This window comes from Pristiophorus japonicus, chromosome 5, assembly GCF_044704955.1.
Source record: "Pristiophorus japonicus isolate sPriJap1 chromosome 5, sPriJap1.hap1, whole genome shotgun sequence".
NCBI classification, from domain to species: Eukaryota; Metazoa; Chordata; class Chondrichthyes; family Pristiophoridae; genus Pristiophorus; species Pristiophorus japonicus.
The window spans coordinates 267,129,134-267,372,926 of NC_091981.1; the positions used below are offsets into that span (position 1 = coordinate 267,129,134).

At 44.8% G+C, this 243,793-nt stretch overlaps 1 protein-coding gene across 6 annotated transcripts; it reads right to left on the reverse strand.

Annotated features, from left to right (window-relative positions):
• Window positions 1-96,259: 96,259 nt before the first annotated feature.
• dnajb6b (DnaJ heat shock protein family (Hsp40) member B6b) lies at window positions 96,260-243,279 on the reverse strand. Of its 6 annotated transcripts, none has more exons than XM_070881621.1 (12): window positions 243,177-243,279; window positions 233,683-233,784; window positions 229,301-229,432; window positions 228,971-229,068; window positions 221,881-221,990; window positions 213,834-213,893; window positions 210,183-210,290; window positions 204,144-204,263; window positions 199,681-199,822; window positions 199,226-199,296; window positions 112,284-112,496; window positions 96,260-106,100 (listed from the first exon to the last, which is right to left on the reverse strand). In XM_070881621.1, the coding sequence occupies exons 4-12, from the start codon at window positions 229,033-229,035 to the stop codon at window positions 106,018-106,020; spliced, it is 972 nt and encodes a 323-aa protein (XP_070737722.1). In that variant the 5' UTR covers window positions 229,036-229,068; window positions 229,301-229,432; window positions 233,683-233,784; window positions 243,177-243,279; the 3' UTR covers window positions 96,260-106,017. The 6 variants fall into 6 exon arrangements, with proteins under 6 accessions (XP_070737722.1, XP_070737721.1, XP_070737720.1 ...); XM_070881620.1 differs by lacking the exon at window positions 233,683-233,784 and adding an exon at window positions 237,593-237,636; XM_070881619.1 differs by lacking the exon at window positions 233,683-233,784.
• Window positions 243,280-243,793: the final 514 nt, after the last annotated feature.

The following is a 243,793-nucleotide window of genomic DNA, read 5'->3' on the forward strand; positions in this document are numbered from 1 at the left end:
TGCTCCCGCCTCTCGCCGACTGTCGCTGCCTGTGAAACACCCGCTGGGCCTTTTATAGGCCTCACCACGCTGCTCCCGCCTCTCGCCGACTGCCGCTGCCTGTGGAACACCCGCTGGGCCTTTTATAGGCCTCACCACGCTGCTCCCGCCTCTCGCCGACTGCCGCTGCCTGTGGACACCCGCTGGGCCTTTTATAGGCCTCACCACGCTGCTCCCACCTCTCGCCGACTGCCGCTGCCTGTGGAACACCCACTGGGCCTTTTATAGGCCTCACCACGCTGCTCCCGCCTCTCACCGACTGTCGCTGCCTGTGGAACACCCGCTGGGCCTTTTATAGGCCTCAGCACTCTGCTCCCGCCTCTCGCTGACTGCTGGTGAGTCAGGGTCGCTGAATGGAAATGTTAATGACTCATTTCATTTGCTGATGATTGGCAGAAGGCTGATCGGTAATTGGCTGGGTTAGATTTGTCCTGCATTTCGTGGAGCGCACATACCTGGACATTCTTCCACATGGTCAGGTAGATGCCAGTGTCATAGATACACTGAAATAGCATGGTCATGGATGCAGCGAGTTCTTCAACATTAAGGCCAGGATGTTGTCAGGGCTCATAGCTGTTGCCATGTTCAGTAAACTCAACCGCTTATTAAAGTCATGTGGAGTGAACTGAGTTGGCTGAAGAATTGCCTCTATGGGTTGTGGGGTTCTTTGTAATGTTCAATGAGCATAGAATTATAGAATCATGGAATCATAGAGGTTTACAGCACAGAAGGAGGCCATTTTGGCCCATCGTGTCTGTGTCAGCCAATAGCCTAATCCCACGATCCAGCTCTAGGTCCGTAAGCCTGCAGGTTACAGCACTTCAAGTGCACATCCAAGCACTTTTTAAATGTGGTGAGGGTTTCTGCCTTTACCATCCTTTCAGGCAGAGTTCCAGACCCCTACAACCCTCTGGGTGAAGAAATTTCCCCTCAAAACTTTCTATCAATTACTTTAAATTTATGCTCCCTGGTTGTTGACCCCTTTGCTAAGGGATAGAGGCCTTTTCTATCCACTATATCTTGGCCCCTCATAATTTTATACACCTCAATGAGGTCTCCACTCAGTCTCCTCTGTTCCAAGGAAAATAAACCCAGCCTATCCATAGCTAAGATTCTCCACTCTCGGCAACATCCTCCTAAATCTCCTCTGTACCCTCTCCAGTGCAATCACATCCTTCCTGTAAAGCGGTGACCAGAACTGCACTTAGTACTCTAGCTGTGTCCTAACTAGTGTTTTATACAGTTCAAGCATAACCTCCCTGCTCTTGTATTCTATGCCACAGCTAATAAAGGCAAGCATTCCGTATGCCTTCTTAACCACCATATCTACCTGGCCTGCTACCTTCAGGGATCTGTGGACATACAGTCCAAGTTCCCTTTGTTCCTCTACACTTCTTAGTGTCCTACCATTTAATGTGTATTCTCTTTCCTTGTTAGCCCTCCCCAAATGCATTGCCTCACACTTCTCCGGATTAAATTCCATTTGCCACTGTTCTGCCAACCTGACCAGTTGATTGATATCTTCCTGCAGTGTACAGCTTTTTTCTTCATTACCAACCACACAGCTGATTTTAATATCATCTGCAAACTTCTTAATCATACCCCCTATATTCAAGTCTAGATCATTGATGTATACCACAAAAAGCAATGGACCTAGTACTGAGCCTTGCAGAACCCCACTGGAAACAGCCTTCTAGTCACAAAAACGCCCATCAACCATTACCCTTTGCTTCCTGCCTTTGATCCAAATTTAGATCCAACTTGCCACTTTGCCCTGGATCCCATGGGCTTTTACTTTTGTGACCATGCTGCCATATGGGACCTTGTCAAAAGCCTTGCTGAAATCCATGTAAACTACATCATACGCACCACCCTCATCGACCCTCCTTGTTACCTCAAAAAATCCTATCAGATTAGTCAGACACGACCTTCCCTTAACAAATCCGTGCTGACTGTCCTTGATGAATCCGTGTCTTTCTAAATGAAGATTTATCCTGTCCTTCAGAATTTTTTCCAATAATTTTCCCAATAATTTCAGGTTAGGCTGACTGGCCTGTAATTACTTGGTCTATCCCTTTCTCCCTTCTTAAACAAAGATGCTACATTAGCAGTCCTCCAGTCCTCTGGCAGCACACCTGAAGCCAGAGAGGATTGGAAAATGATGGTCAAAACCTCTGCTATTTCCTCTTTTGCTTTACTTAACAGCCTGCGATACATTTCATCCGGGCTTGGGGACATCCACTTTCAAAGCTTTCAAACCTTAATACCTCCTCTCTCACTATGTTTATTTCATCTAATATTTCATACTCCTCCTCCCCGATATCAGTGTCTGCATCGCCCCTCTCCTTTGTGAAAACAGATGCAAAGTATTCATTAAGAACCATTCCCACATCTCCCATCTCCACACACAGATTACCCTCGTGGTCTCTAATAGGTCCTACCCTCTCTCTCTCCTGTGACAGTTGGAACTGGCGCTCTCCACTCTCCTGTCCTGCGACAGTTGGAACTGGTGCTCTCCACTCTCCCGTCCTGTGACAGTTGGAACTGGTGCTCTCCACTCTCCCGTCCTTACATATATCAGTAATTAATATTTAGCATTGTTGTTGCCAATTTAAGTGTATCTTAGGATTAAGTCATGGCAGGACAGCTCGGACACATGTTATGCTCCTCCTCTACTATGTGGGAAGTCAGGAACACTTCCAGTGTCCCTGACGACTACGTGTGCGGGAAGTGTGTCCGCCTCCAGCTCCTGACGGACCGCGTTGCGGAGCTGGAGCTGTGGGTGGATTCACTCTGGAGCATGCACAATGCTGAGAATGACATGAATAGCACATTTAGTATGTTGGTCTTAGCACAGGTAAAGGATCCACAGCCAGATAGGGAATGGAAGACCAACATGAAGAGCAGTGCAAAGAAGGTAGTGCAGGGGTCTGCTGCGGTCATCCCCCTACAAAACTGTTGAGGGGGATGACTCATCAGGGGAGAGCAGCAGCAGCCAAGTCATGGCACCGTGGCTGGCTCTGCTGCACAGGAGGGCAGGAGAAAGAGTGGGAGAATGATAGTGATAGGGGATTCGATTGTAAGGGGAATAGATAGGCGTTTCTGTGGCCGCAACCGAGACTCCAGGATGTTATGTTGCCTCCCTGGTGCAAGAGTCAAGGATGTCTCGGAGCTGGTGCAAGACATTCTGAAAAGGGAGGGTGAACAGCCAGTTGTCGTGATGCATATAGGTACCAACGATATAGGTAAAAAACGGGATGAGGTCTTACGAGACAAATTTAGGGAGCTAGGAGCTAAATTAAAAAGTAGGACCTCAAAAGTAGTAATCTCAGGATTGCTACCAGTCCCACGTGCTAGTCACAGTAGGAATCGAAGGATAGCTCAGATGAATACATAGCTTGAGAAATGGTGCAGAGGGGAGGGATTCAAATTCCTGGGACATTGGAATCGGTTCTGGGGGAGGTGGGACCAGTACAAACCGGACGGTCTGAACCTGGGCAGGCTCGGAACCAATGACCTAGGGGAAGTGTTTGCTAGTGCTGTTGGGGAGGAGTTAAACTAATATGGCAGGGGGATGGGAACCTATGCAGGGATATAGAGGGAAATAGAAGGGGGGTAGAAGCAAAAGATAGAAAGGAGAATAGTAAAAGTGGAGGGCAGAGAAACCCAAGGCAAAAAGCAAAAAGGGCCACATTACAGCAAGATTCAAAAGGAGCAAAGTATGTAAACAAGACAAGCCTGAAGGCTCTGTGCCTCAGTGCGAGGAGTATTCGGAATAAGGTGGATAAATTGACTGCGCAGATAGCAGTTAACGGATACGATGTGATTGGCATCACGGAGACACGGCTCCAGGGTGACCAAGGCTGGGAACTCAACATCCAAGGGTATTCAGCATTTAGGAAGGATAGACAGAAAGGAAAAGGAGGCGGGGTGGTGTTGCTGGTTAAAGAGGAAATCAATACAATTGTAAGGAAGGACATTAGCCTGGATGATCAGTACTGGGCCCACAACTGTTTACAATATACATAGATGACCTAGAAGAGGGGACAGAGTGTAGTGCAACAAAATTTGCAGATGACACTAAGATTAGTGGGAAAGCGGGTTGTGTAGAGGACACAGAGAGGCTGCAAGGAGATTTGGGTAGGTTAAGCGAATGGGCTAAGTTTGGCAGATGGAATACAATGTCGGAAAGTGTGAGGTCATCCACCTTGGGAAAAAAAACAGTAAAAGGGAATATTATTTGAATGGGGAGAAATTACAACATGCTGTGGTGCAGAGGGACCTGGGGGTCCTTGTGCATGAAACTCTTTTTGGAGTTTATCTGCAAAAACAAAAGACATTAAACCATGCCACCCTACCTGGGTGACACACCAGACATTTACAAGGCCCTTTTTTTCCTTTTTTTGTTTTTTTTTGTGTTTTTCTTTTTTCTTTTGGTTTTTTTTTGGGCACTAAAATCACAATTTTTCCTCTGTGCCCCCTATAAAAGGGAAGGGGGACACTAAAAGCACTGGCAATTAAAACAAATTAAACTTTAAAACGTAAAATCAAATAAAAATTTGGTTGCCGGGCGTGATGATGCACTCCAGTCCCTCCGGTGCCCACCTCTCGCGGAAGGCCGCGAGCGTACCGGTGGACACCGCGTGCTCCATCTCCAAGGACACCCTGGACCGGATGTAAGAGCGGAAGAGAGGCAGGCAGTCAGGTTGAACGACCCCCTCGACCGCCCGCTGCCTGGACCGGCTGATGGCACCCTTGGCCGTGCCCAGGAGCAGTCCTACGAGGAGGCCTTCGGACCTACCCGCTCCCCTCCGCACAGGGTGCCCAAAGATCAGGAGAGTGGGACTGAAGTGCAGCCAGAATTTCAGGAGCAGCCCCTTCAAATAATGGAACAGGGGCTGCAACCTCGTGCACTCAATAAAAACATGGAACACGGACTCCTCCAGACCGCAGAAATTGCAGGCGGCCTGGGAGTCCGTGAACCGGCTTAAAAATTTATTGCACGGCACTGCTCCGTGCACCACCCTCCAGGCCAAGTCCCCGATGAATAGTGGGAGGACCCCTGCGTAGAGTGCCCTCCATCGGGGACCCCCGCCTCCTCCGGACGGCAGGATGGTACGCCATGGCGTGTCCGGACGGCCGGCGAGGATGGCAAAGTTGAGAGTATGCAGGAGCAGCCCGTACAGGAAACCCCTCCACGCGGAACTGAAAGGCACGGAGGGGATTTCCCCGAGGCGGCTCAAGTTGTGAGGCGCCGGCCCCCGAGGGAGGTTCCGGGGTTTGGCGCCGATGAGGAATTCCGTCCGGACGGGGGTCAGTTCGGACGGGATCTCCCCACGTGCTTGAGCCTCCTCGATGCACCTAACAGAGTCAGGGCCCAGAGCTGTTTTTAGCGACTCGATGGCATCGGCCGCGTGGTGGACGTTGGCAGAATTTAGGCGCCGCGCCAGCGTGTCTGGCGCCATCCAGCCCGCTCCTCCGCCATCGAGCAGGTCCCTGACCCTGGTCACCTCACCAGCCACAGCCCTCTCTTCCGACCGCCACATGAAACCTCGGTCGTGGAGGTACGGATTCCCGAGCAGCGGCTCCTGCAGGACGGCCGCCACTCCAGCCGGCGGAGAGCTGCGCTTGGTGGAGACTTTGTTCCAGACCCTGATGAGTTCCCTGTAAAAGACAGGCAGCTCCCGGAGGGCGGTCCTGGCACCCCCCAAGTTCACAAACAGGAGCTGCGTGTCATAATTGAGGTCGCGCTGCTGGTGGAAGAAATACCTCGCCAGAGCACACCACCTAGGAGGGGGCTCGACGTAAAGGTATCTCTGCAGGGTCTGAAGACGGAAAGTCGCGAGCTGGGCGCTGACGCACACCAACGACTGACCGCCCTCCTCAAGCGGGAGACTCAAGACCGCAGCAGAGACCCAGTGCTTCCTGTTGTTCCAGAAGAAGTCCACCAGCTTCTTCTGTATCTTGGCGACAAACGCAGGGGGAGGGGTCAAAGTGACCAGCCGGTACCACAACATGGCGGCCACCAGCTGGTTTATGACGAGCGCTCGACCCCTGTAGGACAGCACTCGGAGCAGTCCTGTCCAGCGCCCTAGGCGAGCGGCGACCTTGGCCTCCAGCTCCTGCCAGTTCGCCGGCCAGGCTCCCTCGTCGGGGCTAAGGTAGACTCCCAGATAGAGGAGATGGGTCGTGCTCCAGGCAAAAGGCCTGAGCTCCTCCGGCAGGGGGTCCACCCGCCACTGACCCACCAGGAGTCCGGAACATTTCTCCCAGTTGATCCTGGCGGAGGACGCGGCCGAGTAAATCTCCTGGCACTCACGCATCCTCCGCAGGTCAGCGGGATCCTCTACCGCGAGGAGCACGTCATCGGCGTAAGCCGAGAGGACGACCTCCACGCCCGGCCCTTGCAGAGCCAGTCCCGTCAACCTCGTCCGCAAGAGGCGCAGGAAAGGCTCCACGCAAACGGCGTATAACTGGCCGGACATGGGGCATCCCTGGCGCACCCCTCTCCTAAAGCGAAGGGGCGCCGTCAAGGACCCGTTAACCTTAATCAGACACTCCGCGGCGGCGTACAAAAGTCGGATCCGGGCGACGAAATGCGTCCCGAACCCGAAAGCGCGCAGAGTTCCGAGCAGATAGTCATGATCCACCCTGTCGAACGCCTTCTCTTGGTCGAGGGATAGGAAGGCGACCGACAGACCAGCCTCCTGGGAACAATGGATGAGGTCCCGGACCAGATGGATGTTATCGTGGATTGTCCGGCCCGGGACCGTGTAGGACTGGTCGGGGTGGATCATGTGGTCCAGCACGGCACCAAGGCGAGCAGACATCGCCCTGGCGAAGATTTTGTAGTCCGTGCTGAGGAGGGAGACCGGGCGCCAGTTCTTAAGGAGGCGGAGATCGCCCTTCTTAGGCAGCAGGACGATGACTGCCCTGCGCCAAGAGAGGGGCATCTCCCCGGTCGCCAGACTTTCCCCCAGGACCCGCGCGTAGTCGCTCCCCAGGGCGTCCCAGAACGCCCTGTGGAACTCCACGGTCAGCCCGTCCAGCCCCGGGGATTTTCCCCTCGAGAGCCGGTCGAGGGCACCGGTCAGCTCCGCCAGGCTTAGCGGAGCTTCCAGATTTTCGGCGCCCTCCGGGCTGACCTTCGGCAGGTCCTCCCACAAAACTCTATGCGCTTCCTCGCTGGACGGATCCGGAGAGAACAGAGCCCCGTAATATTCACGGGCCCTGTTGTTGACGCCCTCCGGATCCGAGACGAGAGAGCCGTCGTCGGCCAGCAGCGTCAAGAGCTGCTTACGGACACTCTGCCTTTTTTCCAGCGAGTAGAAGAAGGGGGAGCCGCGGTCCAGATCCCGCAGGAACGGATCCGCGACCTCACGAACGCGCCTCGGGACCCGACGAGCTGCAGGTCCTTCAGCGCGGCCTTCTTCGCTTCGTACACCGTCCGCAGGGCCGGGTCTTGGACGACTTGACCGAGACGGGCTTCCAGGTCGAGCACCTCTTTTTCTAGGCGCCCGACTCTGGGCGCCCGCCTCTTGGTCGACCCCCTCGCGTACTCTTGACAGAAGACGTGGACGTGAGCCTTGCCCACGTCCCACCATAGCCTCAAGGAGGAGAAGCCCCCCTGCTTCCTTCTCCAGTCGGACCAGAATCGACGGAACGAGTCCTGGAACCGCACGTCCTCCAGCAGCCGGTTGTTAAAGTGCCAGTACGCGGACCCCGTCCTCGCGCGGAGCGAAGCGAGCTCCGCCCACACCAGGTGGTGGTCCGAACACGGCACCGGCCGCATGGAGGCCGCCGGGACGCAGGAAACGTACGCCCGAGACACGTAAAGGCGGTCGACTCTAGACCATCATACTCCAGGCCTCACCCAAGTAAAGGCGCTGGAGTCGGGGTGGAGATTTTGCCAGACGTCCACCAAGTCGAAGGACCCGACCAGGTCCCTCAACTTCTCCATCGCCGTCATGCACTGCGGGGCACTGGAGCGGTCCCTCGCCTCGAGGGTGCAGTTAAAATCCCCCCCGAGGACAATGCAGTCGCCGACGTCGACGGAGCCAAGAAGAGCGGACACCTCTTCAAAGAAGCACGTTTGCTGCGGGCCGGGCTGAGGGGCGTACAAGTTCACGAGATGGAGCGGCATGTCCCCCAGGCGAACCGTTACGTGCAGCAAGCGGCCTGGCACGGGCTCCTCGACCCCCAAGATCTCCGGCTGAAAATGCGGGCCCAGCAAGATGGCCACCCCACTAGAAATGGCGGTGAGGTGGCTCATGCGGACCTCTCCTTGCCATTCCAGGAGCCACGTGGCTTCGTCTCCCAGAACGGTGTGGGTTTCTTGCAGGAAGCACACCGCATATTTCCCCTCCCGCAGGAGTGAAAAATTGTCAAATCTACGGCGTGCCCCTCTGCCGCTGTTGATGTTGAGGCTGGCTATGGTTATCTTCATGGCAAAAGCATAGTGCAACCTCTACCTTAACCTATTGTGGGGGAGGGAGCGGAGTCTTTTGTTGAACTCCGCTCCCTCCGCAGCCCAGCGAGGAGTCCCTCGAGCTCGCGCAGCTCAAGTTGTTGCGCCTTTGTCAAGGGGTTTTAACGGCGGCGCGGACGGACCCCTTGATCAGCTCTGGCTCGGACCATTTTTCCAGGGCCAGTCGGGCTTGGTTGCAGCGACCCCGGCTCTGGGCCAAAAAGTCCCGGAGTTCCTTCGCAGGAATGAGGATGGTCTCGGCGGCGGCCGCGAGCAGATCCACCGCCTCGCTGGCGGTGGTCTCTAGATTTTCTCCCGCGTCCCCCACCGAGTCCCCGTCCTCCTCCGGGAGGTGGCCGCCAGCAGCCGGCCCATCGACCGCACAAGGTACGGCAAATGAACCGGCCGCTCCAACCGGCCCTGGCTCTGCCCCGATCCCACCCCCAGGATCGTCGGCAGAGGAGTCCCCACTGGGCTCTTTTAAAAATGGTGCTGGGTCGGGAAATGACAGCGGAAGGGGTTCCCCCTCCGCCCCAGGAACCGGGGAACAAGGAGAGACCCGGCCATAGGAAATCCCCAGGCTCCCCAAGTGCTCCAGCTCCAAAGTAAGGGGGCGAGGGTGGGTGTTCCTCCCCCTCCCCGCTGCCACTCCCCGGCCCAGCATTTACAGTTTCGTTAAAATTCTTGATAATTTCGGTTTCTGCCGGGTCGAGCAAATCCCGGGGGAAGTTGGGTATTGGCTGGGCGGGCTCAGGTTCGGCCTTTTCGGCCCCGCCCGCCTCAGTCCCCGGGACGCCCGGCCCGGCGGCAATGTATTCCTCCGCGGTCCCCACGCCCCCCACGACAGGCAGATCTTCCACGCCATCCCCGGGAGGCAGAGGCTGGGCAGCCTCGACTGTCTCACCCTCCCCGGGGACAGACTCCTCCCGCCTACGGCACTGCTTGGGGGCGCTGGTGGGGGACGCGGGACACGCGGCGGGCACCGACTCCTCCGCGGAGGGATGTTGCTCCCCCTCCGCCTCAACGGAGCGGCGCCTCCTTTTGTTGCTGGAGGTGCGCGGAGGCAGGGAGACCTCCATGTCTGCCGAGGCCTCCCGCTCCGCCCCCCCCTTTTCCTTTTCTTGCCCGCGCCCGGGCCCCTCTGCCGTGTTGTTCAAGGGCTCGGGCACGGGCTCAGGGCACCCCGCGCTCGCCGGTGACTGGGTTGGGCCGAGCGCGGTGGTCAAACTTTCCGGCGCACTGAGGGGACCCGCCTCTAGATGTCTCGTCTTCTTCCGCGCCTTCTTTTCGATCGGACGCTCTCCCTCCCCCCCGCCGGAGGCCGTGAAAACAAAGGCCCCCGACGATGCCCGCGCACCTACGGCTCCCGGCACGCGGACGCAACTAGGGGGAGGGGTGGCGGCGGCGCCAGCCTTGGCCGCCCTCGGTGGTTTGGCGGCCTTGGAGGCGGGGCAGTTCTTACAAACATGCCCCACCTCCCTACAGGCATGGCACCGCACGCCGTCCGACGTCCAGAAGACGCGGTAGGCAGTCCCCTCGTGCACCACATTGAAATTTCCCTCCGTCGTCTCCTCCCGCGCCAGCCGGACAAAGAACTGGCGGCGGAAGGAGAACACGTGGCGCAGGCTGTTCTCCCTGAGGCCGAGCGGTATGGGGTTGATCCCCAACCTTACCTCCCCCAGTTGTTGTAGGTGAGGGAGGAGGAGCTCAGCGGGAACAAAGGGCGGGACGTTTGAAACGATGACCCTCTGCGCGGTGACCTCGAGAGGGTCCACCGGCAGGAACGTCCCGCCCACCGTGAGCCCCTTTTCGAGGGCCAGGGACACCGCCCGCTCCGACCCCAGGAAGAACACGGCCTTTCCAGACATCTTGGAGGCTGCGACAATGGCCGAGGGGCCGACTACCCCAGCCATCGCCCGCACGCACTCCTCGATGCTCATTGTGGGGTGAGTGTAGCTCTTGACCCTGTGTTTTTTTGTAATAAGTCGAAAAGGTGGCAGGGCAGCGGGTGGCGCAGGAGGTGCCGTGGAAGCGGTTGCCACCTGCGCATATGTCCTTGCTGGCCCTGCCACCGGCGTGGATGGGGTCGCCATCACGGGGTCCCTTTAAGGGCTACACCCACCCCAAAGTCACAGGCCTTAATGGTCTTAATTGGCCTCTTGTCTAAAGACTGAGCAGAGGAGCCCTTAACGAGGCACACCTCTCCCCTAGTTGGCAATTGGGGAGGGGCCTTGCTCCCTCTGCTCAGTTGTCTCAATTGTTTTTTTTTAAATTAATTTGGGAGGAAAAGGGCTCTCAGAGAGAGAGGGGAGAAACAGAGAGGGGGGGGAACTGCGAGGGCAGGTCTCCCCTCGCAGCTGTGGGTGGGTGCACTCCCCAGATGGCAAAACACAAAAATAGTCTTTGGGGTGGTCTTCAGGTGAGGGGAGAAGATGTCTTCACCTGGGGCAGCTAGAGCCACCAGGCACACACTCCCATCGATGTTAAAAATGGGTATTTAAAGAAAAGAAATCTTCAGCCTGGTAGCTCCAGCTACCCCAGGCTAGGCAATTGGGGGGGGGGTTGTTCAGTTGTGTGTGGGGCCTAGTTGTAAGCAAGACCCCCACACACACTTCCACACACACACACCCCCCGCGATGTTCCGGCCCTCAGTGGTCTTCTTTCCTCCCCCCACCGATACAACAAAGTCTTTTTGGGACTGCACAAATACACCCACCTGTCGAAATGGTAGAGTCTCCCTCCTTCCACACTGGATGTTGTTTTGGTCTTTCCCCCTCTCTCCAACTCTTTGCAGAAATGATAAAAGTTGTTGAAAGTTTTCTGCTTTTTCCTCCTCTCCCTCTGGGTGAAAGTTGGTGGTGAAGCCCCTTCCTTCCTTCTCTTCCTGGGCTGGTTTCAGGGCTCACTCCAGGCCTTCCAAACAGGAGCTAAGGTTGATCGTTGCTCCTCTCTCAGCAGCAGGGCTCCAATTGAATAGGCCACGCCTCCACTGCTCCACGATTGGTTCCTTGTGCATGAAACTCTTTTTGCAAAAACAAAAGACATTAAACCGTGCCACCCTACCTGGGTGACACACCAGACATTTACAAGGCCCTTTTTTTTTCCTTTTTTTGTTTTTTTTTGTGTTTTTTTCCCTCCCCCCCCTCCCCAAAAGGTTAGTTTGCAGGTGCAGCAGGTAATCAGGAAGGCAAATGGAATGTTGGCCTTCATTGCGAGAGGGATGGAGCACAAAAGCAGGGAGGTGTTGCTGCAACTGTATAAGGTATTGGTAAGGCCGCACCTGGAGTACTGCGTTCAGTTTTGGTCACCTTACTTAAGGAAGGATATACTAGCTTTGGAAGGGGTACAGAGACGATTCACTAGGCTGATTCGAGAAATGAGGGGGTTACCTTATGATGATAGATTGAGTAGACTGGGTCTTTACTCCTTGGAGTTCAGAAGGATGAGGGGTGATCTTATAGAAACATTTAAAATCATGAAAGGGATAGACAAGATAGAGGCAGAGAGGTTGTTTCCACTGGTAGGGGAGACTAGAACTAGGGGGCACAGCCTCAAAATATGGAGGAGCCAATTTAAAACCGAGTTGAGAAAGAATTTCTTCTCCCAGAGGGTTGTGAATCTGTGGAATTCTCTGCCCAAGGAAGCAGTTGAGGCTGGCTCATTGAATGTTTTCAAGTCAAAGATAGATAGATTTTTAAGCAATAAGGGAATTAAGGGTGACGGGGAGAGGGCGGGTAAGTGGAGCTGAGTTCACGACCAGATCAGCCATGATCTTATTGAATGGCGGAGCAGGCTCGAGGGGCTAGATGGCCTACTCCTGTTCCTAATTCTTATGTTCTTATGTTCTTATGATGTGGAATCGGTATGGGTGGAGCTGCGGAATTCCAAAGGGCAGAAAATGCTGGTGGGAGTTGTGTACAGACCTCCAAATAGTAGTAGTGAGGTTGGGGACAGCATCAAACAAGAAATAAGGGATGTGTGCAATAAAGGTACAGCAGTAATCATGGGTGACTTTACTCTACATATAGATTGGGCTAACCTAACTGGTAGCAATGCGGTGGAGGAGGATTTCCTGGAGTGTATTAGGGATGCTTTCCTAGACCAATATGTCGAGGAACCAGCCAGGGAGCTGGCCATCCTAGACTGGGTGATGTGTAATGAGAAGGGACTAATTAGAATCTTGTTGTGCGAGGCCCTTTGGGGAAAAGTGACCATAATATGGTAGAATTCTTTATTAAGATGGAGAGTGACACAGTTAATTCGGAAATTAGGGTCCTGAACGTAAGGAAAGGTAACTTCGACGGTATGAGGCGTGAAGTGGCTAGAATAGACTGGCAGAGGATACTTAAAGGGTTGACGGTGGATAAGCAATGGCAAACATTTAAAGATCACGTGGATGAACTTCAGCAATTGTACATCCCTGTCTGGAGTAAAAATAAAACTGGGAAGGTGGCTCAACCATGGCTAACAAGGGAAATTAAGGATAGTGTTAAAACCAAGGAAGAGGCATATAAATTGGCTAGAAAAAGCAACAAACCTGAGGACTGGGAGAAATAAAGAATTCAGCAGAGGAGGGCTCAGGGTTTAATTAAGAAGGGGAAAATAGAGTACGAGAGGAAGCTTGCAGGGAACATAAAAACTGACTGCAAAAGCTTCTATAAATATGTGAAGAGAAAAAGATTAGTAAAGACAAACGTAGGTCCCTTGCAATCGGATTCAGGTGAATTTATAATGGGGAACAAAGAAATGGCAGACCAATTGAACAAATACTTTGGTTCTGTCTTCACAAAGGAAGACACAAATAACCTTCTGAATGTACTAGGGGACAGTGGGTCGAGTGAGAATGAGGAACTGAAAGATATCCTTATTAGGTGGGAAATTGTGTTAGGGAAATTGATGGGATTAAAGGCCGATAAATCCCTGGGTCCTGATAGTCTGCATCCCAGAGTACTTAAGGAAGTGGCCCTAGAAATAGTGGATGCATTGGTGATCATTTTCCAACAATCTATCGACTCTGGATCAGTTCTTATGGACTGGAGGGTAGCTAATGTAACACCACTTTTTAAAAAAGGAGGGAGAGAGAAAGCGGGTAATTATAGACCGGTTAGCCTGACATCAGTAGTGGGGTAAATGTTGGAATCAATCATTAAGGATGAAATAGCAGCCCATTTGGAAAGCAGTGACAGGATCGGACCGAGTCAGCATGGATTTATGAAAGGGAAATCATGCTTGACGAATCTTCTGGAATTTTTTGAGGATGTAACTAGTAGAGTGGACAAGGGAGAACCAGTGGATCTGGTGTATTTGGACTTTCAAAAGGCTTTTGACAAGGTCCCGCACAAGAGATTGGTGTACAAAATCAAAGCGCATGGTATTGGGGGTAATGTACTGACGTGGATAGAGAACTGGTTGGCAGACAGGAAGCAGAGAGTCAGGATAAAAGGGTCTTTTTTAGAATGGCAGGCAGTTACTAGTGGGGTGCTGTAGGGCTCAGTGCTGGGACCCCAGTTCTTTACAATATACATTAACGATTTGGATGAAGGAATAGAGTGTAATATCTCCAAGTTTGCAGATGACACTAAACTGGGTGGCGGTGTGAGCTGTGAGGAGGACTATAAGAGGCTGCAGGGTGACTTAGACAGATTAGGTGAGTGGGCAAATACATGGCAGATGCAGTATAATGTGGATAAATGTGAGGTGATCCATTTTGGGGGCAGAAACACGAAGGCAGAATATTATCTGAATGGCGGAAGACTAGAAAAAGGGGAGGTGCAACGAGACCTGGATGTCATGGTTCATCAGTCATTGAAAGTTGGCATACAGGTACAGCAGTCAGTAAAGAAGGCAAATGGTATGTTGGCCTTCATAGCTAGGGTATTGAATATAGGAGCAGGGAGGTCTTAATGCAGTTGTACAGGGCCTTAGTGAGGCCTCACCTGGAATATTGTGTTGAGTTTTGGTCTCCTACTCTGAGGAAGTACGTTCTTGCTATTGAGGGAGTGCAGCAAAGGTTCACCAGACTGATTCCAGGGATGGCTGGGCTGTCATATGAGGAGAGACTGGATCAACTGGGCCTTTATTCACTGGCGTTTAGAAGGATGAGAGGGGATCTCATAGAAACATATAAGATTCTGACGGGACTGGACAGGTTAGATGCGGGAAGAATGTTCTCGATGTTGGGAGAAGTTCAGAACCAGGGGACATAGTCTTAGGATAAGGGGTAGGCCATTTAGGACTGAGATGAGGAGACACTTCTTCACTCAGAGAGTTGTTGACCTGTGGAATTCCCTGCCACAGAGAGTTGTTGATGCCAGTTCATTGGATATATTCAAGAGGGAGTTAGATATGGCCTTTACGGCTAAAGGGATCAAGGTGTTTGGAGAGAAAGCAGGAAAGGGGTACTGAAGGAATGATCAGCCATGATCTTATTGAATGGTGGTGCAGGCTCGAAGGGCCGAATGGCCTACTCCTGCAACTATTTTCTATGTTTCTTTTGTTATCCTCTTGCTCTTAATATATTTATTAAATATCGTTGGGTTTTCCTTGATTTTACTTACTGAGAATTTTTCATGCTCTCTCTTTGCTTTCCTAATTTCCTTTTTAATTTCACCCCTGCACTTTCTATACACCTCTAGAGATTCTATAGTATTTAGCCCTCGGTATCTGTCATAAGCCTCCCTTTTTATCTTTATCCTACCCTGTCTGTCCTTCGACATCCAGGGGCCTCTAGATTTATTAGTCCCACCTTTTTTCTTTAAGGGCACATATTAGATCTGAACCCTCCGGATCTCCTCCTTGAATGCCTCCCACTGCTTGGACACTGATTTACCTTCAAGTAGCTGTTTCCAGTCCACTATGACCAAATCACCTTTCAGTTTAGCAAAGTTGGCTTTTCCCCAATTTAGAACTTTTATTCCTGGTCTATCCTTGTCCTTTTCCATAACTACCTTAAATTTAACTGAATTATGGTCACTAGCCCCTAAATACTCTCCTACTGATACCCCTTCCACCTGCCCAACTCCATTCCCTAAAACTAAATCCAGAACTGCCCTCTCCCGTGATGGGCTTGCTACATTCTGGCTAAAAAAGTTCTCCTGAAACAGGGGAAACCCAAGGTCCATCCTCGTGTCCTTCAATGACACCACCATCATCAAGTCCTCCAACATCAACATCTTGGGGGCCACCAAAGATCAGAAACTGAACTGGACCAGCCATATCAACAATGTGGCTCCAAAAGCACCCATCACCCCTGATCTTGCTCACTTACATTGGTTTCTGCACCCCCGCCCCCCCACCCTCCAACCCCCACCACCTCACTCACCCACACCTTAAATTCTTATCCTCATGTTTATGGCCTTGACCTCCTTTTCTCTGCAACCTCCTCCAGCCCTACTACTACCCCGAATTCTCCATTCTACTGGCACTGGCCCTTTTTTGCAACCTCCCCCCGTCCCCACTCCCTCCCCACCCCCACTTTGCCCTACCATTGGCAGCCGTGCATTCAGCCGTTAAGGCCCCACACTCTGGAATTCCCTCCCTAAATCCCTTTGCCTCTGCACTCCCCTCTCCTACTTTAAAACCCTCCTTAAAACCTACCTCTTTTACCAAGCTTTTTTGGTAGCCCCTCCGAATACCTCCTTCTTTGTCTCAGCAGCTATCTTCGCCTGATTACACCTCCATGAAGCGCCTGAGGGTTTTTTGTTAATGTTAAATGCGTTATATAAATACACATTGTTGTTGAAAGTTTCAGCTCCTGACTAATCAAAGCATATCTATTGGACAGGTTAGATGCAGGAAGAATGTTCCTGATGTTGGGGAAGTCCAGAACCAGGGGTCACAGTCTAAGGATAAGTGATAAGCAATTTAGGATTGAGATGAGGAGAAACTTCTTCACTCGGAGAGTGGTTAACCTGTGCAATTCTCTACCACAGAAAGTTGTTGAGGCCAGTTCGTTAGATATATTCAAAAGGGAGTTAGATATGGCCCTTACGGCTAAAGGGATCAAGGGGTATGGAGATAAAGCAGGAATAGGGTACTGAAGTTGCATGATCAGCCATGATCATATTGAATGGTGGTGCAGGCTCGAAGGGCCGAATGGCCTACTCCTGCATCTATTTTCTATGTCTATGTTTCTATATCCACCAAGGCATTTCAGCCCCTGTTACTCTGGTACCAGTTGGCCTTCTGAAGTTGGAATTAAAGCAACAGTTGAGGTCGAAGGAGCTTTACTCATTTAACCACACTACACCTGACATGGAAGTGGCTGATGCTGAAGCTTGATGACAAATGTATGTGCTCCTCACATTGTTCAATAATCACCAGAAACATAACTATACGGAGACAACTTAATGAATAAGGCATTTTTGAAAATTAATTGGAAATAACCTTTAACTTTGCATGCTAAATGAGGGAAATAATCCAAATCACTACACTTTTGTAGTAGTTTAGGAGCTTGTCGGTGAGCCAGTCAGGTAAAGGATGAAGGAGGCCACAAGAGAGGAGTGGAAGACTAGACATGAGGAGACAAATACACTGATCTTACTTGCAAGTCACTTCTTGTGGTCTGTAAGGGGTTCTCAGGGAGTGTTGTTGTGCCTTGGGTGTCTCTCGCTGGGCTTCTGCCCTCACAGCTTATGCCTGGCCTGCGAGGTACCCTGAGTGCTGCAAGAGCCCCCTGGAGAGACTGTGTCCACAGCTTATGAAGGGGGTTTTGAGACTCGTGAGTCCCCACAGCTTATGCCTAGCCTGTGAGGCACCTGTGAGTGTCAAACACTCCTAACTCCTTCTTCCCTAGCCTGTGACACACAGTTGAGTGTTTTCGAGGCGCTCCTAGCTTCCCTTACACTGTTCTGACATAAGACTCACGATCAGGAGATGTAATACAATAGAACTGAGACAAGGTGATTCCAAGAGGAACTTAGGCTTCCAATTTATTTGACAAGGTGTATCTCAACAAACAGTAATACAACAACAAAACAATCCCCCTAAATCCCACTAATCGGACACAATGAAAATCTTTACACAAGTTTAGCAGTACGATGCCCAACCTCCCACCTTTCCTGGCCTAACTGAGTTGGGAGTTTCGGGGACCAGAGGTTATACTCACTACTGTGCCTTCTGCAGTTTGGTGGTTTGTTTCTTCTATCTTCGGTGTCTTCGAACACTGGTTTTCCTTCAGTGTCGAGAGGCTTGCTGGTTGTTGGATCACGAGGGCAGGGAAGCACACACACTACGTCAGTAACCCCTTTTTATAGCCAGATTATCCAGTCCGCCTCTCGTGCTGAAATCGATCCTTCCCATTGGTGGGCTTTGTGATTTTGAAAAATGCAGCAGTTTTAGATTATTGCGGGTTTTTTCCACTGATGTTAACCTACTCAAGGTTTGAGTGGGTGTTGATTGCGTTGGCCTCCTGTAGCCATTGTGTAGGCCCTTGGGTTGTTTTGGGTTCCCTGGTTTCTGAAGGTCTGCATAATTTCCTTCCATAGTGTAAACATGGGGAAGACAATAGCCCGATAATGGCGATGAGTCAGTCCCACAGTTTTCGAGCAAGTGCTCTCCCATTGGCTTGAAAACCCCATGCTTCGGGCTGACTCTGTCCCACCATTGGCCCTCCGGTGTCCTCCCCCGTCCAATCACTGCTCTGCCAAGGTCAAACCGTCTCGGTTTCAATTCACAGCACAGACCGATCCCACAGCCCTTTTCCTTCTGGGTAAAATGAGGGGGTTTTCGTCCTCCCTTACATGTCTCAGTAAAGCTGGAAGGGAAATTACCTCAAGTTATCTGACAAGTGTAATATTTTCAGCTCTGTTTTGAGCTCCATAAAGAACTGAAGTGGGATTGGGTAATTAGTGCAGTCCAGTTCAATTTGTATTCCGAATACATCTGAAGGAAACTGTACTTGGCTGTGGAATAGGAATTGTCAGCAAAGCAGTTAGTGATCTGACGGATGCTGTTGAGAACACTGAGGTGTTTCATTTCCTTTGGTAACACAGTGCTAAATATCTTCACATAAAATGTCTTTGCTATCTTAACTCAATTGTTAACTCTTTACTGCAAACTGGTTAATAACTGCGTTAAAATAACTTGCAATAGAATTTTATATGAACGTGCAGTAGGAGAGCAATTAACTCATTAAGATGCATTCAGTAATCTTGATTTATCTGACTTGTCTCCTTGACAATGGGTAGTGACACAAGGGCTCATTCACAGCAATTGCCCTATTACTTTCCTTCTCTTTTTCACTCTTGTGTTTCTTCCATGATTAACTCTACGTTCCTGGCATCGCTCTTAGTTACCTGGTGCCATCTAGTTCATAGCTTTGTGACATCCTGTCACTTACGTTCCCATGCCAGCCATTTCATCATCCTCTCATGTTCCAACTTTTCTATAAGCCCATGCTATTCCATTTTGTTTCTCCTGATTTTCATCGGCAGCTGTTCAATATGTCTTCAGTCTTTTCACTCCTCAATCAATCAGGTCACACCGCACCATGTGCAAGACATTCAGTGAAAAGGCTTCAATGTTGATGAGGAATGTTAACAAAATGAAGAGAAAATGCAATTTGGACCAGAAACCAAATTCATTCTCTTGACTCTCTGGCTTTCAGTAGCTCAGAGTTGTAACATAAGAACATAAGAAATAGGAGCAGGAATAGGCCATTCGGCCCCTCGAGCCTGCTCCATCATTCAATAAGATCGTGGCTGATCTTCTACCTCAACTCCACCTTCCCGCACTATCCCTTAATTCCCTTTGTTCCCAAAAATTTATCGACCTCTGCCTTGAATATACTCAACAACTGAGCATCCACAGTCCTCTGGGGCAGAGAATTCCAAAGATACAACCCCTTGAGTGAAGAAATTTCTCCTCATCTCAGTCCTAAATAGCTGACCCTTTATTTTCAGACTGTGTCCCCGTGTTCTAGATTCCCCAGCCATGGGAAACATCTTCTCAGCATTAACCCTGTCAAGTCCCTTAAGAATTTTATGTTTCAATGAGATCACCTCTCATTCTTCTAAACTCTAGAGAATGTAGGCCTAGTCTCAATCTCTTCTCATAGGAAAATTCCCTCAACCCAGGAACATGTCTTACTATAGTAGGAATATTCCAATTTCTCATGTATTTTGCTCCATAATTTACATCCCAATATCCCATTTTTGCTGTTTCCTGACTCCACACTTTGCAAAAAAGGTTCCCACTGTATTGTTTATTATTCAACTTACTGAACTATGGAACGAGCCATTGGCTGGAAGTCTCCTTACAACTGTCCAAGTCTTTTTATTGCACAGTGCGTGCTGCATAGCCATAATAAGCGAACAGTGAGTATTGCCTTCAAGATTATTTATCACTAGCTGCTACTGCCATTTTCCTAATGGGAAAAGGCCTCACTTACTCAGGCTCCATGTCTGAAATGGTGTCAGCAGTGTTGTCAATCCTATCGCTTGTTTTATTATCTAAACGTTAACAACCATGTAGATACTTAGCTGGGCTAACTCTCCAGCTTTTCAATTATAATCATCATCATCATCATAGGCAGTCCCTCAGAAATGAGGAAGACTTGCTTCCACTCCTGAAGTGAGTTCTTGGGTGGCTGAACAGTCCAATACGAGAGCCACAGACCCTGTCACAAGTGGGACAGATATTCGCCGAGGGAAGGGGTGGGTGGGACTGGTTTGCCGCATGCTCCTTCCGCTGCCTGCGCTTGACCTCTTCATGCTCTCGCCGTTGAGATTCGAAGAGCTCAACACCCTCCCGGATGCACTTTCTCCACCTAGGGCAGTCTTCGGCCAGGGACTCCCAGGTGCCAGTGGTGATGTCGTACTTTATCAGAGAGGCTTTGAGGGTGTCCTTATAACGTTTCTGCCACCCACCTTTGGCTCGTTTGCCGTGAAAGAGCTCCGCATAGAGCATTTGCTTAGGGAGCCTCGTGTCTGGCATGCGAACTATGTGACCTGCCCAGTGGAGCTGATCGAGTGCGGTCAGTGCTTCAATGCTGGGGATGTTAGCCTGGATGAGGACACTGATGTTGGTGCACCTGTCCTTCCAGGGGATTTGCAGGATCTTGCGGAGACATCGTTGGTGATATATCTCCAGCGACTTGAGGTGTCTTCTGTGCATCGTCCATGCCTCTGATCCATACAGGAGGGTGGGTATTACTACAGCCATGCAGACCATGCACAACAACAGCAAACCCAACTATGCAATATCAATCACAACAACAAATTGCATTTATATAGTGCCTTTAATGTAGTATGTAATGTATTTGCTTCATGGGTTCTTTGCTCAAGAATTCATAGCAACACATTGTTATTAAGAACTAGTTGGTTTATTAACAAAGGTTTAACAATCACACTACACATTACCAGTTTATCCACTAGGCTCACAACTGCACACCTCATCATGGATAACCTGGACCCAACTGACTGGGGTTTTATTGCATCTTGTGAACATCACGTGACTAGGCTCACAATGCAACAGCTGTAAGAAACCTTTGCGCATACTCAGAAGTGCATATATTCCGTAGTAAAATGTCCCAGGGTGCTTCAGAGGAGTATTCTCAAACAAAATTTGACACAGAGCCACCTAACGAGATATTAGGACAGATGGTTGGTTTTAAGGAGCGTCTTAAAGAAAGATTTAGGGAAGGAATTCCAGAGCTTAGGGCCTAGGCAGCTGAAGGCACGGCCGCCAATGGTGGAGCAATGTAAAATTGGGGATGCGCAAGAGGCCAGAATTGGAGGAGCACAGACATCTCGAAGGGTTCTAGGGCTGGAGGAGGTTACAGAGATAGGGAGGGGCATGGCTATGGAGGGATTTGAAAACAAGGCTGAGAATTTTAAAATGGAGGCTTTGGTGGACCAGGTCAGCGAGCACAGGGGTGATGGGCGAATAGGACTTTATGCGAGTTAGGATACAGGCAGCAGAGATCCTGAATCTGTACTCTCTGAGGGATACCTACTGTGTGAAGTGTACCCTGGACTGGTCTCACTGAGGGGCAATCTACAAATGGGCTGTTTGAGGGGTATTCTGAAATTTGACTCTCTGAGGGGTACTGCATTTGTTGGGGGATTCCTAGAAGGGAACTGTTTAGACACAACCTAAAACAGGAGTGTCTGAGCGGTATCCTTCAATGGAACTGCCTAAGATACACCCAAGAGAGGATTGCCTTAATGGTTAGTGGATAGGGACTGTCTAAGTCTCTGGTGAAGATAGGGTTGCCTCAGTGGTGCCTTATAGTGGGGCTGTCATAGTCAGCTCTTGGACGGACTAGATGAGCATAATTATAAAATGGGATGTGAATGTGATGATTGGGAAGGAACATGATCCTCAGCTAAATGAATAATTGAGAGTGAAAGGCTGATTTTAACCCAGTCTGCCGGCAGGACCTGACTGGCCGGGGGGGGAGGGGGTTAAAATTGAGGTTTTTTATTCATTCACGGGAAATGGGCGTCGCTAAAGGCCAGCATTTATTGCCCATCCCTATTTGCCCTTCAGAAGATGGTGGTGAAGGTGCTCCCACAGTGCTGTCAGGGAGGGAATTCCAGGGGTTTGACTCAGCGACGATGAAGGAACGGTGATATATTTGATAACTTGGAAAGGAACTTGGAGGTGATGGTGTTCTCATGTGCCTGCTGCCCTTGTCCTTCTTGGTGGTAGAGGTCACGGGATTAGGAAGTGCTGTCGAAGAAGCCTTGGCGAGTTGCTGCAGTTCATTTTGTAAATCGTACGCACTGCAGCCGCGGTGCGCCGGTGGTGGAGGGAGTGAATGTTGAAGGAGGTGGATGAGGTGCCAATCAAGTGGGCTGCTTTGTCCTGGATGGTGTCGAGCTTCTTGAGTGTTGTTGGAGCTGCACTTATCCAGGCAAGTGGAGAGTATTCCATCACATTCCTGACTTGTGCCTTGTGGAAAGGCTTTGGGTAGTCAGGAGGTGAGACACTCACAGCAGAATACCCAGCCTCTGACCTGCCCTTGTAGACACAGTATTTATGTGGCTGGTCCAGTTAATTTTTTGGTCAATAGTAACACACAGGATGTTGATGGTGGGGTAATGTCGTTGAATGTCAAGGGGCAGTGGTTAGGCTCTTGCTTGTTGGAGATAATCATTGCCTGGCACTTGTGTGGCATGAATGTTACTTGGCATTTGTCAACCCAAGCCTGAATGTCGTCCAGGTCTTGCTGCATGTGGGCATGGACTGCTCCATTATTTGAGGAGTTGTGAATGGAACTGAACACTGTGCAATCATCAGTGATCCTCCCCACTTCTAACCCTATGATGGAGGGAAGACCTTTGATGAAGCAGCTGAAGATGGTTGGGCCGAGGACACTGCCCTGAGGATCTCCTGCAGCGATGCCCTGAGGCTGAGATGATTGACCTCCAATAACCACAACCATCTTCCTTTGTGCTCGGTATGTCACCAGCCAATGGAGAGTTTTTCCCCTGATTCCAATAGACTTCAGTTTTATAAGGGAAGTCACTCTCACCTCACTTCTGGAATTCAGTTCTTTTGTCCATGTTTGGACCAAGGCTGTAATGAGGTCTGGAACCAAGTGGTCCTGGCAGAACCCAAACTGAGCATGGGTGATTAAGTGTCGCTTGATAGCACTGCAGACGACACCTTGCATCATTTTGCTGATGGGGTGGTAATTGGCTGGATTAGATTTGTCCTGTTTTTTTGGACAGGACGTAACTGGGCAGTTTTCCACATTGTTGGGTAGATGCCAGTGTTGTAGCTGTACTGGAACAGCTTGGCTAGAGGCGCGGCTAGTTCTGGAACACAAGTCTTCAGCATGACAGCCGGGATTTATCAGGGCCCATAGCCTTTGCTGCATCCAGTGCACTCAGCCGTTTCTTGACATCACGTGGAATGAATCAAATTGGCTGAAGACTGGCTTCTGTGATGGTGGAGACCACAGGAGGAGGTTGATATGGATCATCCACTTGGCACTTTTGGCTGAAGATGGTTGCAAACACTTCAGCCTTGTCTTTGGGGATATTCATGGAGCCTCCACCACCCATTAGTTATATAATTGTCCATCAGCATTCAAGACTGGATGTGGCAGGACTACAGAGCTTTGATCTTGTCCATTGATTGTGGGATCACTTAGCCCTGTCTATAGCATGCTTCTTCCGCTGTTTAGCATGCATGTAGTCCTGTGCTGTAGCTTCCCCAGGTTGGCACCTCATTTTCAGATATGCCTGGTGCTGCTCCTGGCATGCTCTTCTACACTCTTCATGAACCAGAGTTGGTCTCCTGGTTTGAAGGTAATGGTAGAGTGAGGGATATGCCGGGCCATGAGGTTACAGATTGTGGTGGAATACAATTCTGCTGCTGCTGATGGCACACAGCACCTCATAGATGCCTGATTTTGAGCTGCTAGATCTGTTCTGGATCTATCCCATTTAGCACGGTGGTAATGCCATGCAACACGATGGTGTCCTCAGTGTAAAAACAGGACTACATCTCCACAAGGTTCATTTGGTGGTCACTGCTACCAATACCGTCATGGACAAATGCATCTGCAACAGGTAGATTGGTGATGACGAGGTCAAGAAGCTTTATCTCTCGTGTTGATTCTCTAATCACCTGCTACAGGCCCAGTCTAGCAGCTATGTCCTTCGGACTCGTCATCTCGGTCAGTAGTGGTGCTACCAAGCCACTCTTGGTGATGGACATTGAAGTTCCCCACCCAGAGCATATTTTTGCTACCCTCCATGCTTCTTTCATGTTCAATATAGAGGAGTATTGCTTCATCAGCTGAGAAACATAGAAACATAGAAAATAGGTGCAGGAGTAGGCCATTCGGCCCTTTGAGCCTGCACTACCATTCAATATGATCATGGCTGATCATGCAACTTCAGTATCCCATTCCTGCTTTCTCTCCATACCCCTTGATCCCTTTAGCCATAAGGGCCATATCTAACTCCCTCTTGAATATATCCAATGAACTGGCATCAACAACTCTCTGCCGTACGGAATTCCACAGGTTAACAACTCTCTGAGTGAACAAGTTTCTCCTCACCTCAGTCCTAAATGGCCTATCCCTTATCCTAAGACTGTGTCCCATGTTCTGGCCTTCCCCATCATCGGGAACATTCTTCCCGCATCTAACCTGTCCAGTCCCGTCAGCACAATATTCAAGGTGTGGCCTCACTAAAGCTCTGTACAACCTCCCTGCTCCTGTACTCAACTCCTCTCGCTATGAAGGCCAACATGCCATTTGCCTTCTTCACCGCCTGCTGTACCTGCATGCCAACTTTCAATGACTGATGTACCATGACACCCAGGTCTCATTGCACCTCCTCTTTTCCTAATCTATCACCATTCAGATAATATTCTGCCTTCCTGTTTTTGCCACCAAAGTGGATAACCTCACATTTATCTACATTATACTGCATCTGCCATGCATTTTCCCACTCACCTAACCTGTCCAAGTCACCCTGCAGCCTCTTAGTATCCTCCTCACAGCTCACACCGCCACCCAGCTTAATGTCATCTGCAAATTTGGAGATATTACATTCAATTCCTTTGTCTAAGTCATGAATGTATATTGTAAATAGCTGGGGTCCCAGCACTGAACCTTGCGGTACCCCACTAGTCACTGCCTGCCTGTCACTAAGGTGGTAATCAGCAGGGAGTTTCCTTGCTCATGTTTGGCCTGATTTTATAAGACTTCATGGGGTCTGGAGTTCATGTTGAGGACTCCCAGGCCTAGCCCGCCTGACTGTATGCCATTGAGCCACCACTTCAGGTGGCTCTGTGCTGCCGGTAGGACAGGTGGTGATGCAGGAGGCTGGGGCATTGGCTGAAAGGAATGATTCAGTGAGTATGACTATGTCAGGCTGTTGCTTGACTGGTCTGTGGGAGAGCTCTCTCAATTTTGGCAGAATTCCCCAGATGTTAGTGAGGAGGACTTTGCAGGGTCGACTGGGCCGTTGTCTTGTCCGAATCCGATGCCTAGGTTGATGTTGGGTGGTCTGTCTGGTTTTATTCTTATTATGCTTTTTCATAGCAGTTTGCTACAACTGAGTGGCCATTTCAGAGGGCAGTCACGAATGAACCACATTGCTGTGGATCTGGATTCACATATCGGCCAGACTGGGTAAGGCCGGCCAATTTCCTTCCCTAAAGGACATTAGTGAACCAGATGGGCTTTTATGGCAGTCTGGTAAGTTCATCATCACCAGTAATGATACTAGTTTGTTTGTTATTCCAGATGTATTTAATTCACTGAATTTAAATAGGATTTGAACTTACATCTCCAGATTATTAGTCCAGGCCTCTGGATTACAAGTCCAGTAATATCATCACTGTGCTACAGGAGGGCAGCCCATCCTGCAAATGTTAAGAAGGCCCGGGAGTTAAAATGTCCCATACCTCACATTTACAACTTCCTGGTGTGCTTGTCGCAGGATTCCCAACCCGAGATAAAATCGGGCCTTCAGCTGCATAACCGCATAAATCACAGCACAAGGCAATGTCGCTAATGAGCCTGTAAACAAGGAACAGGTTAACAGTGTGTGTGTGTGTGTGTTCAGTGAAATCTCTGGCAAGTCAATAAAGGGGGCCAAAGCAATCTAAGATTTTTGAAAAAGTTTTAATCTCATATCTATCAAAGTACTGTCGCTGTTTGATTACCCGCACTTTAATGAAGGCACACATTTCAGAAGTTTGATGGACATTTATACACAGACAATAGTTTGGGACGTTCTTGACTAATTTGCTCTGAATACCACATTGTCTTGTGCTGGGAATTAGGCTATTTATGGGTCTGACTTCAAATCACAAATTCAATGGAACTTTATATCCTTTTGTCAGACTTGATTGCTTTCACTCCTTAACTTCAAAATCTCTCAGATTGTTTACAAAGAACACTTTGAATCTGTGGATAGACGTACCTGTTTATGTATTCATAATATAGAACTAGCAGATCTCTCATGGCTTTACACGTGAGTTGGAGGTTGCGGAGTTTTATAATCGGGGTGTTACACAATATAATATACAATGGCACAGGCCTGATAGGCCAAATGGCCTCCTTCTGTGCTGCATCATTCTACATGCCAGGCATTCCCTTAAACCTACAATCTACATGCTTTTAAAAGCCAAACTTGATATCATCAAGCTATTATTTTTTGATTAAACTTGTTTTCTGTCCTATTCAACTCTGATGGTGTCCTGCACTATAGGCTTTGGTAAATTATATGGGTTTCTCAATGTAAAAAAACATGTTTTGAAGCTGTTGGTCCTTGGATTTATTGGATAGTTTCAAACCCAATTGTGGTTGGGAGGATTCAGGGTGGAGAACCATGGTTTACTTCAGGAGCCTCAATTACTGACCACTTATATAAGAACATAAGAACATTAGAAATAGGAGCAGGGGTAGGCCATTTGGCCCCTCGAGCCTGCTCCACCATTCAATAAGATCATGGCTGATCTGATCCTGGCCTCAACTCCACTTCCCCACCCACTCCCCACAAGCCTTGACTCCCTATCCTTCAAAAATCTGTCTATCTCCACCTTAAATGTATTCAATGACCCAGCCTCCACAGCTCTCTGGGGTAGAGAATTCCAAAGGTTCATGACCCTCTGAGAGAAGAAATTCCTCCTCATTTTTGTTTTAAATGGGAGACCCATTATTCTGAAACTATGCCCCCTAGTTCTATATTCCCCCACGAGGGGAAACATCCTCTCTGCATCTATCCTGTCAAGCTCCCTCAGAATCTTACACGTTTCAATAAGATCACCTCTCAGTCTTCTAAACTCAACTTATAGGCCCAACCTGCTTAACCTTTCTTCATATGACAACCCCTTCATCTCAGGAATCGACCTCGTGAACCTTTTCTGAACTGCCTCCAATTCAAGTATATCCTTAAATAAGGAGACCAAAACTGTACGCAGTACTCCAGGTGTGGTCTCACCAATACCCTGTACAGTTGTAGCGGGACTTTCCACTTGCAATAAAGGCCAACATTCCATTTGCCTTCCTAATTACTTGCTGTACCTGCATACTAACTTTTTGAGTTTCATGCACAAGGACCCCCTCTGTACCACTGCATTTTATAATGTTGCTTTTACCTGTCACTATTTTATCCTTTTGATCAAAGTCACCTCCGTTTTCGCTAACCTTCATTGGCTCCCTGCCACCCGAATGCCTCGTATTTAAAATTCTCATCCACCTGTTTAAATCCCTTCATAACCTATCCCACCCACCGCCCCCACAACACACCCCCCACCCCACCCCACCCCTCCATGTCCTCCATCCCTACAACCTTCTGAGAACTCTGCGTTTCTCTAACTCTGGCCTCTTGTACATCACCAACTCCCTTTGTCTCACCATTGATGGCCATTCCTTCAGGCAGTGTATTCCGGATCATAGCAGCTCACACCATAAGAAAAATTCTCCTCACCTCCTGGCCTTTTTTTCACGAAGGACGTCGAGTAGAGGATATCAAGAGCAGCGCAGCAGATGGAAGACAGTCACTTGTAACAAGTCTGGGAACGCTTACATACATCTTCAGGAGTATGTTGTTACAGCAGTTTCATACTGATTTTATATGAGGGCTGGATGGACAGGTATATTGAGAATTCGCACACACTCCATCTCCTCCAATCTGTATCCATTAGCTCTCCCCACCACCACCAGGAGCACCAATCCATCGAAATTAATTAATGAAAAGTTATAGGGGCAAGAAATTGGTGAAAACCGATGGTCCGCCCATTTCTCAGCAGTATGCCGGTGGTATGTCGTTTCATACCGCCGGGTACCGCTGGGGCGGAGTGTGTGTGATTTCCGTCACATTTTTCTCGGTGTTATGCCGAGCGGAGTGCAGCCGGTGGTGTGCGGGCGGTGAGTCTTTTCACCTGGAATCTTCGGGTTCCGAGTTGTGCGCACGCGCATGCTGCTGCAAAGCTCCGCCCCCCCCCCCCCCCCGAGAGACACAGACTGCCGACATGAGAGCGCTGAGCAGGTGTGGGGTGGGGGGGATCGCTGCTGTGGGGTGGGGGGGATTGCTGCTGTGGGGGGAGATGACTACTTGGACGGAGATGAATACTTGGGAGAAGATCGCTGTGGGGGGTGGGAGAGACTTTTTTTCCACAGGTAAAGATGCATACCGCTGACTGAAGATCGACTTAAAACCACCTTTTCCGGGGCGGTCTGCAGGGTCGGCAGTATGTCGGTGGTAATTGATCAATTTGGCAATTTTGGGCGGTATGTCGGCGGTGTGTATGGGCAGACAGTATGCACACCGCCCAGCAGTATGTCACTGATGAATTTCCCACCGGGTGGTATGTAGGTAGGTATTTTTTTAATCAATTTCGTGATTTTGGGTGGTATGACAGCAGTCTGCAGGCGGTATGTGACGGTATGTCCACCAACTTCGGCCCCATAGAATGATACAATATTTATCCCTCAACCAACATCGCTAAAAACAGATTATCCGGTCATTGTCACATTGCTGTTTGTGGGACGGGACATTGTTGTGTGGAAATTGGTTGCCTAGTTTCCTACATTACAACAGTGACTATACTTCAAGGGTACTTCATTGGCTGTGAAGCGCTTTGGGATGTCGTTGAGGTCAGGAAAGGTGCAAGTTCTTTCTTTATCTAGTAACTCCTGCTAAAAGATGCAAATGCACGGACAGGATCGGGCTCAGCTTCGATGCTCTTCCCCCAACCCTGTAAGGGGTGGGTGGGGTGTGGTCTCAATGAGGGGGTCAGGTTCCCTTCTGACCAACTTGAGCGGTTTCAAATCGCTCCCCCTCCCTTGGGTTCTGTACTCTGGATTTATTTGGGGGGGTGTGACAAAAGTGCAAAGGACACTGGTTTGATGCAAAGAACTTTGTTTTTATTACAGTCAAAGTAATACAGGCTTATTACTCTAGTAAGAAAATACACGGCCAAACTTAAAATCACTCTAATAAAGAACAATACAAGGAAAGGTACAAGGTCAAACTTATAATCACTCTAATAAAGTACCATACACTACACATTCAAAGGGGGTTGCAGTAAAATTATACCTCCCACCTCCCAATACCTAATTCTAGCTAGGTTAGACTCCAGGGCAGGCAGGGACTTATGCTTACCAATCCTTTTGATAGTTAATGGTAGATGGTGATGATCTTCCTTCCTTCAGGGCCTCAAGACTCCGAGGCTGGACAGTTTTACAACTGTCACGTTGGTTTCTCTCCTTATCCTGATGAGGTAGTAGCATCCTTGTCGCTGCCTAGCAACCACCTCTCTCTCCTCTCTCTCCTCTCTCCTCTCTCTCCTCTCTCTCTTCGTCTTGCTCTCTCCTCTCTCTCTGTTGAAAACAGTGTCCTGTTATACGATTTCAATGTTCTAATCTTGCCGCCCAATCTGTTCACAATCCTTTGTATAATTTTGGCGGGCTTGGTTCTTCTTTGTAATATTTTGTCGGGCTCGTTAAAGTTGATATATTTTGGGTGGATTGATGTTCGAAAACTGTTTCCTGATGGAAATATTAGTTTGGTAATTGCAATGTCCTTTTGTGCTTAGTCTTTCGCATACAGGCTGGATTGGGCCTCTTTGTGATGTATATGCTGAAATGGTTTGTCCAGACCCATGTTGATGGGGACCTATCTCTGGGTGATAATCTGATGGTAATGTCTCTTGTGGCGAAGGATTTTCAAGTCCTCATTCTTCCAGACAGGTTAACTCAGTCCTCACACCCAGACAGTTCCAATAATCAAGTGGGCTTCTTTTGTTCCCTCGGGCCGCCCACAGGCTTGAATTTGTCTTGTGAAAGTTCATAATTCTATTAAAGTTCGTAGTTTCTTCCATAAGCACTTTAGAGTTCCAAACTTTTCGGTAGATAGTCCCAAATTAAATTTCCTTTCGAATGAGCTCAAACACGGGGGGGTTCTGGGGAATTTTGCTCTCTGCAGTCCCCCCTGTTGACACTCTACACTCCTTGAGTGTCAATCAAGGTAAGCAAAATTCCTGCTCCCGAGAGTCAACCTTCCCTGCATTTATACTAGCTAAACAATACCCTGCATCCCCCGTTGAAATGCAATGCAATATACAGGCGAATACAGTCATTACAATTCGGTTATAGCATAAAGGGGTATGATGTCCCTCTTTTACTCGGTTTTCACAGTAAAATGACGATATACAATCATACAAAACTTTAAGTAAAGTAAAATAAAAACACATAGTAACACATTCTCAAATAGCAGAAAGGTCCATAGTCAAACATGCTTTAAGTTCAGTAAAATAAAGGTACATAGTCAAAACAGGCGTCGGCGGCAGTCGGGAGCAGCGTCGGGAGTTCGTTGGAGAGGCGGAGCTTGTGCAGCTACAGGGAGAAGACAAAAAAGAAGTAGAAAGAAATCGAAAGGTGACATCACAGCCAAAGGGGTAAGTGATTGGCTGGATTGGTGAGTAGTTTTTCTTTTTTCTGTTCTATAACAGTGAGTAAACTTTAGCATTATTGTTGCCAATTTAAGTGTATCTAATTAAGTCATGGCAGGAGAGCTCGGTCATGTGATATGCTCCTCCTGTACTATGTGGAAACTCAGGGACACTTCCGGTGTCCCTGACGACTACGTGTGCGGGAAGTGTATCCGCCTCCAGCTCCTGACTGTCTGCGTTGCGGAATTGGAGCTGAGGGTGGATTTACTCTGGAGCATCCACGATGCTGAGAATGACGTGAGTAGCACATGTAGCGAGCTGGTCTTACCACAGGTGAAGGGTCCACAGCCAGCTAGGGAATGGAAGACCAGCAGGAAGAGCAGTGCAAGGAAGGTAGTGCAGGGATCCCCTGCGGTCATTCCCCTGCAAAACAGATACACCGTTTTGAGTACTGTTGAGGGGGTGGACTCATCAGGGGAGGGCAGCAACAGCCAAGTTCATGGCACCATGGCTGGCTGTGCTGCACAGGAGGGCAGTAAAAAGAGTGGGAGAGTGATAGTGATAGGGGATTCAATTGTAAGGGGAACAGATAGGTGTTTCTGCGGCTGCAACCGAGACTCCAGGATGGTATGTTGCCTCCCTGGTGCAAGGGTCAAGGATGTCCCGGAGTGGGTGCAGGACATTCTGAAAAGGGAGGGTGAACAGCCAGTTGTCGTGGTGCACATTGGTACCAACGATATAGGTAAAAAAAGGGATGAGGTCCTACAAGATGAATTTAAGGAGCTTGGAGCTAAATTAAAACGTAGGACCTCAAAGTAGTAATCTCAGGATTGCTACCAGTGCCACGTGCTAGTCAGAGTAGGAATCGCAGGATAGCTCAGATGAATACGTGGCTTGAGCAGTGGTGCAGCAGGGAGGGATTCAAATTCCTGGGGCATTGGAACCGGTTCTGGGGGAGGTGGGACCAGTACAAACCGGACGGTCTGCACCTGGGCAGGACCGGAACCAATGTCCTAGATGGGAGTGTTTGCTAATGCCGTTGGGGAGGAGTTAAAATAATATGGCAGGGGGATGGGAACCAATGCAGGGAGACAGAGGGAAACAAAAAGGAGACAAAAACAAAAGACAGAAAGGAGATGAGTAAAAGTGGAGGGCAAAGAAACCCAAGGCAAAAAACAAAAAGGGCCACTGAATATAAAGGGGCTGCAGGAGGGGTCAAAACTAAAAATCATGGTTTAAAAACTAGTATTAAAACACTCTACCTAAACGCACGCAGCATTCAAAATAAAGTAAATGAGTTGACAGCACAAATCATTACAAATAGGTATGATTTGGTGGCCATTACAGAAACGTGGTTGCAGGGTGGCCAAGACTGGGAATTAAACATACAGGGGTATCTGACGATTCGGAAAGATAGACAAGAAGGGAAAGGAGGTGGGGTAGCTCTGTTAATAAAGGATGATATCAGGGCAGTTGTGAGAGACGATATTGGCTCTAATGAACAAAATGTTGAATCATTGTGGGTGGAGATTAGAGATAGTAAGGGGAAAAAGTCACTGGTGGGTGCAGTTTATAGGCCCCCAAATAATAAATTCACGATGGGGAGGGCAATAATCAAGGGAATAATGGAGGCATGTGAAAAAGGAATGGCAGTAATCATGGGGGATTTTAACCTACATATCGATTGGTCAAATCAAATCGCACGGGGTAGCCTTGAGGAGGAATTCATAGAATGCATACGGGATTGTTTCTTAGAACAGTATGTTACAGAACCTACAAAGGAGCAAGCTATCTTAGATCTGGTCCTGTGTAATGAGGCAGGAATAATAAACGATCTCTTAGTAAAAGATCCTCTCGGAATGAGTGATCACAGTATGGTTGAATTTGTAATACAGATTGAGTATGAGGAAGTAGCGTCTCAAACGAGCGTACTATGCTTAAACAAAGGGGACTACAGTGGGATGAGGGCAGAGTTGGCTAAAGTAGACTGGAAACACAGATTAAACGGTGGCACAATTGAGGAACAGTGGAGGGCTTTTAAGGAGCTCTTTCATAGTGCTCAACAAAAATATATTCCAGTGAAAAAGAAGGGCGGTAAGAGAAGGGATAACCAGCCATGGATAACCAAGGAAATAAAGGAGAGTATCAAATTAAAAACCAATGCGTATAAGGTGGTCAAGGTTAGTGGGAAAATAGAAGATTGGGAAAATTTTAAACGACAGCAAAGAATGACGAAGAAAGCAATAAAGAAAGGAAAGATAGATTACAAAGGTAAACTTGCGCACAACATAAAAACGGATAGTAAAAGCTTTTACAGATATATAAAACGGAAAAGAGTGACTAAAGTAAATGTTGGTCCCTTAGAAGATGAGAAGGGGGATTTAATAATGGGAAATGTGGAAATGGCTGAGACCTTAAACAATTATTTTGCTTCGGTCTTCACAGTGGAAGACACAAAAACCATGCCAAAAATTGCTGGTCACGGGAATGTGGGAAGGGAGGACCTTGAGACAATCACTATCACTAGGGGGGTAGTGCTGGACAGGCTAATGGGACTCAAGGTAGACAAGTCCCCTGGTCCTGATGAAATGCATCCCAGGGTATTAAAAGAGATGGCGGAAGTTATAGCAGATGCATTCGTTATAATCTACCAAAATTCTCTGGACTCTGGGGAGGTACCAGCGGATTGGAAAGCAGCTAACGTAACGCCTCTGTTTAAAAAAGGGGGCAGACAAAAGGCAGGTAACGATAGGCCGGTTAGTTTAACATCTGTAGTGGGGAAAATGCTTGAAACTATCATTAAAGAGGAAATCGCAGGACATCTCGATAGGAATAGTGCAATCAAGCAGATGCAGCATGGATTCATGAAGGGGAAATCATGTTTAACTAATTTACTGGAATTCTTTGAGGATATAACGAGCATGGTGGATAGAGGTGTACCGATGGATGTGGTGTATTTAGATTTTCAAAAGGCATTCGATAAGGTGCCACACAAAAGGTTACTGCAGAAGATAAAGGTACGCAGAGTCAGAGGAAATGTATTAGCATGGATCGAGAATTGGCTGGCGAACAGAAAGCAGAGAGTCGGGATAAATGGGTCCTTTTCGGGTTGGAAATCGGTGGTTAGTGGTGTGCCACAGGGATCGGTGCTGGGACCACAACTGTTTACAATATACATAGATGACCCGGAAGAGGGGACAGAGTGTAGTGTAACAAAATTTGCAGATGACACAAAGATTAGTGGGAAAGCGGGTTGTGTAGAGGACACAGAGAGGCTGCAAAGAGATTTGGATAGGTTAAGCGAATGGGCTAAGGTTTGGCAGATGGAATACAATGTCGGAAAGTGTGAGGTCATCCACCTTGGGGAAAAAAACAGTAAAAGGGAATATTATTTGAATGGGGAGAAATTACAACATGCTGCGGTGCAAAGGGACCTGGGGGTCCTTGTGCATGAATCCCAAAAAGTTAGTTTGCAGGTGCAGCAGATAATCAGGAAGGCGAATGGAATGTTGGCCTTCATTGCGAGAGGGATGGAGTACAAAAGCAGGGAGGTCCTTCTGCAACTGTATAGCGTATTGGTGAGGCTGCACCTGGAGTACTGCATGCAGTTTTGGTCACCTTACTTAAGGAAGGATATACTAGCTTTGGAGGGGGTGCAGAGATGATTCACAAGGCTGATTCCGGAGATGAGGGGGTTATCTTATGATGATAGATTGAGTAAACTGAGTCTTTACTCGTTGGAGTTCAGAAGGATGAGGGGGGATCTTATAGAAACATTTAAAATAATGAAAGGGATAGACAAGATAGAGGCAGAGAGGTTGTTTCCACTGGTCAGGGAGACTAGAACTAGGGGGCACAACCTCAAAATAAGGTGGAGCCAATTTCAAACCGAGTTGAGAGGGAATTTTTTCTCCCAGAGGGTTGTGAATCTGTGGAATTCTCTGCCCAAGGAAGCAGTTGAGGCTAGCTCATTGAATGTATTCAAGTCACAGATAGATAGATTTTTAACCAATAAGGGAATTAAGGGTTATGGGGAGCGGGCGGGTAAGTGGAGCTGGGTCCACGGCCAGATCAGCCATGATCTTGTTGAATGGCGGAGCAGGCTCGAGGGGCTAGATGGCCTACTCCTGTTCCTAATTCTTATGTTCTTATGTTCTAAAACATTTCAGTAACACTCTTACAACACTCGCGATGTTGCGGTTTACAGCAGGTAAAATCAAACACAAATTAAACATGGTAGTATGGTGTCACCCCTCCCTGCGCAATTCCCAAGTTCAGCCAAGGAGCGTATTGCACCCTTTGGTGCCTGACCTGACGGCCTCTGCGTTTCACTCAGCAAGTGAGACACCATAAGTAAAGTATAATCGCAAGTTGACAAATAACTAAAGTGTGGGAAGCGATTTTGATCCAGACTGGGACCTCTATATTTCTGAAAAGGTCCCACCAAGGCGGAATGGTGATCTTAAGAATCTTTTTCCCTATCTCAATGGTTTTCTGTTCGAGAGTATAGATGTGTTTTTGAGAGATAATTACAGCTTTTAGCAGAGCGGTAAGATGTTTGGGTAGAGTGGGAATTGCATAGCCAAAATGTACAATATAATCCTGCAGGTTTGTAATGTTTTCCTTCACAGTGAGGTGGACAGTGGAGGGTTCAGGAATGGGGACAATCCATTCCTGGGCCACTTGAACTGATGCCTCAGGTTTGAAGCAGAAACTGCTGTCACTTACCGGACACCAGAAGTGTCCATGTTGGTAGTGGGGTGCACTGGTGGTGACACAATATGTCCCACCCCCTATGTATGCTACCTGTGGAGGGACATGGTCTTGTGCCCTTACCTCCATGGTGCAGTTAATAGGCTGTGCGCCAGCAGCTTTAAACCCACACTGTGACTTTGAATGGGCACTTAAGTACTGGGGACACAATATTACGTGTGCACCCCGGCTCCGGTACCCGGAGAGGTCAGTTCCCATTACCGGGTGCTCCCACTTTATGACATAGGGTGGGACCGCTGCGAAACAAATGTGTGCACCTCCCTGAATAACTCCAATGTTCTCCCCCCAGTATACCAGTGCGGATCGGGCTGTCCCACCCATGACCGACATCCTTAATACTATCCCCATAATAGTGTGGTTCGATTCCCCACAGTCTACTGGGACAGGGTAGGCTTCAGAGGCTAGACGCAGCTGACACGGGCTAGGTGAATTGCTGTACGGGTAGAGGGCTGCGTTGCCTGATCCAAGAGGGGACTACACCTTATTTTAAATCCTCCAGGTTGTTGCGGCCCTCGCCCAACAACCATGCCCCATACAATACGCACATCTCGTTCTGTACATCCTGGTCAGAAGCGTTTCTATCCTCCCGTATAAGTGCATTCACTGTCTGTGCATGTTTTTCCAGCTCAGCCACTGTTTCTTTTAAATGGTCCTCGTGTAGTTCTGATCCTGCTACGGTATTCTCCTGTTTTAGGATTTTTCTCAATTGGGTCTTTAAACTGTTTATCTGTGTTTGCAGCTCTATGTCATCTAGGCTATTTATTACAGAGGATGCTGCATTGTAGGTAGTGAAAACGTCATCTATGATTCCCCTTCTAGGTCTCCCTGAGCCCATGGTGTCCCTAGCGTTTAGGGTCTATAGGTCTGCTTTGTCTACATTTCCAAAGTTTAACTCATAAAATTTCTTGATCATGTCTCTGAGTAGGGCCTGGTATAGCAGCTCTGTTTCCTTCGGACACCATGCAGGTAGGTGTACCTCAGTAAGGTTTAATATTACTGAAGCTATTGCATAATGTACCCCCTGGTATAACACCTTTTTGGTCGGTACCAATACTAATCCGTTCCCAGGTCCCTTGGTGGTGGTAGGACACCTTTCTATTACTGTGCGTATTAGTGGGGTTGTGGGCAGGGGTTTCTTAATGTGTGCTCTTAGTTCGGTGGCATTAATTGGGAGTGGGGAGTGTGGGACCGCGCACCCGTGTAGGCTAGAATCCCACCCCATCCCATCCCCTTCATCTTGCCATTGGCTGGCGAAGGTGATCGATATGCCTGCGGAAAATGGAGTACGAGAAGAAGCTTGCAGGGAACATTAAGGCGGATTGCAAAAGTTTCTATAGGTAAGTAAAGAGAAAAAGGTTGGTGAAGACAAACGTAGGTCCCCTGCAGTCAGAATCAGGGGAAGTCATAACGGGGAACAAAGAAATGGCGGATCAATTGAACAAGTACTTTGGTTCGGTATTCACTAAGGAGGATACAAACAACCTTCCGGATATAAAAGGGGTCAGAGGGTCTAGTAAGGAAGAGGAACTGAGGGAAATCTTTATTAGTCGGGAAATTGTGTTGGGGAAATTGATGGGATTGAAGGCAGATAAATCCCCAGGGCCTGATGGCCTGCATCCTAGAGTACTTAAGGAGGTGGCCTTGGAAATAGCGGATGCATTGACAGTCATTTTCCAACATTCCATTGACTCTGGATCAGTTCCTATGGAGTGGAGGGTAGCCAATGTAACCCCACTTTTTAAAAAAGGAGGGAGAGAGAAAACAGGGAATTATAGACCGGTCAGCCTGACCTCAGTAGTGGGTAAAATGATGGAATCAATTATTAAGGATGTCATAGCAGTGCATCTGGAAAATGGTGACATGATAGGTCCAAGTCAGCATGGATTTGTGAAAGGGAAATCATGCTTGACAAATCTTCTGGAATTTTTTGAGGATGTTTCCAGTAAAGTGGACAAAGGAGAACCAGTTGATGTGGTATATTTGGACTTTCAGAAGGCTTTCGACAAGGTCCCACACAAGAGATTAATGTGCAAAGTTAAAGCACATGGGATTGGGGGTAGTGTGCTGACGTGGATTGAGAACTGGTTGTCAGACAGGAAGCAAAGAGTAGGAGTAAACGGGTACTTTTCAGAATGGCAGGCAGTGACTAGTGGAGTGCCGCAAGGTTCTGTGCTGGGGCCCCAGCTGTTTACATTGTACATTAATGATTTAGACGAGGGGATTAAATGCAGTATCTCCAAATTTGCGGATGATACTAAGTTGGGTGGCAGTGTGAGCTGCGAGGAGGATGCTATTAGGCTGCAGAGTGACTTGGATAGGTTAGGTGAGTGGGCAAATGCATGGCAGATGAAGTATAATGTGGATAAATGTGAGGTTATCCACTTTGGTGGTAAAAACAGAGAGACAGACTATTATCTGAATGGTGACAGATTAGGAAAAGGGAAGGTGCAACGAGACCTGGGTGTCATGGTACATCAGTCATTGAAGGTTGGCATGCAGGTACAGCAGGCGGTTAAGAAAGCAAATGGCATGTTGGCCTTCATAGCGAGGGGATTTGAATACAGGGGCAGGGAGGTGTTGCTACAGTTGTACAGGGCCTTGGTGAGGCCACACCTGGAGTATTGTGTACAGTTTTGGTCTCCTAACTTGAGGAAGGACATTCTTGCTATTGAGGGAGTGCAGCGAAGGTTCACCAGACTGATTCCCGGGATGGCGGGACTGACATATCAAGAAAGACTGGATCAACTGGGCTTGTATTCACTGGAGTTCAGAAGAATGAGAGGGGACCTCATAGAAACGTTTAAAATTCTGACGGGTTTAGACAGGTTAGATGCAGAAAGAATGTTCCCAATGTTGGGGAAGTCCAGAACCAGGGGTCACAGTCTGAGGATAAGGGGTAAGCCATTTAGGACCGAGATGAGGAGAAACTTCTTCACCCAGAGAGTGGTGAACCTGTGGAATTCTCTACCACAGAAAGTAGTTGAGGCCAATTCACTAAATATATTCAAAAGGGAGTTAGATGAAGTCCTTACTACTCGGGGGATCAAGGGTTATGGCGAGAAAGCAGGAAGGGGGTACTGAAGTTTCATGTTCAGCCATGAACTCATTGAATGGCGGTGCAGGCTAGAAGGGCTGAATGGCCTGCTCCTGCACCTATTTTCTATGTTTCTATGTTTCTATGGGACAAATACTCTCTGATCCCCACATGCAAACATAAATTCTTTGTTCAGATTCCCACCATTTGTCCCAACACACTGTCACTCCTCCCTGTGTCCCCGTGATGGTGCGGTACGTATTATTACTGAGTCTTTCCCAGTCCGATTCCTGGTCCCATGTGTCCTTGCTGAGTTTTCTGAGCCACCACCATCTTCCCAGAGGAATGTCCCCTTTGCAAGTCAAACACACACGCTTTCCCTCTGTAACAGTGACTCGGGCAGCGATGATCCGCATCCGGGGGCACGGAAGTGAGGCCTCCCCGTAGGTAAAACCTTCCTGGCTGGAGTAGCGGGTAGAATTAGATCCCAGCCACCCTGGCCATCTTCCCTCGTGGGCGTAAACGGCGAGTTCTTTCATGTCTCGGGGGCCACCCCCGGCGGTTACGATCGGTGCTCTTCCTCCTGAACACCCGTAAATGAGGGATTCTTCCACGTCTCCTCGGTCACTGCTGCTCATTCCTATCGGGGCGAGCAGGAACAGGATCCTTCTCATGCTGTCCTCTTTCCTGTAGGGACACATAAAACAGACTGTCTAGCCCTGAGAAAGCTCTCTGGCTTGACAGAGGTGACTGAGTTCCAAGTTGGGCTCATAGTCTTTAATTGACTGGCTGTCTTATTCAGTTCCTTGTGGACTGATTGCTTTTAACTTTATCTCACAGTCGTTCTGCTTGTTATCTCACTGGTGCTTCCTTAATAGCCATTCCGGTAGATTCTTCTTACTCCCGGGTCTTTTAAGAGCTGCACAGGTAGATTATTTTCCTTACCCAGTTAACTAATACATATACACTTATCATTATATGGATAATCTTACACTACACTAAATTACTACTCAACATTCTTAAATCCATATTACTATATATGTACATCTGCCACCCGTCTCCGGGTGGCCAGGTTAATTCCTACCTTATCTCTTTCTTCTTCTCCCGCTGCGTGTCCAACGAGGTTGGTAATAGGTCGGTCTGCACTGCCTAACCCTAAGTATCCTGACCGGAGGTGGGTTCGAGTCCCACACTATTAGGGGAACGTCCCCTCCGGTGCTGCAGCGCACCGCTCCTTTGGGGGTGGCTGCTTGGTTCCTTTCTTCCCCTGGGGGTTCTGCCTGGTTGAGGGCTACGGGCTGGGGACTCCCACTTGGTGGCTGGTCCACCGCTATCTCATCTGAGGGTCCCTTGTTGCCCGAGGCTACCGGCTGGGTGACCCCGCTCGCGGGCTGGTCTCTGACCTTAGGTGCCCCTTTGCGGCTGGTCCCTCTCCCAGGGCTGAACCATTTAAATTGGAGCGCTGGTGACCACGGTGTCTTTGACCGTGGTGTTCGGGGAGTCCTTCTTAAAGCTCCGGCTGCTGGAGGTGCGTCCGAGTCCCAAATGATTGGGGGGACAGCTCCAGTAACACAGTCCATCGCCCCTCGAGGTGCAGTCTGTGGGTCTGCCACGTTCCCTGTGGGAATTCCACAGTCGGGGGCCATTGGCTGGGGGTCCCTGTCTTTTGTACAGTTTACAGGTTTTGGCTGTCCCTTCCGTTTAGCTGCTGGCCCTGGGTTGAAAGGTTTGCACTGATTTATGTGGAACCACTTTGTACGGCGGGGCAATTTTATGGCATAGACCATGGGGACTTGCCTTGTCGACAATGTGGTACAGTCCCATGTACAGTGCCTCAAAGACCCCTACTCTAGCATAGTTTCTCACCATAACCTGGTCCCCTAGCTCCCACTCATGGTGTTTGCAGTGATCTAGCAGCAGTCGGTTGCTCCGATACTGTTTTCCCATGTTGTTAGCAGCCTGCCAGTGAATCTGTTTAAGGTGTTCAGACAGATTACTGACAAAGCTGTCCCGGTTCACTTCCCTAAGCTGACCTTCCGTGAGTCCCGGGGCTGACACATGGGTGGGGGTTCGCATGGCTCTGCCGGTCATGAGCTCATACGGGGAGTACCCCGTGCTCTTTGACTGGCTGGCCCGGATCCCCATGAAGACCAGTGGTAGGACCTCCACGCACCCCTTGGGTGAGTCCCCTGTCTCTTTGCACAGCCTTTCCTTGATGGTACAATTTAAACGCTCCACAGGCCCGGATGACTGCGGGTTGTGGCCGACATGCCATTTTCCTTTGATGCCGAGTGACTTAAGGGTCTCCTGCTTCACCTGCCCAGTGAAGTGACTCCCTTGGTCGGACTCCACGTATTGTGATAGTCCCTATCGAGAGAACACTTCTCCGACCAGGATCCTAGCTGTTCCCAGGGCAGTGGCTGTTCGGCATGGGAAGGCTTCCACCCATTTGGTGAATACATCCACTAATACTAGGCAGTACTTGTAGCTTCCCTGGGCAGTGGGTAGGGGCCCAATGTCGTTGATTTGAATTGACTGCCAGGGTCCCTCTACCCTCCTAATATGTCCCACAGACACCTTTCTTTTCTGAGGGTCACAGTTGTTGTCCGCGCACACCAGACAGCTGGCACAGAACTCGCGGACATCTTCCCTGAGTCCTGGCCACCACCCTGCCTGTTCCACTCGTTGTCAAGTGGTCTCAGGTCCGGGGTGTCCTGTTCCTGGACCCTCGTGGGCCAGCTGGAGGAATTCTCTCCGGTGTTGTTGCGGTACTACCCATTGCTCCCCCCTGAACAGCATGCCTTCTTTAATGGCAATTGCTGCAGTACCGTACGGGCCGTCTACCCTTTCCACTTTAGCTAGCGTGTTCAGGACAGTTTTGAGGACGGGGTCTTGGGTCTGAACCACTTTCAGGTCCGGGGGCAAAGCTATCCCTGCCTTCCCTGCTGTCCCTATCCTACCCCTGACTGCTGCGATGGGTCCTGGGTTGTACGGATCCCAGAGCTTGCCCGTGCGGGCCCCATGCTTTGCTAACATGTCAGCCTGCTGGTTTCCCTCGCTACGGGGTTCTATGATGGAATGTGCCTTCACTTTATGTATGTAGATATTCCCTTCCTCCCCTACGGCTTTCATGATCTTTTCCAATAGGGGCTTAATTGCCAGGGGTCTCCCGTCTGCGGATATGTATTCACGGCGGGACCAAATAGCCAGGTACTCCATACACGAATTGCATGTGAACACACTGACCGAGCAAATCGTGTATGGGGTAGGGAATTCTCCGGGGTGTGTGACTACGTACACCACCGCAGACAGTTCAGCGTGCTGGGCGCTCATATTTCTGGGGAGTTTAATCGCCAGGGCAATACCTGCCTCGGGGTCATAAACTCCACAGCCTGTGAGTCGTTCACCCACAGATACTGTGCTTGAACCATCCACATAGATCTCTCGGCCTGTGGGGTGTAACCCAGCCCGAAAGCCTATGTTAATTTCCCATACCCCTTCTACGGAACACCGATGGGCTGTCCCTGAATAAATCATGTTGGCTGCAAGTCTCAGCTTGCAGAGACCCTTTACCCTTAGGTCCATTTGGGAGAGGAGCAGGATCCCGCGAGCAACGCGAGCACTGCTCACTGAACAGTCCTTAATTTTCGTGTCCAGTAGCATTTGGGTGGGCGTATGGTGGGTAAGGAGTGTGATAGGGGACCCCCCCTGTGAAGATCAGTGATCTTTTCACAGCCCAGTGAGTGGCTAGGAGGTGCGTCTCACAGTTGGAGTATCCCTTCTCCACGTCCGTGGGTATCCTGGAGGAGTAGACCACTGGTCTCAGCCAGCCGTGCCGCTCTTGGAGCAGTACTGCACTCAGGCTGTCCCCACTGGCTGCTACCTCCAGGAAAAACTCTTTACCTCCATCTATGCCCCTAGAGCTTTCTTGAGTTGGATAAATGCTGCCTCGCAACCTTTGTCCCATTCCCACTCCACTCCCTTGTGTAGGAGTCGGGGCAGAGGGGCTGCGGTGGTTGCATAATCCTCAATGAAATCTCTGCAGTACCTGGTTAGCCCTAGAAAAAAATCTTACTCCTGTCACTGTGTTGGGGCCGGATAACTTCTGCACTGCTTCCCTTCTAGCTTTGTCAATGGCTCTCAACCCTGCGCGCACAGCCAGTCCCAGGAATTTTACTTCCTTCAGGCCGATCGGTGCCTTTTTGGGGTTTACTTTAAATCCATCTTCTTTCAACAGCTCCAGTAGTTTAGCCAGCAGTGGGCCATGCTCCTCCCCCTTGTCGGTGAACAGGAGCAGGTCGTCCACATACTGTACTAATTGCTGGGGTCTGCTGAAACTCTTTAAACAGTTAGCCAGACACTGATGGAAAATACTGGGGCTGTTGTGGAAGCCCTGAGGGAGACAGTTCCAAGTGTATTGCTGTCCTTTAAAGGTAAAAGCAAATTATATTTGTAATGTCTGTAAGCTTGTAATGGTTGTAGATCCACACTGTGGATGTGGACGTATTGTGTACTGCAAGTGCATAGTTAATCATTAAACAAAACCAGGCAGTTTCCGGAGACTTCTGAGAGAGCCGCCTCCATGTTCGGAGCTGTGTGTGCTGTGCTCCGTGAATATATCACATTTGGAGACTGAGATGAGATTTTTCGGATGATTTAAAGCTTAAATTTTGTTGGGGAAGGATTCAGCCAGGCGACAGAGAGACTTTGGAAGTTTCTGTCTTTGGAAAAAAGCTACAAAATCCGAGGTAAAATACAGTACATGGTGTGAACAGCTAGAGATTAAAATGGCAGATTTATTGGGACATTTGGGTGAATATAGACACGACCGGGAACGTTTTAAAGCGCATGTGGATCGGCTAGAAATGTATTTCACTGCAAATAACATAATCGAAGTTCCAGACAATGCAGTCCAGTCGGAGGCAGGACCGGCATTATACGAAACCCTTGTAAATCTGCTTGTGCCTGACGAGCCAAAGGACACAACGCTTAAAGAGATTTTAACGAAGCTGGAGCAGCACTATAACCCCAAACCATTAGAAATTGCTGAAAGCTATCGTTTTGGGATTCGGAATCAAAAGGCTGATGAAAGTATCGGTGATTACATCATAGCATTAAAAAAGCTATCAATGCACTGTAATTTTGGAAACTTTCAAAACCAAGCATTACGGGATCGTTTTGTTTGTGGGGTGAAAAATGATGCGATCAGAAGGAAGTTATTGACGACGGAAGACTTGACTTTTGAGATTGCTTGTCAGACAGCGAGGTCGATGAGCATGGCCAAACAATATTCCCGAGAATTAAATAATGGTTACGGTTGTCAGTCAACCGAGGTAAATCACCTGCAGGTTCAAGGTAAAAGACGGGCATGGCCGGAAGTCTCAGAAACTGGAAATTCTACCAGAGCGTCGAAGTCATGCTATAGGTGCCTGGGACAACAAATTACTCAAAGTTGTCCATACGTGAAGGCAGCATGTTTCTTCTGCAGAAAGACTGGGCATCTGGCGAAGGCATGCCGACTGAAGGGTAAACCAACTTTTAAAGCTATGAGTCCAGTGTTCAAAGCTATGAGTAGAAATCCCAAGAGACTGCATAGCATGGAAGAACAACAACAGGACAAGGAGATGTTAGAGTTACACGTCATCAGGAGCACGAGATTAACGGACAGCGATTAGGAAAGCACCAAAATCCACATAGATGTTGTGGGATTCAAGATACCAATGGAAATCGACATGGGTGCATCTGTGAGTGTAGTACCGGAGTCACTGTACCGCGACAAATTGCGTGATTCCCAACTGGAGAAATCCAAGATAGAGCTGCGAGGCTACACGGGAGAGAAAATTCCTGTGGTAGGTCGTTTCACCGTACCGGTGAAATAAAAAGATACATTTCAGAACTTGCCTCTAATAGTAGTGAAAGGAGACAAGTCTGCCTTACTAGGAAGAAATTGGTTGAGCTCACTGAAGCTGTATTGGAGTAAGATTTTCTGTGAGGAAGTGAGATTTTCATCAACGGATGAGGTTATCAAGCAGTATCCAAAGGTGTTCTGCGAAACGGGCAGTCCGATCCAAGGCTTCAAGACGAGTGTCAGGGTACAGAAGGACACTAGATTTACTACAAGCCATGTTCCGTACCATATGCACTCAAGGAGAAAGTTGAGCAAGAACTCAAAAAACTAGAGATTGAGAACATTATTTGTAAGATAGATCGATGTAATTGGGATACACCCATTGTTGTTGTACCTAAGTCCGATGGTAAGATAAGATTGTGTGGTGATTATAAAGTAACCGCAAACCAGGTTCTAGAGGGTAATGTCCCCAAAACATTGCCGAATATAGAAGATTTGTTTACAACACTGACAGATGGTCAGATCTTCTCCAAACTGGATCTTACGAATGCCTACTTACAGCTTGAACTAGATGAGGAGTCCAAGTCATGTTTGACTATAAATACTCATCTAGGCCTATATCAATTTAATAGGCTACTGTTTGGAGTGTCTTCCGCCCCTGCCATATTCCAAGGGGTGATGAACCAGATTTTGCAAGGTAATGAAGGGGTAGTATGTTATTTGGATGACATACTAATTTCAGCACCAAATAGGCAAATTCATAACATTTTGAATGAAGTCCTCAAACGCCTAGAGAAGCACAGAGTATGAGTGTCTGCTCGTAAGTGTGAGTTATTTAAAAACTCAGTGGAGTACTTAGGGTACAGAGTAGATAAAGATGGTTTACATCCAACCATGGAAAAATTGGATGCAATTAGAAATGCACCCACTCCCAGGAATGTCACTGAACTTTGTTTATTCTTGGGTCTTTTGAACTATTATGGGAAGTTCCTACCAAATTTGGCGACAGTATTACATCCACTGAATGAACTTTTGAAAAAATAGGTCCATTGGAAGTGGTCAAAAGAATGCGATACAGCATTCAAGGAGTGTAAAAGCAAATTGGTAGAGAGCATCATGTTAGTTCACTATGACATATCTAAGGAGATTAAACTAGCATGTGATGCCTCTCCATATGGACTTGGGGCAGTAATCTCTCATGTATTAAGTAGTGGGGAGGAGAGACCAATTGCTTTTGCTTTACGCACTCTCAGTGCCAGTGAGAGTAATTATGCGCAAATTGAAAGGGAAGCTTTGGCATTAATTTTTGGAGTGAAGAAGTTTCACAAATACTTGTATAGTCGTAAGTTTACCATCGTTACGGACCATAAGCCCCTAACAGCAATCCTCCATCCAAAGTCCCCAGTTCCAACCTGAGCTGCAGCCCGAATGCAGAGATGGGCTTTGATTTTGTCAGCAAATGCATATGATATTGAATACAGACGATCAGCTGATCACAGTAATGCTGATGCAATGTCTAGATTGCCTTCCCCATCACAAGCTACACCCGATAGAGAAGAAGTGTTTTATTTTTCATACATTGATGAACTACCAGTCACAGCTGAAGAGATTGGTAGAGCAACCAAACGTGACCCAGTGATGTCAAAGGTGTATGATTATATTGCAAATGGATGGCCAAACCAGGTAACATACAAAGATACATATCCATTCTTCATTCCGAGTAGAGCGCTTGCTTTGGGAGTTTCGTGTCGGGCTTGCGGACGATGTGGCCCGCCCAACAGAGCTGGTCGAGTGTGGTTAGTGCTTCGATGCTGGGGATGTTGGCCTGAGCGAGAACACTGACGTTGGTGCGTCTATCTTCCCAGTGGATTTGCAGGATCTTGCGGAGCAGGGAAGTGCGGGTGACCCATGAGAAGTATGATAGTGAGAGGGGACGTGGAAGCGGGGGCTCCTCTCCCTGTTGCCCCCTTCAGTCAGAGCCCCAGATGCTTCTTTGGATCGCGATGGCCGAGACTGCCCCTGCACAGTCGCAGAAGTATCAGACTTTGGCAGGGCTCTCACATGCTCTAAAAGCCACAGGACGTCGCCAAAATGGAAGTGAGCAGGTTGTCTCTACCTCTGCTGAAGCCACAGGGGATGTACCTCGTAGAATCATGCGTAAAAGAAAAATGGCACAGCAGTAGATGCACATGGGTATATAAAGAAGTATTATTGTTAAGATTCCATTACTGTTATCACACTTATTTAGTTTCACCACTTTCCGGACATGCCCATTCTTGTCTTACTTTGGAAGTGGCTTTGTGAGTTGGAGTGACTGGTACGACATAACGTTGCCTCCAGCAATGAGGGTCAGTGTGAAAGGAATGTTGGAGTGGGAAAAATGTTGGAAACAATTATTAAGGATGAAATAACAGCGCATTTGGAAAGCAGTGATAGGATCAGTCCAAGTCAGCATGGATTTATGAAGGGGAAATTATGCTTGACAAATCTTCTGGAATTCTTTGAGGATGTAACTAGTAGAGTGGACAAGGGAGAACCAGTGGATGTGGTGTATTTTGACTTGCAAAAGGCTTTTGACAAGGTCCCACACAAGAGATTGGTGTGCAAAATCAAATCACATGGTATTGGGGGTAATATACTGACGTGGATAGAGAACTGGTTGGCAGACAGGAAGCAGAGAGTCGGGATAAATGGGTCCTTTTCAGAATGGCAGCCAGTGACTAGTGGAGTGCCGCAGGGCTCAATGCTGTGACCCCAGCTCTTTACAATATACATCAATGATTTGGATGAAGGAATTGAGTGTAATACCTCCAAGTTTGCAGATGACACTAAACTGGGTGGCGGTGTGAGCTGTGAGGGGGACGCTAGGAGGCTGCAGGGTGACTTGGACAGATTAGGTGAATGGGCAAATGCATGGCAGATGCAGTATAATGTGGATAAATGTGAGGTTATCCACTTTGGGGGCAAAAAACGCGAAGACAGAATATTATCTGAATTGCGGCAGATTAGGAAAAGGGGAGGTGCAACGAGACCTGGGTGTCATGGTTCATCAGTCATTGAAAGTTGGCATACACGTACAGCAGGCGGTGAAGAAGGCAAATGGTATGTTGGCCTTCATAGCTAGAGGATTTGAGTATAGGAGCAGGAAGGTCTTACTGCAGTTGTACAGGGCCTTGGTGAGGCCTCACCTGGAATATTGTGTGCAGTTTTGCTCTCCTAATCTGAGGAAGGACATTCTTGCTATTGAGGGAGTGCAGCGAAGGTTCACCAGACTGATTCCCGGGATGGCAGGACTGACATATGAGGAGAGACTGGATCAACTGGACCTTTATACATTGGAGTTTCGAAGGATGAGAGGGGATCTCATAGAAACATATAAGATTCTGACAGGACGGGACAGGTTAGATGCGGGTAGAATGTTTCCGATGTTGGGGAAGTCCAGAATCAGGGGACACAGTCTTAGGATAAGGGGCAGGCCATTTAGGACTGAGATGAGGAGAAACTTCTCCACTCAGTGAATTGCTAACCTGTGGAATTCTCTACTGCAGAGAGTTGTTGATGCCAGTTTATTGGATATATTCAAGAGGGAGTTAGATATGGCCCTTACGGCTAAGGGGATCAAGGGGTATGGAGAGAAAGCAGGAAAGGGGTACTGAGGGAATGATCAACCATGATCTTATTGAATGGTGGTGCAGGCTCGAAGGGCCGAATGGCCTGCTCCTGCACCTATTTTCTATGTTTCTATGTTTCTATTCGTAGCAATGAATTATCAGTCGATAAAGATTGTATCATGTGGGTTGCAAGAGTGATTATACCAAATAAACTCAGGTCCAAATTATTAGGAGACCTCCATGACCAGCACCTGGGAATGTGCTTGACCAAGAGTTTTGCACGCAGTTATTTATGGTGGCCAGGTCTTGATAAATATATAGAGTACATCGTGAGGCAGTGTACTACATGTCAATCGGTAAGCAAGCAACCACCACCAGTACCATTACAGCCATGGAAATGGCCTCCCAGGGTGTGGCAAAGGCTACATATTGATTTTGCTGAGTTAGAAGGACAACAATTGTTCATTGTGATTGATAGCCATTCGAAGTGGGTTGAGGTGTTTCCAATGTGGAAAATAACAACAAGTAAAACATTGGACGTTTTGCAAAAATTATTTTCTGCATTTGGCCTCCCTGAAGAAATTGTTTCGGACAATGGACCACAATTTCGTTCAGAAGAATTTGCACAATTCACAAGTAAAAATGGTGTGAAACATACCAAGGTTGCCATTGGATCACAAATTGGCTAATTTTTTGATTACATATCGAAATACTCCTCATACAACTAATGGAAGAACACCAGCAGAGTTGTTTCTCAAACGACAGCCACGAACCAGATTCTTGTTGTTAAAGCCAAATTTGGCACGGTTCGTAGAAGAGACACAATTAAGACAGAAAGAGAATCATGATAAAGGTAGAGTAAAAGAGAGAAGTGTGAAATTAAACCAGAAGGTGAGAGTGAAGAACCATCACCATAAATGGTTAAAGTGGTTACCAGGAAGAGTGGTGAAGATATGTGGTCCTTGCACATATTTGGTAAAGACGTTTGATAATGGACAGGTTAGGTTTGTTCATATTGATCATATTTTACCTACAGACATGGAAGGAGTTGAAGGTGAAAATGATTCAATTATTTCTGACTCATCAGATAGTTTTGATACACCAGTAGCAAATCCTAAATTCAATGTACTGGAAACATTAAGAAGGGAGAAGTGTAATGTCTGTAAGCTTGTAATGTTTGTAGCTCCACACTGTGGATGTGGACGTATTGTGTACTGCAAGTGCAGGGTTAATCATTAAACAGAACTAGGCAGTTTTCAGAGACTTCCGAGAGAGCTGCCTCCATGTTAGAAGCTGTGTGTGCTTGTGCTCTGTGAAAATATCACAGTACTAATCTTCCCTTCTTAAAGGTATGGACCAGAACTCATTGGAAATATCCAGCAGGTGGTCGCGGAGGCTGGGATACTTCCAATGAGGTCGGCGACAACAGCAATCGTGGGTGCACAGGCGGGGATGTTACGGTTGAGTACTCGATAGTCCACCGTGGCTCTCCAGGAGTTGTCCAGTTTCTTAACCGGCCACAATGGAGAGTTCACATGGGTAGCTATTGGTCTCAATCCCCCCTGTTTAACCAGCGAACCCAAGGCTGTTTCCATGTCTGCCTCCGCCTCCCTGGGGAGGTTGTACTGTTTCTGTAGTTGGGTCATGAGGTCCCCATCTATGCAAACCTCGACCCCATTTATTCTCCCGCAGTCGTGTTTGTGAGTGGCAAAAGCTGTAAGGTTTTTCCTCACATACTCTTGATATTCTACAGGGGTGATACTGACCAGTGATTCAAGGTCGTAACCCTCCTTTCGTTTCATGGTGCACACCGTTCCTTTTCCTTGTTTTCCCGGGATAACCATCACCTCACTCTCCTGCCCCATTCAGACTGACCCCCAAAGACAGTGGTTTCTTAAATCCACTAGGATCCCCTGGATGAAGTCGGCCCCCAGGATCCCTCTCCCTTCCTGCTCCCACTTCATCAGGACACAAGTCCACTTAGTGTGGAGTGTACCTAAATGAATAGAGAGCGGAACGGTGAATGAGCCAGCCTGTTCAGTGCCTGTGAAACCCACCAAGCTGTAGGGGACCCCGTTAGACAGAGGTGAGGCGGCGGGGTTAGCTGCATAGACAAGGGTGCTTGAGGCACCGGTGTCCAACAGGTAAGTCCCTTTCACCTTTTCCACTTCCATCTGTACGATCGGTCTCCCCCACGCATCATACTCGAGGACACACAGGTGGACAGGCTGTGCCTGTCCTAGTCACGGTTTTGGTTGGGAGGGGGCAGATGGGATTTCGGTACTGGTGGCGGTGGCTACCTTTCCAGGGCCATCTAACATGGCTGGGAGCGCAGTTAAAAAGGTATCAAACGAGTGGGGAGGGACTGGCTTATCTGTCTCGGTCTTTTGGGCAGGGGCTGGAGAATTCTTTCCTGCGCTATTCTTCCAAGGATTTTTACAATCCTTTCTCCAGCGCCCACTCTTTCCACACCTGAAGCAGGTACGTTTTGTATCGGAGGGGTTATCCCCCTCGTGGCGCCATTACCTCTTATCTTGGCTAGGTCGGATTTCGTGAACCCTTCCCTTTTGTGGCTGCTCTTCTGTCCCTCTGCCGTTTCTGTAAGCTAGGGTCAGCTGCCTAAGCACTCCCTGTTCTGTGGCTTGGGAATTTCTTGGGTCGAACCAGGCTTCAACCTTGGTTCTTATTCTGGGTAAACTGTTAGCTACTAGGCTTCGGAGCCAGTGTGCTAATTCATCCGGGTTTAAGTGATCCTTGTATATGTCCACACTACAGGCGCTTTTGGTCTGCGAAAGCCTGTGGGGTTTCTCCTGTGAGCTGCACCGTTTTCTCTACTCTAGAGAAGGGACTCCCGTCATTGCAGCCCATAGCTTCTAAAATGTCCTTTTGGACGGTAGCAAGTGTTTTCTGTCCTCTTTTGCTCTCAGTAGAGAGGGACTGGTACAGTTTGCTGTCTAGGGATAGGAGAAACATCTTTGCCATTTCTGCATCATCGCACCCATTAATATCCCCAGCCTGTTCCACTTCCACAAAGTGAACCGAGGGGTCTTCCTTTGGAGTTAGCTTTCCCAGGTGGCTTATCATAGCCCTAAGCTGGTGGGGATTGTGTGGGACCATAAACTGACTTTCCAGGGGCCCTGGACCCCCGTTAAGGATGGGCGGGGAAAACTTCTGTTGCCGGACCAGGCACATTGGCCCTGGTTCTGGCCCTCCCTGTTCTGGCTCACCTCCCTCTCCTCCCTGCGGCTAAGCCGAGCTGAAACTCGGTGCTACAGGTGGTGGTGGTTCACTATCCCTGTCTGTCCCGCAACTGACTTGCCCCTCCTGCTGCTGCATCGGTGTTGTCATCGGTGTCACAGGTAGTGGCCGGGTAGTTTCCTCCTTCTCTTCCAGGTTTACCTGGGGCGTACCCGGGCTTATTAGGCATACCAGCCTTTTGCCTTGGACAGAGCAAGGTTCAAACTTTAATTTGTTGCTGGCAGGGACCGTGGTTTCCCGATTCAAATCCATTAGTGCTAGCTACTTTATACGCTGTTTGCACATCTTTTAATCTTTCCTGGAGCTCTTTTACTTGTAGGGTGAGGCAAGTGCTTTCCTCCCTCAGTGACTTTTCATCACTTTTTGCCTCGGTGACCTGACATTGAAAATAGTCCTGACTGTTTTCAAACCTTTCCATTATTTGGGTCCTTTCCTGTTTTAGCTAATGGAGTTCTCCTGATAATCTTTCTTCTGACATAACCATTTCCTGATAGTTCTCTGCGCATTCGCATAACTCTGCCTGTAATGTTTCATTCATTCTGTCTAGCAGTTGGACCTGTTGCTGTAGACAGACCAACCAAATTGCTTTCTCTGCTGCTTCTCTGTAATCTTTACTTGCTGTCCACTGGGCTGCAGCGTCAGCCGGACGCTCAGCGCGTAATAGACTAAGCACCCGTTCTTTTGTGACATTCACTTTCTTGTACACATGGGAGGAAATCCTCTCTTCCATTTTGGTTCTTTGCCCCAAACCAGCACTCTCTACATCACACCCCATGTACCAGAGTCCTGCCGTGGTCGCCATATTGTAAGGGGGAATGTGTGGTCAGGTTGAGGGGGGTCAGGTTCCCTTTTGACCAACTTGAGCAGTTTCAAATCGCTCCCCCTCCCTTGAGTTCTGTACTCTGGATTTATTTGGGGGGTATGACAAAAGTGCAAAGGAAACTGGTTTGATGCAAAGAACTTTGTTTGTATTACAGTCACGGTAATACAGGCTTATTACTCTGGTAAGAAAATACACGGCAAACTTACAATCACTCTAATAAAGAACAATACAAGGAAAGGTACAAGGTCAAACTTATAATCACGCTAATAAAGTACCATACACTACACATTCATAGGGGGTTGCAGTAAAATTATACCTCCCACCTCCCAATCCCTAATTCCAGCTAGGTTAGATTCCAGGGCAGGCAGGGACTTCTGCTTACTATTGTGTTCCTAACACAGATGAGACTGCACACAGGGAGGTTAAAGTAACAGTGACCTCAGTCTTTATTAAGACACTCCAGAGTGAGGAACAGGCCTTAGGGGCCGGCTTATATACAGTGCTCCCAAGGGATGCTGGGATCCCTTGGGACTTCACGGGATGAGCTCCCTGGTGGCGGAACATGGGAGTGCATGCTTTACAGATACACAACGTCACTTCCCCCGGCCAAAGTCAAAGTGAAAACTATTTACAAGGTGAGGCGGTTGGGAGCCTTTCTTTCCCTGGTGGACCGCTTTGGTACAAATGTCTGTTCTGGTGTGTTGGCTGTGCCCTCGCTGGGCTGGCATGTTGTTGCCCTGCAGGGCTGCTAGGTGAGTCTGGCCTTGCTGGGCTGTTGGGCGTAATGGGTTCGATTTCCTGGTCCGGGGTGGTGTCGTTGATCCTTTGGGTGTGTGTTGTGGGCTCGAAAACATAGAAACATAGAAACATAGAAACATAGAAACATAGAAACATAGAAAATAGGTGCAGGAGCAGGCCATTCAGCCCTTCTAGCCTGCACCGCCATTCAATGAGTTCATGGCTGAACATGAAACTTCAGTACCCCCTTCCTGCTTTCTCGCCATAACCCTTGATCCCCCGAGTAGTAAGGACTTCATCTAACTCCCTTTTGAATATATTTAGTGAATTGGCCTCAACTACTTTCTGTGGTAGAGAATTCCACAGGTTCACCACTCTCTGGGTGAAGAAGTTTCTCCTCATCTCGGTCCTAAATGGCTTACCCCTTATCCTCAGACTGTGACCCCTGGTTCTGGACTTCCCCAACATTGGGAACATTCTTTCTGCATCTAACCTGTCTAAACCCGTCAGAATTTTAAACGTTTCTATGAGGTCCCCTCTCATTCTTCTGAACTCCAGTGAATACAAGCCCAATTGATCCAATCTTTCTTGATAGGTCAGTCCCGCCATCCCGGGAATCAGTCTGGTGAACCTTCGCTGCACTCCCTCAATAGCAAGAATGTCCTTCCTCAAGTTAGGAGACCAAAACTGTACACAATACTCCAGGTGTGGCCTCACCAAGGCCCTGTACAACTGTAGCAACACCTCCCTGCCCCTGTATTCAAATCCCCTCGCTATGAAGGCCAACATGCCATTTGCTTTCTTAACCGCCTGCTGTACCTGCATGCCAACCTTCAATGACTGATGTACCATGACACCCAGGTCTCGTTGCACCTTCCCTTTTCCTAATCTGTCACCATTCAGATAATAGTCTGTCTCTCTGTTTTTACCACCAAAGTGGATAACCTCACATTTATCCACATTATACTTCATCTGCCATGCATTTGCCCACTCACCTAACCTATCCAAGTCACTCTGCAGCCTAATAGCATCCTCCTCGCAGCTCACACTGCCACCCAACTTAGTATCATCCGCAAATTTGGAGATACTGCATTTAATCCCCTCGTCTAAATCATTAATGTACAATGTAAACAGCTGGGGCCCCAGCACAGAACCTTGCGGCACTCCACTAGTCACTGCCTGCCATTCTGAAAAGTACCCGTTTACTCCTACTCTTTGCTTCCTGTCTGACAACCAGTTCTCAATCCACGTCAGCACACTACCCCCAATCCCATGTGCTTTAACTTTGCACATTAATCTCTTGTGTGGGACCTTGTCGAAAGCCTTCTGAAAGTCCAAATATACCACATCAACTGGTTCTCCTTTGTCCACTTTACTGGAAACATCCTCAAAAAATTCCAGAAGATTTGTCAAGCATGATTTCCCTTTCACAAATCCATGCTGACTTGGACCTATCATGTCACCATTTTCCAGATGCACTGCTATGACATCCTTAATAATTGATTCCATCATTTTACCCACTACTGAGGTCAGGCTGACCGGTCTATAATTCCCTGTTTTCTCTCTCCCTCCTTTTTTAAAAAGTGGGGTTACATTGGCTACCCTCCACTCCATAGGAACTGATCCAGAGTCAATGGAATGTTGGAAAATGACTGTCAATGCATCCGCTATTTCCAAGGCCACCTCCTTAAGTACTCTAGGATGCAGGCCATCAGGCCCTGGGGATTTATCTGCCTTCAATCCCATCAATTTCCCCAACACAATTTCCCGACTAATAAAGATTTCCCTCAGTTCCTCTTCCTTACTAGACCCTCTGACCCCTTTTATATCCGGAAGGTTGTTTGTATCCTCCTTAGTGAATACCGAACCAAAGTACTTGTTCAATTGATCCGCCATTTCTTTGTTCCCCGTTATGACTTCCCCTGATTCTGACTGCAGGGGACCTACGTTTGTCTTCACCAACCTTTTTCTCTTTACATACCTATAGAAACTTTTGCAATCCGCCTTAATGTTCCCTGCAAGCTTCTTCTCGTACTCCATTTTCCCTGTCCTAATCAAACCCTTTGTCCTCCTCTGCTGAGTTCTAAATTTCTCCCAGTCCCCAGGTTCGCTGCTATTTCTGGCCAATTTGTATGCCACTTCCTTGGCTTTAATACTATCCCTGATTTCCCTAGATAGCCACGGTTGAGCCACCTTCCCCTTTTTATTTTTACGCCAGACAGGAATGTACAATTGTTGTACTTCATCCATGCGGTCTCTAAATGTCTGCCATTGCCCATCCACAGTCAACCCCCTAAGTATCATTCGCCAATCTATCCTAGCCAATTCTCGCCTCATACCTTCAAAGTTACCCTTCTTTAAGTTCTGGACCATGGTCTCTGAATTTACTGTTTCATTCTCCATCCTAATGCAGAATTCCACCATATTATGGTCACTCTTCCCCAAGGGGCCTCGCACAATGAGATTGCTAATTAATCCTCTCTCATTACACAACACCCAGTCTAAGATGGCCTCCCCCCTAGTTGGTTCCTCAACATATTGGTCTAGAAAACCATCCCTTATGCACTCCAGGAAATCCTCCTCCACCGTATTGCTTCCAGTTTGGCTAGCCCAATCTATGTGCATATTAAAGTCACCCATTATAACTGCTACACCTTTATTGCATGCACCCCTAATTTCCTGTTTGATGCCCTCCCCAACATCCCTATTACTGTTTGGAGGTCTGTACACAACTCCTACTAACGTTTTTTGCCCTTTGGTGTTCTGCAGCTCTACCCATATAGATTCCACATCATCCAAGCTAATGTCTTTCCTAACTATTGCATTAATCTCCTCTTTAACCAGCAATGCTACCCCACCTCCTTTTCCTTTTATTCTATCCTTCCTGAATGTTGAATACCCCTGAATGTTGAGTTCCCAGCCCTGATCATCCTGGAGCCACGTCTCCGTAATCCCAATCACATCATATTTGTTAACATCTATTTGCACAATTAATTCATCCACCTTATTGCGGATACTCCTTGCATTAAGACACAAAGCCTTCAGGCTTGTTTTATTAACACCCTTTGTCCTTTTAGAATTTTGCTGTACAGTGGCCCTTTTTGTTCTTTGCCTTGGGTTTCTCTGCCCTACACTTTTCCTCATCTCCTTTCTGTCTTTTGCTTTTGGCTCCTTTTTGTTTCCCTCTGTCTCCCTGCATTGGTTCCCATCCCCCTGCCATATTAGTTTAAATCCTCCCCAACAGCACTAGCAAACACTCCCCCGAGGACATTGGTTCCAGTCCTGCCCAGGTGCAGACCGTCCGGTTTGTACTGGTCCCACCTCCCCCAGAACCGGTCCCAATGCCCCAGGAATTTGAATCCCTCCCTGCTGCACCACTGCTCAAGCCACGTATTCATCTGCGCTATCCTGCGATTCCTACTCTGACTATCACGTGGCACTGGTAGCAATCCCGAGATTACTACTTTTGAGGTCCTACTTTTTAATTTAGCTCCTAGCTCCTTAAATTCGTTTCGTAGGACCTCATCCCTTTTTTTGCCTATGTCGTTGGTACCAATGTGCACCACGACAACTGGCTGTTCTCCCTCCCATTTCAGAATGTCCTGCACCCGCTCCGAGACATCCTTGACCCTTGCACCAGGGAGGCAACATACCATCCTGGAGTCTCGGTTGCGGCCGCAGAAACGCCTATCTATTCCCCTCACAATTGAATCCCCTATCACTATCGCTCTCCCACTCTTTTTCTTGCCCTCCTGTGCAGCAGAGCCAGCCACGGTGCCATGAACTTGGCTGCTGCTGCCCTCCCCTGATGAGTCATTCCCCTCAACAGTACCCAAAGCGGTGTATCTGTTTTGCAGGGGGATGACCGCAGGGGACCCCTGCACTACCTTCCTTGCTCTACTCTTCCTGCTGGTCTTCCATTCCCTATCTGGCTGTGGACCCTTTCCCTGCGGTAAGACCAACTCACTACACGTGATACTCACGTCATTCTCAGCATCGTGGATGCTCCAGAGTGAATCCACCTTCAGCTCCAATTCCGTAACGCGGACCGTCAGGAGCTGGAGGCGGATACACTTCCCGCACACATAGTCGTCAGGGACACCGGAAGCGTCCCTGAGTTCCCACATGGTACAGGAGGAGCATAACACCCGACCGAGCTCTCCTGCCATGTCTTAACCCTTAGATACACTTAAACTGGTAATAACAATGTTAAAAGTTACTGACCAATATAAGAAGAAAAAGAAAAACTACTCACCAATCACCAGCCAATCACTTACCCCCTAGGCTGTGACGTCACCTTTGTTTTTTTGCCTTCTCCCTGTAGCTGCACCGGTACGCCTCTCGCTGACCCCGGACTCGCGCTGCTCCGAGCTCCCGCCTCCTCGACTGACTGCTCGAACTGCCCGACTCCCGCTGGCCTTTATAGGCCTCTCGCCGACCCCGGACTCGCGCTGCTCCGAGCTCCCGCCTCCTCGACTGACTGCTCCGAGCTCCCGCTGGCCTTTATAGGCCTCTCGCCGACCCCGGACTCGCGCTGCTCCGAGCTCCCGCCTCCTCGACTGACTGCTCCGAGCTCCCGCTGGCCTTTATAGGCCTCTCGCCGACCCCGGACTCGCGCTGCTCCGAGCTCCCGCCTCCTCGACTGACTGCTCCGAGCTCCCGCTGGCCTTTATAGGCCTCTCGCCGACCCCGGACTCGCGCTGCTCCGAGCTCCCGCCTCCTCGACTGACTGCTCCGAGCTCCCGCTGGCCTTTATAGGCCTCTCGCCGACCCCGGACTCGCGCTGCTCCGAGCTCCCGCCTCCTCGACTGACTGCTCCGAGCTCCCGCTGGCCTTTATAGGCCTCTCGCCGACCCCGGACTCGCGCTGCTCCGAGCTCCCGCCTCCTCGACTGACTGCTCCGAGCTCCCGCTGGCCTTTATAGGCCTCTCGCCGACCCCGGACTCGCGCTGCTCCGAGCTCCCGCCTCCTCGACTGACTGCTCCGAGCTCCCGCTGGCCTTTATAGGCCTCTCGCCGACCCCGGACTCGCGCTGCTCCGAGCTCCCGTCTCCTCGAGGTGGTGCCTGCTGTGGGTTGTTCAAGGCAGTCTGTGAACCGCAGCCTTGTTTGATCCAGGTGCTTTCTGCAAATTTGTCCATTGTCTAGTGTGACTACAAACACCCTAGTCCCTTCTTTAGCTATGACTGTGCCCGCGATCCACTTGGGACCATGTCCATAGTTTAGCACATACACAGGGTCATTCAGAACAATTTCCTGTGACACAGTGGCGCGACCATCGTTTACATTTGTTGCTGCCGCCTGTTCTCTACCTGATCATGCAGGTTGGGGTGAACCAGCAAGAGTCTGGTTTTAAGTGTCCTTTTCATGAGTAGCTCAGCCGGGGGCATCTCTGTGAGCGAGTGGGGTCGCGTGCGGTAGCTGAGCAGTACTCGGGACAGGCGGGTTTGGAGTGAGTCTTCTGTGACTCATTTAAGGCTCTGTTTGATTGTTTGTACTGCCCGCTCTGCCTGCCCATTGGAGGCTGGTTTAAACAGGGCCGAGGTGACATGTTTGATCCCATTGCGGGTCATGAATTCTTTAAATTCGGCACGGGTGAAACATGGCCCGTTGTCACTGACCAGTATGTCAGGCAGGCCGTGAGTGGCAAACATGGCCCTCAGGCTTTCAATGGTGGCGGTGGCGGTGCCTCCCGACATTATTTCACATTCAATCCATTTTGAAAAAGCATCCACCACCATCAGGAACGTTTTACCGAGAAACGGGCCTGCATAGTCAACATGGATCCTTGACGATGGTCTGGAGAGCCAGGACCACAAACTTAGTGGTGCCTCTCTGGGCGCGTTGCTCAACTGAGCACATACGCTGCATTGCCGTACACAGGACTCCAAGTCAGAGTTGATACCAGGCCACCACACGTGGGATCTGGCTATCGCTTTCATCATTACTATACCCGGGTGTGTGCTGTGGCGATCCGAGATGAACGTCTCCCTGCCCTTTTTGGGTAGCACTACGCGGTTACCCCACAACAGACAGTTCGCTGCTGGAACGGCTTGATTAGCTCTTGCATTTCAACGGGGATGCTGGCCCAGCTCTCATGCAGTACACAGTTTTTTCTAGGGACAGCAGAGGATCTTGGCTGGTCCAAGTCCTAATCTGGCGGGCCGTGAAAGGTGATTTATCATTTTCAAATGCTTCCATGACCATCAACAAGTCTGTGGGCTGCGCCACCATCAACAAGTTTGCAGGCTGCGCCATTTCCACCCCTGTGGTGGGCAATAGTAGCCGACTGAGAGCATGTGCACAGTTCTCGGTGCCTGGCCTGTGGCAGATGGTATAGTTATACGCTGATAGCACGAGTGCCCACCTTTGTATGCGAGCTGAGGCATTAGTATTTATCCTCTTGTTTTCAGCGAACAGGCTTGTGATCGGTTGCCAGCTGAAATTTGAGGCCAAACCGGTACTGATGCATTTTCTTTACCCCGAACACACACGCTAATGCCTCTTTCTCAATCATGCTGTAGGCCCTCTCGGCCTTAGACAAGCTCCTAGAGGCATAGGTGACAGGTTGTAGCTTCCCCGCAACATTAGCTTGTTGTAGTACACACCCGACACCGTATGATGACTCATCACATGCTAGCACAAGTCTTTTACACGGGTTAAACAATACAAGCAGCTTGTTGGAGTATAAAATGTTTCTAGCTTTCTCAAAAGCAATTACTTGTTTTTTTCCCCATACCCAGTTCTCACGTTTACTCAATAACACATGTAGGGGCTCTAATTGGGTGCTTAACCCCGGTAGGAAGTTACCAAAACAGTTGGGAAGTCCCAGGAACGACCGCAGCTCCGTGACGTTCTGTGGCCTGGGCGCGTTCCTGATAGCCTCTGTCTTGGCATCTGTGGGCCGAATGCCGTCCTCCTCAATTTTTCTCCCCAAAAACTCCACTTCTGTTGCCATGAAAACGCATTTCGACCACTTCAGCCACAGCCCTACACGATCCAGTCGCTGGAGGACCTCCTCCTGGTTTTGTAGGTGCTCGACGGTGTCCCTACCCGTGCTGAAAAACCACCATGCATGGTACCGACTTGAGTAGGCTCTCCATGTTTCTCTGGAAGATCGCTGTAGCCGACCGAATTCCAAACGGACATCTGTTGTAGATGAACAGTCCCTTGTGCGTGTTGATGCAGGTGAGGCCCTTCGAAGACTCCTCCAGCTCCTGCGTCATGTAGGCCAAAGTCAGGTCGAGTTTGGTGAACGTCTTGCCTCCTGCCAGTGTTGCAAATAGGTTGTCTGCCTTAGGTAGCGGGTATTGGTCCTGTCGCGAGAAACGATTAATAGTTACTTTATAATCGCCGCAAATCCTGACCGTGCCATCACTTTTGAGCACTGGAACAATCGAGCTGGCTCACTCACTGAATTCCACTGGGGAGATGATGCCCTCGTGTTGCAGCCTGTCCAGCTCGATTTCCACTCTCTCCCTCATCATGTGAGGTACCGCTCACGCCTTGTGGTGAATGGGTCGCGCCTCTGGGACCAAATGCTTCCGCAACTTCACCCTGGAAAAGTTTCCAATGCCTGGCTCAAAAAGGGAAAGAAATTTGTTAAGAACCTGTGTACATGAGGCCTCATTGAAATGTGATAGCGCTCGGATGTCATCCCAGTTCCAGCAGATTTTGCCCAGCCAGCTCCTTCCAAGCAGTGTGGGGCGACATCCTGGGACAATCCAGAGTGGCAGTTCGTGCACCGTGCCCTTGTAGGTGACCTTGACCATGGCGCTGCCCAGGACAGTGATAAGCTCTTTGGTGTACGTTCTCAGTTTCGTGTGAATGGGGCTCAGGGCTGGTCTGAGTGCCTTGTTGCACCACAGTCTCTTAAACATCTTTTTACTCATGATGGATTGGCTAGCGCCAGTGTCCAGTTCCATGGCTATGGGTAAGCCATTCAATTTTACGTTTAGCATTATAGGTGGACATTTCATCAAAAATGTGTGCACCTCATGTACTTCAGCATCTGTCTCCTCTCTCTGAGGCTCGAAATTGCTTTGATCTACCATGGACCGATCTTCTTCTGCCACGTGGTGGTTAGCAGGTTTTGCAGAGCTTGCAGCTCGTCTGCAAGTTCGTTGGAGGTGCCCCTATGTTCCACAGCTCTTGCAAACATGCCCTTTGACGCAGCATGAATAGGCTGAATGGAAGCCTCCAAAACGCCAACAAGGTGTGAATTGCCTTGCATTCATCCTTTGTTATGGACTCTGAGTCATCTGGGTCACCTGAGGCCTGCTGGCAGTTGCAGACTCGTGGTTTCTGCCCTGTACATTTCTGTTCTCAAACACAGTTCCAGTTAATTTATGAACATTGCTAGCATTTGTGTGCTGAGAGATTTGTTTGGTGTTGTCACTGGTGGACATAAACGCCTGTACTATCACAATGGCCTTACTGAGGGTCGGTATCTCTACAGTCAAAAGTTTTCGTAGGATGGTCTCGTGGCCAATGCCCAGTACAAAAAAATTTCTGAGCATTTGCTCCAGGTAGCCATCAAACTCACATTGTCCTGCAAGTCGCCTTAGCTCGGCGATGTAGCTCGCCACTTCCTGACCAACAGATCGCTGGCACGTGTAGAACCGATACCTTGCCATCAGCACACTCTCCCTCGGGTTAAGATGCTCCTGAACCAGTTCCTCATACGACTTATCTGTGGGTTTCACCGGAGCCAGAAGATTCTTCATGAGGCTGTAGGCCGGTGCCCCGCAGACCGTGAGGAGGACCGCTCTCCTTTTTGCAGCGCTTCCTTCTCCATCCAGCTCATTGGCTACAAAGTACTGGTCTAGCTGTTCGACATAGGCTTCCCAGACCTCACCCTCCGAGAACTTCTCCAGGACGCCCACAGTTTGCTGCATCTTTGCGTTGGATTCATATATTCGTCACCAATTATTGTGTTCCTAACACAGATGAGACTGCACACAGGGAGGTTAAAGTAACAGTGACCTCAGTCTTTATTAAGACACTCCAGAGTGAGGAACAGGCCTTCGGGGCAGGCTTATTTACAGTGCTCCCAAGGGATGCTGGGATCCCTTGGGACTTCACGGGATGCGCTCCCTGGTGGCGGAACACGGGAGTGCATGCTTTACAGATCCACAACACTTACCAATCCTTTTGATAGTTAATGGTAGATGGTGATGTTCTTCCTTCCTTCAGGACCTCAAGACTCCGAGGCTGGAGAAGTTAGTTTTACAACTGTCACGTTGGTTTCTCTCCTTGTCTTGATGAGGTAGTAGCGACCTTGTCGCTATCTAGCAACCACCTCTCTCTCCTCTCTCTCCTCTCTTTGTCTCTCTCTCTCCTCTCTCTCTGTTGAAAACAGTGGCCAGTTATACGATTTCAGTGTTCTAATCTTGCCGCCCAATCCGTTCACAATCCTTTGTATAGTTTTGGCGGATTTGGTTCTTCTTTGTAATATTTTGTAGGGCTCGTTAAAGTTGATATGTCTTGGGTGGGTTGATGTTCAAAACAGTTTTCTGATGGAAATATTAGTTTGGTAATTGCAATGTCCTTCTGAGCTTAGTCTTTTGCACACAGGCTGGATTGGGCCTCTTTGTGATGTATATGCTGAAATGGTTTGTCCAGACCCATGTTGATGGGGAGCTATATCTGGGTGATAATCTGATGGTAATGTCTCTTGTGGCGAAGGATTTACAAATCCTCATTCTTCCAGACAGGTTAACTCAGTCCTCACACCCAGACAGTTCCAATAATCAAGTGGGCTTCTTTTGTTCCCTAGGTCCGCCTACAGGCTTGAATATGTCTTGTAAAAGTTCATAATTCTATTAAAGTTCGTAGTTTCTTCCATAAGCACTTTAGAGTTCCAAACCTTTTGGTAGATAGTCCCAAATTAAATTTCCTTTCGAATGAGCTCAAACACAGGGGGGTGGGGGGAGGTTCTGGTGAACTTTGCTCTCTGCAACCCCCCCATACAATCTTCCAAATGAAGATTGACGGAAGTGTTGAGGCGCATCCAGTGCCTGTGGAGCAGTATGCCAGGATAAGTCTGTGCCTTTGTAACAAGAGCTGACAAACACAGGGAAGGAAAAAAACACAGTGTACCGACAGGATCGTGTGTTGCAGATATTGAGTGAGCGCAAAGAAGAAAAAATATTGAATTCTCCAGCACGTAATCCCTTAGCATGAGCAGACACAAGAATCAGGAATATATCAATAGCAACTTGCAATTCTATAGTGCTCTTCACATGTAGGAAGACATTTCAATTCAAATCAATGATTTACCGGCATAATTTCACCGAGGTGATTTAAATAGTATTTACAGCACAGAAACAGACCATTCTGCCCTACTGGTCTGTGCTGGTGTTTATGTCCTCACGAGCCTCCTCCCACCCTTTTTCATCTCACTTTATCAGCATAACATAAGAACATAAGAAATAGGAACAGGAGTAGGCCATACGGCCCCTCAAGCCTGCTCCGCCATGCAATAAGATCATGGCTGATGTGATCATGGACTCAGCTCCAATTCCCCGCCTGTTCCCCATAACCCTTTATCCCCTTATTGTTTAAGTAATTGTCTTTCTGTCTTAAACTTATTCAATGTCCCAGCTTCCACAGCTCTCTGAGGCAGCGAATTCTACAGATTTACAACCCTCTGAGAGAAGAAATTTCTTCTCATCTCAGTTTTAAATGGGTGGCCCCTTATTCTAAGATCATGCCCAATAGTTCTAGTCTCCCCCATCAGTGGAAACATCCTCTCTGTATCCACCTTGTCAAGCCCCCTCATAATCTTATACATTTCGATAAGATCACCTCTCATTCTTCTGAAAGAGGATATAACGAGCATGGTGGATAGAGGTGTACCGATGGATGTGGTGTATTTAGATTTCCAAAAGGCATTCGATAAGGTGCCACACAAAAGGGATTGCGAAAGGGATGGAGTACAAAAGCAGGGAGGTCCTGCTGCAACTGTATAGGGTATTGGTGATGCCGCACCTGGAGTACTGCGTGCAGTTTTGGTCACTTTACTTAAGGAAGGATATACTAGCTTTGGAGGGGGTACAGAGACGATTCACTAGGCTGATTCCGGAGATGAGGGGGTTACCTTATGATGAGTAGACTGGGTCTTTACTCGTTGGAGTTCAGAAGGATGAGGGGGGATCTTATAGAAACATTTAAAATAATGAAAGAGATAGACAAGATAGAGGCAGAGAGGTTGTTTCCACTGGTCGGGGAGACTAGAACTAGGGGGCACAGCCTCAAAATACGGGGGAGCCAATTTAAAACCGAGTTGAGAAGGAATTTCTTCTCCCAGAGGGTTGTGAATCTGTGGAATTCTCTGCCCAAGGAAGCAGTAGAGGCTAGCTCATTGAATATATTCAAGTCACAGATAGATAGATTTTTAACCAATAAGGGAATTAAGGGTTATGGGGAGCGGGCGGGTAAGTGGAGCTGAGTCCACGGCCAGATCAGCCATGATCTTGTTGAATGGCGGAGCAGGCTCGAGGGGCTCGATGACCTATTCCTGTTCCTAATTCTTATGTTCTTATGTTCAACCTACTCAACCTTTCTTCATCAGTCAACCCCCTCAACCTCGGAATCAACTCAATGAACCTTCTCTGAACTGCCTCCAAAGCAAGTATATCCTTTTGTAAATATAGAAACCAAAACTGCACGCAGTATTCTAGGTGTGACCTCACCAATACCCTGTACAGCTGTAGCAAGACTTCACTGCTTTTATACTCCATCCCCTTTGCAATAACGGTCAAGATACCATTGGCCTTCCTGATCACTTGCTGTACCTGCAAACTATCCTTTTGTGTTTCATGCACAAGTATCCCCAGGTCCCACTGTTCCTTTCTATTCCTTTCTTCCTCATGTATTTATCTAGCTTGTGCTTAAAAATATCTGTGCTATTCGCCTTAATTATTCCATGTGGTTGCAAGTTCCACATTCTAACCATTCTATGTGTTTCTCCTGAAATCTTAATTGGATCTAGTCGCGACTATATTATACTTGTGGCCCTTAGTTTTTGACTCCCCTACAAGTGAAAAAATCTTCTCTATGTCTACCTTATCAAACCCCTTCATAATTTTATATCCCTCTATTAGGAATGTACAAGTGTATGCCACAGCTGTCGAGTGAGCAACCCTAAGATCTAGAAAGGGACAGCAGCCATTGGCTTTTAGCTTTGTGAATACCTAGATATTAACGTATTGAATATCAGCCTTAACTCCTGAGTGGCTCATTGCTACCAGATGGCTCATAACAGTCTACTGGATAATATTAGACTATGCTAGTGACTTGTCTTGTTCATCCACGGCTGTATTTCTGAATGCGATCACTGTCACATAATGTATACTGGAGACAGAATTCAGATTATTTCTTTATAAGCACAATTGTACTGACATCGTAACCATTAATCCGCTTGTGTAAATGTCATCACACATACAGAGTGCCAGCATTTGCACTGACAGCTGTCAACAGTATGAAACCCTGTTAAGTATGCAATAATGGTTCAAACTGAGTACTGTTTAACTAAGCATAGTACAACCTTGGCTCTGCTTTATTTAGGCCCAAAGTGCCTGACTCTCAAAATGGCTCCTTTTATACCAGAGCAGTACCATGTGCGTTCTGCTCAGTGGCCTCCAACAGTGACGCCATCTGGTGGCTACAAACAGAATGTACATACATGACAAACCCAACCTAAAATAATACACGGCCCCTGAAATCATGCCTGTGAGATGCCAACTCTCAGCACATTAGTCTGAGTGTATCTAAGGGTTAAGACATGGCAGGAGAGCTCGGTCGGGTGTTATGCTCCTCCTGTACCATGTGGGAACTCAGGGACACTTCCGGTGTCCCTGACGACTACGTGTGCGTGAAGTGTGTCCACCTCCAGCTCCTGACGGTCCGCGTTACGGAATTGGAGCTGAGGGTGGATTTACTCTGGAGCATCCACGATGCTGAGAATGACGTGAGTATCACGTGTAGTGAGTTGGTCTTACCGCAGGGAAAGGGTCCACAGCCAGATAGGGAATGGAAGACCAGCAGGAAGAGTAGTGCAAGGAAGGTAGTGCAGGGGTCCCCTGTGGTCATCCCCCTGCAAAACAGATACACTGCTTTGAGTACTGTTGAGGGGGATGACTCATCAGGGGAGGGCAGCAGCAGCCAAGTTCATGGCACCGTGGCTGGCTCTGTTGCACAGGAGGGCAGGAAAAAGAGTGGGAGAACGATAGTGATAGGGGATTCAATTGTGAGGGGAATAGATAGGCGTTTCTGCGGCCGCAACCGAGACTCCAGGATGGTATGTTGCCTCCCTGGTGCAAGGGTCAAGGATGTCTCGGAGCGGGTGCAGGACATTCTGAAATGGGAGGGAGAACAGCCAGTTGTCGTGGTGCACATTGGTACCAACGACATAGGTAAAAAAAGGGATGAGGTCCTACGAAACGAATTTAAGGAGCTAGGAGCTAAATTAAAAAGTAGGACCTCAAAAGTAGTAATCTCGGGATTGCTACCAGTGCCACGTGATAGTCAGAGTAGGAATCGCAGGATAGCGCAGATGAATACGTGGCTTGAGCAGTGGTGCAGCAGGGAGGGATTCAAATTCCTGGGGCATTGGGACCGGTTCTGGGGGAGGTGGGACCAGTACAAACCGGACGGTCTGCACCTGGGCAGGACCGGAACCAATGTCCTAGGGGGAGTGTTTGCTAGTGCTGTTGGGGAGGATTTAAACTAATATGGCAGGGGGATGGGAACCAATGCAGGGAGACAGAGGGAAACAAAAAGGAGACAAAAGCAAAAGACAGAAAGGAGATGAGGAAAAGTGGAGGGCAGAGAAACCCAAGGCAAAGAACAAAAAGGGCCACTATACAGCAAAATTCTAAAAGGACAAAGGGTGTTAATAAAACAAGCCTGAAGGCTTTGTGTCTTAATGCAAGGAGTATCCGCAATAAGGTGGATGAATTAATTGTGCAAATAGATGTTAACAAATATGATGTGATTGGGATTACGGAGACGTGGCTCCAGGATGATCAGGGCTGGGAACTCAATATTCAGGGGTATTCAACATTCAGGAAGGATAGAATAAAAGGAAAAGGAGGTGGGGTAGCATTGCTGGTTAAAGAGGAGATTAATGCAATAGTTAGGAAAGACATTAGCTTGGATGATGTGGAATCGATATGGGTAGAGCTGCAGAACACCAAAGGGCAAAAAACGTTAGTAGGAGTTGTGTACAGACCTCCAAACAGTAATAGGGATGTTGGGGAGGGCATCAAACAGGAAATTAGGGGTGCATGCAATAAAGGTGTAGCAGTTATAATGGGTGACTTTAATATGCACATAGATTGGGCTAGCCAAACTGGAAGCAATACGGTGGAGGAGGATTTCCTGGAGTGCATAAGGGATGGTTTTCTAGACCAATATGTTGAGGAACCAACTAGGGGGGAGGCCATCTTAGACTGGGTGTTGTGTAATGAGAGAGGATTAATTAGCAATCTCATTGTGCGAGGCCCCTTGGGGAAGAGTGACCATAATATGGTGGAATTCTGCATTAGGATGGAGAATGAAACAGTAATTTCAGAGACCATGGTCCAGAACTTAAAGAAGGGTAACTTTGAAGTTATGAGGCGTGAATTGGCTAGGATAGATTGGCGAATGATACTTAGGGGGTTGACTGTGGATGGGCAATGGCAGACATTTAGAGACCGCATGGATGAATTACAACAATTGTACATTCCTGTCTGGCGTAAAAATAAAAAAGGGAAGGTGGCTCAACCGTGGCTATCTAGGGAAATCAGGGATAGTATTAAAGCCAAGGAAGTGGCATACAAATTGGCTTGAAATAGCAGCGAACCTGGGGACTGGGAGAAATTTAGAACTCAGCAGAGGAGGACAAAGGGTTTGATTAGGGCAGGGAAAATGGAGTACGAGAAGAAGCTTGCAGGGAACATTAAGGCGGATTGCAAAAGTTTCTATAGGTATGTAAAGAGAAAAAGGTTGGTGAAGACAAACGTAGGTCCCCTGCAGTCAGAATCAGGGGAAGTCATAACGGGGAACAAAGAAATGGCAGACCAATTGAACAAGTACTTTGGTTCGGTATTCACTAAGGAGGATACAAACAACCTTCCGGATATAAAAGGGGTCAGAGGGTCTAGTAAGGAGGGGGAACTGAGGGAAATCTTTATTAGTCGGGAAATTGTGTTGGGGAAATTGATGGGATTGAAGGCCGATAAATCCCCAGGGCCTGATGGACTGCATCCTAGAGTACTTAAGGAGGTGGCCTTGGAAATAGCGGATGCATTGACAGTCATTTTCCAACATTCCATTGACTCTGGATCAGTTCCTATGGAGTGGAGGGTAGCCAATGTAACCCCACTTTTTAAAAAAGGAGGGAGAGAGAAAACAGGGAATTATAGACCGGTCAGCCTGACCTCAGTAGTGGGTAAAATGATGGAATCAATTATTAAGGATGTCATAGCAGTGCATCTGGAAAATGGTGACATGATAGGTCCAAGTCAGCATGGATTTGTGAAAGGGAAATCATGCTTGACAAATCTTCTGGAATTTTTTGAGGATGTTTCCAGTAAAGTGGACAAAGGAGAACCAGTTGATGTGGTATATTTGGACTTTCAGAAGGCTTTCGACAAGGTCCCACACAAGAGATTAATGTGCAAAGTTAAAGCACATGGGATTGGGGGTAGTGTGCTGACGTGGATTGAGAACTGGTTGTCAGACAGGAAGCAAGGAGTAGGAGTAAACGGGTACTTTTCAGAATGGCAGGCAGTGACTAGTGGAGTGCCGCAAGGTTCTGTGCTGGGGCCCCAGCTGTTTACATTGTACATTAATGATTTAGACGAGGGGATTAAATGCAGTATCTCCAAATTTGCGGATGATACTAAGTTGGGTGGCAGTGTGAACTGCGAGGAGGATGCTATTAGGCTGCAGAGTGACTTGGATAGGTTAGGTGAGTGGGCAAATGCATGGCAGATGAAGTATAATGTGGATAAATGTGAGGTTATCCACTTTGGTGGTAAAAACAGAGAGACAGACTATTATCTGAATGGTGACAGATTAGGAAAAGGGAAGGTGCAACGAGACCTGGGTGTCATGGTACATCAGTCATTGAAGGTTAGCATGCAGGTACAGCAGGCGGTTAAGAAAGCAAATGGCATGTTGGCCTTCATAGCGAGGGGATTTGAATACAGGGGCAGGGAGGTGTTGCTACAGTTGTACAGGGCCTTGGTGAGGCCACACCTGGAGTATTGTGTACAGTTTTGGTCTCCTAACTTGAGGAAGGACATTCTGCTATTGAGGGAGTGCAGCGAAGGTTCACCAGACTGATTCCCGGGATGGCGGGACTGACCTATCAAGAAAGATTGGATCAACTGGGCTTGTATTCACTGGAGTTCAGAAGAATGAGAGGGGACCTCATAGAAACGTTTAAAATTCTGACGGGTTTAGACAGGTTAGATGCAGAAAGAATGTTCCCAATGTTGGGGAAGTCCAGAACCAGGGGTCACAGTCTGAGGATAAGGGGTAAGCCATTTAGGACCGAGATGAGGAGAAACTTCTTCACCCAGAGAGTGGTGAACCTGTGGAATTCTCTACCACAGAAAGTAGTTGAGGCCAATTCACTAAATATATTCAAAAGGGAGTTAGATGAAGTCCTTACTACTCGGGGGATCAAGGGTTATGGCGAGAAAGCAGGAAGGGGGTACTGAAGTTTCATGTTCAGCCATGAACTCATTGAATGGCGGTGCAGGCTAGAAGGGCTGAATGGCCTGCTCCTGCACCTATTTTCTATGTTTCTATGTTTCTATGTTTCTCAACTCCTCCCAGCTGCTATTTTAGTGGAGGCATAGGCCCATTTATTTTAAATAGATTCACAGCTGCACTATAATAGCAGGGAGAGAAATTTCAGAGGAACGCTTGCTGTTATCACATATAGAAACATAGAAACATAGAAAATAGGTGCAGGAGTAGGCCATTCGGCCCTTCGAGCCTGCACCGCCATTCAATGAGTTCATGGCTGAACATTCAACTTCAGTACCCCATTCCTGATTTCTCGTCATACCCCTTGATCCCCCGAGTAGTAAGGACTACATCTAACTCCTTCTTGAATATATATATCAGCAGCGTTATATAACCTTTGACATCAAAGCTACTTTTAGAGCACATGCTGTTCAGACAGACAGAACTAAATTAGGCTGAGTGATACATAACTCCTCAATCCAGGAGTCTAGATTTACATGAACGGCTCAGATGTTATTATCAGCTATGGTGAAGAGCATGCCAATTTCTTGGGGAATGGTAGCATAGTGGTAATGTTATGGGACAAGTAATCCAGAAGTCTAGACTAACAACCCAGAGATATGAGTTCAAATGGCAGCTGGAGAATTTAAATTTAGTTAATTAAATAAATCTAGAATAAAAAGCTAGTGTCAGTAATGGTGACCATGAAACTACTGGATTGTTGTAAAACTCCATCTGGTTCACTAATGTCCTTCAGGGAAGGAAATCTGCTCTCCTTACCCCAGTCTGGCCTATATGTGACTCCAGACCCACAGCAATGTGGTTGACTCTTAACTTCCCTCTGAAATGGCCTAGCAAGCCACTCAAGGGTAATTAGAGATGGGCAATAAATGCTGGCCTTGCCAGTGACGCCCACGTCCCGTGAATGAATTTTTAAAAAACTGCTGAGTTTTGAGGAGAATGTTATTACATGCATGTGGACTATATAAGAAAGAAAAATTGCAAAATGTAAGGCTCTTATAGGAGTACTTCCTTCAGTACCAACATTTCAATTTATTTATTCTCACTAAACCTAACTAACGGAAGTTTTATACATGTAGTTGTGTACTGACAACTTGCAAACCAATTGGTTTAAATCTGAATCTTTATCCCGAGTGCGCGCTATGTTTTGGACAGTGCATGTAGCCCTCTGGTGGACTGGAGAAGGAAGTGCAGACAACATGTACAATGGCAGACACTGAAAGATCATAAGATACTTACAGGTGAAGAAGGCCATTTGTCTCATCTTAATACATCCACCCAGAACAACCTTATGCTATCCCTCAATACTGCATCTGATTGTTTCATACAGTATTCCAGGTTTTTTGCCTCCATCCAGAAGTCCATTTCAAGTGTTGGTTGATCTCTTCCTGAAGAACTTCCTGATATCAGGTAAACTGAACCTGCGTCCTCATGTTCTCCTTTCACTGTTTAGTTTAAAGTACTATTCTGGATTAACCCTTTCCATGCTATTTGCTGTCACATATCTCTACAAGATCACCTCTCACATGCCTCCTTCCTAGACTCAAAGGTCAAGACTCTCCAGTCTATCCTCAATTGTACATTCCTGTCTGGCGTAAAAATAAAAAAGGGAAGGTGGCTCAACCGTGGCTATCAAGGGAAATCAGGGATAGTATTAAAGCCAAGGAAGTGGCATACAAATTGGCTTGAAATAGCAGCGAACCCGGGGACTGGGAGAAATTTAGAACTCAGCAGAGGAGGACAAAGGGTTTGATTAGGGCAGGGAAAATGGAGTACGAGAAGAAGCTTGCAGGGAACATTAAGACGGATTGCAAAAGTTTCTATAGATATGTAAAGAGAAAAAGGTTAGTAAAGACAAACGTAGGTCCCCTGCAGTCAGAATCAGGGGACGTCATAACGGGGAACAAAGAAATGGCGGACTAATTGAACAAGTACTTTGGTTCGGTATTCACTGAGGAGGACACAAACAACCTTCTGGATATAAAAGGGGTCGGAGGGTCTAGTAAGGAGGAGGAACTGAGGGAAATCCTTATTAGTCGGGAAATTGTGTTGGGGAAACTGATGGGATTGAAGGCCGATAAATCCCCAGGGCCTGATGGACTGCATCCCAGAGTACTTAAGGAAGTGGCCTTGGAAATAGTGGATGCATTGACAGTCATTTTCCAACATTCCATTGACTCTGGATCAGTTCCTATGGAGTGGCGGGTAGCCAATGTAACCCCACTTTTTAAAAAAGGAGGGAGAGAGAAAACAGGGAATTATAGACCGGTCAGCCTGACATCGGTAGTGGGTAAAATGATGGAATCAATTATTAAGGATGTCATAGCAGTGCATTTGGAAAGAGGTGATATGATAGGTCCAAGTCAGCATGAATTTGTGAAAGGGAAATCATGCTTGACAAATCTTCTGGAATTTTTTGAGGATGTTTCCAGTAGAGTGGACAAGGGAGAACCAGTTGATGTGGTATATTTGGACTTTCAGAAGGCTTTCGACAAGGTCCCACACAAGAGATTAATGTGCAAAGTTAAAGCACATGGGATTGGGGGTAGTGTGCTGACATGGATTGAGAACTGGTTGTCAGACAGGAAGCAAAGAGTAGGAGTAAATGGGGACTTTTCAGAATGGCAGGCAGTGACTAGTGGGGCACCGCAAGGTTCTGTGCTGGGGCCCCAGCTGTTTACACTGTACGTTAATAATTTAGACGAGGGGATTAAATGTAGTATCTCCAAATTTGCGGATTACACTAAGTTGGGTGGCAGTGTGAGCTGCGAGGAGGATGCTATGAGGCTGCAGAGCGACTTGGATAGGTTAGGTGAGTGGGCAAATGCATGGCAGATGAAGTATAATGTGGATAAATGTGAGGTTATCCACTTTGGTGGTAAAAACAGAGAAACAGACTATTATCTGAATGGTGACAGATTAGGAAAAGGGGAGGTGCAAAGAGACCTGGGTGTCATGGTACATCAGTCATTGAAGGTTGGCATGCAGGTACAGCAGGCGGTTAAGAAAGCAAATGGCATGTTGGCCTTCATAGCGAGGGGATTTGAGTACAGGGGCAGGGAGGTGTTGCTACAGTTGTACAGGGCCTTGGTGAGGCCACACCTGGAGTATTGTGTACAGTTTTGGTCTCCTAACCTGAGGAAGGACATTCTTGCTATTGAGGGAGTGCAGCAAAGGTTCACCAGACTGATTCCCGGGATGGCGGGACTGACCTATCAAGAAAGACTGGATCAACTGGGCTTGTATTCACTGGAGTTCAGAAGAATGAGAGGGGACCTCATAGAAACGTTTAAATTTCTGATGGGGTTAGACAGTTAGATGCAGGAAGAATGTTCCCAATGTTGGGGAAGTCCAGAACCAGGGGACACAGTCTAAGGATAAGGGGTAAGTCATTTAGGACCAAGATGAAGAGGAATTTCTTCACCCAGAGAGTGGTGAACCTGTGGAATTCTCTACCACAGAAAGTTGTTGAGGCCAGTTCACTGAATATATTCAAAAAGGAGTTAGATGAAGTCCTTACTACTAGGGGAATCAAGGGGTATGGTGAGAAAGCAGGAATTGGGTACTGAAGTTGCATGTTCAGCCATGAACTCATTGAATGGCGGTGCAGGCTAGAAGGGCCGAATGGCCTACTCCTGCACCTATTTTCTATGTTTCTATGTCTATGTTTCTATAACTCAGACCTTGACACCAACAGCCTGGTGACTCTTTTCTGCACTGCCTCCAGTGATTGTTTCACTTGTTTCTCAGCGACTATAACAAGACATGGTACTCAAGGTGTGGTGTGATCTGAGCACTGTAGAGTTTGATCGCACCTTCCTCTGATTGTATTCTACTGTTTTGGCAATGTAGTTCACCAGTCCATTGGCTTTGTTGATTGTTTCTCTGCATTAGATGGATATGTGGAGTGTTATTTCTACACTTCTAGGTCTCTTTCAACTTCATCCTTGGGTATCTGAATAACATTCATTAGGTATGCATGTTACCCATTTTTCCTTCCTAAGTTAATACTTTCCACTTACCTGCATTAAACGTTATCTTTTTTTTATTCATTCATGGGATGTGGGACTCATTGGCAAGGCCAACATGTATTGCCCATTCCTAATAATCCCTAATCTGCCATTATTCTACCTGCTCACATTTTATTTTGCTTATTCTGTAGTTTCTGTTTCCTCAATTCCATTGCCCCTCCAAGTTTGGTATCATCTGCAAATCTAACCAATTTTCATTAAGTTTATGAATTTAAGTCATTGATGGTAACCAGAAAAAACAGTGGTCCCAACATATTCCATTCATTACCTCCCTTTCCTCTCCAAAGTCCCTGAACGTGCTGTCACCTCCCAGAACCATACCCATCTTTCTCCGAACTCTATGTTTGAATCCCTCCAATCAGGTTGCCACCTCTGCGGAACAGTACCGAAACGGCTCTTATCAAAGTCACATCCTACGTAACTGTGACAGCGGTAAACTATCCCTCCTCATCGTTCTCGACATGACTGCAGCCTTTGACACAGTTGACCACTCCATCCCTCTCCAAAGTCTCTCCACTGTCATCCAGCTGGGTGGGACTGCATTCGTCTGGTTCCATTCTTATCTAGCTAAACGTAGCCAGAAAATCTCCTTCAATGGCTTCTCTTCCCACTCCCACATCGTTACCTCTGGTGTCTCCCAAAGATCTATCCTTGGTCCCCCTCCTATTTCTCATCTACATTCTGCTCCTCAGTGACATCATCCGAAAACAGAGTGTCAGTTTCCACATGTACGCTGACAACGCCAAGCTCTACCTCACCACCACCTCTCTCAATCTGTCCACTGTCTCTAAACTGTCAGACTGCTTATCCAACATTCAGTACTGAATGAGCAGAAATTTCCTCCAACAAAATAATGGGAAGACTGAAGCCATTGTCTTCAGTCCCCACCGCAAACTCAGTTCCCTAGCCACCGACTGAGGCTGAAGCAGACTGTTCACAATCTTGGGGTATTTGACCCCGAGATGATCTTCTGACCACATATCCACACAGTAACGAGATAATGTTTAGCACCCTCTAGCTAGGAAGTATCAATATAATGTATAGCACCCTCTAGCTAGGAGGTATAGGGAGCTGTATTGAGAGAGAGGGTCTGTGAAGGAATGCCATCTTAAGCTCCACATGGCTGTCTGAGATCTCCCAAATAAATAGAGTTGAACTAAGAGTGTTCAAGAGTGTTCAAGAGACTATAAAATACATGGTGTCATAAGCAGAGACTTCCGACCTTTCGTCGAACGCATCTACGACCGAAATATTGGAAGTGTAAGACTTTTTCGAGCCGATCACAGTCGACGTTAAGCAGTGCAGTGCAGAGCATACTTCCTACACATCACGCGTGGATCCGTGAAGGGTGATAAATAGTCATAAGCTTGTAAAATAATCTAGAGGCATTAGTAAAGTAAATTTAAAGTGGCATAAATTATTGTAGAGCCTCGATTGAAAAAGTATTTCTGCAATTACATGGCCACGCTATTTTACTATTAGACTTGTTCTAGTCCTCTGGGTATTTGAATTGTATACATGTATGTGACAAACTCAAAGTCCTAAACTGTAGCGAGCTATCATGACCACCACGGTGCCAACTCCTGCACACATTCCTCTCCCACCTCCATTGCAGGTGACTGGCGACTGGAAAGCCAACTGGAAAAAAAATCAAACCGCTGTGATACAGCTAATAAATGATCATGAATATTGTGGAAAACCAGATAGAGTTCGGGTTGCAATGTTTTTCACTGCCATTGGCAGCGATGCCCTAAATATCCACAATAATCTTCCCTACAAATCAGAGGAATTCAAGCAGGAAATTGAGATTATTTTGAAGCTCTGGGAAGAGCCTTGTAAAGGTAAAACCAACATCATCTATGAACAGTTTAACAACTGTGCACAAGGGGACGAGCGGTTTGACAGATATCTCATGAAAGTGATTTTGGCAATTGAGGGATGATTTTATCGGAGATCGTATAGTCTGCGGAATATCTGATAACACTCTGCGTAAGAGGCTGTTGCAAGAATCAAGCCTAACACTTGACAAATGTGTGATGCTCTGTAAAGCTACAGAAGCCATAGTTGCGCAAATGAAATCCATGAAGCTCAGTAAAACAGACTCTGAAGATGTCAAAGCTGTCAGACAGAAACCCCGACCCACAAAGAAAGAATTCTCAGACAAAGAGTTCACGAACAATTGCAGATATTGTGGCAAAAGACCTGAGCTGTAAAAACTAAATGCCCAGCATATGAGAAGACCTGCACAAGTTGCGCCAAAGTAAATCACTTTTCTCAAAATTGCAGACAGAGTGGATCGAGGCAGAATCTACACATAACCCGAAATATAAGGGCAAGCCAAAAGTTCATGCACTATATGAAGAGAGTTATGATTCTGATTTTGAAGTCATGACTGTAAAGATGCTTGGTAAAGTTGATTGCACAATCGAGGACAAAGCTGACAGAAATTATCCTAACAAGATTATGGCTACCTTCTCCATTAAAGGTCAAATGGTAAAAATGCAAATAGATTGTGGGGCCACGTGCAATGTGCTACCTCTTAGATACTTACCTAAAGGTTTAAGATAAAAGAATCTAAGATAATACTGTCACTATATGACAACCATGCAACCATTCCAGTGGTAGGGACTTGTAATGTGCCACTGGAAAATGCAAAGAACAAGCAAAAGTACATTGTGCCCTTTCTGATCATTGAGGGCCAAAGTGCACCACTGATTGGCTCACGCACTGCTCAACAGCTACAACTGATAAAAGTGCAACATCAGAATATCGCGGTGGTAAATGAACCACGCGAATTGCAAACTACGAACAAGGCAAACATCTCGCTAGCTTCAAAAGCTGATGTCAACAATGCGTATCCGGATGTGTTTAAGGGACTTGGACACATGCCAGGGACAGTTCACCTTGAACTTAATGAATCAGCGACACCAGCTGTCATGCCACCCAGATGGGTGCCAATAGCGATCAAACAAACACTAAAAGAGGAATTCGATCGTTTGGAAAATCAACAAATCATCACGAAAGTGGTTGAACTAATGGACTGGGTATCCAGTCTAGTGACTGTACAAAAACCAAATGGAAAGATACAAGTATGTATCGACCCTCAACATCTGAACAATGCCCTGAAACATGGACACTATCCACTTTCTGTGATCGATGACATCTTGCCACAGATGTCAAATGTAAAGGTCTTCACTAAAGCAGACTGCAAGGAGGGTTTCTTGTAATGTGAACTAGACATAGAGTCTTCCTAACTCATGCCCCGGAAATCTTCCAGCAAGAAGCTAGACAGAACCTCGAAGGTCTAGATGGAGTCTACAAGATTGCAGATGATATCTTGAATACTGAACACGGTGAGACATTTAAAGAGGCCAATCACGATCATGACGCAAACTTACGCAAGAGATGCAAAGAGCGAAACATCAAACTAAACTTTGATAATTTCGAACACAAAGCTCTCAAATGAAATACATGGGACACATACTGTCTCGTGATGGACTCAAAGCCGACCCAAGCAAAGTGGTCGCAATCAACGAAATGCAGAAACCGCAGGATGTCGCAGGTGTACAACGATTTGTCGACATGACAAAGTACATTGCAAAATTCTTGCCAGATCGTTCAGACCTCAGTGAGCCTCTGCAACGGCTTACTCATAAAGACACAGTCTGGAAATGGACTGAAGAACAAGACAAAGCGTTTGAAGCTACCAAACAATGCATGACAGATTCTCTGGTGCTCAGGTACTTTGACCACAAACTTGCAAACGAAGGTCAAGGAGATGCCTCGAACAAGGGTCTTGGGTGCATCCTTCTGCAACAGGGACAACCAATTCCATACGCGAGCCGAGCGCTCACTCCAGCAGAAACACAATACCCTCAAATCGAAAAGGAGCTGCTTGCTCAATCTTCAGAATGGAATGAAACCATCAATATGTATACAGTCGAAAGATCACACTATGGACAGACCATAAGCCTTTGGTTGCTATACCATGCAAGCCGTTATCTGCAGCACCCAAGCGACTACAACGTCTGCTCATTCGGCTCAGCCAATATGACGTTGAACCAGGAAAATAAATATACCTAGCATACCGTGCATACCTCGAAAACGTGGAGAGATCACCGACAGAAATTGCAGTGGAATGCATTCACATGGTGGACTTTCTCCTACTCTCCAAACAAGGACTGACTACCATACAACTTGCAACTACAAGCGACTCCACACTACAACTGGTTATACAACAAATCACAACAGGATGGCCAGAAATGACACATGAATGCCCATCTGAAATGCATGCATACTTCAAAGTTCGTGACGAACTCACAACACAGGATGGCATAGTCTTCAAAGGCTATCGTTGTGTCATACCAAATTCCCTGAGATCCGACATTTGGCTAGAGCATTCTTTGACATGCCAGAGAATCCGTTTACTGGTCAGGACTGAATAGTGACATAAGAGACTATGTTTCAAAGTATGAAACATGTAACACCTATCAATCGAACCAACTAAAAGAACCATTGATAAGTCACAACCTCCCTCAGAGATAGTGGGAAAAGATTGGTTGTAACATATTCACACTTAATGGCAAAGATTACTTATGTACAGTGGACTACTACTCGGACTATTTCGAGATAGACAATCTTCATGGAAAGAAAGATGCGACTGTCACCATCAAACACCTCAAGAAATACTTCTCCAACCACGGTGTTCCAGACAAGGTTCAATCTGACAATGGACCTCCCTTCAACTCACAACAGTTCACAAACTTTGCCACAAAATATAGATTCAATCACACAATAAGCTCACCAGAATATCCACAAAGCAACTGAAAGGTTGAGAACGCGGTTAAGCTCGCAGAGCGGTTAATCAAGAAGACAAAGAAAGGCTGTGGTGACTTCTACATGAACCTCCTCATCTGGCGAAACACAAACTGAAGGCCTTGATAGTTCGCCAGCACAACGCTTACTTGGTCGCCGCACAAAGACAAACACCCCAATCGCAAATGAACTACTCAAACCAAGAATCATACACGACGTCATCATTAACAAAGAAAGGAACCATGCCAAACAAGCACACTACTACAACAGAAGTGCTACAGCACTTCCTACACTGCAGGAAGAAGAAACAATGAGACTCAAACAAGCACGAGAAAGCAAAGAATGGCAAAAAGCTCAGGTTCGGAAACAAATCGGCATTCGATCATATCAGGTCATTACAGAAGATAGTCGCATCGCAGAAATAGGAAACATCTGAGAAAGAGCGTTGAGACATTCATCGAAAGTCCAGAGATCTCAGTGACACCCTCATACGATCCGCTGACTACACAGCCAACTAACACGTGAAACAGCACTTCAACGATAACACGTGGAAACAGGGATATGTTGCCTGATATTTCCCCTCTGAGTACTGATAAAGAGACTAAAGCGATCAGTGCACAGAACACCACAGAAACAACCAGTTTGAAGTGAAGCAACAGAATCTGCACAACACCAAAATACCTGGAACACTATGTACAGAAATAAGAAATCATAAACACTGAACACTTGGACAAAGAATGAATAAGACAAGAGTTTTGTTGTTGTTTGTTAAAGTTGTAGTTGTTTAATACATGTATTCATAAGAAGTTAACTACCCATTTGCATTGAAGCTAACTTTAATTCATTTTTGTTTCTTATGAAAGGAAAGGTGTAACTAGATAATGTATAGCACCCTCTAGCTAGGAGCTATCGATATAATGTATAGTGCCCTCTAGCTAGGACGAATAAGGAGCTGTATTGAGAGAGAGGGTCTGTGCACGAATGTCACCATAAGCTCCACATGGTTGTCTGAGAGCTCCCAAATAAATAGAGTTAAGTTGAACAAAGAGTGTTCAAGAGATTATAAAATACACACACCATCACCAAGACCGCCTATTTCCGCCTCAAACATCGCCTAACTCCACCATTCCTCAATTAATTTGCTGCTGAAACCCTCATCCATGCCATGTTATTTCTACACTTGACTATTCCAATGCATTCCTGGCCGGCCTCCCATGTTCTACCTGCTGTAAACTTGAGGTCATCAAAAACTCTGCCGCCCGTGTCCCAACTCGCATCAAGTCCCGTTCACCCATCACCCCTGTGCTCATTAACCTACATTGGTGCCCAGTTAAGCAATGCCTCAATTTAAAAATTCTCATCCTTGTTTACAAATCCCTCCAAAGCGCGTAAACTCCCTGTATCTCCTCCAGCCCCAGACCTCCAAGATATCTACGCTCCTCCAATTCTGGCCTCTTGAGCATCCCCAATGTTAATTGCTCCACCAGTGGCATCCATGCCTTCGGCTGCCAAGTCCCTAAGCTCTGGCATTCCCTCTATAAACCTCTCCACCTCTCTACCTCTCTTTCCTCCTTTAAGTCCCTCCTTAAAACCAACCTCTTTGACCAAGCTTTTGATCACCTGCCCTAATATCGCCTTGTATGGCTCAGTGTCAAATTTTGGTTGATAACGCTCCTGTAGAGTGCCTTAGGATGTTTTACTACGTTAACGGCGCTATATAAATACAAGTTGTTGTTGTTATTACCCCTCTAACCAGCACCCATTGTTTTCTATCCATAATTATACCCACGTGCTACCCTGAATCTGCACAGCTTTGAGCTTTTTTGTGAGGAACTTTAGCACATGCCTTGTGGAAGTCGAAGTACATTTGGGCTGTCACTTCCACAAAGAATTGAAGGAGTTTAGTCAGGCTCCATGTAAAGCTGCGCTGACTGCTGTTGGCTAGGTTGTTGTTGTAACAGATAATCCTCGAGTTTACTCTTGATAATTGCTTTCAATTTTTTCATGGAACTGAAGGAATACTAATGCATCTATCATTGGCTGTGTCAGTATATCTCCTTCATGAACATAAACAACACGTTAATCGACTGGTCCCTCCCCACTGTCCAATGACTGCCCCATAATGATTATCAATGCCTCACAAATATCCACGCTCGTCGCTCTCAACAATCTGGGATAAATGCCATGTGAGTCTGGGAATTTATTTGTTTTCAAGCCCTTTCAGCTTGTCTAGGACTTCCATCTCATTTCTATCAAAGTCACGAGTGATGCCTTCGTACTCTTATTTTGGGAGAACATGTTGTTTACGTCTTCCCTTGTGAATATTTTCAGTAAGTAATCATTCAGAATATTTACTATCTTGTGTTTCAAGCAATTTGCATCTTTTAATAATCTCACCTCTTCTCTGTCACTCCAGCTGCTAATGTAGTGCTGTAAGAATTCATTCCGGTTATAGTATGCCTTTGTTAGGTCTCCCTTAGCCCCTCTGATCACCCTTTTAACTTGTTTCTGCATGATCCTGTATTTAGCCCCGTGAACCCTTTCTCCCTTTCAGATTTGCAGAGGTCTTTTTTTCTCTCTTTTTTTCACTTTTAAATTATTTATCCATTTTGGGTCACACTTGCTTAGTCTCAGCTTGCTGCATGCCCTGTGTGTTCAACATTACTTTTTAAGTATCAGCTGTGGCTCAGCGGGTAGCACTCGTGCCTCTGTGGAAGGTTGTGGGTTCAAGTCCCACTCCAGGGACTTGAGCACAAAATATCTAGGCTGACACTCCAGTGCAGTGCTGAGGGAGTGCTGCAATGTTGGAGGTGGGTGAGATGTTAAACTGACTGCTTTCTCAGGTGGATGCAGAAGATCCCATGGCACTATTTCGAAGAAGAGCAGGAGAGTTATCCCTGGTGCCCTGGTCAATAGTTGTCCCTCAATCAACATAACAAAAACAGATTATCTGGTCATTATCACATTGCTGTTTGTGGGAGCTTGCTGTGTGCAAATTGGCTGCTGTGTTTTCCACATTACAACAATGATTACACTCCAAAAGTACTTCATTGGCTATAAAGCACTTATGAGACTTACAGCCAATGAAGTACTTCTGGAGTTTTGTCACTGTTATAATGTGGGAAATGCGGCAGACAATTTATACACAAGCAAGCTCTCACAAACAGCAATGTGATAATGACCAGATAATCTGCTTTTGTTATGTTGATTGAGGGATAAATATTGGCCAGGACACCAGGGATAACGCTATATAAATCCAAGTCTTTAAAGGCAGTCCATTTGTCTTCAACTGAAATGTTGACTAACATTCTCCTGCAATTCATTTGTCTCCGCTCTTTTGATAATGCAGTTCTGACACTGTGTCCGTCTGCACTGCACTGAGCTGGCCTCGTGCCATAATGCGAGTTCAGCTCATTAATGTCTTATCAAACAGCTCGTGGCACACAGCACACCAGGGTCAGCTCATTAATGTATTATCACAGAGCTCGTGGCACACAGCACACCAGGGTCAGGACTGCTGATTGCCCTTAAAGCTGCCCTGCTGCAGAAGGTAGGGGAGAAACGGCTGGAGCGACTTTCTATCCTTTCCAAAGATGCACAGTTGTGACCACGTTTCACGAGCAACTCTTGCACTGCCGCCATTGCAATGCATGCAATGCGGCCCATTAAATGCGGCATTCAATAAACATTCTGCTAACACAAGGTCCTTGCACGCCGCATATGCCCAGGCTCTCATAAGGTGGCCGCTGGGCTGGGCACTTGGGTGGCACCCATCCTGAGCTAGGCGTTCTGATATTGGGGGGCATCTTTGGAGTGGTGGGACCTCCGCGTGTCACTAAGGTGGGCCACCGATTTTGACTGATATCTGGTCTCGGGGGGTGGCGTTCAAATCGTTTCATGGCCTCCACTGGGGGAGTCTCATATTAAAGGAATAGGTGGAAAGGTCCTGATCTCTTGGGCTTGATTTTAACTGCAAGTTGGGAACACAGCAATAAACGAGCAGTGCGCCATTCGGGAGCAACAGCGGGCAGGCTTGGCCGGTTTTAACAGTCAACAACAACAATCTGTATTTATATAGCGACTTTAACTTGGTGAAATGACCCAAGGCGCTTCACAGGTGAGACAATAAATTTGACACCGAGCCACATAAGGAGAAATTAGGGTAGGTGACCAAAAGATTGGTCAGAGAGGTAGGTAGGTTTTAAGGAGCGTCTTGAAGGATTGGGGGGAGGGGGTGATCCACAGCACAAGCTTAGTGCTCGGGGAGGGGAATTCCCGGTCAGAGAGAGGGCAGCTAAGCCCCAAGGTTTTCTTATAGGAGCCGGAGGACTTGCTCCTGCCTTTCGCGACCCACAAGGAAACTAACAGTAAAAGTTTTAATCTGTCAGCTGTGGCTTAGTGGGTAGCACTCTTGCCTCGGAGTCAGGAGGTTGTGGGTTCAAGTCCCACTTTAGGGACTTGAGCACATCAATCTAGGCTGACTCTCCAGTGGAGTGCTGCACTGTCAGAAGTGCTGTATTTCAGATGAGATGTTAAACTGAGACCCTGTCTGCCCTCTCAAGTGGAGATAAAAGGTCCCAGGGCACTGTTTCGTAGAAGAGCAAGGGAATTATCCCCAGTGTCCTGGCCAATATTTATCCCTCAATCAACATAACAAAAAAAAAGATTATACGGTCATGGTTTGTGGTCACACTGTCAACCGCGAGGATCTATGGAGCGTCCTCCTCCGTTTCGGATGCCCCCAAATGTTCGTCGCCATCCTCTGCCTGCTCCACGATGACATGCAGGCCGCGATCCTTACCAACGGATCCATTACAGACACAATCCACATCCGGACAGGGGCCAAGCAGGGCTGTGTCATCGGCTCAATCTTCCTCGCTGCCATGCTCCACCTCACAGTCAACAAACTTCGGCGTTGCTGGGGTTGATGAATTCGGTTTTGTGGTCAACTATGATGTCAGTTGCCACTTGTGTGTGTGTGTTGGAGGGTCAAAGTTGGCAGTGTCCTCTTCGGGTTGTTCGTAGCTGTTGGTGAACCACAATTTGATTTGGTCCAAATGTTTTCTGTGCATTTGTCCATTGGTCAGTTTGACCTGAAACAGAGAAACATAGAAACATAGAAACATAGAAAATAGGTGCAGGAGTAGGCCATTTGGTCCTTCGAGCCTGCACCACCATTCAATAAGATCATGGCTGATCATTCCCTCAGTAACACCCTACTCCCCTCTTTGGCTGTGACCGTGCTAACAAGCCATTTGGGACCATGTCCATAATTGAGCACAAACATAGGATCATTGATCTCAATATCGCGTGACACATTTGAGCGGTCATGGTACACACTTTGTTGATGCCGCTTGCCCTTCACGTGATCATGGAGATCAGGGTGAACAAGAGAGAGCCATGTTTTAAGTGCCCTTTTCATGAGCAGCTCGGCTGGGGAAACCCCGGTGAGCGAGTGGGGTCTGGTGCGGTAGCTAAGCAGCACTCGGGACAACCGGGTCTGCAGGGAGTCTTCCGACACATGTTTCAAGCTTTGCTTGATGGTCTGAACTGCCCGTTCTGCCTGGCCGTTGGATGCGGGCTTGAACGGGGCAGATGTGACATGTTTGATCCCGTTGCGGGTCATGAATTCCTTGAATTCAGCACTGGTGAAGCACGGCCCATTGTCGCTGACTAGGACATCAGGAAAGCCGTGCGTGGCGAACATAGCTCGTAGGCTTTCAATGGTGGCCGTGGATGTGCTTACAGACATTATTGCACATTCAATCCATTTTGAGTAAGCGTCCACGACAACCAAAAATATTTTGCCTAGGAATGGGCCTGCATGGATCCTCGACCACGGTTTGGATGGTCATGACCACAAACTTAGCGGTGTCTCTCTGGGTGCATTGCTCAACTGAGAGCAAGTGTTACACTGGCACACGCATAACTCTAAATCTGAGTCAATGCCAGGCCACCACATATGAGATCTGGCGATGGCTTTCATCATTATGATGCCTGGGTGGGTGTTGTGCAGTTCGCAAATAAATGTGTCTCTACCTTTCTTGGGCAAGACCACGCGATTGCCCCACAAAAGACAGTCCGCCTGCAGGGACAATTCGTCTTTGTGTCTGTGGAACGGCTTAATCGCTTCCTGCATCTCCACTGGGACACTGGACCAGCTTCCATGGAGAACACAGTTTTTTACCAAGGACAGTAAAGGATCCTGGCTGGTCCAGGTCCTGATCTGGCGGGCCGTAATGGGGGACTTCTCATTCTCAAATGCCTCATGACCATGAGCAAGTCTGCTGACTGTGCCATTTCCACCCCGGTGGTGGGCAATGGTCGGCGACTGAGAGCATCTGTGCAGTTCTCTGTGCTTGGTCTGTGGCGGATTACATAGTTGTATGCCGACAGCCTGAGCGTCCATCTTTGGATGCGGGCAGAAGCATTGGTATTAATCCCTTTGCTCTCCGAGAATAGCGATATGAGCGGCTTGTGGTCAGTTTCAAGTTCGAACTTGAGGCCAAACAAGTACTGGTGCATTTTTTTAACCCCGTAAACGCACGCCAGAGCCTCTTTTTTAACCATGCTGTAGACCCTTTCGGCCTTGGACAAACTCCTGGATGCATACGCAACCGGTTGCAAAATCCCCGATTCATTAGCCTGTTGTAACACACATCCGACCCCGTATGACGACGCATCGCAAGCTAACACTAATCGTTTACATGGGTTATACAAGACAAGCAGTTTGTTAGAACACAATAAATTTCTGGCTTTCTTAAAGACAGCCTCTTGTGAACTCTCCCATACCCAGTCGACTCCCTTGCGGAGTAGCACATGTAAGGGTTCTAGCTGGGTGCTTAACCCAGGTAGGAAATTACCAAAATAGTTCAGGAGTCCCAGGAACGACCACAGCTCTGTCACGTTCCGTGATCGCAGCGCGTTCTTGGTGGCCTCTGTCTTGGCGTCGGTGGGTCTGATGCCGTCTGCTGTGATTCTCCTTCCTAAGAATTCGACGTCCTGTGCCAGGAAAACACACTTCGAGCATTTCAACCTGAGCCCCACGCGATCCAACCTCTTCCAGATTCTTCAGGTGCTCCATGGTGTCCCGACCTGTAACCAATATGTCGTCCTGGAAGACCACTGTGCAAGGAACCAGCTTTAGCAGGCTCTCCATGTTCCGCTGGTCGATCGCTGAGGTCGACCGAATCCCGAACGGGCACTGGTGGTAGATAAACAGACCTTTGTGCGTGTTGATGCAGGTGAGGCCTTTCAAAGATTCCTCCAGCTCCTGCGCATGTAGGCCGAGGTCAGGTCCAGCTTGGTGAACGTCTTCCCTCCAGCCAGGGTCGCAAATAGGTCGTCTGCCTTGGGTAGCGGGTACTGGTCCTGCAGCGAAAAACGGTTAATCGTTACTTTATAGTCCCCGCAAATTCTAACCATACCGTCCTCCTTGAGTACCGGGACAATCGGACTGGCCCAGTCATTGAATTCCACCAATGCGATGATGCCTTCATGTTGCAGCCTGTCCAGCTCGATTTACATTTTTTCACGCATCATGTACTCTACCACCCGAGCCTTGTGGTGGATGGGTCGCGTACCGAGAATCAAATAGATCTGCACTTTCGCCCCCGAGAAGCTTCCAATGCCTGGCTCGAATAACTTAGGAACTTGCTTGGAACCTGGGTACATGAGGTGTCGTCGACAGATGAAAGCATTCGGATGTCGTCCCAGTTCCAGCGGATTTTCCCCAGCCAGCTTCTGCCAAACAAAATGGGGCCATCCCTGGCACAATCTGCAGCAGGAGTTCGTGTACTGCTCCATCACAGGAGACTTTGACTTCAGCACTGCCAATTACAGGGATTAGTTCCTTGGTATAAGTCCTTAGTTTGGTGTGAATGGGGCTGAGCTTGGGCCTGTGTGCCTTCTTTCCCCACAGCCCGTCGAAGGCCTTTTTACTTATTATGGACTGACTTGCTCCATAGATACTGGAATGCCGTTCAGTTTAACTTTCAACATTATTGGTGGGCATTTCATCGTGAATGTGTGTACCTCGTACAATTCTGCCTCCTCTGTACGAACCTCCAATTCAGTCTGATCCACTGTGGATCGATCTTCCTCTGCAACGTGGTAGTTTGCAGGGTTTGCAGGGCTTGCAGCTCACCTGCACATTCGTTGGAGGTGTCCCATTGTTCTGCAACCATTGCACGCACAGTGCTTAAAGCGGCATTGATGGGGCCGATGATCACCTCCGCAGCGCCAACAGGGTGTTAACTGCCTCGCATTAACAGACGATGGCGGACTCTGGGTCAATTGAGGTCGGGCCACAGTGTACATTCTGCCCTGTACATTTCTGCTCAAAACCGACGTTACTTTACGCACAGTACTGGCCGAAACATCTTTGTTCTGCGAAATCTGTTTGGTGTTATCGCTGATGGACATAAATGCCTGGGCAATCGTTATGGCTTTACTTAGATTCGGAGTTTCTACAGTCAACAGTTTGCGAAGGATTGTCTCATGTCCGATGCCCTGTACAAAAAAGTCTCTGAGCATTTGTTCCAGGAATCCCTCAAACTCACAATGTCCTGCGAGGCACCTTAGTTCGGCGACATAGCTCGTCACTTCCTGGCCCTCCGATCGTTGACACGTGCGGAACTTAAATCTCGCCATCAAAACGCTTTCCTTAGGGTTTCGGTGCTCCCGGATCAGCGTACACAATTCTTCATAGGATTTCTCTATTGGTTTTGCCGGGGCCAGGAGGTTCTTCATGAGGCCATAGGCTGTTGCCCCACAATTAGGAGGCGTTGCCCTTCGTTTGGTGGTGTTCTCGTCCCCTTCTAACTCGTTGGCCACAAAGTTTTGGTCGAGTCTCTCCATGAAGGCCTCCCAATCGTCCCCTTCTGAGAACTTCTCCAGGATGCCGGCTGTTCTTTGCATTTTCGTGTGGTTGTTTGTTACCTCGTCGCCAATTGTTACACTCATAATAAATGGTGAGACTGAGTACTGTGTGTAATGAGCAAGTGTGACCTTAGCCCCTTTATTATAATTCCAGAGTGTAGATACCTTGTGGGTGGCCTGCTTATATATTGTGCTCCGAAGGGATCTCTTGGTACCCCAACAGGTGGACCCTCTGGTGGTCAGGTGTGATGCAAGTTACAAAGGGTTAAATACATAACACCAACGTCTGTCGTCGAGCTACAGTATGCGGATGACGCCTGCGTTTGCGCACATACAGAGGCTGAACTCCAAGTCATAGTCAACGTATTTACTGAGGCGTACGAAAGCATGGGCCTTACGCTAATCATCCATAAGACAAAGGTCCTCCACCAGCCTGTCCTCACCATACAGCACTCACCCCCAGTCATCAAGATCCACGGCGCGGCCCTGGACAACACGGACCATTTCCCATACCTCGGAGTCTCTTATCAATAAGAGCAGACATTGACGACGAGATTCAACACCGCCTCCAGTGCGCCAGCGCAGCCTTCGGCCGGCTGAGGAAAAGAGTGTTTGAAGACCAGGCCCTCAAATCCACCAAAGAAGCTCATGGTCTTCATGGCTGTAATAATACCCGCCCTCCCGTATGGCTCAGAGACATGGACGATGTACAGTAGACACCTCAAGTCGCTGGAGAAATACCACCAACGATGTCTTCGCAAGATCCTACAAATCCCCTGGGAGGACAGACGCACCAACATTAGCGTCCTCGAACAGGCCAACATCCCCAGCACTGAAGCACTGACCACACTTGATCAGCTCCACTGGGCAGGCCACATCGTTCGCATGCCAGACACGAGGCTCCCAAAGCAAGTGCTCTACTCGGAACTCCTTCACGACAAAGGTGGGCAGAGGGAACGTTACAAGGACACCCTCAAAGCCTCCCTGATTAAGTGCAACATCCCCACCGAAACCTGGGAGTCCCTGGCCAAAGGCGGCCCTAAGTGGAGGAAGTGCATCCGGGATGGCACTGAGCACCTCGAGTCTCATTGTCAAGCGCATGCAGAAATCAAGCGCAGGCAGCGGAAAAAGCGTGCGGCAAACCTGTCCCACCCACCCCTTCCCTCAACGACTATCTGTCCCACCTGTGGCAGGGACTGTGGTTCTCATATTGGACTGTTCAGCCATCTAAGGACACATTTTTAGAGTGGAAGCAAGTCTTCCTCGATTCCGAGGGACTGCCTATGATGATGATGATGCTGTTTGTGGGAACTTGTTTATGTGCAAATTGTCTGCCGCGTTTCCCACATTACAACAGTGACAATACTCCAAAAGTACTGCATTGGCTGTAAAGCACTTTGAGACATCGTGAAAGGGGCTATATAAATGCAAGTCTTTTTTCCTTACCTTGCTGGCTCTGGTTGCTGTTCCCAGTGGGCTTTTTCAAGAGAGGAGGAATGGGGAGGGGAAATTAGCAAAGAAAATACAAAAGTACAGCATGAGTACCACCGAAGAAAACTAATATACTAAGGATGATTTAAGAACAACCATAATATCCCTGAGGTGTGCGATTGTCCTCGGGAGATTTGGATTACTGAAGCGTGAGTGTTTTAGATATCATTGAAGAAACGGTGGATTAGCACTGAATCAGACAGTGTGGGTGTGCTGAAATAAAACACTCAGTAGAAACAGCAAGATCATTGAAGCCTGCCCAGGATCGTGCGGCATCTACTGACGTTGGTGAAGCACCCTCGCACTGTTCAGCCCCGTTACATCTCCGAGGCATTATTCTCAGTGCATTCAAAGTTGAAAATAAGAAACCGGGTGCAGAAAATAGCCGGGTGAATGAATGACTTCCCCACCTGCCCTGTTAAAATAGCTGTTTTTCGGCAAACTGGAAGGATGTATGTGAGAAGGAATCAGCGGGCAAAGGCATCCAAAAGACTAAGAAGTGACAACTAATTAATGCTGTAACGCGCTACATAAAATACCAATTTGCACTTGAGTGGAAAGGATTGCTGTTAGCATCTGGGCTTTGAAACCAAACATTTCATCTCGACCGCAGACTTTTGTGAGATGTTTACGCCTCTCTGCAGTGAGGTCGAGCTCTCAGGCGGGCAATGTTCCGAATCGGTACGAGGCTCAGTCCCACATTTATAGCAAACACAGCGTCTGGAGCTGGTGCTGAGTTCAGTGCATTTCACAAACATCATAGAAACATAGAAAATAGGTGCAGGAGTAAGCCATTCGGCCCTTCGAGCCTGCATCACCATTCAATAAGATCATGGCTGCATTCACCTCAGTACCCCTTTCCTGCTTTCTCTCCATACCCCTTGATGCCTTTAGCCGTAAGGGCCATATCTAACTCCCTCTTGAATATATCCAACGAACTGGCATCAACAACTTTCTGCAGCAGGGAATTCCACAAGTTAACAACTCTCTGAGTGAAGAAGTTTCTCCTCATCTCAGTCCTAAATGGCCTATCCCTTATCCTTAGACTATGCCCCCTGGTTCTGGATTTCCCCAACATCGGGAACATTCTTCCAGCATCTAACCTGTCCCGTCCCGTCAGAATTTTATATGTTTCTATGAGATCCCCTCTCATCCTTCTAAACTCCAGTGAATATAGGCCTAGTCGATCCAGTCTCTCCTCATATGTCAGTCCTGCCATCCCAGGAATCAGTCTGGTGAACCTTCGCTGCACTCCCTCAATAGCAAGAATGTCCTTCCTCAGATTAGGAGACCAAAACTGAACACAATAGTCCCGGTGAGGCCTCACTAAGGCCCTGTACAACTCCATTAAGATCTCCCTGCTCCTATACTCAAATCCCCTAGCTATGAAGGCCAACATACCATTTGCCTTCTTCGCCGCCTGCTGTACCTGCATGCCAACTTTCAATGACTGATGAACCATGACACCCAGGTCTCGTTGCACCTCCCCTTTTCCTAATCTGCCGCCATTCAGATAATATTCTGCTTTCGCGTTTTTGCCACCGAAGTGGATAACCTCACATTTATCCACACTATAATGCATCTGCCATGCGTTTGCCCACTCACCTAACCTGTCCAAGTCATTCTGCAACCTTTTAGCATACTCCTCACAGCTCACACCACCACCCAGCTTAGTGTCATCTGCTAATTTGGAGATATTACACACAATTCCCTCATCCAAATCATTAATGTATATTGTAAATAGCTGGGGTTCCAGCACTGAGCCCTGCAGCACCCCACTACTCACTGCCTGCCATTCTGAAAAGGACCCATTTATTCCGACTCTCTGCTTCCTGTCAGCCAACCAGTTCTCTATCCATGTCAGTACATTACCCCTAATACCATGTGCTTTAATGTTACACACCAATCTCTTGGGACCTTGTCAAAAGCCTTTTGAAAGTCCAAATTCACCACATCCACTGGTTCTCCCTTGTCCAATCTACCAGTTACATCCTGAAAAAATTCTAGAAGATTTGTCAAGCATGATTTCCCTTTCATAAATCCATGCTAACTTGAACCGATCCGTCACTGCTTTCCAAATGCGCTGCTATGTCATCTTTAATAATTGATTCCAACATTTTCCCCACTATTGATGTCAGGCTAACCGGTCTATAATTATCCATTTTCTCTCTCCTTCCTTTCTTAAAAAGTGGTGTTACATTAGCTACCCTCCAGTCCATCGAAACATAGAAGCATAGAAAATAGGTGCAGGAGTAGGCCATTCAGCCCTTCGAGCCTGCACCGCCATTCAATGAGTTCACGGCTGAACATGCAACTTCAGTACCCCATTCCTGCTTTCTCACCATACCCCTTCATCCCCCGAGTAGTAAGGATTACATCTAACTCCTTTTTGAACATATTTAGTGAATTGGCCTCAACAACTTTCTGTGGTAGAGAATTCCACAGGTTCACCACTCTCTGGGTGAAGAAGTTTCTCCTCATCTCGGTCCTAAATGGCTTACCCCTTATCCTTAGACTGTGACCCCTGGTTCTGGACTTCCCCAACATTGGGAACATTCTTCCTGCATCTAACCTGTCTAAACCCGTCAGAATTTTAAAAGTTTCTATGAGATCCCCTCTCATTCTTCTGAACTCCAGTGAATCCAAGCCCAGTTGATCCAGTCTTTCTTGATATGTCAGTCCTGCCACCCCGGGAATCAGTCTGGTGAACCTTTGCTGCACTCCCTCAATAGCAAGAATGTCCTTCCTCAAGTTAGGAGACCAAAACTGTACACAATACTCCAGGTGTGGCCTCACCAAGGCCCTGTAGCAACATCTCCCTGCCCCTGTACTCAAGTCCCCTAGCTATGAAGGCCAACATGCCATTTGCTTTCTTAACCGCCTGCTGTACCTGCATGCCAACCTTCAATGACTGATGTACCATGACACCCAATTCTCGTTGCATCTCCCCTTTTCCTAATCTGTCACCATTCAGGTAATAGTCTGTCTCTCTATTTTTACCACCAAAGTGGATAACCTCACATTTATCCACATTATACTTCATCTGCCATGCATTTGCCCACTCACCTAACCTATCCAAGTCACTCTGCAGCCTGATAGCATCCTCCTCGCAGCTCACACTGCCACCCAACTTAGTGTCATCCGCAAATTTGGAGATACTACATTTAATCCCCTCATCCAAATCATTAATGTACAATGTAAACAGCTGGGGCCCCAGCACAGAACCTTGCAGTACCCCACTAGTCACTGCCTGCCATTCTGAAAAGTACCCATTTACTCCTACTCTTTGCTTCCTGTCTGACAACCAGTTCTCAATCCACGTCAGCACACTACCCCCAATCCCATGTGCTTTAACTTTGCACATTAATCTCTTGTGTGGGACCTTGTCGAAAGCCTTCTGAAAGTCCAAATACACCACAGCAACTGGTTCTCCCTTGTCCACTCTACTGGAAACATCCTCAAAAAATTCCAGAAGATTTGTCAAGCATGATTTCCCTTTCACAAATCCATGCTGACTTGGATCTATCATGTCATCTCTTTCCAAATGTGCTGCTATGACATCTTTAATAATTGATTCCATCATTTTACCCACTACCGATGTCAGGCTGACCGGTCTATAATTCCCTGTTTTCTCTCTCCCTCCTTTTTTAAAAAGTGGGGTTACATTGGCTACCCTCCACTTCATAGGAACCGATCCAGAGTCGATAGACTATTGGACTATTGGAAAATGATCACCAATGCATCCACTATTTCTAGGGCTACATCCTTAAGTACTCTGGGATGCAGACTATCAGGCCCTGGGGATTTATTGGCCTTCAATCCCATCAATTTTACGCCTAATAAGGATTTCCTTCAGTTCCTCCTTCTCATTAGACCCTCGGTCCCCAAGTATTTCCGGAACGTTATTTGTGTCTTCCTTCGTGAAGACAGAACCAAAGTATTTGTTTAACTGGTCCACCATTTCTTTGTTCCCTATTATAAATTCACCTGAATCTGACTGCAAGGGACCTATGTTTGTTTTCACTAATCTTTTTCTCTTCACATATCTATAGAAGCGTTTGCTGTCAGTTTTTAGTCAGTTTTCACAAACAGGTAGGCAGGATCAGAATCTCGCATTAAATGTTATGCAGATAGGCTTAGAGGAAGTAGAGTGGGCGGTGGTTCGTGTGGAGCATAAACGCCAGCACAGACCAGGTGGGCCGAATGGCCTGCTTCTGTGTTGTAAATGCTATGGAATTATGAGAACATAAGAAATAGGAGCAGGAGTAGGCCAGATGGCCCCTCGCGCCTGCTCCGCCATTTAATACGATCATGACTGATCCGATCATGGACTCAAGTCCGCTTCCCTGCCTGCTTCCCATAACCCCTTATTTCCTTAGTGGTTAAGAAACTGTCTATTTCTGTCTTAAATTTGTTCAATGACCCAGCTTCCACAGCTCTCTGAGGTAGCGAATTCCACAGATTTACAACCCTCTGAGAGAAGAAATTCCTCCTCATCTCAGTTTTAAATGGGCGGCCCCTTATTCTAAGATTATGCCCTCTAGTTCTAGTCTCCCCCATCAGTGGAAACATCCTCTCTGCATCCACCTTGTCAAGCCCCCTCATAATCATATACGTTTCGATAAGATCACCTCTCATTCTTCTGAATTCCAATGAGTAGTGGCCCAACCTACTCAACCTTTCCTCATAAGTCAACCCCCTCATCTCCAGAATCAACTTAGTGAACCTTCTCTGAACTGCCTCCAAAGCAAGTATATCCTTTTGTAAATATGGAAACCAAAACTGCACGCAGTATTCCAGGTGTGGCCTGGAATTCTATGTAACAATAAGAATAATTTTGCTACAAAAGGAACTAACTTATGGGTCTTATTTTGTCTGGTATTATTGATTTGTTTGTGGGATTAGAGGAAAAGCTTTCAAATTGTGAGGGGGGGGGAATAAAAAACTGAAGGAGCACTGAAAAAATTATTAGGGCCGGTTTTCCTGCCTCCCTCCCCGTGGGATGAAGCCGAGCTGAGTTGACCTGCACCCGCTCAGCATTACCAATACTGACCGGGCCTTCCTCAGCACGAAGCTTGCTTCTTGGCAAGGAATCTGCACCCAGGAGCAGGGCAGTGTCATGTATTCAACCAGCATTGTAACCCATGTATAATCTGACCTAAGTTGTACACTGTGAGAACACTGACCACTAGGTGGCGAACTTGTGGGAGACACTCCTAACCTGGACCTTCAGATATAAAAGGGGAAGCTCCACCCACTTCCATCACTTGAGTGCTGTGAAATAAAGGATAGGTCACAGACTGACCTTCTCTCAAGCATGGGCCTAGTGTGCATTTATATTGTATAGTAAGGACGTATCAGGCAGGAATGTCAATCGCTATGCAAGCCTGTGGGGTCTGCACCAATGATAACAGCCTTTGAATGTGGGGCCTTTTGGCTGCCTTTCGAACAGCAGCCAGAGGCCTCCAGGCCCTTTGCTGCCTTTTGTAGGGAAGAAGAAACCGGTCAATTATCAGCTGACCGGAGACCGAGCAGAATGAGGCTGGAAACATTGTGGCATCCCTTAATTCACAGCAGAGGGAAATCAGCCTAAGGAACTTCAGTGGAGGAAGATTATTAAACATCTAAAGTTCATTAATCAGCACTTGTAACTGTGGAGAGTCGTCAAGGTGCACAGCGGGCATAGATAGTAAAGGAAGCAAAAAGTCCATCGGTGCAGTTCAATAGATTTTTTTTAACTGACCTTTTTAGCAGACATAGGACCCATGAGAGAAGTGTATGTGTATATTGTACCACTATTAAAAGGACAATAAGTTGGGGAAAAGTCCCATGTACAGAGAGGATTATGTCTTCATGCAGACTGAAGGCAGTAGGGGAGCATGTGTTCCCAGCTCCTTTTATTCTTGCCCATTATAGACCTTATCCAAAACTTTCAATTTAGAAAGCATTTGGTTATGCAGTCATTTCTATTTATTTTACCCATGCACTCATACTATTTAAATGCCAAGTTCAAACACAGCCTTAGACTTGTTTTGCAGTGGTCATCTTTCTCATAGAAACTATGGTCCCAACCTTGACCGTCCGGGTTTCCCTGCACACTGTGGAGTTTAGGCTCCACAGTGTGTATCTTTTTATTGAGCAGGTTCCTCGCCTGGAAGCCAGCCTGCCCGACAGGCTTGGCTCCCTGTCGGGCAGGGAACGTTCTGGAGGAGGCCGCACACCAGGAGCAGGTAAGGAGCCTATAGCTGGGCTAGTGGGAGCATTGTGGGGTACGATCCCAGCGGGAGTGGTTTGATCTGGGGGTGGGAGGCTGCTAGTTGCGATTCCTGGGGAGAGGGTTCCAATTCCCAATCCTGGGAGGTCCGATTGGGGGGGGGGGGGGGAAGGAGTTGGTGGGGGGGGGTTGTTCGTTGGATCAGGGGGTTGGTTGCCGATTTGGTGGTGGGGGGGGTGGTTGCTTTACGCAGTCTCATTATAATATTTAAATGGACAACCTGCCTCTGTGGGGCAGATCGATAGATTTTTAACCAATAAGGGAATTAAGGGTTATGGGGAGCGGGCGGGTAAGTGGAGCTGAGTCCACAGCCAGATCAGCCATGATCTTGTTGAATGGCGGAGCAGGCTCGAGGGGCTAGATGGCCTACTCCTGTTCCTAATTCTTATGTTCTTATGTTCTTATGTCCCTTGTCCCGTCTCCATTAAAACCGGGTTAAGGTCGGGTTTCAGATTTTTAAAAGTGTAACATGCCACCCGAGTCCAACCCACCTGTTTTTGTTGTGGTTAAAATAACCCCCTATATGTTTACTAGATCAATGTTTCCTGGTACTGTAAACTGGGTCATTTTTGAGAAAGAAAGACTTGCATTTATATAGCGCCTTTTAAGACCACTGGACATCTCAAAGCGCTTTACAGCCAATGAAGTACTTTTGGAGTGTAGGCACTGTTGTAATGTGGGAAACGCAGCAGCCAATTTGCGCACAGCAAACTCCCACAAACAGCAATGTGATAATGACCAGATAAACTGTTTTTGTTATGTTGATTGAGGGATAAATGTTGACCAGGACACCGGGGATAACTCCCCTGCTCTTCGTCGAAATAGTGCCATGGGCTCTTTTCACGTCCACTTTAGAGAACAGACGGGGCCTTGGTTTAACATCTCACCCGAAAGACGGCACCTCCGACAGTGCAGCCGTCCCTCAGCAGTGCACTGAGGGGCTAAATTGTTACCAGAGTAAGTTTAAATCAAAATTTGCATGGCTTCGATTTTGCGGCAAGCTATTTTTGTTAATAAGAATGACAGAAACACTTGCAAGGTTTTAGCTTTGTAACAATAGGGCAGACCCCCTTTACTGTACTTACAAGGAGCTACGGTCAATCTCAATAGACTTCTGCAGTCAGTACAGGGTTTGTATTCAGTACATTGATAAACAGAAGGCACAGTCATAGCAGACGCATCATAAAATCCAAAAATGGAAACTAAACATTAATACAGGCCCTATCCTGCAGCCCTTCAGTACTACTGATATTTAGGATAGTACAGCGTGACACTATGTGGCAAGATCTACAAAATATTACGCTTAACCACGTACTACGCTTACAAAGTGCTGTCAAAGTACCAGAGTTTTGCCTAAAAAGTCCTAAAGACAATGAAAATCTTAATTTTTGAGTGGGTCTGAACAGTAACAAATTACTTGTCGCACTGATGGCCTTTTGACAAAAGAGCTAGAGAATGTTCTGGAAAACAAACACAGACAAACAAGCAAACACAGTGTCAGAGCAAAAAGTCAGATAAGTTAACGGTCATGAAATAACTAATGTTACAGTAAAATAACAATATCCTAACAAATATGCAAATAGGAAGTAATGTTACACCATAAGAGATACTAGGATAGCAATTCCAATATGTAAAGTTTACACACGAAACACTTAGCATGCCTGCACGCATTCCTGTGTGCAATATTTTTATTTTATTAGCTTGAGTTGGCAGCACTCTTGTCTCCGAGTCAAAATGTCATGGGATTAAACTCTACTCTAGGACTTAGTCACGTCAGTGTAGTACTGAGGTAGGAGGTGCAGTCATTTGGCTGAGGATATTAAACTGAGGCCTTGTTTAACTATTCAGATAGACTGAAAAGATCCTATGATACTATTTGAAGAAAAGCAGGGGAGATCTCCCGATGTCCTGGACAACATACTGTCCTCAATTAGCATTATCAGAAAACAGATTTCTGGTAATTCATTCATTTGCTGTTTGTGGGACCTTGTGCAGAAATTGGCTGCCGTGTGGGTCTATATAACAATAATTACACTTCAAAATGAAATTCATTGGTTGTAAATTGCTTGCTGACATCCTGAGGACATGAAAGGCACAATTTAATCGTCACTGGGTCAAAATCTTGCACCTCCCTACCAAACAGCACAGTGGGAGAACCTTCACCTCATGGATTGCAATGGTTCAAGAAGGTGGCTCACCACCACCTTCTCTCAAAGGCAATTAGGGATGGGTAATAAATGCTGGTCTTGCCAGACGCCCACATGAATTTTGAAAAATGTACGTTCTATTAAACGGGCTAACACTTGTATAAAAATAGCACACACACAATTGTAAAATGAGCATGTTCAGTATTCATAGAATCACAGAATGGTTACAGCACAGAAGGAGGCCATTTGGCCCATTGAGCCCGAGCCAGCTATGTGATTCATGTGATTTACAGCACTTGGAATTTCTACTCAACTTTTTTTACACTTCAGATACAATCATTTCAGGCACAATTATAACATTTACAGCATGATCAGAACTTTCATAATAAACAAAGGGTTACAGCAGAATTGTACAGAAAGTCACCACTCATTATTATATACTTTTTCGGACGCAGTTCTTGGCAATTTACTTATGATTCTTTCACTTTCCTTTGACTGTTTTTTAGGGAGGCTCCTGTTTAGCTAGTGGGAGCTTCAACCACATCAAAATTCATCTTAAGACTGCCATGACCTCTACAAAATCATTTTTTTAATAGCAAATATAGTAATGGCTTGCGTAAAACTCTGCTTCTAAAATTCTAGTGCCTAAAACTTGATAGAGTATTTTCACTGCTTTTCATGCATTTACTAGAATTTCCCCCTGAGCTTCCACGGGGAAGTTTTGAGTGTGTGTGTGTTGAAGTTACTAGTCTTAGGTTGTATTCACACTACCAGTTTAGGGTTAGTGTGAAGCAGTTTTGGTTCATGTAAGCTGGGTGTGAATGTTTGAACTGACTTTGAAGTGAAGCAGAGTGAGACTCCCTCATCTGGATTCAGATGCAATTTACACTAAAACTGCAGCATCGGTGTGAAGTGAAACCGCTTTGCACACATGCTACGGTTGACAGGTAAATCCACAACAACTTGCATTTATATAGCACCTTTAACGTAGTAAAACATCCTCAGGCATTTCACAGGGGCGTTATCAAACAAAATTTGACACCAAGTCACATGAGGAGATATTAGGACAGGTGACAAAAATGCTTGGTCAAAGAGGTAAGCTTTAAGGAGTGTCATAAAAGAGGAGCGAGAGGTAGAGAGGCGGAGAGGTTTAGGGAGAGGATTCCAAAGCGTGGGGCCTAGGCAGCTGAAGGCAAGGCTGCCAATGGTGGAGCGATTAAAATTGGGGATGCTCAAGATGCCAGAATTGGAGGAGAGCAGAGATTTCGGTGGGTTGTTGGGCAGGAGGAGGGTACTCATAGTCTCAGTTCTCCTTCTCCTTTCAATTTATATTCAAGCCTGCCTGATACACAGCCCACTGATTTACATCCATCAGTGCTGGAGGTGGGGGGGGATTAATCTTCAGCAACTGGCATAAAGACACCGGAGAATTTAAGGGAGGTGAAATCCCTCAGGACTTCTCCTGCTCCTCAGTCTTAACCTCGGCAGAAATCCCATTTATGCATAGAAAGAATGGTTTCCACCAAAGTTACAACGGAGGGGTGGGAGAAGCCCCGAGGAAAGTATCAGGAGCAAAACAAAAAAATTAATTATAAAATGACTAAAGTACATGGACATGCTGGATGTTTACCACTGCCTAGACATCCATTTAAAATGGACATTCTTAATATCAAATGTTCTAAATGTCAGAACTGTGGAACCTACCGGTACCCAATTAGGTATTAATATTCGGTCTGAGGCGGGCACTTCTAATGCCATTGATTTTGCTCACCAGAAGATGTGTCGGGACACAAATCTGGCGGATTTCTGATGGGGCGAAATATCAGCCCATTTTCCTTTTACGGCTGCCCTGGTGAGGAAAATCTAGGCTCTTGCTGTTTGTAGACAGATCAGAGAACGACGACCTAGGACCGGGAGCGCACCTTTGGTCTGGTGGGATTCCAGCCAGCCATAGAGATGACTCTCGCTGAGGAGTCTGTCTGTGGTGGAGGCAGAAATCAACTGAAGCAGACCTTGCCTGCCACAGCGAAGTGTGGCTGATGTTCTCAGTGCTAACTTTCTAAATCCATTTTTTCCCCCAATTTAGTGCTTTAAGCCTTGGCAATTGATTACACTTCAACCTTAAATAGCCCCTGCATCACCCATAGCCACGCTGGATGCCAAGAATGAACAAGCAGTGCTGCAAGTGACTGCATGTTTAATGATGTTGCATATCATTGCAATATGCCCATCTATATAAGTACGGCACCACCACTTCTGCTGGGAAATCCGGGAAGCAAGCTTTCCAGTGTAACTCAATAGAAAACTCCAGCCCCGGATGGAAGAAACTTCCTCAGTAAGTGCATACACACTATATAAAATAAATGATACTTCTTAAACAGCTAAGTTAGTCTTCATGTAGAGAATAATTACACGCCGTTCAATATACTAACAGTTCTGAGCAAATCAACCCAGGGGATATTCGGAGGGAGTCACTTTTCATACTTGCCAATGGGACAAACATGAATGTCTACTTTCCATAGTTTGATGAGGATTGCATGCCTCCCAGTGGTGGATTGCAAAGTGCACTGGTAGATACCTGGCAGTAGGTCACAGGCAGCAGCTGCAATGACCCAGCAAGAAACAGAAGAACTGTTGTTTACACTGTTACTTACCTGACCAGTCGTCAGGGAAGGTCCAGGGCCAGAATGAGAAAATCGCAACGCAAATTTGTGCGTTTGCAATATCTGAGCAACTTCACTTGTGCAAACTCTCTTCACCTGCAGCTGTCCTGTTGTTACCAAAGGCTGCAGTTAGAAATTGGGCAACAAAAGGAACTGACTCAGTTCTAAAACTGAAAGCAGTCCCATAACATAAAAGGGGTTTCAGATGTTGAAGCATAGACACAGGAAGAGCAGGCTGGAGAACCCAAAGATTTGTATTGCTGATACATCACTAGAGAACTGATAGCTAATCATATGGTTAACTCACAGGTATACTGGAGTGTGTTACGGGGAGGGTAAATTCCTCTGGAAGTGCGCTGGTTAGCCCATTCATGTAAGTCGCCTCTGTGTTATTTTAATCGTTGGCCTTTTATAAGATGGAGTTAAAGACCATTAAAATAGCGCGCAAAGAAATTTTAAACAGATGTGCTAACCAGCAAGCTATCGGAGTATATTAAAGACTGAGTTGTGAAAATGTGCAGCATGCCATGATATCGTGAGACCTGGTGCTGCAATCTTGGGTCAATATTTGAACATGTATGTCCAACTGAGTGGAGACCAGCTGCCTTCATTTCTGCACCTGTAAATAGGAACTTAACGCAACGCACTTGATAGTTATTGAGCTGAGGCAATAATTTCCTTTGCTCTTTTTCATTTTGGCATTCATCCCTGGGTTTTCTGAAATATCAAAGATTGCAGTAAATTGTGTAGCGATTTCCTGAAACGTCCTTTAATGTGAGGGGTAATACAGCATCAAATTACAGCCCATCTGAACAGACATTTTGGGATATGTTTGTAAAAACATTCATTAATCCAAACTTGGATTCATAAACTAATGCTGGGACAAAGGCTGCTTTTTAAGTTATTTCTCCCCTTTCCAATTATCTTCCCCATCTCCCTCTCCTAAAGATAGTGACACATGCTGGGGTGTGTACTGTTCCTCCACTCTGTCCCTCAATGCCTCTTAGAAGTGGGCATTCTTTTTCATGTAAGATCCTGGTGTCAGGAGTATTCAAGCATGATAGATAGAAAGAACTTGCATTTATATAGCGCCTTTCAAGAGCTCAAGACGTCCCAAAGCACTTTACAGCAAATGAACTATCTTTGAAGTGTAGTCACTGTTGTAGCACACTCGCCTCTGAGTCAGAAGGTTGTCGGTTCAAGTCCCACTCCAGGGACTTGAACACAAAGAATCTAGGCTGACACTCCAGTGCAATGCTGAGGGAGTGCTGCATTGTTGGAGATGCCGCCCTGCGGATGAGACGTTAAACCAAAATCCCAGTCTGCTTTCTCTCTCTCAAGTGGATGTAAAATATCCCATGCACTATTTCGAAGAAGAGCAGGGGAGTTATCCCCGGTGTCCTGGCCGATATTTACCCCTCAATCAACATAACAAAAAAATAGATTATCTGGTCATTATCACAATGCTGTTTGTGGGAGCTTGCTGTGCACAAATTGGCTGCCGTGTTTCTTACATTACAACGGTGACTACACTCCAAAAGTACTTCATTGGCTGTAATGTGTTTGAAGTGTCTGGTGGTCATGAAAGGCGCTATATAAATCCCAAGTCTTTTTTCTTTCTTTACTGTTGGAAACGCAGCAATTTGTGCACAGTAAGGTCGCACAAACAACAATATGATAATGACCAGATAATCTTTTTTTGTGTGATGTGGGTTGAAGCATAAATATTGACCAGGACACCAGGGAAATCTCCCGTCTTCTTCAAAATAGTTCCGTAGGATCTTTTACATTCACCGGCGAGGGTAGACAGGGCCTCAGTTTAACATCTCATCTGGAAGACAGCACTTCTGACAGTACAGCACTGGAGTGTTAGCCTAGAGTTTGTCCTCAAGTCCCTGGTGTAGGACTTGAACCCACAACCTTCTGACAAGAATGCTACCACTGAGCCACGGCTAACACCTAAGCTTGAGGGCTTAACTGACCTTAAGCATAGAAAAATAGAAATATAGAAAATAGGTGCAGGAGTAGGCCATTCGGCCCTTCGAGCCTGCACCACCATTCAATATGATCATAGCTGATCACACAACTTCAGTACCCCATTCCTGCTTTCTCTCCATACTCCTTGATCCCTTTAGCTGTAAGCATCACATCTAACTCCCTTTTGAATATATCTAACGAACTGGCCTCAACAACTTTCTGCGGTAGAGAATTCCACAGGTTCACAATTCTCTGAGTGAAGAAGTTTCTCCTCATCTCGGTCCTAAATGGCTTATCCCTTACCCTTAGACTGTGACCCTTGCTTCTGGACTTCCCCAACATCGGGAACATTCTTCCTGCATCTAACCTGTCCAATCCTATCAGAATTTTATATGTTTCTATGAGATCCCCTCTCATTCTTCTAAATTCCAGTGAATATAAGCCTAGTCAATCCAGTCTTTCTTCATATGTCAGTTCTGCCATCCCAGGAATCAGTCTGGTGAACCTTCGCTGCACTCCCTCAATAGCAAGAATGTCCTTCCTCAGATTAGGAGACCAAAACTGTACACAAGATTCAAGGTATGGCCTCACCAAGTCCCTGTATAACTGCAGTAAGACCTCCCTGATCCTATACTCAAATCCTCTCGCCTCCTTCACCGCCTGCTGTACCTGCATGCCAACTTTCAATGACTGATGTACCATGACACCCAGGTCTCGTTGTATCTCCCCTTTTCCTAATCTGTCTCCTAATCTGTCAATATTCAGATAATATTCTGCCTTCATGTTTTTGCCACCAAAGTGGATAACCTCACATTTATCTACATTATACTGCATCTGCCATGCATTTGCCCTCTTACCTAACCTGTCCAAGTCACCCTGCAGCCTCTTAGCATCCACCTCACAGCTCACACTGCCACCCAGCTTAGTGTCATCTGCAAACTTGGAGATATTACATTCAATTCCTTCGTCCAAATCATTAATGTATATTGTAAAGAGCTGGGGTCCCAGCACTGAACCTTGCAGTACCCCACTAGTCACTGCCTGCCATTCTGAGAAGGACCCCTTTATCCCTACTCTCTGCTTCCTGTCTGCCAACCAGTTCTCTATCAACGTCAATACATTACCCCCAATACCATGTGCTTTAATTTTGCACACTAATCTCTTGTGCGAGACCTTGTCAAAAGCCTTTTGAAAGTCCAAATACACCACATCCACTGGTTCTCCCTAGTCCACTCTACTAGTTACATCCTCAAAAAATTCTAGAAGATTTGTCAAGCATGATTTCCCTTTCATAAATCCATGCTGACTTGGACCAATTCTGTAACTGCTTTCCAAATGCGCTGCTATTTCATGCTTAATGATTGATTCCAACATTTTCTCCACTACCGATGTCAGGCTAACCGGTCTATAATTCCGTTTTCTCTCTCTCTCCTTTTTTAAAAAGTGGGGTTACATTAGCTATCCTCCCAGTGATAGGAACTGATCCAGAGTCTATAGAATGTTGGATCACACCTGATCCTGCCCATGCATAACCACCTTCCTGCAGTTGAAACCCTGGTCGATTTTTCTGCTCAATATTTGGCGGGTTATGCTGAAAGCTTTAGTGTTCAGCTACTGGAAATAATGCCCTAACACAGAATATGGTTGAGCCATCTTGGAGAAAAGAACAGACCATTCCAAGCTCATCTTCATATTGGCTGTTTCTTCTTCTTCTTAGGCAGTCCCTCTTTTTATGTCTCAAATAAAGCAATGTGACTGAGTAGTGTAGACTTGAGTAAGTGAGACATTTTATTCTGACTCCAGAGTGCTGGCACAGCATGGGAGACCTGCTTATATGCAGTGCTCCCAAGGGATGCTGGGATCCCTTGGATCTCCAACAGATGCGCCCTCTGGTGGTGGTAGAATGCTGGTTACAAGCTGTTGCATACATAACACCCTCAGAGTCGAGGATGACTTGCTTCCACACTAAAAATGAGTTCTCAGGTGACTGATGAGTCCAATGCGGGACTTACAGTCTCTGTCACAAGTGGGGCAGACGGTGGTTGGAGGGACGGGTGGGTAGGGTGCTTGGGTTGTTGTGCGGTTCTTCCGCTGTCTACGCTTTACTTCAGCTTGCTCTCGGCGATGAGACTCGAGGTGTTCGGCACCTTCCCGGGTGCTTCTCCTCCACTTTGAGCTGTCTTGGGCCAGGGATTCCCAAGTGTCGGTGGGGATGTTGCACTTTATCAAGGTTGCACTTTGAGGGTGTCCTTGAAATGTTTCCTCGGCCACACCGCTTGCCGTATCGGAGCTCCGAGTAGAGCGCTTGTTTTGGGAGTCACATGTCAAGCATGCGGACGACGTGGCCCATCCAGCGGAGCTGATCGAGCATGGTCAGTGCTTCGATGCTGGGGATGTTGACCTGAGCTAGGACACTGACGTTGGTGTGCCTATCCTGCCAGTGGATTGGCAGGATCTTGCGGAGGCAGCATTGGTGGTACTTCTCCAGTGTTTTGAGCTGCCTACTGTACAGAGTCCACATCTTTGAAGCATATAGGAGGGCGGGTATCATTACTGCTCTGTAGACCATGAGCTTGGTGTCAGATTTGAGATCCTGGTCTTCAAACACTCTCTTCCTAAGGCGACCGAAGGATGCACTGGTGCACTGAAGACGGTGTTGGACTTCGTCATCGACATCCGCCCTTGTTGACAGTAGGCTCCCGAGGTATGGAAAATGGTCCACATTGTCCAAGGCCTCGTCGTGAATTTTGATCTTCGGGGGCAGTACAGTGTGGCGGGCAGGTTGGTGGAGGACCTTTGTCTTATGGATGTTTAGCATAAGGCCCATGCTCTCGTATGCTTTGGTGGGCTATTTCAGGGAGTGGAACTTGATACAATCTGTAACAGTGCTTTCACAGGGCTTTAATCTGCCAATATGTTTGTTGTGCCATTATGCTTTAACTGTTGTGTGCTGTTCTTACTATCACATCAAACTGCTCTCATCAATAACATCACCCTGACCAGTGACACAACTGGAGGAAGATGTTGTGACAATGACCATCTATGTGATGGAAAGAAAAGTGGGGGCAACTACTCAATTACTCCACTGATCTCCTGGGCTGCCTCCCAACTTCCATAAATTTTAAACTCATCTAAATCCCTGCTGTGCATATTCTATCCCACACCAAATCCTGCTTGTCCATCACCCTCATCCTCACTGACCCAAATTGCTTGCCGGTCTCCTCAAATGTTAAAATGCTTGTGTTGAAAATTCTTGCTTTGCCCTTCCCTATCCCTGTAACCTGCCCACCGTCCTGCATCCCCACCGACCCCCAAACTCTCTCATCTTCTGACTTTGGCCTCTTCCAAATTCCTCCCTCCCTTCACCCATATGTAATGTCTGTAGCTACACACTGTGGCCTCCTGTGCTACTGCAGCCAGTGCTGTTTATAATAAAAGGACCAGGTCACCTGACTTCAGGAGACTTCTGCCATCTTAAAGGTTGTGTGTGCTATGTGCTCTCTGGAAATATCACACCATACGTGGCAACTGTGCCTTCCGCTCTCTGGAATTCCCTCGCTTCCTCCTCCTCAAAACCCACCTATTCTTGTCGTCTTTGGTCCAGCGTCCATTTTTCCTCACGCCTCTGTGAAGTGCCTTTGGGTGTTTTTCTATGTTACGGGAGCTATATAAATGCAAGTTGTTGTTCTACTAAATAAAAATGCCGATGTTACTACGTTAAATTGCCATAAAACAGCTTTGCCCGAACCCTGGCTAAGACATATCACACTTTATGAGATCAGAGAGGTGATTCCATGATCTGACACCACCAGCAGGAGGGTCCAAATCACAGAATTGATCTTTATATACCATTCCGCTACTTTTCGAAGCTATAAAAAAAAAATCCATAAAAACAGAAAATACTCTCATGCTATGTGTTACTTTTAATTCACATTCAGTAAACTTATATCAATTAACATGAAAAATAACTGTGTTCTGCTGGAGTTCAAACATCACGCACTGCACCTTAAACTAATGCTTCACTTTCGCTGTTTTTTTCTTCTTCAGTTCTTCCCTGTGCCGTTGCTTCCTCCTCTTCCCTCCTTCTTTCTGGCCTGAGAAAACATTGATATTTCATCAAGCAGTTTATCAAACATTAACATTTTATAAATATATGTTGCACTATAATTATACTGTATTGTGTCAGCTGTGACTCAGTGGGTAGCACCCTCGTCCATACTACAGGTGCAGCGTCCCAAATCCGGAACCCTCGGGACCAAGGCCGTTTTGGCTTTTGCGGTTTTCTGGACTTTGGAACGTCTTTCTGACGTCACGAACCCAGAAACACCCGAGCCCAGGTTCGGGTATTTCCGGTTTTTGGAACATCAAAAAGGGGGGGGGGGGGGAGGGGGGGGATTGCTCCCCAAGGAGCTGTTCGGGTCGCCAGCCCCGTCCAGGAGGTTGTCGGGCGGGACCCAGCCGCCGAGGAGTTGTTCGGGCGGGGCCCGCCGAGGTGGAGCTGTTCGGGCCTGCGGGCCCCGTCGCAGGGGAGGTGTTGGGGCAGGCCGGTGAGGAGGCTCCAAGGTAAGGGCAGCGGCGGCAAGCGGGGCGAGGCGAGCGGCGGCAAGGTGAGGCCTGAGATTGGGCAGCGGCAGGGCTCCGAGGTAAGGGCAGCAGCGGCGAGCGGGGTGAGGCAGGTGGAGGCGAGGCCCGTGGTTGGGCAGCGGCAGGGCCCCAAGGTCGGCAGGGTCGGCGAGTCCGGATTCTGGAACATTTTACAAATTCCGGATGACCCTGCCACCAATCGGTCCGGAGTCTGGATTCCGGAACTCCGGATTTTGGTGCTCAACCTGTACTCTAAAATACGTAGTTGAGGATTTGAGTTAGTGAAGTGCAATGGACACAAATATATCTGTGGTATGACTAAATGTCCAAAATGGCCCTTTTATGCTCTGTTTTCCATAACAACAAAAAAATGTCTGACCCATTTTTTTTACTGTCACAGACTCCAAGAATAAAAGCTGGCAGAGTGTCTCTAACATCTTAGGCTCGTTATTAAAAACCGTCGATGATCCTCGGGGTGAAAGTAGATTTTACACACAGGGATTGCATTGCTTTTGAAGTCCTCAGTGAAGTAAAAAAAAACATTTTGAAAGCTGCAAAGGAAATTCAGATTTGTAGGGGTTCAAAGAGAAATGAAACAGAAATAGTAAATTTAGTTCCAGTCCTCAGCTGTGATATAAAAATTACCTTTCAATCAAAGCAAACTCATTTCTGTTACTCATAGCACAACGCGTCTACCTGCCAATAGCTAGATCTTTCAGATAAAGCTGGCTAAATTGGCACTACATGAGATGTCTATTAAAATTAGAGCCAGGCCATTTCGGCCACTTCTTCATACAAAGGGTAATGGAAATCTGACATTTTCTCCCCTCAAAGGCTGTTGATACTGGGACAATTGGAGCTTTCAAGACTGGGATAGATAGATTTTTGTTAGGTACGGGTATCAAGGGATATAGAGTTAGGATGGGTAAATTAGGTTGAGGTAAAGATCAGCCATGATCTAATTGAATGGCGGAGCAGGCTCGACCTACTGTTCCTAGAACAGATTAGCATCACAACTTAAATCTCCTATTAGAAAGAGAGAATTCATATTCCTCAAAACTCAGGTCGGAGCTGAACATTGGTATCTAGCTGTAAGGGATAGGGGTCAGGACATAGCTTGTGTGTTGTCTCCCTATAAGACCTCTCCAGTTAAATGACACTATCCTATACTGTTAGAGTCCTATATGATGGGAGATAACTTCCCTGATTTTAAAACAAAGGACCTGCAGCCTTCCACTTGACCATTACCAGTGGCTACTCAAACTTCCCATGACAATCAAAGTACATATAATTGGTGTTCAACAGGGAAAAAAAATCCTTTTACTTAAAGCCAAACTTGACTTAAATCTATTTTTGCAAAATTAAACTACATATGTCAGTGATTAAATGACTTCAAGGCACAATGAGATAAGCAGTTTGTAAATTCAGTGCAATGCTTAGAAATTTAAGTCACTATTTGGGGGCTGAAAGTAGGGGACATCTTCTAAGTGAGTCACTGTGGTTCACTCTGAGAACCCCACTAAACTAGCACAAAATATAAAAACAGACAGCAAGAGTTTCTATAGGTATATAAAAAGGAAAAGAGTGGCTAAAGTAAATGTTGGTCCCTTAGGGGATGAGACCGGGGAATTAGTAATGGGGAACATGGAGATGGCAGAAACTCTGAACAAATATTTTGTATCAGTCTTTACAGTAGAGGACACTAACAATATCCCAACAGTGGATAGTCAAGGGGCTATGGCGGGGGAGGAACTTAACACAATCACAATCACTAAGGAGGTGGTACTCAGTAAGATATTGGGACTAAAAGCAGATAAATCCTCTGGACCTGAAGGCTTGCATCTAAGAGAAGTAGCGGCAGGGACAGTGGATGCATTGGTTGTAATTTACCAATATTCCCTGGATTCTGGGGAAGTTCCAGCAGATTGGAAAAGTGCAAATGGGTAACGCCCCTATTTAAAAAAGGAGGCAGACAAAAAGCAGGAAACTATAGACCAGTTAGCCTAACATCTGTGGTTGGGAAAATGTTGGAGTCCATTATTAAAGAGGCAGTTGCAAGACATTTGGAAAAGCATAATTCGGTCAGGCAGAATCAGCATGTTAACCAATAAGGGAATTAAGGGTTATGGGGAGTGGGCGGGTAAGTGGAGCTGAGTCCACGGCCAGATCAGCCATGGTCTTGTTGAGTGGCGGAGCAGGCTCGAGGGACTAGATGGCCTGCTCCTGTTCCTAATTCTTATGTTCTTATGAAGGGGAAGTCATGTTTGACAAATTTGCTGGAATTCTTTGAGGATGTAACGAACAGGGTGGATAAAGCGGAACCAGTGGATGTGGTGTATTTGGACTTCCAGAAGGCATTTGATAAGGTGCCACATAAAAGGTTACTGCACACGATAAAAGTTCACAGGGTTGGGGGTAATATATTAGCATGGATAGAGGATTGGCTAACTAACAGAAAACAGAGAGTAGGGATAAATGGTTCATTCTCAGATTGGCAATCAGTAACTAGTGGGGTGCTGTAGGGATCAGTGCTATTTACAATCTATATTAATGACTTGGAAGAAAGGACCGAGTGTAACGTAGGCAAGTTTGCTGACGATACAAAGCTGGGAAGAAAAGCAATGTGTGAGGACACAAAAAATCTGCAAAAGAACATAGACAGGCTGAGTGGGCAAAAATTTGGCAGATGGAGTATAATGTTGGAAAGTGTGAGATCATGTACTTTAGCAGAAAAAAATTAAAGAGCAAGTTATTATTTAAATGGAGAAAAATTGCAAAGTGCTGCAATACAGCGGGACCTGGGGGTACTTGTGCATGAAGCACAAAAGGTTAGTATGCAGTTACAGCAAGTGATCAGGAAGGCCAATGGAATCTTGCAAAGGGGATGGAGTATAAAAGCATGGAAGTCTTGTTACATAGGGTATTGGTGAGGCCACAACTGGAATACTGCATATAGTTTTGGTTTCCATATTTACGAAAGGATATACTTGCTTTGGAGGCAATTCAGAGAAGATTCACTAGGTTGATTCCGGAAATGAGGGGTTGACTTATGAGGAAAAGTAGAGTAGGTTGGGCCTCTACTCATTGGAATTCAGAAGAATGAGAGGTGATCTTATCGAAACGTATAAGATTGTGAAGGGGCTTGACAGGGTGGATGCAGAGAGGATATTTCCACTGATAGGGGAGACGCGAACTAGAGGGCACGATTTTAGACGAAGGGGCCGCCCATTTAAAACTGATGAGAAGGAATTTCTTCTCTCAGAGGGTTGTAAATCTGTGGAATTCGCTGCCTCAGAGAGCTGTAGAAGCTGGGACATTAAATAAATTTAACACAGAGATAGACAGTTTCTTAACCGCTAAGGGAATAAGGGGTTATGGGGAGCAGGCAGGGAAGTGCACCTGAGTCCATGATCGGATCAGTCATGATCGTATTAAATGGCAGAGCAGGCTCAAGGGACCGTATGGCCTACTCCTGCTCTTATTTCTTATGTTCTTATCTGCTCCTGACCTGATCTACGCTAGACTTTCTGGCATCACTTGTGTCTTTCTGATTCTCAGCCTCCCACTCTCCTATTTTATGCTTCCATTTACCCCTCTCGGGCTTTCAGCTTCCCATTCACCCATCTCAGGTACCATTTCCTCCTTGTCTGTGCGTGGGGATGACAGTGTATGAAACAGTCACTGCACGCTAAACAAAGTTTCCTGCTTTCTGAAGATCCATGGTGACCAATGTTATACACGAGTCATTAAAAAAAAAATCTAGGGGGGTTGTCTTGCGTAAACTACATGAGTATATACAGGACTATAGACTTGGATACCCTTTATAGCTTTTATGAAAACCCATAGCAATCTGGAAATTGATTAAACCAATGATAACATAGACTATTCTCTTTTTAAGTAAATCTTATTTAAGAGCCTTTCTCAGTGTCTTGTAATTTTTACAATACATTTCAAATGAGACAATAATTGGATATTGAGTATTTTCCGTTGGTTTACACGTCTGCCATTGGAATGACGGGAGACAGATTTAGCGGTGTAAATGCCCAGAGTCAGCTAATGGACACAGATCTCTCAGTGGCAGTATAAAAGTAGCTTCAATTGTGACCATCGAAATCCTAAAAAAAGGGTTATAGAGTAATGTCCAAACCCTCTACTGAACAGACTGTACCACCAACTTACTATAATCCAGTACAATCATCGGTCATTGTCCTGAGTATGCCAATTAGGAGTACTAACAGGGCATTTCTGAAATCTGCAAAAATCATCTCTAATCCCTAATTTAAATTATTTTGAATGTTTTAAGTTTAGAAATAGTAATTCACTATTGGTGCATAAAGTGACCTGTGGCAATAAGGCAGTACTATTATCCATCCATTCTCAATGTCATTATAGGGAGCTGTACAGCTATTACTGCAATATTTAAGGAATAGATGCCGATAGGTGCTATTCTGGACTGTGTGCACACAACACACACACACGCACACGCTCTGACATTGCACATGATGTTCCTACAACAGATTTTGTGCAAATCCCCTTTGCTAGATTCAAACGGTGGCATGGACTGTTGCATCTGAAGGTGGCTTGTTTGCTTGGGGACAAACTTCATGCTTGTGCCATCATTGCTGTCATCGACAAGGACTCTCTGGTGGCTCCATGGCATTCTGTTTTTATTTGATGATTTTTAATGGTCAGCAAGTTCTGGTTTCCACAATTCATTTGTGTGTTCTCAGTCTCAGTACATCTATTACTAATGATGCCCTTACTGCTCTGTTCTACTATTCACGTAGTTGACGCTAATAGCATCCCAATTAGCTGCAGACATGCGACTGGTTTGAATCCAGTGCAATAATGGACTTGTAAAAATTCACGGCTTTATCTCACCTTTCTCAGTTTGGCTGTGCAACAGATTTGCCTGGTTGAGGGATTTCTAAAGGTCACAATTTCAGTGCCTAATACATCCCACTATTTAGAAATCCCTTTGTCACAGTCCACTTTTTCATTGATTCCTTACAGGAATGTCGCAAATGATAGTTTTACCTGAAGGCTGGCCTTCTGTTCCAACTTCCCAACAAGGAGGTGATTTTAGAATGGGAACAGCTAGATCACTGATAAGGAATACGGCAGAGGAGCCAGAAGAGAACGAGCACAATTAAATGGCAATTTTAGGGGATAATATTCTTAAGGAATTTGATTGATTTTCTGCTGGTTGCTAGTTGTTGATTTGATTAGTGAATGGAAATGTTTTTATAAACAGTTGCAATCACCAAGCACACTCTAAAGCTGGTTGGCTCTTTGAAAGAGCAGTTGTGCTTAGTCCCACACCCCCAAAAGCCCAGAGATTTTCCAAGGCCCTGTTGGGTATTGCTTCCTGTACTGACACTCACCACACAACATTTAATTATATATGGCAATAGAACATTGATTTATGAATTTTGGGAAGTTACTGCTTGTTAATTAAGAAATAACGTTTTTTTTAGCTTGAATTAGCACTACCCCTAAAAATGATGGCTTTCTTTAATAATAGGCAGTATTAGCATACAAACTGCAGAAGGCCAGAGCTAACCTCTCCAAGGTCAGGGCTAGCACAGCTCAACAACAGTGGCAGCCCTTATCTGGGGAATTGCTTTTCTTATTTTGATCAGTGCCTAATTGCTCAGTATTTTTCCTTCCCATCTCTTGACTTGCATTCACACCTGCAAAGTTGGAAGTGGCTCCTTCCTCAGGGACACTGTAGACCATTGTTGGCGATCCAGCTTCCTCTTCCTCTTCAACATGATACTGGTAATCGTGTTTTGGGTAGGACGTGGAATGCTGCCGTGACGAGCGTGTGTAAGACGAATGACCCGGTAAGGCCTGTTGTCCTCGCTGTCTAAGCTCTGTTGCTAAGGCATGTTCATCTTCAACTCCTGAAACAGAAAGGCAGTGTTCAGTGCAAATTATATTCAGACTGCATTCCAGGCCATTTCGTCAGTGCAGAATCACCAAGCACACTCTAAAGCTGTGAGTCGTGCGTCACTTCCCCATTACTCTCACCTCTGAATCCGAAGGTTGTGTGTTCAAGTCTCAAGCCAGGATTTGAGCACTTAATTTGGGCTGACACTTCAGTACAGTACTGAGAGAGTGCCGCACTGTTTGAGGAGCCGTCTTTCAGAGGAGAAATTAAACCTAAACTGCCCTCTCAGGTGGACCTAAAAGGTCCCACGGCACTATTTGAAGAAGAGTAGGGGAGTTCCCCTAGTGTTCTGACCAATATTTATCCCTCAACCAACATCACTATCTCATTGCTGTTTATGGGACCTTGCTGTGTGCAAATTGAATGGCTGCATTTCCTACATTGTAACAATGACTACACTTCAAAGTATCTCTTTGGCTGTAAAGTGCTTTGGTACATCCTGATGTCATGAAAGACGCTATGTAAATGCAAATCTTTCTTTACATTTGAGCTGCATTTATGGGCAGTTTGTAAGAACTAGAACCCAGAATATCAATGAATGAACTCATAGTATGGCATTAATTTGTCAATTATTCAATTATTCATTCTTTGTTTAAATAGTGAACAAATAATGTCATACAAGTGTGTCAAGAATTCTTATGCTCAGATTGTACTTGGTAATTTTTAGACTTGAGTGTAATAGATTCATTTACATCACCATTTGATCCTGCACATGGTATCATTTTATTAATTATGCTGTAGCCATGGTTAACAAAGCTAGTATAGAAAAAAATTAATACATATTTAACACAGAAGCACGTACTACTTTAAGATATTACTATTTGTATTTTTCGGATACAGTAGTCGTTGCCACTTGAGATCCACCAAAGCTCCACTTCAATACATGGATCTTAAATGATCTGAAGCTGAAAGTTGCAAGCACAATGGATACATTTGCAGATGATACAAAGCTAATGAAAGCAGTACACACCAAAGCTGAATAGGGTAAGCTACAGGAGGATTGGAATATACTTGGGATTTGGGCAGAAAGTCAATGTAGAGAAATGCAAAGTACTTCACATTGGGACAAAAAATCCAGGAAGGATTAAATGGGGTCTTGATTGACAATAAATTGCTGTTTTTAGGTATTTATAAGGACTAGATAATGTAAACCATGACAAGCTGTTTCAGCTTGTCCAGAACAGTAGAACTGGAGAATGCATTATTTCAATGAACGAGTGGTAACTCTATGGAACAGGCTCCTAGAGGACAAGCAGAAAGTATTGATTCATTCAAGTGCAAATTAGATCAATTGCTTTCAGAAGATAATATTTTGGGATCTAGCCTATGAGGAATTTGCGACATGACGTGGTAAGTGTAGCATTCTTGGGAGGAACAGGTGATTTTGGACTTACCGTTTCCAAAGCTTTCAACATCCTCCCAGAATCTAGCCTGCAAAGCCCTTTAAAAATTGTATGTGTTTCAATGAGATCACATCTAATTTTTCTAAACTCTAGGGATATAGGCCTAGCCTATTCAATCTCTCCTCTTGGGCAATCCTCTCATCCCAGGAATCATTCTACTGAACCTTTGTTGCACTCCCTCGAAGGCAAGTACATCCTTCCTTAGGTAAGGAGACCAAAACTACACAGTACTCCATGTGTGGTCTCACAAAAGCCCTATACAATTGTAGTAAGACTTCTTTACTCTTGTCCTCCAATCCCTTTGTAATAAAGGCCAACTTACCATTTGCTTTCCTAATTGCTAACTAGATAGACCCTGGTCTTTTTTTGTCTAGCAATTCCTATGTTCCAAGTGTTTTTTACGACAGGGCATCTGCATTACCACCCACTGACAAACGCCATTCAACAGTTACAGATTGCTGGCAACTCTCCCTTTGAGCACCATTCTGTAGTGGGCAGAAAATTGACATCACTATGCGTGAAATGGATTGTGTAGGAAGAGCATAGTAATACTTACTTTGATTAAAGAAATGGAATTGTTTTAACAATTGTGAAATTGGGATGTATCAGTACTGTTCAGAAGGTAAGGATAAGAGAGACACAGGTTTAACACAAGACGTTAGATTAGGCTTGAGAACTGGCAGAAACATTAATTCTCCTCTGTCACATATCTTTTGACGCACCAATCCACACTTACTATTTTAGGCATAGCCGTCCATTATTAGTCAAACCTTGGCTGTGCCAGGAGTAAATTCTTTGCTGTCACGTTAAACAATAAACACAACAATGACCTCTGAATTACCAAAATAAATTGACAGAATTTGAGTGTTTTCCAATGCACACACAACCAGTTATATAAAAAAAGGTTGTCTTTCCCAGCTATCATCTTAATCCCGGCAGGCTTACGTTCCAGGTTGCAGCTGGCTGCGAGACCCATGTGCCGGGAACCAACAGTGCTGGCACTGATCTAGCATAGTATCAATGCAACTATAGTGTGCTGTCAACGGCAGAAGCAATGCATGCTGACAGTACGCAGTGTGTGCTTAGTTCATCTATTCTCATATTAGTGAATGTAGCCAGTATTCACAAGCACTCAAATATGCTTCCTCCAATACAAAACAGAAAAAGCACGAGAAAAGAAGCATTGCAATTCATCTTATTGTTTAAAGGCATTATGATGCACAGGAGTATCAATGCTGGGCACCCTACATTGGCTTCTAGTCCGGCAATGCCTCAATTTTAAAATGATCATCCTTGTGTTCAAATCCCTCCATGGCCTTGCCTCTCCCTATCTATGTAACGTATTCCAAATCTACAATCTCCGAAATCTCTGCACTCCTCTAATTCTGGCCTCTTGCGTAACTCCAATTTTAATCACTCACCATTGACGGCTGTGCCTTTAGCTACCTAGGCCCTAAGCTCTGGAATTCCCTCCCGAAACCTCTCTGCCTCTCTTCTCTCCTTTAAGATGCTCCTTAAAACCTACCTCTGTGACCAAGCATTTGCTCATCTGTCCTTATATCTCCTTAAGTGTCAAATTCTGCTTGATAATGCTCCTGTGATGCGCCTTAGTACATTTTACTATGTTAAAGGCACAATATAAATACAAGTTGTTGCTGGGAACATGCCTTTGATCTGCCAAACTGGAGCTCCTGACCTCAGTTATGTTTTTACGGACAGAGTCTATACCCTTCTTGTGCATTTCCTGCTAGCCAATTATCACGTGACACTCACGTGAATCCTGGGAACAGGTTGCCTGGAGAAGATGCACAGCACAGGAAGACAGACTTGATTATGGGATAAAATAATTTACAAAGCAAAAGTCATATCCTCACTACTCCGGCACCCAGAAAAAAATGTTTTTAAAGCGATACTGATGTAAAAACTTTCAGCCTCAATGACATGATAGAAATATTATTATGCATAGTTTTGTTTTTTTCCCCGATTTTACTTTATTAACAGAAGTAACTGTACTGAGAAACTGAACCAGCAGGACAATCACATTATTAAGAATCATCTTTAAGCACCCCCAATATGTCCAACAAGTAGGTGAGCCATACAAATCAGGAAGGTTCAACCCTTGTTCTGAGTTAACTGAGTTAACCAGCATGGCAAACAGCAAGCTGCAATTGGCCTCAGTTTATGAACAAAGGAACAGGAGGAGGCCATTCAGCCTCTTGAGCCTGTTCCGTTAGATTCAATTAGATCATGGTTGATCTGTATCTTAACTCATCTATCTCCCAAAATCCACCAATCTTAGCGAGGAGGAAGAAATATCCTGTTCCTGATCACCATCCAACAATCCATGTTAGGAGTGCTTGTTGTGGGGGTGGGTGGGAAAAGGGTGAGAAGTGGATGAGGACATAGTCAAGGAATGGGTGAGCAAAGGGTGAGGAGTGGGTGAGGGGAGGGTGATGACAGGATTTGGGGTGGGTGAGCACAGGGTGAGGGGTGAGTGGGGACAGAGTCAAGGCTAGTTGGGGACAGGGTGAGGGGTGGGTGAACACAGGGTGAGGGGTAGGTGGGGTAGGGTGAGGGGTGGGTGGGGACAGAGTCAGGGCTAGTTGAGGACAGGGTGAGGGGTGGGTGAGCACAAGGTCAGGGATGGGTGATGACAGGATTTGAGGTGGGTGAGCACAGTGTCAAGGGTGGGTGACCATAGAGTCAGGGGTGGGTGAGCACAGACTTTGTCAAATCTAATGGGCTGATAACTTGTTCCGATGAGCTATGTATCCTATCTATCAATGCAATAAGAAGATAGCAAAGCTTTTAAAACGAGCTATCCATATTGAAAACCAATAATTAAATTCTAACCCTTACACTTTAGGGAAAGTGATGCTTATTTTAGAAAAATCATCAGGCTGATCTTTGGTCCCAATAAATCTTGAGAGCTATTTTGTAAGTGTTTCAAGCACATTGTATACTGATGTATTGGAAGAATATTACACATAATAATGACTAGATGTTGCTCTGGTGCATTGAAAATATATGCAAATAAGATCTGAAATTGTCAGATATACAATTAAGTAGGATTGACTACATTATGAATACAATCCCACACAACCTTTGCATAGCAATGTACTACTAATTAACCTCATAGAAGCTGCTTTAACATTAAAGACAGCATGCTAATGAGATACAATTTCATACTGCTGTGGAAATTCAAGGCAAGTATTAATTCTGTTGTCTATTAAAATAGTACTTGTATTCTTAGCAAAACAATACAGCGACTTATCTTACGTCATATGACATTTAAATTAAAATATAGAGCACACAGAGATTATAAAGGCAATTTTGCATTTTCTGAAAGGTGAGGGAGACCATTATAGACACACACAATTTTTTTGGAGCTATTCCAATCAAGTTTCAAATGAAACACGGGCGAACACCACATACATACATTTAGGATTTCCAGTATAATGGAACCTAAAAATTGGAATTTAATTACTCTTGATGAGCTTTGTTATAATTCATTCCATTTATTCACTGGCCCTGTTTACATCTAGAAACTGTACATCTTACAAAAGCTGATTTATCACATCGAACTGCTTGTTGTGAATTTTACAGATTTTCGATGGTTGATGCATTTTCTAATTTTTCCTCCTTCCCTCTTTCCGCTCGTCAATGCACTTGCTTCCGTTTGGATACTATTCCGCAGATGAAAGGGGCCATCGATAGTCACACAAGTTGCACTGCCCATGGGCGAGCCCAGGCAGTGAGGGTTGACAGCTATTTGTGCATAGGGACTGGGACAAATAGAGATATTTTATTAGTCTGCATCTTTCTCAACCTGTCTGCAGCCTTTGACATGGTTGACCACACCATCTTCCTTCAATGCTCTGGGCTGGTCTGAGGCTGAACCAGACAGTTAGGAAGGACGTTGAAGGCTTTGGAGAGGGTACCGAAGAGATTTACTGGAATGATTCCAGGGGTGAGGGAATTACTGTTACATGGACAAACTGGAGAAGCTGGGGTTGTTCTCGATAGAGCAGAGGAGGTGTTTAAAATCATAAAGGGTTCAGATAGAGTAAAAAAGAAAAACTGCTTTGAATGGCTGAAGGGTTGATAACCAGAGGGCACAGGATTAAGGTGATTTGCAAAAGAGCCAGAGGTGACATAAGGAACATCTTTTTTAAGCAATCAGTGGTTGGGATTAGGAATGCACTGCCCAATTGGGTGGTGGAAACAGATTCAATAGTAGCTTTCAAAAGGGAAATGGATAAATACTTGAAGGAGAAAAATTTGCAGGAATATGAGGAAAGAACGGGGGAGTGGGACTAACTGCATTGCTCTTCGAATGATGGGCAAAATGCCTCCTGCTGTGCAGTACTGTTCTATGATTCTATGTTCACAATCTTGGCATCCTATTTTGACCCTGAGCTGAGCTGAGCCTCCAGCCCCATATCCTCCCCATCACCAAGAGCACCTACTTCCAGCTCCGTAACATCGTTCGTCTAAACCTCCTGCCTCTGTTCATCCACTGTTGAAACCTTCATCCATTCATCCATGCCTTTGTTACCTCTAGAATCGACTATTCAAATACTATCCTGGCCAGCCTCTCACCTTGCACCCTCAATAAACTTGAGTTCATCCAAAACTCTGCTGCCCACACACTAACACACACCAAGTCCCATTCACCAATCACCCCTGTGCTCGGTGATCTATACTGGTTCACAGTCCAGCAATCAATGTTCCCTACAGAGCCTGCACCGCCGTGAGCCCACTTTGAAATAGAATAACCGCGCATATGCGGAATTTTGAATGGACCCTTAAAGGGGCCCAAAAATGAGAGGGAATATTGCCAGCAATGCCTCGATTTTATAATTCTCATCCTTGTTTTCAAATCCCTCCATGGCCTCGTCCCTCCCTGTCTCTGTAACTTCCTCCAGCCCTACAACCTTACGTTAATGACACTATATAAATGCAAGTTGTTGTTGTAGTCAAAAAGGAATAATAAACATTAAAAATCATGGGGCCGAAATTGCCCCACGGCCTGTCTCAGGCGCTGCACCTCGTTGGAGGGGGGCTCCTGAGGTTAGCGCTGCGCTAAAGCACCACAACACCCCTCCCCTTCATTTAAAGGGGAGAGTCGCTGTGGACTCTGTATGACCCTTTGGTGGCCACCACTGGGCCACCAGGGACAATCTTGACCCAGCCAGTGGCCCGGCATGCAAAGAGGAGTGCCAGGCTGCATGATGCCTGCCCAGTCGAGACGAGGGCCGCCATTGTCGGGCCAACGGAAAAGTTGAATGACAAAAAATAAATGGTGGCCCAGGGCGCGCAGGGCCTCCACTTAAAGGGGCACCCCGGGCCGATGGCAATCCCCCGCAGGGCAGGCGTGGACATCGGCTGGTGCTGGCCTTGCATCCCACGGGATAATTTCCCCTGCGTGTCACAAAGGGGTCAGTGCGGGGCAGTGAGGGGGCGGCGCACACAGCAATGACATCATTGCCAGGTGTGTGCCAGCCTGGGACGCAAATCGCAGGGCGCTGCACAAACTCCAAGTCGCCCCGAACATCTCAATTGCCCCAAAAAGGCAATTGCGGCCCATTAGCGTCTACCGGCGGCACTAATGGGGCACAAAAAAGGGGCAATTTCGGCCCCCTAGTGTCTAGTACACACTTCCTATTGTCATACTTTTTGCAACGCACTTTTGCTGTCATACTGTTGATTGGTTCCCAGTAAAACAGCACTAAATCAGAACTAGGAGATTGGAAATGTATAAATCAAAATAAAGGAAAATAGATGGAAAACTGCCAATGAGAAAGAACTAGGAACTTATGGAAACAACCAAAGCTGAATATCTAGGAAAAGCTAGCAATAAAAAATTATAAAAGGAAGTGAACCACTAAAAATTATCTTACTTTTTGCCTGACATTTATTTTCAATAACTGAAATTTCTGATGTCCAAAATACAGTTTTAAATAAACATAAATCAAGAACTAATATATTTCAGAATAAAATGATTACATTTTACTATTGATATGTATTTCCAAGCCTTCATCAGCGTGAGACTAAGAGAAAGAAACCAGTAATTTTTTAATAGAAAAACTCAATTTTATCTTTTTTAGTTATAAAATGGGAAGGAGCTCAATAAAAGGTATTCTGCCCATTAGACCCTTTGAAGGAGCTAGAAATTCAGTATCCAGTTGGGACGCTAGCCAGGCGCTAATCAATCTCGCTGCCCGTTAAATTCAGTCTCAGCACTCAAAGAATGCATGGGAGCGCTAAATCAGGCACTAATGGCATAGGTGAGTGGCATTAGGCTCCAAGCGATAATGAATATGAGATGTTGTGTAATCGGGAGTGAGCATTGGCGACGGTGCCTTCCAGCCATTAAAGGGGAGGGTCACTGGAGTCTGCACACCGGCCCCCAATGATTCGGAGAGTGCAGGACGGCGATATTCTGTGGGATGAAATGCAAAGTCCTTTGATGGCCCGCAACACTCCGGGAATAAGCAGATTTCATTTTGGGTGCAAATACATCCTGCGCTCTCTGCCACTCATAACAGACCTTTGGAATGGAAGTTCCTTGACAACTGGGGTGTATCTCTTTAAGTAGCGCCCCGCCAGCCGGCTGGTTCACCCCTCCGCTCCCTGGCGCTGTCGGTGTGAGATGGTAAGGTGGGGGGAGATGCTGAAGTTTACAGATCAGGCGCCCATGCTCACCGATGTCACAGTCTGCCTGGTGAAAGGTGTCGAGGCACTAACTATTAATGCCGGTGTTACAGAACCGGCGAATTTGCTGTGCGGCATGGGATTCGCCCTGCCTCGGCGCTACTGCCTGAGCGCCCCGTTAGCACCCCAGCCAGATGCTAACTGTGGTCGCTAACATGCCGAATTTATCTTTCTTCCATAGCATTTAAGACAAAGAAATCACTATAATGAAAGCTAATCCTTCACATACAAACATTCAACAATGATGGGCAGGAAAAGACCAGCTGGTCCATCAAGCCTGCTCCACACCACAATAGCTGGACTAAGGTCCTTGAGCCCATCGGAGTAGCTGAAGTTCTTTAAGCTAGGAATCAATTCTTGTCGCTCTCCTCTGCACCTTATCCAAGGCCACTATATCACCTACCATGGGGGGTGTTATATATGTGGACTTGTATTTACTCTGTACAGCCACCAGAGGGCTCATCCCCTGGAGTCCAGCTAAACACTCCTTCCCTCCCCCGACTTCGTCTCCACCCCTCCCCCCACTCCACCCTCGCAGCCATGTAATCTCCTGGGACAGGCAAAAAAACAGAAAAACCCCAGGACCAATAAGGGAAAAAATATTTTATAAAATTCCTCGCCAACCCCCTCAGGTGATTAAAACCAGTCCAGGAGATCACATGGATTACCTATAAAGACATATAATACAATCTGTGCCCCTGTCAGAAACCGGTCCAGCTCCCTGCAGAGAGTCAGCACCTAGCACACCACCTCACAATTCTCTGCCTAACAGTCTATTCCTACTCTTAATATAGTTTAAATTCATGTCTCCTAGTCCTCCTCAATCTGTTAAACAGGAATAATATGTCAATGGGCACACCATCCAGCCCTTTCATTATATTATAGACCTCCATCAGGTCACCTCTAGGTTTATGCTGATGTAAAGTAAATAGGCCAAGGTCCTTGAGCCCATCGGAGTAGCTGAAGTTCTTTAAGCTAGGAATCAATTCTTGTCGCTCTCCTCTGCACCTTATCCAAGGCCACTATATCACCTACCATGGGGGGTGTTATATATGTGGATTTGTATTTACTCTGTACAGCCACCAGAGGGCTCATCCCTTGGAGTCCCATAATCCCTTGGAAGCAAAGGTATTTAAGGAGGCTTCACAGGTTGGAGAGGCACTCTGGAGATCTGCAATAAAAGACTAAGGTCACACTTTACTTTGAGCTCACAGTGTTCAGTCTGACCCTTTCTCCATACACAATAGGGGGGACCAAAACTAAGCACAGTTTTAGATGCGGTCTAGAATACAAATATATATACAATACATGTTGAAAGATTGCCTTGGCACATGATTAATTGGATTTTCATTAACGTTTGCAAAACAATGAAATAGGGATAAGGTGGACATTCTCCTTGTGGATAAATGTGAGATTATCCACTTTGGTGGCAAAAACACGAAGGCAGAATATTATCTCAATGGCGGCAGATTAGGAAAAGGGGAGATGCAACGAGACCTGGGTGTCATGGTACATCAGTCATTGAAAATTGGCATGCAGGTATAGCAGGCAGTGAAGAAGGCAAATGGCATGTCGACCTTCATAGCTAGGGGATTTGAGTATATGAAATGGGGGATCTTACTGCAATTGAATAGGGCCTTGGTGAGGTCTCACTTGGAATATTTTGTGCAGTTTTGATTTAGGAGATCAGGAGGAAGGATGTTCTTGCTATTGAGGGAGTGCAGCGAAGGTTCACCAGACTGATTCCCGGGATGGCAGGACTGACATATGAGGAGAGACTGGATCAACTGGGCCTGTATTCACTGAAGTTTAGAAGAATAGAGGGGATCTCATAGAAACATATAAAATTCTGACGGGACTGGACAGGTTAGTTGCAGAAAGAATGCTCCCGATGTTGGGGAAGTCCAGAACCAGGGGTCACAGTCTAAGGATAAGGGATAAGCCATTTAGGACCAAGATGAGGAGAAACTTCTTCACTCAGGGAGTTGTTAACCTGTGGAATTCTCGACAGCAGAGAGTTGTTGATGCCAGTTCATTGGATATATTCAAGAGGGAGTTAGATATGGCCCTTACAGCTAAAGGGATCGAGGGGTATGGAGAGAAAGCAGGAAAGGGGTACTGAGGTGAATGATCAGCCATGATCTTATTGAATGGTGGTGCAGGCTCGAAGGGCCGAATGGCCTACTCCTGTACCTATTTTCTATGTTTCTATGTTTCAGTACAATAGCCTGGATTGTTAGACTTGTTCGATAGCACTATTACAGGATTATGGCATTACCAACACGCTAAATTTAATTAAATATTTATGGAGTTTGCACTATCCCAGTGAATGTAGTGTATTAACACACTATTGCAAAGTCAATAAATCATCAATGAAACAGTACATGTTGGCAACATTTTCTCTCTATATAGGCTATAAAAGGGTGCTCAGTATTTACTCTTTAACAACTATAGTTGTTTCAATCACACACTGCAGCAAATCCCATACTAAGCAAATATTTCCTTAGCAACCACCCTGCCACCAATCAAAATGAGACCCAAATTAACCAGTTAAAATTATCCCTGCGGTCGCAGTCATGACAGGGTCACAACCAATGATTAATTTGCTGCTGTGAAGATGCTACTAACCTTCACATTTTCTTGACTTGTGGTAACTACACACCAGATTTTTATTGTATGAATATTTTTATTAACACCCGCCAATGCTTCACAAGTGATCTTTACATGGTATAAACATCATAATTGTGGGGGGGGTGGGAGTGTAAAATTCCTCTAATCAATAATTGTCGTGAAAAAAGTTGGTGCAAATACAAGATAGAATTATTGTTTTGTACTCACACCGGCTAAGATCATAAGAAATAGGAGCAGGTGTAGGCCACATGACTCAGTTGGAATTTCAGACCAGATATATGAAGAAAAGCTAGATAACAATTTTCAGAAGCTTTATGCACGTAAGATTTATGTTGTGCTTCTATTTTTAAACACAGAGGCTGCACATGTATGTGAGAGTAATTAAGAGAACGAAATCTGTAAATGATTTATAGATAAATTTCATTTTATCTTTTTTCTACCTTCAGGCTTTTGGACAAGCAAGAGCCAGGGCGATTTTAACTGCCCTCCTGCCCATCTGTGGTTGGGAAGATGTTGGAGTCTATTATCAAAGAAGCAGTAGTAGGACATTTGAAAAAGCAAAATTCGGTCAGAGTCAGCATGGATTTATGAAGGGGAAGTCATGTTTGACAAATTTGCTTGAATTCTTTGAGGATGTAACGAACAGGGTGGATAAAGGGGAACCAGTGGATGTGGTGTATTTGAACTTCCAGAAGGCATTCGATAAGGTGCCACATAAAAGGTTACTGCACAAGATAAAAGTTCATGGAGTTGGGGGTAATATATTAGCATGGATAGAGGATTGGCTAACGAACAGAAAACAGAGCGTCGGGATAAATGGTTCTTTCTTGGGTTGGCAATCAGTAACCAGTGGAGTGCCGCAGGGATCAACGCTGGGACCCCAACTATTTACAATCTATATTAACAACTTGGAGGAAGGGACTGAGTGTAACGTAGCCAAGTTTGCCGGTGATATAAAGATGGGAAGGAAAGCAATGTGTGAGGAGGACACACAAAATCTGCAAAAGGACAGGCTAAGTGAGTGGGCAAAAATTTGGCAGATGGAGTATAATGTTGGAAAGTGTGAGGTCATGCATTTTGACAGAAAAAAACAAAGAGCAAGTTATTATTTAAATGGAGAAAGATTGCAAAGTGCTGCAGTACAGCGGGACCTGGGGGTACTTGTGCATGAAACACAAAAGGTTAGTATGCAGGTACAGCAAGTGATCAGGAAGGCCAATGGAATCTTGGCCTTTAGTGCAAAGGGGATGGAGTATAAAAAAGGATATTGGTGAGGCCATACCTGGAATACTGCGTACAGTTTTGGTTTCCATATTTACGAAAGGATATACTTGCTTTGGAGACAGTTCAGAGAAGGTTCACAAGGTTGATTCCAGAGATGAGGAGGTTGACTTTTGAGGAAAGGTTGATTAGGTTGGGCCTCTACTCATTGGAATTCAGAAGAATGAGAGGTGATCTTATCGAAACGTATAAGATTATGAAGGGGCTTGACAAGGTGGATGCAGAGAGGATGTTTCCACTGATAGGAGAGACTAGAACTGGAGGGCATGATCTTAGAATAAGGGGCCACCCATTTAAAACTGAGATGAGGAGAAATTTATTTTCTCAGAGGGTTGTGGATCTGTGGAATTCGCTGCCTCAGAGAGCTGTGGAAGTTGGGACATTGAATAAATTTAAGACAGAAATAGACAGTTTCTTAAACAATAAGGGAATAAGGGGTTATGGGGAGCCGGCAGGGAAGTGGAACTGAGTCCATGATCAGATCAGCCATGATCGTATTAAATGGCAGAGCAGGCTCGAGGGCCGTATGGCCTTCTCCTGCTCCTATTTCTTATGTTCTTATGTAAACGAGTAGGGCTAAAATCGCCCCCTTGAGACAAAACCAATATTATTTCTGGGACTAAAACAGCACCGTTTAGTGAAGCCGATAAGCTGAATGTTGAAATAGGTACTTGTGCTGAATTGATGAACTGTGTGGTGCATTGCATATTGGTTTCACTAAACCTTACAACTCTTTTAGGAGACAAAAATAAACATTAGTTCAAGTGCCCCCCCGATCTGGGGAACACTCCAGACACTTTTCAACTGCTCTTTTCTTTAAAAAAAAAATTTTTGTTTGTTTTTTTTTGTGTTTTTTTTGTGGGGTTTTTTGTGTTTGTTGGGGGGGGGCTTTAAAATCATACATTTTACAAGTGACGCCTATAAAAGGGGAGGGGGATTAAAACAAATTAAACTTTAAAACATATAAAATCAAATTAAAATTTAGTTGCCGGGGGTAATGATGCACTCCAGTCCCTCCGGTGCCCACCTCTCGCGGAAGGCCGCGAGCATACCGGTGGACATCGCGTGCTCCATCTCCAAGGACACTCTGGCCCGGATGTAGGTGCAGAAGAGAGGCAGGCAGTCAGGTTGAACGACCCCCTCGACCGCCCGCTGCCTGGACCGGCTGATGGCACCCTTGGCCGTGCCCAGGAGCAGTCCTATGATCACTAAACCTTACAACTCTTTTAGGGACAAAAATAAACATTAAATCAAGTGCCCCCCGATCTGGGGGGACACTCCAAACATTTTTCAAGGCCCTTTTTTGTGGGTTTTTTTTGTATTTTTTTGTAGTTTTGTTTTGTTTTTGTTTTTTTGGGGCACTAAAATCATAATTTTTACAAGTGCCCCCTATAAAAGCGGAGGGGGACACTAAAACCGGCAATTAAAACAAATTAAACTTTAAAAATTACAAAATCAAATTAAAATTTGGTTGCCGGGGGTAACGATGCACTCCAGTCCCTCCGGTGCCCACCTCTCGCGGAAGGCCGCGAGCCTACAGGTGGACACCGCGTGCTCCATCTCCAGGGACACCCTGGCCCGGATGTAGGCGCAGAAGAGAGGCAGGCAGTCGGGCTGAACGACCCCCTCGACCGCCCGCTGCCTGGACCGGCTGATGGCACCCTTGGCCGTGCCCAGGAGCAGTCCTACGATCACTAAACCTTACATGATGGGCCTGAACAAGCGTGTGTACGTAATTAGTTATCACGAAGGGTCATCGACCTGAAACGTTAACTCTGATCTGCTGAGTATTTTCATCATTTTCTGTCTAAATTTGGGCATGGTCTCTTCAAGGAAACCGGCTGATGACACGTCATCGAATGATGCCATCAGACCTGCTTCCTTCAATTGGCTGGGAAACGCGCATGGGCGGGCTTAACAAGTACCATCAGGGGAAAATAATTCTCCTGCCACGGACCCGCTGAGGTTGGTAAAATCCAGCCCTCGGTTTCTCTCTCCACAGATGCTGCCTGACCTGCTGAGTTTTTCCATCGTTCTCTGTTTTCATTAGAAATGCAATTGGCTTAACAAACAGATACACTAGAAATTATGGGCTATGCATTTATTTTGTGGTCTTCCTTGCACATTTTAAATTACGGGGGTATTATTAAGTCACAAATATTCATTTGAACAATATATTTGCAACTTGTTTCTGAGTAACAACAGCAAAGTTGAAAAGAAAGTTACCGTCACCAATAAAATAATCACTTAAGCACTAATGGGCCAAGTGTAATAAAAAGCTCCTGGTCAAAAGCACACAGAAGACATACATAGCCAATGGTCCACTTATATCGTCAGTGTTGGTGCCGATATTTTAGTGCAATACGTTCACCCCATCTGGAAATCAACCACATTCCAAAACGCTATTTATGTAAACTCAGTGTCGTGATGCCATCTCTTTCGAAGTACTGTAATGGGTGGGTTTAAAATTTCAGTTGACGGCACAGAGGTTCCTCGGTAATTCCTGCAAACAAACAGACACTCTTTTCAAACTGCCTTTTCATTACTGGAAATGAAGGCTGTCAGAAAAGCCTCAGTTGTAACGGCGCGTGCAGTTATCAAGGTCAAAACCTTGCAATTTCTGAAGCAAGCCTGCCAGATCCCAATATACTTACAGTGGTAGTCTTGAGAAAGGGTTCATGTCAAGCTCAGAGTGTAATTCTGGAGCAGTCTATTTATTTTTTGAAGTTGCTTGACCTCAAAGCTTTCTCATGTTAACCTTTTCACAGCAACATGAAACACAAAGTTATTGGGATGGAGCAAGGGGCGGGGGAGTAGAATTTGTGTTTTTCTGACTCTATTTGGCAGGTGGGCAGTGAAAATACCCGAAGACAAGGAACGGAAGCTAATAATTGGGAACTGTTACTGGAGCAAAAATGAAACAAATGCAAAATTGTGGAAATGATTATGTGGAAAAAAGGGTTGGTAAAAATCCATTAATAATTTTAATTATCTATAATTAAGGTGCAAAGTGGCAATGGCCTACAATAATTCTTCCTCATTGCTAACTGAGGCGGGGTTACGGGGGACAAGGATCCTGTTCCTAACCTTTTGCAAACACCACTCTGTTGCCAACTGCTAGAATGAGCATGAATTGCCTGGAGAAAATTTTTCCTCAGCGCTTCCCACAGCAACTTAACTTAGATTGAAAAGCGATGACTTATCAATCACAGGTGCTCCAATGGACTTTTCCACCATACTGAATGAAAGTACAAATGGCAAACAATATATAGAAGTTGTTGACTAGTATCAGGGGTCAAATTGCCCTCAGCGATTTGTGTACAAACATGCTACAGTGTTCATATGAAATCTTTAATGTATGCACTGAATTATGGCAGAAATGAATTCCCTATGAAAGCAGTAATACGTTCATTACAAATATTGCTGAAAGCAATCTCACCCCCATTAAGGCCAAGAAAGCTCACAGCGGTACAGTAGCTAAGTGGCTGTGGGAGTGGACTAGCACTAGAGGTCGCCTGCTGAAAATTGAATTCACGTAAAATATAGTCATTTGTGGGCTAGCACCAGAAAATGACCATGAAAGCTCACAGACTCTTGTACAAACTCAACTGGTTTGATAATGCCCGTCAGGGAACAGAACCTGCCAGCCTACCTAGTCTAGCCTACATATGACTCTAGTCCCGCCACGTTACATGGTTATTCTTAATGCCCCGAGGACAACTCACATCCCAAGAGCAGATACAAAAACACATTTAGGTAGCTTGCTCAGCACCGTTGTTTTAAAAAAGTTTCCGAAATTAATTTAGGAAATAGGGAATAATATTTATAGATTTAGCAAATAAAATTAATAGATTTCTTGTTCTACTAGGATCTTTGGACGTTACTTTTGACATGATATCATCTCAAGTCATAAATAGGGCTTTTAACATCATTACATTCCTCCAATGACCTTCCTTTTTTCTGTTCCTAGAATGTATTAGCAAGGAAGCAATTCAAGAGTATTTAGCAAAGGACACAAATCTAGGCCAAAATGAGCTTAAAGACATTTGTATCTAACAATTTAACCAAGTTACAGATAAAGTGATTCAATATCTAATCTCAAACATTTAGAAAGCATTTTTTAAGAATGTACTCCACCATTCTGTGTGGCAACAATGAACGAAGCAAGAATAATGTTACAGTGCATTTCCAGATCAACTCCACAGGAATAATACTGACTTTTTGGGGTAATTCTGTGCGATAGTGTAAAATGGGTGATAGTGAATCAGTAGCTTGTTTGACATCTCTCCCGATTTTTATTTCCATTAAAGTCAGGTGCATCCCTATGATTGTGATGTGTAGATGATGCGTATCATTCAAAGAATGAAGGTGACCCTACAAGGCATGCACTCTTTCTTCTTCATTGCAATCACTGCACACTGTAGGAACATGCCAAAGTAGTCCAATTCAGAAGGAGGGGTCCCTACAAAAGACCCATATCAAATCTGCCAAAGACAATATCATGAAGAACATAAAATGTACATTCGAGCTTAGTACATAGTATTTATAGTACAGAAGCAGGCCATTCGGCCCAACAGATCCATGCTGGTGTTTATGCTCCACACGAGCCTGCTCGCACCCATCAACACATCCTTCTATTTCTTTCTCCCTCATGTGTTTATCCAGCTTCCCCTTAAATGCATCTATGCTATTTACCTCAATTACTCCTTGTGGTAGTGAGTTCCACATTCTCACCACTCTCCGGGTAAAGAAGTTGCTCCACAAATCCCTGTTGGCTATATTAGTGACTATCTTATATCGATTCTGGTCTCTCCCACAAGTGGAGACATCTCTATGCTGACCTTAACAAAACTTTCAAACCTTAAAGACCTCAGGTCACCCCTCAGTTTTCTAGAGAATGAAGGGGAGGAAAAGGCCATCAGGCCCATCAATGTTCACCCTACCTGTTAGATGATGCAATAGCAGAGTGGGATTTCAATGCACCAACACAGGGGCACACTGACCCTGTCACAGATCTTGGAGATGGGTCATTAGCGTGATTGGGACAGGTAGTCTCTGTTTGTAAGGGAAGTACCTGCGCTGACAGTGTCCAGGAAATTCAGAGCAGCCCACAGCCACTCCGATGTGGATCAGAGGGCCAGAGTTAAGGAGGGCTGAATTTGTTTTAATGTTACCAAGTGCCATTACTGGTACTTGTAATGGTACTCGATCCTTTCTGGGTTCGATGACCTATACTTTGGGGACTTCCCAACAGTACTCATATCTGCTCTCAGTATTCTCAGCTGCAGCACACATTGCCAACTCTGATTGGACGAATTCCTGGAGGTTTGATCGTGTGGCATTTGCCTTCAGTTTGCAAATTATATTGTACTGAGCTGCCTATCTGTTACAGCCCATTTCATCCTGCTCACTTGACAGGTGTGGACATACTATATTGGACACTGTTCCTGCTCCAGGTTTTGCAACTGTTGTCATGGCTCACAAACTGTTCAGAACGCATGCAGACTAACATAAAGGGAATGCACAGGAGACTTCAGACTGACCCCTTGACAGGGCCTTAGCTTGAGTTGTGGAGGAGAAAAAGTTCAAACCAATGGAGCAAGAAGTCCCGTGTCCACAAAACATCCCTTTAAACACCAGCACCTTCACCTGAAATGCTATAGCAAATATTAAGTCAGCAGCTCATGTTATAGTGTAATATCTCCAAGTTTGCAGAGTGGCAGTGTAAGCTGTGAGGAGGATGCTAAGAGGCTGCAGGGTGACTTGGACAGGTTAGGTGAGTGGGCAAATGTATGGCAGATGCAGTATAATGTGGATAAATGTGAGGTTATCCACTTTGGTGGCAAAAACATGAAGGCAGAATATTATCTGAATGGCGGCAGATTAGGAAAAGGGGAGGTGCATGAGACCTGGGTGTCATGGTACATCAGTCATTGAAAGTTGGCATGCAGGTACAGCAGGCGGTGAAGAAGGCAAATGATATGTTGGCCTTCAGAGCTAGGGGGTTTGAGTATAGGAGCAGGGAGGTCTTTCTGCAGTTGCACAGGGTCTTGGTGAGGCCTCACCTGGAATATTGTGTTCAGTTTTGGTCTCCTAATCTGAGGAAGAACATTCTTGCTATTGAGGAAGTGCAGTGAAGGTTCACCAGACTGATTTCTGGGATGGCAGGACTGACATATGAGGAGAGGCTGGATCAGCCTGTATTCAATGGAGTTCAGAAGAATGAGAGAGGATCTCATAGAAACAAGTAAAATTCTGACGGGACTGGACAGGTTAGATGCAGGAAGAATGTTCTTGATGTTGGGAAAGTCCAGAAAGGGGACATAGTCTAAGGATAAGGGGCAAGCCACTTAGGACTGATTTGAGGAGAAACTTCTTCACTCAGAGAGTTGTTAACCTGTGGAATTCCCTACCGCAGAGAGTTGTTGATGCCAGTTCATTGGGTATATTCAAGAGGGAGTTAGATATGGCCCTTATGGCTAAAGGGATCAAGGGGTATGGAGAGAAAGCAGGAAAGGGGTACTGAGGTGAATGATCAGCCATGATCTTATTGAATGGTGGTGCAGGCTCGAAGGGCCGAATGGCCTACTCCTGCACCTATTTTCTATGTTTCCATGTTTCTATATTCACACATGCGTCTATAATCCTCTGTAAGCAATTCTTAAATACAGAAGGCTCAATTTTCCCCAGTGATTTGCGCCGTTTTTTTTAAGCAGGCTGCTCTTTTTGGCCTAAGTTTAAAAAGCAGTTTCCCCAATCAATTTGCACCAGTGTAACTCAGTTAGTTACGATTCTTTTAGGTCAATTTTCTTTTCAGGCAAAGGGGGCGTAACCAGCCACCTACCCCAATTCGGGCTATTTAGGGAAGTTTGGCCAGCTGAGTATTACTCCAGTTGTGCTAAGGCCAGCGAATGTGGCCTCTGCAGAAAAACCTTCCAGAGAGTTAAGGAAATTGACGCAGGAGATGCCCAGACACAAGAATTGAAAAACACATAGCAGCAACTTACCTCCAAACCCGCCCAAATGCTGTCCAGAAGAGAGAGGAGAAGAGAGAGAGAGAGGGGGGAGGGGGGGGCAGAGAGCGAGAGAGAGAGAGAGACCGGCAAGCCCTTCCGGCGGGGTTGGAGGTAAGTTGCTGCAATGTGTTTGGAGCTAGCTGTATGCTTCACTTTGCAGCCTCAGCTCACATTGTGTTCCTGGTTACCATGGCAGCCCGATCTTTTTGGCACAGATCAAGACTCCACCCCCAAAACTAAAGGTTGGGTTACGCCACGTCAAAATGAAGAAATCCAACGGGGAAACTTAGAATATTTTTTTTGCCGTACTTAGGCTCCAAAAAATCTTCAAGTACGCCAAAAAAATGCTTTGGGGAAAATTGAGCCCAATAAAACTTCAAAGCTCAAGCTTTTGCTTCTCATAGATCCAACATCTCAACGCTCAGATATACAACCCAGTTCAGAAGTACCAGTAGATGGACTGGGATCTGCTCACTCCCATGTCCAACTGTGAAAATACACCTTTCACAGGGAGGAAATAAATAGCCGATCAAAATATAAATTTACTGCCGTTGCCAAGCCATTCTAACCAATCAAAACCTACCAACGAAAACATCGCCGTCTTCAAGGAAAGGGTGGGGAGAGTTTGTTTTTTCTGTCATATTGGTGATTTTAAAACATTTTCAGCCAATTGCCGGACGTTGGGAAAACAATGCAAGTTAGAGGTCATTCAAAGCAAGCAACGCACGATGGCGCAAACCTTCTGTATTCTGTCCTGGGTTGCTCACAGCAAGGCCCAGGGGATTTGTTTTTGATTCCAGGAGACTCCCCGACAATCCGGGAGGATTGGCAACCCTAGCAGAATCCATAAATGGTCAGGCTTGCCTATCTATTTTCCTTCAGAAGATTTCTAAACACTATTTTCAGAACTCAGCCACAGATTTTGACTGTCACTTCAAACTCACAATGTAAATCATAGTGACAGCAGCCATTTTACATTGCACCAATGATATCAAAAAGGTCACAGCATTCCAATTAAGAAATATGAAAGAAAGCTATATACAAAACGAACTCAGCAAGTACATGATGAAACTATTAGTTAAGTGCTTTTTAAGAGCGGTCACTAAAAAGTTTATTGCCAACAAGAGTCTCTTTTGTAATCTTAACTTCGATTCAGGCTGTCTCTTAACACTTTCACACAGACTTGCTACAGTACTACGCTCTATAACTTGACTTAATGAGCAATTTTAGAATAATTACACTTTGGCTATTTGCATACAATCCTCAGTAAGAGACTAGACTGTGCCTTGTCTTGGCCCGAAAACAGATTTTATAGTTAACCTATATTAATTGGGTACACAAACTACATCAACGATAACAGACAAGTAAATTCAGCCTTACAGGACTTTCAAAATGTACCCTATAATAGTATTCTATCAAAACATGTAGTCTTCCTACCTAGGGAGAAAATTATTAGAATCTTTCATGGGGTGGATGGGGGCGGGGTGGTGAATCTAATCTTGGATTGGACTTTGTAGGTTGAAATTAGTTGAAAACATGTTCTGGAACGGAAACTCTGCAACTGCCCATGGACTATCAGGGCATCACTAGGAATATGCCACTCTTGCTATATGTTCAAGGGAACTGTTCTGCACCCTAATTATTTAGCAGGATGTGAAGCTGTGATCTATAGGAAGGCATTGGTCGTATCTATCAGTTATGGAGGCAAAGATTTTGCAGGAACTGATGCAGATTTTGAAGTTAGATATTTGCAAATGTTGAAATTTCAAAGCAAAACACATACTGGTTAAAATCTTTTAAGTCCAATGGCCAAAGACAGATATTATCCAAGAAAAAGTGCTCCTTCACTTTTGAAAAAAGAACAAGATGAATATGACTGGTGTTAGTTTGCTGGAGGGTATTATTTGCCAGTCAGGATGTTGGTATGCTCACTGGTTTATTCAGAAAGCTACAATTTAGGAAGTTATTTCAGCTTCCTTATAGGAGATATACAATGAACCCAAAGGCTTTGAGGATCTATAACAGCTTCCAATTATAGCTCAAGGAGCACCATCAGCATGCAGTGTTAGATACAAAAGACCAGACAGAAACTCTGTAAGGTCATGGATTGACTAAGATGGAGGTAGGATGACCGTGGGCAGAAATTTGGGATTGTGCCAAAAGATACTCTTGTTATCATGTAACTTTGGAAACTGGAAATCAATCGCTAGTCAGTCTCACTAAAGCACCCAACAGATGTGATATGGCAAAAGGTCAGGGAGGGAACAGGTCATAACAGCGAGTGGAGTACCAGACAGTCGATAGTTTTTTCATTTGAGATGACTAAGAGTGGTAATTGTAGTAATGATGACCAATCTCTATTTCCATAGTTTTGATGCTGATGGTCAGATGAGTCATGTAAAATTTGCTTTTACAGATCTGTTTGTTAAATGATCTCAAGTAAAGAATGAGCTGCAGTTGCTTTGCCTGTTTTGGTATCTAGTTTGAGTTGAGGACAGGTTAAATTAACTGTGGTGCAGACTAACTACTGGTGCAAAGAGGCTGTTACAGGTTTAATAGCCTGCAACAGGTTTTTTTAGAAAGTTGGAAAAAAGGTGAAAAGCTAGTGAACCACCCATAAGAACTACTGATGAAGTGGCATATAGGGCGTGATAACTCGTAGAGGTTTCAGGAAGTACCAGAATAAAGGTGGTATGTTGGAGTTTATTAAAGTTGGATGACAACTGGCCTAACTTTCTTGAAGTAATAAGTAAAGATAATTAACAGAAGAACCAGAGAGGAGATGAGGAGACTTTTTTTTACACAGACGAGTTGTGATGACCTGGAATGCACTGCCTAAAAAGGTGGAAGCAGATTCAATAGGAACTTTCAAAAGCGAATTGGATATATATTTGAATATTTGTAGGGCTATGACAAAAGAGCAGGGGAGTGGGACTAATTGGATAGCTCTTTCAAAGAGCCGCCATAGCCATGATTGGCTGAATAGCCTCCTTCTTTGCTGCATGATTGAATTATTCCATGAAAACAAACAAAAACAGAAAACAGCCAAATTCTTCTTTTGAGACTTTGTGGGAAATTTGTTCACCAAGCATTGGGTGACTGCCTGGTGGCACATTTTCTTGACTAGACTATACACATCTTTATTGATAATTGGAGCAGAGTACTCATCTACTATTGATATTTCAGGTCACTAAGGAAGTCTCAACACTATGTGGAACTTGGATGATCTTGAAGCTTGCCTATATGCAAAGTAGTTCTGCTTTCACTTACATAACAATCACTGCACTGATTCATTATGTATGAAGCACTTGGGGATATGTCTGAGAAAAGTGATACGGCACTGAAGAACTGCAGCTTCAGTTTCACTCTAGAAGATGCTGAAATCATCTGAAGACTGCCAGGATACATCTAACCAACAGGCAAAGCCTTGACAGCTGCTAATATTAGGAAATCTACAAGACATTGGGATCACATAAATTAACCTCTGTGAAGTATTTTTTGACAGCATCTTTTTTTGCCTCTAGTGGCAAAAAAATATACATACAATAATATTGATCTCCAATTTTATACTTCTCTTGCTCTTGTCACAACTGCAAGAAAGGAAAAGGAAAAAAAATGCATTTTTATGGCACTTTTCACATCCACAAGACATCTCAAAGTGCTTCACAGCCAATTCATTAATGTTGAACAAAAGCAAAAAATACTGCGGATGTTGGAAATCTGAAAAATAAACAGAAAATGCTGGAAATACTCAGCAGGTCAGGCAGCATCTGTGAAGTGAGAAAGAGAGTTAACGTTTCAGGTCGATGACCTTTCATGAGGGTCAAGGCTGTGATGCAGGACGTCACTATGGTTGAAGAGAGCCAGATAACTCATAAAATAAATCAGGAACTAGTAATAGATGATGCCGAGTTGAGTACCAAAAGCCTGTATAATATAGATTAAATATTTCTGCTCCCTTACTCGCAAATCTGCCAAGCATGCAACAGCCAGAAAGTGATATGGCTGCATCTTGTTAGCTGTTTTTGAAATTCATCTGATGGGGGAAGGAGTGCATACAATTAAATTTGATTTCCAATGGTAAACAGCAGCTGAATCAGTTGGTTTGGATAATTCAGCTAGTCTTTGTTACTATAAACAATTTCGTGCTTTCATTATATTGCTGACATTCTTCATTGCTGGTTGTGTTTGTGTGTAGAGGGATGAAATGTAATAGGGTGTAAATTTAGCACAGTTCTAATGCTATCAGAAAAAAACTCAATGCAGTAACTGCCTAACTAAACAACTGCCATGGCAATCTATATATATTATACACATACATATAAGACTTGTGATGTTAATAGCAATGTCCCGTGTACCATTAAAGATCCCATGGCACTATTCGAAGAAGAGCAGTGATTTTTCTTGACCAACATATCAAAAATAGATTCACCTCATCGCTGTTTGAGGTCTTGCTGTACACAAACTGGCTGGTGTGTATGCTGCTATAATGACAGCCACCGCCCTTCAAAATAATTAATTGTATGAAATGCATATTAAGGCATATGCGAGCTTTCTGAGGTGCCAAATGCACACATTTTTTTTCTTTCTGTAAATATTACTGTGCTAGACAAGGTCATACAGTAAGAAATGGGGCAGAGGTGACATTTTGCAATCAAACGGCCTATAAAGGTTCAATTTCAACTTCAAAGTGAAAATTAGTAACAGAATGAGCTATAATATTATTACAATTCTCCAAAATCTCTGCTTAAACCTTACAGCGCCGCTCACAGCATTTTGTTGTGTTCACTGTAAACAAGTCTTATTTATTCAGATGGGTAAGGCTTACTAATAAAAATCTAAATTAAAGCTGTCACTATTTCAGCAAGAGGTTGCTGACATAAATAGAGACAATGCTAATGAATACATGAAAAACCTTCAGAAAAGGAGCACTGTGTGCCCATGATAATTATTTGCCAGCCAAAGCCTTCCTGACTAATACGGTGCTAGGGAATCAGTATAACCACAGCTGAGTCAACAGGTTGTGGGTTCAAGGCCCACTCCAGAGACTTGATTCCAAAATCTAGGCTGACACTCCAGTGCAGTATTGAGGAAGTGCTGTCTTTTGAATAACACATTAAACTGAGGTCCCGTCTGCCCTTTTGAGTTACTGTTGTTATGTAGGCAAATGTGGTAGCCAATTAGTAGAATTTATCAGGTGGATCACAAGTGTTTTATAAAAAGTGTTTTATAAAAAAAAAGAACTTGCATTTATATAATGAATGTTACAACCTCAGGATGTCCCAAAGTGCTTTATAGCAAATGAGGTACTTTTGAAGTGTAGTCACTGTTGTAATGTAGGAAATGCGGCAACCAATTTGAACACAGCAAGCTCCCACTAACAGAAATGTGATAATGATCAGATAATCTGTTTTAGTGATGTTGAGTGAGGGATAATTATTGGCCAGGGCACCAGGGATAACTCCCCTGCTCTTCTTTGAAATAGTGTCATGGGATCTTTTACATCCACCTGAGGGAGATCAACCCTGATTCAGTGGGATGTGTCTGAGCAGCAGTAGGCATATCTTAGATTGACGCACCAATCTACTGAAGTGACAACACAGAGCTACCTACACACTGAAGAGGTTACAGAGCTAAGCAGGACCAGAACCAATACCAAAGCTTTGTAGCCCTACCACATCCAATCAAGAATGGTGGTGGACAAGCAAGCACCCAAGTGGAGTAGGAGGCTCAATGATTATCTGCAGAGCTGAGTACATGAGTGCAAAAGACAAGGCTGAAATGTCTGTATGCCTCTTCAGCCAAAGGTGCCAAGTGGATAATCCCATCACTCTTGTCCTGAGAGCAGGTAACTGGACCAGACCCATTAGCTGGCTCTCCTACATACAAATCACTAAGCTGTAGCACTATCTTGCTTCTGGTTAAAAACAGGCACAATCTTCTGCTAAATTGTCCTTCAACTAAATAAATACCTGCATGGGTTTCAATATAAATCATTACCCAATGTTGATGTGATAGGATCCAGGCACATATTTATCTATCAATTAGAATATTTAATGTTTAATTTACTATTCCAGATGTCGCACCGTGTTCCATTTTAAACTCTCAACTTTAATAATTGATGTTTTGATTTTAATATTAAACTCACTGCAACTCTTTCACTAAAAAGATTAATTTTTGCAAAAATATTTTAATTCTCAACACATGGATACAAATTAGCTCTCACCTCTTATAAACTAATGTGCTTTAATTATTTCATCACAAAATAAAAAAAAATCTTCTTTAATCAATGAGAATATGATAACAACCACATCTACATTTGAATCAATTAAATTTGCAGGATTTTCATGAATAAATGAACGGCTGCTAATTAATTAGCCAAAGTGATAGAGATTGGCTGTGCCAACAATTACAGTCGCAGTTAAAGGGCAAAATATGATAAGCTAAAACTAAAACTAAAGTCATTCAGAGACAGATGAAAACACAGTAAATAAAAATAAACAAATGTAAAAAAGCCATGCTTCTTAAATTACAGCCACTTGGCTGGGATGCAAGCGTGTATGGAGAGTTACCAACATTAGGAAAATGGTGCCACACATACTAATACATCCATCCCACTTCTAATCTGTGCAGCTAAGATAACAGAAGTTGGCGAACCATGTTTTAAGGGCATAGAATACATAGAATATATAACAGTCCATGGAACTAGCTCAAACATTTCATGACTTCATTCTTCAGAAATACAGTTACAAATCTAGACAGCAAAGGAGATGAAATTCACCTTGGACTGGAGCGCAAAATGGGCAATGGATGCTTGTTTTACACACCGCCTGGTTTTCTTTTCAATTGACTTTGGTGTGTCAATGAGTGTTAAACTGTGCTGCCGGGGCACTACCGTCCATTTTGCACTCCCGCCCAAGACAAATTTCAACCCCCCCCCCAAATCTCATACATTAAAATTGTGTTTTCAAAATAAGGATATCCCTTTGTTTACCAGTAGCTGTGTAACTTATAAACCAATTCAATAGCTGAGGTTTGCTTTAAACTTGCTTCAGTATATAACCAGAATTGTAGAGTTCTCGATTTTTATTTCAGCCTTGCATTGTTCCCAGCACCATGTAAGAGTATGGGCTGAATATTCAGTTCTCCCGCCCCGTGAAACGAGGGCGGCGCTGACCAGAAAATGGAATGTTAGAGCCTAGCTCCCCATTGCCATTGTGGTGCTGGCCATCGGCATTTTGATGGGGTCCTCCCAGTAGGCTCCTGGAGCGGTCACCCTGCTGATTAAAATATTTAAATCGCGCACGCTCCGACCAGCACCAGGTGGCGGTCCGGCCCATGAGGATCCCGAATGTTATACTCATAATAAATGGTCAGACTGAGTACTGTGTGTAGTGACCTTAGCTTCTTTACTGTAGTTCCAGAGTGCAGGTATCTTGTGGGTGGCCTGCTTGTATGCTGGGATCCCTTGGGACTCCAACAGATAGGCCCTCTGGTGGACAATTGCGATGCAGGTTACAAGGTTACAAGGGGTTAAATACATAACATCACTCCCCCGTGAAGTCAACAATACACTTATTTACAAGGTGAGACGATCTGGGGCTTTGCGCACCCTTGTCGATCGTCTCGGTACAAATGTTGGTGTGGTTGGGTTGGTCAGTTCTTCATTGGGCTGTTGGGCAGCCGGCCTTGCCGGGCTGCTGGGGATGATGAGTTCTGTTTCGTGGTCAACTGTGATGTCAGTTGCCATTTGTGTGTGTGTGTTGTAAGGTCAAAGTTGGTGGTGTCCTCTTCAGGTTGTACGTAGCTGTTGGTGAACTGCAGTTTAATTTGATCCAAGTGTTTTCTGTGCATTTGTCCATTGGTCAGTTTGACCTGAAACAACCTTTGACCGTGCCAGCGAGCCATTTGGGACTGTGTCCATAATTAAGCACAAACACAGGATCATTGATCTCAATATCACGTGACAAGTTTGCATGGTCATGGTACACACTCTGTTGATGCCGCTTGTCCTCCACATGATCATGTAGATCAGGGTGGACCAGAGAGAGCCTTGTTTTAAGCGCCCTTTTCATGAGCAGCTCGGCTGGGGGAGTCCCTGTGAGTGAGTGGGGTCTGGTACGGTAACTGAGCAGTACTCGGGACAACCGGGTCTGCAGGGAGCCTTCCAACACACGTTTCAAGCTTTATTTGATGGTCTGGGCTGCCTGTTCAGCCTGGTCGTTGGATGCGGGCTTGAACGGCGCAGATGTGACATGTTTGATCCCGTTGCGGGTCATGAACTCTTTGAATTCGGCACTGGTGAAGCACGGCCCATTGTCACTGACTAGGACATCTGGCAGGCCGTGCGTGGCAAACATAGCTCGTAGACTTTCAATGGTGGCCGTGGACGTGCTTACAGACATTATTGCACATTCAATCCACTTTGAGTGAGCATCCATGACAATTAAAAACATTTTGCCTAGGAATGGGCCTGCATAGTCTACATGGATCCTCGACCACGGATTGGAAGGCCAGGACCACAAACTTAGCGGTACCTCTCTGGGTGCATTGCTCAACTGAGAGCAAATGTTGCACTGGTGTACACATGACTCTAAATCTGAGTCGATGCCCGGCCACCACACGTGGGATCTGGCTATGGCTTTCATCATCACAGTGTCTGGGTGGGTGTTGTGCAGTTCACAAATAAATGTGTCTCTGCCTTTCTTGGGCAAGACCACACAATTGCCCCACAAAAGACAGTCCACCTGTAGGGACAGCTCATCTTTGCGTCTGTGGAATGGCTTAATTGCTTCCTGCATCCCCACTGGGACGCTGGACCAGCTCCCATGGAGGACAGTTTTTTTATCAGGGACAGTAAAGGATCCTGGCTGGTCCAGGTCCTGATCTGGCGGGCCGTAACGGAGGATTTCTCGTTCTCAAATGCCTCCATGACCATAAGCAAGTCCGCTGGCTGTGCCATTTCCACCCCAGTGGTGGGCAATGGTAGCCGACTGAGAGCATCTGCGCAGCTCTCTGTGCCTGATCTGTGGCGACTTACATAGTTGTATGCCGACAGCGTGAGCTCCCATCTTTGGATGCGGGCAGAGGCATTGGTATTGATCCCTTTGCTCTCCGAGAATAGCGATATGAGCGGCTGAGGTCAGTTTCAAGTTCGAACTTGAGGCCAAACAAGTACTGGTGCATTTTTTTTACCCCATAAACGCACGCCAGGGCCTCTTTTTCAACCATGCTGTGGGCCCTTTCGGCCTTGGACAAACTCCTGGATGCATATGCTACTGGTTGCAATATTCCCAATTCATTAGCCTGTTGTAACACACACCCGACCCCATATGACGACACATCGCAAGCTAACACTAGTCGTTTACATGGGTTATACAGGACAAGCAGTTTGTTAGAACACAGTAAATTTCTGGCTTTCTTAAAGGCAGCCTCTTGTGAATTCCCCCATACCCAGTCGTCTCCCTTGTGCAGTAGCGCATGCAGGGGTTCTAGCAGGGTGCTTAACCCAGGTAGGAAATTACCAAAGTAGTTCAGGAGTCCCAGGAACGACCACAGCTCTGTCACGTTCCGTGATCGCAGCGCGTTCTTGATGGCCTCTGTCTTGGCGTCGGTGGGTCTGATGCCGTCTGCTGCGATCCTCCTTCCTAAGAATTTGACGTCCTGTGCCAGGAAAACACACTTCGAGCGTCTCAACCTGAGCTCCATGCGATCCAACCGACTAAGAATCTCCTCCAGGTTCTTCAGGTGCTCCATGGTGTCCCGACCTGTAACCAATATGTCGTCCTGGAAGACCACTGTACAAGGAACCAACTTTAGCAGGCTTTCCATGTTCCGCTGGAAGATCGCTGCAGCCGACCGAACGGGCACCGGTTGTAAATAAACAGACCTTTGTGCGTGTTGATGCAGGTGAGGCCTTTCGAAGACTCCTCCAGCTCCTGCGTCATGTAGGCCGAGGTCAGGTCCAGCTTGGTGAACATCTTCCCTCCAGCCAGGGTCGCAAATAGGTCGTCTGCCTTGGGTAGCGGGTACTGGTCCTGCAGCGAAAAACGGTTAATCGTTACTTTATAGTCACCGCAAATTCTAACTGTACCGTCCTCCTTGAGTACCGGAACAATCAGACTGGCCCAGTCGTTGAACTCCACAGGCGCGGTGATGCCTTCACATTGCAACCTATCCAGCTCGATTTCCACTTTTTAATGGATCATGTACAGTACCGCCCGAGCCTTGTGCTGGATGGGTCACGTACCGGGAACCAAATGGATCTGCACTTTCTCCCCCAAGAAACTTCCAATGCCTGGCTCAAATAATGAAGGGAACTTGCTTAGAGCCTGGGTACATGCCATGTCGTCAACAGACGAAAGTGCTCGGATGTCGTCCCAGTTCCAGCGGGTTTTCCCCAGCCAGCTTCTGCCAAACAACGTGGGGCCATCCCCTGGCACAATCCACAGCGGGGGTTCATATACTGCTCCATCATAGGAGACTTTGACTTCAGCACTGCCAATTACTGAGATTCGTTCCTTTGTATAAGTCCTTAGCTTCGTGTGAATGGGGCTGAGCTTGGGCCTGTATGCCTTCTTCCCCCACAGCCTGTCAAAGGCCGTTTTACTCATTATGGACTGACTTGCCCCTGTGTCCAGCTCCATAGACACTGGAATACCGTTCAGTTCAACTTTCAACATTATTGGCAGGCATTTCCAATTCCGTCTGGTCCACTGTGGACCGATCTTCCTTTGCAACATGGTGGTTTGCAAGGTTTGCAGCTCGTCTGCACATTCGTTGGAGGTGTCCCATTGTTCTGCAGCCATTGCACGCATAGTGTTTAAAGCGGTATTGATGGCGCCGATCACCCCTGCAGCGCCAACAGCGTAATAACTGCCTCACATTAACAGATGATGGCGGACTCTGGGTCAATTGAGGTCAGGCCACAGCAGCCGGCGTGTACATTCTGCCCTGTACATTTCTGCTCAAAACCGACGATACTTTATGTACAGTACTGGCTGAAACTTCTTTGTTCTGCGAAATCTGCTTGGTGTTGTCGCTGCTGGACATAAATGCCTGGGCTATCGTTATGGCTTTACTCAGATTCGGAGTTTCTACCGTCAACAGTTTGCGAAGGATTGTCTCCTGTCCGATGCCCTGTACAAAAAAGTCTCTGAGCGTTTGTTTTCAGAATCCCTCAAACTCACAATATCCTGCAAGGCGCCTTAGTTCGGCGACATAGCTTGCCACTTCCTGGCCCTCTGATCGTTGACACCTGTAGAACTGATACCTCGCCATCAAAACACTTTCATTAGGATTTAGGTGCACCCGGACCAGCGTACACAGTTCTTTGTAGGATTTCTCTGTTGGTTTAGCCAGGGCCAGAAGATTCTTCATGAGGCCGTAGGTTGTTGACCCATAGACAGTTAGGAGGATCGCTCTTCGTTTGGTCACGTTCTCGTCCCCTTCCAGCTCGTTGGCTACGAAGTATTGGTCGAGTCTCTCCACGAAGGCCACCCAATCATCCCCCCCGAGAACTTCTCCAGGATGCCGACTGTTCTTTGCATTTTTGCACGGTTCGTTACCTCGTCGCCAATTGTTATACTCATAATAAATGGTCAGACCGAGTACTGTGTGTAATGAGCAAGTGTGACCTTAGCTCCTTTATTGTAGTTCCAGAGTGCAGGTACCTTGTGGGTGGCCTGCTTATATACCATGCTTCCAAGGGATGCTGGGATCCCTTGGGACTCCAGCAGGTAGACCCTCTGGTGGACAGATGTGATGCAGGTTACAAGGTTGCAAAGGGTTAAATACATAACACCGAAGGCGAGTTCCTCTTCATTTTTGTGGGGGCAGAAAGGAGCCGGTGTGCTCCTCCAGACTCCATAAACCCAGCCTGGGCTTGCTGTCGCTCCAGCTCTAGCTCCATCCCCTCCTCCTTATATGGTGGTGGCCTGATGTTGGTGGACTGCCCCAGGGCGCCTGGTTTCCAGCCCGCTGACTTGATGTAAAATAAAGCCCGCAAAATGGACCAGGCCTCCCAGCAGGACCAGCAGGTGGCATTCCACTGGTCAACCACCCAGATACCAATGTTGGGGGAAACCTACGCCAATAAATCAGAGGAATTCAAGCTTAATCGGTAACATACTTTAGTGAGATCACCAACTAAGTACTGGTCACCAAGACACAGGGGGGACATTCAATCCCTGAAGGTGGTGCAAAGAAAAGCTACTTGCTCCGGATAAATAAGTTATGAGGAATATCTGGAGAAACCAGCCTTGAAAAGGAGCTGACAGAGGTGATCTTACAAAGGTACATAGATAGTAAAGATTTGTTTTAATCATGCTCAGGACATGGGCGTCATTGGCAAGGCCGGCATTTATTGCACATTCCTGGTTTACTGAGAAAGTGATGGTGGGCTGTGTTCTTGAACCGGTGTAGTCCATGTGGTGAAGATAAGGTAGGGAGATCCTGGAATTTGACCCAGTGACGATGAAGATATAGAAAAAGGTAAATCCAGAAGATTACTTCAAATTAAACTGTGACAAGGTGGCAACTAGCAAAAAAAAAAATGTAAGACTGATATATAGAATAGATTTTGGTTAGGGTAGTGGAGGCAAAGTCCTACAAAAGGTTTTAGAAACAGTTTGATGCCAACAGTAAATTATTTCTGGGTGGATGAACGAAGATGGTTTGTATGATATTCCACATATGTATCTACCATGTAATAAACGGTGAGTAACCAGCATGATAATGGAGCTTTGATTCCCCCCGTGTTGCTCAGTTCTGTAGGAAGACATCGAGCAGGAACCAGGTATATCTCCCATCACAAGGAAAAGGAACAGTGCTTAGCCACCTTGTAGCTTAGAGTTCAAAATTCACTTTTTTGGTCAGTATAGGTCCTGTTTTGTGCACTGTCTTTTGCTGAGGAGACAAGCTGGTGACCTGCCCTCAGGTCTGCCAGTGCTGCTCCCTGTGGAGAGACCCAAGAGGCTTGTCCCACCAAAAGGAAGGGAAAAGTGCATAAAACAGGTGCCATATACTCACACAAATTCACCATACAGGCAGCAACCTAAATTATTAGCTGTTGATGCCCGTTAGCCGATAGCATGGAACAGACCGATTTCTGCATTTATCCATATGCTTTGGTACGCAAAGCTAAGCTCTGAAAAACAAGCGTGGGAGGATGGTTGGCACTGTGTAAGAATTTGAATTTCAAATTAAGTTTTAATTGTATATTGTTAGTCTGTCATTTCAATCTGAATGCTTGAGTAATGTTAAGTCCCACCAGCGCTCACAATAAATTATGTTTCCAACACTGATGTCGACAGCAGTTTGAAATCATTGCTGTGCTAAGATGTTTAGGGTTGATCAGCTCTTGAGCACACTGGAGATGAACAATGTTATTTTAGGATCAAAACAAGAACTTTCATTTACAATCTCATCAGAACGTACCGCAGAACGAAAACACACACACACACACACTTGCTGCTAATCTATGGGTGTTTTGTGAATCATGCAACCTCCAGGCAACAATGATGCGGAGCAATGCCAAAGAATCAGTTTTGAAGGCAGACCTTCTGTCACTCATGGAATCACAAATCCTACATTCATCATGTCATATATGTAACCATAATGTAACACCACTGTATTACTGTATACACACAACCTAGATGCACACCTTGACCACAAGGGATAAACTTGTGGGAGACACTCCTTACCTGATCTCCCAGGAATATAAAGGGAGGTCCCACGCAGGATCATCACTTGTGGAGTGGTGTGAATAAAGAGTTGAGGTCACAGAGTGACCTTGTCCCCAGAATGTGCCTCGTGTGGTTTCATGCTGTAGAATAAGGACTTTACATTGGCAACGAGAAACGGGAACTCACGACCCACGAGAATGGCCACCGGTAGCACAGAGGAACGGTATTGTGTTGGGGAAGACTGGGACGATTTTGTCGAGAGGCTTCAGCAAAGCTTCGTTACAAAAGAATGGCTGGGGGATGCAGCGTCCGACAAGCGAAGGGCTCATCTTTTGACCAGCTGCGGACCAAAGACTTACGCGCTCATGAAGGACTTACTAGCACCCGAAAAGCCGGCGGACAAAACCTTTGAAAAACTTAGCAAACTGATCGGGGAGCACCTCAAACCAGCGAGTAGCATACATATGGCCCGACACAGATTCTACACCCACCGACATCATGAAGGACAGAGCATACCGGATTTCGTAGTGGACCTCCGGCGTTTGGCCAGCCTCTGTAAGTTCACAGACACCTGCAGGGGGGAGGTGCTAAGGGACTTCTTTATCGAGGGCATCGGTCATGCAGGAATTTTTGGCAAATTAATTGAGACCAAGGATTTGACCTTGGAAGCAGCAGCGTGATGGCTCAAACTTTCATAGCGGGGGAGGAAGAGACGAAAATAATATACGCGCGCAATTTTGCCTCTAACGCGGCGATGGATCAGGGAGTCAACATCATCAATGCGACTCAGAGCCCCGCAGGCTGGCAGGGGCAATCCGACATTCCCCAGGCAGCAATAGATCCCAGAGTAGGACTCCAACAGAGAAAATGGCAGGCTGAACGGACATTCACGCCATCACAGCGGACAATGCGGCCCGGGATGGGGCCATTGATACCCACTAATAGGGTACTTAAGAGCAGTCAAAGGGACAGTCAGTGCGGAATGCCTGGCTGTAGTCCCTTTGTCCCCAACAATGGAAACTTTAACTCATGCTGGAGGTGTGGGGGAAAACACTCAGTCAGATTTTGCAGATTTCAACAGTTTGTCTGCAGGAACTGCAATCTCCGTGGCCATTTAGCTCGAATGTGCAGGAAGTCTGCAACCAGACTAATATGTGAGGCGGATGGACCAGAAGAGGGTCCTTTGAGGCAGGATGACTTTTGGAACAAATCGATGGACGCCGAGTTTCAGTGGATCCATGTGGCGAACAGTTCATACACCAAAACGCCACCAATGATGATGAGGGTTTTATTAAACGGCATCCCAGTACGCTTGGAGCTGGACATTGGGGCCAGCCAGTCACTCATGGGCGTTCAGCAATTTGAGAAGCTATTGCCACTTAAAGCCAGTCGACCCAAATTAGCACGTATTGAGACACAATTACGGACTTACACTAAAGAAATCATTCCGGTGCTAGGCAGTGCAATGTTGGCTGTCACACACAATGAGTTAGTGAATCGGCTGCCGCTCTGGATTGTCCCGAGTAATGGTCCCGCACTGTTGGGGAGGAGCTGTTAGCCGAGATGAACTGGAAATGGGGGGATGTTCACGCAATGTCATCTGTGGAGCGAAGTTCATGCTCACAAGTCCAACAACAATTCGATTCACTATTCCAACCTGGCGTCGGGACTTTCAAAGGCATCAAAGTAGTAATACACATCACCCCGGGCGCCAGGCCAGTGCACCACAAAGCCAGAGCGGTGCCGTATGTGATGCGGGAAAAGATCGAGAGCGAATTGGACCTGCTGTTGAGAGAGGGCATCATCTCGCCTGTTGAATTCAGTGACTGGGCGAGCCCCATTGTTCCCGTCCTAAAAGCGGATGACTCTGTCAGGATCTGTGGCGACTACAAGGCCACCATCAATCGGGTGTCCCTACAAGATTAATACCCGCTCCTGAGAGCGGAGGACCTTTTTGCCACGCTGGCAGGCGGCAAGCTGTTCACCAAGTTGGACCTCACCTCAGTCTATATGACCCAGGAACTGGCCGACGAATCTAAACTACTGACCACCATCACCACGCACAAGGGACCGTTCGTTTATAACAGGTGCCCGTTTGGCATTCGATCAGCGGCCGCAATTTTTGAAAGAAACATGGAAAGCCTGCTTAAATCCATTCCTGGAACGATCGTATTCCAGAACGACATCCTCATCACGGGTCGAGACACCGAGGAACACCTCCACAACCTGGAGGAGGTGCTACACTGACTGGACCGGGTAGGCCTGCGACTCAAGAAGTCTAAATGTGTGTTCTTAGCTCGTGAGGTTGAGTTTCTGGGCAGGAGAGTTGCTGCAGGTGGGATTCGGCCCACCGAATTCAAAACAGAGGCGATTCGACGAGCGCCCAGGCCCTGTAACACATCGGAGTTGCGGTTCATTTCTGGGACTGTTGAACTATTTCGGGAACTTTCTGCCGAACTTGAGCACATTGTTGGAGCCACTACACGTGCTCCTGCATAAGGATTGTGATTGGTTTTGGGGGGACTGTCAGGAACGGACTTTTGATCGGGCACGAAATCTACTTTGTTCAAACAAGTTGTTGACCCCGTACGATCCCTGTAAAAAATTGGTTCTGACATGTGATGCATCGTCCTATAGGGTTGGGTGCATGTTGCAGCAGGGCAATGTTGAGGGTCAACTATAACCTGTGGCTTATGCCTCCAGGTCGCTCTCTCAAGCAGAACGGGGATATGGGATGGTCGAGAAAGAAGCGCTCGCATGTGTCTATGGTGTAAAAAAAAAATGCATCAGTACCTCTTTGGTAGGAATTTTGATTTAGAAACGGACCACAAGCCATTAACATCCCTGCTGTCAGACAGCAAGGCTGTCAATGGCAACGCATCAGCTCGCATACAGCGATAGGCTCTCACGCTGGCTGCTTATGACTACTCCATCCAGCACCGGCCCGGCACTGAAAATTGCGCTGACGCGCTCAGCAGGCTTCCACTGGCCACCACTGAGGAGGCAGCGGAGCAAAGCACTGAGATGGTCATGGCTGTCGATGCCTTTGACAGCACAGGCTCTCCCATCACAGCCCGCCAGATCAAAATCTGGACAGAGATCCCCTCCTATCCCTGATTAAGAAATGTGTCCTGACTGGGGATTGGGCGCCCGCACACGGAGCATTCCCTGAGGAGGTCAGACCATTCCACAGATGGATGGATAAGCTCTCCATCCAAGCCGACTGCCTACTATGGGGCAGCCGGGTAGTTATGCCCCAGAAGGGCAGGGGGGCATTCATCAGAGAACTCCACAGCTAGCACCCAGGCATTGTGCTGATGAAGGCCATTGCCCGGTCACACGTTTGGTGGCTTGGAATTGATTCGGACCTGGAACACTGTGTTTGCAGGTGCATGTGTGCCCAGCTGGGTAATGCCCCCAGAGAGGCCCCACTCAGCCCGTGGCCCTGGCCCACCAGGCTATGGGCATGCATTCATGTTGACTACACGGGCCCGTTCATGGGAAAGATGATCCTTATTGTGGTAGATGCGTACTCGAAATGGATCGAGTGCATCATTCTAAATTCATGCACGTCATCCACCATCATGGAAAGCCTACATGTGATCTTTGCAACCCATGGCTTGCCGGACATCCTGGTTAGTGATAAGAATTCCGGGAGTTTATGTCGGGCAATGGCATCAACCACGTCAGGACTGCGCCGTTCAAGCCGGCCTCCAATGGCCAGGCGGAACGTGCGGTCCAAATCATTAAGCAAGGTATGCTCAGGATTCAAGGACCCTCCCTACAATGCCGCCTATCGCACCTCCTGCTGGCCTATAGATCCCGAACGCACTCACTCATGGGAGTCCTGCCCACAGAGCTCCTTATGAAACGGACACTCAAAGCCCAGTTGTCGCTCATTCACCCAGTCCTGACCGACATAGTTGAGGGCAAGCGCAAGTCACAAAACGAGTATCATGACTGCAATTTGAGAGGGAGATGTATAGAAATAAATGATCCTGTATTCGTCCTCAATCACTCCATGGGGCCCAAATGGCTTGAGGGTACTGTAATTGACAAAGAGGGGAATAGGGGAATCGTGGTAAAACTCAACAATGGTCAGATATGCCGTAAGCATCTGGACCAAGTAAAAAAAAGGTTCAGCATCGACACGGAGGAACCTGAAGAAGACCATGATATGGAGCTCACACCACCACCAGTGAATGAGCAACAAGAGCAATCAGAAGAATGCACAGTCCCTGAGGTCAGCCCGGACAGGCCGGAATCACCACAGGTGATAGACACTCACGTCAGTGTCCAACAACCAGAGTCCCAACTGCGGCGCTCCACGAGGGAGCGTAGACCACCTGAAAGACTAAACCTATGATCCTAACAAGACTTTGGGGGGGGGGGGGGGAAGGTGATGTCATGTATGTAACCACAACGTAACATCACTGTATTACTGTATATACTCAACCTAGATGCACACCTTGACCACAAGGTGTGAACTTGTGGGAGACACTCCTTACCTGATCTCCCAGGTATATAAAGGGAGGTCCCACGCAGGGTCATCACTTGTGGAGTGCTGAGAATAAAGAGTTGAGATCACAGAGTGACCTTGTCCCCAGAATGTGCCTCGTGTGGTTTCATGCTGTAGAGTAAGGACTTTACACATCACTTCTAGACTAAAATGACCACGGATATAAAACTGGATCATTTCAGCTCCCCGATAGGTCATCTAGTTGAAGCAGTGAGTAGCTGAGTCATACAGACCAGTGAGACCCCAATAACAACAACTTGTATTTATATAGTGCCTTTAAGGCAGTGAAACATCCCAAGGCGCTGCACAGAAGTATCATGAGATAAATATTTGACACTGAGCCACATAAGTAAAAATTAGCGCAGGTGACAAAGCTTGGTCAAAGAGGTATGGTTTAAGGAGCGTCTTGAAGGAGGAAAGAGAGGTAGAGAGGCGGAGAGGTTTAGGCAGGGAGTTCCAGAGCTTGGGGCCTAGGCAACAGAAGGTACAGCCACCAATGGTTGAGCAATTATAATCAGGGAAGCTCAAATGGACAGAATTAGAGGAGCGCAGACATCTCGCAGGGGGGGGGGGGGGGGTTGTGGGGCTGGAGGAGATTAGAGGTAGGGAGGGGCGAGGTCATGGAGGGATTTGAAAATAAGGATGCGAATTTTGAAATGGAGGCTTTGCTTAACCGGAAGCCAATGTCGGATAGCGAGCACAGGGGTGATGGGTGAGCGGGACTTAGTGCGAGTTAGGACACGGGCAGCCGAGTTTTGGATTACCTCCAGTTTACGTAGGGTAGAATGTGGCAGGCCATCCAGGAGTGCATTGGAATAGTCAAGTCTAGAGGTAACAAAGGCATAGTTGAGGCCTTCATCAGCGAATGAGCTGAGGCAAGGGCGGAGACGGGAGATATTACGGAGGTGGAAATAGGTGGTCTTAATTATGCTGTGGATATGTGGTCAAAAGCTCATTTCAGGGTCAAATATGACACCAAGGTTGCGAACAGTGTGGTTCAGCCTCAGACAGAAGTTGGGGAGAGGGATGGAATCAATGGCTAGGGAACAGAGTTTGTGGCGGGGACCAAAAGCAATGGCTTCGGTCTTCCCAATATTCAATCAGAATGTGCTGTAGAACGAAAACACACATACACTTGCTGCTAATCTATGAGTTTTTTGTGAATCGTGCAACCTCCAGGCAATAGGTCTAATTCCAAGTCTTTGGTGAGCCAGTTGATTTTAGCTGGGTAACAGATTCTCCAACTGGAATCAGCTCCATGGGTTCAGGTAGGGAGAATCATCCAGGGTTACCAATTATGACCGCTATCTAGCGATGGCTGCTGGCAAGTACCCATGCACAAATGTTGGAAGAGGACAATACGGGGCTTGGCTGTGATGCTCCCCCTATAGCTGGAGTGTCTGATGCCACTCACTTTCTGGGCCACTGGGACAAGATACTGGAAAGCAACCTGCAGCCATGAACTACATTGCAACAAAATCAATGTCTTCAAAAGAATGGAAGGAAAAATTACTGATAAAACTGCAAAGGCATCAATAACCATATTTAGGGTTTGTCCATTCCCTCACTCCAGCCTACCCCCATTTTATTGGTTACTGCTCTGTCAGTACAATTCTTCAATATTTACAAACTGCTTCTAAATATGCATATTGATTTTATATGTTCATTGATGAAAAGATCATTCAATCTCCTGCATGAAATAATGTGAATGAGATGAAAATTGTTAGACAGCATTGAAAAGGTGCTTTTAAATAGTAAATAATCAGTCCCCTATTTAAAGTTGCAACCTTTCCTTCGCCATCATGGTTTGTGGATGAACAAAATATTTTTTTTACAAATAACTGAAATTCTAATATCAAAAATAAGATGAACAAAACAAAAAATATATATTCACAATAACATTAAATTTATCCATTGTGTCTTTTAATATCTTCATGAAAGTTTTTACTTCAAAGTCTGAGCTTGTCTCAAAAGGTTGGGCTTCCACTGGATAATTTTACCTCACAAGTTGAGGATTCGATCAATTTGTACATTCTGAGCACGTGCCGTTTGCAGAATGCAATTTGTGCATCAGAAGGAGCTGAATGGCAGAAGGATGTGTTCCCTCATCCTGTAAGGATTTGAGAGAATCTTTGCTTATTTTCCAAAATATCTTCATAAACTCTAGAGATTGAATTCTCAAAGATTTATTTCAGGTAAGCGAATGACATTTAATAAGAAATGCAGTTTTCTATTATGAACTGCTCAGAAACCTGTGAGAGAAAGAGGCCAACCTGTGATCTTGGGTTTTTTATTGACATTAGAAAAGAAAACAGATTTATTTATAGATAACTATTGCTGATCAAAATTCAATTAAAAAATCTCTCCTGAAGCATTTTTGGCTTATGGAAGTGTTTTTTGAAATATACCTTTGAAAGTTCACAAATGGGAGAGCTGGATTTGTTTCTGGCTGGGACGGGCCTCTTACAGAAGGTAGGTACTGCAGGGAATTCAGGGCCAGAGTGATCTCCACTTGTTTTGATTGCCAGATGGGTCGGAGAGGAATTTCCCAAATTTGTTTTCTCCCAAATCGCGTGTTTTTTAAAAAATCTAGTTTTTCGCCTCTCCCAGGAGATCACATGGTTTCAGGTAGGGTGGAGAGTATATATTGTAGGGACAATTGTGTGGGACAGGATCAATGGGCCAATGGGCCATCGTTGTTCGTATGTTTATGGAAATTTGTTTATTATCGTTTGTATAAATAGCAACAACAACTGCTTTTATATAGCGCCTTTCACATAGGAAACATCCCAAGATACTTCACAGGAGCATAATCAGACAAGAATTTGACGCCAAGCCAAAGGAGGAGATATCGGGGAGACGGTGGTATAAAAGATTGATTAAAGAGGTAGCTTTTAAGGAGGGCCTTAAAGAAAGAGAGAGCAATGGAGAGATTAAAGGATGGAATTGCAGAACTTAGGGCTTAGATGGCTGAAGGCATGGTTTCCAATGGTGGGGTGAAGGGAGTAGGGGTTGCAAAACAGGCCAAAGTTGGAGGAACACAGAGTTTTCAGACGGTTGTAGGAGGTTACAGAGATAGGGAGGGGTGAAGCTATGAAGGGATTTGAACACGACGATGTAAATTTAAATTTTGAGTCATTGTTGGACCGGGAGCCAATGTAGGTCAGCGAGCACAGGTGTTTTGGGCGAGGAAGAGAGTGTTTGAAGATCAGGCCCTCAAATCTGGCACCAAGCTTATGGTCTGCAGGGCAGTAGTGATACCCGCCCTCCTATATGGCTCAGAGACATGGACCATATACAGTAGACACCTCAAAGCGCTAGAGAAATACCACCAGCGCTACTTCTGCAAGATCCTGCAAATTCACTGAGAGGATAGACACACCAACATCAGTGCTCTCGCTCAGGCCAACATCGTCAGCATTGAAGCACTGACCACACTTGACCAGTTCCGTTGGGCAGGCCACATCGTCCGCATGCCCAACACAAGGCTCCCAAAGCAAGCGCTCTACTCGGAACTCCTACACGTCAAGCGAGCCCCAGGTGGGCAGAGGAAACATTTCAAGAAAACCCTCAAAGCCGCCTCGATAAAGTGCAACATCCCCACCGGCACCTAGGAATCCCTGGCCCAAGACCGCCCTAAATGGAGGAAAAGCATCCGAGAGGGCGCTGAGCAGCTCGAGCCTCGTCGCCGAGAGCATGCAGAAAACAAGCGCAGACAGTAGAAGGAGCATGCGGAAAACCAGACTCTCCACCCACCCCTTCCTTCAACCACTGTCTGTCCCACCTGTGACAGAGACTGTAATTCCTGTATTGGACTGTACAGCCACCTGAGAACTCATTTTTAGAGTGGAAGCAAGTCTTCCTCGATTTCGAGGGACTGTCTATGATGATGATGATATGGGTATGGGTTAGGATATCGGCAGCAGAGTTTTGGATTAACTCAAGTTTGCAGAGAGTGAAAGATGGGAGGCCGGCCAATCGAACATTAGAATAGTTGAGTCTGGTGGTAGCAAAAGCAGATGGGCTGAGGCTAGGGCGGAGATGGGCGATGTTATGGAAGGTGGAACTTGATGGTCCTTGTGATGGAGTCGATATGGGGTTGTAACTTCAGCTTAAGGTTGATAAGATTGTGAACAGGCTGGTTAAGTTGGCAAACTCATTAATAGTACACTGAAGAATACATTTTTTACTCCTCTGCTCCTGGCCGGGAGTGCACATTGGTAAATTGTGCACCCCTCCCCTACCCCAGTGTTTCCGGTCCATGGAACCTCCCTCCCTGATAGACCCCAAGACCTCATTTGAGTAGCGTCAGACCTTGGACCCTTTCCCAGTGCTTCCAGATCAGAGGGCTGTCCCCCTAGTGCTGCTACATCTGTGTCCCTGATACTTGGCATAACACCATAATTCTTGTAAAATTTCTAACTCACCATGAAATATATTTGGCTGTGAAAAAGATCATAGAAGGTTTGTTAGTATATATTATACATACCATCTATCTATGGTATGACAAAGACCCAGTATGATTTGCCGTTGTTATATAATCATACTGATCAGTTAGGTGAAACCGCAGAGAGGCAGCAATGGAACCACTCAGTCAGTGAGACTATGATAAACAATACTAATCCTGGCAAAAACACAGCCTCAGTCTTTTGATTTGGGATTATATATACCTCCATTCCTAAAAATAATTTCCAAATGCAGGAGTTAACATTTAATACAAATCAGAAACAGAGCAAATCACAGGAAGCTCTTTCAGGCCAAATAAATCTTGAAATGAACAGACGAGGGCTTCAACGGAATCCTTTATTAATACACTAATGCCTCGGAATTACTGGTCCAATCTGAGTATTAGTCCAGACTGCTACGGACCCCAGCTTCTCTCTCATCCGTGCTCAGCACAACAGCTCCCAGATGGTCTCTTTCCCTTCCCCGCCCACACTGTAACTAATCCCAACCTGGTACATATTGGTTGTCATCTTGCAGCCTGCAGCAAAGAAACATTTTTGAGAGGCAGAGATAGGGAACATGCATGATAGTGAAGGGGCAGAGGAAAGGACAAGCTTAGAGAGGAGGGAGAGAAAGAAAAAGAATGAAAAAATAGGGATACAGAGATGAGAAAGGTCATGAAAGTCATACAGAGCGAGACAGTAGAAGGCAATCAAAAGACAAAGCGATGGTAAGAATTAGAGGGGAGAGTTACAAGAAATATGTTTTTTTTACTTTTAACCATTGTCAACAGCAGAGATCATCTACTTTCATTTTTAAAATCTGTAACATCTTCCTTGAAAGCACTCCAACTCCACATCTGGGAGCTCAGACGTTATTCAGTTCCCTGATACTTGTGGGAGCTGGACAGATGAAAAGCAGTAGGTCCTGCTCGTGTCACTACTGAAAGGCTGCAGCCTGGATATAAAAATATCTTCAAAGCTGTCTCAAAAAAAAAGCACCTTTGAAGAAATATAGCTTTGGATCAAGGCCACAGCTGCCAGTAACAGTTAAATCAAAAAGCAAATGCTTACAAGTGTCTTTTGCCGAATGTGGACAGAACATTTGCAATGTTATGGGGAAGAAAAGCTATCATATTTAGTATTTCAACTTGCAAACTAGGAAGCCTGGTAGGATGTATTCAAGGCTATTTTTCTGGTTATAATAATGATCTGTTGGTGCCATCATGAATAGCGTTCCCTTTAGTGATGACACTGCTATCAACAGAGGGATTAGCTCCCCCTCTGAATATCAACTAATACCTCATTTACATTCTAGAACTGCTTCCACTTGAAGTGGTTCTGTAATACATGCTGAATCTACCACCATGAAACTGTAGGGCAATTTACCAACAATGGAGATTCAATCATGTAGTTTGCTCAGGTAGGTGTACTGCAGACAGCATCAAGGAAACTAAAACCAGAAGTAGATGCCAAAGTTTAACAAATATTTGCGTAACAATTAAATGCAATCTTTAGTGATAATGCAAAAGATACACTGGGGCTCATTTATTGTGGATTATTTAGGTTACTCCTTAGTATGTTGCTGTGAACTTGTATTCATATTACGAACATGATCAAAAATACTTGGAGATGATACACTACAGCAGTGACACTGGTACAAATACATTCCATATTTCATGTATTCTGACGGAGCCAGTTTAAAGGTTTTTCCATATTTGTTCATACCAATATGTATTATGAATGTATAAAAATGCTGCAGGTTTGCATATGAATATTCTTTACACTTCAGACAGATAACCTTTCAACTCCACACTTGCTCAATATCCTCTTAGCAATCATTGTTAAAACATCTTTCCAGCTTGACTATGTTTGACCGCAAGCTGGAGGGTGCTCCTTGGTAGACCTGGAATCTAAAATGTGCTGGTGCCTGTAGGATTTGAACGCGTTGAGATAGTACAGATTATCTGGTCATTATCACATTGCTGTTTGCTGTGTGCAAATAGGCTGCTGCGTTTACCACATTACAATAGTGACTACAGTCCAAAAGTACTTCATTGGCTGTAAAGTGATTTGAGATGTCCGGTGGTCGTGAAAGGTGCTATATAAATGCATGTCTTTCTATAGTCTACAACAGATCAACTGGGTAAACTCTTTTTCCACGTTTAATTTCATATTTCTAAAATACAACAACATTAGTAGGTGACATAGGTACAAGTCATGAGGATGAAATCATAAATGTCAGTCTATATTTAAAAACTAGGGGCCCAGACTTTCCACATTGAAAAATAGCTCTGTTTATTTTGGTGTTATTTCTGATTAACAGCCGTTTTTTTGGCCGAAATAACGCCAAGAAAAAAGGCCTAAGTTTCACCAAAAATCTTTTAAATTTTGGCGTAGCCTTAAAATACCTGTTTTTAAGGATGGAGCTAAATTTTTTCACCTTAAAAATAACGCCCGTTCTGCGCATGCCCAACACTCGAGGAATTTAGGTTTCCAGGATAACGTTGTTCAATGAAACGCGAGGCACAATTGCAACTCGGCGAGTTTGTTCACAAAAAGGCGGGGCTCTTGGCAATCTTAACGTATCCTTAAATTGCATTTTCTGTTTGCATTTCGCGCCAGCTCCTTAAACTAATAACAGCTACAGTAGCTGAATTAAACAGGAGGGATTTGTTCACAAAACCCCGAGTTGGAAGGATTCCCACTGACCCGATTATGGATTTCGGCCATCATCGAACTGTTCACGTCCTGTCTCCGAAACTTTCAATTGTGTTTTACTATTTCTAAATGACCTTTGTATATTGGTTATACTTTTTGAATTAATTTGATCCTGCAGTTATAATGGTTGACTGACGGATCAATTAATAATCAGATACAGGTCACGATTAACTGACTGCACTATTCATTAATCATCACATCTCTAAATGTCAACACACAGCATCTGGGGAATATAGGCTGAACCTTGAAGATTTCATTGGATGCAGAATAGTTCAGTCTTTGCATAAGCACAAGTGACAATCTCCGGCATGTTTAAAGATCTCTGATTTTCTTATATTTTTTCAGTGTATCAAATCTACTTTTTTAACCACAGACTGGTACAAAATGTTGGATTTCTAATGAAGTTAAGATTCTTTCCACCTATGTCGTGGGATCACTGGTTTTCAAAAAGAGTTGCGTTTAAGTGTTTGACAAATATGCTTTCGGTCTCAAGAGTTAAGCTCCAGTGTCTGTTTTATTTCAAAGCTGCAAGTTTCTGCTGTTGCTGGTCTTGGGTGATCAATTTACAATCCGCTAAACATTGATTTTCAAAAAATCGTCCTTTAGTGACCCTCCATATTGTCTCCAGCATTCATAAACACAATTACTGCATTTAAATACTAGAATCTACAAGCCTGTCTCTCTTCAGCTGTGTGTTGTACCATTTACTCCCTCTCAATAAAGAGCAGCAACTATCTAGAATGCTGGATATACTTTTGTAGGAAATGCTGTAAACATTTTTAAGTAGTTTTTATATAAAATATAAGTTTTGTTCCCTTCAAAAACTTTAACTTTTAGCTCCGTTTCCCAAGATGGCCCGTTAACGCCGATTTCGATCGGACTCGACTAGTTAAGGCAAGCTTTTTAAAAATTGTATTTAGCACTGTCCTTAAAAATATCCTTATTGGGGAAACTTGCAAAAACGGCGAGTGATGTCACAAAAACGGTTCCTAAAAAAAATGGCCCCTATTTTTTAACGACGGCATTATACCATTGGTGAAATTAGCAAAATCGTTTAAAATTTATTTAGCTCCAAAAAAAAACTTTTAGCTCCAAACAATGGAGCTAAATCGATCGTTACGGTGGTGAATTTCTGGCCCTAGGAGTGGGTAGTGCCCAGAACCAAAACAAAATGAGTATCCTTAGCAACTGACATTAAATTGCAGTAAAATATTAGCTAAGGAATCTGGTAGTTCAAATTTGAACATTTGAATGATATCCTCTGACTGTGGTCCCTTTCATCCACCTCACAGCTGTGTTAACCACACCATCCACTTCCAGCACTAACTACTCAGTTGTCCAATTGTGAGATTGCGCTCTCATTACATTCCTACCTATCTCATGTTACCAGCATATTGCTAGAAATGGCTTCTCACCTCCAGGGTACCAGAACATAGGAAATGCTAGACGAAAAAAAACAAAGGCCCACGTAAATTCGCCTTCTACAGCCTGGTCGCTTGGTACAACAATAATGGAGTTGCTGACCAATCATGGCAATCAATCTCTACCAATTAATCTACAACAGACCCAAACAGGAGGTGAGGAAAACCCCTAGTGGTAGAAAGCTTTGGAAACTGTTACGTATGCAATAAAGGTTCAAACTGAGTACTATTTAACTAAACAAGGTACAACCTTGGCTCTGCTTTATTTAGGCCCAAAGTGCCTGACTCTCAAAATGGCTGGCCTTTTATACCTGAGCAGCACCATGTGCGTGCTGTTTAGTGGCCTCCAACAATGACGCCATCTGGTGGCTACAAACAGAATGTACATACATGAAAATACCCACCTCTCAGATCTTATCACAGTCTTTCGCAGGTTGAGACGGTCCGGTGCTTTGCATTCCCGGGTTAACCGTCTCAGTTCGATTCCAGCCTTGGGTGAGTATGCGGGATCTGTTGTGGCTGATGGCTGAATGACTGACTTGTTGGGGGTGGCAGTGGCCATGTCAGAAATTGCAAGTCCATTTTTATTGAACAGGTCTGTGATGGAAATTCCGGGTACACTGATGACCCTTGAGTCCTCTGAAGACTGCTGGTAGGTTGGTTGGTCGTCGATGGTTTCTTCGTCCGACTGTTCTGGCTCGGCTGTGTGCCTCAGCTTTGTATGATCCATGTGTTTCCTGCAAGTTTGCCCATTCTTGAGCTTAATAACAAATACTCTGTTGCCCTCCTTGCCCATGACCGTACCAGCGATCGATTTGGGACCCTGACCATAGTTCAACATATATACAGGATCATTAACAGAAATCTTGCGTGACACAGTTGCGCGATCGTGGTACCCTTGTTGACTTTGTCTTCCGTATTCAACATGATTATTTAAATCCGGGTGTACCAGAGATAGTTTGGTCTTAAGACCTCTTTTCATCATTTCAGCAGGCGAGACCCCTGTGAGTATGTGGCGTCTTGTCCTGTAACTCAACTGTATGCAGGACAAGCGGGTCTGCAGTGACCCTTGGGTTACTCTCCTCATGCTTTGCTTGATAATTTGTACTGCACGTTCTACTTGGCCGTTGGACGCAGGCTTGAATGGTGCTGATCTTACATGTTTTATGCCGTTAAGTTTTACAAACTCCTGAAACTCCTGACTGGTGAAGCACGACCCATTGTCGCTCACCACTATGTGAGGCAGACTATGTGTCGCGAACATGGCATTGATTCTCTATGGTTGCCATGGACGTGCTGGATGACATGATTATGCATTCTATCCACTTTGAATAAGCGTCCACCACCACTAAAAACATCTTGCCCAGGAAGGGACCTGCAAAATCTGCATGGATCCTGGACCAAGGTTTGGATGGCTACAACCACAGACTCAGCGGCGATTCCGCTGGTGCTTTGCTGAGCTGCATGCAAGTGTTGCACTGATGCACACATGCTTCCAGCTCAGAATCAATTCCTGGCCACCATACATGGGACCTGGCGAAGGCCTTCATCATCACTATACCGGAATGTGTTCTGTGTAACTCACGCACGGACTTCTCTCTCCCTTTCTTGGGCATTACAACGCGATTGCCCCACAATATGCAATCTGCTTGAATAGACAGTTCGTCCTTGCAACAAATGTACGGTTTGGCCTCCTCACACATTTGCTTAGATATGGCAGACCAATCCCCTTTAAGGGTGCAACCCTTTACCACCGATAAAATCAGGTCCTTACTAGTCCAGGTCTTAACTTGTTGAGCTGTGACAAGGGTTCCTTCACTCGCAAAAGCATCCATGATTAACATTAGATCCGCTGGTTGTGGCGTTTCCACCTCTGGTGTGGGCAACGGCAACCGGCTCAAAGCATCGGCACAATTCTCTGTACCAGGTCTGTGGCGAATGACATAATCATAGGCAGATAATGTCAGTGCCCACCTTTGGATGTGGGATGAAGCGTTGGTATTGATACCTTTGCTCACGGAAAACAATGAAATGAGCAGCTTGTGATCAGTCTCTAATTCGAACCTCAGACCAAACAGGTATTGATGCATCTTTTTAACATCATACACACACGCTAAAGCTTCTTTTTCTACCATGCTGTTGACTCTTCCCGCTTTAGACAAACTTTTGGATGCATACGGGGCAGGTTGAAGTTTCCCCGACTCATTGGCTTGTTGGCGTGCGCAACCAATTCCATATGATGATGCTTCACAGGCCAAAACTAAACGGTTACATGGGTCATAATGTACCAGCAGCTTGTTCGAGCAAAGCAGATTGGTGGCTTTCTCGAAAGCTCTGTCTTGTGATGAGCCCCACACCCAGTTGTCGCCTTTTCTCAATAGCATGTGCAGTGGTTCTAGTAAGGTGCTCAATTTAGGTAGGAAGTTACCAAAGTAGTTGAGTAGACCCAGGAACGAACGCAGCTCCGTCACATTCAGCGGCTTGGGCGCATTCTTGATGGCCTTGGTTTTCACGTCAGTAGGTCTGATGCCATCAGTGGCGATTTTCCTCCCGAGGTATTCGACCTCTGGTGCCATGAAGACGCACTTCAAGCATTTCAGTCTGAGTCCCACTCTATCCAAACACAGTAGAACCTCTTCCAGGTTGTTCAGATGTTCCTTGTTGTCACGACCGGTGATCAGGATGTCATCTTGGAACACGACGGTTCTGGAAACGGACTTCAGTAGACTTTCCATATTCCTCTGGAATATTGCTGCAGCCGACTGAATTCGAAAGGGCAGCTGTGGTAAGTAAACAGTCCTTTGTGCGTGTTAATGCACGTAAGTCTCTTCAACGTCTCGACCAACTCCTGTTTCATATAGGCTGACATCAAGTCCAGTTTTGTGAACGGCTTCCCTCCGGCTAGCGTCGCAAACAAGTCATCAGCCTTCAGTAACGGGTACTGATTTTGTTTCGAAACTCTGTTGATCGTAGCCTTGTAGTCTCCACAGATTCTGACTGTGCCATCACTTTTCAGCACAGGAACAATGGGGCTAGCCCATTCATTAAATTCGACCGGTGATATGATCCCTTCACGCTGGAGTCTGTCCAGTTCATTTTCGACCTTCTCTCTCATCATTTACGGCACAGCCTGAGCTTTATGATGGATAGGTTGGCTCCCGTGAAGTTGCCGATACCCGGTTCGAACAGCGAAGGGAACTTGCTCAATACTTGGGCACATGTGTCTTCCTCCGATGACAACGTCTTTATGTCGTTCCAGTCGCATCTGATTTTCTCCAACCAGCTCCTGCCAAGCAGCTTTGGGCCATTGCCTGGAATAATCCACAGCGATAATTTATAAACTGCACCATTATATGACACGTTAATTTGTGCACTGCCAATCACCTTTATCAGTTCTTTGGTGTACGTGCGCAGCTTGGCATTAACAGGGCACAGCTTGGGCCTCACAGTCTTAGTATCCCACAGCTTATTAAATGCCTTCTCGTTCATGATCGATTGACTCGACCCTGGATTCAGTTCCATCGATACCAGTATCCCGTTAAACTTCACATTAATCAAAATTAGTTTACTCTTGGTTATGAAGTATAGTCCATACACTTCCTCCTCTGGCATCTCGGATTGCATATGCGAATTCGAGCTAGTCTGACTCTCAGCGTCCATGTGATGTGTCGCAGCTCGCTTGCTCATCTGCGGACAATTGCGCTGGAGATGCCCCACTCTCAGACAACCTTTGCAACCACATTGCTTAAATCGGCACTACTGGTGCCGATGATTTCACCACAACGCCAACACAGAGAAGTCGGATACATTCCCGCTGGCGGACTTTGGACAGCCATGGGTTTCGCGAACACAGCCGGATAGGCCTTGCCATGTGCCGTTCTGCCGAACGCCGAATCAATCGCATTTACAGTACTTGCCGACGTTTGGTTCTTCACCGCTATTTGCTTTAGACTCCTGTCTATCGTCATACATGATTGAGCGATCTGGATGGCCCTTTCTAAATCCAACCGCCAGAAGTTTGCGCAGGATCACCTCGTGGTTGATACCTTTAACAAATAAGCCCCGCAGCATATCTGCCAACACCGTCCCGAACTTGCACAGTCCCGCTAGGCGTCTCAGGTCAGCAACGAATTCCGCCGCGCTCTGGCCCTCCAATCGAACGTGTGTATAAAACCTGTATCTCGAGATGATGATGTCGTCATCTGGCTTGAGGTGCTTCCATACCAATGTACACAACTCCTCGTACGTTTTCTCTGTTGGATCATTAGGCATGAGTAGATTCTTTATCAGACCGTAGATTTTTGAACCGCACACAATGAGGAACACGGCCCGGTGTCGATCTGCATCGTCGCCCCCTTCATTTTGTTGGCCACGAAGTACTGGTTCAAACAGCTCACAAAGTCTGCCCAATCTTCTCCCTCCACAAATCGCTCTAAAAATCCAATCGTGCTCATTTTGCAAATAAAGGTTCTTATACTCTCGTCGCCAAATGTTACGTATGCAATAAAGGTTCAAACTGAGTACTGTTTAACTAAGCAAGGTACAATCTTGGCTCTGTTTTATTTAGGCCCAAAGTGCCTGACTCTCAAAATGGCTGGCCTTTTATACCTGAGCAGCACCATGTGCGTGCTGCTCAGTGGCCTGCAACAATGACGCCATCTGGTGGCTACAAACAGAATGTACATACATGACAGAAACCATAGGTCCAAAGTCACCTATTCGCTCCAGGTATGTCACACTTACCATTTATCTTGTCTCAAATTACTCATATACTGGATCCCAAAATAGTACTTTTTGAAAGAAATCTATCTAATTTGAAGTTGAACATATCAACACAATGCAGGGACGAAAGGTCATCGACCTGAAACGTTAACTCTGTGTTTCTCTCCACAGATGCTGCCTGACCTGCTGAAATTTCCAGCATTTTCTGTTTTTATATCAATACTAGCTGCTTCCACCATCTCCCTCGGTGGCCCGATCCAGAGATTAACCACTTGCTCACTTTCCAGATTTGTTTTGAATTTTCTCCCCTTAAACTGAGTTTCAAACTCTATATCCTCTCCATCGCAAAGACCTACTTACTTCTGCCTCTACAATAACCTCAGCCCCTTCACTGAAATCCTCATACATGCATTGGTCACCTCCAAACTCAACAACTCTCATGCTCTCCTTGCTGGCCTCCCTTTCTCCATAAACTCCAATATGGCCAGAACTTTGCAATATACATCTGGTTCCACTCACTATTACCCCGGTCCTCACTAACCTAAGTTGGCTTCCCATCCATCCATCCCATGCAAAGCATCACCCCATCTACCTCCGTCATTTCCATCCCTCCTCCGAATGCTGCATTGCTTTGATACTGGCTTTTTGTTCATTCTTTCCTTCATTCACTCCAACATTGGTGACAGAGTATTCCTCCATGCACACACCCATTTTCCTCTACTTTAAAAAAAAACCTCTGAAAACCCATCTTTTCACCCAAGCTTTTGGTTATTCCGGTTAATCTCTCTGCTTTCTAGATTCAACATCAGTTGACCTCACACTTATGTGTAAAGTGGGCTGGGACATTCTTTACATTGAAGGTGCTATCTCAATGCAAGGTGTGCTTGTTATAATGGTGCCTATGCAACATCAAATTTTCTCTTTTTATCCTCTTTCTCTGAATGTATTTATAAAACATCTTTATGTTTCCCCTAATTTTATTTGCCAACATTCTTTCATGCTCTCTCTTTGCTTTCCTGATATCTTTTTTAATTGCACCCCTGCACTTTTTATACTCTGCCAGAGTTTCTGCAGTTCTCTAATAAACAGATTAACAGATCTCTATTAAAATTAAGGAATGGGTCAATGACTGCCCAATAGCAGCTATCTTGAATCTTTAAAATGCACCCATGCAGATGGGGTTTCACTTGTTGATCAGTTAGTTTATTAACTCCTGATGTTGAATATTCCGGGGGAAGTGGGACCAGTACAAACCAGACGGTCTGTACCTGGGCAGGACCGGAACCAATGTCCTAGGGGGAATGTTTGCTAGTGCTGTTGGGGAGGAGTTAAACTAATATGGCAGGGGGATGGGAACCTATGCAGGGAGGCAGAGGGAAATAAAAGGGAGACAAAGGCAAAAGATAGAAAGGAGAATAGTAAAAGTGGAGGGCAGAGAAACCCAAGGCAAAAAGGGCCACATTACAGCAAAATTATAAAGGGACAAAGTGTGTTAAAAAGACAAGCCTGAAGGCTCTATGCCTCAATGCGAGGAGTATTCGGAATAAGGTGGACGAATTAACTGCGCAGATAGCAGTTAATGGATATGATGCAGTTGGCATCACGGAGACATGGCTCCAGGGTGACCAAGGCTGGGAACTCAACATCCAGGGGTATTCAACACTTAGGAAGGATAGACAGAAAGGAAAAGGAGGTGGGGTGGCGTTGCTGGTTAAAGAGGAAATTAATGCAATGATAAGGAAGGACATTGGTTTGGATGATGTGAAATCGGTATGGGTGGAGCTATGGAATATCAAAGGGCAGAAAACGCTGGTGGGAGTTGTTTACAGACCACCAAACAGTAGTAGTGAGGTTGGGGATAGCATCAAACAAGAAATAAGGAAACAAGAAAAAATGACTAAAAAAGCAATAAAGGAAAGGTAGATTACGAAGGTAAACTTGCGCAAAACATAAAAACAGATAGTAAAAGCTTTTACAGATATATAAAACGGAAAACAGTGACTAAAGTAAATGTTGGTCCCTTAGAAGATGAGAAGGGGGATTTAATAATGGGAAATGTGGAAATGGCTGAGACCTTAAACAATTATTTTGCTTTGGTCTTCACAGTGGAAGACACAAAAACCATGCCAAAAATTGCTGGTCACAGGAATATGGGAAGGGAGGACCTTGAGACAATCACTATCACTAGGGGGGTAGTGCTGGACAGGCTAATGGGACTCAAGGTAGACAAGTCCCCTGGTCCTGATGAAATGCATCCCAGGGTATTAAAAGAGATGGTGGAAGTTACAGCAGATGCATTCGTTATAATCTACCAAAATTCTCTGGACTCTGGGGAGGTACCAGCGGATTGGAAAGCAGCTAATGTAACGCCTCTGTTTAAAAAAGGGGGCAGACAAAAGGCAGGTAACTATAGGCCAGTTAGTTTAACATCTGTAGTGGGGAAAATGCTTGAAGCTATCATTAAGGAAGAAATAGCGGGACATCTAGATAGGAATAGTGCAATCAAGCAAACCAACATGGATTCATGAAGGGGAAATCATGTTTAACTAATTTACTGGAATTCTTTGAGGATATAACGAGCATGGTGGATAGAGGTGTACCGATGGATGTGGTGTATTTAGATTTCCAAAAGGCATTCGATAAGGTGCCACACAAAAGGTTACTGCAGAAGATAGAGGTACGCAAAGTCAGAGGAAATGTATTAGCATGGATAGAGAATTGGCTGGTTAACAGAAAGCAGAGAGTCGGGATAAATGGGTCCTTTTCTGGTAGGAAATCAGTGGTTAGTGGTGTGCCACAGGGATCGGTGCTGGGACCACAACTGTTTACAATATACATAGATGACCTGGAAGAGGGGACAGAGTGTAGTGTAACAAAACTTGCAGATGACACAAAGATTAGTGGGAAAGCGGGTTGTGTAGAGGACACAGAGAGGCTGCAAAGAGATTTGGATAGGTTAAGCGAATGGGCTAAGGTTTGGCAGATGGAATACAATGTCGGAAAGTGTGAGGTCATCCACCTTGGGGAAAAAAACAGTAAAAGAGAATATTATTTGAATGGGGAGAAATTACAACATGCTGCGGTGCAGAGGGACCTGAGGTTCCTTGTGCATGAATCCCAAAAAGTTAGTTTGCAGGTGCAGCATGTAATCAGGAAGGCGAATGGAATGTTGGCCTTCATTGCGAGAGGGATGGAGTACAAAAGCAGGGAAGTCCTGCTGCAACTGTATAGGGTATTGGTGAGGCCGCACCTGGAGTACTGCGTGCAGTTTTGGTCACCTTACTTAAGGAAGGATATACTGGCTTTGGAGGGGGTACAGAGACGATTCACTAGGCTGATTCCGGAGATGAGGGGGTTACATTATGATGATAGATTGAGTAGACTGGGTCTTTACTCATTGAAGTTCAGAAGGATGAGGGGTGATCTTATAGAAACATTTAAAATAATGAAAGGGATAGACAAGATAGAGGCAGAGAGGTTGTTTCCACTGGTCTGGGAGACTAGAACTAGGGGCACAGCCTCAAAATACTGGGGAGCCAATTTAAAACCGAGTTGAGAAGAAATTTCTTCTCCCAGTAGGTTGTGAATCTGTGGAATTCTCTGCCCAAGGAAGCAGTTGAGGCTAGCTCATTGAATGCATTCAAGTCACAGATAGATAGATTTTTAACCAATAAGGGAATTAAGGGTTACGGGGAGAGGGCGAGTAAGTGGAGCTGAGTCCACGGCCAGATCAGCCATGATCTTATTGAATGGCGGAGCAGGCTCGAGTGGCTAGATGGCCTACTCCTGTTCCTAATTCTTATGTTCTTATGAATGTGTGCAATAAAGGTACAGCAGTTATCATGGGCGACTTTAATTTACATATAAATTGGGCATACCAAACTGGTAGTAATGCGGTGGAGGAGGATGTCCTGTAGTGTATTAGGAATGGTTTTCTTGACTAATATGTCGAGGAACCAACTAGAGAGCTGGCCATCCTAGACTGGGTGATGTGTAATGAGAAGGAACTAATTAGCAATCTTGTTGTGCGAGGCCCCTTGGGGAAGAGTGACCATAATATGGTAGAATTCTTTATTAAGATGGAGAGTGACACAGTTAAATCAGAAACTAGGGTCCTGAACTTAAGGAAAGCTAACTTCGATGGCATGAGGCGTGAATTGACTAGAATAGACTGGCGAGTGATACTTAAAGGGTTGACAGTGGATAGGCAATGGCAAACATTTATAGATCACATGGATGAACTTCAACAATTGTACATCCCTGTCTGGAGTAAAAATAAAACGGGGAAGGTGGCTCAACCGTGGCTAACAAGGGAAATTAAGGATAGTGTTAGATTCAAGGAAGAGGCATATAAATTGGCCAGAAAAAGCAGCAAATCAGAGGACTAGGAGAAATTTAGAATTCAGCAGAGGAGGACAAAGAGTTTAATTAGGAGGGGGGTTAAATAGAGTAGGAGAGAAAGCTTGCCGGGAACATAAAAACTGACAGCAAAAGCTTCTATGGATATGTGAAGAGAAAAAGAGTAGTGAAGACAAACGTAGGTTCCTTGCAGTCGGACTCAGGTGAATTTATAATGGGGAACAAAGAAATGGCAGACCAATTGAACAAATACTTTGGTTCTGTCTTCACGAAGGAAGACACAAATAACCTTCCGGATGTACTAGGGGACCGAGGGTCTAGTGAGGAGGAGGAATTGAAGGATACCCTAATTAGGCGGGAAATTGTGTTGGGGAAATTGATGGGATTGAAGGCCGATAAATCCCAGGGGCCTGATTGTCTGCATCCCAGAGTACGTAAGGATGTGGCCCTAGAAATAGTGGATGCATTGCTGATCATTTTCCAACAGTCTATCGACTCTGGATCAGTTCCTATGGACTGGAGAGTAGCTAATGTAACACCACTTTTTAAAAAAGGAGGGAGAGAGAAAACGGGTGATTATAGACCGGTCAGCTGTGGGGAAAATGTTGGAATCAATTATTAAGGATGAAATAGCAGCGTATTTGGAAAGCAGAGACAGGATCGGTCCAAGTCAGCATGGATTTATGAAAGGGAAATCATGCTTGACAAATCTTCTGGAATTTTTTAAGGATGTAACTAGTAGAGTGGACAAGGGAGAACCAGTGGATGTGGTGTATTTGGACTTTCAAAAGGCCTTTGACAAGGTCCCACATAAGAGATTAGTGTGCAAAATCAAAGCACATGGTATTGGGGGTAATGTACTGGCGTGGATAGAGAATTGGTTGGCAGACAGGAAGCAGAGAGTCAGCATAAAAGAGTCCTTTTCGGAATGGGAGGCTGTGACTAGTGGAGTGCTGCAGGGCTCAGTGATGGGACCCCAGCTCTTTACAATATACATCAATGATTTGGATGAAGGAATTGAGTGTAATATCTCCAAGTTTGCAGATGACACTAAACTGGGTGGCGGTGTGAGCTGTGAGGAGGATGCTAAGAGGCTACAGGGTGACTTGGACAGGTTAGGTAAGTGGGTAAATGCATGGCAGATGCAGTATAATGTGGATAAATGTGAGGTTATCCACTTTGGGGGCAAAAACATGAAGGCAGAATATTATCTGAATGGCGGCAGATTAGGAAAAGGGGAGGTGCAACGAGACCTGGGCGTCATGGTTCATCAGTCATTGAGAGTTGGCATGCAGGTACAGCAGGCGGTGAAGAAGGCAAATGGCATGTTGGCCTTCATAGCCAGGGGATTTCAGTAAAGGAGCAGGGAGGTCTTACTGCAGTTGTACAGGGCCTTGGTGAGGCCTCACCTGAAATATTGTGTTCAGTTTTGGTCTCCTAATCTGAGGAAGGACATTCTTGCTATTGAGGGAGTGCAGCGAAGGTTCACCAGACTGATTCCAGGGATGGCTGGACTGACATATGAGGAGAGACTGGATCAACTGGGCCTTTATACACTGGAGTTTAGAAGGATGAGAGGGGATCTCATCGAAACGTTTCAGATTCTGACGGGACGGGACAGGTTAGATGCGGGAAGAATGTTCCCGATGTTGAGGAAGTCCAGAACCAGGGGACACAGTCTAAGGATAAGCGGTAAGCCATTTAGGACTGAGATGAGGAGAAACTTCTTCACTCAGAGAGTTGTTAACCTGTGGAATTACCTGCCGCAGAGAGTTATTGATGCCAGTTCATTGGATGTATTCAAGAGGGAGTTAGATATGGCCCTTACGGCTAAAGGGATCAAGGGGTATGGAGAGAAAGCGGGAAAGGGGTACTGAGGTGAAGGATCAGGCATGATCTTATTGAATGGTGGTGCAGGCTCGAAGGGCCGAATGGCCTACTCCTGCACCTATTTTTTATGTTTCTATGTTTCTATTTAGTCAGAAACTACAGGTTACTGGCTACAGAATTGGATTAAGAGCTCACATTCTAGAAAGGAATAGTCGAGGCAGAGATTGTCATTTTTTTTTTTAAGTGAAACATCAGATAAATATTTGAAGCAGAGCAAGATACAAGGATATTCAGTGAGTACGGAGCAGTAGCATTAACTTTGGATTGATTTTGTAAAGAGCTGTCAATAGACACAATGGCAGTCTGTTGTGCCATTCTGAGACTTAAACACATAAATTAGGCTAACATTTCAATCTGGATATCGTAGATTGAATTCTGGTCGATTTTCTCCAATGCTGGTACTGGGATGTTGAAGCCACTCGTAGCTCCTCCATCACTGCCGTGACTGAGATGAGGCATATGAGAGATCCGGAGTGGGATATTATAGTTCCAATGCACGATTTAGTTAACTTTTCAAACTGAAGATCACAAAACCTAGACCTTTGTGATCAAAAATTAGAATCTAGAGTAGACTTGTTTAATGGCTGATACAAAATATCCAAAGCAACAATGGCCAAGAGACCAGTTAGCCTAACATCTGTGGTTGGGAAAATGTTGGAGTCCATTATTAAAGAAGCAGTAGCAGGACATTTAGAAAACCATAATTCGGTCAGACAGAGTCAGCATGTATTTATGAAGGGGAAGCCATGTTTGACAAATTTGCTGGAGTTGTTTGAGGATGTAACAAACAGGGTGGATAAAGGGGAACCAGCGGATGTGGTGTATTTGGACTTCCAGAAGGCATTTGGCAAGGTGCCACATAAAAGGTTACTGCACAAGATAAAAGTTCACGGGGTTGGGGGTAATATTTTAGCATGGATAGAGGATTGGCTAACTAACAGAAAACAGAGAGTTGGGATAAATGGTTCATTCTCTGGTTGGCAATCAGTAACTAGTGGGGTGCCGCAGGGATCAATGCTGGGATCCCAACTATTTACAATCTATATTAATGACTTGGATGAAGGGACCGAGTGTAACGTAGCCAAGTTTGCTGATGATACAAAGATGGGAGGAAACGCAATGTGTGAGGAGGACACAAAAAACCTGCAAAAGGACATAGACAGGTTAAGTGAGTGGGCAAAAATTTGGCAGATGCAGTATAATGTTGAAAAGTATGAGGTTATGCACTTTGGCAGAAAAAAAATCAAAGAGCAAGTTATTATTTAAATGGAGAAAAATTGCAAAGTGCTGCAGTACAGCGGGACCTGGGGTACTTGTGCATGAAACACAAAAGGTTAGTATGCAGGTACAGCAAGTGATCAGGAAGGCCAATGGAATCTTGGCCTTTATTGCAAAGGGGATGGAGTACAAAAGCAGGGAAGTCTTGCTACAGTAATACAGGGTATTGGTGAGGCCACACCTGGAATACTGCGTACAGTTTTGGTTTGCATATTTAAGAAAGGATATACTTGCTTTGAAGGGAGTTGAGAGAAGGTTCACTAGGTTGATTCGGAGATGAGGGTTTGACGTATGAGGAAAGGTTGAGTAGGTTGGGCCTCTACTCTGGAATTCAAAAGAATGAGAGGTGATCTTATCGAAACGTATAAGATTATGAAGGGGGTGACAAGTTGGATGCAGAAAGGATGTTTCCACTGAAAGGGAAGACTCGAGTTAGGTGGCATAATCTTAGAATAAGGGGCTGCCCGTTTAAAACTGAGGTGAGGAGGAATTTCTTCTCTGAGGGTTGAAAATCGGTAGAATTCGTTGCCTCAGAGGGCTGTGGAAGCTGGGACATTGAATAAATTTAAGACAGAGATAGACAGTTTCTTAACCAATAAGGGAATAAGGGGTTATGGGGAGCGGGCAGGGACATGGACCTGAGTCCATGATCGGATCAGCCATGATCGTATTAAATGGCAGAGCAGGTTTGAGGGACCATATGGCCTACTCCTGCTCCTATTTCTTATGTTAACGACGCAGTCTAAAAATCCTTGCGTAACAGGCTTGAGGGGCTGAATTGCCTACTCCTGTTCCTGCATTCTTTCCTAAAATATTAAAATTCAATAATGACAAAGGATTTGAAGTCGCACAACATCACAGCAGTGTTAACAGGTTCGTATGAAATTCTACTGTTCTGTTAATTTAAGAGGCATTAGTTTGCTACAGTACGATTTAACATGAAAAGTTATATACAACTTGTAATGCCACTTAAATTTATTTATTGAGGCTTCAAGATTGTTGAATACCAAGAGCAGCCAGTCCAGGTGAGCAGCATTGTTTCGAGTTTTGCACCAGGTCTGCGCATAAATTGCATTTTTATTTTTAAAATGTGCAAGCTCCAGAAACCAAAAGTGTGACTACAATTTAGCAATGGGGTATCTCATCTGAATAATGCAGTACCCACTGATAATGAGGATCAGGACTGACATGAGTCCTAACATGGACAAGAAATGGCTTTATTCCAACGAAAACAGAACCCAGTACTTCAGATATGAGCTCACCAGGACCAAATGCAGTTTTAAAATTACCTCTCTGAATTGATATGCTATATGCATATGCCTTGTATGCATCCCCCCATTTGGTTTGCTTTATTAATAGCCTGGGCGCATTGTACTAATGATCTTAATGACCTGTTCAAGTTCTCTTGCTCCGATGCCTTTAGTACATTCCCATTAAACGTGCTTCCCACTGCCAAATCTCTTAACCTTACATTTCCTTATATTAAATTGCATGTGGGACAGTGTCCAATATCTTTCTGAAATCCAAGTAGATAACATCCACTGTCTATCCTATCTACTAGGTCTGTGATCTCTTCAAAGAAAGCCAATAAATTAGTCAAGCTTGAACCTCCACTCCTCAGATAGGGAGGGGCGAGGCCATGGAGGGATTTGAAAACAAGGATGAGAATTTTAAAAAGTGAGGTGTTGCCTAACCAGGAGTCAATGTAGGCCAGCGAGCACAGGGGTGATGGATGAATAGGACTTGGTGTGAGTTAGGATATGGGCAGCATTATTTTGGATGAGCTATGGAGGGTGGAAAATGAGAGGCCGGCCAGAAGTGCGTTGGAATAGTCAAGTCTCGAGGTAACAAAAGGCATGGATGAGGATTTCAGCAGCAGATGAGCTGAGGCAGGGTTGGAGTTGGCGTTGTTACGGAGGTGGAAATAGGCGATTTTAGTGATGGTGCGGATGTGTAGTCGGGAGCTTAGTTCGGAGACAAATATGACACTAAAGTTGCGAACAGTCTGGTTCAGCTCCTGACAGTTGCCAGAACCCTGCTATGAAAGTTGTCAGAGCCAGAAGCCTTATCTACTTGAGCTTCAACAACTGCTCCCTCTCATGATTTACATTTTTTCACTATAATCACCTTTAAACTGTACCCCTAGTTCTGGCATTTCTTCCCTCCATCACGACACGACCCCGCCCCATGGTTAAGTCCCACTAAACCCTTGTGTTCCCTCTTTACAGCCTTTATCAGTGTATTGGCACTCCTAGCCTAGCTTTATATATTCCCATATCCTGTTCCTTTCCTGAACATTTAAAATTTTTGAATGCTGTCTCTTTCTTCCTCTTGCTTTTTACAACTTTATTAGTAACCCAAACTGGTCTTATTCTTTTATTTTGTTCCTGACCCATTTCAGGAGATAAATTCCATTTGTATCGTAAAAATGTTCCCTTTGAAACAATTCCACTTTCCTTCAAAAATCTCTTCCCTCTCCCATTCCCATACATTTTCTCATACCCTTAAAATCAGCTTGTTTAAAATTTAGCTTTTTAGTTGTTTTCCTTTTATTTTGTTTGAAATAAATCCAACATTGTACCCCCTGTGGGTATTTTAACACAGTATTTTAGAAACAAATCTTACAATTTCAATAAATTCCTGCTCGCGTGCAGACTGGCCCCATTGTGCACTGAAGTCAAAACGAGGAAGAATTAAATCCCCCAAGATTACTACTTCATTTCTCATTTGTCTTATCGTCGCCACAAAAATGCATCAGTCTCCCTCTGATTATTTGGTGGCCTGTGGCATATTCCTAACTTGCTTCCTTTAATTCTTTCCAAAGAAAAGCAATACCACTTCCAGCAACTCCATTGTAACTAATCTCTAACAAATAATGCCACCACAGCTCCTGCCTTGCTTCCCCGGTCCTTCCTAAACCAAAAACCCTGCAAGTGAACTCCCCAATCATTTGATTTCAACCAAGTTTCAGTCATGACTACAACATCCTTTTCCTCCCTATGTAGCAACATTTCTAGTTCACCCATTTTATTAATTACATTCTTTGCATTCATAGAAGCGCAATTCAGGTTATCCTTTAATATTCTTACTCCCCCTTTCCTAATTATTCTTAACCTATAGTCTGTGCTGCTTTCCTCTCCTCCTGTCATACTAATTTAATCCATGCTAATGCCTTATTTACCTTTTCTGCAAGCACACACACCTCTCCAGTTCAGGTGAAGTCCATCCCTCCTCAACAGTTTCCCTTGGTCCCAGAACTGGTTCCAATGTCTTGGGATTCTGAAACGCTCCCTCTTGCACCATCTCTCAAGCCATGCATCAATGGATCTAATCTATCCTTGCCTAATCGACCTAGCAAGTGGCATAGGAAGTAATCCGGAGTGTATCACCCTCAAAGTCTTGCTCGTCAGCCTTAACCCTAACTCCTCTCACTGCCTCTGCAAGATCTCCATATTCATCCTTTTACTAAGTCATTGGCTCTTACATGAGCCACAGCTTCTGACTGCTCTCTCTTCTCTTCCAAAAGTTTTTCAACCCCTCCATTATGTCCCTCAACCTAGCACCGGGGAGACAACACATCATTCACAGCTGCAGAAAAGGCTCTAATAATTGAATCTCCTGCCACTACCACTTGCCTTTTTCTATTTTTCTCCCCCGGATAATCACTTACTATGCGATGACATGTATTGCTTATGTTTACCCTCTCTGTATCTCGAATCTTGTCCTTAGCAAAGGCACTCAGCACTGAACAACAATTGGATACTTTCAGATGCACAGGACATTCCTGCGCCTCTCTGCTTTTTGTGCCTGTCCAAGGAGTGGTTGCCCAGTTCTCCAGCTCCTGACTCCTCTCTGCCTGTGGGGTGACCACTTCCTGGAACTTTGCCCTCCTTCTCTATGGTGCAGATTGTGGTTAGCCCATGCACGAGTTCGGCATGTTTCTGCTCGAGCAGCACACCTTTGAACACTTCATGCAGGTATATTGCTGAATATCGTGTGGACACACAACTGGCTTCTGGAAATCACTTTTGGAAGCTATACTCAAAAAAGGAAGTAGAAAATTATTTGGTTGCTGAGGCTCACTGAATGTAATTGAAATTGAAAGATCTGGAGATTTTTTAAATTGGCAAGTACAGGCAACTCTCGATTATGCGCACACGGATGCAATGGGAAACCGTTGTAACGGCATTTAAAATTCCGTGTGCGCGCGCTGCTACAGCCGCTGTCTCTCACGGCCGCCGCTGACATTGGAGTCCTTTTGGCCCGGGAAGGCATCTGGAACCCCGGAGCTAGACAATCTCCTCCTCGAGGCCACCTGTAGGCATGCTGGTAATGTCCATACTTAACTGCCTTGTTACTGTTTGCACAGTATTTATTCATTGAAGTTTTAACTTTATAATGTCAACTCACTGCAACGGAGAAAACATAGCCCAATCCCTGAGGGACCCGGATAATTGAGAGTTGCCTGTAATCAAGAATGGATTTTCAGAAAGCTTTTGATAAGTTTCCACATCAGTGATTAATGGCTGAGGTAAGGAGTCACATAATAGGACATAAACTATATTGGACAGAAGATTGGCTTGAAAACAAGAAACAGAGGGTAGCCATGCAAGGAAACATTTAATGTTTTCTAGAGTCTAAGGGCCCGTGGGTTTGGGTTTAGGTGGGGGTTTAAAACTGGCATAAATGCGAACGCTTCGGGAAGCCGGCTCCAACCCACTAACTTCCACGTTTAACTTAAGTACATTAGGCAGCTTGCGCGCAATCCCCTTGGGTGACCATTAACATATGCCTTTGTCCACCTCTGTAACATTGCCCGCCTCCGCCCCTGCCTCAGCTCTTCTGCTGCAGAAACCCACATTCATGCCTTTATTACCTCTAGACTTGACTACTCCAATTCACTCATGGTTGGCCTCTCACATTCTACATTACGTAAACTTGAAGTCATCCAAAACTCAGCAGCCCGTATCCTAACTTGCACCAAGTCATGATCATCCATCATCCCTGTGCTCACTGACCTACATTGGCTCCCGGTTAAACCACGCCTCAATTTCAAAATTATCAATCTTGTTTACAAATCACTCCATGGACTTGTCCCTCCCTACCTCTGTAATTTTTTTCAGCCTCTCAACCCCACAAGATGTCTGCGCTCCTCAAATTCTGCCCTCTTGAACATCCCTCATTATAACTGCTCAACCATCGGTGGCCATGCTTTCAGATGTTTGAGCCCTAAGCTCTGGAACTCCTTCCCTAAACCTCTCTGCCTCTCTTTCCTTCTTTAAGATGCTCCTTAAAACCTACCTCTTTAACCAAGGTTTTGGTCACCTGCTTTAATTTCTTTTGTGGTGGTTCGGTGTCAAATTTATCTGTTTTGGCTTGAAACACGGCTATGAAGTGCCTTGGGACGTTTTACTACATTAAAGGCGCAATATAAATAAAAGTTGTTATGCTAAATTGCTCAATTGGAGTGAGATTTCATCTCGCTTTCAAATTTAACATCACATCCACTGGTTTCCCAGACTTCCTGAAACTCGCCAAGGCGAGAACACAATGGCAATTGAGGGGGCTGAATCAAACTCATGGAAATATTGCAATAAACACTCAGCTGCTTTCTTACCTATTAGTAGCAAAAGGTTTGTTCACAGTACTTTTGTTGTGAGTTTACTTTCTACACTTGAGGTTTTCTGAATCAGAGCAGAATGGGTGACGCTTTGTATACCATAGATTAAACCTCGGACGAGGAGCCACATGATCAGTGCCAGCAGCAGCCTGCAGACCTGTAGCTGAACAGCAGAGAGGGGAGCAGCAGAGAGAGGAGCAGCTCGCAGGAGGCATTACCTGTGACACATGTTGTACAGGCAGAGGCTAAAGTTCCTTGACCTGTCCGAACAGCGGTATATCAGGAGGCTCAGGTTGTTGCATCAGGTGGTAGCAGACATCTGCAGCCTCCTAGAAGATGACCTGCTGCCTGCTGGACTTGGTGGCCAAACGTTACCAGAGGCTATCCAAGTCACCACTGCTTTAAACCTTTTAAGTCTCTGAATCGTTCTAGGGCTCTGCTGGAGACGTATCCAGAATCTCCCAGTTGGTGGCCCACAAATGCAGAAGTTGGGTGACTGACTGCTTGTTTGCCAGGGCTGGCAATTATATGAACTTCGTCTGCGATGACGACAGTCAGAATGAACAAGTGCTTGGGTTTAAGTCTCTAACTGGTTTCCCACAGGTACAGAGCATCCTCGACTGCACACACATGGCAATCCAGGCACACATGGTAATCCAGGCATCCCCAGATCAACCAGGAATATTCACCACCCGTAAGGCCTTCCACTCCATCAATGTGTAACTGGTGTGCAACCACAAAAAAAAGATTTCCGGGGAGCTGCCAGGATGCTCTCATACTGCGGTAGACATCTTCGGACCTGCAAATAGACTTAAGGAGTGGCTGCTAAGACATTGGATACACATCTCAAACTTGACTGATGACACCAGTCAGAAATACATAAGAAATAGGTCATTTGGCCCCTCGAGCCTGCTCCGCCTTTTAATAAGATCATGGCTGATCTGATCATGGACTAAGCTCCACTTCCCTGCTCGTTCCACATAATCACTCAAAAATCTTCCATCTCCGCCTTAAATATATTCAATAACCAGCCTCCACAGCTCTCTGGGGCAGAGAATTCCATAGATTTACAACCCTCAGAGAAGAAATTCCTCATCTCAGTTTTAAATAGGTGGCCCTTATTCTGAGACTATGTCCCCTAGCTTTAGTTTCCCCTTTCCTTCCAGGGCACGATCAATAAAGTCCAACCGCACTATAATGAATGCCATATGACCACCAGATGTGTGATAGAACAAGGCACTGGCATGCTGAAGATACACTTCAGGTTCCTCGACAGATCTGGAGGCGCCCTTCAGTACATACGAGCCAGGGTGTCCAGAATGGTTTTGGTATGCTGCGCTCTGCAGAACATTGCGCAGCAGCGACATTTGGTTGGACTTGCAGGAGGAATAAGGCACTTAGCTCAGTTCCTCTTTGGACGATTCCGAGGAGGACAATGACGAAGAGGAGGAAGGTGATGAAGGCCATGCACCATGAGCTGCTCACATTACTGCCTGGGATGCCAGGCATGTGCAACGGCCACTCTACCCGCGCCTCCACCCACCCACCAAAAAATGCCACTGACACAAAGTAAACAACCAGCTACCCTTCCACATCCTGCATTGGTCCCTGTCAATTCATGTCTTCCCATTCATCATCAAGCAAGTTAAAAAATGACATGCCACCCAGCAACCAAGAATGGGCATCACAGGAAAATGGTGCAAATCAGAAACTTAACATTACATTTTCTCATGTGCATATCCTTGTGCAACTACAAAGCTTTCCTCTTTTCTTCCACCCCTATGCAGTGCAACCCTTGTGGCTTCAGCAGAGGTAGAGGCTGGCTGCTCAGATCCATGTTCTGACTGCTGAGATGCTGTTGGCCGATGACCTTTGGGTTTTGGAGCACGTGAGGGCCCCACCAAAAATGCTCCACCTATAAAGGGGCAGACTCGGCAGTTGGGAGACAAGGCAGCATGTCGGGTACTGACTGGGTCGGAGGCGGTGGGGCAGCGGGTGAGAAGTGGCAGCACTTTGAGTGGAGTCACCACCTGCATTGGGCCACCCCACCTCGCAGTCCCAACGCATCTAAGTTAATATCGGGACCCAAGTGTCAGTTCTGGACTCTTGCTTTATTATGATAATATAAAAAGGTCCAAGAATAGGATCAGTTAAATAAAAATAAACAAAGAAAATGGGTAGATATAAGAAATCATGGATGGTTTTGTAAAAGGTCACAGGTTCCCGAGCTCAGCAATTTGCCTAAGTTGATGACAGAAGGATTCCAATCACATCAGGTAAGGAATTGTACAGGGAGCTGAGTTACAAGGGCATAACGCAAAAGCAGGCCTTGACAAGAGGTCTAACAAGGAACCTTGAGACAATCAAACTGTCCAAGAGAAGGCATGATCTCCTGGGATGGGGGAAGGGTTTTTACCTGAGAGTTGAGACAAAGAACTCTGGTTTGGGAAGAGCCCGTACAGGTTAGATAATCCTGTCCATCTTCTACCTCAGGCCCACCCCTAAAGAGAATAAAATATCTAAGGGCTTTTTAACACAGACAGTGCGGAAACGCCAGCCGCCTCTCTGATCGGGACCAATACCAGCTGCTTGTCACAGTCGTATGTCTACTATGTCGATCCTGATTGTGTGTTGTGTTTGACTATATTTGAATTACCACTCCTTAATAAAACAGCCTATTTGACTCCTAAGACTCTTTTGGGTAATGGCCTATGACTCCCAAGACCCTTTGGGTAATCTGTGTATGACCTGTGATCCAAATCTTACAGAGTCCAGTGAGAATGAGAAACTAAAAGAAATGAGTATTAGTAAAAAAAAAATAGTACTGGAGAAAATAATGGGACTGAAAGCCAATAAAACTCCTGGACCTGATGCCCCACATCTTAAGATTTTTTAAAGAGATGGCTATAGAGATAGTGGTTGCATTGGTTGTTATCTTCCAAAATTCTATAGATTCTAGAACGGTTCCTGTTAATTGGAAGGTAGCAAATGTAACGTCACTATTTAAGAAAGGGGGAGAAAGAAAATGAGGAACTACAGACCAGTTAGCCTGACATCAGTAGGAGGGAAAATGCTAGAATCTATTATTGAGGATGTGGTAACAGAGCATTTAGAAAATAATAGGATTGGGCTGAGTAAACACGGATTTATGAAAGGGAAATCATGTTTGACAAATCTGTTGAGTTTTTTTGAGGTTGTAACTAGTAGAATAGATAAGGGGATGTGGTGTATTTGGACTTTCAAAAGGCATTCTATGAGGTTCCACAAGAGAAGTTATAAAACAAAATTAGCGCTCATGGGATTGGGAAAATATATTAGCATGGTTTGAGGATTGGTTAATGGACAGAAAACAGAGTAGGAATAAATGGATTATTTTCAGGTTGCCAGGCTGTAACTAGTGGGATACCACAAGGATCAGTGCCTAACATAAGAACATAAGAATCAGGAACAGGAGTAGGCCATCTAGCCCCTCGAGCCTGCTCCGCCATTCAATAAGATCATGGCTGATCTGGCCGTGGACTCAGCTCCACTTACCTGCCTGCTCCCCGTAACCCTTAATTCCCTTATTGGTTAAAAATCTATCTGTGACTTGAATACATTCAATGAGCTAGCCTCAACTGCTTCCTTGGGCAGAGAATTCCACAGATTCACAACCCTCTGGGAGAAGAAATTCCTTCTCAACTCGGTTTTAAATTGGCTCCCCCGTATTTTGAGGCTGTGCCCCCTAGTTCTAGTCTCCCCTACCAGGGGAAACAACCTCTCTGCCTCTATCTTGTCTATCCCTTTCATGATTTTAAATGTTTCTATAAGATCACCCTTCATCCTTCTGAACTCCAACGAGTAAAGACCCAGTCTACTCAATCTATCATTTAAAGGTAACCCCCTCATCTCCGGAATCAGCCTAGTGAATCGTCTCTGTACCCCCTCCAAAGCCAGTATATCCTTCCTTAAGTAAGATGACTAAAACTGCACGCAGAACATAAGAAATGGGAGCAGGAGTAGGCCATACAGCCCCTCGAGCCTGCTCAGCCATTTAATACGATCATGGCTTATCCAATCATGGACTCAGGTCCACTTCCCTGCCCGCTCTCCATAACCCCTTATTCCCTTATTATTTAAGAAACTGCATAAGCAATTGTTTAAGCAACTTTATAAGTCTCTTCCTTTGATCTAATACTATCTTTAACTTCACTTGTTAGCCACGGTTGGACCACTTTTCCTGTGGGGTTTTTGTGCCTTAAAGGAATGTATATTTGTTGTAAATTATATATTAATTCTTTAAATGTTAACCATTGCTTCTCTACCGTCATACCTTTTAATGTAGTTTCCCCAATCCACCTTAGCTAACTTGCGCCTCATACCTACGTAGTTTGCTTTGTTTAGATTTAGTTTCGGATTTAACTAAATCACTTTCAAACTTAACATTGTATCATAGAATCATAGAAATTTACAGCACAGGAGGCCATTTCAGCCCATCATGTCCGCACCGGACGACCAAGAGCTACTTGGAGTACTGTGTGCAGTTCTGGTCACCATATTACAGGAAAGATGTGAATGCACTGGAAAGGGTGCAGAGGAGATTTACAAGAATGTTGCCTCGATCCCACTTTCCAACTCTTGGTTCATAGCCCTGTAGGTTACAGCACTTTAAGTACACATACAAGTATTTTGTAAATGTGAGGCTTTCTGACTCTACCATCTTTTCAGGCAGTGAGTTCCAGACCCCCACCACCCTCTGGATAAAGAAATTTCCCCTCATATCTCCTCTAAACCTTCCCCCAATTACTTGAAATCTCTATGCCCACTGGTTGTTGACCCCTCTGCCAAGGGAAACAGGTCCTTCCTATCCACTCTATGCAGACCCTTCAATTGTATGCACCTCAATTAGGTCTCCCCTCAACCTCCTCTGTTCCAAAGAAAACAGACCCAGCATCTCCAATATTTTCTCATAGCCAAAATTCTCCAGTCGAGGCAACATTCTTGTAAATCTCCTCTGCATCCTTTCCAGTGCATTCACATCTTTCCTGTAATATGGTGACCAGAACTGCACACAGTACTCCAGTTGCAGTCTAACCAGTGTTTTATACAGTTCAAGCATAACTTCCTTGTTCTTGTATTCTATGCCTCGACTAATAAAGGCAAGTATTCCATATGCCTTCTAAACCACCTTATCTACCTGGCCTACTACCTTTAGGGATATGTGGACCTACACTCCAAGGTCCTTTTGTTCCTCTACACTTTTCAGTGTCATACCATTTAATGTGTATTCCCTTGCCTTGTTAGATCTCCCCAAATGCATTACCTCACACTTATCTGGATTTAATTTCATTTGCCACTGTTCTGCCCACCTGACCAGTACATTGATATCTTTCTGCAGTCCGCAGCTTTCTTCTTCATTATCAACCACACAGCCTATTTTAGTGTAATCTGTAAACTTCTTAATCATACTCCCAACATTCAAGTCCAAGTCATTGATATATTACCACAAAAAGCAAGGGACCCAGTACTGAGCCCTGCGGAACGCCACTTGGTACAGCCTTCCAGTCACAAAAACACCCATCAACCATTACTCTATGCTTCCTGCCTCTGAGCCAATTTTGGATCCAACTTGCCACTTTGCCCTGGATCCCATGGGCTTTTACTTTCGTGACGAGTTTGCCATGTGGGACCTGATAAAAGCAGTGTTAAAATCCATTTACACTACATCATACGCACTGCCCTCATCGACCCTCCTGGTTACCTCCTTGAAAAATTCAATCAAGTTAGTCAGACATGTCCTTCTCTTAATAAATCCATGCTATGGTCACTCTTCCCCCAAGGACCCCTTTACTACAAGGTTATTAATTAACCCTTTGTGAATGCACAATATTAGATCTAAAATAGTTTACCTGCCTCTCAAGAGATAATATAACTGCTGGTGGTGAAATTCATGATGCTTTGTTGGAAGATAACTATGGTACAGGTTCAATGCACCAGCTGGTTTCTTCTGATCCATCGGTTTCATGTGATCGTATGCTCCACGACGAGAGGTTATCATTTTAAAATAGTCACGTGCGAGAGTGAAAAGGTTAGGAGAAATTTCTTTATACAGTGGCTTATGGCAGCATGGAAGCTTTACCACAGCTGTTGAGACTGAGCCATTTCACTTGGTTAAAAGAGGTTTAAACTGATAAATATTTGAAACAGAAAATACTATGGGGAGTGGTACAGTGGGATTCGTTTTGAATTGCTCTAGGAAAAAGCTGAAATATAACAGGCTGAATGACTTCTTTCTGCACTGCAAACTTCTATTGTTCTGACCCTGCATTGACTACTTACTATATTCTATGCAAATAAGAGTCAAAACTTAAATGCTCTAAAATGGGTAGTTTCACAATATTAGATTGTTACAAGATATCAGTTTCTTTGTATCTCTAATTCATGTGCCATGAGATGAATTCCATAAATGGTGAAAGAAAAATATTGTACTGCTGTCAGTAGCTACATTTGAAAGGGGTATACAATTGCTACTCAATGTCTGCTTGAAATTTTAAGAGTTGAAAGATAATTTAAACTATTTTAAAAACTGCTTTCAGATGCAAATATTTTAAATTGTAAAATTGAAGCCCCTGAAACAATAAATGCACATTTCAGTTGATCCATTACTGGTAATTCTGCTCAGTCATCTCTAAAGAGTGAAAGTGTCTTTCTAAATAAGTAATGGGGAGTTAGATTCATCAGGATGGTTGCTATCTTTTGCTTACTTCAGTAAAAGCATTTTATTTCAAATATCTTTTCGAGAGATTTGAACTAATTCAACTACAGCCAGTAATGAGGGAAAATTGGAATCTGTCCATTACATTATGCACCAAATAAACTGGATAAGGGCCATAAAGAACGACTGAACAAGATTAAACACAACCAGACACCAGCTCAGAATACAGTCCACAAAGACAACCTCATTTCCATTGAATTTTGAGTACATTCGGCAGAGTTCAAACAATACTGTAAACTTAGGACTGAAATTCAATACTTAAAGCCATTCAAAGCAGGCAGTTTTCTTCGAAAAATGCCCAACCTCGTAAGATTAGTATTAGTTACCTGGTGATCTAAGAAACAAATACACATTTATGTAGAACTTTTTGCATCCTCATGATACACCAATGCAATCCGCAACCAATGAATTACTTTTCCAAGTGTAGTAGTTGTATCGAAGGCAAATGTGGCAGCCAATTTGTACACTGCAAGATTCCACAAAGAGCAATTAAATAAAATTACCAGTTAATCTCTTTTGTTGGTTCAGGCATAAAGGTTGGCTAGGACACTGGGAGAACTCCACTGCCATTCTTTAAATAGTGGGGTGTTTTACGTCCAATTTAATAAGCAGGCTGAGCCTCAGTTTAATATCTGCTTCAAAAGATGGCACCTCCAAGAATGCTGCACTCCCTTAGTACTGCACTGAAGGAGTTCAATATATTGGATTTTAGGCTCCGCATGTGAAAATTGAGCCTTTTACAGGGACTCGTGCATGATGCAAAAAAGAGTCCATGTATTATATTACTTCTCATTTGTACAATAGCCTATAGCATAATTCCCAGAAACCAAAGTGCAAGGTTCAGAATATTGCCAAGACTAAACTAAAACATTAAATTTGTTGCTCTTTCATTCTGTTCCTATATAAATATTTCAGTTGAGATCATTATGGCAAACAGTGCTAATTCCAGAAAGGTCTATTAATTAACATTTCTACAGACCTTTCAACTCCATTTTGTTGCTAGGCAAGAAAGCAAGATCGCCATGAACACTTAACTAAACCAACCCCCTTTACTTATGGAATAAAATTACAAATACAGCCAGATCTCCAATTAAATTACAGGTGCTTCCCATCTGTAAACATTTGCAAATGAAAAAGATAATTCCTAACCGTAAATTCCACAAAATTATACTACAAACTTTATAACCATGTTTTTCAACCATATCTTTATGGCATCGCCACTGATGTCCATTTTGCAATACTAGTTTAACATTTTCCAAGACAAGAATCTGGAATTATAACAAATCAAATGCACTGAAAAGAGGCAGCTGGAGGTGGACGAGAGAATAGACGATGTGGATATTTTCTGTGTGTTATTCCAAATCATGCAAGAGAAAAGCGCAGAGTGTGAGAGAAGTTTTGTAGGCGAGGGCCTTCAATCATGGTCCATTAATATACCAAACAGATCAGATAACTGGTTTTATAATTTTAAGAATGGAAAATTAAAATATTTCTGTCCAGAATGTCTGTTAGGCAGATAAAAGCATCAAGTTTTCACATGAACAGCTTCCAGCGCTCATTCTGAATACAGATATTTTGTTTCTTCACAAAGGTAAGTTTCAATCAAGGTAAAAAAAATAATATACACAAAACAGCTTGGAGGGTAGTGTGGCAGTTAAGAAAACTTTATCATTTCTTTTGTATGTAGGATTGAACGTGTAATTCTTAAAATGAAGATCCACATCAAATGATGGTTATTTTAATTAGGAATATTTCCCTCTAGTTAAATAAATACTGGATGAATTTATGAAAATCTCTCAAAAGGTCAACTGTTCAAATATTAGAAACATAGAAACATAGAAGATACGTGCAGTAGGCCATTCGGCCCTTCTAGCCTGCACCGCCATTCAATGAGTTCATGGCTGAACATGCAACTTTAGTACCCCATTCCTGCTTTCTCGCCATACCCCTTGATCCCCCGAGTAGTAAGGACTTCATCTAACTCCCTTTTGAATATATTTAGTGAATTGGCCTCAACTACTTTCTGTGGTAGAGAATTCCACAGGTTCACCACTCTCTGGGTGAAGAAGTTTCTCCTCATCTCGGTCCTAAATGGCTTACCCCTTATCCTTAGACTGTGACCCCTGGTTCTGGACTTCCCCAACATTGGGAACATTCTTCCTGTCTAAACCCGTCAGAATTTTAAACGTTTCTAAGAGGTCCCCTCTCATTCTTCTGAACTCCAGTGAATACAAGCCCAGTTGATCCAGTCTTTCTTGATATGTCAGTCCCACCATCCCGGGAATCAGTCTGGTGAATCTTCGCTGCACTCCCTCAATAGCAAGAATGTCCTTCCTCAAGTTAGGAGACCAAAACTGTACACAATACTCCAGGTGTGACCTCACCAAGGCCCTGTACAACTGTAGCAACACTTCTCTGCCCCTGTACTCAAATCCCCTCACTATGAAGGCCAACATGCCATTTGCTTTCTTAACCGCCTGCTGTACCTGCATGCCAACCTTCAATGACTGATGTACCATGACACCCAGGTCTCGTTACACCTCCCCTTTTCCTAATCTGTCACCATTCAGATAATAGTCTGTCTCTCTGTTTTTACCACCAAAGTGGATAACCTCACATTTATCCACATTATACTTCATCTGCCATGCATTTGCCCACTCACCTAACCTATCCAAGTCACTCTGCAGCCTCATAGCATCCTCCTCGCAGCTCACACTGCCACCCAACTTAGTGTAATCTGCAAATTTGGAGATACTACATTTAATCCCCTCGTCTAAATCATTAATGTACAATGTAAACAGCTGGGGCCCCAGCACAGAACCTTGCGGTACCCCCACTAGTCACTGCCTGCCATTCTGAAAAGTACCCATTTACTCCTACTCTTTGCTTCCTGTCTGACAACCAGTTCTCAATCCACGTCAGTATACAAACAAATACATCATCATCATCATAGGCAGTCCCTTAAAATCGAGGAAGACTTGCTTCCACTCTAAAAGTGAGTTCTCAGGTGACTTAACAGTCCAATACGGGAATTACAGTCTCTGTCACAGGTGGGACAGACAGTGGTTGAAGGAAAGGGTAGGTGGGGAGGCTGGTTTGCCGCACCCTCCTTCCGCTGCCTGCGCTTGCTTTCTGCATGCTCTCGGCGACGAGACTCGAGGTGCTCAGCGCCCTCCCCGGATGCTCTTCCTCCACTTACGGCGGTCTTTGGCCAGGGACTCCCAGGTGTCCGTGGGAATGTTGTATTTCATCAATGAGGCTTTGAGGGTATCCTTGAAACGTTTCCTCTGCCCACCTGGGGCTCGCTTGCCATGTAAGAGTTCTGAGTAGAGCGCTTGCTTTGGAGTCTTGTATCAGGCATGCGAACAATGTGGCCCGCCCACCGGAGCTGGTCGAGTGTAGTCAGTGCTTCGATGCTGGGGATGTTGGCCTGATCAAGAACACCGACATTGGTGCATCTGTCCTTTGCAGGATCTTGCGGAGACATTGTTGGTTGTATTTCTCCAGCGATTTGAGGTATCTACTGTATATGGTCCACATCTCTGAGCCATACAGGAGGGCGGGTATCACTGCAGCCCTGTAGACCATGAGCTTGGTGCCAGATTGGAGGGCCTGATCTTCAAAAATTCTCTTTCTCAGGCGGCTGGTACACTGGAGGCGGTGTTGAACCTCTTTGTCGATGTCTGCCCTTGCTGATAATAAGACAAGTACAGTACCAGAAAGACTGCAGTCCATCTGACTGCACCCAAAAAATAAAACATCCCCCCCCACCCCCCCCAAATATCTACCCAACTCTCTTTTAAATTTCCCCACTATGGCCTGTTAAAATTAAAGAGTGGGTTTGGGAGCAGGTGGGTAATTAAAAGCGTGGAAATTGACAGCATGTCAGGAAACCGGCTTCAACCCTCCAGTTCCGCCTTTAACTCGAGTGCGTTAAGCTGCGAGTGAGGGACGAAGAGGCGGGTTACCTACTTAAACCAATTAAGAGCTAGTTTAGAGATCTTTTTAAGCTGTGGTTTGAGTTTTTAAACTGGGTGTCCACGGGATTCCCAGGCTTGGTGAACCTCTCCAGTGAAAGGCGAGATTAGAACGCCAATTGAGGAAGCTGAACGCAACACTCAAAATCCCATACTCAGACCTCATCCTCCTTGTCCAAGGGAAAGGTTTTTGCTAACATCACTTGTTCGGAGAGTTTGCAGGTGATTTCTACAAAATTGGAGATCACCCTGACTACACTGGTGAATTGTGGGTCTGATCTCTACTTTACAACTGTCATATATCAGATCAGCATGGATGCCACTTATGCTGTTTCACCTTGGCCCTCAGATAAGGACCAAGATGAGCACTAGGAGCAGCAGCCATCTCCTCAGTGACCTCCTGCTCCACAGGAGAGAGGTGATAAGCACAGGAGTGCACCTCTCAGGAAGCAATACCCCCCCAACACACTGTATATATGCAGAGCACCAGCTTCCTGGACATGACTGAACACTATGCCTCAGGGCATCACGTCAGGTCATATGAACATAAGAATTAGGAACAGCAGTAAGCCATCTAGCCTCTCGAGCCTGTTCCGCCATTCAACAAGATCATGGCTGATCTGGCCGTGGACTCAGCTCCACTTACCCGCCCGCTCCCCATAACCCTTAATTCCCTTATTGGTTAAAAATCTATCTATCTGTGATTTGAATACATTCAATGAGCTAGCCTCAACTGCTTCCTTGGGCAGAGAATTCCACAGATACACAACCCTCTGTGAGAAGAAATTCCTTCTCAACTCAGTTTTAAATTGGCAGACGTGTGTAGCATGTTGGGAGATGACCTGCTGCCACGTTACCAATGGCTGTCAAAGTCACCACTGCTCTAAACTTCTTCACTTTTGGGCTCCTTCCAGGGATCTGCAGAAAATATTTGCAGGATCTCGTAGTCAGCAGCCCTCAAATACATCACCCAAGTGACCAACACCATGTTTGAATGGGCAGCCACCGATGAAGCCAGTCAGAATGAGCGGGCACTCAGCTTTGCAGCTCTGGCTGGCTTCCTCCAGGAGCAGGGCGCCATTGACTGCACAGATGTGCCCATCAAGGCACCCCAGATCACCAGGAATGCTCGTGAACCATTAGAACTTCCACTCCTTCAATGTGCAGCTCGTCTACAACGTCAAAAGGATCATGCATGCGTGTGCCAGATTCCTAGGGAGCTGATATGATTCATTCATCCTGCGCCAGTCCACCTTCCTTCATATCTTCGCACCTCTGATCAGACTTACCGGTTGGCTGCTGGGAGGCAAGGGGTATCCACTGAAAACGTGGCTGCTGACACCCTTAAAGATGGCTATCAATGAGGCCGAAGAGTGCTACAATCAAAGCCAAATAACGAGATGTGTAATAGTGCAAGCAATCAAAATGCTAAAGGTGTACTTCAGATACCTGGACAGATCTGGAGGAGATCTTCAATGCGCACCAGCGAGGGTCTCCAGAATGATAGTGGTATGCTGCGTTGTGTGCATCAGAGTGCAGCAACAAGGATTAGAGCTGCTGGAGGAGCAAAGCAGAGCCTTTTCGGAGGAGGAACAGGAGATAAATTTGATGTGAATATGACACCAGCATTTGACGCATTTTGCTGCCTGGGATGCCCTCATAATTGCACGATTTAGTAAGGTTGCACCATTGCACTCAGATTCTGAATCTACTTTCCCCACCCTCCAGCTCCACAAAGCAGTCCTAAAATGACCAAATTATACACACACCCATTACTCGGAGTTAAGTCATGTCCTACCATTCATTACAACTGACACGGCCACTTGCCAGGCAGAAAATGGGCAAGACAGGAAAGTGGTGCAAAAAATAATTTTATGTGCATTCAAATAATGTAAACTAAACAGTGAAACATTGCCAAAACATCTGCATACCCATGTGCATTTAGAATTCTTCCATCTTCCTCTTCCTACCATTTCTACGTCTTGCAACCCCTGTGGCTTCAGCAGAGGTAGAGGCATCTGCTTAAATGCTCTTGGCCAAAGACTGCTCCTCCTGTACCATGCAGGGGCGGACTCAGCCATCAGGAGACGAGGCAGCATGTGGAGCTCTGACAGAAGAGAGGGCAATGGGGGAGAAGTGGGAGCGCTTTGAACAGAGTCCCCACATCCCCTTTCATTATCTCATGGCCCATCCGCACTTCCCTGCTGGCAAGGAGCTGGAGAGCACTTCGCTGTGGGGCCTGAATGGCTAAGTCCAGGTTTTGATCCATCCAAGATGGTATTCAGTATGCAAGTTGTTGGAGAGAGCAAGCATGCATTCGTTTGAATGCCACATTTGATGCTCCATGCAGGTGCCCACACTTTCCATGGACAAACAAATCATAGTTATGCCCTGCGACATCATGCCAGTTATGCTGGAGAGGGACTCCTCTACTCTCCCTGCAAGAAAGCAGTGGCTGGAACTCTTGCCAGAGCCTCACGCATTTTCGGTTGCTCCTCGTCGATGGCCCCCCCGCGGTTCAAGATCTTTGTCCAGCTGAGCAGATCTTAGAGCATCCTGTGCTCTCTGACGAGGACTCTTCACCGCTGTCCCTGCTCACATGATGTGTGAAATACCAGGTGACAGCACTACTTTATGACTTACTGGTCCCACCGACATGTGTGTATCTGCACTGGTGCTTTGTGTGCATGAGTCCTGTGATGGTGTACCCTAACCTCCTGAGGAGTTTTCTTCCTTCGACTGGACTAGCAAGGGGACACTTGATAGGCCTGAATGAGATAAAGACATGATCATATTTCACTGGCTGTTGACATCAAGTCAACATGAGGTACTGTTGTATGCCATGTGGCTGTGTAATTTTTAATTTTGTCAGCAGGTAGCTGGGAATTCCCCTATCTCTCCATCTCCCAGTATTAATTCTGCAGATCTCCAACACCACCTCCTCTGCTGCAGTCAGTGGTGTCATGACTGGAGGGCTACCTCCAGTTCTCCAACTTTCCCGGCTGTTCTGTGCTCTCTTCATCTGTAAGAAGGGAAACAAGAGACCTTTGAGTGAGAATCATGGAATGAGTGGAAGAGATGAATGGGCAACATCTGTAGGAGGGTGACTATAAGGGAGAGGCATGACATTGCATGATGAGAGTGTCAGTAGTGGATGGTCAGCAGGGGATTTAAGTGCATAGACAGAGGGGGATAGGTGCATGTGCAAGGTAAGTTGGTGTGGAAAGTGATATGCAACAGTAGGCTTGGGAAGTTGGAGTGAGGGGGTTGGGGCGACACACACATCAAGATATAGTTGAATGTGGCCTTATACTCACCTTTCCTGATCTCATGAGGTCATTAAAGTGCTTCTTGCACTGGATCTATGACCTGACTCCCACACCCTGCTGCCGAGATCCCCAGCCATGTCGTCTTGATCTCAGCAGCTGACCTCTTCCTCCCGTCAGCAGTGAAGAGGACCTTTGAGCAGGAGTTCCAGGCATGCTTCACTGAATCTAGGGACAGCTTTTTGGTGCTGCGCCTGCATTTTGTGATTCCCCAGCAATATAACTTTCTTTAGCAACAAGCAATTCAATATCGACACAATCCATTCTCTTCCCCCACCAACCTTCATCCGTCATCTATGCATTGCTCCTTTAAATACCCGAGCTGAATTGAACCCATGCGTGACATCATTACGCCCGCTCCCATTAATTGATTGGGAAACCCAGAAGCCACATTCAATTGCAGTGACTTCATTTAAAAACCACTGCAAAATGTGCATCTTTAACTTCCGGGTTACCGACACGATAAAATTCTGGCCTGTGTCTCCACTTAACACATTCACTGCCCTCTGCACAAAGTAGTTAAACCTAAATGAGCTAAGCTAGGGCCCATGACTTCAAATTAGAGTTTAGGGCAATCTCAAGCATATCAGGCTATAAGATTATATATTCATTTTAGGATCTTGGATTTCTCTTTTCAGCCTTCTACCCTTCATAATTCCAGACTTTTTAAATCTCAAGGTGCGATGGATAAACACAGCTCAATATATTTCACTTTATTCAAGATTCAAATTGTAATCAGTTTGTGCTTGTGTATTGGTGCTAAAGGAAATGATTAGTCACTTTTAGTGACTTGCTTGGAACTGAGCTCTGTGGCACCAGACTGCAAAATAGCTGGGCAGACTGGTGACTAGTACTGGGTTTCTATCTAATCATGAGTAACAGCACAGTGTGCTACTCAGTCAGTGAACCTGCCTTGAAACATTCCTTACCTAAACTCAGCCCACTTTCAGAGATGGAACTCGAAGTAGGTTTTTTGGCAGGACTGGTTTTAGTCAGTCTGTTGCTTGGATGTCTCGAAGTTTATACATCAAGGAGCCACATTGAACCCTATTGCTGAATTTTGAGTAGATACCAAGGCCGATATTGACAGGGGCGGGTTGGGTTAGAAACAGAAACATAGAAAGTAGGTGCAGGAGTAGGCCATTCGGCCCTTTGAGCCTGCACCACCATTCAATATGATCATGGCCGATCATGCAACCTCAGTACATTCCTGCTTTCTCTCCATACCCCTTGATCCCTTTAGCCATAAAGGACCACATCTAACTCCCTTTAGAATATATCTAACGAACTGGCCTCAACAACTTTGTGGTAGAGAATTCCACAGGTTCACAATTCTGAGTGAAGACGTTTCTCCTCATCTCGGTCCTAAATGGCTTACCCCTTACCCTTAGACTGTGGCCCCTGGTTCTGGGCTTCCCCAACATCAGGAAACATTCTTCCTGCATCTAACCTGTCCAATCCTGTCAGAATGTTTCTATGAGATCCCCGCTCATTCTTCTAAATTCCAGTGAATATAAGCCTAGTCGATCCAGTCTTTCTTCATGTCAGTCCTGCCATCCCGGGAATCAGTCTGGTGAACCTTCGCTGTACTCCCTCAATAGCAAGAATGTCCTTCCTCAGATTAGCAGACCAAAACTGCACACAATACTCAAGGTGTGGTCTCACCAAGGCCCTGTACAACTGCAGTAAGACCTCCCTGCCCCTATACTCAAATCCCCTCGCTATGAAGGCCAGCATGCTATTTGCCACCTTTACTGCCTGCTATACCTGCATGCCTACCTTTAATGACTGATGTACCATGACACCCAGGTCTCGTTGCATCTCCCCTTTTCCTAATCTGTCACCACTCAGATAATAATCTGCCTTCCTGTTTTTGCAACCAAAGTGGATAACCTCACACTTGTCCACATTATACGGCATCTGCCATGCATTTGCCCATTCATCTAACCTGTCCAAGTTCCCCTGCAGCCTCCTAGCAGTTCGCACTGCCACCCAGCTTAGTGTCATCTGCAAACTTCGTCTAAATCATTAATGTATATTGTAAATAGCTGGGGTCCCAGCACTGAACCCCAGGAGTCTGGGTTTCCCCACATAACTCCACAGTTTACAACTTTTTTTAATATATAAATAAAATCCCCACCTTGATGTCAGTCTGATCGACTGTTTTCCAGTCATCCGGGGAGCACGCTGGGGAAGACCGCAGCTGCAGATAAGGAGCCCGCAGCTGCGAGTGAGCGCATGAGGACGTCCGATCCAAGGGAAGAAGGTAAGCTTAGGGGGAGGGAGGAGAGAGTAGGGAAGCACTCCTGCTGCTTCTGGCCCACAAATAGCACAACAAAGGCATTTGCCTTCTTCCTACCTTCTCGCCCAAGCTGTGCTCACCCCTTCCCCCACACACCACAGGATGAACAGGCATGTTCTCCATATAGAAAACAACTCCATCTTCCAAGAACAACGTGAAGACAATATAATAAATTCAAGTTATGCTCCAACTGCCTTTATAGAAGCTTATTGTGGCAACTGGTAAACATCAAAACAGAAAAATTTCATTTAAGGGATCACTAATTATATGCAACAATTTTAGTGCAGTGGCAAGTTTCAATGATTAGAGTGCCCACTTTTGTGGCATAATTAATTAGAAGTGTATGTGCACTGTGCCGAGAAATAATAATAATTGGCTACCATAGTAACTTTGAACATGGACAAACCATCCCTCCAACCTCATGGTAAGCTCTTCCAGTGGAAATGCCCAAGAATAAGAGTTGCCAGTAGGATTTTAGCTCTAAAATTGGCCCACTGCCACAAGGCTAGTTTTAAAGCAGATAGCCTCACGTCCAAGCAGCAATCCTTCAATTGCAAGAGCCAACACAAAACACTGAGGCAAGGAGAACATGAGTGAAAGAAGAATCAGTGTCATGGAGTATCCATTTAAAGGATTTAAACAGTGCTTTTACTGTACCACTTGTATCTATATAGACAAATCTTAAATAGCATGCCAAGAATTATCTGAATGATTCAGACATTATAAATTACTGTTTTCTAACAGCAGATTAATGAGACGACCTGGGGCACCAAGACATTTAATATGGTCCTTTATTCATGGCGTTGATACAGTATTACATATCCATGTATAGGAGCACCTGGACCTCTGTCTACAAAGTTGCCAACAATTCAATGCTAGTCCCAGGATTTCAAGAGGGCTAAATTTGCATAAATGTCAGGAATTAAATCATGACAATTAGTCAACTCTACAAAGCAAAGATAGTGATACCTTATGAAAAATTAAATAATCTTTAAAACCATGCAAAAATCATGCATTTCCCCATACTTCAAAAAAGGGCATATGGTTAAATCAAGCCAAGATTACTAACTGGCCATGTACAAAGACTAATAATCAGACTGGAGCAGAAATACTTCCATTAAACTCATGAGAATAGGGACAGGTACGGTGCACAACTCAGCAGCCAAAGATCAGTAAAGGGGAAAGCTGTGAATAACTGTGGTAGCAACAGTAAAATATTTAGCTAAGTTAGGAGTCTGAGGACAGCATTGAGCCGCGAAAGAATTCCTAAGTGCATCAGGAATCACTCCTGATAACTGGAGGGAACTAATGCACCAATATTTAAAAAAAAGAGCAAGAAGTCAGAATTGGTGAAGTTATAGGTCCATCAGCTTCATGTTAGTTGTAGGAAAGTTGCTGGAAGGAAATATTAGGGATGCCCTTTACAATCACCTTGGCAGTTATTGACACGCAAGATGGCTTCTGAAAAAGAGTCATGTCTTGCCAACCTGGTTGAATTTTGAGATTACCAGGTAGATGAAGGTATCTCAGTAGACATTGTATATTTTGACTTCCAAAATGCTTCAGATAAGGTGCCTCACAAACTGCTATACAAGAGAGCTCTGTGGATTGGAGGGCAGATCCTGGGTTGGATAGGAAATTGGTTGGGCTCTTGTAGCCAGAGGGTTGCAATTAATGATAGTGGCTCCGTGTGGTGTTCCACAAGGAACATTGCTAGTGCCATTATTTTTCACTCTATACTGATCTGGATGAAGGCGATGGGAGTATTGTCCACAAGTTTGCAGATGACACGGAGGTCTGTGTTGGTGTCAGCACCAAAATTACAAGTTGATCTAGATGTGATGTATGTATGGGCCCACAACCAGATGACATTTAATGTTGTTAGTTGTTGTGTGATGCATGTTGAATTAATGTCTGTTGAAATGAGAGAAAGGGAAGAGAGCAGTGTGTTTATAGTGCAGAGTATCTAATAGGTCCACCACCAGTGCTGACAGACCATAACAAAAGCAAATAGCTTATTAGAATGCATAGCTGGGACAAAACAAAGAGCACAATAGTGTCCCTGTACAAAATGCTGGTTAGGCCCCATCAAGAATGCTGGTAGATGTATGCCCGAGAAAGGGTTCAGAAGAGTCACTAGATTAATACCTAGTCTAAAAACCCTGAGCTATCCAGATAGGCTCAGGGAACTGGGTCTCTTTATGTCTAAAAGGGTTAAATTTTGAGGATAGGTTGTTTAGACTAGGTTTGTATTCCCTTCTACAGAAGGTTAAGGGGTGTTATAATTGAGGTTTTTATGATGATTAAAAAGGAGTTGATAAAGGAGAGAAATTATTTCCTCTGGGGGGTGGGGTGGGATTCAGAACAAGAGGGCATAACATTAAAATTAGAATTGCAACATTGAAATTAGAGCTAAGTAGTCCAGGGGTGATGTCAGGAAGCACTTCTTTATACAAAGAATAGTGGAAATCTGGAACTTTCGCTCAAATAGGTGCTGAGGCTAATTCAACTAAAAATTTCAAAACGGAGATGGATGGATTTTTGTTAGGCATGGGTATTAAGGGTTACGGAACAAAGGCGAGTGGATTGAATTAAGATACAGATCAGCCCTGACCTAACAATGATGGAACAAGCCCGAGATATTGATTGACCTATTCCTGTTTCTATTGTCCTATGTTCTAGAAAAGCATAGATTTCAGAGAGACCTGATTAAGTATTTAGCTGATGAACTAGGATGGGTATTGGTAAACATTATTAGAATGTCAGTCAGGGAGAACAAGGGGACATGCATGCATAAACAACTTCCCCCCACCCACAGAGAGTATTACTGACTTTGGATTAGGTTGCCAATTCATGCAGTGGATGCAGACTTGCTGCAAATGTTGAAAAGGAAGTTGGACAAATTTCTGCAGGAGACAGATATCGTTGCATAGAAATGGTAGTTGGGATGCTGGGCAATATAGCCTATTGCTCATGGTTATCTCTTAGACCTTGTTTTTAAATGTCTTTGGGACTCGGGATCTCCCAAAATTCTCCCCGCCCCCACAATAGCCAAGGTTTTATTTTTTCCTTTTCCCAGGAGATAACATAGCTGCTGGTGGATGATAAGTATTGAGGACAACATTGCTTAGTTGCAAACATTGCTGAATAGGACAGACTTTAGGGACCACCTGGTCATTTTCTGTTCGTCTTTGTTTGTTTGTATTGTTTTGCACCACTGAATTTACATTAGCCATAGCTAAAGAAAATCTTGTCCACTCAAAATACAAACATGACAGGCATTTGGACATACAAAACTAGAGTACATACATTTGAACCTGGTCTCAAATTGGCATCTAAATAGAATGGTATGAGATTTTACTTATGCAAAAGACTGGCTATAAGTTAAAATAAAACCCCTTGTAATTATCAGCCGCAGGTATAATATTTAACACTTAGCTAATATTTATGCAAGTATTTCCCAGGAAAGCCATTAAGAACTACCCAAGGTCACTGCTGACAAACTTAATATGGCTGCTTAACATTGAGCAATTGAATTAATATAAAAGTTGTAACCTTTCATCTTAATGAGACATTTGAATTTCTAACCAAAATAAAGCCCCCTCTATCTTCAGACAAACCAGTTTATTTGGTGGCCCTCCTTTAGTGCATGATAATTTGATACTTCTGTATTTTTTTTTTTAAAAATCACATGGACGAACTTCAACAATTGTACATCCTTGTCTGGAGTAAAAGTAAAACGGGCAAGGTGGCTCAACTGTGGATTACAAGGGAAATTAGGGATATGTTAAATCCAAGGAAGAGGCATATAAATTGGCCAAAAAAAAAACAGCAAATCTGAGGACTGGGAGAAATTTAAAATTCAGCAGAGGAGGACAAAGGGTTTAATTAGGAGGGGGAAAAGAAGAGTAGGAGATGAAGCTTGCTGGGAACATAAAAACTGAGTGCAAAAGCTTCTATAGATATGTGGAGAGAAAAAGATTAGTAAAGACAAACGTAGGTCCCTTGCAGTCAGATTCAGGTGAATTTATAAATGGGGAACAAAGAAATGGCAGACCAGTTGAACAAATACTTTGGTTCTGTCTTCACGAAGGAAGACACAAATAACCTTCCGGAAATACTAGGGGACCGAGGGTCTAGTAGGAAGGAGGAACTGAAGGAAATTCTTATTAGGTGTGAAATTGTGTTTGGGAAATTGATGGGATTGAAGGCCGATAAATCCCCGGAGCCTGATTGTCTGCATCCCAGAGTACTTAAGGAAGTGGCCCTAGAAATAGTGGCTGTATTGGTGATCATTTTCCAACAGTCCATCAACTCTGGATCAGTTCCTATGGCTTGGAGGGTAGCTAATGTAACCCCACTTTATTCTTAAAAAAAAAGAGAGAAAATGGGTAATTATAGACCAGTTAGCCCGACTTCAGTAGTGGGGAAAATGTTGTAATCAATTATTAAAGATGAAATAGCAGCACATTTGGAAAGCAGTGACAGGATCGGTCCAAGTCAGCAAAGATTTATGAAAGGGAAATCATGCTCGACAAAACTTCTAGAATTTTTTGAGGCTGTAACTAGTAGAGTGGACAAGGGATAACCAGTGGATGTGGTGTATTTGGACTTTCAAAAGGCTTTTGACAAAGTCCCACTCAAGAGATTGGTGTGCAAAATTAAAGCACATGGTATTGGGGGGTAATGTAGTGACATGGATAGAGAACTGGTTGGCTTACTGGAAGCAGAGTGTCGGGATAAACGGGTCCTTTTCAGAATGGCAGGTAGTGACTAGTGGAGTGCCGCAGGGCTCAATGCTGGAACCCCAGCTCTTTATAATATACATTAATGATTTAGATGAAGGAATTGAGTGTAATATCTCCACGTTTGCAGATGACACGAAGCTGGATGGTGGAGAGAGCTGCGGGTAGGACGCCAAGAGGCTGCAGGGTGAGTGGGCAAATGTATGGCAGATGCAGTATAATGTGGATAAATGTGAGGTTATCCACTTGTGGCGAAAACAGGAAGACAGAATATCATCTGAATGGTGGCAGATTAGGAAAAAGGAACGTGCAACGAGACCTGGGTGTCATGGTACATCAGTCATTGAAAGTTGGCATGCAGGTACTGCAGATGATGAAGGCAGCAAATGGTATGTTGGCCTTCATAGCTAGAGGATTTGAGTATAGGAGCAGGGAGGCCTTACTGCAGTTGTACAGGGCTTTGGTGAGGCCTCACCTGGAATAGTGTGTTCAGTTTTGGTCTTCTAATCTGAGGAAGGACATTCTTGCTATTGACGGAGTGCAGCGAAGGTTCACCAGACTGATTCCCGGGATAGCAGGACTGACATGAGGAGAGACTGGATCGATTGGGCCTTTATTCACTGGAGTTTAGAAGGATGAGAGGTGATCTCATAGAAACATAAAATTCTGACGGGACTGGACAAGTTAAATGCAGGAAGAATGTTCCCGATTTTGGGGAAGTCCAGAACCAGGGGACACAGTCTAAGGATAACGGGTAAGCCATTTAGAACTGAGATGGAGGAGAGACTTCTTCACTCAGAGTTGTTAACCTGTGGAATTCCCTACCGCAGAGAGTTGTTGATGCCAGTTCATTGGATGTATTCAAGAGGGAGTTAGATATGGCCCTTACGGCTAAAGGGTTCAAGGGGTATGGAGAGAAAGCAGGAAAGGGGTACTAAGGTGAATGATGAGCCATGATCTTATTGAATGGTGGTGCAGGCTCGAAGGGCCAAATGGCCTACACCTGCACTTATTTTCTATGTTTCTATGTTTCAGAATTATATTCTACAGGGCAATCAATAAATTTTCCACCACGTTAAGTGCATGTAAGCAAGCATTTAATGCTAGTAAGACTGCTACAAATAAAATGTGCACGATTGCAAATAAACTTCAAATCACCACATAGACGCAATGTATTTTTCCATGCCCTTTTAATGGTTGTGCCACAAACATTTCTTTTTCACGTCATTTGTTAACAAATATCAAGTTTTCATTCTGCCAGCATCAACATGTTAAGTAGTCGAGTGTGATCAGGTTATAACAGCATAAACACCAACCGTTCCCAAAACATCATTGAAGTGGCATACATGCAAAACTTAAAAAAAACACAAAGATGCAATTTCAAGCAAAAAATGCAAACTATGCAATTAAATATTCGTAATTAAATTTACTGGCAAGTACAAAAGAGTGTTAGAAAATTTTAACAGGTTAAATCCTCCAGCAAGTTAGAAGCCAATTTGCATTCATTTAACTGGAGAAATTTGGGGTGGAGTAATCTCTAGATTCAAAAGGTGAATACGCTCAACAGAAGTGGTTATACAGGAAAGTGCATCAATAAATTCATAATACAAAAAGACAATTCAAAATCAATACCAGATGGTCCTATTCTGTGGTCCCGTCAAAGTAACTCCAAGTATGGCATAAACATCACTGGATTATTGGTGCCATAACAAGCAGCAAAACTAATTTGAACTAAACAATGTAACGCATATGCAAAGCTCCTTCAAGGATATTCTCAAAAAACTTTTCACCTATGAATGCTCATCCATTTTCATTTGTTAAATATGAGGGAAAATTTACTGGTTATCCAATCGTAGTAGCTGCTCCTTACCATTTATTGTTAAAGATTTTAATTGGCCATCTTCTTCTATTTCCACTCTTTCTTGGCCGTTTTCCATAATCCTGAAAGTTTAAAAAAAGGCCATACATGGTCAAGCTTCAAAAATGCATGGAACATGGATATTAAAAATGACTGTTTTGAAAGAATAGCTAAAACAATTTTCTATCTAAAAAAAAAAGGAAATTAGTGCTCCAAAAATAGGAAAACAGGTAATGAGGTCCATGATAGAATAATCTTACATATTTGCTGAAAAGAGGCGGCTTGATGGGCTGAATGCCCCGCTTTACTCTTCACTTAAATTCATTAAATCATTTTAACATTGCAAGGGGAAAAACAGGTTTGCTTTGTTAAACAATGTAAAATTCAGTAAACCTACCCAGCAAACTCAGAAACTTAGACAAAATCTGTTTCTATATTGAACACACTCAAGTCCATTTTTAAAATACCTCTTTGTGGTGATTTTCCTGCCATTAACAAACTTGGTAGATGTTGAAACTGATCGGAAGTTACCCATCCCGGTACCTCCAAATGAAGACGAAGAGAATGATGCCGTTCCAAGATTACCAAATGAACTGAATGAAGTAAAACCTGTAGAAATAATAGGTACACATTTACATCATGCTTATTTTAAAAACAAATAAATCATTCATTTAATTAAGCCATGATCTTGTTGAATGGCGGAGCAGGCTCGAGGGGCTAGATGGCCTACTCCTGTTCCCAATTCTTATGTTCTTATGAAAATGAAGTTCCATTTCACACTGAGCAATTCAGTTAGTCCCACTCCCCGCTCTTTCCCCATATCCCTGCAATCTTTTCTTCAAGTATTTATCCTATTCCCTTTTGAAGGCTACTATTCAATCTGTATCCACCACCCTATCAGGCAGTGCAATCCAAATCCTAACCAATCGCTGCTTAAAAAGGTTTTTCCTCATGTCGCCTCTGGTTCTATTGTCAATCATTTTAAATCTGTGCCTTCTTGTTATCAACACTTCAACCATTGGAAACAGTTTCTCATTATTTACTCTCATCATCATCATAGGCAGTCCCTCAGAATCGAGGAAGACTTGCTTCCACTCTTAGCAGGAGTCCTTAGGTGGCTGAACAGTCCAATACGAGAGCCACAGTCCCCGTCACAGGTGGGACAGATAGTCGTTGAAGGACAGGTTTGCCACACGCTCTTTCCGCTGCCTGCGTTTGATTTCTGCATGCTCTCGGCGATGAGACTAGAGGTGCTCAGAGCCCTCCCGGATGCACTTCCTCCACTTAGGGCGGTCTTTGGCCAGGGACTCCCAGGTGTCGGTGGGGATGTTGCACTTTATCAGGGAGGCTTTGAGGATGTCTTTAGAATGTTTCCTCTGCCCACCGTTGGCTCGTTTGCCGTGAAGGAGTTCCAAGTAGAGCGCTTGCTTTGGGAGTCTCGTGTCTGGCATGCGGACAATGTAGCCTGCCCAGCGCTTCAATGCTGGGGATGTTGGTCACTGATTTGTTAATCTGTACTGTCACTTTCAAAGATTTGTGCACAAGCACCCCCAGGTCTGTGTTCTTGCACCCCCTTTAAAACTATTTAGTGTGTATGGTCTCTCCTCATTCTTCCTACCAAAATGCATCACCTCACACTTCTCTGCATTGAATTTCATCTGCTAAGTCCATTCCACCAGCCTGTCTATGCCTTCGTCTATTACTATCCTCCTCACTGTTTATTACACTTCTAAGTTTCATGTCATCTGCAAATTTCAAAATTGTGCCCTGTGCCCCCAAGTTCAAGTCATTAATGTCGATCAAAAACAGCAGTGCTCCTAGTACTGAACTTTCAGGAGCACCACTGCATCCGTTCAATCCGAAAAATGGCCATTCACCACAACTCAGTTGTCTATCCCTTAGACAATTTTGTATCCATGTTGCTACTGACCCCTTTATCCCATGGGCTTGAATTTTACTAACAAGCCTGGTATGTGGTACTTTATCAAACTTATATACACAACATCAACTTCTGCCCTCATCCACCATCTGTCACCTCATCAAAAAATTAAACCACATTAGTCAAACACGATTTGCCCTCAACAAATCTGCACTGGATCTCCTTTATTCATCCATGCTTGTCCAAGTAGCTGATAATTTTTCCCATATTATGGTTTCTAAAAGCTTCCCCATCAGAGACATTAAACTGACTGGCCTGTAATTGCCAGGTATATCCTTCTCCCCTTTTTTAAACAAGGGTGTAACATTTGTGATCCTCTAGTCCTTTGGCACCACCCCAGTATCCAAGGAGGATTGGAAGATTGTGCTCAGCACCTCCACAATTTCGACCCTTAATTCCCTCAGCAACCTAGGATGCATCCCATCCGGACCGGGTGAGTAATCCACTATTACCACCAGCCTGTCTAGTATATGCTCTTTATTTTTAATCTCACCCAGTATCCCAGCAATCTCGTCATTTACCATAGCTTTGGCAAAGTCCTTTTCCTTGGTAAACACTGATGCAAAGTACTGATTTAGTACCTCAGCCATGCCTTCTGCCTCCACCAATGGTTCTCCATTGGTCCTGAATAGGCCCCTAAACCCTTTAACTGTTAATATGCCTATAGAAGAGCTGTAGATTCCCCTTTATGTTAGCCACCAATCTATTCTTGTACTGTCTCTTTGCCCCTCTTTTCATTTTTCACCTTTGTACATTTTATATTCAGCCCAATTCTCCTTGTATTATCAAGCTTACATCTTTTTCACCACCTTTTTCTGTGTCATCCTACTCTCTAACTCCATTATCCAGAGGTCTGGCTTTGACTGCCCTCCCTTTCCTCCTTATGGGAATTTACCTGGACTGTCTCCGGATCATCTCCTCTTTAAAGGTCACCTATTGTTCCATTACATTTTTGACTCCAATTTATCCGGGCCATATCCCTCCTCATTGAAATTAGCCCTCCTTCAATTAAGTATTTTTATTCGAGATTGCTCCTTGTCCTTCTCCATAACTAATCTAAACCTTACGATACTATGATCACTATTGCCGAGATGCTGTCCAACTGTGACATTCTCCATTTGACCCACTTCATTCCCCAGGACTAGATCCAGCAATGCCTCCTTCCTAGTTGGGCAGGAAACACACTAATCAAGAAAATTCTCCTGAACCCATTTCAGAAATTCCTCCCCTTCTCTGCTCTCAAAACAATCAGTCCCATTCAATATTAGGATAGTTAACATCTCATCACAATTCTATACTTCTTGCACCTCAGCAATTTCTTGGCAAATCTGCGCCTCTATCTCCTTCCCACCATTTGGCCTATATAAAACACCAAGTAGCATAATAGCTCAACTTCAACCAAATAGTGTCTTTGATCTCTCAAGGACGTTCTCCCTTTCTAGTATAGGCCTAGGAAATTACTTCACCATTGATCCTAGAGTGGGAATTTGAAATGACATGCATTCCAGGTCCACTTTACTCCAGTGCAACAACTTGACCTTCAGCAGAGTAACCATATTATATAGGCTCAAGAGCCATAGCCCTAACCATCAAGGTGTAGTTCTCATCTCGGAAAACTCAATTCATGGAGGTGCAAGAAAACAACTGTCAGTATGAAGTAGACTATTAGAATGGCAAGATTCCTGCAGTAAGTTATCAAACTTGCTGCATGCTGGTACACAATAGTGCCACAAGACAAATTGTTTATTATAAAATGTCTGGATAAAACAAAACAAACTGAAAACCAAAAGCAGCTCAATTGGCCTTGAAGAAGCACAAACCAATAAACCTCATGTTCTAACTTGGCTGGCATCATCAGTGATTTCTGCAGACCATTTCCTTCATCACATGTTAAGGTGGTTAGCAAAAAGGAACTCAGCAGAATTGTTGGCATTGACAGAGGTAACAAAGAGCAACTGTTTAAATGACACTCCGTTATTTTGAATAAATGAATTAAAATGAATGCATGCCAAATTAAGAAAATTTATTGGTTAGGCCGGCAAACGTCTAACAACCTGCAGTGGATCACCGAGGTGCAAGTACAATTGTGTCATAATTACATAAAGAACAAATGATTGGATGAACATGCAGCTAAAATACCTCTTTGGGTTAGTATTCATCACACCCTCCACCAAATAATTACAGCTGCATTATGAAACATAGAAATATCCTCTTCAGGAGTTTCTTAATTTGCATAAACCTAAAACTATACATTAGAAGTAAATTATTTTATGCCCGACTAATCACCCCCTTAAAAGATTTCTTTCAAACCTTTAATGTCCTATTTTTCATAACCCAGACAAGGTAGAAGTTGTGTAGCTCTAAACAGATCTAAACAGTTCCTTTTACCATTGGCCCTTTAAATGAATTACTCAGCATATGCTATTGGTTAGTTTCAACAGCTAGGGTAACAACAAAGGAACTGCCGATCCCAGGAGAATGAGAGCACTCAACAGTAAAATGGCCATTGGTTCTTCAATGTCCACATTGTTTCTTTATTCAGCTAGGTTAGGCTCAGTAACCAATAACTGTTCCAAGCTAGTGAAATCTCCATTTCTGATCCAAGAGGCACAGAATAGGCAAAAACAAAATCAAATTTGATAGTTCTAAATATTAAAAACAGAATTCAGTATAGTTGAGTACCAGTTCCAAAATTTAACAACCATAACATCTTGCAATGAAAGACCAAAAGAAAAAGTAAAGGCCCATCAAATTGGGAAGGGCTCATGAAGAAAAGTGTACATTTGCTTTCAGCAGCATCATTTAAAATATACTTGGTTGTCTTCCAACATTAGAGTTGGCAGTCCAAAATACGGGGAGTGGTTTCAGATATTGATATTCTCCTTTCCTTGCTCTTATTTACTTACATCCAACTACTGTTTGTGTTAACAAGAAATTCATTATATTCTACTATATATTTATTTGTCCATTTAAGAACTGATCAATACTTACCAGGATCAAATGCAGGAAATCCACCAAAAGGAGAGAAGAAAGGCCCTCCGCCACCCCTGCTTCTCTCAACCCCACGTCGACCTCGTCGATGTCCAAAGAAATTGTCAAAGGGATCATCCACTGTTGCAAAACAAATCCACAAGCTGAATTAAATCATACTAAATATGGGAAATCTACATCAATGTTTCTTGAATCTTAATAAGATTTCAGATATACAGAAAGCTTTTTTTTATAAAAACAATGTACACTAATTCAGCAAAACAGTTCCAGCAGCATACTACAAATTATAACAAGAGCATAATAGGAGCAGGAGTAGGCCACCTGGCCCCTCGAGCCTGCTCCGCCTTTTAATATCATGGCTGATCCAATCATGGACTCAGCTCCACTTCCCTGCCCGCTCCCCATAACCCTTTATTCAATTATCGCTCAAAATCTGTGTATCTCCGCTTTAAATATATTCAATGACCCAGCCTCCACAGCTCTGAGGCAGAGAATTACATAGATTTACAACCCTCAGAAGAAATTCCTCCTCATCTCAGTTTTAAATCAGCGGCTCTTATTCTGAGACTATGTCATAGTTCTAGTTTCCCCTATGAGTGGAAATATCCTCTCTACATCCACCTTGTCGAGACCCCTCATTATCTTCTATGTTTCGATAAGATCACCTCTCATTCTTCTGAACTCCAATGTATATAGGCACAACCTACTCAACCTTTCTTAAGTCAACACCCTCATCTCCGGAATCAACCTCGCGAACCTTCTCTGAAATGCCCTCAATGCAAGTATATCCTTCCTTAAATATGGAGACCAAAACTGTACACAGTACTCTAGGTGTGGCCTCACCAATACCATATACAGTTGTAGTAGGACTTCTCTGCTTTTATACTCCATTCCCCTTGCAATAAAGGTCAACATTCCATTTTCCTTCCTGATTACTTGCTGTACCTGCATACTAACTTTTTGTGTTTCATGCACAAGGACCCCCAGGTCCTTCTGTACTGCAGCACTTAGCAATTTTTCTCCATTTAAATTATAATTTGCTTTACTATTTTTCTGCCAAAGTGGATAACCTCACATTATCCATTAGTATACTCCATCTGCCAAAATTTTACCCGCTCACTGAGCCTATCTATATCCCCTTGCAGATATTTTGTGCCCTCCTCACAATTTGCTTTCCCAACCATCTTTGTATCATCAGCAAACTTGGCTACATTACACACAGTCCCTTCATCCAAGTCATTAATATAGACTGTAAATAGTTGAGGACTCAGCACCAATCCCTGCAGCACCCCCACTAGTCACTGTTTGCCAACCGGAAAATGACCCATTTATCCTGCCTCTCTGTTTTCTATTAGTTAGCCAATCCTCTATCGATGCTAATATATTACTCAATCCTGTGAACTTTTATCTTGTGCAGTAACCTTTTATTTGGCACCTTATCAAATGCCTTCTGGAAATTTAAATACACCACATCCACTGGTTCCCCCTTATCCACCCCTCCCATTATATCCTCAAAGAACTCCAGCAAATTTGTCAAACACGATTTCCCCTTCATAAAACCATGCTAACTCTGCTTGATTAAATTATGCTTTTCCAAATGTCCCGCGACTGCTTCCTTAATAATGGACTCCAGCATTTTCCCAACGACAGACATTAGGCTAACTGGTCTATAGTTTCCTGCTTTTTGTCTGCCTCCTGATTTAAAAAAAAAATATGGGCGTTACATTTGTGGTTTTCCAATCCGCTGGGACTGCCCCAGAATCCAGGGAATTTTGGTAGATTACAACTAATGCATCCACATCTTTTAAGACACTAGGATGTAAGCAATCAGGTCCAGGGGACTTGTCCGCCTTTAGTCTCATTATTTTACCGCATGCTACTTCATTAGTGATAGTATTAAGTTCTTCCCTTCCTATAGCCCCCTTGATTATCCACTATTAGGATGCTTTTAGTATCTTCTACCATGAAGACCGATACAAAATATTTGTTCAATATCTCTGCCATTTCCCTGTTTTCCATTATTAATTCCCCAGTTTCATCCTCGGAGACCAACATTTACTTTTCCTTTTTATGTAGCTGTAGAAACTCTTACTGTTTTTATAATTCATGCTAGTTTACTTTCATAATCTATCTTCCCCCTCTTATTTTTTTTTTAGTCGTTCTTTGCTGGCTTTTAAGTTTCCCAATCCTCTGGCCTCCCACTAGTCTTGACCACATTGTATGCCCTGGTTTTCAATTTGAAACCATCCCTTATTTCCTTAGCTAGCCATGTATGGTTATCCCTTCTCTTAGTCTTTCCTTCTCATTGGTATATATTTTTGTTGCGAGTTATGAAATAGCTCCTTAAATGTCTGCCTCTGCTCATCAACCGTCCCACACCTCAATCTATTTTCCAAGTCCACTTTAGCCAACTCTGCCCTCATACCTTTGTCGTCTCCTTTATTTAAGCTTAGGCCACTGGTTTGAGAACCAACTTTCTCACCCTCCAACTGAATTTGAAATTCAGCCATATGATGATCACTCATTCCTAGAGGATCCTTTACAATGACATCACTTATTAATCCTAGAAAGTTGGAGCAGACATCAAGCCTTCTACATCAATTATATCAACACTCAATATGTTCTACCAATGCGGAGCAGCAATCAAAGTTGAATTACGTAGCTAGTAGAATACAACAGCAGAATACAAGTCAGAGGAGCTTGTGATCAAACTGTATAGTGCTCTGGTCAGACCACACCTTAAGAACAGCATCCAGTTCGGATTGCCAAGAATTGTTTAGCTGCAGTAAATTGCAGCACATTGAATATGGGATGTCGAACAAGCACAGAGGCAGTGGAAGGGTCAAAGGGAGAGGTACAGCTGGGCATCATACATGTGGAAGCTGACCCCATGTCGGTGGATTATATCACCAAGGAACAGCATGTAGGTGAGGAAAAGCACAGCCATTTAAGTACTTTTGAAGTTTAGTCACTATCATAATGTAGTAAACACAGCAGTCAATTTGCGCACAAGACCCCACAAACACAAGATAATAACCAGATAATCTGTTTTAGTAATGTTGGTTGAGAAATAAATGTTGGCCAGGACAACCGAGAACTCCTTTGCCACAGGATGTTCTACATCCATTTGAGGGGGCAGGCCCTCTTGATTTAATGTCACATCCATATAATGACACCTGTCAATACACCACTCAGTCAGTATTGCACGTAAGTGTCAGCCTAGATTCTGTGTTCAAATACTGAAGTAGAGCTTGAAACCATAACCTTCTGATGGAGGCAAGAGCACCACTGCTGACACCTTACGATGGGAAAGGGAATGGGGCCAAGGATAGATCCATGGGAGGGTTCAGAAGTAATGGCACAAGGGCCGGAAGAGAAGCCATTGTTGGAGATGGCCCGACAATAACTGGATAAACAAGAGTGGAGCAAAGAGTGATCAATAAATAGAATGGACTTCCAGAGTATGACATGGAAACCCTTCATTTAACAATTAGATGATGCAATAGTTTGGGGGCAATGTAGTGTCGTTCAGGATATGAAAGCAAAGACCGACAATGGAAGTTACTGAGGTCATCGCTTCAATAAAGTTCTTAAAATTCAAATGGGACCCAAGCAGCATAGAATTAATTTATTTCATTGACAATCTGCACAAGTGATTTCTATCTCCCTGAAAGAATTACTCAAGGGAAAATAAGCAAATTTCATGTAAAACTTTGAACCGAATTGAAGAACTTTATTCATATAGTACAAGAGGTAAAGCAACCTTTCAAGCTTGGCTTTCAATTATCCTGCAGGTCGAGAGGCAGCAGATATTCAAGGTCAAAAGAATATGCCAACTCAACAGTTAGATGCTTATTTTGGTTGGGACTGGGGAGAAAGTTTCCAGATCCTGCAAGATTTTCCATCAACTAACCATCTGACAACATTAAGTGGAAAACTTCTATCCAGCACAGATTAGCTGGGCCAAATGGCCTATTTTTGTGCTGTCTATTCTATGTATTCATAATCAGTAGCTTCAACTCAAAGATTCACCAGATTGGGAAAATTCTCCTGAATTTTCAGGCTAAAAGCTTCATTACAAGCTGACTAGCCATGGGCATCCAAAGAACCAAACTGATCATACTTGATGCAGGACTTTCCTTCCATCTGGGAGAAGATCTAATCTGTACACAAGCAAAACTAGTATGGTAGGATATATCTGCAACATTGCTCAAGAAAGCACAGGGCACAAGAATCTGAACTTTCAAGACTTGGGTGCAACCAGCATAGACCTTATTTATGATGCTCCGGTGACGAGGGTTTGCAGTCCTGCAAATGTTGACAGGGATTCAGAGCTTCAATCAAAAACCTTAAATAGATTTTGTTGTAGATATTAGCCAGATCTCCATGTGGTGAAACATTCAAGACTGGAACAATTAAGGGCAATTATAAATCAGTCAAAGAGAGATTCACTTCTGAGGGTCCCAGAGCAAAACACTGCCAAAAGATCAACATGCCAATACCACTGCATTACTGCTGATATCAAATGGCAGGCACATCATTGACAGTAAAAGCTAAATACATCAATACATGTAGTAGTCACAAATAGAGGGTTCAAATTCAAGATTTCACTGATCAGATAATTTGGGAAACTATTGCAACATTTAGTTGCTTGCCTACGGTGTAAAGGAACCGAGTAACAGCTGGCACTGCAGAGCTCTTGGCCAAAATTAAAAACCCGAGCTTCAGTCTATACGGCCAAGGCTGTGCTTTGAGAAAAAGGTTGCACCATGGTTGGGCAGTCTGAATCCCAAGATGATCCTTCTCCACACTAAGCAAAGATAAAGAAAGGAAAGACTTGCCTTTCACGATCAGGACATCCCAAAACAATTTACACCCAGTGAAGTATTTTTGAAGTATAGTCACTGACCAACTGAAGATTGCCTGACCCTAAATAGACCTTCCTGGAGGTTCCGTTCAAACCCAACTCCATGGATTCACCTATTGGCTCTAATGATTTGGTTCTCCTGCTGCTCTTATCCTAAAAGGTTTAACTTAATGTTACCAGAGGATAGCAATTAACAGGTAAGTCATACCACTTCCAAGTTTTATTAGGAAGTGAGAAACACAATGTAACGGCTCAAGGATAGAGAATGCTCACATCACTTGGCATACCTTAAAGCCAGCCCAACATTTGAATTTGAAAAAAATGAGAATCAGAATTAGTGGAGCAGCTGAAGCAACATGGCAAAATGCTGAGTGCACAATACAAAGGACAATGTTGTGTGATTTAACATCCCAGTACAGTTTTGCAGTTGTGATTTCGATGCAGAGTTTCTGGGCCTAACCCAGAAACATGTAGAGGATGCTGAAAAGATCTGTTTTAGATGAGTGCAGTATCACTAACGAACTATAGCTTCCTGTGGGGCATGCAGCTATACAAAATAAACTTGACAAAATTACGAGTTGTTACAAGTCCTCCGATGAATATCACAAATAAGTTTCTAGCATATTTAACATTCCTGTCTAAACATGAATAAAAGTTGGAATTTATAATGTATGTCGAGAGTAATGCATATTTGTATTTCCATACTTCTCACTGATTAGGAATTTCATACTCGTGTACGACATCACATTTCACTAGTTAAATCAAATTGTTGCATTAGAAGAGCTGGTACAAGATTTGTCTTCAATCAAAATGAACCTGTGGATACAATAGCTAATGGTTATTTTACCAGACTAGCAATACAGAAGCCTGGACCCAAAGAATGAGTGTTCAAATTTCCACATGGCAGTTTGAGAATTTTAATTCAGTTTTTAAAATCTGGAAATAAAAATAGCTCTCCTTCAGGGAAGGAAACCTAGCATCTTTACCATGCTTGACTTAATTGCCCTCTGAAGTGGCATGGCAAGTCACCCAATTGTACCACCACCTTCTCAGGGAAAGTAGGAATGAGCAATAAATGCCATCCTTGCCAGTGTTACCCATATGTCGAGAATTAGTGTGTAAAAGAAAAGCATATCCACACCTTAAAAAGATTCATCTTAGTAAATACTCACTGAAGAAATCTGCAAAGGGATCCCTGCCTCCAAAGAATTCCCTGAAAACATCTTCAGGATTGCGGAATGTGAAGCCAAAGTCAAAGCCTTCGCCATAATGACCACCTACTGCGGGTGAGAGAGAAAAGATGTGTCAAAATTCAAAGTGATGAGAAATCATTCTAGACATTAAACACCATCACCAGCTGTTTACAGGTTAAATGCAAGTTTCATTCAATGGATTAGATGAGGGGTTGAATCTCCAGCTCAAAGACTTTCAGAATGTATTTTAATGGAGCCTTCGTTGCTTAAAGGATTTCAGTAAAGATCAAGTCATACTGAATGAATCCCCATTAAAAGATGGCATGTAGTTTGGTAATTAAGATTCAGCACATTACATGAATAGAGAAACCTGGATTCAAAATCAAGGCTCAGCTGACATTTGCACTTAAGGCTCTCAGGAGTTGTCAATATCAGACAGGCACTGGGTAGGAAGAGGAATGTGTTTCAATTTGGTTTACATTTAATCCTACAGCGAGAGTGCACAGCATGCGGAACTAGTTAGAATGGAAGAAAATGGTTATAAGAGAAAGTATTTATATTTAATACCAAATTGACATATTGAAGAGGCCAGAATTCTAAATTTCTTATGCAGATCATTTAAAATTTACATTTAGTTGGAGCACCTATAGTCTCAATTCACACATAGCACAGCACTTAGTTACGTGGATATGTCAAAAGTGACAGAAAAAATGGACAAGGAAAAACTTTTATTTTTAAAAAAGCATTCACCCAACATTTTCCAAAGTATAAATGTTCTTGAACCTGTTTGGACTTTCCTTTACTCATTATATTTAGAGCCTTTAAAAACATCAGATGCATCTGAATGCAGCTGGAAACTCTTTTCTCCCACCCATCAAAATCTACAGTGATGTGCATGAGCATGGAGAATTTTTAAACTGGCAGTGGTCAGTTTATATTGTGGTCAGGGAAGGATGTTAAGGTTACTTTGCAAAAAAAGTTAGTATCTACATAGACAAAATTTGAGAGAGACACAATACTATTGTTTCAACTACACTGTTAAAATCACAGCAATTGCAGAAAATGTCACTTATTTTCAGTTACAAATTAAGGCTGCGTATACAATAACCAAACTGAGGCTTTTATGATCAGAGTTTATCGAGCAAGCAGCTGAGTCACAAGGTCATCCCTGGTCAATGCAGTTAGCTGACTTCACCCGGTTTTTTTTTTGGGGGGGGGGGGGGGGGGAGGTTGGAGGTTATAGAAACATAGAAAATAGGTGCAGGAGTAGGCCATTCGGCCCTTCTAGCCTGCACCGCCATTCAATGAGTTCATGGCTGAACATGCAACTTCAGTACCCCATTCCTGCTTTCTCACCATACCCCTTGATTCCCCTAGTAGTAAGGACTTCATCTAACTCCTTTTTGAATATATTTAGTGAATTGGCCTCAACAACTTTCTGTGGTAGAGAATTCCACAGGTTCACCACTCTCGGTGAAGAAATTCCTCCTCATCTCGGTCCTAAATGGCTTCCCCCTTATCCTTAGACTGTGACCCCTGGTTCTGGACTTCCCCAACATTGGGAACATTCTTCCTGCATCTAACCTGTCTAACCCCGTCAGAATTTTAAACGTTTCTATGAGGTCCCCTCTCATTCTTCTGAACTCCAGTGAATACAAGCCCAGTTGATCCAGTCTTTCTTGATAGGTCAGTCCCGCCATCCTGGGAATCAGTCTGGTGAACCTTCGCTGCACTCCCTCAATAGCAAGAATGTCCTTCCTCAGGTTAGGAGACCAAAACTGTACACAATATTCCAGGTGTGGCCTCACCAAGGCCCTGTACAATTGTAGCAACACCTCCCTGCCCCTGTATTCAAATCCCCTCGCTATGAAGGCCAACATGCCATTTGCTTTCTTAACCGCCTGCTGTACCTGCATGCCAACCTTCAATGACTGATGTACCATGACACCCAGGTCTCTTTGCACCTCCCCTTTTCCTAATCTGTCACCATTCAGATAATAGTCTGTCTCTCTGTTTTTACCACCAAAGTGGATAACCTCACATTTATCCACATTATACTTCATCTGCCATGCATTTGCCCACTCACCTAACCAAGTCGCTCTGCAGCCTCATAGCATCCTCCTCGCAGCTCACACTGCCACCCAACTTAGTGTCATCCGCAAATTTGGAGATACTACATTTAATCCCCTCGTCTAAATCATTAATGTACAGTGTAAACAGCTGGGGCCCCAGCACAGAACCTTGCGGCCACAGGCCACTTATGGGTTACAGAATAGGAATAAATGGGCAATTGCTGTGATTTTAACAGTGTAGTTGAAACAATAGTATTGTCTCTCTCCTTAAATTTTGTCTATGTAGATACTAACTTTTTTTGCAAAGTAACCTAAACATCCTTCCCTGACCACAATATAAACTGACCACTGCCAGTTTAAAAATTCTTAGTTCAGTGCTTGGTAGCAGTAAACTTTGACAATTCCTTTTGTGCCAACATTCATTTTATAAAATGGATGACAAGGAGGTCCCTAAAGTGGGAAGTTTCCCACCCTAAAATTGTTCACATACCTGATTCAACATTTTTATAATCGTGGATAGATTTAAACAATAGTGGGCCTGTGGTGAGTTACAGCCTTAACCAACAATACATTTTCCACCTCAGCACTTTTTCCCTCCCAAAGCACTTTTTTCAGTAAATGCTGCCCAGCTTGGGAAGAAATAATGGACTAACTGATGAAGCTTACTGAAGAACCGGAAGAGTAATTTCAGTCACTTATCTGGCCTGATAAGCAACCTAGGCCCACCAGCACTTTTTACATTGCTCCGAATTTTTGGTACAACAGTGAGGCCATCAGCATTCACCGTTATTGAGTAAATCGTACAGCAACTTCAGGCATCCACACCTGCATGGAAATCAGGAAGCTGTTGTACGATTACCCTGCTCCTGCAGCTTTGCTACACAAGTACTTCGCCAAAAGAATCGGCATTGAAATAAACGAAGGGTGCGAAATTGCGGTACTTACCCAGTAGACAAGCTTGTCCATTCAAGTGCAAGTCAATTTTTAACACTAAGCCTCAATTACTGTCAAACAACCTCTCTGGCACTGAAAATTTACTTTTGCAAGTGTTCTCATTCCATCAGATTTTTATTACTGGCGATTTAAAAAAATAATTTTATATATTATTTTTAGTCATCTCTCTCAATCCCTTCTATTTCATTTTCTCTATATGATTAAATATTCTAAACTTATACTTCCTCGTTTAGATTCTGCATGACTCAGTAAGGATTCTTTAATCTGATTGGTTGAGGAGACGAGTCATTATTTGCCCTGTTCACAGGATTCAGATCTGTCGAGGGCGCCGCGCTGTTTAGACTGTCTGATAACTGCAAATCGCAGTGTAAAAAGCCCACAGAAATTCTGTAGGGAAGTGTAATAAACGGCGAATGTCATTCGTTCTCTGCTGCTGACCGCAAACTTCGGGTCAATGTTTTACAAACAAGCTGCGAAGCGATTATAGTGAGTTAAACCACAAGGGCCTTAATAGCAAGACTAATTTTATCATGCTAAACAAATATCCGACAATATTAATTTGATCAAGTTTTTAACCATTTTAAAATCAGGGCTGCTTACTTACCTCCACCAGCATTAGTCAAACCTTCTTTCCCGTATCGGTCGTAGATATTGCGTTTTGAGGCTGCATTAAAAAAGGTCATTTTAGTACTGAAGAAAAAACATTAAGTATTGGTCAGGGTTGTATAACATACTGAAAACATATTACACAATGAAAACTTTTTTTTTTTAAAAACAGCAATCCATAATTGCTTTAGAAACAGCTCCTTAATGCACCATGTGCTTAGATAAAATAATGAAAAGCTTTTGAGATACAGCAAGCAAAAAAGTGCTCTCTACTCATGGAGATCTGTAAAACTCTGCCTCTGAGTAAATGTGTATTTTAAAACCGTGGACTACCTTTCAATGTGGATTCAATGCCAAGTGAGTCTTTATATCAAAACTTTTGTATTTAAAAAAAAACTTGGCAGACAAGATATCAAATTTGGCTCAACAGCAAGAAAAGTTATTTGGAGACATGGCTCAAATCGCAGATTCAACTGGCATTTGCACTTCAATGTCTTGGTGTTAGTAGATGCTAGACATGTTTATGGCCATCTGCCCATTTCTTGAAGAATAGTGACCTACGATAGTGCAAAAGTGGGAAAACATGCAGAAGTTTTAACTTAATCCACTAACTGATTGCTGTGCAGTAGTAAACAGTGTACCAACCAACTAGTGGGTTGTGCCAATTGTAAAACACGAGACAATGCTGCATTGCAGTTGCATTCTATACATGGAATTATCATAGTTCACAAAATTAATCTTCAAACTATAAAATATAGCAGATACTGTTCTGCTAACTAGAATTTCTCAGTTTGAAAACGTAATTTGTCTACGAAAAATTCAGTGTTATTTTTTTGAAAACTTTCATTCTCCATCTGAAGTGTATCTAATCTACCACTGCACAAGTATTCAGTGAATATTACTCATTTATACACACAGCAGCTGGGTACTAAAAAAAGGGTATTTTCTTTAATACATTATTATGCAAAAACTTTGCAACAACACATCAAGTCTCAGACATTCTGTTATGATATTAGAATTAGTGAAGAGATAAGGTGGTTTTCAGTGAAATATTGTCCGATCATGTTTAAATTTACTAGCTTGTGAAAAATCAAGTTTTCCATTTGAGAGCGTTTAGAATCATAAATATGGAATTTAGATCATTTACACGGTAAACTGTTTTTAATCTAATTAGCACCCTTTTTTGACTCATTTCTGTACAGCACCCATGGACTACATCGGTAGTTTGCATTTGAAGAGCATTTTTATGCAATTTTATAGAAATTTGAACACAGGTGCAGCACCAAAAATCCAGAACCCTGTTTTTGCGGACTTTCGAACGTGTTTGACGTCCAAAGTCTGGAACCTCCTAAGCCCAGGTTCGGGTATTTCCGGAATGCCAGCGGCGCGTCCCAAGTCCAGAAATGCCTGGGCCCAGATTCCGATATTTCCGGTTTTTGAACATCATTTTGCAGTTCTTCTCTTCGCAAGCCTTGTAGTCCTCACTTCTTCGCAACGCATCTTAAGTCTCCTCTTGTTTTTGTGCCTGTATGTTTTTGAAGATAGTCTGATGCCCTGTACAGCTGTACCTGTACAAGCCGAAGGGAATTTACACGCGGAGTTTAGTTGGTTTTGGCCGAAGGGGACTTGCGCTCGGAGTTTAATTAGTTCTGGCCAAAGGGTACTTGCGCACCGAGCTTGGCTGGTTCTGACCGAAGGGACTTGTGTGCAGACCCAGGAGCAGCGGTGCAGTGACTGAAGACCTGGCCTAGAATAGATAGGATTGGAATTTGTAATTTTTGTTAGTTGGATTTCATTTTTTGACTTTTCCCTGGGCCCAGCTGGCAGCGGTAACAGTTTGGTAGGGTGTCCGGAACATTTTGAGGATTCTGGGCGACCCTGCCATGGATCGTCCCGGATTCCGGAACATTCGGGATTTTTGACGCTGCACCTGTATATGCAATATTCTCCATACATCAGACATTTAAGATATGCATTCATATAGATCGATGGTTCTTTATCTTGCATATGTTTAAATTTACCAGTTGAGTCACAAGAGTATTACAGCATTAGCAAATTTGTTGGTAAGCAGTAAAAAGCCAAAAATAAGTTAGACATTAAGCATTTGCTTCATTTTGGCTACAAATCCAATGGGTGAACTGAGGCAACAACAACAAACTACAATCAGTGCTTGCTTTGTAAACTGCAGTATAATGAGCATTAAATTTGTATTTGTTCCTGCTTACTACCTACGTGCGTCCATAACAAGCATTTTCAAATATAGTTGAATCGAAAGCTATACCGCTCACATAACATGGAATACATCATCAGTTAAAAACATTATATCCAAGCAGTATTCTGCAACTCAGGGCATTTACCTGAAGTGGACAAAGTCTAAGCCAGTTTCAAGGTGTCCGTCAGTTATTTGCCAATTTTCTCATCTGAAATTTATTGCTGAATTAAAGACAGTTAAACCTAAATTGCATCTTGAGGCTGGGGACTGACTACAACAGCTGGATGATAGTGGGCAACCTAAATATAAGCCAGGAAATTGCCATAGGGCCAAATTTTAAGAATATGAAACAGATGATATTGCAACAATATCCACCAAGCTCTCGCCCCAAGACAGGTAATCACAGGAAGCACAGTAACAGTCTGTTTATCAAGGATAAGGGAAGTCACTGTCGAATGTGAGGAGATCAGAGAAATCATCTTGAAGACAGTTGGAAAGCAGGAGTATATAGTTGTCCTTCCTGGAATAAGTGAGTGACAATCCAAGGACCAAAAATGAGTATCAATCCTGCACAGAACAAACACCTGCATATATAATGCCTAGAAAACTGATTTTTTATGTGCAGGCTGACAAATTTTTAGAAGCCTACCTTCTTCAGTGATTTGTTGCTTCTGTGGACTGCTACAAACCATCTGCAAACCTACAAATCTATCACAAAAAAATCTGCAAAAGGACATAGACAGGCTAATTGAGTGAGCAAAAATTTGGCAGATAGAGTATAATGTTGGAAAGTGGGAGGTCATGCACTTTGGCAGACAAAAATCAAAGACCAAGTTATTATTTAAATGGAGAAAGATTGCAAAGTGCTGCAGTACAGCAGGACCTGGGGATACTTGTCACAAAACACAAAAGAATAGTATATGCAGGTACAGCAAGTGATCAGGAAGGCCAATGGTATCTTGGCCTTTATTGCAAAGGGGATGGAGTATAAAAGAAGGGAAGTCTTGCTACAACTATACAGGGTATTGGTGAGGCCACTCCTGGAATACTGCATGCAGTTTTGGTTTCCATATTTACAAAAGGATATAGGTGCTTTGGAGGCAGTTCAGAGAAGGTTCACTAGGTTGATTCCGGAGATGAGGGGGTTGACTTATGAGGAAAGATTGAGTAATTTGAGCCTCTACTCATTGGAATTCAAAATAATGAGAGGTGATCTTATCGAAACGTATAACAAGGTGGATGCAGAGAGGATGTTTCCACTGATAGGGGAGACTAGAACTAGAGGGCATGATCTTAGACGAAGGGGCCACCCATTTAAAACTGAGACGAGGAGAAATTTCTTCTGAGGGTTGTAAATCTGTGGAATTCACTGCCTCAGAGAGCTGGGGAAGCTGGGACATTAAATAAATTTAAGACAGAAATAGAGAGTTTCTTAAACTATAAGGGGTTATGGGGAGAGGGCAGGGAAGTGGACCTGAGGACATGATTGGATCAGTCATGATCGTATTAAATGGCGGAGCAGGCTCGAGGGGCTGTATGGCCTACTCCTGCTCTTAATCCTTATCTTCTAAAACCATGGTTCCATTAATGTTGCTTCGAAGTTAACCGTTAAGAAATACACAAGATGTCCAGAGGGACACCGTTCTTTCATTTGTCCGCATTTGGGATGGTAGACAAGGGTCCTTTGGCTGCTGCTGATTACACAAGAACATAAGAATTATGAACAGGAGTAGGCCATCTAGCCCCTCGAGCCTGCTCCGCCATTCAACAAGATCATGGCCGATCTGGCCGTAGACTCAGCTCAACTTACCCGCCCGCTCCCCATAACCCTTAATGGTTAAAAATCTATCTGTGACTTGAATACATTCAATGAGCTAGCCTCAACTGCTTCCTTGGGCAGAGAATTCCACAGATTCACAACCCTCTGGGAGAAGAAATTCCTCCTCAACTCGGTTTTAAATTGGCTCCCCCGTATTTTGAGGCTGTGCCCCCTAGTTCTAGTCTCCCCGACTAGTGGAAACAACCTCTCTGCCTCTATCTTGTCTATTCCTTTCATTATTTTAAATGTTTCTATAAGATCACCCTTCATCTTTCTGAACTCCAACGAGTAAAGACCCAGTCTACTCAATCTATCATCATAAGGTAAACCCCTCATCTCCGGAATCAGCCTAGTGAATCGTCTCTGTACCCCCTCCAAAGCTAGTATATCCTTCCTTAAGTAAGGTGACCAAAACTGCACGCAGTACTCCAGGTGCGGCCTCACCAATACCCTGTACAGCTGCAGCAGGACCGCCCTGCTTTTGTACTCCACCCCTCTCGCAATGAAGGCCAACATTCCATTCGCCTTCCTGATTACCTGCTGCACCTGCAAACTAACTTTTTGGGATTCATGCACAAGGACCCCCAGGTCCCTCTGCACCGCAGCATGTTGCAATTTCTCCCCATTCAAACAACATTCCCTTTTACTGTTTTTTTTTCCTCCAAGGTGGATGACCTCACATTTTCCGACATTGTATTCCATCTGCCAAACCATAGCCCATTCGCTTAACCTATCTGAATCTCTTTGCAGCCTCTCTGTCCTCTACACAACCCGCTTTCCCACTAATCTGTGTCATCTGCAAATTTTGTTACACTACACTCTGTCCCCTCTTCCAGGTCATCTATGTATATTGTATGTGGTCCCAACACCGATCCCTGTGACACACCATTAACCACCGATTTCTAACCCGAAAAGAACCCATTTATCCCGACTCTCTGCTTTCTGTAAGCCAGCCAATTCTCGATCCATGCTAATACATTTCCTCTGACTCCACGTACCTTTATCTTCTGCAGTAACCTTTTGTGTGGCACCTTATCGAATGCCTTTTGGAAATCTAAATACACCACATCCATCGGTACACCTCTATCCACCATGCTCGTTATATCCTCAAAGAATTCCAGTAAATTAGTTAAACATGATTTCCCCTTCATGAATCCATGTTGCGTCTGCTTGATTGTACTATTCCTATCTAGATGTCCCGCTATTTCTTCCTTAATGATAGCTTCAAGCATTTTCCCCACTACAGCTGTTAAACTAACCGGCCTATAGTTACCTGCCTTTTGTCTGCCCCCTTTTTTTTAAAAAAAACAGAGGCATTACATTAGCTGCTTTCCAATCCGCTGGTACCTCTCCAGAGTCCAGAGAATTTTGGTAGATTATAACGAATGCATCTGCTATAACTTCCGCCATCTCTTTTAATACCCTGGGATGCATTTCATCAGGACCAGGGGACTTGTCTACCTTGAGTCCCATTAGCCTGTCCAGCACTACCCACCTAGTGATAGTGATTATCTCAAGGTCCTCCCTTCCCACATTCCCGTGACCAGCAATTTTTGGCATGGTTTTTGTGTCTTCCTCGGTGAAGACCAAAGCAAAATAATTGTTTAAGGTCTCAGCCATTTCCACATTTCCCATTATTAAATCCCCCTTCTCATCTTCTAAGGGACCAACATTTACTTTAGTCACCCTCTTCCGTTTTATATATCGGTAAAAGCTTTTACTATCTGTTTTTATGTTTTGCGCAAGTTTACTTTCGTAATCTATCTTTCCTTTCTTTATTGCTTTCTTAGTCATTCTTTGCTGTCGTTTAAAATTTTCCCAATCTTCTAGTTTCCCACTAACCTTGGCCACCTTATACGCATTGGTTTTTAATTTGATACTCTCCCTTATTTCCTTGGTTATCCACGGCTGGTTATCCCTTCTTTTACCGCCCTTCTTTTTCACTGGAATATATTTTTGTTGAGCACTATGAAAGAGCTCCTTAAAAGTCCTCCACTGTTCCTCAATTGTGCCACCGTTTAGTCTGTGTTTCCAGTCTAATTTAGCCAACTCTGCCCTCATCCCACTGTAGTCCCCTTTGTTTAAGCATAGTAAGCTCGTTTGAGACACTACTTACTCACCCTCAATCTGTATTACAAATTCAACCATACTGTGATCACTCATTCCGAGAGGATCTTTTACTAGGAGATCGTTTATTATTCCTGTCTCATTACACAGGACCAGATGATTTAAGATAGCTTGCTCCCTTGTAGGTTCTGTAACATACTGTTCTAAGAAACAATCCCGTATGCATTCTATGAATTCCTCCTCAAGGCTACCCCGTGCGATTTGATTTGACCAATCGATATGTCGGTTAAAATCCCCCATGATTATTGCCGCTCCTTTTTCATATGACTCCATTATTCCCTTGATTATTGCCCACCCCACCGAGAAGTTATTATTTGGGGGCCTATAAACTACTCCCACCAGTGACTTTTTCCCCTTACTATCTCTAATCTCCACCCACAATGATTCAACATTTTGTTCATTGGAGCCAATATCATCTCTCACAACTGCCCTGATATCATCCTTTATTAACAAAGCTACCCCACCTCCTTTCCCTTCTTGTCTATCTTTCCGAATTGTCAGATACCCCTGTATGTTTAATTCCCAGTCTTGGCCACCCTGCAACCATGTTTCTGTAATGGCCAACAAATCATAACCATTTGTAATGATTTGTGCCGTCAACTCATTTACTTTATTTCGAATGCTGCGTGCGTCCAGGTAGAGTGTTTTTATACTAGTTTTTAAACCATGATTTTGAGTTTTGACCCCTCCTGCAGCCCCTTTATATTCACACATATTGTCCCTTCCTATCACCTTGTGGTTTACACTTACCCCAGTGCTACTCTGCTCGGTTGCCTCCTGCCTTTTGCATTCTTTCTTGGGGTCCTGTTCATCTGAGCTCTCACCCACTCCAACTAGCTCAGAGCCCTCTCCTGGGTTCCGAATACTCCTTGCATTGAGGCACCGAGCTTTCATGCTTGCCTTTTTATTACACTTTGACCCTTTAGAATTTTGCTGTGCAGTGGCCCTTTTTGTTTTTTGCCTTGGGTTTCTCTGCCCTCCACTTTTACTCATCTCCTTTCTATCTTTTGCTTTTGTCTCCATTTTGTTTCCCTGTGTCTCCCTGCATTGGTTCCCATCCCCCTGCCATATTAGTTTAACTCCTCCCCAACAGCACTAGCAAACACTCCCCCTAGGAAATTGGTTCCTGTCCTGCCCAGGTGCAGACCATACGGTTTGTACTGGTCCCACCTCCCCCAGAACCGGTTCCAATACCCCAGGAATTTGAATCCCTCCCTGCTGCACCACTGCTCAAGCCACGTATTCTTCTGAGCTATCCTGCGATTCCTACTCTGACTAGCTCGTGGCACTGGTAGCAATCCCGAGATTACTACTTTTGAGGTCCGACGTTTTACTTTAGCTCCTAGCTCCTTAAATTCGTCTCGTAGGACCTCATCCCTTTTTTTACCTATATCGTTGGTACCAATGTGCACCACGACAACTGGCTGTTCACCCACCCTTTTCAGAATGTCCTGCACCCGCTCAGAGACATCCTTGACCCTTGCACCAGGGAGGCAACATGCCATCCTGCCACACAACAGCACTGGAGATCAGAATCTTAATGCTTGGGAAAATTGTGAGCACAAAGACAATTTCTATTCCATTACCACCAATCACACAGACTTCAATGTGTGGCTCATGAAGTTTTGTTCTGGTCTGAAACGTTTAATTTCATAAGTTATAATGGATGTTAATTTCATTCAAGAGGGCAACATTCAGCAACACCAAGTCAGTTTCAATATCATCAGGAGCAATGAACATCCTTTCGGGTTGTTATAATTTGAGCTTAATCAAATGTTTTAAATGACTAGGAAATTGAGCAAACCAGCAATAATTCAGACTCTAATCAGAATTACACCACCTTAAAGTTTCAAATTAAGTATTTCATATCTAACGAACAATACTTACAATCAGAAAGAACTTCATACGCTTCAGAAAGTTGTTTAAATTTCGACTCTGCCTCGTCCTTGTTGTCAGGATTCTTATCAGGGTGCCATTTCAGTGCCAGTTTGCGATATCTTTTGAAAAATGCAACAATCATACTTCTGCTTACAAGCAATTGAAACATGAATCATTGACTTATAGACCATTTAGTAAGGTGTACAGGTTTAAATATAAATAAAATATACTAACAAACCTAACAGATTCATAAATAAAATCCAATTTACAAGGTAGCCGGATATAATTGACATAAAATTGTACATCCTGAACCAATCAGATTTCCGGCAACCCATCTACGCAGCCATTTTTCCTACCATTGTTACAAAATCTTTAGAATGCACTGAAGAATTATAAATTTAGGACTGTTCCATAAAGCTGTGTTTAAGCAGATGAGAGCTGGGTGAAAATTCTTAAATTTACAGTGAAGTAGCCCATTGCAGCAGGTGACTTGCTGTAGTACATGCATAAGCTACTCACCAATGCAACGTGTTGGAGGGAGCAGCACGCGGCGGCCCAGCCCAGAAATCAATGCGGTCCCGGCCTGCAAGACCATCAGCAGGCCAGGGCCATTGGAGGGAACAGCGTGCAGTGGCATACCATTGCAGGGAGCAGCGCATGCTGCTGCAGGAGGGTGACGGCTACGAAGCCAGGTCGCTGATTGAAGTGCGGGCAGGCACAGCAGGAGGGGAGAAGGAACGGCAAGAGTCTGTAGAGGGAACTGACCGGGGCACAGGAGAGGCGTGAATCTGGAGCCCAGAAGAGGCGAGGGCCCAGGGGCAGCACGGGCCAGCCCACGCTGCGATATGTGCACGTGCTCGGTCTGTGCAGCAGAGCTGGTCTCCAGTTAGTCTTGGGTAATCCTTGTCATTGGACCAAGACCTAGCTCTGTCAAGCCCGTGTAGTGGCTGGTGTGCAATGGCCACCACACGTTAAAAAAATCCAAGCACAGGCATCTTCCACCCTTCACGATTTAGTTCGGGATCTGGAATATTAGGCCCTTCATTGAAACACCTGTGAACTCATCCCTTTTTGGCGTGGAAGCAAGTCATCCTCGCTTCGAGGGACTGCCTATGATGTATTGCACATCACACTTCTCCCATGCTACCATCGCAGTCCTTTCTACTAGAATATATGGGAATAACCTACCAACAGGTCTAGCTCAACTACCACTTCATTTGCACCTTCACCAAGGATGCTGCAAAAATATACAGGTCATTGTTAGATAGCCCAGTTAACTGCAGTTGAGTGTGTGCATAGAGCTCTACGCAGCATACCAATTAAATCTGTTAATACGTAACTGTCCGGTTTTACCAACATAAAAAAAGTACTCCAGCATAGTAATTTAAACTTTAAAAAAGTTCACTTTGCACTGGTCATAGTATGAAGCGGAACGATGAGAGGCTGTCATCTGGAGGAAAATCTACAATGCAACTGGCTCTGGAACATTTAGTTTCATTTCAGTATGTAGAATTAGAGCTCTTCATGGTCGGTAGTGATCTGGGGAGGATGGGGCAGGGGGAGATAAGAAATAACTACCACATAAAAACAATTCCTGGCGGACCAATAGGCAAATGCAACGAGTATCATAGAACAGATCCTTCCACCAACATCCCAGGATATATTTGTAATATATTTCAGCCAGGTGGCAATGCAGACTAATTAGCACTTAAGGCAAGGAAGAGGCTGGGCAGTAATCTCAGTCTACTGACACTGTCTAGGCTCACATGAAGGCTGATTGGTTAAGATACCAGAGGGATACCACCACCTGCAGAATTGCAGCCCATGAATCAACTTCTATTTGTATAGCGCTTTTAACATAATAAAACGTCCGAAGGCGCTTCACAGGAGTATTGCAAGACAAAATATTTGACACCGAGCCATACAAGGACAAATCAGGACAGATGACGAATTATTAGTTCAATTTAAGCATTACTCATTTTGCGGTGCTAGTTACATTAGATAACTCAAATTATTGGATAATTCACAATTTTAAGCACAAAAATAATAAGTAGATTTTATCTGGCAATTTTTTGTAGAAATATTCAAATGTTACATGACCTATTATTGCTACATTTAAGCAGTCACCCAAGTAGGAAGTGACAGCATCAAATACATTGACCATTTAAGAGCTCAGTGTCATACACTGCCATTTTGATTAAGTGATCTTCCTAACTGCCACATACAAGACTTTGGGAGGATCACCTTTTTTATTGGGGAAGAGTGACCATAATATGGTGGAATTCTGCATTAGGATGGAGAATGAAACAGTTAATTCAGAGACCATGGTTCAGAACTTAAAGGCGGCTAACTTTGAACTGGCTAGGATAGATTGGCGAATGATACTTATGAAAGCACATGGGATTGGGGGTGGTGTGCTGACGTGGATTGAGAACTGGTTGTCAGACAGGAAGCAAAGAGTAGGAGTAAATGGGTACTTTTCAGAATGGCAGGCAGTGACTAGTGGGGTACCGCAAGGTTCTGTGCTGGGGCCCCAGCTGTTTACACTGTACATTAATGATTTAGAAGAGGGGATTAAATGTAGCATCTCCAAATATGCGGATGACACCAAGTTGGGTGGCAGTGTGAGCTACGAGGAGGATGCTACGAGGCTACAGAGTGACTTGGATAGGTTAGGAGAGTGGGCAAATGCATGGCAGATGAAGTATAATGTGGATAAATGTGAGGTTATCCACTTTGGTGGTAAAAACAGAGAGACAGACTATTATCTGAATGGTGACAGATTATGAAAAGGGGAGGTGCAACGAGACCTGGGTGTCATGGTACATCAGTCATTGAAGGTTAGCATGCAGGTACAGCAGGCGGTTAAGCAAGCAAATGGCATGTTGGCCTTCAGAGCGAGGGGATGTGAGTACAGGGGCAAGGAGGTGTTGCTACAGTTGTACAGGGCCTTGGTGAGGCCACACCTGGAGTATTGCGTACAGTTTTGGTCTCCTAACTTGAGGAAGGACATTCTTGCTATTGAGGGAGTGCAGCGAAGGTTCACCAGACTGATTCCCGGGATGGAGGGACTGACATATCAAGAAAGACTGGATCAACTGGGCTTGTATTCACTGGAGTTCAGAAGAATGAGAGGGGACCTCATAGAAACATTTAAAATTCTGATGGGTTTAGACAGGTTAGATGCAGGAAGAATGTTCCCAATGTTGGGGAAGTCCAGAACCAGAGGTCACAGTCTAAGGATAAGGGGTAAGCCATTTAGGACCGAGATGAGGAGAAACTTCTTCACCCAGAGAGTGGTGAACCTGTGGAATTCTCTACCACAGAAAGTTGTTGAGGCCAATTCACTAAATATATTCAAAAAGGAGTTAGATGTAGTCCTTACTACTAGGGGGATCAAGGGGTATGGCGAGAAAGCAGGAATGGGGTACTGAAGTTGCATGTTCAGCCATGAACTAATTGAATGGCGGTGCAGGCTAAAAGGGCCGAATGGCCTACTCCTGCACCTATTTTCTATGTTTCTATCCAATAGAACAGAAACCAAGCACAAAACAAGACAAGACAAAAAAGTAGGTCCAAGTGGCACCAGGTAGGAAGGGAATCTAGTATATGGGAAATGAAAGCAAAGAATCTTTAGTAGGTAACGCAACATTCATTTCTCAAGCTGAATCAACTAATGCATCCAGATTGGGACATGCTCAGAACACAGCAATGCAAAAGTGTTCTACATCCTGATGTCAGATCAAGACAATACTTAGTAAAAGCAAACTTTCTCCAGCCAGATGCCTTATAGATTCTTTACAGGAGCTCTTGTGTATGCTCACCAAAATAATGGCTGCTGCACAATGTGATATGATTTATATATTTTCTTGATGAACCCTCCCTGGAATGAAGGCAAGTAAATTAACCCCATTACTCATTTCCTAGCCTGTAGGCTTTAGAAACAGGTTCTAATGAATAATAGACATTACTAAACAGTTACTCCTGCATTAACTCCTCTGCCACCCTGCAAAGGACACTCAAATCAATAATGCACATAACTATCGACAAGTATTCCATGTCACCTAGAAAAACAGAAGAACTTGCTGGTAGTTTCTACTTACTAATTTTAGAATAGGTCAGTAACAAGAAAAAGTAAAAAGTATTACAATTGGCCTCTAACCACAGACTATCGTACGAAGAGAAATGAATACCACAGCTCCCCACTTGATCAAGCAGTGGTTCCTTCTGGATACCAGAGCTATGTATTGATCCTAGCAGGGACAGGATCAGGACTGGCTGTTACAATACTCTGTTAAGGTTTAGTGGAAAGATCCTCACCACCTCAAATTGTAGCCAGTTGAGTGAGGTACTAAAGAAGCCTGTGGAGTCGTATGCTAGTCAAGTCACCAGACAAGAAAATGTTTCCTTGCATCACATTTGCAATAACCCAAGGACCAAACTATTTTAGCCAATTATAAAATATTAATGCTGCATGAACACAATCTATTGCATTTTACAGAACACCAAGAACTTTCTAATATATTACTCAGAAAATTCCAAATTTTAGCCATCGAAAGCAGCCCAGCTCTGGGTTAACAATATGAACAGTAGCAATTTTCAGTCACTAGATGTCATCACAGCATTTTACAAATGGTATGGGTTATAATTTGCTGTAGCAGGGCATTGAACGGCATTTGCCGCTCGTTATATTTGCACTTTTACGTTTTAAGTTTTGAAAAAAAAATGTTGTGGCAAGTTGCTGAAAGTGCAAGCTATCAGCACGGAGGGAAACAACCCAACCCCCACACCCCCACCCCCTCGAAAATGAAATCACCTGTATAACTCCTTAACCAATTGTACTGAAAGATTCTGAAATAAACACAAGGACTGCGAAGCCCGACATCAGTAATTGGGAAAATGCTAGAATCTATTATTGAGAACATAACAGGGCACCTGGAAAATAACAATATTATTAGGCAGTCAACACAGCTTTATGAAAGGGAAATCGTGTTTGACAAACCTATGAATTTTTTTTGAGATTGTAACTAGCAGGGTACACAAGGGGGAACCAGTGGATGTAGTATATTTGGATTTTCAGAAGGCATTTGATAAGGTGCCACACAAGAGATTTTTACACAAGGTAAGGGTTCATGGTGCTGGGGGTAATATATTAGCATGGATAGAGGATTGGTTAACGGTCAGAAAACATAGTAGCAATAAATGGGTCATTTTCAGGTTGGCAGGGTGTAACTAGTAGAGTACAGCAAGGATCAGTGCTTGGGCCTCAGCTCTTTACAACCTATATATCCAAGTTTTCTGACAATACTAATACAAAAGCAAAATACTGCAGATGCTGGAATCTGAAATAAAAACAGAAAATGCTGGAAATGCCAGACCCGCTGAGATTTCCAGCATTTTCAGTTTTTATTGCTGACAATACTACTACTTCCGTCTAATGGGAAAAGCTGATAATGGGATGTCTTGTTTGGCTATCCATTCAATAGCCTCCTGAGATGCCAAGTGGAGAAATGAGGTGCCTCCCGCCACAGATCTTGGTGCGCAGGTTGATGTGATGTGTTCCATGGTCTGGGACTCATGGCCAGTCACACTTTGGGTCATGGGTTAGCTCTCTTGTGGAGCTGGTGGCTGCATCGTTCATGCCCTGTGCGGATTCTGTTGAGTGCTGTCCTCCATCTTCGAGGGAGGTCGAAGCCAGGGACCTCTGCTGTTGCGACAGTGATGATGCGTTGGTTCTTTATCTTGCATACATCCCACGATTCCGTCCATCTGGATAGTGGGTTGATACCAGCTGCATGAACATTGGTTGCTATTTCCCAGAATTGACAGCACAAATTTAAGCTCTTTCATGGTGGGTTTTTCAAGTCTTCCTGAATGGGAAAGTCGATGTTATTCATGATGTCCCACGGAGCACAGTGGCGTCACGGCAAATGGCAGGTGATAACAATGCAGGACAGCACCGGGAGCCACACAGTTGGAGTGGACTTAAGAGTCCTCATGACAACATTTAGCTGCGCAATACAAAGCTAGTAAGCTCAGAGGATGCAGCAAAGGGATATAGACCAGTTAAGTGATTAGGCTAGAAGGAGTATAATGTGGGGAAGTGTGAAACTATCCACTTTGGTAGGAAGATTGGAAGAGAAGAATATATATATATATTTTTTTTTTTAAGTGAGACTCTAGTAAAGTTGGTATCCAGTGAGATTTGGGGGTCCTTGTACATGAATCACAGAAAGTTGATATGCAGGTACAGCAAGAACTTACGAAGGCAAATGGTATGTTAGCCTTTATTGCAAGGGGGTTGCAGTACAAGACTAAGGAAGTCTTGCTGATGAGACCTGAAGTCCTTGGTTTTGTTACTCAAGGAAGGATTATAATTGCCTTACAGCGAGTGCAACAAAAGCTCACGATTGATTATTGGGATGAGAGGGCTGGTCGAGGAGAGATTGACTGGAATGGACTTATATTCTCTGGAGTTTAGAAGAATGAGAGGTGATGTCATTGAAACAAACAAGATGCTGAAAAGCTGATTCCCATGACTGGAGAGTCTAGAACTAGGGGTCATATCCTTAAGTGGTTGACACCTTACCCCGAGAGTGAGATGAGGAACAATTTCACTACCTCAGAGGGCTGTGGATGTTCAGTCATTAAGTATATTCAAGACTGAGATAGATAGGTTTTTGGGCACTAAGGGATATGGGAATGGGCGGGAAAGTGGAGTTGATGTAGAAGATCAGCCATGATCTAGTAGAATGACGAACGAGGCTCATTCGGGCTGTATAGTCTATTCCTCCCATTTCTTATGTTATGAAGAAGTGTAAATTAGAGCGAGTGAATTCAATGTCAAATCACGTATAAGAGAAATAGAGGATGAAAGAAAGATTGGATTGAGAGAGAAAAAAGACAAAGGAGAAATTTTAAAAAGTTTAAAATTTTACATTTCAGATCAGCTTCCCACATTTATATAAACGTGGAATTATTTTCTGCCTCCAAATGCCTCAGATAATTGCATAGAATCAATAACCATTAAAATAACCTGCGATTGTTAATGTCAGACCATTTTAATGCTTAAATTAGCATTTATAGACTGTAAACTTACGATTTTTTAATTTCGTCTGGAGAGGCATGCTTGTGTACTCCTAATATTTGGTAGTAGTCCACCATCTTTAACGAATAAGTTCTTCAAGATAGAAAACCCTACAATGATACAAGTTACACAATTCAAACATTTTAATAGGCTATTTTAGTGCATTCAGATATCAAGAAAGTGAAAAATTGGTGAACATTTTTCCATATTATGCATCATTCCAAAAACAGAGCATCACCTAACAAGGTCTGCACAACTGGCCTGTGGCGACAGAAAATAATTGAAGTCATGTTGAAGCATTTGGTCTCGGGACTGACATGTAGAATTGTTATTGAAACTCACCAATGATATGTTTCCAACTTCAGATCAGGCAACGTAATAAAAAAGGTGCTCAGATGAACATCGCAAAGCTTAGCAATTTGCTAAACAGCAATTTATAGTTGTCTTGAAACAATCAGGGGTGTTGTACAGGTTCTGAAAAATATTTAATTACATGGAGTTTAGCTCTGCAGCTGCCTCACTGCTTTATAAGAGCTACATACAACAACCACCACCACCACCACCCTCCCATGTACTTCTATTTTCATGGTTAGCTCCAACAACAAAAAAATCAATTTTGATCAAACCGCAAGGGAAGCATCCAAGCTCTGGTAAGAATGCACAAAGTGTAGTGACAAAGGACGGAGTTACGAGGCCATTCAGAATTTTAACCCGAGGAAGTGAAAGAAAGTAACAAGAGTGCAAAATACGAAAGAGGCAATATACCTGCTTAAGTATTTTAAGTTAAACCTTGGCTGCAAGTCAAATGTACAAATAGGTAAAAGTCAAGTTCAGGACATATCAGATGCTTTCATTTACGTAAAGCAAGATGAAATGGCTTCACGGTGAGAGCAGTGGAAGTAGAAGCACTGTAATCAAGAAGCAGTTGGATGCAATGATGAGATTGTCTAAGATTTAGCAAGGTTTTGGCTTTTTAAATCTGCCATGCACAAAGCTTTAAAAATCAGATAACTTCTGCCAACAAAGATGGATAACAGGGTGGATAAAGGGGAACCAGTGGATGTGGTGTATTTGGATTTCCAGAAGGCATTTGACAAGGTGCCACATAAAAGGTTACTGCACAAGATAAAAGTTCATGGGGTTGGGGGTAATATATTAGCATGAATAGAGGATTGGCTAATTAACAGAAAACAGTCGGGATAAATGGTTCATTCTCTGGTTGGCAATCAGTAACCAGTAGGGTGCTGCAGGGATCAACGCTGGGACCCCAACTATTTACAATCAATATTAACGACTTGGAGGAAGGGACTGAGTGTAACGTAGCCAAGTTTGCCGATGATATAAAGATGGGAGGGAAAGTAATGTGTGAGGAGGACACACAAAATCTGCAAAAGGACATAGATAGGCTAAGTGAGTGGGCAAAAATTTGGCAGATGGAGTATAATGTTGGAAAGACTGAGGTCATGCACTTTGACAGAAAAAAAATCAAAGAGCAAGTTATTATTTAAATGGAGAAAGATTGCAAAGTGCTGCAGTACAGCAGGACCTGGGGGTACTTGTGCACGAAACACAAAAGAATAGTATGTAGGTACAGCAAGTGATCAGGAAGGCCAATGGAATCTTGGCCTTTATTGCAAAGGGGATGGAGTATAAAAGCAGGGAAGTCTTGCTACAGCTATACAAGGTATTGGTGAGGCCACACTTAGAATACTGCATGCAGTTTTGGTTTCCATATTTACAAATGATATAGTAGCTTTGGAGGCAGTTCAGAGAAGGTTCACTAGGTTGATTCCAGGGATGAGGGGGTTGATTTATGAGGAAAGATTGAGTAGGTTGGACCTCTACTCATTGGAATTCAAACAAATGAGAGGTGATCTTATCGAAACATAAGATTATGAAGGGGCTTGACAAGGTGGATGCAGAGAGGATGTCTCCACTGATGGGGGAGACTAGAACTAGAGGGCATGATCTTAGAATAAGGGGCCGCCCATTTAAAACAGAGATGAGGAGAAAGTTCTTCTCAGAGGGTTGTAAATCTTTGGAATTCACTACCTCAGGAGAACTGTGGAAGCTGGGACACTGAATAAATTTAAGATAGAAATAGACAGTTTCTTAACCGATTAGGCAATAAGGGGTTATGAGGAGCGGGCAGGTAAGTAGACCCGAGTCCATGATCAGATCAGCCATGATCTTATTGAATGGCGGAGCAAGCTCGAGGGGCCATATGGCCGACTCCTGTTCCTATTTCTTATGTTCTTATGAAACAAGAAACCACAAGGCAAGATTTATAGAGCAGTCGCCACAAACTTATTTCCCGCTAATGGAGAAGCTAGCAAATCTACTGTAAAAGATGGGTTGTGTTACTGCTATTTATTCATTCTTTTATGGTTTACAAAGTTTGTTTAGCAATTAAAAGACCAAGTCACAGTCTTACAGCTAAAGGGATCAAGGGGTATGGAGAGAAAGCAGGAAAGGGGCACTGAGGGAATGATCAGCCATGATCTTATTGAATGGTGGTGCAGGCTCGAAGGGCCGAATGGCCTACTCCTGCACCTATTTTCTATGTTTCTAGTGTAGTTTTTCCTGATATTTTTCAAAAACAGAGGATCAAATGAGATCACTTAAAACAAATTTAAGCAGCTTCTCTACTCCGACTGGGAACACTAGATTTTAACTACTTATCTGGGCAAGTGAAATGGGATGAAAAAAGCAATGGTTCACCATGAGACAAACATGGAAACTGGGCTAGATGGCTTGAATGGCCTTCCTACAATTATTTGTGGCGATATTGTTGCCATTTTTATCTGATTCGCTTTCTCAATATCCCACAAGAATATGATGAAACTCCATACAGAATTTCGATTAAGTGCTCGGTACTGAGAATTAGGAGCAAGATCTACAAGTAGATCAAGTTTCATTTCCCAATACAGTGATTCCCCCTATAATTAATGTTATGCTCGTGACCTGGAGGAGTCTCTATTTCCAATTGAGGGAAATGAGGAAAGTCAACACAGGATCAAAGTGTAAGTACATTCCTAGCATTGCATGCAGATAGCATCGATAGCCATGGAGCTTTACTTCTGGAAATACAGACTAGTTCAAATGGATTCTCACACAAGAGACACATCATAAGGCAACAAAGATGCACTTGTCAATTCTGTAGATATGCACCATTTAAATTGACAGTTTTGTTGCAAAGATGCACACAATGCAAGTCTGCTGAAAGCACCACATGCAGAACAGTTTTCACAAACAAGACCAGCTTTAAAAAGAGTAAATCCTCAGTTCAGTCTAATTAGCTTTTCTGCAAGCTACCACAAACACACAAAGCTTAAAGTTATAAAAGACGCCAGACTTTAGGTAACAGAATCCCATTTAGCAATTTAAATATGAACTGTATGCCATTAAACAAGTCCAAGACTTTCTGTTAAGTTGCTGCAGTGTTTAGCATTGTATTTTCCAGCTATCCTGTATTTCAAGAAAATGACTGTTACAAACGTTCCAGGATAAGGAAAAGCTATTCATTAACCTGCTACAAAGATTACCCAGTAAAATGGTTAATTGGTTCAAATTTACATTAAAAAAAAAAACAGATATACAACTCTACCAATATACAAGATGATAGTTCTTAAGTGGGCCACAAGGTGGGATCTCCTCCTGGAAAGTATAAAATGTCCAGAAAATCTCAATTCAAACAATGACCAGAATTGGAGTCAGACACCATGCAGTTTAACTTTCCTATCAAAGTAAAAATGGCACATTCTATATACATTTAATAATCAACTACTAATGATATTTGCTTTTTTGTATTTTGTGCTAAACAGATTATCCTATAATGTGAATTAAGCAATTTAGATAAAATGGAACTCAGTTTTTTTTTTAAATAGATAAATTGAATTAAGGGATTTTGAATTGAGAGGACTATAGTTCAACGTCTGCTCCTAAACTAGCAGCTGTATCAAAGCCAAAATGGATTTATAAACCTAGAAACCTTTTAACTCCGCAGTTAAATACACTGCCTCGCATTGTATTAGGGCATACAGACTAGGAAGATCCCAAGGTTCCTCACTGGTCTGTTCAAAGCATGCTGAAACAGCCACCAATGTTGGGACAAAGAGAGAAGATGCACAAGAGGACAGAGCCAGATGAAAGGAGTTCCAAGGATGTTTTTAAAAATCTCATAGTACTCCTTGGGACGTTTCACTATGTTAAAGGAGCTATATAAATACAAGTTGTTGTTGGTTGTAGAGCTGGAGTAGGTTACAGAGATAGGGCTAAGATGAGGCCACGAGAGATTTAAACACGATGAGAATTTTAAATTGGAAACTTTGAGGGACCGGGGAGCCAATAAAGGTCAGCGAGCACAGGGGTAATTAGTGAGCAGAACTTGGTACAGGAAACAGAATTTTAAATGAGCTGAAGTTTACAGAGGATGGCACTGGAATAAAATCCAGGTGACAAAGGCACAGATGAGGGTTTTAGCAGCAGTTGAGATGAGTTGGGGCAGAGACAGATGATTTACACAGGTCTTTGTGATGGCAAGAATAAGGTCAGAATGACAACACATTCTAGGGCTTTGGACAGGAAAGGAAAATTGGAGATGTGGCAGTAGTTTTCAAGGATAAGGAGGTTAAGATGGATTTCTGGAGGAGGGCGTGACTAGCAGTTTTGAAAGGGCACTCATTCTCTTTCCCATGTCTTACTTCAAATGCCTGAAAACCTACCTCTGACCAGGTTTTCAGCCAATATTCCTGACTACTGTCCTTCCTGCTCAAATCCTCCGATCCCACTGTTTAAAAACTCCTGGGACAGTCACGTAAAGGATGCTATAGAAAGTTGTTCAAATTAAGTAAACATGGCTCATGAAGGGACCAGATATAACTTGCTGGTTTCTCATAGTTGGGCTATAAAAAGATGCATTTAGCATCTTTAAATGGAACAGTGTACAAAACAAACATTTTAACATATAGCCCCACTGAACGTTTACACAACTAGGAATGCATAATCTACGTAGTACACCAAATGTCTGACAATCTTCAAAATATAGGCCCAAAAATTACATATTTATCAAAAGCAGAGTTTTATTAAGCTCTAGAGCATTTACATTCTAAAATGTTATCCAACAAGCTTGGCATAGTCCTACACATATTCTTGCAACCCCTTTATAAATAGAACAATGAGTCTTGCAGTTCTATACTGATCCTTGGCACTTGATTTTCCCCACAGTCCCATGATTAAGTACATCTCATTCATAGCAGTCATTTAAAAATAGAAATATTGGGCCTAAATTTTCCCAGGAGTTGCTGTTTTTTTTTTGGAGCAACTTGATTTTTCTGGAGTATCTTAAAAATCCCCATTCTGCACATTCAATTTGCGCCAGTGTAAGTGAGTTTGTTAGGATTTTTTTTAGTTTAGATTTTTTCCCCAAAAGGGGGCGTTACCAGCCACCTACGCCAGTTTTGCCCATTTAATGCCAGTTTGGACAGCTCATAGTTGCTCCAAACTAACTTAGGCCAGCGTATGTGGTCACTTGCGGCCGCATAGAAAACCCTTGAGGAGATTTAAGAAATCAGCGCAGGTAGGTACTTAATGACTTGACTAAAGAATGTGAATAGGATCAAACAGCTATACAGGACTGACAAACTTCGCAAAGTTAATTTAATTTATTATACAATAGAAGCATTGATGGAAGCTTAAACTACAAAAATAGTAAAGAGACAAAACATATTTACATAGTTTTTTCAAAATATCCAAATAAAAAAAATAGAAGTACCTCCTGCTCGTAGGAAAGTATTTTCATCAACAGGGTTAAGGGATGTCTTGAGTAAGCTCATTAAATTACTGGCTACACAGTTATTCCTCTCCTCTCCTCTGATCAAAAGTCTCCCCGCACCAACCTGTTTCTTGTAGCCCTCAGCGCAGGATGGCAGCAGCCGGCCTGTGCGGCAGGCCACTCGGCCCGGGACACGTCGGGTCCCATGCGGCAGGCAGGCATCATCATAATCATGGGAAGAGCTACTGCGCATGCGTGAACGCTCTACTGCGCATGCGGACAGCTGCCGACTATCTTTTAGGCACAGGGCCCTAGTTCCGCCCCCCCCCCACCACCACCAATGGACTCGCCACCCCACGCCAAGCCCCGGGAGAGTCGGCAGAGGAGCCAGAATCCGGGGACATCTTTTTGGCGCCGTTTGGATTGTAGAAAGTTGATGCATCTCACGTGAGTGCGCCGAAAAAAATTGGTGGGCCAAATCTGGGCCCAATGGCACTAAAAAAGCTACTCCCTCAGTCAGCCTGGTTTATACTGGTATTCAACATCTCACAGCATTTTAATCTAAAAACATCCAAATGCACTTCATAAATGAGAACAGAACAGATGCCAAGCAACACAGGTGATCCAAAGCTTTATCAAATGAGGGGGTTTGAAAAGATTTTTTTTTTTTAAATGGAGAGAAGTGAAGAAGCACAGGGTTGAAAAAAAACGACCAGACAGCTTTGAGGGCTTGACAGGGTAGATGCTGAGAGGCTGTTTTCCCTGTCTGCAGAGTCTAGAACTAGGGGTCTTAGTCTCAGGATAAGGGGTTGGCCATTTTGGACTGAGATTACAAGAAATGTCTTCATTAACAAGGTATAAATCTTTGGAATTCTCTTCTCTCAAGGGCTGTGGATGCTCAGTTGATGAGTATATTCAAGACTCAGATTTTTGTACAGTAAGGGAATCAAGGGTTATGGGGATAGGGTGGGACAGTGGAGTTAATGTAGAAGTTCAGCCATGAACTTATTGAATGGCAGAGCAGGCTTGAGGGGCCTCTGACCTACTGCTCCCATTTCTTGTGTTGTTGCAGCTAAAGGTCTTGCCACCAATTCAGAATTGTTCTTCTGCAATATACATCACTACAACACTTCGATCTTATTGACAACTGAAGTATGGAGAATGTTCTCTGCAGATGTTTCATACATGAAACTTTAAGGTTTGTCAGGTGATAAAGATAATCAAAATTGAAGCCCTACATTGCTAAAGTACTTTTAACTAAAATACATTCTTTCTCAGACAAGAATATTCCAGTGTTAGATTGTACCGATGAATTTACCAACTGAGCTTTATGCAGAGGATTTTTCATTCCTTGTTCTGGTCCACACCACAATATGTCTGAGATCCTGATCATGAGTTCCACCTTGATGTTATATTCAATGAATCAAATCCCCACAGCTAAATCAAAATTAGAGCTGTGCAACTGAAACTTCAGTTCTTTTCATTTGCAGTCATATGAATTAAAGTCAGTTTTAAACAGATGTATTCCCAATTTTTTAACTGTAATTCTATATAGTTTTCGTTCTTTAGTGGTTCGCAGTAGTTTCCTACCTTTATATTAGGATTAATCTTCATACGCATGAAGTCTCAATAGCTACAATAAACCTGAATCGAGCTTTGGCAAGACCACACTTGGGAGTACTATGTACAATTCTGGTTGCCATAGTATGAGAGGATATAGAGGCACTGGTGAAGGTGCTGAAAGATTTACAAGGATAATATCAAAATTGCAAGGTTAAACCCATCAGGAAAGGATGAAAAGGCTGGTTCTCTTTTCTCTTGAAAAGAGAAGGCTGAGAGATGACCAAATAGAGGTCTTTAAAATTAAAAGGCTTTGATTGTGTGTGTTTCCACTTGTGGCAAGAAAATTCTTTGGAACTGGCTATCACAAGGTGTCGTTGAGGCAAATAACATAATAGGAGCAGGAGTAGGCTATATGGCCCATCGAGCCTGCTCTGCCATTCAATATCATGGCTGATCTGATCATGGAATCAGCTCCACTTCCCTGCCCGCTCCCCATAACCCTTTACTCCCTTCCCATCCCAAACACTACCCTCCTGAGATACAGGGCTCCAAACTCTACCCAATAGTCATCACTCAACCATCTCAAACTAATATGCCCAATCTATAGTTTACATTATAATTAATGAAGCAAATATCAACTGAATGTAAGGGGCGCCCCATTCTGCACAAGCTCAGACCAGGCACACCATTCTAATTTTATTCAGCAGAGTTCATTAATTTTTATAGATGCACTCGGGTGTTATGGTTTGGAAAACAGGTCAAGTCCCAGTTAATATACCAACACAATGACATTCAAGCCAATTTGCTGATCCAGCTAGTTGCAGCTTTCTTTATACCCTCTTTCTTTCTAACCTTAATTTTGTTGGAATCATTGCACAATCCTCAGCGACTACACTCCAAAAGTATTCCATTGGCTGTAAGGTGCTTTGAGAGGTCCGGTGGTTGTGAGAGGCGCTACATAAATCCAAGTCTTTCTTTAAAGTTTAGAACACTCAGCATATCTGAATCATAAAACCCTTAAAATTATAATTAATTTTCTAACAGCCATCTGTGCATTTCTCTTCCTTTTGCCATACCTCTGGTGGTAGACCAGCCACCTTGGCCCTATTCACTGAACAGGGTCCCTAAACCTCACGCTCAGTCTTTAAAAACCTCTCAGACCAAGCCTTCAGCCACCCCTTCTAACCTTTTTTGGCTCAACACCCGTTTTCCTAATGCCTAATTTTGAAGCACCTCGGGCTCTTTCTTTATTTTAAAGTGGACAATATAAATGCAAAATGTTGTTTTGGTACACCTACTCTTTTAGACATCCATCGGGCACTTTCAGCTTTCACACGTTGGCCTGCAAAAGAAAGCTTTAGCTTGTCACTCCAATTACAGACCCATTGTCAAACTTCAATTTTCAGTCTCCCAGTTGGCTGGAACAAACCTTCAAACCATTTTCAGCTGATCAGGACTGGATTTTAGTATCTTGGGTCCCCACTCCAGAATGCATGGCATGATGGCGCAAGCACAAAAAATAAGGACCACAAGGAAGGTGGTGAAAATAAAACTCCAAATTCCATACAACTCAACTGCACGCCACAGCCCCTAAACATTCTTACCCAACTATCCCCATCGGCCACTTCCACGCTCCTCTTTTTCTTCACCTTGCTGCCACCCCCCACCCCCAGAATGTAAAGTAAATAATAAAAGGGAAAGAGACAACAGAAGATCAGATTTTCACACTTTTGATTGAAGCAATAGTTCACTATTCCCATGCACTCAGTTGCCCCACTGGCTATAGAAGATAGAAAAGTCCATTGCTATAGGGGTATGTCTGTTTCTACAGAGGGGCCCATCAGCAAACACACTTATCCTATATTAACTATTCTGTTTCACCTCACTTTTTCGAGATAACTACCAGGAATTGCAGTTGATCAACTACTGGGAGCAGCGAATAATGGAACACTGTTTGCAAGAAATGTTACTCAGTTAGTTTTGTTTTAAGATAACAGTCTATTTAATTTATATATGATTTTTAAAAAACTTGTTTATCCTTTCGTTTTCAAAGTGTATTTTTATTGCACAGATGCAAATGAGAAAGGAAAGAATCAGAGTTTGAGAACTGACATGGAAGGTTTTTGCTGAATTACCATACTTGCCTGCAAGCATTTTACAACTCTCATTCTTTGGGGAAAAAATAAAACCTTGTAACTTTTAGTCTCCATTCGTCAATTAGTTTCAGCAATAGACAACAGTTCAGCATAATTGCTTTAGCAATTTTTCTAATTCCATGATGTATTAACTAAAATGGTAACGAAGCTAGCAGTCCAAGGTTTTATATTTATAATATTAATCAGAACCCATATATATTTGCTTGTAAGACTAACAATGTACAAGATGCAGGCAATGGTTGTTTTTTTTTAAATAAACCAACAGAGACCGCCCCCCCCCTACCATCCAATGGCAAGAGATTCAAGTTCTCCATGCTTTGGGAAGACATCCATGCTCACCCTTCCCATTGTGGAAAATGGAATGGGAGATTAGTGCTGCAGGAGTGGAATCAAAAAATACATTTGTACTTGCATGTGGGGGTACAACTATGTAGAGGAAATGCTCCCCCTGGTAGCATTTCCTTTCCTATTACACTTGTTTTGAAACAAGTGGAAATGTACAAGATGTGTCAGAATGTTAATGATCTAGATGTCGGTGTTGCAGGAACAATCTACAAAGTTGCAGATGATACCAAGATGTGAAAGAGTGTCAGGTCTGTGGCTAAAGCTCAACTATTACAGCTAAATCTAGAAGTGCTGGGTATTGGGCATGTGACTGGCAAATTATGTTTAACTTAGAAAAGTGCATGCGGGCAGGGTTAATGCTGAACATAACTACAACGTTCAGGGAGAAATATTAGAGAAAGTATGATCTGCGCATTCTAGTGCACAGATCTCTAAAGGTTCACAAATTATGCGATGATGCAATAGCTAGAGCGAATAGGGTGTTGGGATAGAATTGTAAGAAAACTGACTAAGAAAATGTACCATTTGTACTTGTACAATACTTGAGGCCTCAGTTAGAATACTGTATCTAGTTTTGGTCTCCTAATGGTGGCTGATATTGAGGCTTTGGAAAGGGTGCAGAGAATTAATCGCAGTTTGAAGCATTGTAATTATCATGATAGGCTCAAAGAGCTGGGACGCTACACTTTAGAGAAGCTTAGACTTAGAAGTAATTTGATTTGAGATTTAGAAAACTAAAGTTATAGATAGCTTGTTTCAAGTAAGTAGGCTAGGGAGAACCAGGGGTCACAATCTCAAAGGCCAAACGAAGTTGGATGTCAGGAGATAGTTCATTTCCCCAAACAATAATGGGCCTGTGGAACAGATTTGTCAGCTGGTGCAGTGAATGCCGATTCGCTGAATTCCTTCAGGCGAGAGCTGGACTGGTTCATCTCTAGAGCAGATATCACCTTATCCAAAAAAGGTAGGCATTGCACATTAATCAGGGTGGTCTCCGGGACTAGCTGTGATCACCTAAGGGGGGGGGGGGGGGTCGGAGATGGCGAATTTCTCAGATTTGCCCCACTCCAAATTGACCCAGGTTTTTAATTTTTTTTTGCCTCAGAGATCACATGGTTTTCAGGTGGAGAGTGTATAGATTGTGCACAAGGTATCACAGTTGTGGGAGAAAAGGACCAGAGAGCTTTCACTGTGCAATCGAGTTCTGGCCTCTTTGGTTTAAAGTCCCAGCTTCAAACTGGTAATCTAGTGGCCCATCTAGTGGCCCTCCTCTGCAAAGCTACCATGTGAGACCACCAAAACTGGACGTAGTATTCTAACTGAAACCTAACCAAGGTCTTCAAGGTCAAAATACTCGTTCGGAACTTGCGGTCAGCAGCGAAGCAAAGATGTTTGCTGCTGGCCCCGAAGTAAGCTTCGCACAAGGAAGGATCTTGCGATATCCTGTGTCAAGAACTTCGGGTTTTCCAACCTTCAATTCAAGGATCCCCTTGTGCGAACTGCTGTGACGTCAACAAGCTGTCTAAGCAGCCAATCAAAAGGCAGATTCTCAAACAGCAAACAAGGAAGTGAGTATGCTTTTAAAATTCAAACTTTTTAAAAACATTAGAGCAAAACAAAGATTGGGACTCTCGCATGGGAAAAAGGCAAACCTGAAATAAAGATGAACAAACTTGAAAAAAGTTGTAAAATTTGAGAAATATTAATTTTTATTAAAAAAAGGGACAAATTTCACACTGCACAAAATTAAAATTAGTTTTCCAGGACTGTAAAATTTATTTAGCAGTCAATATGCTGTAAAAACTCCAGGTTACACCTAATCCCTTTGGGTCTAACTTTGAGTCGGAAATTTAACAGCGTACTTACTGTGGAAGAGCCGAAGTTTGTCTCAGTTACAACGATTTGCGAGATTTCACTGATTGCTGGCTCTGGTGGCTTGGGGAGGAAAGAGGCACAGTGCAGCCTGTTTCGGAGTGGTCAATGACAGACCGCAACTTCAAAATTTCTGCGTGCGCCTGCGCTAGATCCAGAAGGGGCAGTCAGTTTCAAAGACGGAATGACAGCGAACGCTGCCGGTTCGCAATCATCCTGACCGCAAATTTTGGGTCGGTATGCTTTGTCATATAGTTGTTGTTACAGTTGAACAGTTGAGACAGCAGGCAATTTCAGTTGCAGTATAAAATGATAGAAAATTCTCTTTATATATTTCCTTTTGTTTCAAAGAAATACTACAAGTATAAGTCTTCCTATAAAAATCTAAATGGTGATGGAAATGGAAAGGCTAACTGGGAAGCACTTTCTGTACAAAGTACTTCCTCATCTACAACCCTTAGGGTTTCACATAAAAGACAGCTCCCCTACTTTAATTCTATAACAAATGTCCCATCTACATAAGTAAAACAAAATAGCTTTTAGTGCAGAAGCTTATCGCATAGCTCAACAGCCAGTGGCTGCAACATACTTGCCACTTGTTCACATTAAGTTACTCTATGGAATTTGTTTTCCAATAAGGAAATATATCCTGTTACTACTGTACTTTTCAAACTTTTGTTTATTGGGTGGGGGGGGGGGGGGGGGGAGGGAAGACAGGAAGAGGATACTCTGCAACTATTACCAGTCCCAGGGACTCCTTGTGCTAGCTTTCTGTTTCTACACAAAACAAACATTCCAAATTTATGAACGAGTGAATCAGGAAAAAAAAATCTGGAAATGTTGACTGCTGGATACCCAGTCTTAAAAGCCGTATGCAATAAAAACACGTTATCTATTGTGTCAGCTGGGACTCAGTTGGTAGCACCCTCACCTGAGTCAGAAGGTGGTGGGTCCCATTCCAGAGACTTGAGCTCAAAAATCTAGCCTAACACTCCATCGTCATAGGCAGTTCCTCTGACACTCCAGTGCAGTACTGAGGGAATGCTGCGCTGTCAGAAGTGCCACCTTTCAGATGAGACGTTAAACAAAGTCTTCTCTCTCAGGTGGGCTTAAAAGATCTCATGGCATTAATTCGAAGAGGATCAGAAGAGTTATCCCCAGCAACCCTACCAATCCCTTACAAAATTGGCAGAGTACAACTAGACTGCACCTGCTGACTCTACCGAAACAAGACAAGGCAAGACTAGGAAGAGTCAAAAGAAACTTACTTGGAAATTCCTGTATTACTAAACCAGTTTGAATGCCAGATTAACGCTGATCACCATGCAAAAAAAAATTACGAAACTCGCAAAAAAATAAATCTAGTGAGCACAAATTACCATACAAAAGGCGAGAAAGCATGACTTTCCAGTTTGATTGATTGCCTCGGTTCCGTATGCGAGGGTTGAAGAATGGAGAGTGTTGGGGGGGGGGGGGGGGGGAAACCATCAGCGACACAAAGAAGCTTTATTCTAAAATAAGAGCTTCATTCTGGCCACGTTACGGGAGAGAATTTGCGAACCCAACAGCGGAGCCCCCCCCCCCCCGGGGTCCCCCTAATTTCATGTTAAACAATTGCAGATGGTGGGACAAAACCCAGGAAAAGCACCGGTGGAGTTAGTCGCTCTGCAGTACAAAGCCTGCCCGTTAGAGATGTGCGCTCACACGGAGAAGCGGAGGCTTGCCTGCCGGCCGGCCCAGGACCGCAGAGGTGGACGATGAGCCGGGGGCCGCGTCTTGCCGCAACTCATACATTCAGATGAACCTCGGGGGCGGGGGCAACAGGCAACCGCCCGGCGATATTGCCGCCTGGGGGCTGGCCGCTGTTTAAATGTCGGCGACATATATACACACACACACACACACACAAACACGGGCCTGCTGTCCTCACCCGTCCTCCCCCACCCCGGGCACCCAATCAAAAGAACGGGGAGAGCAGCGCTCGCCGTCAAACGCTCTGACACGCACCCGGGCCCCGCTCCATCTTTTTTTGGAAATTATGTACATACACACACACACCACTCTTTTGTGAGGAAACTAAGCATCAAATCGTGCCCCCCGCCCCGCCCCCGATCTGGGGGACACAACAGACATTTTCAAGGCCCTTTTTTTTCCTGTTTTTTTTTGTATTTTTGGGGGGGGGGGGGGTGGTTTTGGGCACTAAAATCATATTTTTTTTTCCAAGTGCCCCCTATAAAAGGGGAGGGGGGACACTAAAAACACCGGCAATTAAAACAAATTAAACTTTAAAACATAAAATCAAATTAAAATGTGGTTGCCGGGGGTGATAGTGCATTCCACACACACACAAATACAAACAGAGCCGCACAGCTTTTCCCCATTTTGTTTCCCCACTGCATTTTTTTTTGACAAACCGGCCGTGTCTTGTTTTGGGGAGAAATCTGGGGACGGTGGTGTTAAATTCAAAGCCTTTTTTCTCTCTCTCTCTCTCTCTCTCTCTCTCTCTCACCTCTGTGTCCCTACCGCCAACTCCGTCCCTTCAGCCTGGACTCGGCACACTTCCACACCAGCGGCCCGTCTAGCAACATCCACCGGTCATCGGAGCAAGAGGGGGGGGGGGGGAAAGGCCCTCCGTCACTTCCGACTTTCTGTTATTGCGTCGCCGTGACGTCACGCGGCCGCGGCTCCTCTGTGACGTCGTGCCAGAACTTTCTGGAGGGTGGGGGTTTGGGGGAAGGAGGCAGTGGCGCTTTGAACATTTCAGATCTGCCTGTCTCACCCATTTACACTAAGGCTCAAGGGCATTTTTTTGTTAATCCTCTCCAGAAATGCCATTTATTTTGATGTATTTTACTTTGACAACAGATAAACGCATCTCCCCCCCCCCCCCCAACCCCCCATTTCTGGGGCGGTGCTGTAGTATCCTGGTTATAGTATTAGTATTAGGCAGTCCCTCCTATCGAGGATGGCTTCCACACCAAAAAGGGACGAGTTCACAGATGTTTCAATGAGGGACCTGACATTCCAGGTCCCGAACTACATACTGAAGGGTGGAAGATGCCTGTGCCTGGATTTTTTTTAACGTGGTGGCCGTTGCACACCAGCCACTACACGGCCTTGACAGAG

Coding starts and splice junctions, on each gene's coding strand:
- dnajb6b (XM_070881624.1), bottom strand. CDS start 229,035: ATGGTGGACTACTACCAAATATTAGGAGTACACAAGCATGCCTCTCCA. Junction 199,823..204,143: donor ATTTCCTGCATTTGATCCTG/GTAAGTATTGAT, acceptor TTATTTCTACAG/GTTTTACTTCATTCAGTTCA. Junction 112,497..199,225: donor AAAATCTTTAACAATAAATG/GTAAGGAGCAGC, acceptor TTTCTGTTTCAG/GAGTTGAAGATGAACATGCC.